Here is a 202,172-nt window from a genome sequence, read left to right on the forward strand (position 1 = left end):
CTGCGTAACACACCTCATTACATCATTAGGAAGATATTAACTTCCTGTTTACTTGTAATTATGGGCGAGACAAGTATGCTTGTTCATCAGACAAGGTACAAGAATAGCTTGAATGAATTAATACTGCAATTTTCTGTAGACCACCACTAAAGATAAATTCAGATTACTCTAAACTCTTCTTGAGCAGTGTTTTATACGGTATGTGTGTATGTTTGTGTACGTATGTGTCTAAGTACATATATCCCGTAGGTTATCTAACTGGGCAAAAATAACCAAGGCTTTAAATCCAGGACAGCTGGGCATTGAACAGGAAAACCCAAAAACCATGACAAGATCAAGATTAATGCAAATTGCAACGAAGTATACGGCACTGAATTCCTTCCCCTCCCTTAACAGGCTATGGTTTACTTTTGAGAATGAACTTTACTACTAATTGCAACCATTTGAAAATATACTGTCTCATTATAAAATGGGCCGGAGAGATAGCATGGAGGTAAGGCGTTTGCCTCTCATGCAGGAGGTCATCGGTTCGAATCCCGGCGTCCCATATATGGTCCTCCCGTGCCTGCCAGGAGCAATTTCTGAGCCTGGAGCCAGGAATAACCCCTGAGCACTGCCGGGTGTGACCCAAAAACCACAAAAAAAAAAAAAATAAATAAATAAAATAAAATAAAATAAAATAAAATAAAATAAGGGCACTGCTACCATAGTAACACTAATTCAGGAAAACATTTCCAAGACCTAAAATCAAGGGGGCCTTAGTGATAACACAGCGGTAGGGCGTTTGCCTTGCATGCTGCCGACCCAGGAAGGACCCGGGTTCAATCTCTGGCATTCCATATAGGTCCTCCAAGCCTGCCAGGAATGATTTCTGAGCACAGATCAGGAGTAACCTGAGCGCCACCAGGTGTGGTCATAAATTAAAATTCGAAAATAATTAAATAAAATAAAATCAAGTAACTGTCAATTTTAAAATACTAGGAAGTTTTGACAAAGAAAATTAAGTTATAGAAGTTGACCCACACCAGTGTCAAAATATAGCAAAGTGGTAGGTAATTCAGATTCATTTTTAGTAACCTAATGTCAATATTCCTTGTTTCTTTTACCTACTCCATTTATTTTAAGCTGGCAAATACCTATTGCTTGTTCCCTCTATTCAGAGTCCTGGATGATGACAGATTTCCTTACCTTTAACTAGATTCAAGAAGACCTCAGCAAGTACTGATTCAAGGATTAATTTTTGGATCTGTGGTTCTTAACCAAAGCAAAGGGAAGCACAATCCCTTTGGGGGCATTTCAGAATCATGCTTATTTCTAGAGAAAAGACTCGGTATCTGACTAAGAAACATCCCCACCCCGCATTTGCTGTCTTAAATCTAGCTACCCCTTTGGATACACGCCTGCACCTTATGTGAATACTCACTCACACAACAGTATCTTAATAAAATGCAAACAAAACCAATCTAGGGCTTTAGCTTTTATTTGGGAACTTGCAGTCTGAAAGGTCTAAAGTGCCAGAGAGAGCACAGCTGGTAGGGTGTTTGCCCTGCAAGCTGATGACCTGAGTTTGAGCCCAGGCACCCCACCTGGTTTCCCCACCCCACAAAGAGTAAGCTTTGGGCACCACCAGGTGTGGCCCAAAAATAAGCCAGAAAAAGGCATTGTTTCTAATTAAAGGTATTAGAAAAGCCTTAGCACATATAATAGCTTAAATAGCAAACACCCAGAAGCTAAATGCAGTACCAGAGAGTAACTAGTGTGTTAAGTCTTTGTAGTATTTGCAATCGTGCTAAGCTTGCAACAAAAACTACTATTATATCCGACGATCAAGAGCAGAGTATATAAGACTACCCTACTGAAGCCATTATATAAACAACCTTCCCTTGGTCATACATGTGTCCTTCTAAAATTAGTTGACGCTTGACGAGAGGTCTGAGTGTGAGACAAGAAAACCAAGCCTCTTTTGTGCTGTGGAATCAGCCATAACACCCTAGTGATCAGATCTCAGAATGCCTAGACCCAGAACAACCAAAAAGAATCCCACATATTAGCTGTCACCTTCCACTGAAGTTAAATCTCAATGAAGAAGTAGAAAAAGAGAAACTTCCTTCTGGTAACAAGCTTTAAAAAAAAAAAAAAAATCACCAAACACACCAAACTCAAAGTTCAAAATAGCACAACAGCAGAACAGAAACAACTGGAGTCCTCCCCAAATGGAAATGATCTGATTTAAATTTCAGTCACTATGTTACTATTGATAAATCACTTCTATGAGGGTGTTAGCTGAGATCTGAAACAGAAAATCTCTTAGGGCTTTCTGAACTGATATTCCTAAGAGTTTAGTACAGAGATGTCAATCCTATTATTAGACTGGAACAGAATGACACATGCAGGGAAAACTTTTGTTATACCAGAAAACCTAAAGGATGACACATGACAGTGCAAGATGGGAGACCGGTTGTCGACTAGCTGAGACTAAACCCCATCAACTCCGTATCACCAGCCCTCAGTTTCAAGTCTTTCTGATCTCACAACAGGATGTGCGGGCTTAACTTCCTCAGGTTATTAGGAGAATGAGGTTTGATGGTATTAAATGGTAGAAGCATGAGAGTACCACACCAATTATGCTTTTTGTTCAAATTGTAAAAAAGAAAATAAACAAGCTATAATGAAACAATGATCTTTTTTAATAAAGTTCTGATACACCAAAAAGGGATATGCTTCCAGGGACAGCTCGGTCATGTAAAGTTCTCTTTAAACTTCCCCCAAACAAAGCCACTGCAAACAACTCTGCAAATACCAATCAACTCAATTCCTTTGTCATTGGGTCTTAACAGCCCTACAAAACTCGTACAAAATGATTCAGAATACGTTGGTTGAGGCTAGAGAAATGGCACAGCGAGTAGAATGTCTGTCTCACGTTAGGCCAACTTGGGTTCTATCCACGGCCCCCATAGGGCATCCTGAGCCACGCCACAGATCTGACAGGATCGCCAGGAGTAAGCCCAGAAGACTGCTGGGTGTGGCCCGGAAACATTGTTACAAAAGGGTCGTCGAATAAGCCCGGCCTCAGACATTTCAACAAAATAACCTAAGCTTCACAAAGTGCCGGGATTCAGATAATTCCCAGCGCTCCAACAAGTTATCACTGGTCAGAAAGACGAATGACCGTGAGCCATTGGAATCCAGCCTTTCAGAAGCGGAAACCAGGTCACGTACTCAAGAAGCACCTTAGCAAAGATCACTGTCCACTGGACCTTGCTTTTCAAAAGTCGCCCGAGAACTCGTAGGCCACGCCACGCCACGCCACGCCACGCCACGCGCCGCCCCGCCGGTCCCACCGCCCCAAATCATTGGCACCTGTCCTTTTCCTGAGTTCGACCCCTGATCCTGCTAAGGAACAGCTGAAGCCGAAGCACGGCCTGGAAGTCGGGTCAGAGAGGTTCCTCAAAGGCCGCTAAGCGTCGTGACACCGTTTGTGTTTCCCGAACAGAGTTCTGCCAAGGCCGGGTGTTGGGGGAAGCAAGCCCGAGCTCCTGGGCCCGGGGGAGGTTTAAAAATAGTGGCAGCAAGGGGCAGTCCTAGCAGCCGGAGCCGTGTGCCAGCGGCCCCGTCAGAGGCGAGCGCCGCTTCCGGAGAGCCGGCCCAGGTCCGGGGCGGTCTTAGGGGGGCCGCGGCCCGACCCCCGCCCGGCTCCCCAGCGCGCCCGGCCCCCGGAGCGAGGGGGTCCCCTGGAAGAGAAGAGACACGGTGAGCCGCGCCCGCCCTCGCCAGGCCCGGCCCGGCCCGGCCCGGCCCGGCTCGGCTCGGCTCGGCTCGGGCAGGCGCCGGAAAGGGCCCGGGCGGGCGGCGCGGCGGCCATCTTACGCTGCGGCCCTCCCGGGAGGCCGGGCCCGCTCGGCGGCCTCACCTTGTTGATGCGTTTCAGCGCCATCGTGGTGCGTGCGGGGCGGCGGGCGGTGTTGTCCGGGCGGTCGGGCGCGGGGCCGGGGCGGGAGCGTCGTCGGCCGGGCGGGCGGGCGGGCGGTCTGTCGGGCGGTCGGTCGGGCGGTCGGGTCGGCCTCACGCAGGCGCCTGGCACGGGCGGGCAGGGGGAGGGGGAGAGAGAGAGAGAGAGAGAGAGAGAGAGAGAGAGAAGGCGGCGCGTCTCGCCTCGCGCACGGGACTCGGACCGGGACCCGGACCCAGACCCAGACCCAGGGGAGGACGGGCGGGGGCAGGAGGGGGGAGGCGGCGGCGGAGGAGGGGCGCGGCGCGGCGCGTCACCGGGAAGAAAGGCGGCGGGGGAGGGGAGGGGAGGGGAGGGGAGGGAGGGCCGCGCGCGGCGAGAGGCCGGGCAGGGCCGGGCCGGGCGAGGCCGCAGGCTCAACGAGGCGCCCGCGAGGCCGCGAAGGCCGATCGGCGCCGGCCCGGCCTCCCCCGGCCTCCCCGCCGCGCCCGCTCCTCCTTCGCCCGGCCGGCCGGCCTCCCTCCTTCCCTCCCTCCCTCCTTCCCGGCCGCCCCGCGCGCCTACAGGGCCCGGCGCCTCCCCACGCGGCCTCGGTGTCGGCGTCGTCCGCGCGGGCTGGGCTGCGCTGCGCTGGGCTGGCGGCTCCGCTCCGGCCCGACGGGCTGGGCTGCTCGCGCGGGCACCGACCGCAGCGCCACAAGATGTCCGCGCGCAACGAGCGCCGGCCGGCCCCGCCCCCGCCGCCTCACCGCGGATCCGTCCGCGCAACGTGCGCCGCGGAAGCGGGCGGGCGGCCGGCCGGCCGGCCGGCCGGGAGGGACCAGGGCGGGCGCCGGGAGCTCGCAGGAGGCGCCGGCCGGGAGGGCGCGGGGCTGCTGCGGCGGGCCGGCGGCGCGGAGCCCGGGGAGCGCCGAGGGCCGGAAGGAGGCTCGGACGCACGGAGGGACGGACGAAGGACTTCGGCGCGGGGCCCCTCCCGCTCCCCCAGCCAGCCAGCCAGCCAGCCCGCCCCCGCCGCCCTCCCGCCCGCCCGGCCGGGCCTCACGGGTCGCTGGCGGCGGTCTCGCGAGAACCTCGTGGCCGGCCCGGAGCTGGCGGCTGGCGAGCGGCGAGGGCAGTTTTGTGCGCTCTCGCCGACGGCCCGCCCCCGCCGCGCCGCGTCTCGCGAGAGCCGGCGGGACTTCGCTCGCTCGCGCAGCGCAGCCCCGCCCCCGCGCCGCGCCGCGCCGCGCACTTCCGGGCCGCGAGCCCGGCGGCCAATGGGAGCCGGCGCGCGGGGCCTGACGCCGCGGCGACGCGAGCTCGGGGCGGCGCCGCTTCCGGCGGGCCGGCGGGCGGGGTGAACGCGGCGGGCGGACCCGGGTAGGGCAGGAAGGCGCGGAGCTCCGCGGGAAGGCGAGGCGCCTCCGCCGGGGTCTCGCCCTCGGGGCCTCGGCCTTGCCGCGCAACGGGCCCGGAGGGCAGCGCCGGCCTGCTCGCCGCCCCTCCCGGCCTCCGCCCACTCCCCCGCCGAAGGGGCCCGGGGCCTCCTCCCGCCACGCCTTCCCGGAAGGGCCGCTCGCGGCGGGGCGGGCCGCTGGTCCGTGGCCTGGAGCCCCGGCGGGGAGCCCTGGAGCCCGCGGCTCCTCGCGCTCTCGGGGACGCTTCGAAGCCAGGCCGCCCGTAGCGCCCTTCCCGCGGCGGCCGTAGGTCACAATGCGCCCAGGGCCGGGCAGGGGATGGCGCTGCGGACCCGGCCCAGGCCCACGCCGCTCGCGCAGCCCGAGCTCTGCCGTCGGCCTCGGGGCGGTCGGAGGGGAGCGAGTCCGCCGGGCCTCCTTGCGCGCATTGAAGCTTCGTCTTGGCTCCGACTTCTCCCCCGAAGCTGCAACAAGGGTGGGTGGACATTTTCCCACCTACCCAGGGTTCCGTCAAGGGCGAATCCAGAGAAGCCCCTTGGGCCCGGGTCACTCACTGCCCACTCACCCTCTCGCGCCTCGGACCGCCCTGGCACCTCATGGACTTTTCTCCGCATGTCAGGCATAAAACAAGACATTGAAATGGTCCAGAAATGCAAACGTTTTACACAGAATATGCCTTGATTCAGGAAAACCTAGGTAACAGCAAGTTTTGTCAATGATGGCACCAGTAGAGCCTGCAAAGTTGTAACTTTAGTATCCAGTTCTTTTTTTTTTTTTTTTTTTTTTGGTTTTTGGTTTTTGGGTCACACCCGGCGGTGCTCAGGGGTTACTCCTGGCTGTCTGCTCAGAAATAGCTCCTGGCAGGCACGGGGGACCATGTGGGACACCGGGATTCGGGATTCGAACCAATCACCTTTGGTCCTGGATCGGCTGCTTGCAAGGCAAACGCCGCTGTGCTACCTCTCCGGGCCCTAGTATCCAGTTCTTTTTTTTTTTTTTTTTTTTTTTTTTTTTGGTTTTTGGATCACACCCGGCAGTGCTCAGGGGTTACTCCTGGCTGTCTGCGCAGAAACAGCTCCTGGCAGGCACGGGGGACCATATGGGACACCGGGATTCGAACCAACCACCTTTGGTCCTGGATCGGCTGCTTGCAAGGCAAACGCCGCTGTGCTATCTCTCCGGGCCCTAGTATCCAGTTCTTAATAGTTATACAGACCTAGGCGCCTGCTGGTGGTTACTGACATTCAGATGGCAGGAAATGCTCATTTCCAGATCAAGATAAAAGTTCTGGGGCCTAAGCGATACTGCGACCGTAGGGCATTTGCCTGACATGGGACCGACCCAGGACTTACCTGGGTTCTATCCCCCACATCCCATATGATCCCCCCCCCCCCAGCCTGCCAGATAAATCCCGCAGAGCCTGGAGTAGCCCCTGAATACCAATGGGTGTGGCCCAGAAACCTAAATAAATAGAACACTTAAAAAAAGATGTAGGGGCCGGAAGCGGTGGCGCAAGCTGTAAGGCGTCTGTCTGCCTGCCTTGAGCGTGCTAGCCTAGGACGGACCACGGTTCGATCCTCCGAGTCCCATAGGGTCCCCCAAGCCAAGAGCGATTTGTGAGCGCATAGCCAGGAGTATCCCTGAGTGTCACTGGATGTGGCCCAAAACCTAAAAAAGAAAAGATGTAAGTTCTTATTCAACTGTAAATGCTTCCAAAGTTCAGTTCGTGAACTTGGTTTTGGAAAATGTGAGGAGTCAAGAGTTAGGTAAACTTTGGAAAGTTTGGAAACATTACTGTACTGCTTAATGTTCATAGCTGTGAAGTTAGTTACCATTATGTCTTCTTATTGTTAGGGAAGAAGTCGTGGGCTTAGGAGGCAGCTTCCTTTCATTTAGCTAGCTTATTTAGGACACTTGTTAAGCCCCTGGAAGGGAAATAACCTGTCAGGATTGTTCTGCTTCCAGAAGTCTGGATAACTCCACTGAACTGCAAAATAAAAACATGAAGGATGATCCGGAGAGATAGCACAGTGGCGTTTGCCTTGCAAGCAGCCCATCCAGGACCAAAGGTGGTTGGTTCGAATCCCGGTGTCCCATATGGTCCCCCGTGCCTGCCAGGAGCTATTTCTGAGCAGACAGCCAGGAGTAACTAACCCCTGAGCAATGCCAGGTGTGGCCCAAAAACCAAAAAAAAAAAAAACTAGACATTTAAAAAAAAAAATATTCTACTTTAGCAAGTGTCATTGACTATAAAAAAATATTGAAGGGGCCGGGCGGTGGCGCTAAAGGTAAGGTGTCTGCCTTGCCAGCGTTAGCCTAGGACGGACCTCGGTTCGATCCCCCGGTGTCCCATATGGTCCCCCAAGCCAGGAGCGACTTCTGAGCGCATAGCCAGGAGTAACCCCTGACCGTTACCGGGTGTGGCCCAAAAACCAAAAAAAAAAAAAAAAAAAAAAACATGAAGGATGAAAGAAACGGGAATACTGCATATTTAAAGTCTTTCTCGAATTCAGTGTAAGAAATGGACTCCAAGGGCTTCTTGTGTAGTCAGCATAACCCAAATACCCATCAGCTGATGAATAAGATGTGGTCGTCTTATAATGGGATGGTATCTCACTGAAAGACTTATTGTAGAAAATACAGCATGTATCTTGAAGCCAGAGAATATGCCAAGTGAAATAAAGCCGGACACATAGGCCAGACACTGTCTGATTCTAGTTATGTGAACGATTAGAGAAATAAGTGCTCGCTTTGGCAGCACATATACTAAAATTGGAACGATACAGAGTTTGTTTTGAATTGTTTTTTAAACTTTTTTGTTGTTTTTTGTAGTTGCTGGTTCTGGTTTTTTGTTCTTTCTTTTTTGTATTTTTGTTGCTACTGCTTTGTTGGTTTTTGTCTTGTTACCTTTTTCTTTTTTCCCTTTCTTCTTCTTTTATTTTTTTTTCTTTTGTTTTGGTTTTTGGGCCACACCCGGCGGTGCTCAGGAGTTACTCCTGGCTGTCTGCTCAGAAATAGCTCCTGGCAGGCACGGGGGACCCTATGGGACACCGGGATTCGAACCAACCACCTTTGGTCCTGGATCGGCTGCTTGCAAGGCAAACACCACTGTGCTATCTCTCCGGGCCCCCCTTTCTTCTAAATTGATATTTATAACACCTAAAGGAACTCCTCCTAGTTTGTTTTTTTGTGCTTTGTGTTCTTTGTTTTTCTTTTCTTTTTTTTTTTTTTTTTTTTTATATTGCCAACAGAACCACATTACTGGAATCATCTTGTTCAGCCTCATAATTTGAAGGGGGAAAATGGATGATACCAGGACCAGACAATTGTATGAACTTTTAGTGGAAGTAAAAAATGATCAGACAGGGGCCAGAGAGATAGCACGGAGGTAAGGTGTTTGTCTTGCATGCAGAAGGATGGTGGTTCGAATCCCGTTATCCCATATGGTCACCTGAGCCTGCCAGGAGCGATTTCTGAGTATAAAGCCAGGAGTAACCCCTGAGCACTGCTGGGTGTGACCAAAAAAAAAAAAAAAACCCAAAAACAACTAAAAAAATGATCAGACATGAACACCAAACCCAAAATCAATGACAACAGAATCAATACCCAGTCTACAACAAGCTGTACAAATGGGGACCAGTTACACTAGCATTATGGGAGGTAAAGGGGGGAAATATGGGTTGCATGCTGGGAACAGGGGTGTAGGGAGGACAACAATGGTGTTGGGAATGCCCCTCATTCATTGTCACTATGTACCTTAAATATCACTTTGAAAGATTTGTAATTAACTTTGGCCACGATAAAAGTTAAAAAAAAAAATACAGTGGGTAGGCCACTCATTTCTCTTGCACTCTGCCAATCTGGGTTTGATCCCCTGTTAACCCCCCACCCAAGCCCCAATAGAAGTGATCTCTGAGCACAGCCAGGTATAGCCCCAAAACAGAATTATATAAGTAGACAATTATATATATAAATATATATTATATAACAGACAATTTTGTATATACCAGAATCCACTGAATTTTTGTACCTTAAGAGTGAACAAAAAGTGCTATGTGAGTTAGACTGAGTTCGAACCAAAATATGAGGCCACTGTAGAACCTTACTACAATTTTCAAGGCAGGAAAGGTGGCACAGGGATGAAGGCACTTGCTTGATGCTGATTTAAACCTCGATACTGCAGGTAGATCCCCCTGCCACTGCCAGGAGTGATCCCTGAGCTTAGAGCAGGAGTAAATCCTGAGTGCCACTAGGTATGACCCAAAAGGAAAAGAAATATTTACTAGTGATAAATGAAAAACAGTATCCTTGGACCCGAGTGTTTGCCTTGCACGCTGCTGACCCAAACGACCTCGGTTCGATCCCCAGAGTCCCATATGGTCCCTCAAGCCAGGAGTGATTTTTGAGCGCATAGCTAGAAGTTTCCCTGAGCATCACCAGGTGTGTGTGGACCAAAAAACAAAAAAAGTATACTCGTGAAATGTGAAAAAGTTATAGCTAGGGCCTGAAAGAAAGCTTAGGGGCTGGTGCTCATACTTTTAATGCTATAGGCTCAAGTTCATTCCTTGGCCCTGCCTGGTGCCCCCGAGAGGTATGCTGGGTATGGAAGCCCCCCCAAAATAAAATGTACAGCCAGGAAGGTTTTTTTTTTCTCTGTTGGTTTTTGGGTCACACCCAGCAGCAGCACTCAGGGTTTACTCCAGGCTCTATGCTCAGAAATGGCTCCTGGCAGGCTTGGGGGCCCCTATGGGATGCCGGGATCCGAACCACTGTCCTTCTGCATGGAAGGCAAACGCCTTAAGTCCTTGCTGTCTCTTTGGCCGCAGGAAGGTTTTCTTTTCTTTTTTTTTTTTTTTTTTGGTTTTTGGGCCACACCCGGCAGTGCTCAGGGATTACTCCTGGCTGTCTGCTCAGAAATAGCTCCTGGCAGGCACGGGGGACCCTATGGGACACCGGGATTCGAACCAACCACCTTTGGTCCTGGATCGGCTGCTTGCAAGGCAAACGCCGCTGTGCTATCTCTCCGGGCCCGCAGGAAGGTTTTCTATTCAGCATAACTACAGCCATATATAAGCAATATGACATTAAATTTGGTTTTATCATTTCCTATAAATTAGTTCCATTATTGTACTGCCAATCAGCATTATTTGTAGCAATAACTTGTAATAATTTGTAGCACCAGGTGGTGCTCAGGGATTATTCTTGGCTTGTGTGTGTGTGTGTGTTGGTTCTTGGGTGGGTGTGGGTGTGTTGTTGTTGGCTCTTTTTGGTGTTTGTGACACAGTTGTCTCAATCCAGCCTTTTTTGTTTGTTTTGGTCATACCAGGTGGTGCTCAGGGTTTATTCGGGTGTGTGTGTGTGTGTGTGTGTGTGTGTGTGTGTGTGTGTGTGTGTGTGTGTGTGTGTGTGTCATACCAGGTGGTGCTCAGGGTTTATTCGGGTGTGTGTGTGTGTGTGTGTGTGTGTGTGTGTGTGTGTGTGTGTGTGTTGGTCACACCAGGCATTATTCTTGGCTCTTTTGAGGCCGGGGTGTCACAGATGCCACGCCTCAGCCTGATTTTCCTCATGGCACAGAACTCCAGAATGTATGCTGTGTTCTCTTAGAAAACAATACTAAATTGAGTGGAAATAAAAAATGGCCAGACCTAAATACCCAAACCAAAGTCAACTACAACAAGCTGTACATAAAGAGGACTGTTACACTAGCAGTCTTGGGAACTAAGGGTGGAGGTCTGGGATGCTTGCTGGGAACAGGGGCGGAGAGAGGTCAACACTGGTGGTGGGAATGACCCTAACGCACCGTTACTATGTACCTGAAACAACTGTGAAAGACTTGTAGTCCACATTGGTTTTAATCGAAAAATTTTTTTAGAAAAATACTAAAAACAGCTCATTTGGGGGGTATTGTGTATGTCTGACAGTATTTGAGGTAGCAAAGTAATTGAATCTGAAGCTTGTGATTATAATCAAACACGGGCCCTACTACCTACACCTTTATCACCTAAAGCAATGGTCGGCAACCTGCAGCTCACGAGCCACATGTGGCTCTTTCCACTTTTAATTTGGCTCTTTTGTGTGCTGGGCCGCTGCTCCAGGAGTCTGAACTCTGCTCCTAGCCTCTGTCAGTGCGCGCCCTGTGTGGTTCTCAAAATAAATTTCAATCGTGGTTTTGGCAAGATTTGGCTCAGTTGAAAAAAAAGGTTGCCAACCACTGTCTTAAAGAGAACAGCAGTGGAGCTGGAGAGATAGCACAGTGGTAGGGCATTTGCCTTGCAAGTGGCTGACCCAGGACCAATAGTGGTTCGAATCCCAGCATCCCATATGGTTCCCCGTGCCTGCCAGGAGCAATTTCTGAGCAAAGAGCCAAGAGAAGCCCCTGAGCGCCGCCGGGTGTGGCCCAAAAACCAAAAAAATAAAGAGAACAGCTGACGCTGTTCTGTGATCACAGCGCTTGGCGCTACAGTGCTCGAGAGTGAAGAGGTCCCCAGGACAGCCAGCTATGTGGCTAATTCTGGTGTGCACTGGAACTCTGCAGGGGAGGACAGCAAATGTGCTCCTGGGGGGAAGTGGGGAGGAATCTGGTGATGAGGACTCCCGTCCCTGCTCCGGTACCATAGGGCTGCCTCTAGTGCTGGGTCCGCAGCTAACTTGCCGTTGTGGGTGGCCCCACTTGAAGTCTTGTCACTCGTCATTAGAATAGCTTCCTTGTCAGTATATTGGTCCTCCTGTATGAGGGTGTATTCAGTCTTTCCTTACTAGGAAAGATTATTTCTAAAAAGCCTGCAGAACGGGACAGCTTCAGCGATGGCTGAGGCAGACCAAGAAGCTGATGAGACCCGTAGAACAAGGATGCAGTGAGAATCATTCTGGTTTCCTCACCTGAAATGCCTGTCCCCAAGCGATAGTACGGGGCGACTATGGAAATTCACCATATGGAAGCAACTGCGAGTGAGGGCGACTGGGCCCTAACAGCAGTTCCTCAAGACCCAGTGTTCTTTCAGCAAAGGAGCAAGAAGCCTGGTCCCAAGAACTGATCTGGGACATTGTTGAGATACACTGTATATCTGAGAGAGGTATGGGGAAAAGAAACATGAGTTGAGACCAGCTTGGATCTCTGAGACTCCTTCCAGGTGGTTTTGTCAGCATCCCAGGACCGTGACAAGGGGCACCGAGGCCAGCTCTTATTCCTAGGCCAGGCCTGTACTTGGCTCCCCTGAGCAACGCTCACACTCAGGTCCAGATCTGATGCTCAGGGGAGGGACCCTGATGGGAAGCCCTAATTATATTCTGACCTGGAAAGTCTAAGCTGGGTAACTGGGCTGTGAGGAAAGAGTGTGTTGGAGTCCAGTGAGAGAGGCTGGGAAGAGACTGGCTAGGCAAGACAAGGAGGCTACAGGCTGCAGCCTCCCCAGCACTGCTTTGCCAGTGGGGCCTGGACTCCGCCTTCTGAAAAAACGACAGAACCACCAGTTTGGGTTCTCTCATGCTTCGTGTGTCTCTGTGTCTGTGTGTCTCAGATAATCCAGGATCACCTGTTTCCTCTGTGGGAGCCTTCATTTGTCTGTGCCCTGACTGCCCAGTTGCCTTATCACTGACCCTTGCTGACCTTCACACTGTCCCTGGTTCCAACCCCTAGAAATACTGAAGTCCTCTTGTTCAGTATAAACCCTCCCAGAACAGGAGCTCATGGTCAAATAGCTTTAGAAGCACCATTGAGGAGAGAGGAGTGGTGTGAGGCATGCCCTTTTACACAGTACCACTCAGGGCAGGAAAGTAAGCTAGTCAGTTGTCTGAAAGCAGTTGGAAAAAGCAGAAATTGTCTGCACACACCGAGAATGGAAAGTGGGCTGGCATGATAGCACAGTGGTAAGGCGTTTGCCTTGCAAGAGGTCAACACAGAACAGAACCCAGTTCGAATCCTGGCATCCCATATGGTCCCCCAATCCTGCCAGGAGTGACTTCCGAGCACAGAGCCGGGTGTGAGTCTTCCAAAAAAACAAAAACATAAAACCACCAAAACAAACAAAAACCACTTTTGGGGCCGGCGAGGTGGCGCTAGAGGTAAGATGTCTGCCTTGCAAGCGCTAGCCAAGGAAGAACTGCGGTTCGATCCCCCGACGTCCCATATGGTCCCCCCAAGCCAGGGGCAATTTCTGAGCACATAGCCAGGAGTAACCCCTGAGCATCAAACGGGTGTGGCCTGAAAAACCAAAAAAAGAATGGAAAGTGGTCCCAGGGCATCCCCAGACTATGCAGTGACACTTAGTAAGGCACGCAGGCTAAATATGCTCTGCTCTGTCAGGACAGCAAACTTTGGCTTAGGTACTAGAAAATTGGATCTACAGGCTGTTGTTGGGGTGGGGTGGGATGGGAAGCCAGACACAAGACAGAAGAGAGGGATTCTGGAGAGGACCTGGTACAGCAGGGTGTACATGGCGGTGCTGAGCAAGGGGCAGGCAGAGATGAGAAGGGTCGGATGGGGCAAGCAGACAACTTAGTCATTGATGTTCCTACAGGCTGGCTAAGATAGGAAGTGGGTTGTGGGACAAGAGGGCACTGGTTGGGCATGAGACGGATTGGGGGAGGCTCAGCGGAGGGGAACAGGTGAACCCCCTGGAGGAAAGTGAATCAAGGCTCACACATAAAGTCAGCATGTTGATATCAATTCAGGCCTTCAAAAATGTTACACATCAGTACTTTATGTTGGTATATGTGTGATCTGCATTAAAAGGCAACAGCTTTTCTAAAAAATAAATGGGAATTCAAACCTTGTGCTATGGCAGAGGCAAGGAGTGAGTCATGAGGCACTTGGGGCTGAAGAAGATTCGTCCTCGGGCTGAGCCTCGACATGGTGAACTAGTTCATGCTGGTTCCCCAAGCTCTCAAGCCTGTAAACAAGGAAGCTGCCCTCGCAGTCAGTGGGCAGTGAATGGTCCTTATTTGTAAGGAGACCTGTATCCACTACTGGAGAAGTTGCTGGAGAGAAACCAAGTGCCCAGGGGCCTGGAGAGATAGCACAGTGGTGTTTGCCTTGCTAGCAGCCGATCCAGGACCCAAGGTGGTTGGTTCGAATCCTGGTGTCCCATATTGTCCCCCGTGCCTGCCAGGAGCTATTTCTGAGCGGACAGCCAGGAGGAACCCCTGAGCACCACCGGGTGTGGCCCAAAAACCAACAAAAAAAAAAAAAAAAGGAAGAAAGAAACCAAATGCCCAGCATCCCTCCTCGTGTGGCTGTGCAAGTTCATGGTCCCACCCCAGGCCTTCTGTCACTGTGACAAATGCTGATGACATCTCTGCTTCGTGCTGCTCTGTGTCCCTTGGACTTTGGTGAGATGTTTGTGTGCTTAAAAATATCTGTATCCGAGCCTGAGTAATAGCATAGCAGTAGGGCGTTTGCCTTGCATGTGGCCGACCCTGGATGGACTTGGGTTTGATTCCAGCATCCCATAAGGCCCAAGTCTGCCAGGAGTGATTTCTGAGCACAGAGCCAGGAGTAACCTGAGTGCCACCAAGTATGGCCCCAAACCAAACAAACAAAATCTGTATCTGTGGCTGGAGCAGTAGCACAATGGGAAGGGTGTTTGCCAGCATGCCACCGACCCAGGTTCAGTCACCGGCATCCCATATGGTTCCCCAGCCTGCCAGGAGTAATTTCTGAGTACAGAGCCAGGAGTAACCTGAGTGCCTCCAGTGTGGCCCAAAAACCTAAATAAATTCATTAAAAAATATTTTTTTACTGTATTCCTATTATCAATGTGTGCAGAAAACACTGACAATTGATATCAATTTTAAGAAGATTTGAACAAAAAAATCCTGAGGTAATGACACAGAGGACTATGACAAAGGCATGAATCGAGTTGATAGACATATGAATACTACGTGTTTGTGTTTTGCAGTGCCAAGGAATGAGCCTCAAGCAAGCAAGACAAACGTTCTACCTCGAAGCTACATCCTCTCTCCTGGACCCCAATTTGGAGGATTCCTTGTTTTGTTGTGGGGCTACACCCAGAGGTAACTGGGGCTACTTCGGTAGGCAGTTAACCAGTGGTCCTGGCCATGTGCTGCGCAACAAACCTTAGGCCCTTCCATTCAGAGCATTCCAGCCCCCTAAGCCATCACTTGGTCAACATTTCTTCTTGGTTGTCTGTAACTCACCCTGCTTCGGTCACTGCCAGAGACTGCAGGAAGCAGCAGTCTAGTCCTGGCTACCTTTCAGGTACCTTCCTTTAAATTTTTAGGAATTTTGCATGCAGACTGATTACTAAAAATGGGTATTATGAAAAAGTACTAATCTAAACCGAGTTTTCTCAGAATCTAACACTAATCTTCAGAACTGACTTTCTAGTTGATCTGTCACACTCTGCATTCCTGTATTCTGTGTTTATCTAGTGTATCCATGTAATGGAGGTGTCTCTTTCCTTTTTTTTTTTTTTTTTTTTTTTTTTTTGGTTTTTGGGCCACACCCAGCGGTGCTCAGGGGTTACTCCTGGCTGTCTGCTCAGAAATAGCTCCTGGCAGGCACGGGGGACCATATGGGACACCGGGATTCGAACCAACCACCTTTGGTCCTGGATCGGCTGCTTGCAAGGCAAACGCCGCTGTGCTATCTCTCCGGGCCCGGAGGTGTCTCTTTCCAGTATTAGTCATGTGCCTTGGGAATTTGAGAAATTCAGCCCCATGGCCCTCTGCCATAAGCCTCTCTTCCCCTTTTAACTGAAGTCTGTCATTTAACAGATTTTCCCCTAACTGTAGAACTACCACCTCAGAGCAGTTGGAGGGAGCCTATATAAGATTGGGAGTAAAGTTCTAAAGAGTCTGCCTGCTGGTCTGAGGGGACCTACTGTCCTGGGCGCGGGGGTGGGGGGGGGTCCAGGGGGCCCAGCCAATCTACCTGCCAGCCTGATACTGAGAATTAAGTCTGGAGAGAGCCTTTCTCCCTGCTTGCCTGACTACCTGCTGACCCTGCTGTTTCTGTTCTGCTGCTGCCTTGGTTTGTTGTATCTCTTTGAAGCTATGTGGGCCAGGGAAGGCAAATCCCACAATCAGCATAATCTTTTTCCTGAAGAGTCAGTGGTTAAACATTTACCTAAAATCTGTAATGATACTACCTTCAAGCTACACTGATCTAAGGTCTGTGAAGAACAACAGACTCTTCACTTACATGAAGGATTTAATCCCTTGGAAACAAGTTACTCAGGAACTGGTACTTTTCACAAATCAAAATTGTGAGCAATAGGTCGTTTGCCTTGCACACAGCTGACCCAGGACGGAAGGTGGTTTGAATCCCGGCATCCCATATAGTCCCCCGAGCCTGCCAGGAGCAACTTCTGAGCTCAGAGCCAGGAGTCACCCCTGAGCACTGCTGGTTGTGACCCAAAAAAACCTAAATAAAAATTAAAATTGAAGGCACGCAGAAGTCAGAGTCAGGAAGGACTTTTGCCTTGCATGCAGTCCACCTGGGATCAATCCTCAGCACTCCAGTCTCTGAAGCCCTTCTAGGATCTTGGAGTAGAGCCAGGAATAAGCCCTGAGCTTATTGTGTGGCCCAAAGCAGCCCTGCTGCCCCTCCCCCCATAAAAAGAGGTAATACAAATTCCCAAGGAAATGATTTTTCTCTAACTTAAATATTTTTGCTGTTATTTTTGGCCACACCCAGCAGCACTCAGGAGTTACTGAAAGCGATTTCTTAGCCCATAGCAAGGAGTAACTCCTGAGCGTCACCGGGTGTCGCCCAAAAAAAAAAAAAAAAAACGAAAAAAAAAATCGCTCCTGGCAGGCATGGGGGACCATATGGAATGCGGGGATTCAAAAAACTGTCCATCCTGGATCGGCTGATTGCTAGGCGAACACCCTACCGCTGTGCTTTCTCTCTGGCCCTCTAATTTACATTTTTTATAAAGAGGGGCCAGAGCAATACCAGAGAGGTAGGGCGTTTGCCTTGCATGCGGCCAACCAGGGATGGACCCTGGTTCGATCCCCAGCATCCCATATGGTCCCATGAGCCTGCCAGGAGCGATTTCTGAGTGCAGAGCCAGGAGTAACCCCTGAGCACCACTGGGTATGATACAAAAACCAAAAAAAAAAAATTTTTTTTTTTTAATAAAGAAATACACAAGGGGGCTGGAGTGATAATACAGCAGCGAGGGTGGTTGCCTCGTATGCAGCTGACCCAGGTTCAATCCCCGGTATCCCTATATGGTCCCTGAGCCTACAGGAGTGACTCAAGCGCCACTGGGTATGGCCAAAAACCAAAACAACAACAAAAAACATGCAAATCTTACATGGAAAAATGTCTTAAGAACATGTGGGGTATGGGCCCGGAGAGATAGCACAGCAGTGTTTGCCTTGCAAGCAGCCGATCCAGGACCAAAGGTGATTGGTTCGAATCCCGGTGTCCCATATGGTCCCCTGTGTCTGCCAGGAGCTATTTCTGAGCAGACAGGCAGGAGTAACCCCTGAGCACTGCCGGGTGTGGCCCAAAAACCAAAAAAAAAAAAAAAAAAACCCCAAAACCAAAAAAAAGAATATGTGGGGTATATGAACGTATTAATAAGTGTAGTAGAAAGCCTCCTTCTGAACAATTAAAACTGAATTACTATTTTCTCCCCAAGCCTTGTCTGGGTTTCCAAAACCCATTCCTCGTCTGACGACTATTTTAGCCACCAACATTAAAAATATTCTCCATCTCCATTTCTACTTCTTTGAATCTTCACATGCATAGTAGAGATGTTTTGCACTACAGTATTCGATTTCTTATTGTCATAAGGCATTGAGTGTGCAGCAGTCCTGAGTTAAGCAGAAGCTATTGGCATCCCATCAGCTGACGGCTTGTAAGTAGGAAGCAGAGTTGGATGGGGTGAGTAACTGGCCCTGTGGGCAGAGAATGTAATTGGTGCCTGGGCCTCATACTGTGATGTCAGCATCTTACTGTATAGAGTGCTAGTCTCCTCTGCACTTGTCATTTCCTGGAATCATTCTCAACTGACTTCTCAGGCTGTGCTATGCATCCCTTTCAGATGAAACGTGTCCTGTGTCCTATGACATCATACAACCTGAAGTTTGCAACAGCCATGTAGAGAAAAAAGGAGGGCTTGGCTCTGCATCCACCCTAGTCTACCATCAAACCAACTCCTCAAGCTCTCTGAAGGTACTTGTGGAATTGGCAATCAAACTTTGGGCTGGTCAGGGTCCCCATCGGTGCCTGAGTAGACACTTGGCTTCCTCAAGAACATGCCTTTGTCCTCAGTGATGCTTCCTGCTCTTTTCCCATTCCCTCACTGGCAGTCATGAAAGAGGACCATTAATAAATTTCTATTTTATGGGGACACATATATACAACAAGTAGTTTGTGAATTTGATAAAAAGCAGGGAGTGATTTTTTGACATTAAAAAAATAAAAAGGTCCTGGGCCCGGAGAGATAGCACAGCGGCGTTTGCCTTGCAAGCAGCCGATCCAGGACCAAAGGTGGTTGGTTCGAATCCCGGTGTCCCATATGGTCCCCCGTGCCTGCCAGGAGCGATTTCTGAGCAGACAGCCAGGAGTAATCCCTGAGCACTGCCGGGTGTGGCCCAAAAACCAAAAAAAATAAAAAATAAAAATATAAAGGTCCTTACATCAAAAATAACTAGAACCAGTGCTGGCTCAGGTGCAAGGAGAAAGGGACTCGCTCTCAGTACTGGTGGGAATGTCAACTGGTCCAGCCTTTCTGGAAAACAAGAATCCAGCATTTGAGCTTCCATTTGACCTATCAACTCCCATTTCTTGCAAGGCCCCCCAAATAAAACAGAGATAAGACATTTGCACCCATATGTTCCTTGCAATACTAGCCACAATAGCCAAAATCTGGAAGCAACTCAATTATCCAAAAATAGACAAATGACTGGATAAAGAAACTCTGGCACACAGATGCAATGGGATATTACTTGGCCATAAGAAAAGAGAGTCATGGGGGCCGGGCGGTGGCGCTGGAGGTAAGGTGCCTGCCTTGCCTGCGTAGCCTAGGACGGACCGCGGTTCGATCCCCCGGCGTCCCATATGGTCCCCCAAGAAGCCAGGAGCAACTTCTGAGCGCATAGCCAGGAGTAACCCCTGAGCGTCACAGGGTGTGGCCCAAAAACAAAAAAACAAAAAAAAAAAAAAAAAAAAAAAAAAAAAAAAAAGAAAAGAGAGTCATGCAATTTGCTGCTATATGAAGGGAAGCATTATGCTGAGTGAAGTTAGTCAGAGGGAGAGACCCACAGAATAAACACTCATGTACAGGATATAAGGAAACATAACGATGGAATAACAAATACCCAAAGGCATTAGAAGCAAAGACCACAAGAACTGGTATTCAATAGGAAACAAGCCCCTTGAAGCTGGGAAGGGGCAATGAGTGGAGGGACTTGTTTTGCTGGAAGAAGAGGTGCTGAAAGGTGAAGTGTCAAGTACGAAATAACAGCAACAGAGACCGGAGAGATAGCACAGCTGGGACAGCCTCAAGTGAGCAGTTATTCTACTTCAGGAACCTCCCTCCAATAGGAGCCACTCTGATCCAGGCAGACCCAACTCTGACCTGCCCCCGGGACTATCTAAGTAGAAGTGGGAGGGTTCCGATTGAGACTATTCTCAGAACCCAGCAGAGAAGTGCTACCTTCACGGCCAGCCAGGCTTCAGGCAAGCAGCTGCCTGAGGCCTGCCAGGAACCTGGGGAGATTCTGCACACCGCTTCTACGATGCGCCAAGCAGAGGGACCCCCCCAGTTTCCAGCCTACCACCCCCTTTCCAGAAGAAACACTAGGGGACCCCACACACAAACACAAAACACAGGGTTTTTGTTTGTTTGTTTGAAGCAAGTCAACAGAGCAGGTCCTGGGCTGCGCAGCTCTCATGGCCTCCTTGATGACTTGAGCCCTGCCTGACCCCCAACACCAGCCCAGCCGGACGGAGCTGGGAGGGGCCACGGCTGCCGTTCGAGGAGACAGATCCGCAACTGAGTGTGTGGATGCGGGGCTGGGGGCCGCAGGCTGCCCCCTGGGTGTGCGCCAGGCCCGTCACTTGTGCCCTGGGACTCAGACGCTTCCTGCAGGTCACGAGGCCTGTCGCTCCCGAGGGCGTGGGCGTGCGTGTGCGAGTGCGAGTGTGTGCGCGCGGCGGGTCCTAGCCAAGGCCTTCCCGAGCTCTCGAGTGCTGCCAGCTGGCCGAAGGCGTCCGTCCCGCCGCCCTCCGCCCCGGAGAAGGGGCGTCCGGTTCCCACCCGGAACCCCCACCCCCGCGCTCGGGGACCACTCTGGACAGGAGGACGCCCACCAACGTGAGTGCATGGTGTGGGGCCGTGGCGGACACGCGGTACGAGCGAGCAGCGGCAGCAGCCGCCCCGCCGCCGCCTCCGCCTCCGCCTCCGCCTCCGCCTCGACGACCCGCGCACGAAGCCGTGAGCTGCGACGGCGACGTGGGCGGAGCGCCAGGCAACGCCGCAGACCACGCACGGGGCAGGTCCCGCGCCCGCAGCCGAACTCTCCCCCGGGCGGAGTGGCCGTCCCCGCCCTGACGCGCGTGCGCCGCGCGCCGCGCCGCGTGGCGTCATCCGGCCGCGCCCGCGGAGGCCAATCGGGGCCCGGCAGGTCAGCTCTGCGCCCCGCGAGGCCACGCCCCCAGCCGCCCCGGCCGAGTGCGCGTGCGCGTGCGCGTGCGCAGGCGCGCGGGGCCGGGGGGGGGGCCGGGGGGCCGGGCGGCCGGGCGGCGAGGACCGCGCCAGGATGGTGCTGGACAGCGTGGCGCGCATCGTCAAGGTGCAGCTGCCCGCCTACCTGCGGCGGCTGCCCGTGCCCGACAGCGTCGCCGGCTTCGCGCGCCTCACAGGTAACGGGCCGCGCGCGAGAGGAAGGAGGGACGGGAGGACGGACGGAAGGACGGCCGGGCCCGGAGCCGCCGTCCGCGGGGTGCTGGGGCCGGGCGCCGCGCAGGGGCCGTGTGCGCGGCGGGCGGCCGTTGTGGGTCGCCCTGCCGGACGCGAGCCAGGGCGGCTGTGGGCGCGGTCGGAGCTCGGCCCGCGCGGCGCGTCCGGAGTGGGCGCAGCTCGGTTCCCGGTGGCCGCGGACAGGCGCGCCGAGCGAGCCCGAGTGCCCAGCCCGCGCTGACCCGCGCGACGCGCTGCCGCCTTGGGGCCCCCGAGGCAGCTCGCCTTCCCCCGCGGTGGCCTCCGCCGGCACCGACGCTCGGAAACTCCGCCCGCGACCGTCCCGCGCTCTGCCACCCCCGACGCGAGGCCTGCTCGGGGCCCAGGGGCAGCGCCGCGTCTCCGCGTCTGCTCACCGGAGCCCCGCGCAGCGCCGTGCCCCGGGATGTGGCCGTGGCCGTGGCCGTGGCCGCGGCCGTCTGCAGCCGCTGTGTCCGCTTCCCTGTCTCAGCAACCGAGCGGCCCCTCCGCGGCCCCTCGGACACAGACACCGCGCCTCGCCTCGCCTCGCCTCGCCTCGCCTCGCCTCGCCGCAGACGTGACCCTTGTTGGATGAGAACCCGAGGGTGACTTTCCAGCCACCGCAGTGTCAAAAGGGGCCACGGTAGCCGGACACATTTCACTTTCTGATGACGAAAATGAACCCAAGCAGCCTGCACTGTGGCCGGCTTTTCCTTCCCTATTTTGAGCTTGTTGAGTCTCCGGATGACACTGCATTTCTCTTTTTGTCGGGGGGGGGTGGTTTTGGGGGCCACACCCGGCGACGCTCAGCGGCGACCCCTGGCTAATGCGTTCGGAAATCGTTCCTGGCTTGGGGGACCCTAGGGGATGCCGGGCATCAAACTGCTGTCCGTCCTATGGTAGCGCGTGGCTCTACCACTTGCACCACAGCTCCTGCCCCCCTTTTTTTAAACTTTATTTATTGTTTAGGGGCCACACCCAGCGGTGCTCAAGGATCGCCCCTGGCAGGCGATTTGGGAGACCACATGGCATCAGGGATTGAACCCAGCTCCCTCCTGGGTCGGCCACATGCAAGGCAAATGCCCTAATGCTGTGCTATCTCCGACCCCTACACTGCATCTCTTGGGGAGCCCAGGGAGGAAGTGGAGACTCGGCATCTCAGAGGACAGAGCTGGTGGGGTGGAGCCGGGGAGAGTATGGCGGTCCTGACAGTGGGACCCGGTATGCACTCTACATGTCATCCAGAGCAGCCCCCCAAAAATTCCTCTCACAGTCTGGCCCTCCTGGGCTGCTGCTTCTTCCTGGCACAAACACTGGGCGCACTTGAGGGCTGGCAGTTTTCCTGAAGGACCTCCCCTAGAGCCACCAGCAAGGCCCCTCACCAAGGTGTTAAGAGGCCTTACACCAAAACAGGGAGGTGGTCTCTCGGGGTCTGCAGAGGGAGGTCCAGCTCCCTGTGGTTTGGAACTGAATGTTCGGGGAATCCCCTGAAACTTGTGGGTGCTCCAACATCACCACTGCTGTAAATCAGGCACATGGGCACAAATGTGCGCTAGTTCCATGGGGCATTGCTCTGCTCTGGCTTGTAGGGGGTCTGTGGGGTGGTACAACAAATGAGGGGCACAGATCTCCAGTCACACAGCTGGCATCAAATTGGCCTGCCTAAGCCGTTTTCTTCTTTTGCTGGGGCAGGTGGTGTTGGGCCACACTTGGCAATGCTCAGGAGTTACCCCTTGCTCTGTTTTCATGAATCACTCCAGGTGGGGCTCTGATGGATTTGGCCTCTTGCAAGGCAAGTGCCGTCCTCTCTGTACTATCTCTCTAGTCTCACTCCTGTTTTTGTTTTTTTTTACTTTTTTGTTTTGTTTTGTTTTTGTTTTTTGGGTCACACCTGGCAGTGCTCAGGGGTTACTCCTGGCTCTATGCTCAGAAATCGCTCCTGGCACACTCACGGAACCATATGGGATGCCAGGATTTGAACCACCGTCCTTCTGCTTCTAAGGCAAACGCATTACCCCTGTGCTATCTCTCCGCCCCCCCTTTTTATCTAATATATGAATCTTTATTTAAGCACCATGATTACAAGCAAGTTTGTAGTTGGGTTTCAGTCGTAAACAGAATCCCCCCCCTTCACCAGTACAATATTCCCACCACCAATGCCCCCTCCCCCCTCCCACTGCCTGTATTTGCAACAGGCATTCTACTTCTCTCATTCTTTAACATTGTCATTTTAACTGTTAGTGTAGTTATTTCCCTAACAGCTTTCACCACTCTTTGTGGTGAGCTTCACTTTGTGAACAGGTCCTTCCAGCCCTTAACTCTATTGTCTCTGGGAAACAGTAATGTCTTTGATCTTTCTCAAAACCCATAGATAAGTGAGTATTCTGTGTCTATGTCTTTCTCTCTGACTTATTTCACTCAGCATACTAGATTCCATGTGCATCCATGTATAGGAAAATTTTATGACTTCATCTTTCCTGACGGCTGCATAATATTCCATTGTGTATATGTACCACCATTTCTTTTTCTTTCTTTTTTTTTTTTTTTTTTTTTTTTTTTTTGGTTTTTGGGCCACACCCGGCGGTGCTCAGGGGTGACTCCTGGCTGTCTGCTCAGAAATAGCTCCTGGCAGGCACGGGGGACCATAAGGGACACAGGGATTCGAACCAACCACCTTTGGTCCTGGATCTGCTGCTTGCAAGGCAAACGCTGCTGTGCTATCTCTCCGGGCCCATACCACCGTTTCTTGTTACCCCCCACTTAGGGGGGCACGCACCAAAATTGCCTCCCTGGCTTTCCTGGTGCACTCTAACTTTTTCTTCCAAGAAACATCTGCTAGAAGACCCGCATAGAGGTCTATTATGGATGGATCCTTTGCGTGGATGGCTAGCAATATTTCTCTCATACCCACCATGTGACTGTGACCCTGCTCTCTATAACCAGGCCTCAGTGTTTCTCCTAAAACAAAGAATATACAGTACAGAAAAAACCGCCAAAAGTCTCCTGCTGAGCTCTTTTGTGATCTCTCTCCCCCCATTTCCTTAAAGGTATCTGGTTTCTCTTTACCTGTCTCTTCATATGCTAATTTTAGCTCTGATCTCATTGGTTCATCCCCTTTTCTTTTCTCCCTGGCTACGCCCCAAAAATCCATCTATATAAGGCCTGATTCAAGAAATAAACTCTCTGGCCTCTCCCTCGCTGCTTGTTTTCACCATGTAATTCTGTGTGGTTTCATTTATTTCATATTTCATGTTCGTCCGCTCGTGCATCCGCTTGATTCCCAGTGGAAAAATAAACCCACTAAGGTTTGCTTCAGGGACTTTTATCTAATTATGATAAAAGTCCGCAGCAGTTTCTTTAGCCATTCATCTGTTGAAGGGCATCTTGGTTGTTTCCAGAGTCTGGCTATTGTAAAAAGTGCTGCGAATATAAGTGTGAGGAAGGGAATTTTGTAGTATATTTTTGTGTTCCTAGGGTATATCCCTAGGAATGGAATAGCTGGATCATATGGGAGTTCAATTTCCAGTGTTTTGAGGAATCTCCATATTGTTTTTCATAAAGGCTGGACTAGACGGCATTCTCACAGCAGTGAGCAGTAAATAAGAGTTCCTTTTTCTCTACATCCCCACCAGCACTTATTGATTTTTTTTTTTTTTTTTTTTTTTTTTTTGGTTTTTGGTTTTTGGGTCACACCCAGCAGTGCTCAGGGGTTACTTCTGGCTCCATGCTCAGAAATTGCTCCTGGCAGGCACAGGGGACCATTTGAACCAATGACCTGCTGCATGAAAGGCAAACACCTTACCTCCATGCTATCTTTCCGGCCCCATGATTATTCTTGTTCTTTGTGATGTGTGCCAGTCTCTGTGGTGTGAGATGGTACCTCATTGTAGTTTTATTTTGTTTGGTTTTTTGGGGGGTCACACCCGGCAGCGCTCAGGGGTTACTCCTGACTCTATGCTCAGAAATCGCTCCTGGCAGGCTTGGGGCACCATATGGGATGCCGGATTCGAACCACCATCCTTTTGCATGCAAAACAAAACAAACACCTTAACTCTATGCTATCTCTCCAGCCCACCTCATTGTAGTTTTGCATCTCCTTGATGATTAATGATGTGGAACATTTTTTCGTGTGTCTTTTGGCCATTTGTATTTCTTCATTGACAAAGTATCTGTTCTTCTCCCCATTTTTTGATGGGGTTATATGTTTTCTTCTTTTTTTTTTTTTGTTTGTTTTTGGGCCACACCTGGTGGTGCTCAGGGGTTACTCCTGGCTGTCTGCTCAGAAATAGCTCCTGGCAGGCACGGGGGACCCTATGGGACACCGGGATTTGAACCAACCACCTTAGGTCCTGGATCGGCTGCTTGCAAGGCAAACGCTGCTGTGCTATCTCTCCGGGCCCTGTTTTTTTCTTCTTAAGTTCTGTCTGCACCTTGTATATTTTTTGATATTAGTCCCTTGTCTGATGGTTATCGAGTGAATAGTTTCTCCCATTTTGTGGGTGGCTTTTGTATCTTAGGCACTATTTCCTTTGAGGTGCAGAAGCTTCTCAGCTTAATATAGTCCCAAATGTTTATCTCTGCTTCCACTTGTTTGGAGAGTGCTATTTCCTCCTTGAAGATACCTTTAATTGCAATGTCATACAGTGTTTTACATACGTGTTTTTTTATATACCTTATGGTTTCAGGCCTGATATCTAGGTCTTTTTTTTTTTTTTTTTTGGCCACACCCGGCTCAGGGCTCAGGGGTTACTCCTGTTTGTCTGCTCAGAAATAGCTCCTGGCAGGCACGGGAGACCCTATGGGACACTGGGATTCGAACCAACCACCTTTGGTCCTGGATCGGCTGCTTGCAAGGCAAATGCCGCTGTGCTATCTCTCCGGGTCCTCTTGAGTGAGATTTTTCTTTGTGTTTCCCTGGAGAAATCCTAGGGAGCCCTGAAAGTGCCCTAGCCCCAGGTGAGAAGTGCTGGGCTAGACAGGTGATGTGTCTGCTGGGGTGATGGGGGGGAATTGCCCTAAACCTCGCAGACTAACCCTGTCCCCCACACTCAGTTGCAGAATGGCTCCGGCTATTGCCTTTTCTTGGTGTGTTGGCACTGCTCGGCTACCTGGCCGTCCGGCCATTCCTCCCCAAAAAGAAGCAGCAGAAGGACAGCTTGATCAACCTTAAAATCCAGAAAGAAAACCCTAAAGTTGTCAATGAGATCAACATCGAAGACCTGTGTCTCACCAAGGCAGCATATTGTCGCTGCTGGCGCTCCAAGACGGTAAGACAGTAAGGCGGTAAGACAGTAAGGCGGCAGCTTGCTTGGCCCTGCCTGGGAAGCCCTGCTGGGCGAGGCGCACCTCCCTGTGAGGAAAGCCAGAGTTGCAGGGATGGGGAGTGGCTGGCTGCTGGCTGGTTGGATGCAACAGTCCTGTTCTGAGTGGAAAATCACCTGCCTAAGGTTTGGAATCAGAATCATCTGTAGGGACTGGAGTGGTAGGGCATTTGCCTTGCACTAAGCTAATTCAAGATGGATGGTGGTTTGAATCCCGGCCTTCCATGTGGTCCCCTGTGCCTGCCACGAGTGATTTCTGATTTCCAGCAGTGCAGAGCCAAGAGTAACCCCTGAGTATAGTGAGTTCGGGGTGGTAATTTAACTTATTGGGATTTTTTGGGGGGCTACATCCAGCGGTGCTCGGGTTACTCCTGACTCCATACTCAGGAATCACTCCAGGGAAATTGGGGGATCATATGGATGCCAGGGATCAAACATGGGTTGGCTTTATGCAAGGCAAGCACCCTCCCCACTCTTTTATCTCTTGGCCCCAGCTTACTTACTTTTTAATCTCTGATCTGAATTTTTAAAAAGATCATCTTTTTTTTGGGGGGTGTCACACTCAGCGCCGCTCAGAGATTATTCCTGGCTCTACGCTCTCGCTCCTGGCAGGCTCAGGGGACCATATGGGATGCTGGGATTCGAACCACCGTCCTTCTGCATGCAAGGCAAAAACGCCTTGCCTCCATGCTATCTCTCCAGCTCCATAAAGCAGATCATCTTAATAGACATTCTTTTTTTTTTTTTTTTTTTTTGGTTTTTGGGCCACACCCGGTGACACTCAGGGGTTACTCCTGGCTATGCGCTCAGAAGTCGCTCCTGGCTTGGGGGACCATATGGGGCGCCGGGGGATCGAACCGCGGTCCGTCTCCTAGGCTAGCGCAGGTAAGGCAGGCACCTTACCTCAAGCGCCACCGCCCGGCCCCTTAATAGACATTCTTAAGGATTTAGTGAAGCGATGTATATATGGTACCTTGGTTGTAAGCTAATACACTATAATTATGAGTTTGTTTGTTTTCTGATCTTGGGCCAAACCTATTGGTATGCAGGATTTACTTCTGGCTCTGTGCTCAGGGATCACTTTTGGCAAGCAATGGGGACCCTACGGGATGACGAAACCCAGGTCAGCACATGCAAGGCAAGTGTCCTGCCTGCTATATTATTTCTCCAACCTCTGATTGGTTCTTGTTTTTTTGTTTTTTTTTGTTTGGTTTTTTTTTTTTTTTGGTTTTTGGGTCACACCCGGCGGTGCTCGGGGGTTACTCCTGGCTGTCTGCTCAGAAATAGCTCCTGGCAGGCACAGGGGACCATATGGGACACTGGGATTCGAACCAACCACCTTTGGTCCTGGATCGGCTGCTTGCAAGGCAAACACCGCTGTGCTATCTCTCCAGGCCCTCTCTGATTGGTTCTTAATGTGAGAACTTTAAATTTTCATTGTGAGAATTTTAAAAGAACTTTGAAGTGAGTTATGTTAAGTTGTTGATGAAAATTTGTGTGTGTGTGAGTGAGAGAGAGAGAGAGAGAGAGAGAGAGAGAGAGAGAGAGAGAGAGAGAGAGAGAGAGAGATGAGTGTGACATCCAGTGGTATTCATAGCTTACTCCTAGCTCTGCACTCAGAAATCACTCCTAGGCCGGAGAGACAGCACAGCAGTAGGACATTTGCCTTGTGTGCGGCCGACCTGGGGAGGGACTTGGTTTGATTTCTGGCATCCCCAGCCTGCCAGGGACGATTTCTGAGTGCAGGACCAGAAGTGACCCCTGAGTACTGCTGAGTGTAGCCCAAAAACCAACCAATCAATCAATCAATTTTTTTTTTTTTTTTTTTGGTTTTTGGGTCACACCCGGCAGCGCTCAGGGGTTAGTTACTCCTGGCTCTATGCTCAGAAATCGCTCCTGCCAGGCTTGGGGACCATATGGGATGCCAGGATTCGAACCGACGGCCTTCTTCATGCAAGACAAACACCCTACCTTCATGCTATCTCTCCGGCCCCCTCCCCCCAAATTTTTTTTAAATAAAGAAATCACTCCTGGTGGGCTCTGGAGAGCCATATGGGATTCCAGGATTGAATCTAGGTCAGCCATATGCAACTTAAGCTCCCTCCCTCATGGTGCTGTTTCTCTAGCTCTGAAATCAACTCTTTTGTCATGGGCTATTTCAGGTTTTAAGTGCCCTGCTGATCCTGACACATTCTTCTATTACAGCAGGTTTTCAGGATCAGCCCAGGCACCTGTGGAGACTAGTAAAGTGTGATATGATGTAGGATGTGGGAACAGATCATGTTTCTATGGGATAAGAAGATGATTCAGAGAGCTGGAGTGGAAGCCTTCCTAAGTGTACCACTGAGGGTGGGGGGTGGGGCAAGCACCTCTCACAGAAGAATACAAATCTCGCAAATCTCTGGTTTCTAAAGATTAGTTCAAGACACTAGAGTGTGATGTCATGGAATAAAGGAAATATTTTTAGAGTATGATCCCAATTTTGTTTCTAAAAGTAGATGTGTAGAGCAAATACAGAGAGAACATGTTTGCTAAAATGCTATTATTATTTATAGCATTGTCTATTTTATTTTTTGTGGGAGGGAGATAACAGAGTACCTTCTGTTCTACCTCTGTGGCCCCTAACTGCAATAGTTTTTTTTGTTGTTTGTTTGATTGGTTGGTTTTGGTTTTGGGGCCATACCTGACGGCTCAGGTGTTATTTCTGGCTCTGCACTTAGGAATCACTCCTCTCAGGCTTGGGTACCCTATGGACACTGGGGATCAAACCTGGGGCAGCTTCATGCAAGGTAAAAATCCTGTCTGCTGTGCTATTGCTCTTGTCCTGGAATCTTTTGTTTGTTTGTTTTGGGGCCATACTCACCATTGTTCAGAGGTTACTCCTGGAAGACTTGGGAGATTATATGGTATGCCGAGGACCAAACCCGGGTCAGCTGCTTGCAAGGCAAATGCCCTAACCACTGTGCTATCACTCTAATTCCCCTAGAATATCTTTTTTATTAACACTCATGTATTTTGTTTCTAGTTTCCTGCCTGTGATGGGTCTCACAACAAGCACAATGAGCTGACAGGCGATAACGTGGGCCCGCTGATCCTGAAGAAAAAGGAAGTGTAGCCAAGTTGTCCCACGGAACTGTGCACCAGGGCAGGCTCCTTCCACATGTCCAGGAAAAATTTCCCATGACAGTCTTGATCATTGCTGCTGGCTAGTAATTAATTATGCCTCTTCATTTTCTTTCTGCACTACCATTTATATTTGATAATTTGTATAGTCAAGAAGTCCTTAATAGAGGAATTAAATTGTATACTCCTTTTATTCCCACACCCAAGAATTAGCAAATAGTCTTGCAATAAAACCAACAGATCCAAAGCAGTTTGCGGATTGGGATTTGGGACAAAGCCTACAGTGCACGCTTTTATCCCTATGCTATCAGGTATATCACCTTTGAGTTTGCTCTATATGTGATTGGGGGGGTGGGTGTTGGGTCACACCCGGCAGCACTCAGGGGGGTTACTCCTGGCTCTACGCTCAGAAATCGCCCCGGCAGGCTCTAGGAACCGAACCATATGGGATACCGGGATTTGAACCTCCATTTTCCTGCATGCAAGGCAAATGCTCCATGCTATCTCTCTGACCCCCTATATGTAATCTTTTTTGTTGTTGTTTTGGGGCTATCTCGTGGTGCTTAGGCCTTACTTCAGGCTGTGCATTCAGGGACACTCCTGGAACCACACGGGATGCCAAGGATCAAGCCTAAGTGAGCCATGTGCAAGGCAAGTACTCTCCCGCTATAGTTACTCCAGCCCCAAATGTGATTATTTGAAGTGTTGTTTCTCCTTGTGGCCTTCCAGTAAGAAAAACACTGCTCTCAAGAAGTACTTGAGTTTTCCAGAAAGTACAGTACTTGCACTAATGAGACTATTGTCCAATAAAATGAAAATACACCAGTTTCAGAAAAGATACAAACTGGATATAAAATAGAAGCACAGTGTTTATGTTCCTGAGGACCAGCCATCTGTCTCTTTGCGTGCCATGTATGGGTCCTATCTGACTCAGCTGGGGCAGGGGAACCACTGGGCACCTACAGAATCAAGGGGCTCTGCCTGTAGGTTATTGTCCAAAGTCATGTCTGCAATTTTCTTTCAACCGTGCAGAGAAAGAAAATGCAAAGTATAGGAATTTTTCATAACAAACGCCCTGTGGAGTATGGAAAACTCTTCAGCCCTAATGGTCTCTACATGGTCCCTAGAGCCTCACTCCCAAGGCCCCAAGGTCTGTGTGCAGTGGACACAGTTCCCTGTGCCTACTATCTCTGGGGAAGGGTAACCAGCTGTCCCATGCCTAGAGCTTGGCCTGAGTTCAGCCTTCACAGATGGGATGCTCTGTGAGCCTGGTGTCTCCCTGTTACTAGGGCGGGATTGGACAGTTATGGTTCCAAGGCTGGAAAAGCGGCTAAGGTGTTTGCTGGCCTTGCCCCCATTCCCACCCCAGACTAGATTCCCAACACCAAGTGTGGTCCTCTGAGCCCCGCCAAGAAAGATCCCTGAGCACAGAGCCAGGAGGGGGAAGCCTAAGCACACACCAAATAAAAATTTGCCCCCGCCCAAATAAAATTCAGTCCTGGTTACAAACCTAAATTGCTGCTCTGCCTTGGCTCATCCAAATGCAGAGAAGCAGCTGCCATGGCTGGGTTGTGTGGGGCAACTCCAAGCCCCTTTCTTCAGCAGTCTGTGGCCCTGTTAGACTGTCAGTAGTTCTGGCTTCCTGGAAAAACTTCACCTGAGGTCTTTGTGCCTGGTCTGTGGTCAGGAGCTGCTGTGCCTTAGGTGGGTCATAGCAGTTCCCAGAGGTTGCTCACATGGGTTGCAGCCTCTAACTTCATTGGGTAATGTTTCCCATCAGACGTGTGGGCTGCAATGAAATGAACTTTCTCAACTTTTGTGCAGAACATTTATAATTGAAAACTAGTTGAAGATCCTTTTGTTCATTTTTGTTTTTTGATTTTTGGGTCACAAAAAATTGATATTTTTGTTGTTGCTGTTCACTGGCTTATTTGGGGGTATTTCGGGCATGGTTCAGGGGCCTGAGGCTCCTCCCAGTGGTGCTTGGCCAACCTGTTTGACAGTTTCGTACTGGAGCCTGAGGATAGCGAGATTGTGGGGATCAAATCAGGCCCCTAGGCCATCTCGACCCAGGCCGAAGAACTTCGAAGAACTTCACTCACTCTCAGTACTTGGAGGGTCCTTACAGAAAGTTCTCCCATTCAGCTAAACATTTCTTGTTTGGTTTTGGTTTTTGGGTCACACCCAGCAGCGCTCAGGGGTTACTCCTGGCTCTACGCTCAGAAATCGCTCCTGGCAGGCTCGGGACCACATGGGATGCCAGGATTCGATCCACCCTCCTGCATGCAAGGCAAGTGCCGTACCTCCATGCTATCTCTCCCCTCAGCTAGACATTTCTTTTTTTTTTTTTTTTTTTTTTTTTTGGTTTTTGGGCCACACCCTGTGACGCTCAGGGGTTACTCCTGGCTATGCGCTCAGAAGTTGCTCCTGGCTTCTTGGGGGACCATATGGGACGCCGGGGGATCGAACCGCGGTCCGTGCGCAGGCAAGGCAGGCACCTTAGCTCCAGCGCCACCGCCCGGCCCCAAGCTAGACATTTCTTAAGTGTAATGACTGTAACTTGCCACGTGGTCCATCAGTGAGCAGGGTGAGTGCTCCCAGCAGCCCCAGCTCTACCTATCAGCCATCCACAGTGGTCCCTGTGCCAACACCTGCTGGGCCAGCCTGGCGTAGGGGAGCCCTGAGCCCCATGGAGGCTGCTGTGCTGTAGCATCTGTGGTTCTGAGTTTTGAATGAGAAGCTCACTAGGTCCCATCCAGAGAGCCCTGCTTTGATCTCTCGTGGAAATACAGGGCAGCTGCTTGGAGACATTTTCTATTATCTGAAGCAGAAGGACCATGTTTATAAGCAGGTATTTGTGCGGGGATGTCAGTTTCGGTCTTGGGGACACAGACCATCTACTTCAGGAAAAAGCCTTCTAGAGTCTTCCAAAGACACATCCCTTCTCTCCGTTGTTCGTCTACAACACTGTTCTCTGCAAAGTTTCTCTGGATTTTGTTCTCTTGGAATAGTGTTGGATGGGGCAGCAACAGGAGCTAACTCCTAATCTTGTGATAAGGGAAAAATCTCTAAACTAATGGAGAGGGGGAGAATGGGCAGGAGTTGCATGATTAGAGATAGACCCTCAATTAGTCAGAAAATTAAAATGTCAGCGACTAACTCATCCAATGTTCAGATTCTCGATAAATTTTCATTAGTACCTATTATACCTGGCTCCGAATCACACACTAAAGGTATAAATTAATAATCCATCCAGTACATATTTAAGAAACTCAAAACTTAGGGGTACAGAGTCTTCGGCTTACTGTGAACACTGACACGAAGTGAAATACAGCAGTGTTAACTGCAAACTGTGCAACTATGATTTAACACAATTGCTAGGAAAATGCAGAGGAAAGTATGAGAGGACCAAAGGTGATCCAAGGTGGAATCTTCAGTGTTAATGGACCAACATTAAGTAATGATAAAAAGGCTTTTTTAGGCCACACCCACCAGTACTCAGGGCTCCCTTTTGGCTCTGCTCAGGAATTAAGTGCTGTTGATGCTCTGGGGTGCTGAGGATAGAACCTAGGTCAGCGCAGATAAGGTAAGCACCCAAGAGCTGGCACTTCCTCTAGAGTTGCATGAAAAGTGAATATATTGTGTTTGTTGTTTTGGAGCCACACTCAGCGGCACTCAGGGATTACTCCTGGAGCACTTAAGAGACCATATGGCGGGGCTGGAGAGAGAGCACAGAGGTAAGACGATTGCCTTGCGTGCAGGAGGACGGTGGTTCGAATCCCGGCATCCCAAATGGTCCCTCGAGCCTTCCAGGAGCGATTTCTGAGTGTAGAGCCAGGAGGAACCCCTGAGCACTGCCGGCTGTGACCCCCCCACAAAAAGATTGCATGGAGGTAAGGCTATCTTTGACCTGGACACAGATCCCCTCCCCACACAGGACAGTGAGCCAAATCCAAACTGAAGAGAAGATCATCTAGAGCAGGGCTGGGGGAGAACTGGGGAGAGAGAGAAACAGCAGCAGCAAGTAGGGAAAGCAATGCTAGGGGCAAGGAGCAAGTGGGATGGATTCAGTGGGAAGAGGTGAGCAAGGACAAACCTGGGTGAGGCTTCACAGTGCTCAGGAGAGTCACTGAGGATGGGATGTGCTGAACCCCACCCTACCCCACACCTCCTGTTAGGAGTTCCCAGTGTCCATTATAAGCAGGATAATGTTTGGGGGAGACATTTTATTTATCTCTTTATTTTTGGTTTTGAGGCCACACCCAGTGGTGGTTGGGGCTTACTCTTGGCTCCATGCTCAGTGTTACGACAACACAGGCTGTATGAGCTGCCAGAGACCTGGGCTGGCCTTGGACAAGGCAAGTGCTTGGTGTGCTAGCGTCTAGCAGCTGGACCACCTCTGGCCTTGACAACTCTCCGGAACGAAAAAGAGTTCTTTCCTCGTTTCACAAATGATTCATGCTTTTCTCCTTCCTTCTTCCTTCCTTCCTTCCTTCCTTCCTTCCTTCCTTCCTTCCTTCCTTCCTTCCTTCCTTCCTTCCTCCCTCCCTCCCTCCCTCCCTCCCTCCCTCCCTCCTTCCTTTTCCCCCCCTCCTTTTTCTTTCTCTCTCTTTCTCTCCTTTCTTTCTCTTTCTTTCTTTCTTTCTTTCTTTCTTTCTTTCTTTCTTTCTTTCTTTCTTTCTTTCTTTCTTTCTTTCTTTCTTTCTTTCTTTCTTTCTTTCTTTCTTTCTTTCTCTCTCTCTTTCTCTCTCTCTCTCCCTCCCTCCCTCTCTCTCTCTCTCTCTCTCTCTCTCTCTCTCTCTCTCTCTCTCTCTCTCTCTCTCTCGTTTTTTTTTGGGCCACACCCGGCGTTGCTCAGAGTTTACTCCTGGCTATCTGCTCAGAAATAGCTCCTGGGGGGCCGGGCGGTGGCGCTGGAGGTAAGGTGCCTGCCTTGCCTGCGCTAGCCTAGGACGGACCGCGGTTCGCGGTCCGATCCCCCGGCGTCCCATATGGTCCCCCAAGCCAGGAGCGACTTCTGAGCGCATAGCCAGGAGTAACCCCTGAGCGTCACCGGGTGTGGCCCAAAAACCAAAAAAAAAAAAAAAAAAAAGAAATAGCTCCTGGCAGGCATGGGGGGCCATATGGGACACCGGGATTCGAACCAACCACCTTTGGTCCTGGATCTGCTGCTTGCAAGGCAAATACCACTGTGCTATCTCTCCGGGCCCGTGTCTGTCTGTCTGTCTCTCTCTCTCCCCCTCCCTCCCTCCCTTCTTTCCTTCCTTTCTCCCTCCCTCCCAGCAGCACTCAGGAATTACTCCTGGCTCTACACTCAGAAATCGCTCCTGGCACTCTCGGGGGACCATATGGGATGCTGGGATTCAAACCACTGACCTGCATGAAAGGCAAATGCCCTACCTCCATGCTATCTCTCTGGCCCCATATTCATGCTTTTCTTAAATATAGATCAACATCTATTTAAAAGAGGTTTGACAGGGCCAGAGAGATAGCACGGAAGTAAGGTGTTTGCCTTGCATGCAGAAGGACGGCAGTTCGAATCCTGGCATCCCATATGGTCCTGAGCCTGCCAGGAGCGATTTCTGAGCATAGATCCAGGAGTAACCCCTGAGCACAGCCTGGTGTGACTCTAAAAACAAACAAACAAAAAAAGAGGCTTGACATCTATTCAAACGTCTTGTAAATGAAGAATACTCTTGTGAATATAAGTACATTTTCATTTCCTTATTAGTATAAATGATAAATCATCGTGACAGTTATAACATGGCTTACAGTGGTAAAACTCATGCTAGAGTAAGTTGTACAGTGACAGAAGAAAATACTGCTGGAATAGGCCCTTACACACACACACACACACACACACAGAGTAAGTTGTACAGTGACAGAAGAAAATACTGCTGGAATAGGCCCTTACACACACACACACACACACAATCTGAGTGATTCTATTTTATCAAGGACCCCAGTCTTAGCAGAAATAATTTTGAAGCACAGTTCCGATTTGTACAATTCTGGGCCAATTTTCTCCTCTCTGCTGTTTTAATGTTTTTCTTGTGTAGAAAAGGGAAGATAAGAGCCCAGACCCACGCCCAGTGCCGGCATTTGAACTCTGCTGAAGGCGTCAAACTCTGCTGAAGGCGTCAGAGTGATTTCCCTAAGAGGCCACTCACAGATGCTGTTCAAGAGGCTTTTTTATTTCTTTTTTCTTTTTCTTTCTTATGGGCCACACCCGTTTGATGCTCAGGGGTTACTCCTAAGCGCTCAGAAATTGCCCCTGGCTTGGGGGGGTCCATATGGGATGCCTGGGGATCTAACCGCTGTCCTTCCTTGGGTAGTGCGTGCAAGGCAGACACCTTACCTCTAGCGCCACCTCGCTGGCCCCTCGAGGCTTTTATGAAACTTTCTAACTTTATAAACCTTTCTAAATCAACAGAAACTGCATCCCGTTTTGTACTGCTAACGTCATATTTTTTTAGTCAGTCCTAAAAGGTCATTCTCTGTTATGCAGAAAAAGAACTCCATAGGAAGAGACAATCCTGCATTTCTGCAGGCAGACTATAAGTCATACATCATTACACAGTCTAGAAGAAAATGAGGCAGATAGGCAGAGCAAGTGGAGATCCTCTGTGGCTCAGAAGCTCCGCTTTGACCCCAGGTCAGCTGCTCCAAGCAGAGTCACCAGCTGGCTATGCATTTTTTCCTGTCACTCAGCCACTCAACGACACACACCTCCAGACTGCAAAGGTCATAGCAGGAAAACAGAGCAGAAGCCCCATGCTCAGTGCTTGCCCTAAAGCCCCACTAGTGTTACCCAACTATGGAAGCTCCCTGACCCAGATTCTAGAGAGTAAAAGTTAAGGATGTTCAAGGAATTCATCATCGATACTAACAATGAGCTTCTTTCCTAGACTTAACTCTATTTCTGCCAATAAATGTCACAAAGAGTGTTTCATGGGGCTTGGGAAGTGGGAAAAGCAACTAGAAATGACCTAAGAACGGTGGTGTGGGTCTGGGGCACTTTGGTGGCAGTCAAGGTGTAGGAACTTAGTACACCAATGCCATAAACAACACTGGCGTAACCATGTGCTCCAAACGACACAGTACTCGCACAGCCTGTCACAAAAGGAACCCCAGTTAACAGTAGCTGTTCTGCTTGACACGCCAGTTACCCACAGCCCCTATAGTTTCAAACTGGATGAGACATGGAAGCTGTTTAAATCCCAACACACACACACCTCTTCTGGGGTCCCTGCAGACTCATTGTGTTCTTGAGTCCTGGAGATGCACTAAGTTCCTTTTGGGGAACTTATTTAATTACTACATCCTTCACTTGCAATACTGGCCCCACACTGTTATACCTTTACTTTATACCATTATACCAGGGATTGCTCCTGACTCTGCACTTGGGAATTATGCCTGGTGGGCTCGGGGCCAGCCTTGTGCAAGGCCAGTGCTCTCCCCACTGTACTATGGCTCCAGCCCCACTCTCCTACCTTTAAAATGTTTTCTCCCAGAGGAAAACTTAATAAAAGTAGCAGCAAGTGATAGAAAATGAACATTTTAATGATGTGGTACTATTGTCAAATCAGTTTTGACAGTGCCTGGATCGTGACATTTGAGCATTTTGGGCCCCAAGATGCCGATGATGAGTGCCCCATTGGGGGCAGTGATGAGGATGGCCAGGAAGGCCACTGTCATGACATCCTTGGAGTACTGCTCCAGTTGCGGTGCGTTGATGGTCCTGGCCGTCTCCAGGGCCAGTGGCCCTAGCACAGCCTGTATAGGGGGAGAGAAGTGAGTACATCAGAATTTAGGGGTCCTGTCCTGTGTACTCGGATGCTGAAGCAAGGAGCACGAACATGCGGGAAGTCAGAGCATTCCCTTCGTGAATGTGGGGTGGGGCTGATGGGCTTCAGACCCGGCACCAGCCCTGCAGCCCCTGCATCTCTGTACCCTAAAGTGCCCATTTGTCCCCAGAACCCTGGGCCCAGGTTCCTGGCTCTCAGCCAGCAGGAAGCACTCCGGAGGCTTGTGTTCCATTTGAGTGTCTAGTATCACCTCAAGATGTCCTTCCTGCGTGTCTGTCGTGTGTGGGCAAGACTGACAGGAACTCAGGGCTCTCACACATGAGGTTTTATCATGACCTGAGATCTTGTACCATGGCTCAAGCTCCCCAAGTTCCTACCAATGACTCACCTGCCAAACACTTGATGCTCCTGTCATCTGAGATGGAAGCTGAGGAAGCTGAGAGGCAGCTCACCTGGTGTCCCCTCTGCCCGCAAACCCGCCTGCCAGGGAATTAGGCCTGTAGGGTTCTCCCCTCAAAGAGAAAGACCCTAATGGCCAAAGTTCCCTACAAGGAACTTTAGTCGCAGAGGTCTCAAACTCGCGGCCCGCAGCCCTCCGTACATTTTGTGGCCCTGCCCTAGAGGAATCTTTTTTTGTTTTGTTTTGTTGTAGTTGTTTGGGTCACACCCCCCAATGTTCAAGGCTTACTACTGACTTTGCACTCAAGGATCACCCCGACTTTGCCTCCTGTGGCCCCCAGGTAAATTGAGTTTGAGACCCCTGGAACTAAACGAAACCCCCACTCAGCTGCCAGGAAAGGAAGACCCGAGTTGGAAAATTCAAATTGTTTTTGGATCTGAATCATTTCTGACATGCCCCCAGTCTCTGGTTCTCAGGGCTCTGAATATTTGCATCAGTAATGAATGACTCCCCTAGGACCTGGGGGTGGGGGTTTGAGAAGCCACAGAACAGCAGAAGAGGGTGGACAGGCCAGCTCCTGACTTAACTGCCCAGGATTCAAGTAAGGAGAGGAAACCAGCAAGAAAATCAGGGTGAGGGGCCGGGAGGTGGCGCAAGAGGTAAGGTGCCTGCCTTGCCTGCGCTAGCCTTGGACGGACCGCGGTTCAATCCCCCGGTGTCCCATATGGTCCCCCAAGCCAGGAGCGACTTCTGAGCGCATAGCCAGGAGTAACCCCTGAGTGTTACCGGGTGTGGCCTAAAAACCAAAAAAAAAAAAAAAGAAAATCAGGGTGCACGTTATCCAGGGGCTGAGAATCAGGGTTGTTTCTGTTCCCTGAGGGTAAGATAGAACACAGCTATGATCTCAATGAGTGCCACTGTGGGGGGAACAAATGCACTGCCCAGGTGCTGGTTCCCTTTAGCCGCACAACACTGAAAGGCAGCAGTCAGGAAACCTAAAGGAAACCTCAGCAAGTTACAGTGCAAACAGAAAGAGCCACCACAGACTGGCTATTCCAGCTATAATGCCACGAACATTTTGTTGCATAGAAAATCACAAAACAGGCTTTTTTGGCTGGAACTGATGCTGAGGCTTTGGACTTCAGTCTTGTCCACCGAATAAAGCTAATATTTCCACAAGAAAAAAAAAGAAAGAAAGAAAATCACAAAACAGGGGCCAGAGCAATAGCACAGCGGTAGGGTATTTGCCTTGCATGCAAACGAGCTGGGACAGACCTGGGTTCAATCCCCGGCATTCCATATGGTCCCCTGAGCCTGCTAGGGGCGATTTCTGAGTGCAGAGCCAGGAGTAACCCCTGAGCACCACTGGGTGTGGCCCAAATACCAAAAAAAAAAAAAAAAAAGGAGGAAAGAAAAGAAAAAGAAAATCACAAAATAGTGTAAAGGAATCAAAATTAGAGTAAATAATTTTCTTTGTGTAGTGCTGGGGACAGAACCTTATGCTAGGCAGAGACTAACCCAGAGTCACATCCCTGGGTCTTTTTTTTTTGTTTGTTTGTTTTGGGGCCACACCCAGGCTCAGAGAACCTTATGGAATGCCAGGGATGGAATCTGTATTGGCCATGTTAGGCAAATGTCCTCCCCACTGTACTAACACTCAGGCCCCTAAGTTAGAAATTCTCAAAATCTACACGAAAGTTATTGACGATGACATGACTCACCTGGACTGTGGCTTTGGGAATCCATGCCAGAGCAATAAAGAGTTTCTCCTTGACATTGAAACCAGAGAAACTCATCAGTGAAAATGTGAAGGAAATTCGAGCCAAGACAGCCAAGGTCACAGTGGCTATAGCAATGCCTATGACAGAGTAGACATGCATGCATGAAAACATGCTTGGGGAAAAAAGGCTCCTGATGCCACATGCATGGTCTGTACATGTTACTTAAAGCTTACCCAGCGATACCTAGGGTTTATTCTTGGCTCTGTACTCTAGAACCATGCCTGGTGGTGCTTGGGGGACTCTAAGGGATGCCAGGGATTGAACAGAACCCAAGTTGGCCTTGTGCAAGGCCAATGCTTTCCCCGTTGTACCACTTCTCTGGCCCAATACCTCTTTATGTCTTTGTTTTAAACATTGTGTCTTGATTAAGTAAAAATCATTCACAGGAAGACAAACATGATTGATGCATTAAACACAGATTATGGGATGATGGTGGCAATCATGGAAAAGAGGACATAGTGCCAGGGGAAAATTTATAGAATAGACATTATAATAACTCAGACATGTGATAGATGCCTGTTAAGCCCTTCTCCACCCCCACCTTGACCAGATATGCCTGTTAAGCCTTTCTTGATCCCCTTGATCTAATATTTCACCTTGAGGTATCAACAACCTGCCATCAGTCAATGGCCCCCCTAAGAGGAACTTGACATATTTGGGCAAAGGAAGGGACTCCTGTTCACCCCTCCTAAGGGTCTCACCTTTTTCTTTGACAAAAGCCAAGCTCACCTTTGATTGGACATTGTGTTTAAACCTGGAATTGGGAGGTTCCTTAAATCTATAAAAGACACATTCTGGGGCCGGAGAGAGAGCATGGAGGTAAGGCATTTGCCTTTCATGCAGAAGGCCATTGGTTTGAATCCCGGCATTCCATATGGTCCCCTGAGCCTGCCAGGAGCAATTTCTGAGTGTGGAGCCAGGAGTAACTCCTGAACGCTGCTGATGTGACCCAAAAACCAAAACAAACAAAAAAAGACACCTTCCTAGATCACCCGGGAGCTTTCGGGTTCAGTCTGCCTGGCTGTCCCCAGCGCCCCAGAGCTCTGGATTAAATAAATCCCCACTTTGCTGTTGCATCTCTTAAGGTATGTTTCGTGGTCTTTATTGAGGCAATGGGCTTTTCCCAGACCCTGGGCTTCCCCCATTGGGCCCCGGGACTGTCCCAAACCTTGGGCCTCCCTAGGCCCTAGGCGTTCATGGTCCCCTTTGAACAGTAGTTCATAAATTCAATTTGTAATTAAGTGACTCCCCCCCCCCCCCGCCACACCTGGTGACGCTCAGCAATAGCTCCTGGCTTTGGGAGGTCCGTCCTAGGCTAGAGCATGCAAGGCAGACACCTTACCGCTTGTGCCACCGCTCTGGCCCCGAGATTAAGTGACTCTGAGCTTTGAACTGAATTTTGAACATTGTGAAGAGGTGCTGACACAGCAAACAGCTAACAGTTCCCCATTTTCTGGGACCCTGCAGTGAAGAGAAGCTACTTGGGGAATGTCTTTGGTTCCACAGGAGCATAGGGGGCTGAGAAAGATAAAATGGAAGTTACCTGGAGTGACCAGTTTCTCGGACATGTTGCAGATTAAAACAAAACCATGAATTTCTCAAATAGTTTAAGATCTTATATTTTTGTTTTTTGTTTTGGTTTTTTTTTTTTTTTTTTTTTTTTTGGTTTTTGGGTCACACCCAGCAGCACTCAGGGGGTACTCCTAGCTCTACGTTCAGAAATTGTTCCTGGCAGGCTCAGGGAACCATATGGGATGACAGAATTCACCGTCCTTCTGCATGCAAGGTAAATGCTTGCATGGAGCTTGCTACCTCCGTGCTGTCTCTCCAGCCCTAATATCTTATGACACCCATTATTCTTTGTTGGATTACTAGTCCTACTGTAATCAGTTCTCACACTCCACCCCAGGGTGTGATCTGGTGATGGGATTATTGGATAACTCCCTACTTGGTATTCATTCTCCACCCTAGGGTGTGGCCTTACTCATGTGAATATAAGCCTGGGTTTCAGGAAGGGAAGAGCTAATTCTTTGGTCTTCTGGTGAGATTCCTAGCTTGAGTGTTGGAATTCCTGAACCCATTCTTGTACCTGCATTGACATTTGCTTCTAGATCCTTTTCACCAGATCCTAGTTTGGGAGCCTGGGGCTCAGCCTAAAATTCTTACCTATGGTATTTGTTTCAAGAGCTGAGACATTGATCTCTGATCCAACCAAACCAAAGAGAAGGGGTTGGAAAACGTTCCAGGTAACCGAAACCACACTTTGAACGCTGACCTAGAGGAGAAAGGAGCCTCTTGGGAGATAGCAGTGCACAGTGCACAGCAGGACAGACAAGCCCCCAAAGATTCAAATTCAGACACTGGCAAACCAACAGACAATCCCCACCGATTCAAAGAGACCATTAGGCAACAGATAATCAAGGCAGAAATGACCAGAGTCCCAATCTGGGAACTGCACTTCTAGGAATTGATTCCTGGGGAAGAACATATGCATGGGGATCATGGCCTGCAATGACAGACACAAGTCTATGGGGCCTGAGAAACAAGGATCTGGGGAAGGGCAGGGAGGCCTGGTTCCTGCAACGTGTAGACAAGCATTATGGGGGAATTACTTTTTTTTAATTTTTTTTTGGTTTTTGGGCCACACCCAGCAGTGCTCAGGGGTACTCCTGGCTGTCTGCTCAGAAACAGCTCCTGGCAGGCACGGGGGACTATATGGGACACCGGGATTCGAACCAACCACCTTTGGTCCTGGATCGGCTGCTTGCAAGGCAAACGCCGCTGTGCTATCTCTCCAGGCCCCAAATTTTTTTTTGTTTTGTTTTTTGTTTTTGGGTCACACCCGGCAACACTCAGGAGTTACTCCTGGCTCTACCCTCAGAAATCGTCCCTGGCAGGCTTGGGGGACTGCCGGGATTCGAACCACAGTCCTTCTGCATGCAAGGCAAATGCCCTACTTCCATGCTATCTCTCCTGCCCCTGGAGGGATATTTGCATTATCCATGGGGGCTCTCAGACCACCCCCATCATGGTCCTGGCCACTGCCCCATCTCTCAACCCATCCTCCCAGATTGCACTAAGCAGGCCTGTACTTTTATTTTTTGTTTCTTTGTTTTTGGACTACACACAGCACGTTACTCCTGTCTCTGTGCTCAAACATTGCTCCTGGCAGGCTTAGGGAACCATATAGGATGTCAGGGATTGAACTCAGGTCCGTTCCCGGTCGGCTGCATACAAGGCAAACACCCTACCATTGTGCTCTCTCTCCAGCCTCAGGCCTGTGCTTTTAGACCCTGTGTTTGTTCTCTGAGCATGTTCTCCTGCATTTCCACATGAAATTAGTTCTAAGTCAGTGAAAAGTGCAAGCTCCATAAACTGAAAATTCAAGGCCCATGAGACAGTCCTATCACTCCCCTGTGCCCTGTGTCTCTCTGTGTCTTCTGGGACCCCATCTTCAGGGGCACCTTCCAGCAGCAATGCCAGGCTTCTGAAGCGGCCATCACAAAGAGGCATGGGCAGTTCTGGGCTACACACAGAGCGGTAGAAACACTCACCTTCTCTGTAGTCCAGCTGAGGCTGACCATGAAAGTGAGCACCAGTGTGCAGAGGCCTCCTGTGGCATGCAAGCCGATGCGTTTCCCGCCCAAGACAGCGGAGATGCACAGGCCGAGGATCACAAAGGCTCGCTTCAAGTGGAGGTACTCCTGGAATGAGACCAGAGTATGGGGGAGCACAGAGCAAGACTAAGGGGGGGGTATGGAGTGTGTGTGGAGCACCAAGGGAGTAAGTGAGGGGCATGAAGAGTGCAGGGAGCATGAGGGTGTGTGAGGAGCACAGAGAGGGGGGAGATGGAGGGAAAGCGTGTGTCGAGCATGGATAGTGTGCAGGGAACATGAAGAATGAGGAAGAACGAAGTAAGGGAGCAGGGAGAGCATGTCGAGGGCATAAAAGCAGTGTTGCGGGAAGCACAGAGAGTGTAGGGAGAATGGAGTGAAAGTATGCAGGGAGCACTGAGAGCATATGAGGAGTCTGGAGAGGATGTGGAGGGAGCATGGAGAGTGTGTGTAGGAGCACCGAGGGAAAGCACGGAGGCACGGCAGACAGTCCTGTGGCATCTCTCCAACTGTCGGCTTGCTCCCCACAGGAAAGAAGTCTGCATTCTGCTTCCTGAGCATTCATTTCTTTCAGTAAACCTCGTACTAAGTAGCAAGATTTGCAATGATTGAATTTGAGCTTCACTACTTCTTTGATATGTGTCAGTGAAATGTGCAGTTTTTGTTTCTTTCTTTGTCTGCTTTGTCTGGTTTGGGGCCATACCTGATGGTGCTCAGGACTTACTCCTGGCTCTGCACTCAGGGGTCACTCCCAGCAAGGCTCAGGAGAATATAGAGTGCCAGAAATCAAACCCAGGTCAGTCACATACACGTCAAACACCTTACTGTATATCACTCTGGCTCCGACACTTCAGTGTTTAAAGGATTTATTTTGGGGCCACATCAGGCTTCATGTGGGGTTGATGCTAGCACCCATTCAGGACCAGAGGTCAATCTGGGGCTCCTGCATGCACTCCAGCCCTTTGAGGCATCTCCCCAGCACAGACTCCAATTTTTGGTTTGGGGACCACACCTGGTGGTGCTCAGAAGTTACTCCTGACTCTATGCTCAGGTATCACTCCTGGTGATGCTCAGGGGACTATGGGATGCAGGAATTGAACCTGGGTCAACCATGTGCAAGGTAAATGATCTCTCCGCTGTGCTATCACTCCAGCCGGAGGAAGTGGAGACTTGAATGGAGACCCCTGTTTTGAATCAACCACACTATATTCAGTTTTAAATAAAGAATTATTTAAGAAATTCCTACTATTCTACTAGTAAAGAAATAGATCAATGTTTTATTTACCTGATCTCGACTGGGAAAATATCGAGCAAAAAATCCCAAAAGAACTCCTACCAGCACACCGATGACTACGTCCCGAATGGAGTTCAGGATGTTACTGAGTATATTTCCTGGAAAGAACAGACGGGGAGAGGTTTCACAGAGGAAGATGGCACAAGCTCTGTGCATCACAAAGTCAAATCTAGATGCTGTTTTCCTTTGACCATGGAGTATTTGTTTGTTTGTTTGTTTTGAGGTTACAGCCAGCAATGCTCAGGGATTAACTCTTGGCTCTGCTTCTATGGAATCACTCCTGGAGGTGCTCAGGGGACCGCATGGGATGCTGGGGATCGAACTTGTGTTGGCTACATGCAAAGCAATGTCCTGTCCACTGTACTTCACTCCAGCCCCAATGAAAACTCTCTTGCATCACCAGAAATAAGTAACCAAGGGCTGCATGGGCGAGTGTATCAGGGGTGCCATGTACCTGTGGAGAAGACCAGGCTGAGGCAAGTGTGAAATCCGGTGAAGGCCAGGATATCATCCAGGCTGCTGGAAGCCATGAGCAGGGTGGGGATACCCTTCTGCACCCCGTAGCCCTTCTCCTGCATCATGATCATGGATGGCACGACCACCGCCGGTGACACAGCGCCCAGTACAAAACTGAAAGGGACAGTCTCAGAGTGATTAGTGCGGCCCTGCACAGGGAACCCCAACACAGCCACCACCATCAGGGGGCTGCTGCCTCTGGGGAACACGCCACAAGAGAGTGGCAAGGCCTTCCTATCTGCTTTGGGGCAGAACTTCATAGGCAGAAAAAGCCTGATACTGCCAGGAAGCCCGAGGGGGAATTGGGGACGTCACAGGAAACTAAGGAGCATCCGGCAAGAGAAGATCCAGATGATGGGGTGCAGATCAAAACTGACAGGATCAAGTGTGGCTTGTGAATAATCACCTGAGCATAAAGTCAGGAGTAACCACTGAGCACCACCAGGTGTGGCCCCAAAACCAAAAATTGGAGTCTTGTGCTGGAGAGATGACTCAAAGGGCTGGAGTACATGCAGGAGCCCCAGATTGACCTCTGGTCCTGAATGGGTGTGAGGATCAACCCCACACAAAGCCAGATGTGGCCCCAAAATAAATATTTTAAAACATTAAAGTGTGGAAGCCAGGGTTCAATTGGGAATTATCATCATAATAATGAAAATATGATACTTTTATTTATAAGATTTTAACTAGAGGGGACTGGAGAGATAGCACAGCGGTGTTTGCCTTGCAAGCAGCCGATCCAGGACCTAAGGTGGTTGGTTCGAATCCCGGTGTCCCATATGGTCCCCCGTGCCTGCCAGGAGCTATTTCTGAGCAGACAGCCAGGAGTAATCCCTGAGGAACGCCGGGTGTGGCACAAAAACCAAAAAAAAAAAAAAAAAAAAAAAAAAAAGATTTTAACTAGAGATCTTAGAAACTGACAGTCAACTGTCAAAATTTAAGTAAAAAAATACCAATATGCTATGAGTCTAGTTGAAGAGATAGGTAGTGAGAGGACTGCAGAGAAATGCATCCTGTGTGTACTGTAAAAGGAGAATAGATGAAAAATATATAAACTGCCTTCAGAGGCAAGGAGGAAGAAGTCAGAAAAGAACATGCTAAGAGGGGACTGTGGAAGGGTGGTTCCCTATCAGGAAACTCAATGTAATTAATAATTAGTCCAATTAAGGAAACAGGCATGTCTTAGGCTCAAAGGAAAACCTCTTGACAAACAAGATATAGAGAGAGCTTTCCTTATTAAAGAGCACTTGTCGGGGCTGGAGAGATAGCATGGAGGTAAGGCATTTGCCTTTCATGCACGAGGTCATCAGTTCGAATCCCAGCATCCCATATGGTCCCCCGTGCCTGCCAGGGGCAATTTCTGAGCATGAAGCCAGGAGTAACCCCTGAGCACTGCCGGGTGTGACCCAAAAACTACAAAAAAAAAAAAAAATAAAAAAATAAAGAGCACTTGTCAGGACCCTACCTCCAATTAATGGAAAAGTATTAATAGTCTAATAAAACCATCAAGAAGACATTAAAAGCATGGGCTGGAGAGATAGCTCAGTGGCAAGGCCTCTGCCTTGCACGCAGCCGACCCGTGTCCTCCGAGCCTGCCAGGAGTGATTTCTGAATGCAGAACCAGGAGTAATCCCTGAGCACTGCCAGGTATGACCCGAAACCAAAAAAGAAGATAAGAAAAGCAGTATGAGAAACAAGACTTTGCAAAGACTTAAAAGGTATCAGAATACTTATTCTTTAGAACCTGCTGTTGGGGCTGGAGTGGTGGCACAATCTGTAGGTGTTTGCCTTGCAGGCGCTAACCTAGGACTGACCATGGTTTGATCCCCCAGCATCCTATATGATCCCCCAAGCCAGGAGTGATTTCTGGGCACATAGCAAGAGTCACCCTGAGTGTCACTGGGTGTGGCCCAAAAACCGAAAAAAAAAAAGGGGGGGGGCCCCGACGAGGTGGTGCTAGAGGTAAGGTGCCTGCCTCTCCTGCGCTAGCCTAGGACGGACAGCGGTTTGATCCCCCAGCGTCCCATATGGTCCCCCAAGCCAGGAGAGACTTCTGAGTGCAGAGCCAGGAGTAACCCCTGAGCGTCACCGGATGTGGCCAAAAAAACAAAAACAAAACAAAAAAAAAGATCCATGAGTGGGGGGGGTAGGAAATGCTCAACCCAGAACCATGTGGCCATTCCCAGACATAGCTCCACCCTACACACACACACACCACACACACACACACACACACACACCACACACACACACACACACACACACACACACTTACTTTTGGCATTACCCATGCCATGGGTGAAGGCTCCTATAAAATTAATTGAAATGGATAAGCAGGGGCCGGAGAGATAGCATGGAGGTAAGGCGTTTGCCTCTCATGCAGGAGGTCATCGGTTCGAATCCCGGCGTCCCATATATGGTCCTCCCGTGCCTGCCAGGAGCAACTTCTGAGCCTGGAGCCAGGAATAACCCCTGAGCACTGCCGGGTGTGACCCAAAAACCACAAAAAAAAAAAAAAAAAAAAAAAAAAGAAATGGATAAGCAGAGGCAATAGCTAAGTGTGCTGAGGCTAGACAGAGTCTAGAGACTAAGCCAGGCTCAATCCCCTGTCCACCTGTTCCCCAGCACCTCTGGGAGTGGCCTTGGGGACCTCGAGCACTACCCCGAGAGTCAGGGAAGGTCCCTAGATCCCCATGGGGCACACCCGGCAGTTCTCAGGGGTTATTGCTGGCTCTGCGCTCAGAAATCGCTCCTGGTAAGTTCGGGGGGACTATATAGGAATCGAACCCAAGTCTGTCCTGAGTCAGCAGCATGCAAGGCAAACGGCCTCCAGGAGATAATATTCTTTTGTTTGTTTTATTTTCTGTTTTTTTGACTCACACCCAACAAGCTCAGGGGTTACTCCTGGTTCTGTGCTCAGAAATCACTCCTGGCAGGCTCAGGGGACCATAGGGATGTCGGGATTTGAATTCCCATCTGTCCTGGGTCAACAGCATGCAAGGTAAATGCCCTATCACTGTGCTATCTCTCCGGCCCAGAGATATATTCATAAGAATGTGGACACTGTGAAAATATAGTGAGTAATCACAAGTGGGACAGTGAATCTGAGAAAAAGATATTTGCTTGTTTTTACTATAATTTCTCTATGGGGAGAGGGGGCAAAAAATTGGGGAAAAGGCAAAGAAAAAATGAATATAATCTACTTGTAGAAAATCTCTCATACATACAAAATACAGAAAGCACACATGACCTTGTGTGTCAGGTTGTGGGAGAGTGAAAATGGAGAGGGGGAGTACAGTGCAGAAGAGAGGGGAGAGAAGAAGCGAGTTCTCAGACAGAGCCAATGTGTAGAGCCACAGGTGGCCACTCACCTGGGGGAAAGGGAGGTGAGGGAGAAGGTTCTTGAAGAGACACGCTCCAAGCAGGCATCGCCAGGTGCAGAGAAAGGGCCAAGGGGCACCCTATTAGGAAGCCCCCCCTTATGCGACGAGGAAGCCCCCTTACCCAAGTAGAAAGCCCCACTTCCAGGGGAAGCCCAGGAGGAAGTGGGAGATGACAGCAGAGGCTAAGGCCTCGGCCAGGCAGGGCCCCACAGACAGCCTCAGGCACACACCCTTCATGGTCTTCAGAACCTGAAACAGCACCAGAGACACGTTTGGTGGACATGGGGTAGAGCATGGGGGTGGCATTGGGGCATGGGGGACATGTGAGGAACAGGCCAGGCTCCAGCTCGCCCATGACACTCTGGGCTTGATGCATGGGTGCAGCCAGTTGCATGCGGCATTGGGAACTGGATTTGGAACTAGCTCACTGTGTAGAAAATGTTATATTTGAAATATTAAAGAGGTTTGGTGACTCTATAATGAATGATTCCTACATTCCTTAATCTTCCTAATAAATAATAAAATTAAGGATGCTTACATGGAATGGAAGAGATAGCAGAGTGGTAAGGTGTTTTGCTTTGCACACCGCCAACAGGAATGGACCCAGGTTCAATCTCTGACATCCCATACGGTCCCCTGACTCTGTCAGGAGAGATTTCTGAGCACAGAGCCAGGAGTAATCCCTGAACACCAGGTGTGACCCAACAGTAAGAATGCTTACATAAGGGGGCCGGGAAGGTGGCGCTGGAGGTAAGGTGTCTGCCTTACAAGCGCTAGCCAAGGAACGAACCGCGGTTCGATCCCCCGGCGTCCCATATGGTCCCCCCCAAGCCAGGGGCGATTTCTGAGCACATAGCTAGGAGTAACCCCTGAGCGTCAAACGGGTGTGGCCCAAAAACCAAAAAAAAAAAAAAAAAAAAAAAGAATGCTTACATAAAAAGAAAATATCAACATGCAAAATATTCACTTAAAAATAAATTACTAGGGGGCCGGGCGGTGGCGCTAGAGGTAAGGTGCCTGCTTTGCCTGCGCCAGCCTTGGAAGGACCGCGGTTCAATCCCCCGGCGTCCCATATGGTCCCCCAAGCCAGGAGCAACTTCTGAGCGCATAGCCAGGAGTAGCCCCTGAGCATTACCGGGTGTGGCCCAAAAATCAAAAAAAAAAAAAAAATTACTAGGTTTGAGCTCCTGCAGTTGGCAGCATGGTAAGTGTTACAGTCTTTGTACTGCCTGGAAGCTCCAAAGCAGTATTAGAAAGCTCTTGGGCACAGCCCTGAAAGCCAACTCTTTCAGAGGTGCTTCACATACAAAGGGAATTGTGCTGGAGAAAGTTAGAGTTGAGGCCAAACAGCCAAATTCTGCTATTAGAAAGTGTGTCTGAATACAGCTGATCAAGAATGGCAAAAAAAAAAAAAAAAAAAAAAATCACAGCCTTTGTGGCCAATGATGGTTGCTTGAATTTCATTGAGGAAAACGATGAAGTTCTGGTTGCTGGATTTGGTTGCAAAGGGCATGTGTTGGTGATATACATGAAGTCTGCTTTAAGGTTGTCAAAGTAGCTAATGTCTCTCCTTTGGCCTTATACAGAGGGAAGAAGGAAAGACTAAGATCATAAGTTGTGATGATGAAAGTACAATAGTGAAAAACTTCATATAGCCCCAAAATATAAAGAGGGAAGCAAAAATAAAACTCATTGGTTCAGGGGCCGGAGCAGTGGTGCAAGTGGTAAGGCGTCTGCCTTGCCCACACTAGCCTAGGACAGACTTCGGTTTGATCACCCAGGATTCGCTATGGTCCCCCAAGCCAGGGGCAATTTTGAACACATAGCCAGGAGTAACCCCTGAGTGCTGCTGGGTGTGGCCCAAAAACAAACAAACAAACAAACAAACAACTCACTGGTTCAAATTTCTTTCTTTCTTTTTGTTTTTGGGTCACACCCAGCAGCCCTCAGGGGTTCCTCCTGGCTCTATGCTCAGAAATCGCTGCTGGCAGGCACAGGGAACCATATGGGATGCCAGGATTTGAACCACCACCTTTCTGCATGAAAGGCAAACGCCTTACCTCCATGCTATCTCTCCAGCCCCTTTGGTTCAAATTTCTACTGGAAAATATAAATTATCCATGGACATTACTTATGACATCATTACTCATGAAAATTTTTCTTTAGACTATGCACTTACTTGAGTAGAATTAGAATGTTATATTAATATGAGTAATCATCTTTGAAAATCCCAAATAGATTTATGGTTCTCAGGTGAGTCATATTTTAGGAAACATTTAAAATATTATGCAAAAATCTGGGGCCACAAAAATGTCTTGGGACCAGAGTGATAGCACAGTGGTAGGGTGTTTGCCTTGCACACAGCTGACACAGGACGGACTTAGATTCAATCCCTGGCAACCCATGTGGTCCTCCGAAGCCAGGAGCAATTTCTGAGCATATAATCAGCAGTAACCCCTAAGCATCACTGGGTGTAGCCCAACCAAATTCCCCCCCCAAAATTTTATGCAAAATGAGCTGAAAATAATTCCTAAGACTCCCTGGTTGAAGATCTGAGATAACGGAGGAGGAGGAAACTGAGGGGACAGAAAAGGGGCTGTGAGTTTGCTGGTCATGATCATGATAAAGCACAGAAAACTGTATCCCCAAACAATCCTACAGCTATTATCTCACTGGAAAAAATTAAAGGTTCAATTTGATGATGATAAAAAGAGAATCAGCAAGTCAGAACCACCTTCTGTGGAGGCAAATTGTGAAATACTAATGAAACCTTGAACCTCTGAAAACAAACTCAGCCCGCCAGATATATATGGCCACCATATACTGTATCCAGTGAGGGCAGCCTGTGTGCCTCTTCAAGGTCCAAGTGTGGGTACAACTGGTGACTCTGGGTGGTAGATCGAGGATGAAAGTGTTTTGTGGGCCACACCCTGTGACGCTCAGGGGTTACTCCTGGCTATGTGCTCAGAAATCGACCCTGGCTTGGGGGGGACCATATGGGATGCCGGGGGATAGAACCACGGTCCGTCCTAAGCTAGCGCTTGTAAGGCAGACATGCCTTACCTCTAGTGCCACCTCTCCGGCACCCCAAGACTCTTTAAAAAAATTTTTTGGGGCCCCCCTGTCAGGTTGGGTGTCACAAGGGCTCTACCCATGTGCTCAGAAAGCAACGTGGTGCTGGGGGATCACATGGCCAGCACTCTGCGCCCCCAACCATTGCCATGAGCCAGGTACCCCACTTTCGAGCTGACTTCAACCCCTAAAGGAATCTCTCTCTTTAGCAACAGAAATAACCAAAACCTGAAATAAAGGTACCAATTTTTCTGAAACTTCAGTCTTCTTTTATTTACTATTATTCCTTAGCTTTCCCTGCTATGTTGTCTCTTTGGCCCCCAAGGCTGTATTTTTTGTTTGTTTTGGCTTTTTGATTTTAGGCCACATCAGTAGCTCTCATGGGTTACTCCTGGCTCTGCACTCATGAATTACTCCTGGAAGGCTCAGGGTACTATATGTGATGCCTGGAATTATTGAACCCAGTCAGCTGCATGCAAGGCAAACACCTGCCCCATTGTGCTATTGTGCTGGCCCAGAAAAGTCGGGTGTTTATTTCCTTGTTTTTGTTTGTTTGTTTGTTTGTTTTGGGTCATACCTGGCAGCCCTCAGGGATTACTCCTGGCTCTGCGCTCAGAAATCACTCCTGGTATGCTCCGGGGACCATCTGGGATGCCGGGATTTGAACCATCCTCTGTCCTGGATTGGCTGTGTGCAAGGCAAACACCCTACCACTGTGCTATCTCTCCAGCCCATATGTCGGTGTTCTTTTTTTTTTTTTTTCACTCAATTAAACTTTATTCATGATACATTGCCCTCAAATACCAACTCTTGATCTGTCTTCATAAAAGATGTTTAAAACTGGATCACTTGTCCCTTTCTCTTTTTATCTCCCCCCATTCAAAATGCTTGCATCTCTTAATGGCCAGCATTCTCTTAGATCTGCAGTTGGGCCCAACACACTCAAGCCTCAACACAATCTTCTTTGTAGTTTTTGCCTTTTTCTGGAAAATTGGCTTAGTCTGCCCTCCATAGCCACTCTGTTTCCGATCATAATGCAGCTTTCCCTGGGCATAGAGAGAATCCTTGCCTTTCTTGTGCTGTGTGACTTTGTGGGGCTGATGCTTCCCACATTTCTTACAAAATGTCCGGCGGGTTTTTGGGACGTTCACCATGCTTGCGAGCGCAGAAGCCCTGTCAGTGTTCTTGATCTTAGTATTTTTGCTTACAGTATCCACTTGGAAATAGATATAACAAATTTGTCTTTTGTACCACCTCTTTTAACTTTTATTTTGGGCCAAACCCGGTGATGCCCAGGGGTTACTCCTGGCTATGTGCCCAGAAATTGATCCTGGGGGGCTGGAGAGATGGCATGGAGGTAAGGCATTTGCCTTGCATGCAGAAAGACATGTGGTTCAAATCCTAGCATCCCATATGGTCCCCCGAGCCTGGCAGGAGCGATTTCTGAGCATAAAGCCAGGAGTGACCCCTGAGCGCTGCCTAGTGTGACCCAAAAACCTCGCCCCAAAAAAAGAAATCACTCCTGGCTTGGGAGACCATATGGGACGCCAAGGGATTGAATTGCAATCTGTCTTAGGCTAGCATGTGCAAGGCAGATGCCTTGTGACTCACGCCACTGCTTCGGCCCCTAACTTAAAAAAAAAGTTAAATCTGGGGCCGGAGAGATAGCACAGTGGTGTTTGCATTGCAAGCAGCCGTCCCAGGACCAAAGGTGGTTGGTTCAAATCCCAGCGTCCCATGTGGTCCCCTGTGCCTGCCAGGAGCTATTTCTGAGCAGATGGGCAGGAGTAATCCCTGAGCACCGCCAGGTGTGACCCAAAAACCAAAAAAAAAAAAAAAAAGTTAAATCCATTATATTCTTTTTTTGTTTTTTTGTTTTTGTTTTTGGGCCACACCCAGTAACGCTCAGGGGTTACTCCTGGCTATGCGCTCAGAAGTTGCTCCTGGCTTGGGGGACCATATGGGACGCCGGGGGGGGATCAAACCTCGGTCCGTCCAAGGCTAGCGCAGGCAAGGCAGGAACCTTACCTCTAGCGCCACTGCCCGACCCCATAAATCCATTATATTCTTAATAAAATTGGGAATTTTACCTGTGGGTCAAGTCCAAGTCCAGCTTGTACTAGGATGACAGTGAGGGCAATGTTTCTTAAAGTCGAAGACCACATAGAATTAACAAAGATGAGATTACTGAGGAATGGAATATTTCTGACAGTAAAACCAGCCAATAACATCCCTTAATGGAAAAAAATAAAACATGTCGGATTCAGTTCATTTTCAACCCACCAGAACACAGGCAAACACGTGCACTCGTGGGACACAGTGTCTCTGAGCACTTTTATGGAGGAGAGGACAAAGACACATGGACTAAGAACAGGACAAGCCTCAGGAGGGGCTGGTGTCAAGGGTAGGGACAGAGTGAGGACAGAGGGTGCAAAGGAGCCAGCTTAAGGGGCCGGAGAGATAGCATGAATGTAGGGTGTTTGCCTTGCATGCAGGATTCGAATCCCGGCATCCCATATGGTCCCCTGAGCCTGCCAAGAGCGAGTTCTGACTGTAGAGCCAGGAGTAGCCCTGAGCGCTGCCGGGTGTGACCCATAAAACAAAAAGGGGGGAATGATAGTACAGCAGGTAATACATGCTTCGCATGTAGTCAATCCAGGTTTGATCCCCAGCCACTCATATGGTTCCCCGAGCCTACCAGGAATGATCCCTGAGTGCAGAGCCAGGAGTAACCCCCAAGCACCATCAGATAGGACCAGAAGAAAGAAATACTAAAAGCAAAATAATTAAATGAAAAAGACCTCGCTAGGGAGATGGCAGGAGAGCTGGACACAGCACCGGGGACCACACAGCAAGGCTCCCTGAACAATGTTAGAGATCACTGAGTGCTCAAGTGGAACCCTCACCCTGCGGGGCAAGAAAACAGTCTGATGACACTCCTCATTTACAACAGTGAGCACCACACTTGAAAAGCTGATGTAAAATGACTAAACTCTGTTTTTGGGACCAAGTGTCTCTGCAGCGTAGAATAAACAGCTGAGAAACAAGAGCCATGTCCAGCCAGCTCCCTCAGTCAAGCGCCTGCAGAGAAGCCACTCCCAAACCAGGATATGCCTGGCTCATCCCCAGGCTAACCATGACACTGCTGTGATGTTCCTGCTTGCACAAATAGAGAAACCAAAATGACTTTTCTGCACTTACCGAGAAGGGGTGGGAGAGGAGGTACTGAGGGTATCCTGATGCATTCCAGCAACTTCCCTCCAAGCACGGCGCTATAAAAGATGACCATCAGCCCAAACAGGTTCCCACCTGGGAGAACATCAGGGCCCGTGATGGCCCAGGACACACACCAGATCAGTAAGAGGATGATTCCTGGAGAGAGAAGTACATAGCTTGCCAGCACACGCAGCACCACAGAGGAATTATGTTACCTGGACTGTTAGCTGTCCTAAAATTGGTGCCAAGACCAAGGCTTCTTTTAATATGGTTCCAAAAAATCTTTATTTTTAGGCTTCAGATATTTTTTCCTAACCCACACACACACCCAAGGTTCAAAAAATCTTGTTTAACATCTAGTCCCAGGTCCCTCTCAGTTTATGAAACTTTTTTTTTTTTTTTTTTTTGGTTTTTGGGCCACACCCGGTGACGCTCAGGGGTTACTCCTGGCTATGCGCTCAGAAGTCTCTCCTGGCTTGGGGGACCATATGGGACGCCGGGGGATCGAACTGCGGTCCGTCTCCTAGGCTAGCGCAGGTAAGGCAGGCACCTTACCTCGAGCGCCACCGCCCGGCCCCAGTTTATGAAACTCTTTTTTTTGGGGGGGGGGTTCACACCCATTGGTGCTCAGGGATTACTCCTGGCTCTGTGCTCAGAAATCACTTCAGCAGGCACAGGGGATGCCAGCATTTGAACCACCATCCATACTGGATCAGCTGAGTAAAAGGCAAATGCCCTACTGCTGTGTTATCTCTCCAGCCCCATATGGGACATATTTTAAAACATGGAATTATTTTTAAAGTAGATTTAAAAATATGATTTAAAATAATGGGGCCGGCGAGGTGGCGCAAGAGGTAAGGTGTCTGCCTTGCAAGCACTAGCCAAGGATCAGGACCGTGGTTCTATCCCCCCGGCGTCCCATATGATCCCCAGAAGCCAGGGGCAATATCTGAACGCTTAGTCAGGAGTAACCCCTGAGCATCAAACGGGTGTGGCCTGAAAAACAAACAAAAAAAATTAATAATAATAACATTGCCAGGGCTTCAACCAGGGTCAGCAGGATACATGGCAAGCAGTATTCTCCCAACCAATGCCCCATTCTCTGGCTCCAAAAAGACTAAATTCTCACTAAAAGGATTGATAAAAAAAAAAAAAAAAAAAAAGAGAGCACAGAGGTTAGGTGTTTGCCTTGCACACAGTTAGTCCCAGTTCAAGATCCTGAGTACCACCAGGAATGTTCCCTGAGAAACATTAGGAGTGGTCCCCAAGCTCAGAGCCAGAGATTACTCTGAGCACAGAACTAGGAAAAAGCCCTGAGTACAGAGCTAGGCGTAATTCCCAAGCAAAGGGTCAAGAAAAAGCCCCCGGGGCCGGGCGGTGGCGCTGGAGGTAAGGTGCCTGTGCTAGCCTAGGACGGACCACGGTTCGATCCCCCGGCGTCCCATATGGTCCCCCAAGAAGCCAGGAGCAACTTCTGAGCGCATAGCCAGGAGTAACCCCTGAGCATCACAGGGTGTGGCCCAAAAACCAAAAAAAAAAAAAAGAAAAAGCCCCGAGTATAGACCTAGGATTAATCCCTGAGCACAACAATGGGAAAAAAGCCCTAAAGAATACAGAGCTAGGGGCCGGGTGGTGGCGCTAGAGGTAAGGTGCCTGCCTTGCCTGCACTAGCCTAGGACGGACCTCGGTTTGATCCCCAGGCGTCCCATATGGTCCCCCAAGCCAGGAGCGACTTCTGAGTGCATAGCCAGGAATAACCCCTGAGCGTTACCGGGTGTGGCCCAAAAACTAAAAAAAAAAAGCATACAGAGCTAGGAGTAAGTCCTGAACATAGAACCAAAAATAAGTCCTAACCACAAAATTAGCAGTAATCTCTGAGCACAAAACAGGAGTAATCCCTGAGCAGAGTTAGGTCTGTGTCCTAGGCACTGCTGATGTGAGAAGATGTTCTACGGGCCAAAGGGCGAAGATAAAGCAGCTGATGTCAAAATGGCAAACAAACTGCTTCTGAGAACTCACATACAAATGAGCTCCATGGAACTTAGGTTTTTGTTTTCTGTCCGTTTGGGGGCCAGACCCAGTGATGCTAGTGCTCCTGGCTTGGTACTCAGAGGCCAGTCAGAGTAGTACCTGGGACCATGAGGTGGCCAAAATGAACCTGAGTCTCCTGCGGACAAGGCAAGTGCTCACCCCACAACACTTTGCCACTTGCTCTATACCCTAAGCCCACACTTCAGGCTCTTGATTAAGTGAACAAACTATAGTTTGTTAAATAAAATAATGGCAAAACATTCACTGACAATAGCTAAGGTCCGAGTAAATCAATTAATAGCAATGGCATAAAGACCAGGGGAAATTAGAAGTATCTGTTATTATCTGCCCTTAAGTAGTATTCCTTGAAAGTGGAATTGAATTAGCTGTAAAATATAAATTCAAACTTGAGGGTAATCACTAAAATAAGAAATTAAAAAGAGGGTTGATTCAAGGATTCAGCAAGGGAGATGGAGAGAGAAGCAGGATGGAGGGAGAAGAAACACGTTAAGATGGCAGGGCAGCTGTATAAATAGGCTGCTTAAAAGGTTAGCCTAGGTAGCTAGGTTGAATAAAACTTCATGTCTCCTGAAAAAATAAAAAAGAAATTAAAAAGAGAAGTGGAGCTGGAGTGCAGCACAGCAGGGAGGGGGTTCGCCATGCACACTGCTGACCTGGGCTCAGTCCCTGGCATCCCATTTGGTCCCCTGAGAACTGCTGGGAATGACCTCCGAGTGCAGAGCCCGGAGTAATCCCTGAGTGTGCAAGGTGTGGCCCTAAAACAAAACCAAACCGAAGTGTGGTTGTTTAGCAGGCAAAGCACTTGCCTTACATGGAGCTAAGCCAGGCAACCCCCAGCACCCCATAAGGTCCCCGGAGTTCACCAAAGTGATCCCAGAACACAGAGCCAGAAGAGAACCCTGAATACCCTGAATGCTGCCTAAAGTTACCAAGCAGAAAATAAGAGTAAAATTTCTAGACCTCAATTACTTTTTCATCAGAGTTTTGTTCTGTACAGACAATAACTTTTTCTTCTTCTTTTTTTTTTTTGGTTTTTGGGCCACACCCATTTGACGCTCAGGGGTTACTCCTGGCTATGTGCTCAGAAATCGCCTCTGGCTTGGGGGGACCATATGGGACACCGGGTGATTGAACCACGGTCCTTCCTTGGCTAGCGCTTGCAAGGCAGACACCTTACCTCTAGCGCCACCTTCCCAGCCCCAGACAATAACTTCTTTTTTTTTTTTTTTTTTTGGTTTTTGGGCCACACCCTGTGACGCTCAGGGGTTACTCCTGGCTATGCGCTCAGAAGTTGCTCCTGGCTTCTTGGGGGACCATATGGGACACCGGGGGATCGAACCGCGGTCCGTCCTAGGCTAGCGCAGGCACCTTACCTCCAGCGCCACCGCCCGGCCCAGACAATAACTTCTAAAGTAAAAAAATCTGTGACTTAAGTTTAGTGATATGATATATCTAGATAAAAACTATTTTATAGGGGCTGGAGAGAGAGTATAGCAGATAGGGTGCCTGCCTTGCACCAATTGACTCGGGTTTGACCCCAGACCGGAAAAAATAATGAGAGAAGGCCAAATTTAAAAAAAGTCTTTCATAAGTATTGAGTGATAATGAGATGGTTTAAAAAGTTAGGGTTGGGGCTGGAGTAGAGTGGGGCAGAGCATTTGACTTGCATATATGTAGGCAACTCAGGTTCGATCCTGGCATTCCTTATGGTCTCCTGAACCTACCAGGAGTAATTCTGAAGTGCAGAGCCAGGAATATTTCCCGAGTACCATGAGGCATGGACCCCCCCCCCCAAAATGTCAGTAATAAACCAAATGTTCTATTATCAGTTACAAGTGAAAAGCTGTTTTAACACTTAAAAATTAATTTTATTAAGAACTTTATCACAACCAGTTATAGAAAGTCTTTTCTAAGTAGCTTAAAATGAAATGTTAAAGTTTAGATTTAAAACATAATCTTTAGGTACCAGAGAGATAGCATGGAGGTAAGGCATTTGCCTTGCATGCAGAAAGTCGGTGGTTCGAATCCCGGCATCCCATATGGTCCCCTGAGCCTGCCAGAAGCGATTTCTGAGCATAGAGCAAGGAGCCAGGAGTAACCCCTGAGCACTGCCGGGTGACCCCCCCCACCAAAAAAACACCATAATATTTAGGGGCCAGAGCGAAAGCACAGCGGTAAGGCATTTGCCTTGCATGAGGCCAACCCTGGACAGACCCGGGTTCAATTCCCGGCACCCCATATGGTCCCTCAAGCCTGTCAGGAGCAAATTCTGAATGCAGAGCCAGGAGTAACTCCCTGAGCACCACCGGGTGTGGCCAAAAAAAAAAAAACAAAAAACAAAAATAAAAACCCAAAACAGCAAAACCCCACAATCTTTAGGGGCCAAGAGATAGCAAAGCAGGTAGGGCACTTGCCTTGCATGAGGCTGACCTGGGTTCTTTCTGTCCCCAGCACCCACCACATATTCCCCACAAGCTGAGTACAGAGTCAAAAGTTAAGTGCTCCAAAATAAAGACAAACACATACACAAAAACTAAAACCCCAAAACTTTAACCAATGCTGTTCTCAGAATTTTACATAGCAAGTCTCAGAAAGACATTGATACCTACTTGCTAAATAGTTGTCAATATTTTTAAATGTTCAGAGAAATATTCCCTCCTTGTCCACACCTTGCCAGTCCTGCAATTGCTCGCCTGGTCCAGGTGAGCTGATCAGGACCAACCCTTCCCATGCATATTCACACTGCTAATGTCACCTACCATTTGTGATGAATGTATTCAATTTTCTGTGGGGGCAAAGAGACTCCTTTCCCGTCTCTGAATTTTCTGTACTTCCGACTGATGAAACATGAGATTTACTTGTTTTACTAAGTCTAATCTTCCTAGATGTGGTGCTCTGAAGCAAAACAAACAAATGTGTTGTTAATAAATAGATACAAATCAATTGTTTTGATTATTGATCATTTGCTCTACCACGTCAATAAAATCTATGATAAAATCCTAGTCTCTTAGTTGATGCAGAGAAAGCTTTCAACAAGACTCATTGGCTCATGATTTAAAAAAAAAAAAAAAAAAAAAAAAAAAAAAAAGGGCCCGGAGAGATAGCACAGCGCGTTTGCCTTGCAAGCAGCAGATCCAGGACCAAAGGTGGTTGGTTCGAATCCCGGTGTCCCATATGGTCCCCCGTGCCTGCCAGGAGCTATTTCTGAGCAGACAGCCAGGAGTAACCCCTGAGCACCGCTGGGTGTGACCCAAAAACCAAAAACAAACAAAAAAAAATAGAAAAAAGAAAAAACACTCAATAAAATAGGGGTAGGAGTAACCTTCTCAAGATAGTTAACAGTCATCTAGAACAAACCCACAACCTGTAGCAATCTCAGTGGTGAAAGACTGAAAACATTCCCTTTGAGATCAGCATGAGGCAAAGCTGGCCACTGTCTCCACTTGTTGTTAATATAGTATTATGAGTCCTAGAAACAGAAATCAGGCAAGAAAAGAAGAAAACAAAGGGATCCAAATTGGAAAAGAAGTGAAATTATGACCATTTTCAGATGATAAAATGAAAACATACCTAAAGGGTCCACAAAAAAGCTAGTAAAAATAAACTGGGGCCGGGCGGTGGCGCTAAAGGTAAGGTGCCTGCCTTGCCTGCACTAGCCTTGGACGGACCGCGGTTCGATCCCCCGGTGTCCCATATGGTCCCCCAAGCCAGGAGCAACTTCTGAGCACATAGCCAGGAGTAACCCCTGAGCGTTACTGGGTGTGGCCCCAAAAAACCAAAATAAATAAATAAATAAATAAATAAATAAATAAATAAATAAATAAATAAATAAACCAAGACAGCAAAGTGACTGGCTATAAAGTCAACACACAAAAATTGGTCACATTCCAATAAGCAAATAATCAACTAGAAGAGAAAGAAGTAGAATATATTTTATTCAAAATAGTGCCCCAAGATATCTAGTACCTAGGAATCAAGGTACGTAGGATAGGTGAGAGATGTATACAATGAGAATTATGTCATTTAAGGAAGAGACTGAAGACTTTAGGTAATGGAAAAACAGTCCATGTTAATGAATCCGTGGATTCAATATTACCAAAGTGACCATCCTATCTAGATTATATATAGATTCAATGCAATCCCTATATAAATCCGGTGACATTTGTCAGGACTTACAGTAGTCAATAAAAAAGCTTGGATGGAGGGGCCGGAGAGATAGCATGGAGGTAAGGTGTTTGCCTTTCATGCAGGAGGTCATCGGTTTGAATCCTGGCATCCCATATGGTCCCCCAATTTCTGAGCCTGGAGCCAGAAATAACCCCGAGCACTGCCGGGTGTGACCCAAAAACCACACACACACACACACACACACACACACAAAATTTGGATGGAATTATGAAACACCCTAAAGAGCCAAAATCATACTAAGAAGCAGAACACTGGGAAATCTCATTACTAACTTGGAGCGATACCATAAATCTATAGTGATCAAAACAGCCTAGTCCTGGACTAAAGTTAGACTCTGACTAAAGGGTTAGAATTGAGTCCCTAAGACAAATCACTAGATCAGTAGTCAACTAATTTTCAAGTGGAGTAAAGACAGCCTCTCCAACAAATGCTAGAAAAACTAGAGAACCACATGTTGAAAAAATTAGGCTGGACTCACGTTAGATGACACCAGCTTTACTTAAAACAAAGGTGCTCCCTCATTTTCCTCTTTCCTTTTCATTTTTGTTTTGTTTTGTTTGGTTGGTTTTTTGGTTTTTGGGTCACACCTGACAGCGCTCAGGGGTTCCTCCTGGCTCCACGCTCAGAAATTGCTCCTGGCAGGCTCGGGGGACCATATGGGATGCCGGGATTCAAATCACCGTCCTTCTGCATGCAAGGCAAATGCCCTACCTCCATGTTATCTCTCTGGCCCATCCTCTTTCCTTTTCACCTAGCCTTTTGATATGTAAAAGTATATGTACCATATTTTCCAGCGTATAAGACGACTTTTGAAACAAAGAAAAGTCAACTGAAAATCGGGGGTCATCTAATACGCCAAGTATATCCTGAAAAATGTTTCAATATGCTGCTAAACAAAAATTGTCTGAATATTGCCACAAAACGAATTTTCCAACTCGATCCTGCACCAATCACTGCCAGGCTGCTCAGACCGCCTCTCTAACTCAGCCAATTCAAGCAGGCTTTTTATGCATGCAAAGCCTGCTCAGATTGGCCAGAGTCAGAGAGGAAGTCTAATACAGTATAACCTTTGCTTGTTGTGATTGGCTCATTGTGGTACATACAGTTGCAGTACAGGAACGTTCTGTCTGATACAGCAAATATAGGCCTAACCCTATGTTTTAACTGCAAAATTAGGGGGTCGTCTTATAAGCCCAGTCGTCTTATACGCCGGAAAATACGGTAGATCTCACTTCATCCTTTCCTACCTGGTTAAATTTGTTTTTTTTTTTTTTTTGGTTTTTGGGCCACACCCAGTGTCGCTCAGAGGTTACTCCTGGCTATGCGCTCAGAAGTCGCTCCTGGCTTGGGGGACCATATGGGACGCCGGGGGATCGAACCGCAGTCCGTCTAGGCTAGCGCAGGTAAGGCAGGCACCTTACCTCTAGCGCCACCGCCCGGCCCCACCTGGTTGAATTTGTACTGAGAATAAAAAAAAGGTCAGTCTGGCTTGGCGTGCAGAGACACCATGAGGTGTGAAGCCAAACTGACTCCATGACTTTCTCCTCACTGGCTTGATTTATTAATTCTTTGTGGCCAACCTGTTTCTTCAGACCCATCTGCCTGGAGCTGAAAATACTCCTTGGATGGTGATTTCACAATATGGATATTGATTTTATCACTTAAGACCAGTTCACCTGAGGTTGGAAATATGACATGGGGGATTTATTTTACAGAGTCATACTTCACCCCTTACACAAAAGTCAATTCAAAGAAAAAAAAGTCAATTGGGGCCGGAGAGATAGCATAGTGGTAAGGCGTTTGCCTTGCATGCAGAAGGAAGGTGGTTCGAATCCCTGCATCCCATATGGTCCCCCAAGCCTGCCAGGGGTGATTTCTGAGCGTAGAGCCATATGTAGCTCCTGAGTGCTGGTGACCCCCCCCCCACAAAAAAAGTCAAATCAAACTGGATCAAAGATCTTGAAATGGTATCAGAATCCATAAAATACATCAAAAAAATGTTGGCAGAAAGCTCCATGATTTGGACCTCAGAAATGTTTTCAATGATGTTTGTTGATGATTTGTTGGCAAAAACAACAGAAATAAAAATCAATGGGGCCCCCACCAAATTAAAAAGTTTCTTCATGACAAAAGAAATATGACCCAAAACTAAAAGATACTCAAGTGAGTGAGAGAAAATATTTGCACTGAACACAACCAAGGGTCAATATCTCAGTACTGGGCCTGGAGAGATAGCACAGCGGTGGGTGTTTGCCTTGCAAGCAGCCGATCCAGGATCTAAGGTGGTTGGTTCGAATCCCGGTGTCCCATATGGTCCCCTGTGTCTGCCAGGAGCTATTTCTGAGCAGACAGCCAGGAGTGACCCCTGAGCACCGCCGGGTGTGGCCCAAAAACCAAAAAAAAAAAAAAAAAAAAAAAATCTCAGTACTGACTTAGTTACCATCTCAATCAATACCAATATACTCTATATCTAGTATTCACAAAGATCAGTCAAAAAATACAGTCTATCAAAAAAATGGGGAGAGAAAATGAACAGACACTTCTCTGAAAAAGAAAGACAAATGGGTTGGGCCAGAGCTGTAGCACAGTGGTAGGGCGTTTGCCTTGCACGCGGCCAACCTGGGACAGACTCAAGTTTGATCCCCGGCCTCCCATGATCCCCTGAGCCTGCCAGGAGCAATTTCTGAGTACAGAGCCAGGAGTAACTCCTGAGGGCCACCGGGTGTGGCCCAAAAACCTAAAAAAAAAAAAAAAAAAAAAAAAGCAAATGTAGGCCCAAGAAAAAAAATGCTTATCATTACTGATTACCAGGTTATCCAAATTAAGATACTGAGAGAGATATCGTCTCATGGCAGTGAGGATGTCACGTATGAAATATTCTGAGAACAGCCTGTGTTGTGGGGGTTGTGGGGCCCAGGGAAGGATCCAGGTGAATTCTGTCAAGCCAGACAGGCCACTGACAGATAGGCTCTAATCATTCTCAGCTCTTTTTTTTTTTTTTTTTTTTTTTTTTTTTGGTTTTTGGGTCACACCAGGCAATGCTCAGGGGTTATTCCTGGCTCCAGGCTCAGAAATTGCTCCTGGCAGGCACGGGGGACCATATGGGACGCCGGGATTCGAACCGATGACCTCCTGCATGAAAGGCAAACGCTTTACCTCCATGCTATCTCTCCGGCCCCTCATTCTCAGCTCTTGCTTAAAGAGTTTACAATCATTTGACAGACCATAATGAAATATTTTTAGATAGATAAAGTGGTGTCAATCCATGTTTTTGTTTGTTTGAATAATGAGTTTTAATAAATAATTTTGTAAATTTTATAAATTGGACCCCATTTTATTAATTGGACTATATGGCTGAAAAACCTCTTATTTTACAACACTACTAATATGAGGTGAGGAGATAGTTCATGGGGTGAAGCTCAGACCTATCCTGTGCCAGGCCATGAGATCTATGCCTGGCACTGCATGGCACTCTAACCTCTCCTGGGCACTGCTGTGTACAGCTCCAGAGGTCCTGACCAATACTGGATATGTCCCCTACTTACAAAAATGGCAATTACTCACAATAGCTATCAACTAAAACTAGGCCAAGAGAAGTTCTGCAGCTGACTCTGTATGTCAGTGAAGAGAAGAGGTACTTCAACAGATAGCCTGAAATTAGGCTAAATTGTCACGCATGGTATCAAAAATGGTGTTTTCCATCAAGAAATACAAAACTGTATTTCCAGTTCTTCTCCTGTCTGGGCCAGAGTGATAACACAGCAGGTGTTTGCCTTGCATGCTGCGGACCTGGGTTTGGTCCCCAGAAATCCATATGGTCCCCCAAACTTGCCAGGAGTGATTACTGAGGGCAGTCAGGAATAACCCCTGAGCACTGCCAGGTGTGGCTTAAAAACGGCAAGAAAAAGCCTCCTGTCTGGCTTCAAAATAACCTGCGGGCAGCCCATCCTTCCCAACTTATCATTCTTTTCATTCCGGTCATGGAGTCTATTCAATAAGAAACCAATCCTTGTAAAATGAGCACTTTCCACTTTTCATCTAGACCTAGCCATCAAATAGGCAAAATTGAGAAATAACATTTTGGTTCTGACTGATTTTCATGGGGTCTGAAAATCACCAGTGGACCTGGCAGGTCAATTACTTGTGCCCCTTCCAGACCAGAAAAATAGCACAGGTTTCTGTCCTGCCTGCCCTGACAGGGATCAAGTCTTCACCTTAGAAGCTGGAACAGATCTCATATCTGGAACAGATCTCACAGCTGGAACAGATCTCACAGTCGGAGCAGATCTCACAGTTGCTGTCTCTAAGTCACTCTCTGTGGCCATGTTCTTCATGCTGACAGTTAAGAGAAGCATGAAAGGAAAAAATGATGGTAAAACTCAAAAACAAACCTGCTTACATGCCATCACACTTTTTTGGGGGAGGGGAGCCACACCTAGCAATGCTCAGGGGTTACTCTTCACTTTGCACACAGGAATCACTCACTCATAGTAGGCTCGGGGGACCATATGGAATGCCGAGGATGGAACATTGGTTGGCCATGTGCAAGGCAAACACCCCCTGCCCCTCCCCCTGTGCCATAGCACAGCCATAGCTTTGGCCCCATGATCACATTTTTTAAATAATTTTTTTTCTTTTTTGGGGTCACACCCAGCTTTGCTCAGGGGTTACTCCTGGCTCTGCACTCAGAAATTGCCCCCGGCAGGCACGGGGGACCATATGGGATACCAGGATTTGAACCACTGTCCTTCTGCATGCAAGGCAAATGCCTTACCTCCATGCTATCTCTCCGGCCCCCATATTTTTTAAATAATTTTTTGTCATAAATTCATTTCAGCAGGGGCCGGCAAGGTGGCGCTAGAGGTAAGGTGTCTGCCTTGCAAGCGCTAGCGTAGGATGGACCACGGTTCGATCCCCCGGAGTCCCATATGGTGCCCCCAAGCCAGGGGCGATTTCTGAGCGCATAGCCAGGAGTAACCCCTGAGCGTCAAATGGGTGTGGCCCAAAAAACAAAAACAAAAAATTCATTTCAGCTTTGTCTGCCTTTGTAGTCAAAGCAGCCCCCCCAAACACTTTAAAATCATCAAAATCACTTGGAAGAGCTTGAAAGACTGTGCTGAGCCTGCACAGGCACTGACACACTCAGAGCATGGGGTAAGAGAGTTCAATGCCCTCAGACTGTCTCTGCTTAAGAGACACAAGACAGCCAGGCATGGAAACAGCGGGGCACTCTGGGGCCACTCAGCTTTCAGGAAACATGCGATTCTGTCTTGTGCAACAAGCTGGGGTGGAGATCAGGTGACAGGGCTGAAGAAAACCAGGTGGCAAATGGGATACTGATCAGGTGGTTCTCATAGGCAAGGCAGCAGGTGGCTCAAGTGAATAAATAAGATCAGAAGAGAAGAAGCTGCCCAACATCACGGGGTGACACTGGGGCCTGGAACTTCGGGAGGTGCACCAAGGGTAAGGCTGTCCTCTCTGAATCACTGTAACCGATGACGGGTCAGTGACAATCAACCAAAGATGTCAATCTGGAGTGTGGACAGCACCCAGTATGACTCCGGACATTGCCACCAGGAGTGAGTCCAGAGGAAGTGACGCTGCCATACAAGCATGTTTGCTGTGTGGAAGGAGGACGTCATGCCCGCCTTCTGGTCATCTTCCTGCTGATTCTCCACTAGCGACTGGAAGGAGGTCTCGGACACTGGCATCTTGACTCTGCACTCAGAGATCACTCCTGGAGGGGCTCAGGGAACTAGCTGGGATGCCACCTGCAAAGAAAACACCTTCCCCACGGCACTACCGTGGTGGCCTTTGAATTTCCTTTTACTAGAAGCACGTTCTGTTATTATATTGCTAAAGCAGAGGGGATGTGGGTGACTCAAGAGGTTCTTTAACTCCCCTGGTTTTGTGAGAAAGTCTCTGTGACGGCCATATGAATAAAAAACGCATTGTCAAGCAGTAAAAGGGTCTGGGTAATTGTGACAGATTTTGCTTCTCTGTGTGAGTACCTCTCATTACTTCCCACCAGGTTATGTACCTCTGTGTTCTAGCCCATTACAATGGCCCTGATCCGTTTCCAGTCTGATTCTAATCCAGGCACTTCTGAGAAATAGGAAGAGGATGTGAACCCCGCGGCTTCGGAAACTCCAGTCTTGGTGGTTCTGTGCAACCCAACGCTGTGCCACTGTGCCACCCAATGAAAGCTCCGATTGGTGCTCAGCAAACATATGCAGAGGTGTCAGTCCTCGATGGGGAAAGTTCATTTTATGGACAAATGCTGGTTCTCATCTCTTCCCGCTGCAGGTTTAAAAAAACAAAACAAAACAAAACACTGATTTTCTTGGTAGGGAAACAACCTGGCTCTTTCACCAGTGCTAAGAAAATAATGGTGGCTGATGCTACTTCCCAAGTCGTCTGGTCCCTGCAGATACTTCTCTACAGTCTCAGAAAGGGCGGTGTGGGCAGAGTCCCCAGGAACTGCAGCAGCCCAACCTCAGCCCCTACACCCTCCACCAGAAATGGCCTGGCTCTGCCACTTAACCGGATCCACCTTCCAAGCCACCAAATTTGTTTTAGATCTATAAATCCTCTATCACAAACAACAGCAGGGCATCTCAGTATTTTATAGGAGTGGCAGCCCCGCAGTCTCCCAGCAAATGTGATGGGAGAGTTCCATAGACATCTACCAAGCTCAAGGAGTCCAAACAGGAACACGGAAAGCTCAACCATTACCAACCACAGCCTGGGCAATCCTTAGACGCCGACTTTCAGAACACCATGGAGAGCTACAACAATAATCTCAAACTGATGTAAGTTTTGATTCCATTTAGTCGCTGCAATATTTCCCTGTCTGTTGCAACAAGCAACTCTAAGTCAATTCGTTTGTACCTGCAGGGAGGTGTACGGGGAGGTCACACTGGTCATGGGGCTCAGTGTTTGCACATGTGCTTGTGAAACGACCGTAGAATGAACAACTTGGCAAATCACGTTGTAATAATGAAAATCAGGGGGGGAAAAACATCAACGATGGAACACAGAGCTACGTCGTCTGTTCTGTCGGTTTCGTTGTGCTGGGACACAGCCCCCGCACACAGGTGGGTCTACTGAGGGGAGACAACACGTAGGAATCGACGTGTGTTGGCCACGACTCGCTTTCGAGTGAGAGCTGCCCCTGCCCGGCGGCGGCCACTTTCCGAGCCCAAGTGTCTCCGAGCAACGCGGCGTGACGCGTAGCCACGAGGGCGTGGGAGGGGCGGGTGTCTGTCGTCCGGCGGGCGTCGTCTTCGGAGCGAGCGTCGGATGTGGGCGTGGATATGGGTGTGTGCGCGTGCGCGTGCGCGACTGTTGGGCGCTCATTGGGTGACCACGAGCCACACCAGTCCGTCCACAGGGCCTGTTGGAATCCCAGGGCAGGAACCGCGGGGCGGGAGGACGCGGGGGAGGCCCCTGGGCCGCGTGGGGAGCGCTCCGTGCCTACGGCACCGGAGGACGGGGACAGCCGGCCCGGCCCGGCCCGGCCCGGCCCATACCTCAGACCTCGCCTCCGCGGCGCGCCGGAACAACCGCCGAGCGAGCGCGCGCGCGCGCGCAAGGAGGCTCCCGACGCCGCCGCGGGGCGGAGCTGGGCGGGGCGGGCTTAGGGGGAGCCGAGGGCGCTGATTGGGCCGCGCGGGGGTGACAGGGCGGCGTGGCCGGCGGCTGCGCGGGGCGAGAGGCGGCCAAGGGGCGGGGCCTGGGCGAAGGGAGCGCGAGGCCGAGGCGCGGCGGGCGGCCGGGCTGCTCTCCCGACCCTGCCGGTCGCGCCAGTCTCCGTCTCCGCAGCCCTTCCCTGGACCGCTCTGGCGACCGCTGAGCGTGCGCGGGCCTACGAGCGGCGGCCGGCCGCGCCCTCATCCGCCCCCGGCCACGCTCGGGCGCGGCGCCGCGCCTGCGCAGCCTCCTCGAGGAGGGAGGCCCGGGAGGGCTGGCGCGGACGGAGGGCGGGGCGGGGCGGGGCGGGACCGCCTCTGGGGGCGGAGTCGGCCGCTCTGGAGCCCTCAGTCCCCCGGCCCGCCGCAGGGGCCGAGCCCTCGCGGGACCGCCCGGGGCGCGCCTGACGGAGCAGCTCCCGGCCGGCTCCGCCTCCTCGTCCGCGCGCGGCGCCGGGCGCGTCGGGGCCCCAGGACTCCGCAGCCCGGGACGGGCGGGTTCTCGGTCCTGCGCGCTTCCACCTCTTCCCTGCCCGGTGCTTCCTTTTGCATTCGGGCAGCACGGGGCGCTACTCGGGGCTCACTCCCGGCTCCGGAGGGTGCGCGGGACCCGAGAACAAGCCTGAAGGCACCTGCCTTGCCGCTACCGTCCGCCGCCGCTATTTCTTTTTTTTTTTTTTTTTTTTTGGTTTTTTGGGCCACACCCGGCAGTGCTCAGGGGTTACTCCTGGCTGTCTGCTCAGAAATAGCTCCTGGCAGGCACGGGGGACCATATGGGACACCGGGATTCGAACCAACCACCTTTGGTCCTGGATCGGCTGCTTGCAAGGCAAACGCTACTGTGCTATCTCTCCGGGCCCTGCCGCCGCTATTTCTAGCTCCTTGGAGCCTGAGGCGCTTGCAGTAGACCCCTTCCCTGTGCAGTCGTGGCATTTGGCAGACCCGGACAGGCAACCCCTGAGAGCAGAGCCAGGAATAAGCGCGCAGCACTTCTGGGTGTGGCCCCCCAATAAATAAGCAGTTACAAAGAACGATAAAGGCCGTGTGCTGATCGTCGTAGTGTGACAGGAGTTACTTGAATGTGAGGAACTTTGGGCGACTCTCAGAAGCTGGTGTGGTCTGCTGAGGAAAGGGAGAAGCCATAATCTGCACGGTGGAAATGCCCTTAGAAAGTCTCCCTAACAAACATGGGGGCCCTCAAGTCTCTCCTAGAAACAGGAGCTTATCACTGCCCCCCCCCCCAGCAAGAGGCCCACTGCCCTCACTCCTCTGAGGAATAGATAGCCGGCCATCACTGGGAGGTGACAGCAATGTTAAGCGGGTATGGGTGCCAAACTGTTGCCAGCGGATGACATGTGGTATCCCGTTTGGTTCCTTTTATTTAAAAAGAAGCTTTGACACAGATTCCACTCCCTTCACGACAGGAAGGCGACGGGCCACACCTGGAGGGGTCTTTCCTTTGCTGGCCTCGGTGACCCTAAGGCTTTCTGGGGAACTGCAGCGATTTGACATGAGAGACCACGATCTCATATGACTCACCTCCCCATACAGTGGGACACAGGTGGCCAATTGCTGAAGAACTGGTGATGGGATAGTGGTAGGATAGCTCGCATCCTTTGAGCCTTTCCACAGGCACCAGGGCTGGCAGCAACTGGGATAAGTTTCAAGTCCAGTGGCAGCAGCATCACACAGTTCATAGAGGCCAGAGAGAGTGTGGGGTAGGCACTGACTCAGATCCTATCTCTGGCACTAGAGTTACTGAGCACTATCAGACAGGTGTTTTGTCCACAGTGCTGCAGGACACTTGTTTCCCTTGGCACCTTGCATTGATGCAGCAGAAGCAGGTGGGAAGCTGGCCCACCAGGAGGCCAGCTTGAGCTGGCTGATCGGCAGGGTGCAATACAAATGTTTGTCGGAGCACAGCAAAGCACCTTTGTCCTGTTTTGCAAATCTCTCCAGCCTGAGTGAGGAGGAGGAGGAGGAGGAGGAAGGTTTGAAACAGGTACAGAGAGAGCAGGAGGGAGCAGACCAATTCCTTTGGGCCCACGGTCCAGTGCAGAAAAGACTCAAATGTGCCAGACTTTTGAGCCCTGGACAAGGCAGCTTCCTGGCTCAGACCCCTCCACTCGGTGCCTCTGTTGAGGCCCCTCCATGGACCTGCCCATCTTCATCTGGAAGGTCCGCTCTTCGGAGAAGCCGAGGGCCCAGCAGGCCAATGAGAAGGCTTCCGATGGGGGCCGTGAGGAGGATGGCCAGGAACGCAGCCGTCAGCACGTCCATCCCAAACTTCTCTAGCTGTGCCTCCCCGTGAGCCCGGGCGGTGTCCAGAGCCACTGAGCCGATGGCCGCCTAGGGAAGGGCAAAGGCAGGTGAGATGGGCTGGGGAGACAGCATTGCAAATCCCTGCTGAGTTTGCACAGGGGAAAAGGAGGACAGATTCAAGGAACATGCATTCGGCAGGGTCACAGAGGCACGTGGTACACAGCTTCCAGCCCCTAGCAGACACACATACACATGACTGATTACAGAAAGGGACCTCCTGCACACAGTCACTCAGAAAGGGCCACGTTTCCACCCTCTCATCCTTTCATCCGGATGGGTGTGGATTCAGCAAAGGCAAGAATGGAAACTGTGGCCATGCTCATCCAAGACTGAATTTCAAGGTGCGAAAGCTCTAGGACTTTGGGTCACTTCAGAGCCTGGACTGTCCATTCTGGGGGCCTGACAGTGGAAGGATCTTCAATATCCCAAGTTCATCATCTTGGGGTTTTGGTTCATTCTTTTTTGGGGGGAGGGGTGGGCACTCCTGGCTCTACTCAGAAATCGTTCCTGGTAGGGTTATCCCATCGGGGACACTGGGAATCAACCCCAGGTCTGTCCTGGGTCAGCCACGTGCAAGGCAGATGTCCTACCACTGTGCTATGCTATTTCTCCAGTCCCTTATTTGGTGTTTTTTTTCCCCCATTCTTTTTCATTTGTTTATTTTTGGGTCATGCCCGATGCTGCTCAAGGGTTACTCCTGACTATACCCAGAGACATATAGGATGCTGGGAATCAAACCCAGGTCATGCATGTAAGGCAAACACCCAACTTGCTGTGCTATTGCTCTGGCCACTTTTGGTTCATTCTTTGGAATTGGTGGGAAATGTTTTATGCAAACAGTGGCTACAGGGGGAGGGGTGGAGGGCAGCAGAAGGGTTAGAGCCATGCATAGCCCCGAATCTGATTCCTGGCACCAATAGGCGTGTCCCTGAACATCCCCTTATGCCATGTCTGAGCAGCATCGAGTCACTGCCAGGTCTACACAGATGGGCAGGTATCACCAGGATGGATCAGGGACCCACCTGTACTATCTTTCTGACTTTTTTCTTTCACTTTTCCTGAAAAGTGAAACTTTGGGGGCCAGGAAGTGGCACGAGGTAAGGTGTCTGCCTTGCAAGCGCTAGCGTAGGATGGACCTATGTTCAATTCCCCAGCGTCCCATATGGTACCCCCAAGCCAGGGGCGATTTCTGAGCGCATAGCCAGGAGTAACCCCTGAGCGTCAAATGGGTGTGGCCCCCCCCAAAAAAAAGTGAAACTTTGAAAGTGTGGTAGAAGAAATTCTCTGGGGTCAGAGTAATAGCACAGTGCCATCCATGGCATCTCATATGGTCCCCTGAGCCTGCCAGGAGTGATTTCTGTGCTCAGAGCCAGGAGTCACCCCTGAGTCCTCTCAGGTGTGCCCCCCCCCCCAATTACCTTTTTTTTTTGTGTGTGGTTTTTGGGTCACACCCGGCAGTGCTCAGGGGTTATTCCTGGCTCCAGGCTCAGAAATCGCTCCTGGCAGGCACAGGGGACCATATGGGACACCGGGATTCGAACCGATGACCTCCTGCATGAAAGGCAAACACCTCACCTCCATGCTATCTCTCCGGCCCCCCAAAATTACCTTTTTTACAACCCAAGCTTCAATGCCTTATTTTCACCCAATCCAGATCAAGCTTCTCATTCAAACACTCAAAATCACAGAGAGAGGCTAGAGGGATAGTACAGCAGGTAGGATGTTTGTCTTGCACAAAGGCGACCCAGGGTTCAATTCCTGGCATCCCATATGGTCCCCTGAGCTCACCAGGACTGATTCTTGAGCACAGAGCTAAAAGTAACCCCTGAGTGCCGCTGGGTGTGACCAAAGAACAAAAACAAAAACAGATTTTCACAGAGAAGGTGGGGTCAGCAGTGGAGGCAGTGTCGCCAGTCCTACCTGCACTGTGGCCTTGGGAAGCCAGGCAAATGAAATGAAAATCTTTTCTTTCAGGTTGAAGCCAGCAAAGCAAACCATTAGGAACGTCGTCAGAATTCGAATCAGTAAGGCAATGCTCAGGATGGCAACACAGAGGCCTGAGAAAATTGCATTTCAGGTTATACCCAAAATACCACCAACAGGAATAAACCCAAAACATGAAGGAAACTAACAAGACAAAATGCTAAGACAGAATCAATCTAAACAGCAATTTGTTTTTGTTTGTTTGTTTGTTTGTTTTTGCTCTTTGGGCCATACCCTGTAATGCTCAGGGGTTACTCCTGGCTCTGTGCTCAGAAATCGCTCCTGGCTTGGAGCACCATATGGGGCACAGGGTGTGTGGGGGGGAGGAGGGGATCGAACCACGGTTCATTTTAGGTCAGCTGCGTGCAAGGCAAACAAGGCCCTACCGCTGTGCCACCACTTCAGCCCCTCTAAACAGCAATGTTAAAAATCAATTAGATAGGGCCGGGCGGTGGCGCTGGAGGTAAGGTGCCTGCCTTGCCTGCGCTAGCCTAGGACGGACCGCGGTTCGATCCCCCGGCGTCCCATATGGTCCCCCAAGAAGCCAGGAGCAACTTCTGAGTGCATAGCCAGGAGTAACCCCTGAGCATCACAGGGTGTGGCCCAAAAACCAAAAAAAAAAAAAATCAATTAGATAATCAAGTTTTTTTCCTTGGATAAAACCGGAAATAAACATCTGGATTTTTTTTATATCCATTTTGGACACTGCGGTTAGCAGTACTGTTACTGAAGGGGTATTATGCCTATCAGTTTATCTCCTTTCAGAACCCAATTGTTGTCCAAAGTGATCATTTCCATCTCTTAGATTACTATTAAGCATTTATAGAATCATGACTATGAGAACCCTTGGATATAAATCTGCTCAAGACATTTCAACTGAGTATCAGAAAAAGCAGATTTTAACCAAAGTACAATCCTGCAAATTCTTACCTACAGTCTCTGGCCTGAGAGATGTGATGGAGACTTCTGAGCCAATCAGCCCGAAGAGAAGTGGCTGAAACACTTCCCAGAAAACTGCAACGATTTTCTCAACGTCTGCCTAACAGACAGACACACACACGCAAATAAATACAGACCCTCAGTGCACTCACTGCTTCACTGCGTGGGCGCAGTGACAGAGGAAAGGGTTCTGAGTTAGGCTGCTTGTGCACAGATGGGCAGGAGAAGCTGCAGGCCCAGGCCTGGGAGCTGCAGCTACTCACCCAGCCGAGATCAGGCAGCCCAGACTCTGCTGGGCCCATGGTCACCAGCACACTGAGGGGCGCCAGGCTGTTCTTTAAGGGGCAGAGAGGACGTGGGTTGTGGAGGGGCTGTTCCCACCAGCTTCCTTCTCCCTGAGACTCAAGTATGTCGTAGCAGGTTAAGGAAGGCAGCAGACTCAGACTAAGAGTGGTGGGCCAGAAGCCCATGCTGCACCAGGCACCCCGCAGAGGCTGGAGCAAATAGGTGATGGCATGTGTAGGAGCCCTGGATCCACCTGTGTCGTTCATGGTGCACTCAGTGACCCCGACTGAACGATGGCAAGGGAGTGAGTGGTGGAGAAAATGCTTCTGGGAGCAGCAGTTTCAACTCACCTTCTGGCTGGCCCATCCTCTGCCTGCCAGGAAGGCCAGGACCAGGCTGCAGAGGCCCCCGGAGCCAGGGAAGCCAGAACGCACACTACTGAACACGGCAAGCACAGACAGCCCCAGCACCAGGAAGGCGCGTCGGCATGGCAGCTGGCCCTGTGGGGGAGGAAGGTCACACCAGGACATGAGCGACAGGTCTGGACCTACAGCACACCCAGATTTACATCCGTACCTGCATCAGAGCCTAGACAGACCCACACACGCGCATATCTACACCTACACCCGGCACTTAAACCCAGAACTTCTACCTAAAATGCACAACCTGCACCGCCCACCTAAACGTAGACCTCACACTCAGACCTACACCTCCCACCTAGCCTCATATACACATCTCCACCTGACATCTAAACCCACACCTACACCTTACACTATTACCTATTCCTGCACCTACACTACCCCATATCTGTACCACGGCCTAGATTTATACGTAGATCTAAAAACGGGGCCATTATATAAAATCTCATGGAGTTATATAACTGAATGTGGCTTCATTCAGTTATTTTTTGCAATTTTTATTTGCAAAATTTTGTTTTGTTTTGTTTTGGTTTTTCAGGCCACACCCGTTTGATGCTCAGGGGTTACTCCTGGCTAAGCGCTCAGAAATTGCCCCTGGCTTGGGGGGACTATATGGGATGCCGGGGGATCGAACCGTGGTCCTTCCTTGGCTATCGCTTGCAAGGCAGACACCTTACCTCTAGCGCCACCTCGCCGGCCCCATATTTGCAAAATATTTTTAAGTAAACACATCATTTCTCTTAATTTCCCTTGTTTTACTTTTTGTTTTCTGGTCCACACCCATTAGTGCTGTCTCAGGGATCACTCCTGATTGGGTTGAAGGGTGATCAGGGGACCAGATATTATACCGGAGATCAACCTGGGTCAAAGACATGCAAAGCAAGGGTCTTATCTGCTGTACTATCTCCTCCTGTTACTTATATATTATTACTTATTATTAGTCAATACTTGATCTTATTTATTATTTATTTATTCCTATTTTTGGTTTGTTTTTTGGGTCGCATCCAGCAGCACTTAAGGGTTACTCCTGGCTCTGCGCTCAAAAATCACTCCTGGCAGGCTCAGAAGACCATATATGATGACAGGAATCAAACCCGGTTCTGTCCAAATGCCTTACTGCTATGCTATCTTTCAAGCCCCTTTTATTCCTATTTTGGATACCTGGTGTCACATAAAAATATCCTGGGCAGGGGTTATATAGGAAGTACAGGGCTTTGATGGGCACTCATACAGGCTCTGGCAGAAGTATCCCTGAACACCACCAGGCATGTTTCCGCCCACCTCAGTGGCAGCTGCTTCAGACACCTTGGCTCCAGCACTGCTCAAGTGACTTTGCCTACCTGGTCATGGCTGGGAAAGTAGCGAAGGAGAAGCCCCAGAATGGAGCCAACTGCCAGGCCGAGAGCAATCTCCAGAGCTCCTCGGAGCACGTTGAACACCGTGGAGCCTGCCACAAAGGGCATGGGAGAACGTCAGGCTCCCCCAATGCTTGATACAGAATCCATCTCTCCCCATGAAACAGCCGCCACAGCGTCCCCTGACCTTGGCGCCCTAAGTCGTTGCCTCTAAAGCCTCATAAAACATTAGATGTGAGAGATTCCCAGATCCGTGCACCATGCTAGGTAAGTTGCTCAAAATGTCAAGGATGGTCTTGTTTAGGGGCCACACTTTGCAATGCCCAGGTTGACCACATGCAAGGCAAGTGTCCTCACTACTGTGCTACTGCTCTGGCTGAAGCCTAATTTTTGTTTGTTTGTGTTTGGACCATACCTGGCAATGCGCAAGGATTAACTCCTGGTTCTGCACTCAGAAATCACTCCTGGTGGCACATGGGATGCTGGGGAATGAACCCAGGTCAGCAGCATGCAAGGCAAATGCTCTCCCCACTGCACTATTGCTTCAGTTTCTGAAGTCCATAATTTTTTAAAAGAATAATAGGGCCCGGAGAGATAGCACAGTGGTGTTTGCCTTGCAAGCAGCCAATCCAGGACCAAAGGTGGCTGGTTCGAATCCCGGTGTCCCATATGGTCCCCCATGCCTGCCAGGAGCTATTTCTGAGCAGACAGCCAGGAGTAACCCCCGAGCACCGCCGGGTGTGGCCCAAAAAACAAAAAACAAAAAACAAAAAAAAAAGAAAAAAGAATAATGGTTCATCGATCCTTTTTGTTTTTTTGTTTTTTGTTTTTTTTTTTTGGTTTTTGGGCCACACCCGGCAGTGCTCAGGAGTCACTCCTGGCTGTCTGCTCAGAAATAGCTCCTGGCAGGCACGGGGGACCATATGGGACACCGGGATTCGAACCAGCCACCTTAGATCCTGGATCGGCTGTTTGCAAGGCAAACACCGCTGTGCTATCTCCCCAGACCCGGTTCATCGATCTTAATGGTTCTGATGTGTATTGAATTGTCACTAAGTGTTTGAGAGCTGAGGGCTTGAAAGGCACTTGCTTTATACAAGGCCAACCCTGATTCAATCCCAGCCACTATATGGTCCCCAAGCCCTGCCATCAGATAAGGGCCATTCCCAGCACCAAAAGGTGTGAGCAGCCTTTCATCTTAACGCTGGCATCTGGCAAAGTACCTCAAAATCAAATACATAAAAGGAGCCGGAGCTATAGCATAGTGGGTAGGGCATTTGCCTTGCACACAGAGGACCTGGATTCGACACCCAGCATCCCATATGGTATACCTGAGCCTGCCAGGAGTAACCTCTGAGCATCACCGGTTATGTCCCAAAAACAAAAACAAAAAAGAAAACCTAAACAAATCAAATACATGAGAGTAGAATGCTACTGCCCCATGGCCTCACCCCGACTATGCTCAGGAGAGAGGTGAGGGAGCCCACATGGACAGAGCTGGTGGCTCCACCCTCTCATCCAGCAGCTTTGCCCCATAAGCACCTACCACATGAAAGAACCAACCTGCCTCGAGGAGACACGACTTGATCAACTGGGGCCCTCCTAGACCTATGGCACACTTTTTGAACCACTTCCTCCAGAACACTGAGCCCAGAGTAAACTGAGCACAGCTGGGGTGGCCCAGCTATGCCCTGTCCCAGACACAGAGGGTCACAAATGGGGCAGGGGAAGACACTTTGGCAGGTCTTCCACACAACTGCATGCAGGGTTGGCACCCACCAAGGTGCTCGGGGAGCACAGGAGGGAGCACTGCCTGTGGAGACCAGCTCACCTGTGGAGAAGACGATGCCCAAGCAGGTGTTGAAGCCCGTGATGGCCAGAATGTCATCAAAGCTGCCGGCGGCCATGAGCAGGGTGGGGACCCCCTTCTCTACCCCAAAGCCCCCTCCCTGTAGGAGGAGCATGGAGGGTACCACAACAGCTGGAGACACAGCACCTAAGACAAAGCTGAGGGACCACGTAAGTCGTATGCCATAGTACCACTGAGTACCTTGGGGCCAGTGGGTCACGGTACTTTGGGGCCACTGAGTCATCGTATCAGGCCATGCTGAGCTGATACCAGGGTTCCAGGGCACCCGTCCATAGCAAGGGTGACCCTTCTGACCAGAGGCCACGCTGACCCCACCATAGTGCTCAGACCACATCCCCTGTGTAAGGCCTGACTCAGAAGCCCAAGCTGCCCCAGAGCCCTTTTCTTTGGTACTCCGGATGGGGCTGGAGACCCCAGAAATCTGTCTTTGGGTTTTTGTTTTGTTTTGGAGCCACACCTGGTGGTGCTCAGGAATCACTTCTGCAGGGCTTGAGGGACCACATGGGGTGTTGGGGATGGCCCCCAGATTAGCCGTGTGCAAGTGAGTGTCTTTGTTGCTGTACTGTCTCTTTATTCCAGAGATCTACCTTTAAAGGAATATATTGCCCAGTAAGGAGACATTGTGGGTCTGTGTCAGGCGTCTCTGGTTTGAAAGAGCATGTCGTTGTGCTTGGCACTGTACACTCACATGCACATTAACACACATGCACACGTATGTACTCATGCACACAGATAACTATAGTCAGCACCATCCTGGTCAGCGCCTTTAAGGACAAGCACCATACCCTGCAATGATAATCCCAACAGGGACCCCGTCCTGCAGGCATTCTAGTCTGGAAGAAGCCCTCAGCCTTTCACAGGGGCCTTACCCCAGCAGGAAGGCCCATGGCCATGGCAGGGCCAGCAGCAGGTGGCTGAGCAGCGCAGCTGTGCAGGCCTCCACTAGGCACGGGCCCATGGACAGTCGTAAGCAGACACCTTTCAGCTTCCGTAGAGCCTAAAATGCAAAGAGAATTAACGGGCACCATGGGATAGCCACCGATGCCTGTGGCACCAGACATAGGCTTCCCAGGTCATGAGGTGGAGTGTGCGTGAGTGTGCAGGCCTGCTAGTGGTCATACTTTGCAGTACTAAGGGCTGTCTCCTGATTCGTTACTCCCGTTACTCCTGGCAGTGGTGCCCGGGGGACCCTACCTAGTGCTGGGTATCAAACCTGAGTCAGTGTGCAACTACTGCCTTTCTTTCCTTTCATCAAGGATCAAAATCATCATCCTGGATTTTTGTGGGCATCATGGCAGCACAGCCCAGGGGTGATACTCCCTGACATCCAGGGACTGGTCATTTCACAGCTTGTTGGGTCTAGCATGTCTCAGTCAGGGACCGTCGAGTCCCTTGGGCACCCTCAATAGTTCAGGAGTCCAAAGCTGGGAGTCCCAGCAAGGGACAAGAGCTAGCCCATGGGGTTAGAGCAGAGGAAGGAAAGCAGGTTGGAAGGAGGCACCATGGAGCAAAGGTGCAAGACACTGGTGCCCCTCTGAGTGATGGTTCCCTGATCTCTGCTCACACCAGCAGGGATGCAGAGGTGAGGGTGATATCATAGCACACAGGTGGCCTGCCTGCACCAGGTGAGCAGGAGTGTCTGAAAGACACTGGGCGCTGGGGACAGAAATGCTCTCTGGATACAGAGAACAGTGTGGGAGACCTCTGATGCAGGGGGAGTCTCTGGGCTCCTGGGGACTCGGAGCGACCTGAGGTGCTGCTCTCTGGAACAAACCCTGTGTGCCTACATGAAGTGGTGTAGACCAGAGGTGTGTGCTCCGCCTGTAGTACAGACTCTGCCACTGACTGCGTCTCCCAGGCTGACAGCTTCTGCTCTGCCTCACCTTCCCCAGGGGCCTCTCTGCCAGATCAGGGGCTTCACTCCCGAAGAGGCCCCCAGGAAAGCACTCAGCCTTGCCCAGCTGAAGGGTGAGAAAGTGTCCACTTCCCTGGTGATGCCATGTGTGGGGCTGGCAGGGCTCCTACCCTCGAGTCCAACCCGAGGCCTGCACGGACCAGGATGATGGCCAGGGCCATGCTTCGTAGCGCCGAAGACCACTGGGGGGCCACGCGGAGGTTCTCGCTGAGCAAGGGGACATTCCTGAGGAGGAAGCCGGCCAGGAGCATGCCTGTGGGTCGGGGTGAGCAAACACAGTTCTGAGTGTCTCGCACAGCCCAGAGCTCAGAGCCACAGGGGCCAGAGGGTGCCCTCTGCCCCGAGAACCACGTTCTCACTGCTTCAGGCCTGGGAGGAAATGTGACTAGATTTGGGAGAAAAGTGCTCACCTGAGAGAAGCCTAAAGAACTCAGAAAAGAGGTGGTGGGGGAGGCCACCAAGGACAGGCAAAAGGAAGGTGCTGCTCACTGATTCTGGCTGCAAAGAACACCTGGTAAGCCACTTAAGGCCTGAGGGCCTGAGCCTGCACATGCAAATGCCACTGTTGCTGCATCTCCACAGCACTGGCATGGCCCTGCGCATCCTCACAAAGGCCAGAAAGGGAGTCACACATGGTCACTCATGCCCACAAGGCAGCTCTGGGGTCTCTGAGACCAGCAAGAAGAGGCCAGCTGTAGGAGCAATACCCATATACCATGATCCCTGTGGTCAGACCTGGACAGTATGGCTAGGAGCAGCTGAGATGGGACAGAGTGTGTTGGAGCTGCACCAGGAGTTAAGAAGTGACCAGAAGAAGGTGCCAGGATGATGGTACAGTGGGGAAGGCATTGAGCAACCCTGGTTTGATCTTCAGCATTCCATATGGTCCCTCAAGCCTGACAGGAGTCAGGAGTAATTTCTGAGCACCACTGGGTGTGGCCTAAAAAACAAAAATCAGACAGACAAAAAAAGAAATGACTGGAAGAGAAGACAGTTTCCCAGCAGGGTGTGCTATAGGCCTGCTTGTACCATGCTGCAGGCTGTCCCTGGGATCCTTGTAGCACTGTCTCCCCATGCTGTGAGCTACAGCTCTTCCAGGAGCTGGAACAGAGAGCAAAGATGGCCCGAGACTTCCATCCAGTTGCACCGACACCCTGTTCTCTGCTACTTGACTCCCCAACATCAGGATAGTGATGAATGATTCATTAGACCTGTCCCTGAGAACTCTCTTCTGTTTGCGTTCTGGAAACTTCCAGAAAACATGCAAGGCTGTCAATCTTCTTTCACCAACTCCCAAATGGTTTCAAAGCAAATGATGATGGCCAAAAAAGGGAATAAACATTTTTGTTTGTTTTGGGGCCATACCCAACTGTGTCCAAGACGTACTTCTAGCTCTGTGCTCAGAGATCACTCCTGGCAGTGCCAAAAAACAATATGGAGCACCAGGGACTGATCAGGTACCTTCAGCAAGTACCTACCCACTGTACATTTCTCTGGTCCAAAACCCAATTTTAAAGGTCTTTCAAAAATGGGAGACAAAGGGGCTGGAGTGGTGGCGCAAGTGGTAAGGCGTCTGCCTGGTGCGTGCTAGCTTAGGACGAACTGTGTTTCAATCTCCTGGCATCCTATATGGTCCCCCAAGCCAGGAGCAATTTCTGAGTGCATAGCCAGGAGTAACCCCTGAGTATCACCGGATGTGGCCCCAAAACAAAAACAAAACAAAAGGGAGGCGGGACTTACCCAGCAGAGCAGGCAGTGGGGGCAATGCAGGCAAGTGCACAAATCCCAGGAGTTTGCCCCCAATGACGGCGCCGTAGAAGATCATCAAGATTCCAAAGAGATTTCCTCCGGGAAGACACTCACGGGTCGTGATGGACCAGCCCACAGCCCACAGGAGCACAGCCATGGCCACTGAAACCGACCCAGAAAGGCACTTCAATGTCAGGTGCCTCAGGAGCAATGGGCAGTGACTGCAAACCTCACAACAGTCTAGACTCTAGAAGGACATCAGGTCTCTTCCCAGGATGGAAGATGACTGGGGCAGGGAGAAACACCCTGTGTGTGTGTCCTGACTCGTATGGAACTCAGCCCTGCTCCTGGAAAGAAACTAGAACTCAGCCCAGGAAAGGCCTCTTCTTTGCTTCCCCCTGCTTTCCTGGTGGGAGAGGCCTGGGTCACAAACCTTGTGGTTGGAGTCATAGTCTTTGAATTTGGTGAAGGTTATCCAGCAATTTTGGTTTTACTTTGTTGTTGTTGTTGTTGTTATTGTTTTATATATTTGGGTTATACCCAGCTGTGCTCAGGGGCTACTCCTGGTTCTGCACTCAGGAATCACTCCTGGCAGGTTCTGGGAACCAGGTGGGATCCTGGAGATCGAACATGGGTTGGCCATGTGCAAGAAAAACACCCTCTGTATTGTGTCCTGACACCCCCCCCCTTTTTTGTCTTTTTGTCTTCACACATGCTCAGCCCATGCTGCTCTTCTGCTAAGCTCCTACTAGTTTTTCTGTAAGAGACAAGGAAATGGTCTTTTCATCCTTAAGATCAGATGGTTTTGGGGGCCAGAGTGGTACACAAGCAGTAAGGCATCTGCCTACTCTGCGCTAGCATAGGATGGACTGTGGTTCAATCCCTAGCCCCCCAGCATCCCAAGCCAGGAGAGATTTCTGAGCACATAGACAGGACTAACCCCTGAGCGTCACCAGGTTTGACCCAAAAAATTAAAAAGAAAAAAAGATCAGATGGTTTTGTAATCTTATTCTAACAACTGTCCCTTCTTTTGACTCTTCCCAGGCCCACCTTGCTGAGTACATACAGTTAGTTATGAGTTTGCCCAGCAGGCCATGTGGAGGGCAGGAAAGAGCTCGTCTGAGTCTATGGAAATGGTTGGAAGTCGCTGGCTCTTCCTGGTGCTTCTTTTCCTCTCCTCTGAGCAGGTCACTTCCATCTCTACAGTCATTTCCATCAGCAGCCTGGAGGCTCAGAACTGGATACTCCTGTGTGGAAAGCAACGCAAAGGGACCTTCAAACCCCACCATCACTGCAGTCACTGACCTTTCTACCACGGAGTTTCCGTGACCAGCACCAAGGGAGGCAAGGGAAAGCTTTATCACCAGCTAATCAGTTGGGCCTGAACCAGCTTTGTGGATGGAGGATTAATCTTTGAGTCACTATTTGTGCTTTTTTTTCGTTTGTTCTGGGCCACACCCGATGGTGCTCAGCGGTTACTCCTGGCTCTGCACTTGCAAATTACTCCTGGCAGGCTGTGGGACCATGTGGGATGCCGGGGATCAAACTTGAAAAATCAGCCACGGGGCCGGGTAGGTGGCGCTGGAGGTAAGGTGTCTGCCTTGCAAGCGCTAGCCAAGGAAGGACCTCGGTTCGATCCCCCAGCGTCCCATATGGTCCCCCCAAGCCAGGGGCAATTTCTGGGCACATGGCCAGGAGTAACCCCTGAGCGTCAAACGGGTGTGGCCCAAAAACCAAAAAAAAAAAAAAAAAAAAAAAAAAAAAAAAAAAAAAAAATCAGCCACTTGAAAGGAAAAGGCCCTCCCTGCTGTGCTATCACTTTGGCTCCTGCACTTTTTTTGGGGGGGGGCGTGGCACATCCAGTGGTGCTCAAGGGTTACTATTACTGGCCCTGCACTCAGGAACCACTCCTGATTGTTCATGGGGCACCATATGGAATGCAGGAGATTGAACCTGGGCTGGTGGTGTGCAATGCACACCTCCTGCTCTGCTATTGTTCTGGCTCCTATTTTTTTTTTTTTTTTTTGGTTTTTGGGCCACACCCGGTGACGCTCAGGGGTTACTCCTGGCTATGCGCTCAGAAGTCGCTCCTGGCTTGGGGGACCATATGGGACGCCGGGGGATCGAACCGCGGTCCGTCTCCTAGGCTAGAGCAGGTAAGGCAGGCACCTTACCTCGAGCGCCACCGCCCGGCCCCTGGCTCCTATTTAAAGTGTTTTGTTACACTCGGTAACTCTGGGTTTCAGAAAAGACTATGACAGAGAGGGCTGAAGGAATTGGAAATAGAGCCAGTCATTAGATAAAGGGGACTGGCGACCTGTGATGAAAAATAGGCCACACAGCAGGCTAGACTCTTGTTTTGCTCATGGCTTGTTGGTACTAGCCCATTTCTCTCTCTCAGTAACAAGAGGCCTTTGGGTTGGTTCTCATATTGCCTTCTAACTAGATGTCCCTCGATTGGTTCCTTTGGTTTACATGTTAAAAAGATGTTTTCCTCATTACCTCCTCATCTGGCTCTTTCCCCTCCCTTGGGGGTGGGCTTTGCTTTTCCCAATAGAGGCTACTTGGGAGGGCTGGAGAGAAGCTGCCACCTTGGCTCATGGCTCCATGTGGTGGAAAGACTGGCTTGTGGATGAACATCTTGCAGTGTGAGTTTCCGGCCTGCTATACCTTCCCAAACATGTGTGGATTATTTCCTGCGTCGAAATTGCTGCTGGACCTGTGTCTCTTGACCTACCTGGATTAGGGGCATAGGAATCCCTCTCCCTCTCTGGGGATTGTGGAACACACAACAGACGATTTCACAGTGGCTGACCCTGATTCAATTCCCAGCACCCCAGATGGTCCCCTGAGTCCCACCAGGTGAGGCCCCTAAGTGCAGAGACAAGAATAAACCCTAAGCACTGCTAGGTGTGGCCCCAAACAGACAAACACACAAATACAAACAGGTCACATTGCTTTGTCTCCTCGAAGCCCCATAGAGCCCAGCATTAGTAAGATCCAAGTGGGCCATCGACAATCTGAGTTCTGTTCGGCTGGGGAGAAGTGCCAGCTGGACAGAGTCCGCAGACAAGATTTCAGCCTAGGAACCTACCTGTATGTTTCCACTGCAGGGCTTGGGCTCATGCCCCAAGGGTTTAGTCTCATCTCCCATGACTCAGAATCCTGAACAAGAGGCTGGGGAGAGGAAGCAGCTCTGCTCTGAAGAAGAGATGGTCAGTATAAACAACACAACCGTGGATCGAGCCTGGGCTACCAGCGATCCAGGATGGCTGTGTCATACCCCTCATATCCCAATGCTCATTTGTTCTGGGATTACAGTAGCCCAATTAGCTTCCCTCTCACCTCCCGGGCCATACCTGGTCATCTTAGCAATCACACCTAGCTCTGTGCCAGGGATCACTCCTGTCTGTGCTCAGGGTTCACTCTTGGCTCTGCTCAGGACTTACTCATGCTTGTGCTCGGGGACCAGTCCTGGCTCTGTGCTCAGGAGTCACACCTAGCTCTGTGCCAAGTATCACTTCTGGCTCTGGCTCTAGCTATGCTCAGGGATCACTCCTGGCTCTGTCCCAGGGATCACTCTTGGCTCTGTGCTCAGGGATCACTCCTGATCTGTGGCCAGGGGTCACTCCCGTCTATGTTCAGGGATCACTCTTGGCTCTGTGCTCAGGGCACCATGTAGTTCTGGGGGTTGAACTCAAGTCAGCCATGTCCAATGTCCAAGGCAAGCTCCCTACCTGCTGTACAATCATCCTGGCTCTCCATTCTTACCTTTTTGCCTCTCTTGGAACCAAACCCTCTTATTGGTCATCTATTTTTGATATACTTTCTTTCCTACCCTTCCCTTTTTTGATTATGCTTTAAATATTCCAAGTCACATGTCTGATAAGTTGTTCTCTCTAATGGGCCATTTGATGAGGCAGGATAACGTGAAGGAATTTTCCGTGTTGACATGAGACATGAGTCACACCAGGGAAATCAGTAAGTCCCTCCTCACCCGACAGACCGACCTGTACGACTCCTGCAACTTCCTGGAAAAATGTGAGGCACAACATAGAGCAGTACATGCTGACTTTCATGGACTTAATGTACAAGGTCTCATTTTCCTAGTAAGAATAGCCAGTGTACGCTCTCGGACTTAATCCCTAGCCCTCTCTGACCCTCTTTCCTCTTTCTTTTCTCTGCAGACAATCTTTTTTTTTTTTTTTTTGGTTTTTGGGCCACACCCAGTAACGCTCAGGGGTTACTCCTGGCTATGTGCTCAGAAGTTGCTCCTGGCTTGGGGGACCATATGGGACACCGGGGGATCGAACCGCGGTCCGTCCAAGGTTAGCGCAGGCAAGGCAGGCACCTTACCTTTAGCGCCACCGCCCAGCCCCTGCAGACAATCTTGATTACAGGATGATAGCTGGCACATCCCCCCATTTCTTTACCCATTATCTCTGGCAGAATAACATGGAGACCTCTGGGTATATCAACACCTACACTTAAACTCTGGGTCACATTCTTTATGACATTGTTCGAAAGAACCCGTTCTGAGACTCCTGAAGATGGTTTTAATTTTAATTTTATATTATTATTTTTCATCTGTTTTTGACCACATTCAATGGCATTTGGTGTTACTCCTCGCTTTGCGCACAGAGATTTCTCCTGGAGGGCTCCTGGGATCATGGGACTCTGGGGTTCAAACCAGGTTGGCTGCGCTGTGCTATTGTTCTGACCCTGAAGATTGTTTTCAAAAAGCAAAAAGGTATAGGTGTTTATATCTAGTCCACACAATTAAACTATCTGTTGTCATTTCCTTTTATAGGATTTTGCATCTTCTAAAAAATGGAAAGGAAAAATGTGATGCTTTTATTTTGTGAGCTATGACATATACTTTAGAGCAGGGGTCTCAAACTCAGTTTACCTGTGGGCCACAGGAGGCAAAGTCGGGGTGATCCTTGAGTGCAAAGTCAGTAGTAAGCCTTGAACATTGGAGGGTGTGGCGCAAACAACTAAAACAAAACAAAACAAAACAAAAAAAGATTCCTCGAGGGCAGGGCCACAAAATGTTGTATGGAGGGCCATTTGCGACCTGTGGGCCGCGAGTTTAGAGATTTCTTTAAAGAGAATGTAAAATTTTGATATTTCATAAAATTGGTGTTTGTGACACAGAAAAGATCAGTCAAGAGGTTTGTTTGCCCAAGTTAGGCATAAGTTTAGAGCAGTGGTCCTCAAACTATGGCCCGCAGGCCACATATTGTATTTGTATCTGTTTTGTTTCTTCATTGCAAAATAAGATATATGCAGTGTGCATAAGAATTCGTTCATAAGTTTTGTTTTTACTAGAGTCAGATCCTCCAATGGTCTGAGGGACAGTGAACTGGCCCCCTGTTTAAAAAGTTTGAGGACCCCTGGTTTAGAGTTTCAGGACTTACTTATTTTTCCATTACGTCCATGGATGTCCTGAATGGTAGTCTCAGCACAGACAGGTCTCAATCACCCAAGATGCAGGCTGTCGCCCTGAACAGATTTTTCCTGAAGACCCAGAATCAGATCAAGGGAAAACTGTACATTTAAAGGTCCCTAGAAGTCATCTTGTAAATAGCTTCCATATTGCTATGAGAACTTCTGCCCCAGAGGAGCTAGGTAACTTCTCCAGTACCCTCAAAGCCAGCTACATCCTCAAACCGAGAAAGGAAATGTGATGTAAGACTGTTCTTGGTGAATTTAAAAGGATGCTGTCAAGTACTGCTCAGGGTAGTTCAGCCAGATTAAACCTATCAGATGAGATGCTTCAGCACTTAGGCTCAGTGCTACTGAGGTCACCAGGTAGAGGCTGAGGGTGATGTGGTCCCGGGGATGGGATTTAGGTCTTTGCACACACAGCATAATCTCTCAGCGAGCCTCTTAACCTGTATTTTCGGCTTCACATCATTTCCTTTGATTTTAGGCAATTTAATCCACCTGCCCTAATTCCAGGCCGTGCTTGTGTTTTCTTGCGGGTTACAAAGAAAATTGAGGAAACTTTCTAGAACCTTCCATTGAAGTCATTTTCAAATGTTACTTTTGAGGGGGTTGGGCCACACTCAGCCATGCTCAAGGGTTACTCTTAGCTCTGCACTCAGGGATCACTCAGATCCTGGTGGGGATCTGGGCCCATCCGGAGTGCCGGGGATCAAACTTGGTCAGTTACATACAAGGCAAGTGCCCTACCCTCTCCTATTGCTCCAGCCCTTCAAATAGTCCTTAACCTCGAATGCTCCATCATGAAGCCTCATCCTGAACCCCACTAGACAGACGAAAGAAGGGAGACTGTGGAGTGATGTATATTGCTGGGGTTTTCTCATTCCTCTGATGCTTCTAGGGCTTTCTGCATCGAATAGAGGAAACCATCTAGGAACTATCTGTTTGCAAAGGGCCAGGTAAAATGTACTGACAGTAACGTCAAGGATAAGCCCTGCACCTCCACTGTGGCTGACGATGGTCTAACATCCCTCCAGTAATTAATAAGTCTGCCTCCTACCTGGGGCTCAGCGTGGAGGTGATGGGTCTCACGGGGTCATCGCAGATCCAAGGAGCTGCTTCTGCTCTCGCTTCTCCTCTCCCACGCCTTCCAGTGAGGGGCTTCCCTCTGAGGGGCAGTCATGGGCAGAAATGACTCAGAAAGGTTCCCTTAGGAGCATGGCTTATCGAGGTGTGGCAGGCATGCCCAGCAGACTTCATGGTCAAAGGAGAGCTGATGACTTGCGGCCGATCCACTGTGAGGGCAGTGGGTGGGGAATGACGGATGCGGGGAAGCGCCGTCCATCCCTCCTCTGGAACATTGGGACCTGCGCCCATCCCTCCTGTGGTGACTCTCCAGGAGTCTCAGGGTTTGGGGCTCCCTTTGTGTCCTGATGCTCAGGGGTCCCACCAGGGACGTCCCTGCTCGAACTGGGAGTCGGCCGGGCTGAGCAGGTTCCTGGGGGCCAGTGACGTTTCCTTTAGGGGACCTGGGGAGCTGCCCTCCCCATGGCCAGTCGGCAGCAGGATGTTGGCGTGCCAGGGGAGGATGAAGGAAGGGCCGCTGAGCCTCGGAGGCCACCTCAGAGTGGCTGGGGCCCTAAGAGGGGCCCTGCCCACGCACCTGCACCGGCAGGACCCCCTCCCCGGCAAGGCTGACTTTTCCTCCCTGAGAGGCCGAGACGAGACGCCCCTTCCGTGCTGTCCCTCCGGGGGGGGGGGGTGCGCGACACAAGCCGCTGGGCGCTGTCCCCGTCACACGCTGGAAGTAGCCGCGAAGACGGCCCGGCCCGGCCCTGGGTGTGACAGAGGGACCGGGAACACGCCAGGGCCGCCCGGGCTCACGCCCACCGTAGAAGGCCCCTGCCCACTCCCTGGCGCCCACGTCCCGGGCCCTCGCGGCCGTCCGCCTTCTCCGGGGGCGGCGTGCCAGCCTCGAGGGCAGCCCGGAGGAGCCAGCGGGGCCCCCCTGCGCCTGCCCACCCGAGCCCTGGGACCCCGCGTCCCCGCGGCCTTACCCCCGGCACGGGACCTCCCGGGAGCCCTCGCCCTCGGCACGGCCCCCGGGCGGGCTCGCTCGCGCCCTGCCGCCGCCGCCGCCGCCGCCTCCGCCTCGGCCGTGGGCCCGTCCCGGGGCGCCCTGGGGGGGCCCCGCCGCCGGCCACGCCCTCGGCCCGCGCTCCCGGCCGACCCCCGCCGCCGCCCTCGCGCCCCTCCTCGCGGCGAGCCCTCGGCCCCTGCTCAGCTGGCTTCGACGCCGCGAGGCGCCCGCTCCCCCCGGCGCCTCCCCAGGGAGAGTCGGGCCCGCCCACGGGGGCCGCCGGTGGACAGCGCGGGCTGCCTGCCTGGCCTTGGCGCACGGCCCGGCGTCGGGGCTGCTTCCCGGGCGGGCAGCCGGCGGTGGCCGTGGCCGGGGACGCGGCGGCTCTGAGCCGGGAAGCGCCTCCGCCGGCGCCGCCGCCTCCGTCCGGCCGCCTCCGCCTCTCCGCGCCGGCCACCCCCCGCCAGCCCGCGGGCCCCTCTGCGCCGGGTCCCCCTGACGCGGCCCGCCCCGTGGCCGCCTGCCTGCCTCCGGGCGGGAGGAACGGCCGGGCGAGCGCTCCCCGAAGCGGGCGGCCGCCTCCGCGCGCCCGGGACGCGACGGCGGCGGACGGGCGGGACGCTTCGGGGAGCCTCACCCGGCAGGGTCGAGGGCGCGCTCCTGGCTCCGAGCTCGCCGCACGGCTGGAGGGTCCGCGCGGAACCCGTGCGAGCGCATGCACGAACGACGCCCCGCCGGAGCCCTCGGCCTCTGCCCAGGAAGGCGGCTCAGGCGGAGCTAAAGGGGCCGAAGGCGGCCGCCGGTCCCAGGGCCTACGGGGCGTCAGGGAGGCCAGTGCTCAGGACTCGGTCTGCCAACAGGCCATGTGTCACCGCATCGTGATCTGGCCTTCGACCGTTTCCTACAAAATCTGACTTTCTTCTATCCTGTTTCCTGCCTCACTTACACCTCACTTAGACTGACTTCTCCAGGGAGAATGTCTAAACTTCCTGTCCTCTTGGACTGTCTGGCATCCTGGGGCTTGGCAAACAGATCTATACTTAATCCAAAGATGTCTATCCCTCAAATGAACAGTAAGACTGGTTTAAGTACATCGCGGGCCCATATCAAGTATTATTGCATATTTGAGTCATGTTTAAGAAATTAGAACTTGGGGGGCCCAAGAGATAACACAGCGGCGTTTGCCTTGCAAGCAGCCGGCCCAGGACCTAAGGTGGTTGGTTCGAATTCTGACATCCCATAGGGTCCCCCGTGCCTGCCAGGAGCTATTTCTGAGCAGACAGCCAGGAGTGACCCCTGAGCAATGCCGGGTGTGGCCCAAAACCAAAACAAACAAACAAACAAACAAACAAAGATGTCTATCCCTCAAATGAACAATAAGACTGGTTTAAGTACATCTCGGGCCCATATCAAGTATTATTGCATATTTGAGTCATGTTTAAGAAATTAGAACTTGGGGGGCCCAAGAGATAACACAGCGGCGTTTGCCTTGCAAGCAGCCGACCCCGGACCTAAAGTGGTTGGTTCGAATTCTGGCGTCCCATAGGCTCCCCCGTGCCTGCCAGGAGCTATTTCTGAGCAGACAGCCAGGAGTGACCCCTGAGCACCGCTGGGTGTGGCTCAAAAACCAAAAATTAAAAAAATAATTACAACTTGGGGCCGGAGATATAGCATGGAGGTATTTGCCTTGCATGCAGAAGGTCAATGGTTCGAATCCAGCATCCCATATGGTCCCCCGTACCTGTCACGAGTGATTTCTGAGCATAGAGCCAGGAGTAACCCCTGAGCCCTGCCAGGTGTGACCCAAAAACCAAAAAAAAAAGAAAGAAAGAAAGAAAGAAAGGAAGGAAGGAAGGAAGGAAGGAAGGAAGGAAGGAAGGAAGGAAGAAAGAAAGAAAGAAAGAAAGAAAGAAAGAAAGAAAGAAAGAAAGAAAGAAAGAAAGAAAGAGGGCCCGGAGAGATAGCACAGCAGCGTTTGCCTTGCAAGCAGCCGATCCAGGACCAAAGGTGGTTGGTTCGAATCCCGGTGTCCCATATGGTCCCCCGTGCCTGCCAGGAGCTATTTCTGAGCAGACAGCCAGGAGTAACCCCTGAGCAATGCTGGGTGTGACCCAAAAACCAAAAAAAAGAAAGAAAGAAAGAAAGAAAGAAAGAAAGAAAGAAAGAAAGAAAGAAAGAAAGAAAGAAAGAAAGAAAGAAAGAAAGAAAGAAAGAAAGAAAGAGGGAGGGAGGGAGGGAAGGGAGGAAGGAAGGAAGGAAGGAAGGAAGGAAGGAAGGAAGGAAGGAAGGCAAGCAAGCAAGAAAGAAAGAAAGAAAGAAAGAAAGAAAGAAAGAAAGAAAGAAAGAAAGAAAGAAAGAAAGAAAGAAAGAGGGCCCGGAGAGATAGCACAGCGGTGTTTGCCTTGCAAGCAGCCGATCCAGGACCTAAGGTGGTTGGTTCGAATCCCGGTGTCCCATATGGTCCCCCGTGCCTGCCAGGAGCTATTTCTGAGCAGACAGCCAGGAGTAACCCCTGAGCAACGCTGGGTGTGACCCAAAAACCAAAAAAAAAGAAAGAAAGAAAGAAAGAAAGAAAGAAAGAAAGAAAGAAAGAAAGAAAGAAAGAAAGAAAGAAAGAAAGAAAGAAAGAAAGAAAGAAAGAAAGAAAGAAAGAAAGAAAGAAAGAAAGAAAAGAAAAAAATTAGAACTTGGGGCCGGAGAAATAGCATGAAGGTAATGAGTTTGCCTTGCATGCAGAAGGACAGTGGTTCAAATCCTAGCATCCCATATGGTCCCCGGAGCCTGTCAGGAGCGATTTCTGAGCATAGAGCCAGGAGTAACCCCTGAGCACTGTGGCATGTGACCCAAAAAACAAAAACAAATAAAAAAAGAAATTAGAACTTGATTACAAGTGAATACATCCATTTAATATAAAAATATGATGGTTAGTGTCCTCTTATCTAACTAGATGAACACTACTTCTCTGGTTGCAAGCAAGTGGGCCCTGGCACAGAGGTCTGGGTGAGAGCTTTGCATGTGGGAGCCCTGGGTTTGGCCCCAACATTGCAGGCTTCCCTGAATACAGTCAGCTGTGGCCACAAAGCAAACGCTATCAAATAAATATAACTCTACATTAACCTTCAATGAGTGTAGGTGATTGAGGCCAAACTTCTTGTCATTGATGCTGGTAAAACATCAGAGTTAGGACCACTCAAAGACCAAAGCAGAAGTGTATTAAATAGCTGAATACCAGGACAGAGACAAAGTTAGAATTTAATCTTTGCTTGAAAAAAAAAAAACAACACAACACATACACCCACACTTTTTTTTCTTCTGGGCCCTGGAGACAGGGCAGGGGTTAGGGCTCATGTGGGACCCTTAACCTCAGTGGAGCCCAGTTACCACAGGGTCCCTGAGCACTTCGAGGTAAAGGTCTAATTACCCCTCACCATTGCCAGGATGACCCTTGATGCCACCCCCACAGGGCCCAAGCAGCTCTGCATCTTCAGTTCTTGCACTGTGTGGTCTGATGGGTCGACCGCTGTCTGAGACGCCCTGGCCATTGAGAGGATCAAAATAAGAGCCTTCGGGGCCGGGAAGGTGGCGCTAGAGATAAGGTGTCTGCCTTGTAAGCTCTACCAAGGAATGGACCACGGTTCGATCCCCCGGCGTCCCATATGGTCCCCCCAAGCGAGGGGCGATTTCTGAGCACATAGCCAGGAGTAACCCCTGAGCGTCAAACGGGTGTGGCCCAAAAACCAAAAAGAAAAAAAATAAATAAGAGCCTTCGTTTTTTTTTTTTTTTTTTTTTTTTTCCGTACTTCCAATTTAATCACACTTATGCTTACAAATCAGGGCTCTTTTGAAAGGATTCTTTCTGCAGGGCTTGTTCTCTTTGGTAGTAAGAGGGGTGGGACCAGCGAGCAGGTGCTGGGCCAGCCCCATCTGGAGTGACACTGTAGTTTCATCTGCCTACAGTGATCTCAGAAGCTCTGGATAGAGGTCTGGGTGGCAGGAGGCAGGAAGGTGCATTCAGAGAGGACAGACGAAGATGAGCCATCCTGGTGGTCTAGGGTCACAGGCTCCAGCCTCCATCAATGACCATGGGGCTACCCGTGATGTAGGCAGACTGTGGGGGGAGACAGAGGGACAGGACATGGCAGTCAGCGCGGGTCTTTATCAGGGTTTCTAGGACGGTAGACACAGACCCCCTGATAAACACCTCGGGTAGAAGGCAGTGTGCCCTATACTGTAGCCCTGGATAGGTTTGTGGGACACACTGCGGGGCTAGGCTGGTGGGCCGGCCCACCATCTTCTAAGCAGGTTCTTCAGTGCAGTGCAGTGAGTGGGTCAGGAGCACAACAGAAAATCAGAAAGTCTGGTGAGAGCCTACCCCCCCAGCTGAGGGCCAAGAATAGCAGAAGCAGCAGCATTTCTCTTAAAACTCAGGATAAGTCTTGGGTTTTGTGCCACAAAGAGACTTTTTTCTCAGTTTTTGGGCCACACCCAGCGGCCCAAGGGGTCATTCCTCGCAGGCTCGGGGGACAATCTGGGATGCCAGGGATTGAACTCAGGTCAGCCGCATGCAAGGCCAATGCCCTCCCCACTGTGAATTGCTGTGAGCCTGAGACTTATTTTTAAATTTTTTGGAGTGGAAGACGGAGTTAGGGTCACCCCCCACTATGCTCAAGGCTGATACCTGGTGGGGGTCAGGGGACCAGATTTGGTGTTAGGAATTAAACTTGGCTGACCCGTGCAAAGCAAGCACCCTAACACCTGTCTGTACTCTCTTTCCCTCTGGCTCCAAGAGTGGTTATGTTCGAGTCACAGCGGACAGCGGCGGTGTGAGTGGTGCTAGCCTGCCCACCTCATCTGAGGCCAGGTACACGAGGAGCAGAGCCACTTCCTCCGCTGTGGCGAATCTTCCCGTCCTTTGCCTCTTTAGGAAATCACTCAGTGCCTGAAAGGGGAGAGGCGAGGCTGTCCTTGTTACTGCGGTTAGAGGCAGAGTTCAAGGGAGCCCAGCTGTGGTGACCACCGCGATGAGCTATGAGCATGAGCTGCCCTGTGTGACAGACACCCCAGCCACATGTGGAGCCTCTGGGGCACGAGCTTGCGTGGAACATGCCAGAAAGTGGATATTCAGGAGGTTGTGTGTGGAGGGGAAACAGAAGTTGAGACTCACAGTGATACAACACCCCACAGCTGTCACGGGGGAGGGCGAGTGGCTGGGGTGTGCTGGGAGCGGTGCTCAGGTACCCTGGGCTACTTTGGTATGTGATTCAGCAGAGGGCTGCGGGCCTCCCTTCGCTCTGTCCCGGCCTTACCTGAGCATCTGACCCGTGGTCCAGGTGATCATGGGGTACAATCATCCCAAGCCCCTCAGAGTGTAAAACTGAGACAGCCCGAAGCCCCCCTCCTCCACCACCAAGCCAGCAGCCAGTGCCCTCCTGTCCCTTCCACGGAGGACTTGGTACCTCTGTGGGGTCCGGCCTGGCCTGGATCCTTTCCTGTAGAGACGGGGTGTCTACAGTTCCTGGGATTGGAGCCACACAGTTTAGTTAGAAACGGCAGAGACACCTCAGGCCCCTCGTACAGCACCAGGGGCCCTACCACCTGCCATTTCGCCATAGAGAATGAAACTACCTTTATAAACACAAGCTGTGGTTTTTCTTTTTTTTTTTTTTTTTTTTTTTTTTTTTTTTTTGGTTTTTGGGCCACACCCAGTAACGCTCAGGGGTTACTCCTGGCTATGTGCTCAGAAGTTGCTCCTGGCTTGGGGGACCATATGGAACACTGGGGGATCGAACCGCGGTCCGTCCAAGGTTAGCGCAGGCAAGGCAGGCACCTTACCTTTAGCGCCACCGCCCGGCCCCAAGCTGTGGTTTTTGTTGTTGCTTTTTTTTTTTTTTTTTATCTTGGGGCCACAACTGGCTCTGTGCTCAGGAATTTCTCCTGGCATCTCAGGGACCCTTTGGGACGCCAGGGATCAAACCAGGTTGGCGGCATGTAAACACCAACTCCACTTGCCTAAAGGTTCTACACTTTTTACATTGGTTTCAAATGTTCAAATTATCGAGGGCCAGAGTGATAGCACAATGTTAGGGTGTTTGCTTCGCACACAACCGACCCTGAACAGATCCTGATTCAATCCTCGGCATCCTATATGTTCCCCCAAGCCTGCCAGGAGCGATTTCTGAGCAGAGTCAGGAGTAACTCCTCAGCATTTTCGGGTGTGGCCCATAAATCAAATGTTCAAATTCTTTGCGGGCGATGGTGGTAGAGGAGTGGTGCTCAGAGATGCTGGTGACCATCCTAAGGCACTCAGACAACAGAGGCTGGCATGGTTTTTGTTGCCATTCACCCCTGCCACATGACAGCCGTGCAGCACCACAGCCCCACCAGGCTGCCCTGGGTGCGCCTGACCTGTCCAGTTCCTTGTTCCCAAGAGCCAGGTGGCTTTTTCCAGCCATCTGAATACCCCACCGTTCCCGAGTCATCACGTCACTGTTTCCTCTGAGTCAGTGGCTCCAAGGCCCAAGGATCAGGATCTTTCCTGTCCCTGCCATCCTCGTTCCAGGGCCACGAAATGAGTCACACAGCCTTTCAGCCCCTCACCCCGCGGTGGTCTGCAGCCAGGAGAGCCTAGCACACCCCAATCTCCTGGAACCTTCCAGACTCTGACACCTCCTCTCTAGCAGCTGTTCCCCTCATGCAGCTGAGCTCCAGGGAGCCTCTGATTCAGGGTTTAACCTCTGAGTAACCTGGGCCATTGCTCGGGTAGGCAAGGGAACACCCCTCTGGCTGTGCTCTCAGGAACCTGCCCTGGCCTGGGTCCCACTCTCCTCCCCAATCTTTCTGGGGAACCAGGAGGGCATGACCCTCCTACCCAGCTCCCACTGCAGGGACACAGGTGTGGTTGCTTCCAAATCTGATACCAAAGCAAGGTCCATGGGCATACACAGCACAGACACAGGGCCCTGAGTCCCACACAGCTCTCCTGACCTTCAAGACCTCTCTGGCCTCTTTCCCACAAGCTGCTCTGGCAGCCAGGACCTGCAGAGGACATGGGTCATTCTAGCACTTTGCAGGGGGCTGCAGGACCCGAGGACCCAGCTCCAGCCCACCTGCTATTTGTCCTACAGCAACAGGCCTTCTCCTAGGCCTGACCTGTGCCTGGACAGTAGGGTGGTGTGGCCCACACTCACCAGGGCACACGCAGTTGCAGCGGATGCCTTGCTGGATGAAGTCCGCAGCCACTGCCTTGCTGAGCCCGATGACAGCCGCCTTGCTGGCACTGTACACACATCTATTCACCACACCTGCATACGGGGCACCGAGTCAGGCCTGGGGTGGGCACCCTTCCCTTTCCCACCTCCTGCTCCACTGAGTGTGGGGGCCCAGCCTGGGAAATGCTTGCACCAGTGGACCCACCCTCGAAAACCTGAGTGAGAAGGAGCAATAGGAAATATGGGGCTGGCAGGGAGTGCTTGGCAGAGAGCTGCCTGGGAGGGGCATGGAAGTAATTTCTTTATCCGTCATGACTACCGTGGGTCAGCCCAGCCGTGTCTGGACCTTGGGACTGGGGTGCCCTCGGCGGCATCTGGGGTGGTGGGAACCGGCCCTACCTTTGATGCTGGATGCAACTGAGGACATGTTGATGATGTTGCCAGACTTCTGAGCCAGCATCTGCCCAAGAGCAGCAGGGAGGGAGTAGATGGAGAGATGAAGAGGTGGAGGGATGAGAGGGGGAGGGTAGAGGGTAGAGGAATGAAAGGGGAGGGAGATGGGAACATAAAGGGATGGAATGGTAGAGGGGTGAGAAATGGAGGGTGGCGGAATGAGGGTGGTGGGATGGAGGGCGGTTGAGAGACAGAGGGTGGTGGACTGTAGTCGCAGCCCTGGTGCCTGACCTTGGGCAGAAGAGCCTTGATCATCAGGTACATGCTGCGCACATTGAGATTCATGGAGAAGTCCCAGTCCTGCTCCTCACAGTCCAGGATGGTGCCGTGGTGCACGAAGCTGAGAGCCAGGTGAGAGCCTGTAACCCCTGGCTATTGCATCTCTCCCTCCTCAGCCCTGACGGAACCATTCTTTCTCTTCCCCCTCTCTCTTTCTCTCTCTCTCTCTCTCTCTCTCTCTCTCTCTCTCTCTCTCTCTCTCTCTCTCTCTCTCTCTCTCTGTTTTATGGGCCATGCCCAGCAGTGCCCAGAGTTGATCCTAGCCCTGTGATGCCAGGGATGGGATTAGGATCACCAGAGTGGTACCTGGATCCATCCCAGGCCTCACACATGCCAGACAGCAGCCACCTGAACCCCAACCCCAGCTCCAACACTCTTCCCTTAAACAGAGGCCAGAATCAGGGGACCCAGAGCACAAAGAATCTCCATGGCCACCTGTGACCATCCCAGGATTCATCCAACCCAGCAAGACGGGACCAAGAGCTGTTGTTGCACTGGGGTCCTGCTTGCCAAGCAGCAGTGCCCCCTGGTGGCACAAATAGGGCATGCCAAGGGAACTCAGTGGCACAAATGGGGCATGTCAAGGGAACTCAAAATGACAAGGAAAAGAGAGCAGCTAAGGAGAGTAATAGCCTGGACTTACAGAGTCCACAGAGCAGGCAAGGGCTGGAGTGATAGCATAGCAGAAGGTGTTTTCAACCCAGCTTTGATCCCCAGCATCCATATGGTACCATTCTTTTATTTTTTATTTATTTATTTATTTATTTTTTGGGCCACACCCTGCGGTGCTCAGGGGTTACTCTGGCTGTCTGCTTAGAAATAGCTCCTGACAGGCACGGAGGACCATATGGGACACCGGGATTTGAACCAACCACCTTTGGTCCTGGATCGGCTTGCAAGGCAAACACCGCTGTGCTATCTCTCTGGGCCCCAGATGTAATTCTTTTTTTTTTTTTTTTTTTTTTTTTTTGGTTTTTGGGTCACACCCGGCAATGCTCAGGGTTTTTTCCTGGCTCCGTGCTCAGAAATTGCTCCTGGCATGCACGGGGGACCATATGGGACGCCGGGATTCGAACCGATGACCTTCTGCATGAAAGGTAAATGCCTTACCTCCATGCTATCTCTCCGGCCCCTAGATGTAATTCTTGAGTGCCGAGCCAGGAGTAACCCCTGAGCACCGCTGGGTGTGACCCAAAAGGAAAATAACGTTTATATATATATATATATATATATATATACATACATATGTATATGTATATGATATATATGTATATGTATATGTATATGATATGTATATATATTTTGGTTTTTGCGTCACACCCGGCAGCGCTCAGGGGTTCCTCCTGGCTCTTCGCTCAGAAATCGCCCCTGGCAGGCTCGGGGGACCCTATGGGATGCCGGGATTCGAACCACCGTCCTTCTGCATGGAAGGCAGACGCCCCACCTCCATGCTATCTCGCCAGCCCCGACGTTCATATTTTCAACCCACAGATCTCCTTTGTTTTGGTGGAGGGAGGGTTTGGGCCACATTTGGCTGTGCTCAGGGATCCCACCATCTGTAGGCTCAGAACCGACTCCGACTCAGTGCTCAGGAATGACTCCTGGTGGGAATCATGGAACCATATGGGGTGCTAGGGATTGAATCTCCATTGACTGTGGACAAGACAAAAGCCTTATCCCTGCCCTCTCTCTGGCACGACCCGTTCTCCAAAGCTGCCTGAGGTGAAGCTGTTGTTAGCTGTGCTCAGTTTCTTCCTTGTTCTGCCTCTTCCTTCTAGGAGGCTCAGCTGGTTGTTCATAAACAAATGGCCACAAATTGCTGTTGAATTTAATTTCTTTTTTTTGTTTGTTTTTGGGCCACACCCAGTGATGCTCAGGGGTTACTCCTGGCTATGCGCTCAGATATCACTCCTGGCTTGGGGGACTATATGGGACACCGGGAGATTGAACCGAGGTCTGTCCTAGGCTAGCGTGGGCAAGGCAGACACCTTATCTCTTGTGCCACCACTCTTGCCTCTGTTCTTTGTTTGTTTGTTTGTTTTGGTTTTTTGAGTCACACCTGGCAGCGCTCAGGGGTTACTCCTGGCTCTACACTCAAAAATTGCCCGTGGCAGGCTCGGGAAACCATATTCAAACCACTGTCCTTCTGCATGCAAGGCAAACACCTTACCTCCATGCTATCTCTCCAGCCCCTTGCCGCTGTTTTAATTTAATTTCTGTACATCCTCACACACACTCAACTATGGGTACAGAGATATTGGGGGAGGGTCCTGAAACAATAGTGGGGAGCACTGACTTTGCATGAGAGAAGGGAACCCAGGGGCCCTTGTGCTGCCTGCTTAGCTGTGACTCCTTGTAGTGGTCCTGCCTGTCCTGTCCCATTTGTTGAGGGCTTAGCGTGGCTAACCTCAACGTTCCTGAGGCAACTGTATACAGAGATGTGCAGAAGCTGTGTGTGGACACACAGACTGGACATTCAGACCTGTGTTTCTCAGCTATACCCCAGCCCCCCCCCCTAAGTGGTGCTGGCTGGGGGTCTGTATCCAGGGAGGTGTCTCTGAACAGTCAGACGTGAAGAACTTGTGGATCTCGGACAAGATAGAAAAGTCTGAATTCGGGGCTGGAGAGATAGCATGGAGGTAAGGCATTTGTCTTGCGTGCAAAAGGTCGGTGGTTAGAGTCCCGGCGTCCCGTGTGGTCCCCTGAGCCTGCCAGGAGCGATTTCTGAGCATAGAGCCAGGAGTAGCCCCTGGGAACTGTTGGGTGTGACCCAAAAACAAAAACAAAAAAAGCAAACAAAAAAAAAGAGAAAAGTCTGAATTCCAGGTGAGATCTGGGTGTAGAGGCAGGTGGATGCATAGGGTGGTGGTACTGTTCGATCACCTGCCCTGTCCACCTGCTGAACACTTGTCTAGCAATGCTGTGCCCCAGTCTGGTCATGGACCCAAGAGCTGTGCCTTGCCCCCCACATCCTTAGGACTCTATGGGACATTTGACCTACCCAGCCACATTACAGAGCACGTCCACTCGTTCCACCTCGCTGGCAAACTGGTCAATCTGTTTCTTTTTCGTGACGTCCATGACGCGGGTCTGGATGCCTGGAGAGGACATAGAAGGTGCCACGTGATTAGATCTCGTGAGTGGAGCTACCCTGAACTACCTACCCACTTGGTGGTTCTGAGATGTGAGCACGCAGGCAGGGGGCAAAGGATGATCAGTGAGCTCAGGTGCCTGTGCAGGATGTCTGGAGCCCTCTTGGCATCAGGCGGTCCATGAGCACTGCAGGGATGAATCACAGAGCCAGGAGTGAGCCTGAGTGCAGAGCCAGGAGTGATCACTGAGTGCAGAGCCAGGAATGATCCCTGAGTCCAAAGCCAGGAGGGAGCCCTAAGCACAGAGCCAGGCGTGATTTTCAAGCACAGAAGCAGGAGTGATCTCTGAGCACAGAGCCAGGAGTGAGTCTTGAGCACAGAGCAGGAGTGAGCCCCAAGCACAGAAACAGGAGTAATTCCTAGGCGAAGCTCCGAACTCCAGCAAAACGGAAGCACAGCAGCTGTGCCCTAAACAACTCAGGGCACATCTTCAGGTGGCCGTGGCTGCTGTGGCCCGTCCTGTGCAGGGCTGGCCGGCGCTCCAGGCCTGCTCTGATCACACCTGTCCCCGCTCACCTGGGTGCGCTTCCAATTCCTGCAGCTTGGCCGCGTTGATGTCGACGGCGACGACTTTGGCGCCTTCCCTCGCACAGGCCTGCTTGGCACAGAGCACAGAGCGGTCTTTGTGGCCTCTGGACGGAGCCAGGGCTTGCGAGTCCCTCGGGGCAGCCCGGCCTACATTGCCCGAGTAATGGGGCTTAGCCCGAGGGGCTGGCGGCCTCGAGCTGAGGCCCGGTGTGCTTAGAGGGCCCTGTGGCATTACCAGGGGGTGTTGTGGTCTGGCCGCCTGTGCACGAGCCGGTGCACCAGTCCAGAAGTAAGGGTGCCCACACGCACTATTCCTTTCTTAGCAGGGAACCGAAGGTCTCAGGCCCCTACAGGCCTGAGGGAGGGGGCAGTCAGAACCAGCGGGGGGAGGGGGGGAGGCGGATGGGGCCGGCCAGATATGTGGGCTGGACCCTGGGTGGGTGGGTATCAGGTCAGAGGGGTGGGAAGAAGGGTGGGTGTAGTCTAGATGAGTGGGGTGGAGTGGGAGGGTGGAGAGTGGGAGCTAGTGGAGTGAAGATGGCCTAGTAGTAGTGGCCTTCTAGCTAGTAGAAGAGTAAATGGCCACGGTCCAGAGGAGTGGGCAGGATGGAGAAGTGGGCGTGGCCCAGAGTAGTGAGCAGGGAGTGAGCTGGTGTGGGACAGTGGGGTGGGCATGACCCAGATGAGTGGGCAGGCATAAAAAATAGGGGGGCAGGGGCCGGAGAGATAGCATGGAGGTAAGGCGTTTGCCTTTCATGCAGAAGGTCATCGGTTCAAATCCCGGCGTCCCATATGGTCCCCCGTGCCTGCCAGGAGCTACTACTGAGCAGATAGCCAGGAGTAACCCCTGAGCGATGCCGGGTGTGGCCCAAAAACCAAAAAAAAAAAAAAAAAAAATAGGGGGGCAGTGTCTAGGGGACCAAGTAGAACCTCAAGGAGTGGCTTGGCTTAAGGATCAGAGTGGGGCTCGGCTGGGCTGCCCTAGCATGACCTCTGGTGCCTAGGTGAGGAGCAGTGACTGAGACCCAAGTTGACAAAAGACAGAGCCTAGTGGAGGTGTGGGGTGCGCTCTTGGTACTGCCCAGCCCCTCCACGGTAGAAAGTGGCCAATGCCGTCCCTTACCAGGGCTGCAGCGCGCCCGATGCCTTGGGCAGCTGCTGTCACCACCACCACCTTCCCGTCTAGGCGGCCCATGGTGAAAGTGGTCCTACAGGAATGGACTCGAGAGTTCTCTTCAAGAATAGTGCTAAAATTGGAACAACACAGAAAAGATTAGCATGGCCCTCTGCCATCGCCCGTCTCAGGTGCCCCAAGCGTGATCACTCGGGAGTTTGGGTCCCTGCACAGGGCCCACGGAAGCCAGGTGAACACAGGTGTGGAGGCGCAAAGCCAGACCCTAAGCCATCCTGTGAGCCTCCTACACCCTGCATCCAGACCCCACAAGGTTGGGCTACCACGCCTCCTGGTGTGGGTTCCAGGGACTGGGGTGCAGTTCACAATGTCCAGCTGCTTGAGGGTCCTTTCTTTTCCCCTGGGCTAGATTTCAGGAGTCAGAGTTTGGAGGGCAGCTGTAAGGGCAGAGAGGATACGCTGGCCTGGCTCCTTGCCATGGACAGCTCAGGCCATAGCACAGTGGGGGCGTGGTGAGCACGGGACACATGGACGCAGGCCAGGGAGGGTCGAGGGAGGCCATCCATGTGCCAAGGTCAGCTGACTATCTGCTAGGCATCTGCAGGGAGCTCAACCTACCGTGGCCAGACTCAGCAGGCCCTAGGACCTCACCTCGCTCCAATGTCCTTTTAGCTGCCCTCGGGTGGCCAGCATGATGTGATTGGTGGCCAACTGTCAGGGCATCTGCGCCCCCAGGCTCCCTTCTGGTAGGAGGGGCTCATTCAGCCTGGCTGACCCTCAAACACTTGCATCTGAATGGCCCCTGCTAGTTCGAACTACAGTGTACTAACTCCCAGTGCTATAACAAAGCCAACTAGATCTAGATTCTCATGTTGACTTGCTGCCCTTTCTCTGGGCTATCCGAACTGAGTGTTCTAAATCACCGAGCTACCGGGGTCAGAGTGATAGCACAGCGGGGAGGGTGCTTGCTTTCCTTGTGCTGGGTCATCTTGTTTTTGATTGGCAGCTCATTCCCTGGGCACCACCAGGAATAATTTCTGGTTCTGAGTATAGAGCCTTGAGTACTTCCAGATGTGGCCCCCAAACCCAAACCAACCAACCAAACACACAGAAAAAGAAAACAGATTATAACTGTGTTATAGGGGCCGGAGAGATAGCATGGAGGTAAGGTATTTGTCTTTCATGCAAAAGGTCATTGGTTTGAATCCTGGCATCCCATATGGTCCCCCGAGCCTGTCAGGAGCGATTTCTGAGTGTGGAGCCAGGAGTAACCCCCAAGCACTGCCGGATGTGACCCCCCCAAAATATTTATAACTGTGTTATAATCTGGGCTTCTAATTCTGGTTTATAGACACTCATTCATTTTTCATAACTAACTTGCTCTGCTCTAGCTTGTCTACTCTCATACCAAATTACAAAGCAGCCACCACAGCCCAAGTCATCACAGCTACACTCCAGCAAAGGAAAAAAAAAAAAAAAGAGGAAAGGAGGGAGGGAAGGAGGAAAAGCTCAAAGTCCTTTGAGGGGGGCCGGGTAGGTGGCGCTGGAGGTAAGGTGTCTGCCTTGCAAGCGCTAGCCAAGGAAGGACCGCGGTTCGATCCCCCGGCGTCCCATATGGTCCCCCCAAGCCAGGGGCGATTTCTGAGCACATAGCCAGGAGTAACCCCTGAGCGTCACCGGGTGTGGCCCAAAAACCAAAAAAAAAAAAAAAAAAAAGTCCTTTGAGGATGTCCTTGTCCACCCCCTCCCATGAAGGGGGCTGGATGCAAGTGCTCTGTTTTCCAGTCTATCTCAAGTAAAAGTGGAGGGTTAGTGGGGCTGGTGCTAAGGGTGCAGTGAGACACGGACGTGTTCCCATCTGAGGCTGTGGTTTGGAGGTCCTGGGCTGAATCCGTGTGCACAGGCTCTGTGGGTTGGGGGCAGTAGAGGCGACTGGAGACTTCTAGAATTCCCCAAAAAATGAGCTCCAAAGGAGCTGGAGAGATAGCTCAGCGATAGGGCGTTTGCCTTGCAAACAGCTGACACAGGATTGACGATGGTTCAAATCCCGGCACCCCATATGGTCCCCCGCACCTGCCAGGAGCAATTTCTGAACAGAGCTAGGAGTAACCCCTGAGCACCGCCGGATGTGGCCCCCAAACCAAACCCCCCCCAAAAAAGAGCTCTAAAGGCTCGATTTTACTTAGTGGGGCGCATTTCCAGGGAAGGGGACTTGGGAGCTCAGGCTGGCAGGCTCCTCTTTCATTTGACCATTTGGGGAAACTGAGGGCTAATTTCCACTTGCACTGCCTGCGGGTGGGTCCACCCACCAAACCTGGGACCCTCACACTTGCTCCTAAAAGGTTCAGAACTTACGTGAGCGCGACTGCCCGAGCTCCCGAACGTGCGGCCACCAGACCAGAGCGCCTCTGGCGGGCTGCTGGGACTCGTGACTAGGGGTGGTGCTAGGCTGGGCCGGGCAGGCCAGGGGGTGGTGCTTAGCCATCCCCGCACACTGCCGTGCCCGGTGGCGACTGGGAGAACTGAGCCCCCCGCAGGCGACGGGAACAGTTGTGAGCTTTTGAGGTTCGCTTTGGGGCAACCCTGAGGGCTAGCTTAGATGCTGCTTGCTCGGAGCTCAGCGCAGTGCAGGGATATATCAGAAGGGCATGCCTGAGCGGGAGCAGGTGGCAGAGGCAGCATCCACGACTCAGCGCTGGGCAGTGCCGCCTGGAGCAGGAGGGTGGGACCCGGCTGCCTGACTTGGCTCTGGACAGCTCCGGGCGCTTCCTGCTCGGCCCAGTGACCTGCAGGGCCAGGGCAGATACCAGACAGAGCCAGCGCTCCTCTGGTCAAACTTCACTGATTCCACTTATGTGCCCGCTGCCCAAGGACTCAGGGTCACCCCTGGGTGTAGCGCCTGTGCCCGTGGCCAAGTCTCCCCAGTCAGTACATGGCCATCCTGGAGGAGGAGGAGGAGGAGGAGGAGGAGGAGGAGGAGGAGGAGGAGGAGGAGGAGGAGGAGGAGGAGGAGGAGGAGGAGGTGGTTCTGGAGATCCAGCCCCTGTCCACTTGCAGTCGCAACTCCTGAGCTGCTCAGCTCCTCCAAGAATCCAGGACACCCAAGTCTCAGCCCACAGCTCACGAGTCTTTGCTCAGATGCTTTGGAAGGGAGACTGGGGCTGAGAGAGGCGTGCAGAGCCCCGCTCTGAGCCCATACACATGCTCCTCCACCCCAGGGAACTCAGACACAACCTGGCCTTTAGACCGCATGAAGTGCATCCTTGGAGGCCAGGGCCCCAGGGGACAAAACTATGGCTCCCGTCTAAGGGGGGAGGCAGCGAAGTTCTGTGAGGCTCCTGGATTGGGCAAGACAGGCCCTAGAATTGAGGGGCAGGATGTCCACTCAGGAGGGCACTCCTGCCAGTGCATGGCGAGATTCTGACCTGCCTGGAGGCACTGCCAGGCCTGAGAGGCTGAGCGGTCTGTGCTGGTGGCTGAAGTGATACGGAGACCTGTCCTGAGGACTGGTGAAAACTGGCCCCTAAGAAAACATGGTGTAACCTGTCTTCAATTTTAAAATACCGAATTTGGGGGCCAGAGTGATAGTACAGAAGGTTGGGTGCTTATTTTGCACATGGCCAATCTGGGTTTGATCCCTGAGACCCCATATGGTTCCCCCAATACTGCTAGGAGTAAGCTCTGAGCACCAATGAGTATGAGTATGCCCAAAAAGCAAAACATAAAATTAATCTAATTTTTTGGGGAGGGGCACACCCAGGGACATTCAGGGGGTTACTCCTAACTTTCTGTGCTTAAAATTCACTCCTGGAAGGCTCAGGGACCATACTGGGATGTTGGGGATCGAACCTGGGTTGGCCACCTGCAAGGCAAATGCCCTCTCTGCTATGCTATTGCTCTGGTCTCTATCCTAATTGGATGTAGCTGCGAGTAGTGCGCCTGCCCAGAGCTCCATTCCAGAACCACGAGGTCCCAACGGTCACTAGATGTAACCCCAGGGGGCCCGAGTAGCATTGTGTCCTCCTGAGCATCTCTATGGAGGTCCCCTCAGCTCCCAAACTGTAAATCAAACTCAAGAAATGAGATCCAACAATTCCTCCAACAAGCTACATAGATGCCCAACTTGAGTGCATTGACGATCATTGCTTTCAAGGCGGTAGAATTGTTTTCGATTTCACTGGTTCCGTGCTTATCTCAATGTATGTGCCATGGGCAGCTCAGTAAAAAACACACATATTCTCCGAAGATGTATAAAGCTGCTAGTGCAGTAAATAACATTTTATTGCAACGAATACATAAATAAAAGGACAGCGGGGACAGTCCTGAGAGGCAGGTGGTTGTTACTGTGTCTTGCACTCAGGCACATCCGCACTGGACTCGGCCATCCAGGGCAGGGGCTTGGGGTTGGCTCTGTCCACTCCCTTGTCACTGTCCACTCCATTGTCGCTAAACGGTCCTGAGCCAAGAATAAAAAAAAAAGAAACAAGAAGACTGTTGATTTTGTTTTTAGGGCCACACCTGGCAGTGCACAGGGATTACTCCTGACAGGCTTATGTGGCTGACATGCCTCTGTGGGTCCCTGCAGACACTACAGGCTTGGTCATGGTGCAGTGGACTTGACCCAGCTCTGTAAGCCTCAGGGTGCAAGGGAGCAAGCATGTGACATGGAGCTGAGGGGGCAGCAGAAAAGTGAGAGATGCAGAGTGCTTGTTTGAAGGAACAGTTGGGGCCAGAGGCTGCACCCTGAGGAGGAGTGTTTTCTGTGTTTTCTGGCGGTAGATCTGTGCTCAGATGTTGAGCCTGGGGCACAGGAGCCCCTCCGGGCCCTGTGTGCATAGGTCCATCCCTGGCCAGACTCACCTGCATCCAGGCCCAGGCAGAGGCTAGAGTTGTCAAAGTAGCGGGTGGGCTGGGGCGACGGGAGCGACCTGGAGTGGTTGTCCAGGAGCCGGGGCCTGGGTGAGCGGGGTGGCTTGGGGTGGCCAGCATTGCGTTCCCAGAGGTGGGTGGGTGATGGCGTGGGTGCACGTGGGTGCTTCTTGAGGGCGGTGACCTTGGGAGACTTTGGGGACCGCTGGTGCACCCTGTCTTTCTGTGCCTCTTGGAGCGTTCTCTCCTTCCATGCATGCACCTCACTGCACAGATGTTGGTTATTGCTGGGGAGAGAAAAAGAGAGTGTAGTGAGAAGGGAGAGGTCACGAGGGGTGCAGGGAGCGTGCGTACTTGTGAGCACAAGTGATTGTATATGAATGCATATGCATGCAAGTGTGTGCGTGTGCGTGTTTGAATACTGGTGAGTCCAAGTATGTCGGTGAGCATGCAGTGTATTGGTGTTGAGTGCGAGTATCTGCGCACAAGTGAGCCTGAGTGCGAGGGTAATTGTGAGGATGAATGTTTCTGCATGTACATGTACTCATGCCTGCTCACCCTCTGGGGTCCGTCTTGGTTGCAGGGACAACAGCGTGTGGCTTCCGCTGGCTCCTCTGAGGGAACCGGGCAGACCCTGGCAGCCCTCACTCACTCCAAGTCACTTCACTTTGACCCATCTATACTTCCCCGTCCAGCCATGCTGCTTCCCTGGTCAAATTTGTTCCCGACTAGGCTCCTGGAGCAGAGTCCAAGGGGCTTCCCCAACTTCCTCACGATATCTGGCGAGGGTGGTGCTGGGGACCCAGGCCATGGGGCTGGATCTGAGGCGCTCCCCTGGTCTGGCCATCCCCTCTCTCTGCCCACCCATCAGCCCTACCTTTGGTCTGAGGGTCTGTGGGCTTTGTGGCTGAGTTTCTCTCACCGTTTCATCAGGGTCGGGGTACCCTTACCGACAACCTTCATCAGGTGCGAGGGAGGCCCACAGACTCGGGGCCCCTGAAAGTCTACTCCTGGCACCTGGCTGGGCTACAGGGAGGCCAAGGACCAAGGAAACATGAATGGCTACATGGACCTGTGCCTTCAGAATCACTGTCCCCATTGTGACCATATCTGCACAAATAAGACCCCTTGTTGTGTGATAGTCCGTGTACAACGAATGCTGGTTGTGCTGGCAAATGCACAACAGTCCCACACTAGAGCCACCACAAGCCAGCCCAGCCCTAAGGGCAGCAGCTCTTCTCACCTTAGCAGCTCATTCTTCTGCTGGGTCAGCTGCTCATTCTGCTGCCTCAACTGGCAGTTTTCCTTCTCGAGCCTTGTGCACTCACTTTTCAGGATCAGGGCCTTGGTGCTTTGCACGATGCCGCTGCCACCTCCGCAAGTCAGGGGCTTACTTGGTGGCTGTGGGTCAGTGTGTTCAGATGCCACTGGGGGGTGAGGGGGAGAGAAGGACATAAACAGGTGGTGATTCTCAGGACCTCCAAGTTCAGAATAGACAATTCTGAGCACAGTACTCTAGTTTGCAGCTGGACGGTGAAAGGGTGCCCCTCATAGTCCCCCTCACATGCCCCAGCCAGCTAGCATTGGTTCCTGAAAGCGAGTCCTCATGTAACCCAGAGGCACAGCACAGGGCTTCTGTCTCCACAGCAGTGCCAAACCTCTGGAGGAAACCCCACTCTGACAAGAAACTGCAACTTCTTTTATGGTTCCCTTCATTCTGACCCAGTTCTGTGGCCTGGTGGCCCTGAATGTCCCAAGAGCTCAGGGTCAAGGCAGGAGCGGCCTCTACTTGGCATTTGCATTGTCTAGACAGCCGGGACAATGGCATTGGAGAGAGAGCACCTCGGGGAGGGCATTTGCCTTATATGCAGCTGACCTGGATTTGATCCCTGGAACCCCATATGGTCCCCCAACCAGGAGTGAGTTCTGAGTGCAGAGCCAGAAATAAACCCTGAGCACCAATGGTGTGGCCCTGAAACAAAAAAACCACCCCTCAAAACCCCAAAATAGTTAGGACAATAAAAACGATCCACTAAAGTTATGATATGCCTTCATATGGGGGGGGGGAGGAGAGAGAGAGAGAAAGAGAAAGAATGCTTGTCATAGAAGCAGGTACAGAGGAGGGCGGAAAGAAAACTGGAGACATTGGTGGTGGGAAATGTGCACTGATGAAAGGGTGTGGAACATTGTATGACTGAAAACCATAAACAACTTTTTAACTGTGTAGTGATTCAATTAAAAAACATTTTATAAAGTAAGTCTGGGGGCCTGAGAAATAGGACAGTAGGAAGGGGGATTGTCTTGCATGTGACCAACCTGGGCTAGATCCCTGGTATCCCACAGTGACCCCTGAACACCACCAGGAGTGATCTCTGAGCTCAGAACCAAGAGTAAGTCCTAAGTACTTTTCTGTGTTGCCCCAAAACAAAGAATAAAGTCAAAGAAAAAGGGAAAGCCTGCACGCGCCAGCGGTTCCTACTTACTAGAGGTATCCTGGGCCTGCTGATTTTTCCTGAGGGTCTCTTTCAGCGACCTGATCACCTCTTTCTGGTACTCAACAGTGGCACTGGTCAAAACAAGCCTGATGGTGAGGAGAGAAGAGTGCTGGTTAACTGGGAGCATGGAGGCGTGTGTATGGACATGTGGGGGCCTGCCCGCTTGTCCCGCCAAGTGCTGCCTCGAGTAAGGAGTGCCCACTCCATCAGGAGCAAGATGAAGCCGCAGGGCGGCTCCAGGGTCACTGTATGTTTGTGACCATCCACGGGATATGGAGCCAGAAGGGCCCATGAGAAACCCTCCAACAGGCTGGGTCTTTTATGGGGATGGACATTGAGGGCTCGAGGGAGGTTGTTTTCCCATCCACCTGGCAACAGTGCCCCCATCTCTGCCATCCCATTATTGGACATGTGGGTAAACCTGGCTTCTAGCTCTGAGGACCCTTCATTCTGCTTCTGCTTTAGTTTCCCTGGCTCAGGTACTGCTGATATGCACGGAGCCAGGGGCACATGAACCCCACATAGGCATGTTCTGGATCAGGGCTGAAGAGCAGCAGCAGCAGGGGCCAGAACACAGCAGGAAGGGCGTTTGCCAGGCACATGGCAGACCCAGTTACATTTCAGGCATCCCATTGGTTCCCCTGAGAATTGTGGTATCCCCTTCCCCAACTTCCTGTTTTTTCCCACTTAGATTGGGGGGGGGGAGAGAGAGAGAGAGGAGAGAGAGAGAGAGAGAGAGAGAGAGAGAGAGAGAGAGAGAGAGAGAGAGAGAGAGAGAGAGAGAGAGAGAGAGAGAGAGAGAGAGAGAGATATGAAAGAGAAAGGCAGACATGACACAAAGTCTGCACATGGCAGATAGGGCCATGGAATAAACCGAGCTGACTACGATGAAACTTTAACTGTCTGCCAGTGAAATTATTTCACACTACCCTTCTCTAGACTTGCAGGCTGAAGGGATTAAGGCACTGTGTAGAGAAAGGCCTCACCCCAACCTAGGACTTTATATTATATATTAATATAACAGAAAATCACAAGGTGTGCAGTCCCAGGAGTGAGTCCTGAATACCACTGGGTGTGGCCCCAAAACCCAAACCGAAAAGTGAGTGCTGTGGGGTGCTTGATGGTGCGGTACATGAGCTTCACTCACTCCTTGTCACGCTCCTCTCTGCGTCTCTGCTCCTCCAAGTCTCTCCTTACCAGCTTCGTCTTCAGCTCCTCAATCTTTTCCTTATATGGCTTGGCACCTAAAGCAACTTTGTCCTGTTGTGTGTGGGGAAAACACAAGACTTATGAACTGCCTTTATTCAGGAGAGTTTTTCCCCCTTCTGGGCTGCTCAGGGATCACTCCTGGCAATGCTGGGGGCACTCTATGGGAAGCTGGGGATCTAACCCAGGTCAGCCACAGATAAGGCAAATGATTTACCTGCTGTACGATTGATCCAGCCCAAGGAGAAAAATCAGAAAAAAAAAAATCTTTGTTGAGGTGATATGTTGTTTTTTTTTTTTTTTTTTTTTTTTTTGGTTTTTGGGCCACACCCGTTTGATGCTCAGGGGTTACTCCTGGCTATGTGCTCAGAAATCGCCCCTGGCTTGGGGGGACCATATGGGACGCCGGGGGATCGAACCGCGGTCCTTCCTTGGCTAGCGCTTGCAAGGCAGACACCTTACCTCCAGCGCCACCTACCCGGCCCCAAAGGTATAAGTTTTTTTTTTTTGGTTTTTGGGCCACACCCGGTGACGCTCAGGGGTTACTCCTGGCTATGCGCTCAGAAGTCGCTCCTGGCTTGGGGGACCATATGGGACGCCGGGGGATCAAACCGCGGTCTGTCTCCTAGGCTAGCGCAGGTAAGGCAGGCACCTTACCTCGAGCGCCACCGCCCGGCCCCCAATATGTTTTACAATATGATCACAGTAGGAACATTTTAAAATAGCTAAATGTCAAATGTCTTCAAAAACAGAAGATCCAGGGGCCAGAGAGATAGCACAGAGGTAAGGCGTTTGCCTTAGATGCAGGAGGACGGTGGTTTGAATCCCGGCATCCCATAGGGTCCCCTGAGCCCTCCAGGAGCGATTTCTGAGCATACAGCCCGGACTAACCCCTGAGCGCTGCTGGGTGTGACCCCCCGCTCCCCAAAACACAAACAAACAAAAAACCAGAAGATCTGTGTACAAACCCATATATAAAATATAAACACTAATATTTGTTTCTGGGCCTCCCAAATAGTTCTCGTGGGCCAGCAGATGGGATAACTTGGAACTGGGGATTGAACCCAGAGCCCCATACATGCCCATCACGTGCCCTGGCTCTTGGTGCCATATCCCCTACCCACAAAAGATGCATCTGACCTAAAATAAGCAACAGCTATAAGTGTGGAGTGAAGAACATTTGCAGTTAAAATGTAATCCAAGATGAGCCAGAGCAATATTGTAGAATACGAACTATTGTAGGTAGGACATTTGCTTTGCATAAGGCTGACCCAGATTTGATCCCTGGCATCCCATACGGTTGAGTCCACCAGGAATGACCACTGGGAATGACCCTTGAGTGCAGAGCTAGGAGTAACACGCTGAGCATTGCCAGATGTGGCCCCAAAGACAAAAAGTAATTGAAGAACACCTAGTTTTACTGTATAAAAACTGCTGTATGGGCTCCCCTCTGCAGAGCTGGAAGAGCATGAAGGTGAGAGTGTGTGAAGCTGTGGAGGGAGCCCCAAGCTTTGTGCGTTCCAGCCGACACTCCTGGCCCCTGAACTCCCCTTTCTTTTCCAGCACCCCATTTAGTGCTGAGCCCCCCACCCCCCGAAATGATTCCTGAGTGCATATCCTGGAGAATGGCTAGGTGTGGCCTCAAAACTGAAAAAAGAAACCAACTCAAGAAATTCCAAGAGTTTTTTCCCAAGCCCTGACCAGATGCACTGAGACAGTCAGGTGGATCTAAAACTGGTTCTTCTTTGTGGCCTAGTGTGCAAGGAAGCCCCGCCCAGTGTGATGGCACAGGCGGCCTCTCCTCTTCTCTGCCCTCCTGCTGGCCCACCTGGGAGGCGCTGGGAGTGGCCTCAGGATCAGGGGCTCTGAGCTGGACCAGGGCAACAGGCCTTCTGTGATACCTGCAGCTCCTGCACAGCTGCCTTCTCTTTCTCCAGGTGCTCACTCAGCTTGCTGACTTGTTCCTGCAACCTGGCCATGGCACCCTGCGACGCCTCCATGTCCTTCTGCATCTTGGTGATCTGGCTGTCCTTGTGCTGGCCATGTTCTCTGGCTTCTCGCAGCAAAGCCTCCAGCTCCCGGACCTGTGGCAGGAGGGGTGAGAAGGATGTGTGAAGCATGGCAGGTGGGAGGCGCCTATGCAGGAGGCCAGAGCCATTCGCCTTATCTACCATCACCTCTTCACTGGAGAGCTGATGGTTTCAAGTTAAAAAACAAATCCAGGGGCCGGGCGGTGGCGCTGGAGGTAAGGTGCCTGCCTTGCCTGCGCTAGCCTAGGACGGATCGCGGTTAGATCCCCTGGCGTCCCATATGGTCCCCCAAGAAGCCAGGAGCGACTTCTGAGCGCATAGCCAGGAGTAACCCCTGAGCGTCACAGGGTGTGGCCCAAAAAAAAAAAAAAAAAACAAATCCAGGGGGCCGGAGAGATAGCACGGCGGCGTTTCCCTTGCAAGCAGCCGATCCAGAACCAAAGGCGGTTGGTTCGAATCCCGGTTTCCCATATGGTCCCCCGTGCCTGCCAGGAGCTATTTCTGAGCAGACAGCCAGGAGTAACCCTTGAGCATCGCCGGGTGTGGCCCAAAAACAAAAACAAAAACACAAATCCAGTTTTAAACTGGAAAGGGCAGGGTGGGTTTTATTTGTTGGGTAGCAGATGAGAGTCATTTTACTGTTTTTATTTATTTATTTTTTTGGGCCACACCCGTTTGATGCTCAGGGGTTACTCAGAAATTGCCCCTGGCTTGGGGGGACCATATGGGACGCCGGGGGATCAAACTGCAGTCCTTCCTTGGCTAGAGCTTGCAAGGCAGACACCTTACCTCTAGTGCCACCTCACCGGCACCAGCATTTTATTCTTGATTGTTTTTGACCATACCCACTAGTGCTCGGGTTAACTCCTCATTTTGCACACAGGAATCACTCCTGGGGGGCTTGAAGGACCATATGGGATGCCGGGGAAGGAACCTGGGTCATCTATATGTAAGGTAAGCACCTCCTCCACTGCACTCTGGCTCGGGTCCCTCTTAGGGTCTCATTTTTATTACAGTAATCAAAGTAAGGCAAGTAGAGTTAGAGAAAAGTTGAGTCATATGAGATGAGTTTTTCCTAGTAAGTTAAGTTTGTCATTTAATCAAAAGTTAATTGATGGGTCCGGAGAGATAGCATAGTGGTAGGGCACACAGCCTTGCACACAGCCAATCCAGTACAAACGGTGGTTTGAATCCTGGCATCCCATATGTTCCCCCGGGCCTGCCAGGTGCAATTTCTGAGCGCAGAGGCAGGAGTAAGCCCTGAGCGCCACCAAGTGTGACCCAAACACAAGCCACAAACAAAAATAATGGATAAGGAGTCAGAGGAGCCCGGCCGTTTTGTGGAGGTGAACATCTCCTAGTCGCAGAAAATATCACACTACAGGTGTGGCAATGGCCAACACCATGCATAGAGAATGAAGATGGGAGCTCTAATGACCCAAACAGTGCCAACAACCTATTTAGCCTCTCAGAAAAAAAGTTCAGAGAAGAAATATGGAGGGTGTTCATATAACTCAAAGAAGACACAGATCGAGCTGAATGAACCACAAGTAAGAATCAAGAAGATATGAAAAAGTTAACTGATACGAGGCTGGAGCCATAGTACAGTGGGGAGGGTTTTTGCCTTGCACATGGCCATCAGAGGTCCATCTCCTGCATCCCTCATGGTCCCCCTAAGGTTCCCCAAGCATCACCAGGAGTGATTCTTGAGTCCAGAGACAGGAGTAACCCTCGAGCAAGGAAGTGTGGCCCACACTTGCCTGCGAGCTGTGTGGTGCAGCCTTGGCTGGTATCAGGGGCTGCCTGTCCTCTGTGGGGTTGTGGGGACTGGCAGGATTGGGGGGACCAGAGGGCAGCGGGGCATGCAGAAGGGCCTGGTAGTTCTCATTCAGTGCCTCTCTCTTCTCCCGCATGGCTCTCAGGTCGCGCTCCCACTGCCGGGTAAGGGTCGCAGATCTCTCCTCGAACTCCGTGGACTCATTCAGGATCTCCTGACCCAGGACAGAAACACATGTCTAGTTTTCATGGGAGCAAGACAGATATCAAAAAAAACGCCAGAGTTCTGGGACAAGACAAACGCAGAAATCTGTGACTCAAAACATTCTAGAAGCTCACTAACATAGTCAGGACACTTTTTTTTTTTTTTTAAAACATGAGTTTAGGCCACACCTGGAGGCGCTCAGGGGTTATTTCTGCCTCTGCACTCAGGGATCACTCATGGCGGTGGTCAGGGGACCTCATGGGATGTCAGAACCTGGGTTGGCTGCATGCATGGCAAGTGCCCTCTCCACTGTGCTATTGCTCTAGCCCCGATCATGGACTATTTTTGAGGGGTGGAGGGTAGGGAATGCCAGCAGTCAGCAGTGCTCAGGCCTTATTTCTGGCTCTGCTCAAGAAACCTTTATGTAGTAGTGCCTTACCTCTGTGCTATCATCTCTCTGTGCCCACCCCAATCCCCTGTGCTTTTCTGGGGAAACTATTTTTCTCCCTCTGGATAGTCAATGCAAGGGATTAACTTAGACATCGGAGAATGTTTTTGTTTTTTTCTTTAAAGATTCCGGGTGGTTCCCAGGTGGGTCTGAAAGAGGGAAAGTATAAGGGCAGACGGGTCTTTACAAGAATTTTCTTATTGTAGAAGTTGTTCCCTTGGCTGATTCGGTGGCTGGCACTCTGGATGCTGTCTTTGAGCTTCTCTGTGTCAAAGCGGATTGTCAACCAGTCTTGCAAGAGCTGGAGTGTTTCCTTCCTGTTACGAAGCATCTCCTCAAACTCGGCCTTCATACTGTGGAAGTCACTTTCTGAAAGATCTCGGAGAATCTCCTGTGTGAGAAGTGAACATCAGAGCACCAAGATGTGAGGCAGCCTTCGTTTCGAGTTACCATGCAGGGGGAAGACCACCCAATGAACCTGCTTAACGTGCTAAGGTCACTTATTTTTTTTTCTCCTTCTTCCTTCCTCCCTCCCTCCCTCCCTTCCTCCTACTTCCTCCCTCCCTCCCTTTCTTCCTTTCTTCCTCCCTTCCTCCTTCTTCCTCCCTCCCTCCCTCCCTCCCCTTCTTTTCTCTCCTTCAATCCCTTCCTTCTTCCCTCCCTCCCTTTCTTCTCTCCATTCTTTTGATTTTTGGGCCACACTTGGCAGCATTCAAGGTTAACTCCTGGTCTGTGCTCAGAAACCACTCATGGCAGGAGTGAGATACTGAGGATTGAACCTGGGTTGGCCACATGCAAAGCATATGCCCTCCCCACTTTGTTATTGCCAGGGCCCAGGTCACCCTATTTCTCTTTTTGGTCACACCCGGCAGCGCTCAGGGGTTACTCCTGGCACTACGCTCAGAAATCGCTCCTGGGGGGCCGGGAAGGTGGCGCTAGATGTAAGGTGTCTGCCTTGCAAGCAGATGGACCACGGTTCGATCCCCCGGTGTCCCATATGGTTCCCCCCAAGCCAGGGGGAATTTCTGAGCGCATAGCCAGGAGTAACCTGAGCGTCAAACGGGTGTGGCCCAAAAACCAAAAAAAAAAAACAAAAACAAAAACAACAAAAAACCAAAAAAAAAAGAAATCGCTCCTGGCAGGTTCAGGGGACCATATGGGATGCCGGGATTCGAGCCACTGATTTTCTGCATGCAAGGCAAATGCCCTAGCTCCATGCTATCTCTCCGGCCCCCACCCTATTTCTGATGTAAGACTCCGCTCTGTTATTCCAGTGCCATGACCTCACACATCAAAGCACTAGAGACTAGTCCTAGAAGCATCATAGGCTGGAAGGAGCTGACCGAAGCCTGCTGGTTTGGACAGAGTCAGCCCCTGCACTGTCCCCCACAGCTGCGCCCATGCCCCACCATTAGAGAGGGACAGTCAGGTCTCTGCAGGGCCATGGGAGGCCTTCTTGCCCCTACCTCGAGGTGTAGGTCCATGTTCTGGCTTAGTTTCATATCACTCGCATCTCTGGACGGCTCCTCGGTGCCCAGTTGCAGGTGCTGGATCCTGGCGCGCAGGGCGTGCTGCTTCTCTACCTCATCTATAAAAGCCGTCTCAAACCTATTGATGGCTTTGTGCTGCTCCTCCTTGATCTTTGTGATGTTGCTCAGCACGTACTGGAGGGGAGGGGGACATGTGTCAGGGAAATGGGTTTGGTTTTGGGGGCCACACCTGGCTTTGTGCTCAGGGCTTACCCCTGGGGGCAGGGGACTCAGGAGACGAGATAAGACGCTGGGGATTAAACCTGGGTTGGCCACACACATGCCGAATGCCCTCCCCACTGTGCCTTGGCTCTGGCCTGAGCAGTGAACCTTTGGCGGATCCCGGAGGGGCACTCTGACACCCACAAATGCAGTGGTGTGGTGCCAACTGTCCCCAGGCCCTGCCATCGGCTGTGATGTGTGGTCTGGCACCCCTGTCTCATTTGGTGCCTTTTCCATCACCAATTGCATCCAAGGGTCTGAGATGTTGGGGTGCCCCAGGTGTGCTGGATGAGCAGCCCCCATGCCCAGTGGGTGGATATCTGGTTCTCAGAGCCCCCCAAGAGGTGCTACCTTCATCTTCTTCATGATGCGCAGCAGCTCACTGGAGCAGCGCAGGCTGACCATCAGCACCCGGTCCACCTCCTTGGCATGTGCGAAAGGTAGCGCCAGCTTCTCCTTCACACGGACCGAGAGCTCCTTCTGGGCCTTGACGTCCCTCTCCAGCTCCGTGGACAGGCTGTTCAAACTCTCGTAGTGAGCGTTCATCTCTGAGTACTTCCTCAGAAGCTCCTGGGAGAAGGCAAGGCTCAGCGACACCAGCACCCGAGCCCTGGGACTGCACATGGCTGCCCCACACCTCTTCCTTGTGCAGGCTGGGACTAGCACAGCAACAGTATGCACAAAGAGAGGGGAACCGCCACCGCCAGCTCAGGAGCAGAGATAGGAATCCGAGTCACGGCAGAGACAAGGAGGATGCAGGGAACCAGAGAGGCCATAAAATCATCGCTCAGCCTGAGTGTCTCCAGTTACCTGCGCGCTCACAGGGCCACAGAGGGGCAGTGTGTAAGTGTGAGTGTGCGAGTATTCAGCAAGTGTGCTCGTATGTGCGTGCATGCACATGAGCATGTGTTTGAGTTTGTGCATGTGTGATTGCGTGTAAGTGTGGCATGAACGACTGTGCGTATAGCTGTGTGTGTGATTGGATGTGTGTGCTGAGTGCATGCGTTTGAGCATGCACGTGCCTGTGGTTTAGTGTGTATATGGAGCTGCGCACATGCATGTGCTTGAATATATGTATATGTGTGTGACACTATGTGTTTTGTGTGTATGAGGCTGCACATGTGAATATGTACCTATGGAACTGCACGCGTGAGTGTGTATTTGGGACTGCGAGTATGTGAATATGAAACTGTCCTTATGTCTGTGTACATGGGATTGTGCATGTGTGTGGTTATGTGTAGACGGGACTGCGCACGTGTGACTGTGTACATGCCACTGGCACTAGCTCAGCCCAGGTTGCTAGAAGCACGTGGTGTGGTGGGCCAGGACTCCCGTGGTCCTAAGGAGGCTGGAAGCTACAGGGTCTCCTGAGTGTGCAGGCCCCATTGCCCTCCCTGCCTGTGGGCACCCTGGGGGAGGGCAGGGGACAAAAGCGTAACATGGGCCCCAGGGGAACCCAGCCCCTTTCTTGAAGCTCATGGAGCTCATGGACAGGACTGCCCACAGCTCTAGTCCATACGGAGTCCCCAGGTGACAGCTCATTCCCACGCTCTTCGAGAGCACCACACTGACACCACAGCTTTCCCTCCAGGGCCCCAGGGAGCACTCACTTTGATCCGGGAGCACTTTTCTCGAAGACACCTTGTCAGGGGCTGCCTGTCACACCCTGATCCCTGTCTATGGTCCTGCAGGTCCTGCACAGACATGGGAAGGCAGGTCAGCTGAGTGTGCTTACACACAAACTGACGTACATGCAAAAACACAAATGCAGATACACAAACATGCATACTCAAAACTCTCTCTCTCTCTCTCTCACACACACACACACACACACACACACACACACACACACACACACACACACACACGAAGCTACATCTCAGCAGTGTGAGCGGCTGCTGCTCTGACAGCGTTTTAGGAATAGATCGTCAGACTTGAAGCTAAACAACAACCAAGCCAAGTACTCATAGTTGAGAAAGTGAGAACTGTGGCCATCAAGGACTGTGCCAGAGCCTCTGGGGGGTGGGATGCTCCCTCTGGCCCAAAGCTGTGAGCCAGACCTGTGCCTGTGTCCCCCCTACCCCACCCCATCCCAGCTATTCACGGAACTGTGGCTCTAGCTCCTGCTGTCCCTGGGACCATTTGCTAAATGACTTTCAGAATCTCACTATATATCCCCTTAGACCCAGAAAAGAGAAGATGGGTCCCCGGCATACTGACAGGACTCATGACACCCATTTCCCGCTTTACCAGGGGACCAGATCATCTGAATCCTGGTCTGCCTGGAGTTCTGAGAGGGCCTAGTGAGGGCCCTGAAGACCTGGCTTCTGGCCTGCTATGAGTACTGGGCTAGGATGTCGCCATGTTGTGTGTGAAGCTCTGACAGGCCTTCCTGGGAGTGGCTTCCACAGAACTCAGCCCTCGAGGAAGACCCTCCCCCCAGGCTGTATCTTGGGTTTCAACATTTGTAGAGTGGGTTGGGCCAGCTTACTCGGGTTCAATTCTGGGTATCCCATAGGGTCCCGTGGGCACTTGCAGGAGTGATCCCTGAGGACAGAGCCAGGAGTAAGCCACGAGCACTGCTGGGTGTGGCCCCAAAACAAAGACAACCAAAAATAGATCAGTGTTTCCTCGAAGAAAGTCTTGGCTCATCTGTTCTGAGCCCTGAACTCACTCTTGTTCTCCCTTCTCTCTGCACCCAGCTGACTCGTGCTCGATCGGCCTCCAGATTTTCCTTCATCCTCCTCAGCTCATCTCTCTCCTGAGCTATAGCTCTGAGCTCTTCCTGGCTGTCATGGAGCCTCTGAGTCAAGAGCAAGTTCTCCATTTCCACACTGGGCAAGGCCATCCCTGGGGCCTCAGAATGCCTCATTAACTGCTGCACTGCATTCACTGTCTTATGCGTCCTATCAACATGCTCTTTCATTTTAAGAAGCTGGAGTTGATTTTTCTGAAGGTCTTGGATCTTGAGATAATGACAGAACACATGAGAAGGCAAAAAGAACTGCTTCAAGGAAGGAAAAAAGTATCTGCACGGAGAAGGGAGCACTATGGCGAAGACAGTGGGGATGATCACTCTGGACAACTGCGTGCTGGAAGGAGGGAAAGGAATAGGTGTGACACACCTTCAGGAACAGAATTACAAATGAGTGTCTAAAAGGAAGGCAAAACAGAGAGATCTGAAAGAGAGGAAAAGAGGGAGAAAAGGGAGAGAGAAAGACAGGGAGGGGGAAGAAGGGGAAAGAGAAAAAGGGAGGGAGAGAGGAAGAGAAGAAAAATGTCTGCTCTAGGGAGAAGAGCATAAAGAAATTAGGGACACTGATGGTAGGAAAAAGGGTGGTGGACAACCCTTTCATATTTCATATGAATGAAACTGGATCAGGAACAACTTTCTGTTTCTCATGGGATTCAATGAAAAGCTTATGAAAAATATAAAAATTAAAAAAGCCAAGAAGGAATCTGCATATTCTAGATACAGGATTGAGACCACTGAGACTGGCTCCTTCCTCCTCCCCAGAGAACCTCATTCCCTGGGAGGAGGGGCACCTACCTACCTACCTTCCTTTGCAGTTCATCCTCCGACTTCTCAAAGTCCTCTTGAATATCTGAGATCTGAGATGACTTTTCAGAAACCTTCTGCCCGAGCTTCTGGATGGTTTCCTGGTGTGCTTTCAGACGTGCCTGAGTGGCACCCAGCTCCTGCTCAATTTCCAAGTGCTGCGTGGGAAGGGAACATGGAGAAATGAGTCAGACACAGAGAGAATGGCCTGGTGCTCCACCTGAGAACTTCCCAAGCTGCTCAAGTCAGCTGTGCAGGACACGGTGAGTGTGGGCAACGGGGTCCCCACGGGGCCTGCTTCTCTCTTCCCATCTCTGGCCCTTCAGACCTGACTTGTCCCTGTACAGGTGAGCCCTGATGACAACTCCTATTTAATTACTTTAATTTTATTTTTGGTTTTTGGACCACACCCAGCAGTACTCAGGGATGACTCCTACGCTGCTTGGCAGGCCATGTGAGATGCTGGGGATAGAACCTAGGTTGACTTTTTCTACTATGCATCTCTCTCTGGCCCCTGGAATTCCTTTTTTGGTGTGGGGAGGAGGGAGTTTTGGGTTATAGCCAGCAGTGCTCAGGGTTATTCCTGTTGGTGCCTGGTGAACATTATGGTATGCCCAGTTGGCCACGAACAAGGCAAATGCCCCACTTGCTGTTCCATCTCTCTGGCCCTGGAACTTCTTTCCTTTGGGGCTGGTGGGGTTGGGCCAACTGGTGGTGCTAGGGGAACCATATGGGATGCTGGGGATCAAACTCAGATCAGCCATGTACACGGCAAATACCCTACCCACTACACTACATCTCTGGACCCTGGAACTCCTTTCTTGTTTGTTTTTGGGCTACACTCAGCGATTCTCAGGGGCTACATCTTGGGCGCTCCGGAATTCCTTTTGGAAGGACCCCTACCGCATCATAACCCCCAAGTCCCACTGCTGGGTGCCCTCACTCTGGTGGTAGACGCCTGCAGCCGCTCCTGAAGTTGATCCCGATCCAGACGTAGCTCGTCCCGCTCCTTGGTCAGGGCTTTCGTATCCTGCAGGTTCTCGTGGAGCTGCTGGGCCAGATTCAAATTCTCCAGCTCCAGCTTGTTGAAGCTCAGGCCCTGCTCCTTCAGCTGCTTCCGGAGCTGCTTCATCTCTAAGAGCTGTTTCTCCATCTCGCTGACATCCTCCCACAGCTGGCACAGCTGGTGCTCGCTGGCCCTCAGCTCCTGCGTCTGCAGAGGATGCCAAGAGGTCATCAGGAAACAGGGAACAGGGGTGGGAAGGTTCCAGAACTTGTGTGGCCAGGGTGTCTTCCTAACAGGAACCCATGCACCACGACAGATGTGTTCTGAGCTCTTGTGGGGATAATGTCCACATGCCCGGGCACCCCACCTGGTTCTCTGCTCCCCTCAAAATACTCGCTGGCTCCCTTCTGTCTGCTGCTGCTTCAAGCACGCAGTTACCAAGGACCCTCACGCAGGCAGCTTTGTGCTAGGGTGTGGACCCCATTGGTGAACAGCATCTAGCTGCTTGGGACCCACAAGCCCTGTCCCCTGGGCCCCAGAAGACACCTCCGCCCCCAATACCTTTTCCTGTAGCCTGGTGTTGCTAGTCTCCAGCTCGGCCCGCACATTGGCCAGTTCTCCCGATTGCTCTGACAGCAGCGTCTTGAGGCTCTCTACAGCCTCCTGTTGCTCCTTCAGGTGCTCACAGGCTGCCTCCAGCTCCTTCTGGCGCTCCTGGGCCTGGACCAAGTGGACCGACAACAGTGTCCCAGTTAGTGCTCCAGTGTGTCCCGTCCCAGTGAAGTCCCATGCTCAGTGCCAGCTGCACTTAATCACTGGCCTTATTTCCCAGGGTCCCTGGGTGTCTTGATATCCTCTCAAGAGGATATCCTCTGAGGGGATGCTGAGGTTTCCTCACAGCCTTTAAAAAATGTTTTTCTGGGGCCTGGAGTGATAGCACAGTGGTAGGGCATTTGCCTTGCACGTGGCTGAGCTAGGACGGACCCTGGCATCCCATATGGTTCCCCTAGCCTGCCAGGAGCTATTTCTGAGCACAGAGCCAGGGGTAAACCTTGAGCACTGCCAGGCATGGCCCCAAAACCAAAAAAGAAAAAAAAAAAAAAAAAAGAAATTTATCTGGAGGTGGAAGGGCTGGAAATGAAAACTGGGATGCTTGGCCTAGGCAAGTGCTGCACTATTGTGGCACGTCCTGGGTCCTGTCCAAGACCGTGTGGTCTTGGAGGGTGCCCCAAAGGGAGTCTTTATCTCCCTTTCTGTTCGTGGTGATCATAGTCCAAGCCACAAAACTGAAAAGTTTCACATGGTTTTTCTTTTGTTTGTTCAGGGATCACCTGTGGAGGGCTCAGGAGGACCTTACGGGGTGCTGGACATTGAAACTCAGTGGGCACGTGCAAGGCGAATGCCCTTCAGGCAGTGCCATTCCTCTCCAGCTCCTTGTGCCCCACTCTTTGGCAAATTAAAAAAAAGAAAACCACAAAAACAACTCCCCAGTTCTGCACGAGCTCTGGTGAGGTCTCTGCCCTGGGACACGCACCTGGGCCTGGGCTACCAGGAGCTGTTCCTCCATCTGCGCCTGCTCCTTCCGGGCGGTGCCTTCCAGGGTGTCCCTCTGGGCACTCATGCGCCCCACCTCTTCCAGCGTGTCTTGCAGCTGCTGTGCCAGCTGTGCCTGCTCCGCCCTCAGGCTGCCCAGGGCCTCGTGCTGGGCCTCCAGCTGCTGCCGCTGCTGCTCCGAGCAGGCCTTGCTCTCGTGCAGTTCTCGCTCCGTTTCTGCCAGACGCTGCTCCTGCTCCTGAAGCTCTCGGGCCTGCAGAGAGAGACAGAGAGAAACAGAGGGAGAGGGAGAGAGGCAGAGGAAGGAAGGAGGGAGGGAGGAAAAGAGGGAGAATGGGGTTTAGCTAGAGTCCTCCTCTGCCGGGCCCATTCCCTTTTCCTCAGAGGCTGGCTGGGAGGCCCCTTGGGGAGGCACCTGTGATCTCAGAGCAGCACAGCTGGTCTCCAGCTCGGCTCGCACACTGGTTAGCTCCCCTGACTGCTCCGACAGCAGTTTTCTGAGGCTCTCCAGAGTCTCCTGCTTTCCCTTCAAGTGCCCCTGGGCCGCCTCCAGCTCCTCCTGCTGCCCCTTCAGGTGCTCCTGGGCCGCCTCCAGCTGCTTCTGCTGCTCCTTCAGGTGCTCCCGGGCCGCCTCCAGCTCCTCCTGCTGCCCCTTCAGGTGCTCCTGGGCCGCCTCCAGCTGCTTCTGCTGCTCCTTCAGGTGCTCCCGGGCCGCCTCCAGCTCCTCCTGCTGCCCCTTCAGGTGCGCCTGGGCCGCCTCCAGCTCCTCCTGCTGCCCCTTCAGGTGCTCCTGGGCCGCCTCCAGCTCCTCCTGCTGCCCCTTCAGGTGCTCCTGGGCTGCCTCCAGCTCCTCCTGCTGCCCCTTCAGGTGCTCCCGGGCCGCCTCCAGCTCCTCCTGCTGCCCCTTCAGGTGCTCCCGGGCTGCCTTCAGCTCCTCCTGCTGCCCCTTCAGGTGCTCCCGGGCTGCCTTCAGCTCCTGCTGCTCTGGGGCCTGGTTGGCATCCCAGAGAGGGCAATTAGTGAGGCCTGAGCCAGGTGAGCTATGCCTGCCACGGAGACACACCACTATCCCATCATAGGCCAGGGGCACCTCCAGCCAGCCCTTGGCTCTCAGCAGCCAGTCCCAAGCCCCAGCTCCACTGTCTTAGCTCTGAGTTCTGGCTTGAGGGGTCAGGGGATCCCAGTGGAGCTGCTAGGATGTCCCCAGTGTCTGATGCCTTCCCTTCTGCCACCGAGGCAGGTCTGTCCCCCATAGCACCTCTAAACAGGTGTGTACTTAACACATATGAGCGTAGTATATGGGTGATGTGTATGGGCAGTGTGTGCATGTGACATGTATGTGCATGACTTCCCGTGTGGGGCACAGATTCCCTGAACTCTAACCGTGCTACAGCCCCCCAGATGGAGGCGAGGCTACTTGTCAGGACAGGCCCAAATTGATGGCGCTAGTAGATGGACACCATGCTGGCTGCAGCTACCTGGATGCTCACACGCAACACATGCCCGTCAGCCCTCATGCTGCCCCCTCTTCCACTCACTGTGGTCATCTGCTCCAGGTGTCCCTGCGCCAGCCCTGTGTCCTCCATTGTCATGCTGGTTGGGGCTGCCTGCTGGATGCCCAGCTGCTGTCTGGTGGGCTCCACATCCTCCTGGCCTGCCGAGTGTTCCCATTCCAGCTGAGGGGACCAGAGCAAGTGAGGAGCCAACTGGCCCCCACAACCTGATGTCAGCTCTGCCCTACAGGGTCACTGTCTCTGCACCTCAGGGTCCCCCAGCTCACCCTGGGTCCCAACCATGGCTCTCCCTGTGCACCTTGGTCTCAGTGGCCCGCACGCTCTCTGCCAGCCCGTTCTCAACACTCAACAATGCCTGCTCTGTCCTCACAGCCTCCAGCTGCTCCTGATCAGTGCTCTGCAGGGTGGTGTCTTGGGCGGCTACCAGCTCCCGAAGGTGCGACAGTTCGCCTGCTTTCCCTGGGGCCTCACGTTTTCCGTTCTCTCCACGTTGTTCCCGTTTCTGTTCAAGCTCCTGGAACTTAAGAGACCAGTAAGACAATGGGAGTAAGAATTACAGAGAACTGAAGCTACAATGATAGGGTATTTGTCTTTCATGTGATGACCAAGGTTCAATCTCTGGCATCCCATATGGTCCCCCAGGTCTGCCTGGAGTAACAAATCCAGAGAACAAAACCTTCCATACACACGCGTGCATGTGTACACAAACCATGACCTTCCTTTCTGGGCCATGGCAGTGGCGCTTGGGGACCGTGTGGTACAGGGGGAGCTGAACCTGGGGCATCGTGCACACAAAGCCTGGTCTCAGTCATTGACTGTGTCTGTGGTCCCAAACAACAGTAATTTTATGATTTCGGGGGGGGGGGGTACACCCAGGGGCACTCAGGGATTACTACCAGCTCTGCACTCAAAAATCACTACTGGCAGGCTCAGAGGACCACATGGGGTGCTGGGGATCAAATCCAGGTCACTTGTGTGCAAGGCAAATGCCCCTGCTGTGTTATCGCTCCAGCCCCACAATTTTACTCAGTGGACACACACACAAAGCCCTGGGGAGTGTCGAGGAGCAGTGGCCTAACAAGCAGGAACGTCAATGTGGGAGTTACAGGCAGGCCCAATATGCTCACCGCCCCTGCTCAGCCCCCACAGAAGTAGAGAATAAAGTGGGCAGCCCAGGGTGGCCGTACCTGCTTCTGAAGCTCCTCCCTGGCTTTGTTCAGCTCCTGCTGCATGCGGGCTGCCTCAATCTCCCTGTCCTGAAGAGCTGCTCGCAGCTCCTTGATGGTCTCTTCCTGGGCTTGCAGGTGACAGCGGGTGGCTGTCAGCTCCTCCTCAGCTTTTTGGTGCTTTAATGAAAGGAAAACAGCCTGAGTTTGACTCATAGCTCAAACCATCACTCCTGGCAAAGTCTTGTCTCCCCAGTGGTTTCATTTCCACAGACTTTATTAGACATTTCACTGTCTCTCTCCTGGGCAGAGATCCACCTTGGTGAGGATTTTTCTCATGTGCTCATCCAGCTCTGGGGGCTCCCTAAGAGAGTGGACGGTGTCCCTATCTCCGCCTGCCCAGGGCTGTATCTCTACCACGGTCTCCTGACCATTGCTGTTCTCTGGCCCACTGACCGGCTGGTCCTGCTTTCTCTGAGCCTCCGGGCTCTAAAGGGAAAAGGCAGAGGTGAGACTATCGCAGTCCCGGGACATAACACCAGGGTCTCACCTCACTTCACCTTATCATCACATCACATCGCATCTCATCTTTCTCCTTATCTATCTTCTCATCTCTCTCCTCTACTCCCCTCCTCCCTCTCCATGTCTCCTGCGCCACTTCTTGGGACCCCACAAAACCCACCTGAGTGCCCCTTTGGCTCAGGTCCTGTCTCAGCTGGTAGTGCTTGACTGCCAGCATGTCCCTTTCCCTTCGAAGCTGGTCTCTTTCCTCCACAAGCGACTCTATTTCCTGGTGATTGGCCTGGCCCCGCAGCTCCAGCTCTGAGTTTGCCTGTACTGGGGCAGCTGGGTTCTGTGGTGGTTGGCTCCAGGGCTCCAGATCCTCCAGCACTCCCTGAACACTTGTGGCATCTTGGATGCTGTCACTAGGGTCCTGCAATACAGGTCACCATGTAGACTCGATGTCAGTATTGGCGGGGAAAAGCCTCCACCTGGGAGGCACCTCTGGTGTGCAAGATGGACCTTGGCCCGTTGGATGAAATTCTGGCTGGGTGCCAGCAGCTTGATGGGGCAAGAGGAGCTTTCCTGACACTGCTCTGAGTGACATGGGGTGGCACGGAGCACACAAGTTTCTGGGGCTTTCATCCCGGTGCTATTGACCCTCAATAGCACACACATGGACCGAATATCTTCTCTTGCACCCCTGGCCTCCACAGGCCCCACTGCCTACCCCCATCACCCACAGGCCTTCCTGAGTCAAGGCAGAGATTACACAACTATGGGTTTGCAGTGGGGGCTTTCAACCAACCCCTTTGGGGGAAATGTGGGGTGTTAGTACAGGTGTGGTCTTTTAAAGGGTGATACCCCATTATCCACAATCCAGGATTGGGCCTATCATAGGCTCTTGTGGCCCTTGGGGGAGGAGCCACCTCTCTGTCAATAGAGATGTGGGGACTCACCCAGGCCAAGTCTCTGCCTGGTGCCACCAGCTCAGCTGTGTGCATTTCCTGCTGTTCCGCTGGGGTCCTGTGAGCAGCTCTTTGCTCTTCCTGGCTCATTTCAGCCTGTGCCGAACAGAATGCAAACATAGGGCTTGAGAATCCCTGTCCCCTCTCTTTTCCTGAGGCAGTATTTCCCAGGGGAGGCTCAGCTGGACTCACGGCTGCTTCCAGCTGTCCGATGTGCTTGTGCAGCTGTTCCTGCCCAGCCTCTAGGGCCTCTTGTAGCAACCACTGGCTACACCTGTCTCCAGATGTTGTGTCCACCTCTGTAAGGCTCTCTTGCAGCTTGGGGGCCAACTTCTCCACCCTGCAGCCATGGCTCTGTGCAGCACCTAGCTCCTCCTGGGCACACACCAGCTGCTCTTCCTTCTTGCACAGCCGCTGGCTCTGTAGGAACAAAAGGTGTCAGTGGCTCTTCTGCTGGCTGGCCTTTGGATAATGCTCTTGGACAAGTTTGTACAAAATGGTGCTCATGACCCTGCCTACTATCCTTGTGGAGGTAAAACCTGCAGCACTTGGGGTGTAAGACCCTTCTAAACAGTGCTTGTGGAGGCTGGCAGGGTATGGTCTATCCACTGATAGCCGCACAGTTCTGTCCAAAGAGGCCTGGCCCTGCTCATGTTTAGGCCAGCACTCCTTTCAGGGAGGCTGTCCGCAGAGATGGCATTCAGGAGTGCAACGTGGTACAGAGTGGCAGATGTGTGGGAACAAGGAAGGGCCATCCACCCTCCATCTCCCTGCAGGGTCTAGGCCCAGCACTTTGAAGCCACCAAGGCTGAGGCCCACGAGAGACATGAGGGTAGAGAGACAGTAGAAATGGATACCATGGCATAGGGTTAGTTGAGGAGGGACAGAGAGATGAAGATGGTCAAAGATGCTCACTGGGCTACAGAGTAGATGCCTAACTACATGCTCTGATGCTTGAGATGCAGGTCTGACTCCTGGCACCACATAGTGCTTCAGAGCACAGGGCTGAGAGGATCCTAGGAGCTTCACCCAGAACTGAAATTGAACAAAACAAAAACCAAGACCAAGGCCCGAGAGATAGCACCAGGCTGACCCTGGATCAATGCTGGCATTCCTTATGGTCCCTTGAGCCCCACCAGGAGTGATTCTAAGTGTATCAGAGCAAGGAGTTAAGTCCTAAGCATTGTTGGGTGGGACCAAACTATCTCCACACCCCATATGAAAGTGTACTAGAATGTTTAAACAATTTTTTTTTTTTTTTTGCAGAATCAAAGCTTTCAAGTATAAAAAAAGTCAATGGGGCAAAGGTGAAATTAGTGGGATCGGGCACTCACCATCTCCCTTAGCCTCTCCTCAGTGCTGGCCAGCCGTTCTCTTTCCACACTGGGGTCACTGCCTTGTGACACCATCTCCTGTTGACTTTTAAATTTCTCCCTGAGAATTCTTAACTCGTCTTGGTTTTCAATGGTCTGGAATTAAATAACAACCAAATCAAAAGGACGAATGCATGAGTAACTCAGGTACAAACACGTCCTATAACCTAAAAGGATTAAGAAGCTAGGGCCAACTGGATTGGAAAGAAATAATCTAAATGAACATGGACTTAACAAAGGCCAAGAACCCATGTTTTTGGGCCCGGAGAGATAGCACAGCGGCGTTTGCCTTGCAAGCAGCTGATCCAGGAGCAAAGGTGGTTGGTTCGAATCCCGGTGCCCCATATGGTCCCCCGTACCTGCCAGGAGCTATTTCTGAGCGTGGAACCAGGAGTAACCCTTGAGCACCGCCGGGTGTGACCCAAAAACCAAAAAAACAAAACAAAACAAAACATGTTTTCCTGTACTTTCTTTGTTCCACATCTCCTGTTCCGTGACCAGAGGCTCCTTTCACCCCAGACCAATGAGAAGCTCAGCGCTTCTGAGCTCTGGCAGATGTGGAATGCAGAGTACCAGTCTGGGGAAGTGTGTGACCTCCTAATCCGTGACAGGCTACAGGGCACCGTATGGTCTCTCCCCCCACATAGGGGGTACAAAGGCAGGGCCATGAGGGGGAGCAAGCAGGCCATGGAGCCATGTTTGGCCATGAAGCCACACCAGGCCAGTCACACCAGGGCACGGAGCCATGCCTACCCTTTCAATGCTCTCCTGCAGGTCACTCCTCAGCTGCTCCTTCTCTGCCCTCATGTGCTCCAGCATCTGCTGTAGCTCCTCCTTCTCCCGGATTAAAGAAAAGATCTTTCGCTCTGGCTCCTGATCCTCCACCACGGCCACTGCACTGGCTTCCAGAGGCTGATCCTCCCTGCTGGAGAGCTGTGTGGTCAAAGATGGGAGGATTTTTGAGTTTGTGAGGAGCAGTAGAGAAGCCCACGTGGCAGCGCACAGGTTGCCACGTTCCGGGCGGAATCTGAGCATGCAGTTCTGTATTTGTCTCTGTGGTGAGGCAAGAAAGCCTGGAGACCAGGTGTTCAGGGGAGAGCTGGGGTGGGAGAGCACCCAGAAGGGAGAACACTCTGGCCACACCAGGGGCAGTTAAGTATATGAATGGGCAGTGTCCTAGCGCCCTCAGCAGACATCCCACCCCACAGCATCCTTCCTTTTCTCTCGAACTAGACCCCTCCAGAGGCTGGGATTGTGTTGGGTGTCGAGGAAAGAGATGTTGGACACAGCCCAACATCCTATAACCCTACTAACACTCTGCCGCAAGCTTTCCAGCTCTGTCACCCCTGTGGCTGACTCCTCTCCTGCACGTCAGTCCATGGATTGGCAGTACCAACCAAGGTGGCACACTTGGATTTTCAACCCATGTACCTCTGTGGATCAGCAGTAGGCCGTGAACTAGTGGCCACAGACATGGACCCACAGATTCATAGAATACCTATTCTGGTCTACTTCACGCTTCCAAGAATTTGTGTGTATAAGTCCTGATGCCCTCTACAGCCGGGTCCTTGGAGGGACCGAGGGTGGAGTGAATCCATGTGGGGTGGACCCTGGTCCACCAGAATAGTGCACTGGCAAAAAAACAGATCCCTAACAAAAACCAAAAAAAAAAAAAAAAAAAAAAAAAAAAATGCATATAGAGCCAGAGATAGTACAGATGTAGAGCCTTGCCTTGCACAGGGCAAACTTAGATTCAATACTTCCTCACCCCAGTACCCCATATGGCCCCAGGAATGGTCTCAGAACAGAGTCAGGAGTAAGTCCTGAGCACTGCTGAAAGTGGCCCAAAACAGACAAAAAAACAAAACAAAATAACAACCACCAAAAAACCCCCAAACCAAACAAATCCAAGAAATGCATCAGACCTGAGCCATATACCAGGGGTGACACCTGAGTTGTCAAGAGTAAGCCCTGTGCACTGCTAGGTATGGCTTCAAACAAACAAGCCCACCAGCCAAACTAAAACATGCACCAGACCTGAGCCAGGTCAGGAATGATCCTGGGGCACAGTCAGGACTAAGCCCTGAGCTCTGCCAGGTAAGGTGACACCAGTTATTAACCCAAAACAAAGGCGTCCCCCCATTTTTCCCTTTCCCGTAAACCTCTTTCTCTGATATGTAAAAGCCCACCTGGCTCTTACTCCACCCTTCCCCTCCTGGTTGAATGGGTATTGGTTTAATGAAGAAAGAGGCAGCCTGATTTTTGGCTCAGGTAGAGAGACCATAAGGTGAAAAGCCACTGACTCCATGATAACTTTCCTGACTGGCTTGGTTTATTAATCCTTTACCTCTACCCGCTTCTTCAGACTCATCTGGGAAGGGTTAGAAATACATGGGGTGATCTCATAAACTGTGGGAATTTATTTTATACTGCCAGGTGTGGCCCGAAAACAGAACAAAAAACTCCCCAAGTTTCCCAAAACAACACCCAAAACGGCATGAGAGTGGACACAGGGTGAGAGGCTAATGTCTGAGCACCTGCTGGTCACACCCCACCCCAGGGAGTGTTCTGAGCACAGTCCCTTCCTACTGCTCTGGGAAGTGGCCTGTGCCCTCTGTAAGCTCACTTCTCCCACTGAGTTCCTGTTGGGCTCTGCGGCAAGTCTCCTCCTCAAGGAGCTGATGGTCTCCTGGTTCTGTCTCAGAGACTCCAGGGCTTCCCGCAGCTGCTCCTGAGTCTCGATGTTCTGCAGACGGATAGAAGGCATGAAGAAGACAGAAGGCCCCCCCACCTCCTGGCCATGCCGTGTCCCGAAACCCTTACCATGGTCACTGTGTCCTGGATGTCACACTGCAGCTGGTTGCGTTCCATCTGCAGGCTGGCCTGCAGCTCCCAGAGGGCGTCTTTTTCCTGTGTCAAGATGCTCACGTTCCTGAGGGCTTGTTCGAGCTGCTCGGCCAGGCGTGCCCTGTCTTGCTCTGCATCCTGAAGCCGAGACTCCTGGCTTTGCAGCTGCACTTGCAGTTGCTGTGTGTTGTCCTGCTGAGCTTGTCCCTCGGCCATCTGCTGCTGCAGTTCCTGGGCTTTCTGAGTAAGCTGCAGGATGCGACAAGGCCAGAAGGCCAGCGTCTTGGGGGTGTCTATGAGGGGGCCCAGGCACCGTCCACCACCTAACAAACCCCTGCCTGGCCGGGACCAACCTCCATCTCCAGGGCGGCCAACCTCAGGTGGAGCTCAGTAAGCTCCTCACCCCTTCTGCAATTCTCCTCCAGGAGTGCCTGGTACTGGTCCTCAGCAGAGCAATGCTTGGACGCTGGCATTTCTCCGCTGGAGCTCAGACAGTCCATCTGGGCACCTGCTGCGGTGGCGTCTCTGGTTTCCTCCACTTCTCCAACAAAGTCCTGGGCTCTGTTGTCCTTAGCAAGGAGTTCAGAAAGCAGCTTATCCTTTTCAGATGTAACCAGAGACAGAGCTTCAGATTTCTCAAGGATCTGGGGAGGAGAGTCGGCTATAAAGAAGGCTTTGGAGAGAAAATTTTTTCTCTGTAACAGATTTAATTTGAGACCTTCACTGACAAATGGAACCAAAGAAAGCAGGCCAAGCATTGGCCAAGAAAGGGTAGTGACAGCTCATAACATCCTAACCACCCGAGGTCCTGTTTGGAGCTAAATTCTGGCTTCTAGTTTCTCCACATCCTAGCAAAGATCAGACCAAGAAACCACGAAGACAAAAACCACTCAGCAGGATTGGGTCTTTATTTTCTTACTAGTCATTCTAAGGGGATGTAGGGATCGTGGGGGAAAGGAACAACCCCAGTGATATGGTAACCCAGGCAGGATGATTCAATATTTGAGCCCAAGGAGTTAGTGTTGTCTTAGCCTTAAAGGATTGGGGACTACCAGGGCCATCATCTGGGGTTTTCTCAGAGTGGGGGCTGGACAGCCTACCCCAGCTCCTCTGTATGTCTGGAAGCCACGTATGTGGCTGCACAAAAACTCCAAATTCTTAGTAGGAACACCTCAGTTGAAGCGCAGCAGATTAGGCCATAAGTGGCACAAAAGCCAACTAGTCTCAACAAATAAAAACAATACAGAAGGTTCAATGAGCAGCAATTAGTAAGCTACCAGACAGTGGCTTAGTGACTCTGTTGTGAGATATGACATTTTTTAAAATAATTCCTTTAGCTATTTAGTTATAACAAACAATATAAATCACTGTGTGCCTGCACAGGAAGCAGGCCTGGGGAAAGGTGGGAAACTGGGCAAGTGGTGGACGGAAGTTCATACTTGGGGTGAGATTGATGTTAGAACACTGAATGCCAAAACAGTATTATGAACAGCTTAGTAAACTAGTGTTTAAATAAAGCAGCAGTAGTAATAATAATGATAATAATAAATGAGCCCTGACAAAGTGTTCCAGGTATGGTTGCAAAGGTCTTTCCTTCAAAATTCAAAGTTATGTCTTTACCTCTTTCCTCAGTATTTCTACTTCCGAGGGCAAAGACTTCAATTCTGTGAGCAAATTAACTTCATTATGCAAAGCCTCCTTTTCTTCCAATTCTTTCTTCAGTTCCTTTTGGAGCTCAGAAATCTTCCTTTCCAGTGCCAGGGTGGTGAGTGTGTCTAGAAAATGGTCAGCACACTGAAATAGGCTACACCCTGGGAACACTAAGGCTACAGGGAACACTAAATTATTTGGTCAGAGCCTGCAAAACACGTGAAGTGAGTCAGTGTTGGTAAGCGGATGATCTTACATAGGCAATGGACATCCAATTACCTCTCCAAACACAGGGGGAAAATTGCTAAGCTTATAATTCGAAGGTGAAAATGTTTAAAATAATACAGATGCAAAATAATCTTGACTTACTTATAAGCTAATGGGAAAAAAGGAATCGATATCCTTTCTATTTTTTTCTGGGTTTGGCCCACACCTAGTGATGCTCAGGAGTTACTCCTGGCTTTGTGCTCAGGAATTACTCCTCGTAGGTTCAGAGGACCATCTGAGATGCTGGGAATTGAACCTGTGCTACCAACTCTGGTCCATGAATCGATTTTCTTTTTAATCAGTTTTCATTTGGGCATGAGGTTTCTGCTTCAGTCCATTTGTTCTTGGTTCACACCCAGCAATGCTCAGGGACTCTCCTGGTGGAGCTTGGGGACCATATCTGGTGCTGGGGATCAAACTGGAGCAAGGCAAAGGCCTGCTTCCAGGGTGTGGATTTTCAGCTACTGAAATATTGCAAAGTATTTGGTGTATTTTAGGGGGCTGGCTACCATTTTTCTGTACATTCTCTATACTGCAGAGATCAGCCATGGTACCTTTGGGAACCTTGCTGTTCAGGAGGGCATTGAGTTCGGTGATCTCACTGAACGCAGCCTGTAGCTCCTTCTCCATGTCTGCCTGCATCTTCTTCTTGGCCTCCAGCTGCCGTTGGCAGCCTTGTAGGTCGCTTTCTATCTGCCCGCACATACTCGCCTGCTCTTTCTGTGGAGCATAGGAGCAGCGGAATGAGCAGCCGCCACCAGCGCTGCTGGCACCACCGAGACGGCCGGGACCTGCAAGACCACTGGGGCCAGTGGCACCAGATACCACTCCCAGCACCACGTACTAGCTTCTCACACAGCTTTCGATTCTCATCCTTCAGGAAGGCTGATTCTCGCTTAGAGTCCATTGCCACAGTTTCGGCATCCAGCAGGCTCTGCCTCAGCTGTTTCAGATCCCCTGTAGGCTCCTGCACGGGGCACAGGCATGTGTTAGGCCATGCTACATAGGTCCTGGCTGCCCTCCTTACAGTAGTCACCCTTGAGTATCCCTCCTCAGTTACCCATCACAGTTACTTCCCTCACAGATACCACTGGCCTGCAGACACTCATGATTGTTTATCATTACCGATGAGTAGGACAGGTCCACTATGAAATTCTCTGACTTCTGAGTGTCCAGCTGTTTCTGCAGCTGCTTAATCTGGTCTTCCTTTTCTCTCAGCTGCTCTGCTTTTGAACTGAGTTCATTCTACGAGAGTAAAAGGAGAGTGGGACATGACTTACCTAGATCTGAACCCTGTTACTGAATAGAATTATTTAGCCTGCAGTCTAAATCAATAATAAAATCCCAGAACTCTAACATTATGCATGTTTTAGATATGATTCTAAGGTGAGAATACCAACCAGAGCACTCACCTCAAGGTCTTGATTATATGCTTCTGCATGCTTAACTAAATTCTTTAGGTTGGATATTTCATGAATTAGTTGCATCTGTAAGAGCATGTGAACAGGCAATAGAGCAAACTAATAATTAATAAAGCAAAAGGGAAATAAAAACATAGGCATTCATTTCCTGCTTCAGAAGCCCCCCCAATCACTGGAAGGCAAGGAAAGATCAACATTTCAAGCCATCACAAAGGAGCACATTTCATCACTTAAAAAAAAAGGACAAAAATCCCCAGCCTAATCCAGACACCCCAAATTCTCAGAGGACTAGCAGATCAGAACAGAACCCATGCATGGCCCGTGTTAGTCTGTCCTATGTGATGAGAACTGTAGCTACTTTCTACAAACCCGCAGGCAGCACTGAGAGATGAAGTAAGTCTTTGCTGCGCTCTGTGACGCATAAGGATGCAGTTGCCCTGTTTGCTTGTGCTACGTCATGAACATGCTGATTCAGCTCTTCCTAGGCACACACTCTTAGACTTGGACCCTTAGTAATAGGTTGGGGGAGCATCATGTGTGGCCCTTGCTGTGCTACGACTGCTCGCTACAGTCACAGACATATGTGAGCCTCAGCAGCTTACTCTGTTTTGCTTTATGTAAATGAACTACCTAAAAGCAGAAAGACCACTCAAGAAGTAAACTCCTAGGGGCCAGACTAATGCACGGTGGGCAGGGTGGCATATGGCTTACCCAAGTTTGATTCCTGGTACCCTCTATGGTCCCCTGAGCTGCTAAGAGTGAATCCTGAGCATAGAGCCAGGAGCAAGTCCTGTGCACTGATAGATGTAGCCCTCAGACCCAAACCCAAACAAAACAAAACAAAATAAAAATTCAGTTTGGTTCTGCATTTACCCTTCCTTTTCTGTCCTAAACCTCATGCAAGAAAATCACATTTGCCAACAAGCATGAACCAAACAATCCACCCAAATTCATAAAAACATCAGAATTATGTACGTGTACGTGAACAGAGGGAGCATAACATATATCACCAGTCAGTTCTGAGCAGGCAGAAGGAAGCATCAGCCTCTAAACTGAAAATCTTTGTTCAAAAAGTCCACATGCTGATGCCAGCACCATTCGTGTGAATTGAATTACATGTAGTTGTGAACCACCAATGGCAACAGAGAGGCTTAAATCTCTCCTGCTCCCTGAATCTGATGATAGTTTAGCTTCTTCATTCCTTCTAACAAACATTCAATCACTATAATTTTAATTAGAAGTTAACTGCCTAACTGGAGTGTAGCATAGCAATCGGATGTCTGCCTTGCATGCTGCTGACCCAGGAAGAACCTGGGTTCAATCCCCAGCATCGTATATAGTCCCCGGAGCCTGCCAGGAGTGACTTCTGAGCAGAGAGACAGGAGTAGCCCAAGCAACACCAAGTGTGGCCCCAAAACAACAAAAAATGTCTTGGGGCTAGAGGGCATTTGCCTTCCACGCAGCATTCCATATGATCTCCGAACCTGCCAGGAGTGATTTCTAGGAGTAATGCCTGATCATCACTGGGTGTGGGCCCCAAACAAAAACAAAATACATTTCCAAGCAGTGTTCTAAAATTCCAGCAATAGCCCAAGTATGCGATGCTACTTAGTCCCTGTTGGCCTGGGGATTCCCAGAGCCAAAGCCTGCACTGCTGCAGGAACAGAGGGAGCTAGTGGAACCAGGCTGGGCTGCAGACAACAGGCATTCTATGCTGGGACCCTGCACATAGCCTCAGCTGCATATCTGGTGGGTGACTTGGGTGAAAAGCCACAAACCAGCCAGGACAATGAACTAGAAGGGACAACGTGATGCAACGTGGATCTTCAACATGCAAAGCCTGTGCCGTGGTCCGCTGAGCCATCTCTCAGGTCCAGAAGCACACATTTCTGAGGATAGTGCTTAGCAAAGCTCTGAAAAAGGTTCGAGTTCATGTGCCCATTACCTCTTGATCTTTTTCAGCTTTTCTTTCGAGAGCCTCAAATTCATCCAAGTCCTTCTTTTCTTTTAATTTTATTTCCATCTCTTCATTTTCTCTCCTTAGTCGCTCATAGTCCAGGACCAGATGATCATAGTCAGCACAAAGTGATCTCAACTGGCTCTCTGAGTTATCCTGTTGCAAGAGAGAGGCACGTTCTGGTTGGAGGGCCACCACAGACAGTGCCTGATTCCCACTGAAGGTACACTGAGGAAATGATCAGCTCCCCATGCGATCACTTGTGAACTGGCACAGGCTCGTGCCACCAAGTAACCTTTCTCTTCCTTCACTCTCTGCCCAGTGGTCTAGCCTAGTCTGGAGTGGACTATGACAAGAAACTACCTTAATGGACAGAACATGTCAAAGAACAAAGACTGGGCTGGCTGGCTTCAGGTCCAGGAGTAAGCATCCTCAACTGCCCTGCTTTATGTCCCTAATGTAGAGAGATGAGGTCGGAAGTCAGCATGAGTCAACAGGGCACTCACTTTTGTCTTCAGAGATCTAGTTCCACAATGAGTGAAAGAACAGAAACACCAGGCATTTCAAAAAACCAAAAAAGAAAAAAAATACAGGGAACTTTTGAGAGTGAGAAAAGAGCAAGAGAATGAAAGAGAAAGAGCGAGAGCGAGCGAGTGTGAGAGAGAGAAGCTGCCTACACACTCACCTAATTGGTAAAAATGAATCAATATGGTTAACAAATTACCAAGAAGCACTGCAATTTTGGTACAGAATTAAAATATGTATTAATGATGCATTTCAGGGGTACAACAGGTAGGTAAGGCTGCTTGGCTTACAAGCTGCTGACCCAGATTTGATCCTGACATCCCATATGGTCCCCTTAGCACTGCTGGGAATAATTCCCCAAAAGCAGAGCCAGGTGTAAGTTCTGAGTACCTCTGGGTGCTAGCCCCTCAAAACAAAACGATGCAAAACAAAAGCATTTCTAAACTATTCTTGGTTCTTTGAACATTTGAACATAGTCAAGCATGGATCCTAAATCCAACTACAATACCTGTGACCACATCCCTTTATAGATTTCCATATGCCCACAGAGAATACATCTACTCTTATTTTTCACTGTAAATTTTGGTTGATATCATCCCTCCCTGAAGTACGAGGATTCTGACACTTTACACCACCTGTTTTATGCCTTCCTGAACTCTCCCAGGCTTGGAAGGGGTGGAGAACGTGGGCACTTACTGATGCCAGGAGTTTTGAGGCTGGGTTCCACTCGATTTCCTCTAACACATCCAGAGTACTGTAGAAGGGGTCGGCTTCTGAACAGAGAGCTGAAACGAGGAGAGAAAGGGATGTGGGAAAGGCTGATCATGTCTCCAAGCCAGTTTCGGGGTTCCAAGGAGCTGTGACATGAGCCTCGTTGGGCTTAACACCGAAATATAGGCAAATAAGACACATTCTAAATCTGAGATTTGATCACTGGGACAGATTAATGATATTCTAATTAAAATGCTTTTAATAGGGGACTGGAGTGATAGCACAGCAGGTAGGGTGTTTGCCTTGCACACAGCTGATCTGGGTTTGATTCCCAGCATCCCATTTGGTCCCCCTGAATCTTCCAGGAGTGAGTTCTGAGTGCAGAGGCAAAAGTAACCCCTGAGCTCTGGCGGGTATGGTCCAAAACAAACAAACAAAAATCCTACAAAAATCTTTTAATACTGGAAACAGGATTTTTTTTTTTTTTTGCCTTTTTTTTTTTTTCCCCGGGAGCCATACCTAGCAGTGCTCAGGACTTACTCTTGGCTCTACACACAGGGATCACTCCCGGCGGGACTCAGGGGACAACGTGGGGTTCTGGGGAATGAAGCCAGGTGGCCACATTCAAGGCATAATATCTTACTCTCTGTCCTATCTCTCTGGATTATGGAGTATAATTTTAAAACCATTCCTGTATAAACACTATTTAGTCAACAAAGTTGAACAGGTACACTATGCAGACACACTTTTTATTTGGGTGCCAGGAATCAAGCCTAGAGCCTCATGCATGTGAGGTCTGAGAATTATTGATGAGCTGAGTTCCAGGCTTTGAAGTCCAGTTTATTTTGGTAGTTATTAGGGGAAAAGACAACCAACAAAGATAAGTGCAGAATTCTGCATGAATGTGAAAACAACAGAAACTCACGAGCGCACTCTTGACTTCCATAACCTCCTGAGATCATCTCTCATCATCCCATCTGATTACGCAGTACGGCACTTACAAAGGAGGCTGCCCAGGGTGGGCTCAGCACTACTGTCTGCCTTGCTCACGGGAGACCCTGGGTTTGACCTCTGGTGCCACAGAGCACACTGTATCAAAATGTGTTCATGGCAGTGAGGGATAAGGTCCCTCCTTTTCTCTAGGTGTGCTTAGGAGCTACTCCTATTCAGTGCTCAGGACCATGTAGTGTAGAGATTAGTGGCTTAGCCTACTGCATTCTCTATCCACCCAGGTGTTCCCTCCCAGGGATCACAGAGAAGGGCCTCACATTTGTCCATCTCTCCCACAAAACCGAGTGCTGAGTGGTTTGTTTTGGTGGTCACACTTGCTGGCAAGGAAAATTCTTCCGTGAACTTGGCATTCTCTACTTTGTTAATCTTGCCAAGGCACCAAGTGACTCTTCGCCTTTTTTTAGCCTGCAGAGACAGAAAAACATTATTAGCACACAGATCCCAGAGCTCCAACACACTGTCAGGTGAGGGAGTTGTCTTCTATGTTTGAAACCATGGCAGGGAGGGTTGGTACGATGATGATGTCTCTAGCACTGTCTCTTACTGGTCTACAATATCCTGAGTTAAAAAAGGGGGCCAGGGCCCGGAGAGATAGCACAGAGGTGTTTGCCTTGCAAGCAGCCGATCCAGGACCAAAGGTGGTTGGTTCGAATCCTGGTGTCCCATATGGTCCCCCATGCCTGCCGGGAGCTATTTCTGAGCAGACAGCCAGGAGTAACCCCTGAGCAACGCTGGGTGTGGCCCAAAAACCGAGAAAAAAAAATAAAAAGGGGGCCACAGGGTGGAGGGTGGGCAGATCCTGGCTTCCGGCTCTCTATCGATCCTTTCTTGATCTGGAGGCAAGCTCTAGCCGGCATGGGGTTTGGGGAGACCCCATGTGGAAGGCCTTCTCCCTAACTTGGGTGCACTGGGAGCCTTGATAGGCCCCCAGCCATCCCCTCTTCTGCCCCCAGCCTCCAGGCTTTCCTGGGGTTCCAGCCCAGACGGCCAGAAATGGTGGGTCCTAACTTGGGGTGTGCTGAGATTTGCTCGGTTGCACTAAGTTTGTCACTGTCAATTTCTGACCAATCTACATGTGGAAAACCGGGCAGGGGCACATGTATTAAGAGTATTCCCTATCCTTATGTTATGTTTTGCGTATCCAGAATGTCCATTTTGTATTCTGCCCTTTCCCACACCCCTACAAAGCTCATTTTTACTCCTTAACTCTCTCACCCCTCCAAACATCACTAACCCACATTACTCTTTTTAACTTCAGTACTGTACAATCCTAATCACAGACCAAAGACGTGCATTGTGTGTAACAACCCCCAACTATTTCAAAAGACATAAAATGGACACGTATTTCTTTTAAATATTTTATGTGTTTTTTCTCTGACAGCTATAAGTCTTACTAAATATTCTCTTATACAGTGACAATTCTAACCACTTTTTATCTTCTCTTTGTGAGCTGTTCAATAAGGAATTTTGGTGAAAGAGTCCCCCAATTTAATGCTGTTGATTGAACCATGTCCTGGGGATTGTTGGACTTGTTCTTATGGCCCCCATATGAGCCAATAACGCCATGTGGCATTGATCCTTTTTTGCATATGCACATTAAAATGGGAAAATACTATATATACAAATAAGATCTTATCTAATAGAGATTGGAACACACAAATCTTGTAGTGCAAAGTGACCTTACACCCTGAATATTGACATAACGACTTGGCACAGGCCTCAGAAGAATGGGCATTTTCCATTCACCTCTGAACCAGAGAAGCCATCCACAAACATCCAAGTTAGACCCTACCACTGCTCAGACATCGACCTGCTCAAAAGAGACTTCCCTTAACACTGAGAGGACTTAACAACTACGACCTGCTTATAGGACAGGGCTTCCTGCATTGCCCTTTAATGGTGAGGTGAAACAAGAGGACGCTCCACATCCTGACTTCAATGTAGGACATGCAGATTCCAGGATCTTTAATACAGAAACATGATACCAACAACAGAGACTATGTGAAAAATAAAAGTGTGTTGGCACTACAGACAATGTCTTGGATTGGACGATAACTTGCCTGAAGCCTAGAGTTGGTCTTATGCCAGGAAACTTCAGGGGTAGGGTCTCTTTGTATTTAGGCCAAAGTTATTTCTTTCCATGCCCCTCATATTTTGGTGGGCCTATGCAAACAACAATTGTCACTCTAACACCGTTTTTACTGTGCTCCTTTGACTCTAATCCTTAAAAAAAACAAAACCCACTTAAACCTTTGAGGTTATCTTAAACTAATATGCATGTACATGGAAATGTAAAAAAATACTATGCCTCTAATGTCTAAGGAGTAACATAAGTTTTATGGCTTTAGATTGCTTTGTCTGATGCTAAGAAATATTATAATGTATTACAATCTGGGGACTTGAGGGACAAAGTAATTATACATGGATTCTGTTTTATTTATCTTAATGCTCTTTGGCTGAAAGTTCAAAGTTAAGATATCAGCAAGGGGACTTCTGAGAATTACGTTACGGGTGATTGTCCTTCCATTGTAACTTTACCTTGTCTGCATCTTTGTTCTCATAATTAAAAATAAAAAATAATTAAAAAAAAAGAATCTAGGTGTCTCACAACATTTCGAATAAAAAGATTTTGGAAAATCATCAGTCAATTCTCACATTTTGCAAGTGAGAACATAAAGATTGTTTTTTATTTACCTTAATATGTAATGAAACAATAAAATCCTAGGAAATTAAAAAAAAAGGGGGGGGCATGGGCCAGAGCGATTGCACAGTGGTAGGGCATTTGCCTTGCTTGCACACGGCCAACCCAGGACAGAACCAGCATCTATTCCTGACATCCCATTTGGTCCCTGAACCTGCCAGGAGCAATTTCTGAGCGGAAAGCCAGGAGTAAGCCCTGAGTGCTGCTGGGTGTGACCCAGAAGCAAAAAATAAATAAAAATAAATAAATAAAAAAAAAATAAAAAGGGCTGGAGCAACAGAACAGCAGGGAGAGCATTTGCCTTGCAGTAGGCCAACCCAGGTTCAATTCCCAGCATTCCATATGGTCCCAAGCCCACCAGGAGTGATTCCTAAGCACTAATGGGTGTAACTCAAAAACAAAACAAAGCAAAAAGAAAAAACAAATCTGTGCAGATCTTCCGATACACTCTAAAGGACTTTCTTTTATTTGAAGGCTCACATCTATGCTTTTCTGGGATCTAGATGAGGTGAATTGGGAGATAGGACCCTGTCAACAACACAGATCCCAGGCTCTATACAGTATCACTTAGATGGCTTCAATAGCACAGGTGCCCCCAGTCATTTATCACCTGTATTGCCATCAACACACTCCCGATCACTAGTTCCTGCATTAATATCACACATGCTCCTGCATTAAGAAGGATACTGCAGGGCCAGAACAACAGATAGCATAATCGATAAGGCATTTGCCTTGCACGAGGCCAACCTGGGTTCCATCCCCAGTGTCTCATATGGTTCCCTAAGCTAAGCTTCACCAGGGGCGATTCCTGAGTGCAGAGATAGGAATAACCCCTTAGTACTGCTGGGTGTGACCCCAAAATTAAAATTAATAAAAGCAGCATATGGCCATCTATCCCCAGGCCCTGTTGCAAATCTTCAGAATGATGACCTGTATGTGTAGAAATGGGGGTCAGGGATAAGCTCCTTAGGCATCCAGAACACTCAGGTTTTCTAAAGACTTGCTGCCATGACTGGGGCAGCAAGCTCGCCCCTGCCCATCTGAGTCCTGCCCTGTCCTACCTTCAACTCTTGCTGTGACGAGAGGGAAGAGGAGGTCACTAGCATGCGGGTCAGGTTTTGGATTTTCTCAATCTGCACTTTTTGAAGCAAGTCTTTTTCTTCCAAAAGTTGAGCCAGTTGGTCTTTCTCCATGGCCTGGGCCCGGGTCTCTAAGGAAACCTACGGGAGGAAAAAGTGGGTCACATCAGTGCTGTTGCTAACTGGGGCTGAATCTCGGTGGCAGCGCCCAGAACAGGAGGCTAACGTGCTGCAACCTAATCCATCATTGCTGGGGCTTCTGGTGAAGTGAAACTTGTTTCTTCCTCTGAGGTGGGTCTCTCAAAAGGGACTAAGGGGTTCAGAATACAGGTGAGGTAGCTGGTGGCCACAGAACATAGTCCCAGCCAGGGACTGCCACACTCTGTAAGCGTCTTGCCACCAAGCTCAGGCATGGACACAGCTGAGGGGCCAGAGTGATAGCACAGTGGAGAGGGCACTTGCCTTGCATGTGGCTGACCCAGGTTCGATCACCTTGGCATCCCTTTTGGTCCCCCAAGTATCAGCAGAAAGGGCTAAAGGCCAGAGTGATAGCACAGCCGGTAGGGCATTTGCCTTGCCTCGAGGCTAATGCAGGTTTGATCCCCACTATACCATAAGGTGATTCCTGGGCCAGAAGTACTGCACAAAACCCAAAAAATAAACAAAAAATAAATAACTGCCAAGATTGATCCCCAAGTGCAGAGGCAGGAATAACCTGAGAACACCACATGAGGCCCCCAAACAAAACAAAACAAAAACAAAGCCTTAAAAGATGTATGTTTTTCACAACATCTGGGGCCAGGACAGCTAAGGTTGGGGCTGTGCCTTGTCAGGGGGCTCTCTGGGGTCAAGAGAATGAGATAACGTGCTACAGCTAAGGGCAGGACAGCCGAGCAGGTCGCTCTCAAGCTGCCCCCTTCCTACACGTGACAGTGGCAAGAAAAGGCTGCTTCAGTTGACACCAAGGAGAAATTGCCCAAGCCTGCCCGGGGGAAACAAAGAGAACCCAGGTGACCCCAGGGATTTGTAAACTTCTAGGATTTGGTTGTGGAGGGAAGGAAGGAGGCATAGAAACGTCCAGTAGCCCTGTCCCTCCCCGCCCAGGGTCACTCCCACATGCACCTCCTCCAGCTGCTTCTTGAGGTCCATGATCTCTTTCCGGTAGCGCTTCAGGAGTGCCTCGTCGCTGGATACTTCATTCACATATGGAGTGTTCTTCATGTACTTGGCTGTGCTGGCAAACTGCAGGGCCAGGAGAGGAGTCAACACCAGGGTAGCGACTCCCAAAAAGGCAGCTACTATCAGTGGCCCAGACTCTTGGTCGCTGGTCACTAGCCTCTGGGCAGTGTCCTTCCTGAGAGATGCTGCCCTGGCCAGCACTCGCTCCCAAGCACGCCTTGTCCCCTGGCAACTCTGCCTGGCTCTGAATTAGTCTCTATGATTCTAGGTGAATGTGTGAAGGTGACGGCTGCATACACACGATGCTGCCTTGGCGTATCTCAAAAAAAAAAAAAAAAGAGGAAAGGGGCCTGAGAGGCAAAAAAGAGATCAAGGTCCTTGATTTGCATGCAGACCTGGAGGCCCGACCAGTCTGCAGGCTAGAGCACCACTCCCTTGGCCCCTCACTGTGGACTCTTGGGACTGATTAGGAATCACTGGGAGGCCTCTTTCCCCACAGAAATTGATCAGTAAAAAATTGGGGACATAACCCCTATACCTATCGCTCCATGGGGAGGGCATTTGCCTTGCATGCAGCTGACCTGGGATCAATCCTAGGAATCCCATATGGTCCCCTGAGCCAGTAAGGAGTGATTCTAAAAGCAGAGCCAGGAGTAACCACCCGAGTGCTGCTGAATGTGGCCCAAAAACCAATTTAAAAAAACAACAACAACACATATATGTGTGTGACTCTGTGTGTGTAAACACATATGGAGCAGAGAGATCTTCGGCTCAGAGCAGAAGCAGGAAGCCCAACTAATAGGAATATCAGAATAATTTTGTCGCCACCATTCAGCCTATCTTTTCTCAGATCATTTACTTCTTGAAAGTGATGCTAATTTTTCATTTGTGAAAAAGACAGATTCATTTTGTTATAAAAAAAAAAAAAAAGGCTGGGACTGGAGAGATAGCATGGAGGTAAGGCATTTGCCTTTCATGCAGAAGGTCATTGGTTCAAATACCAGCATTCCATATGGTCCCCCGTGCCTGCCTGGAGCGATTTCTGAGCATGGAGCCAGGAGTAACCCGAGCACTGCCAGGTGTGAGCCCCCCCCCCCCCAAAAAAAAAAGGGAGCAGGGGGCTGAAGAGATAGCACAGCATTAAGGTGTTTGCTAGCATGCAAAAGGACAAAGGACGGAGGTTCAAATCCCAACATCCCATATGGTCCCCCGAGCCTACCGGGGGCGATTTCTGAGCGTAGAGCCAGGAGTAACCCCTGAGCGCTGCCGGGTGTGACCCAAAAACAAAAACAAAAAAAGGGTGGGGGAGCTGTTTAAGGAAAAATCATTCTAATGGGACAAAATAGGCCACGGCAAAGCCTGCAGGCTGGGACGTGGACAATGTCGCGTGGGGGCGGGGAACGAAGGCCGCGCTGGGGGCTGAGAGGCCCTGTATGTGTGGAGTCCCCAGGGTCCCCCAGCACCACCTGGCAGCCTCAAATCCAGAGTAGAAAACACAGGTTAATGCACAATATACATTAACTTTATGCTGATTGTTTTCATGGCTAACAGTCCCACTGTTCATTTCATTTATTCCCCGAAAGATAATTTTTGGGGGGTGAGATGTGGCTTAGTTGCTGGCACCTGGGAAGCCCCAAGACATGGCTTCACCCCACAACTGGGTTCCAAGTCTTTGCCAACACACCCCCTTTGTCCGAGAATAACTGTGACACACCTGCAGGGTGCTGAGGGTCTCGTCGTAGGACATGGGCGTGACGGTACAGATGATGCGGGTCTTGGCGTTACCACCCAGCGAGTTCTGCAGGATGCGGGTCAGTTTGCTATCCCGATAGTTGATGAAGCCGCTGGTGAGGCAGGAGTGGGGAAGGGAGAGGCAGGGTTGGGAACCAATGAGCAGAGAGACTGGTCTGACACACTAACTGGCACCCAGATGAGTGGGTAGAGCAAACTAGTTGGACACATAGAAGCAGCTCAAGGTCACGCACGGGGATAGGGGTCAGGGCCAAAACAGCCAAGTGCCAAGGGCCACTCACCCAGCCTGCTCGTCACTCAGTTTCTTGATCACCTGTCCCAGGATGAACAGGCTTCGGTTGATGTTGCAGCCTTCCTTGAGCCGCATACCTGTGGAAGTCCGGGGCACAGGCGTCATTGGAGTTGCTGGGAGTTACCCAGCATGCAGTTCAGCCTCAGGGTCAGACCTGAGCTCGGTGTCCATAGAGCTGGGATTGGAGCAGTAGAGATTGGGCGGGAAGAGGAGACCCCACAAGACAGTGACCCCAGAGACAGTGACTCAGCAGGAGGTGACCCTGGTTTAAATGATCCTGTATCCCAAGGGGGTCAACCACTCTCCCCAGGAAAGCCCCCCTCCTCGAGGTCCTCCCCTATGCCTGTCACCCTTGCCTTCAGCGCCAGTCTGAGCGGCTCGTTCGCTGCCTGCCAGGTCCACCAGGTTCTGCAGAATGAGGAAGAGCTCAGGGTGGTGTTGCACAGGTAAGTCTTAGTGCTCTAACGAGGGGGCCGGGGCCACAGGACCTGGGTCTGCCTCAAGACTTGCCTCACTGCTGGTCAGACCAAGCCCTGAGACAGAGCCCCTGAACCAGTCAGTTCCAGGGAAAACGCGCGCCCAGGGCAGCCAAGCAGGCGGTCGGGGCCCTGACTTGCTCATGGCAACCCAGGGACTGATCCCAGCTCTGCATGGTCCCCCAAGCCTTAAGCGTCACCAGAGGTGGCCTTGGAGGCTCCAAACACAACTGCATCCTTGTGCCTTCGGGCTGGGCCACAGGAAGGGGTTTGGCGACCTGAGCACCCCCAAATAAAGGTTAGAGAAAGCAAACTCTCACCAGATGGGACACCTTCACAGCACCCTCGCAGCTTGAAGGGTCTCCTTTCTCTCTGCTTTCCAGAATCTAGGCAGGAAAGGCCGTGTGAGGAACCATGCTGGCCAGAGGAAACCTGCTTGGAGCTGGCACAGTGCACATGGCGACACTTACCATCCTGAAGATGGTATGCGAGCGGCTGCTCCTCTGGTTCATTTTTGTGATCCCGTAATGCCGGTTCTCTGGGGGAAAAGGTGCAGATTAAGGTGTGCATGTGGAGACTGAGGAGGAGATGGGGTCATGCTTGCTCTCCCCTACCCCCCGTCAGCACCGAGCCTCACTCTCGCCCTTGGTGATCCACTTCAAGGCCATGTCGGATGTGTAGACCACTTCTTCCATGAGGTCGGACACATACACATTCCTCTAAAGGGAGGGCAGAGGAAGAGGGTTGAGTGGGGCTGAAAGGGGCTGTGAAGGGAGGAGCCACCCTTGCTGGGCAGGACCTGGCAGTTCTGCTCTCAGGACCCGTGTAAATGTGTGAGAGAACGGTCAGAAATGACCGTGCTGGGGCGGAGGAGGTGGGTCTGAAGTTGAGCTTGGTAAGCACTGAATATGGGTCCCCAGCACTGTGAAGCCTCCTAGCCCCAGCTGCTCCTGTCACATCACTGGGGGCTGACCCAAACCATCCAGCCACAAAGCTTGGTCACATTGCTGTGCCTTAGGACACTTTCAGCAATGCTTAGCAGATCTCTCTCTCTCCTCCGCCCACCCCATCTCTGTCTCTCCCTCCCTCTCACCACATAGACACCTAAGGCAAATGCTGCGTAACAATAATCCCAACTACATTCTTTACATCACATAGGTCATGGTCTGAGGTGGGGATGGGATAGGACCCACATTATAATCTTCCCGAATGATCAGTGGCTTCATTTTCTGGGTGTCACACAACAAGTCTGTGATGGTCTCATTGTAGATCTCCATGTATGACACGCGCAGGAGAAACTCCCTGTCTGGAAACTGCAGAAGCATCAGTCAGGGAGGGGCCTCTCAATCCTGGAACCTGACCCTGAGCCTGTATGAACTGAACCTTCCAGGATTCTTTGGGACACACCCACGGGACACAGCACCAACCCTCTGGTTTTACATCTGCAATTACTACTATAAAAGCTTCATCTCAAAAGAGACAGATTACCCAAGGAAGGTGCTTTTAGAAGCCCGACTCTGAGCTCAAAATAAAACCATGCTGGGGGGTTCAAACAATACCCACAGCACAGGTGAGAGGAAAGTCACATACCCCTTCTGTCCCCCACATTCCAGTACCCAGCCATGTTCAGAGGTTACTCCTGGCTCTGTGCTCAGGAATCACTCCTGACAGACTCAGGGGACCCTAAGGGATGCTGGGGATCAAACTTGGGTCACTGGGTGCAAGGCAAACTCCCTCCCCACTATGCTATCGCTATAATCCCTGAACAGTAATGTTGAAGGGAAACTGAATCTCTGCTCTGCCTCTTCTCCCAGCTCAACCAACTTCCTCTGGCCACACAGACAAATGTTTTGGAAATCCCTGGGTACCAAATATGTAAAATGAATCTTGTGACTTTGACGTACCTTCTGAATCTTCTGGAAGATATCATGAATGGCTCTGGGAATTACCCCCAGGTTATCTTTGCTGCCCATCATGGTGTAGGTCTTCCCGGAAGCAGTTTGTCCGTAGGCAAAGATGGTACCTGCAAAGAACAACACATACTCACACATGTGTATGGATAACACCGATATAATTGCTTAGGGGCCGACATGCCCGATGATGGCGCTTTCTGTTGGGTACAGACCATTGTACCCTTGGATGGCAGAGTTGATGATGGGCATGGCGATTTCTTCATACACGTTCTTAGTGCTCTCCTCAAAGCTGAAGACACGATCTGAAAACAAGCACCAAAGCAGTTTCATCCAAGCCATATGTGTGTCCTCTCAAATCAAGAACATTGTTGGTTCCAGTCCAATAAAATATCTCAGATGCAGTGTTCTTGGTGGGCTGGACCTGAAACACACTTACATAGGCCCATGTATGGTGGTCTAAAGGAGTACACCAGGAAGCTGAAGTGGTGGAAGGAGGCAGGGCTATTGTGCATGTCTCATTCATGCCCCTAAGTGGCTACTTGCAAGCTTATGACTTTTTATTTTGGCCACACCCTCAGAAATTATTCCTGGCAGGCTCAGGGGACCATATGGGATGCTGGGGATCAAATCCAGGCCGGCCATATGTAAGGCAAATGCCTTCCCCGCTGTGCTATTGCTCCAGCCCTACTTTTGACTTCTGGAGCAAAAATTTCCATGTCTCAGTCCCCTTGTCTGTGGTAGCCATACACCCCCATCCTAACGAATTGTCAGCCCACAGTATACCAGAGTTCCCAGCTGCAGGTGTAAAGCCCAGAGGCACCAAAGAGGCCAACGAGGAGAAATGTAGCAGCTCCAGCTTCCTGACTGTGGGTAGGGCCATGAGGGCTAGACCGTGCTACCTTTAAGAGGTACTCAGTGCTCCTGCTTCAGCTGCAGGCCTGAGTCTGAAGCGAGGGGGGGGGGAGGGGCTCCCCCACTTTCCAAGTGCCATGTTTAATGCACCACACGGTCCTTTCCTGTCTCTGTGCTCCAGAGCTTTCCATGATGCCTCTCCCCTCACCCCCAGCTTAGCCCGCAGACAGCGGGGACCCTAGGGTATGGGATAACCGTTTATGTTTGTGGGAGATGCTCAGCGACCACTGCTGGCAATGTTTGGGGGAACGGTATGAGGGTGATAGGGACAGAACTGGAGTTGGTTGCAGACAAGACTCAGCCTTAGCCTCAGTGCTCTCTGTCTCACTCCTAAAATAGCAATGGTGATGTTCTTACCAAAACCGAATGATTTACTTCCATCGACTTGGTAAATAGCATTATCGCCAGTTTTCCAGTAAACCTGGGAATTCTCTCCGAGTGCTTCTTCTCTGTGAGAAGGAAAAGCCACATTTTGGTGTGACGGGCAGTCTTGGGGGTACCTGGCTTCCTGGAAAAGTGTGCTTGGGGGCCCACCCTTTCAAAAGGGTGTCATCAGCACCAGGAATTAGGCTTCTACCAGGAAGGCCCTACTGCTGCCCTGGTATCACTTAGTCCAGAGTGTTCATAGGACACCCTGATGACTTGGTAACCACTGCCACCACCTGCTTTCGGGGCAGGGTTCTCTGCACTGCCACCTGATGGCGAGATGAGACCAGAAGACAGTCTTTGACACCGGACCTGTCTCTAACTCCAGAAACCTGACGGCACAAGTGTGATGGTGAAGAGCTTTTGCTGGGACCACAAGGAAGGACGCTGGGGTTAGACAGCTCAGTCTGCCTGCGGCCTGTAGTTAGTCATCTTACGCCAGGGTACTTGATGGGTAGCCCTCATGGCCCTACCCACAGTCAACTAACAACTTGATGTTGTTAGGCCAAAGGTTTTGCTTTTCTACCTTCCCCCAATTTTGCGGTGCCTATGCCGTACGCTTTTTGGGTTGCATTTTATTGATGTCTGATCTTTGAAAAACACAGAGGTCACTAAACCTTCTGCACTGCGCTACTGACTGGGGGATACAGTCATTTCCATTTTCCTCCTGGTCCACGCTACTTTCGTGTTTCCTGAGTTCTCTCCGACCCCTTTGACTTCCCTGATCCCGAAACAAATGCAGCAGGATCAGTCGTGCCCGCTTGCGAGGCGCTTTCTGGAAATGAATTTCTTTCGCGAAGTGGCGCAGGGCGCTCGGAAGCTCCTCAGGGCACGAGAAAGGGCGTCGCGTCGCGTCGCGTCGCGTCGCGTCGCGTCGCGCCCCGTCCCGGCCCGGCCCTTCCTTCCCGGCGGCCAAGAGACGTTTGCTTGGGCGCTCGCGGCCCGGCTCCTCCGCAGGCTGCCTCCTCGGCGCCCCCCGGCCAGGCCGGGCCTGCGGTGACTCCCGGCCCACGCCCCTCGCTCGCTCCCACCCGGCCGGGGCCTGCGGGGGCACGGCCCGGACTCTTCCGGCCGCCCCGGCGCCGCGCTGCCCACCCGCGCCTCACCTGCTGTTGAGGGGCCGGACCCGCACGCACACGGCCACCGCGCTCTCCTCGGCCATCGCGCCCGCGCCTGCGCCCCCGACGCCGAGGCAGACGCCGTTGCACACACGATGCGGACGCCGCCGCCGCCGCCGCCGCCGCCGCCGCCAACTTTAAATTTCCCGGCGCGGCGCCTGATTGGCCGCGCCGCGTGCGCATGCGCGTGCGCGGCCCCGAGGGGGCGTGGCTTGCCCGGGAACGCCGAGCGGGCGGAGGCTCGGGCTCGGGCTCGGCCTCGGGCTCGGCCTCGGGGCTCCTGCGCGCCCCGAGCTCAGGCCCGGCTACTGCCCGCGCCCCGAGCGCTGCGCGTGCGACCCCGGGTCCCCGGCACCGTGACCCCCGAGCGTGGAGCTTCCTGGGCGAGTGGGCCCGGAGGCCCTCCGAAGCACGCACGGGCACGCACGGAGCAGCGCCTGCCCCGCCGCGGCCGGGCCTCCCCGAGAAGCCTCCGGGGCGGGAGCGCGACCGTCTGTCCTCTAAGTACCGATAAGGTGATCCCTGAGCACTGAGACAGGAGTAAGTGCTGAGCATCTCCGGGTGTGGCTCCCAAAACAAAAAATTGAAACAGACTATCCAGTGACTCACTATATATTGCCTTACTTTCTAAACATACACACAAATACACCTGGTTTTATTGGGGCAGCAGGGAGGACTCAATTACCTTTTACTGTCTATGATTTTAGAATGAACAGTTTAGCAAATATTGGTAGCTCTTAACTTTAAGAAGTTAATACAAGAAAAGATAAAATCCTGCATTTTGCTGCAACTTGAACACAGATATCTGTTGTATATGAAGACATTTGAAATGTGGACCTGTTAGGATTCTTAATTTGAATGACCAGAGCACAGGCATTGGCAAAGAATGCTTTGCTGACAGTCCTGGATTTACTCTTCTGTCTTCCATCTCTCTAGGAAGAAGATAATTCACAGAGACTCTCCTCTTCCCTTCACACACCCCTTTCAGGCTTGATTCGCATTAGATAGGTACTTTTGTCTGTTAGTAATATCTGTGTGGAGGACTGTTGGTGCTCTTACTCCTTGAAGCTGGGTGCCCTCTAATTCCATGCTGGATATGAGCAGATGTCGTTCATTGGTGGTATGTAGAGAAAACACTCAAGGAATAGACAATATCAGATGACTGGAGTTGAAGGGATAGTATGTACAGTGAGGAGAGTGTTTGTCTTGCATGCCCAATTCGGGTTGATTTCTGACATCCCATATGGTCCACCCCTGAGCATCTCCAGAAATAATTCCAGATTGCAGAGCCAGGGGTAAACCCTGAACACTGTGTGGCCCCCAAACCAACTAACCAATCAAACAAAAATACAGTATCAAATGTTGACAAACCCTTGGTGATGGGCTACAGAAAAGTTTATCTTGGATCACAGAACAACAGGGGTACACAGGATAGCAACGGAGGGGGGTTGGGGTACTTATGTGCTGGTGCAGAAATTGCACATCAGTAATACTAGCAAAACAGTGTCAAACCATTCCCTAAATTACAATAAGTAAATAAATAAGTAAAGTTGCAAAGAAAAATTAGTCATTAGGGCATTGCTTCTATATCCAATTGCATCATAGTAACTGGTTATTTTGAAGTTGACCTGCTACCGTGCTGGGTACTACCTAACGAGTCGACTTTCTCCTGCTTGTAGAAATCAGAGGTGCCTTGAAATGCTCCAGAAGCAGAGCAGCATGTTCAGTAACTTTCATGCAAACACTGTAAGCACCCTAGGCCTCCAAGTCATCCAGCACATGCTCCCAGCCATGCCCACACTCTGATACCCTTTGTACCCAGGGCCACACACCGCCTGGTACTGGAACTGAATTAGGACACTGCACTGCTGGATTACTGGGTCCCATCCTTCTCTATCCTAGGGTGTGATCTGGTAATCTGATTACTGAGTCTTTCTTTCCCTACTTAGTATTCATTCTCCACCTTAGGGTGTGGTCTGGTTCTTGCTAATAAAAATCTTGGATTTCAGGAAGGCAGGGCATTCATTCTCTGGTCTTCCTTGACTGACCTTCCTGTTTCTTAGGAGTGCAAGTCTTGTGTTTTGGAATTCCTGAACCTGTTTTTGTCCCCTATCACTGTGTGAATTACTTCCTGTCGACTTTTGCTTCCAGACGTGCATCTCTCCAGGTCGTGGTTTTGGAGCTTGAGATTTCATTCACATTGCACTGTCTGTACATGCTCCCCTGCTACCTAAAAGTATGGTCGATTTTGTGCCTTTGTCGTTACACAGCCTTGCTTGTCAGCAGGCCTATGTGCAGCAAAGAGGGGCTCAGGTGTGCTCTGGGGGGGGGGGTGCTCAAAGGAACCGCGGGGACATGAGTGGGGTCCGGCTGTGCAGGGTTGATGAAGCTGCACTGTGACGTTCTCTGGAAGCTGGAGGGAGATACAGAGCAAGAGCGGTGGGGCTGCTGGACCTTCAGCAGGTGCCTTTCCAGAGAAGGTACTGGAACCCTGCTCCGTCTTTCTATAACTCCAAATGGGACATCAGAAATGCATGTGGTCAGGGAAGGGTCGCCCCGAAGACTGTTTGGCTCTGTTGTCCCTCTCGGCCCCCAACGTGGCTATGCCCTTTTGCAGACTAACTGGCCCATAACCCGGAGAGGCCCGTGTGTCTCCCTGCACAGATGGCGCTTGCACTCTGCCCGAGTGTTTCCATTGAATAAGTGGGTCCAGGCCGGCTCATCTCAGCTCCGCAAGTGCTTCCATCAGACTGCAGAGGGCGCCCGAGTCCTTCCAAACATGCTGCGAATCTTGGCTGGGCTTCCCTGAGAAGCCTCTTGGGGGCTTTGCGGATTGACAGGAACTTAGATGGCTCTCCTGTGAGAACTCACCTGAGATGGCTCGCCTCTAAAATGAGTGGCCACAGACAGCAGCAGCGCCTGTTTAAGCACAAGGCTTGGATCCCCGAAGCCCAAGTGCTGTGGACTTGTGTTGCGTCAAAGCAGTTCTCGTGGGTCATAGGACTTTTACAAGAGGAAAACGGGTACACGAGTGGACGAATATGAACTATGAAATAATTGAGACCACACAAAATGCATTGTATGGGGGACCCACGTCTATGAGACGAGAGACGAAATTTACTTTTCAGCTAAGGACACTTTAAGCACAATTCTGGTATGCAAGGTATTTTCAGGGAAACAACACAATGGTATCGGACCCTAAAATCTACATAGCATATAACTACCCAAGGTAGGTGAGAAAGAGCCCTGCTAGAGGTAAGGTGAAACCTGAGACGGAGGTGTTCTGGTTTGCAAGAAGTTCGCAGCCTCCGGAAAGTAGAATTCAAGAAAGGCGGAAGCTATTGTTTTAGCACCATGAAGCTGAGAGCAGGAGAAAGCAAGTTGCTGGGAACTGGCTTGGCTCAATCTTTGAGTTGCAAATATACTAGCCAGCGGGGAATTTAGCAGTCTTGGTGCTGAAAATTTCTGTAAGATTGCAGGATAACTGAGGTCGAATATCCGTAGTTTAGCAAGGGAGGCAAAGCCAAGTAAATAAAAGTAAAGAGATATATAATATCACAGCCATGTCAGAAATATAGCCAGTAATTCACACAGGGGTTATGATTGACTTCCACTGATGGGCCTTCTGGCTGAATTATTTCTTGGGGGAAAATTAGGCACTTCACCAGGAAAGCCAGTAGACACATCTGGAGTGTGCTATCCCTTTATAATGGAGGCATCCATGTTTTTTTTTTTTTTGGTTTTTGGGCCACACCCGGTGACGCTCAGGGGTTACACCTGGCTATGTGCTCAGAAATCACCCCTGGCTTGGGGGGACCATATGGGACACCGGGGGATCGAACCGCGGTCCATCCTACGCTAGCACTTGCAAGGCAGACACCTTACCTCTAGCGCCACCTTCCCGGCCCGAGACATCCATGTTACATGCGGTGACATCCAAGCCTGGTATGCATCTGGGACAGTAACTTCCCATATCCCAACTGCTCACAAAACACCCCTTTCTGTCTGGTTGGTTTGGGACCATGTCAGGTGGCTCTCAGGGATAACTCCTGGCTCTGTGCTCAGGAATTACTCTTAATGGGCTCGGGGGACCATATAGGATTCCGGGAATCTAACCTGGGTTGGGCACACGTAAGGCAGATGTGTGTACTATTGAGGCCCATGTTTTTTCCAGTTCTGGTCTCAGAGGCTCTGTGGAAGCCAGGACCCACCCCCTGAGCTGTGCTGCCTTGGACTCTCTGTCGTTTTTGCGCCCTTAGTTTCTTCTCCAGAAGGTGAAGATCATGAGTGAGGGAATTTTTTAAGGTACCTCTCAGTGAATCTGTGTCATGATTGTAAATGTAAATGCAGAAACCTGCTGACATCTTTCATGCCTGCATGTCCATGGCATGGGAACAGGTGGAAGAGCCTTTCTGAGGGCCCTCAGCACCCTAGAGAAGCTTCATCTGTTCTGTCAGGCCGGACAAAGGTGACGTGACGGTCACTGGGCAGGGCCTGTAGACGGCCTGTTCTGAGAAGATCCCCGGGTCAGTTTCCTTGCAAACTCTGCGACTTTCCCATACCAGCCCTGCCCCATGAGCATTGAGTGGCCACACCGAGGGCACAGGCCACAGCTGCCAGCTCACCACCTGCCACCTGTCCTGTCTTGCTGGGAGGGAGGTGTCAGCCTTGCTCCTCTCCACTCATGTTCTTGTTTGCAACTTTGCTCTCACACTGTTGTCACTTGACTCGCTAATCTTTCTTTCTTTCTTTTTCTTTCTTTCTTTCTTTCTTTCTTTCTTTCTTTCTTTCTTTCTTTCTTTCTTTCTTTCTTTCTTTCTTTCTTTCTTTCTTTCTTTCTTTCTTTCTTCCTTCCTTCCTTCCTTCCTTCCTTTCTTCCTTTCCTTTTTCTTCCTTTCTTCCTTTCCTTTTTCTTCCTTTCTTCCTTTCCTTTCCTTTCCTTTCCTTTCCTTTCCTTTCCTTTCCTTTCCTTTCCTTTCCTTTCCTTTCCTTTCCTTTCCTTTCCTTTTCTTTCATTTTGGTGTTTGGGCATACCCGGTTGCACTTAGGAGTTACCTCTGGATCTGTGCTCGGATATGAATGACTCCTGGCAGGCTTAGGGGACCATATGGGATCCAGAGATCAAACATTGGTTGGCTGCACTCAAGTGGGTTCATACAGCTGTGTCTCCTGCATCCCTGAGTGTGACAGATGTGGATAGAAAACATCTCTCTGGGCCAAATTCCACTCGTCAAGTTTTGGCCCTCAGTCAGCTTGTCACTGACCAAATATGCTTGCTTTTGGGGGCACAGAGGACAGGGGGGTGTCCTGATTTATCTGAGCTGGGAACAGGGGACCAGCTCCCCTCTCTCCTGCCCTGATGCTTGCCAGCCACGTCCTGAGGGCAGGCAGCCCCAGGGGTCCAGGTGGAATGGTGTAGGGGGGATTTGGCTTAGCTTCTGATTAGATAGAGACCTCCTTCCTTAGTCCCCAGGGTCACCCTTGTCCCAGCTGGCACCTCTTCAGGCTCAGGCTGCTTCCCCAGATGCACGGTGATGTTTATACCCTCCTTCTCTCCTGGAATTAGACTTTTGGGAGTGTGACTCATTTCTGTCCAGGATGACATGAACTCTGAAGTTTTATGTGGCCTCACAATTAGGGATCCCTTGTATTTCTTTGTACCCTGAGATCAGGAATGAGGTCAATCATTGGCTCCATGCCCTGGTTATCCTAGAGGATGGACAGTTCCTCAATGATTATGTCTCTGACATTCCTGAGTGTCACAGTGGAGGACTATTTATCAACGTTCCCAGCGAGGCTACTTTTCCTTTTTTCCTTCTTATTCTGTCTCTGCTTTGGGCACTTTCTGCAACTCCCAGATTTGGGTTAGCCATGCCCTGTCTCTGGCAAGCTCCAAAGAGGAACTTACATATAAAGGCAAGTTCTTGAGTTTTTCAGAGCTTCTATCAAAGACTGAGCCAGAAAGAAGGGAGGGGTGTAGCACAAAGACTCACTAAAATTAGCACCTCACCAAGAGCATTTTTTTGTTTGTTTTTGGGTCACACCCGGCAGTGCTCAGGGTTTTTACTCCTGGCTCTGGGGTTACTCCTGGCTCTATGCTCAGAAATCAGTCCTGGCAGACTTGGGGGACCATATGGGATGCCAGGATTCGGACCATCGTCCTTCTGCATGCAAGGCAAACACTTTACCTTCATGCTATCTCTCCGGCCCCACCAAGAGCACTTGATACAGTTAGATTCTCATTTGGATTTGAAGGAATAGGACAGGGCTTTGGGGATGGAATAAAGCTCAGGGAATTCAGAGCCTTGAATTCAGTTTTGTAAGAAGCATTAAAGGAGCTTCTTAGAAGAACAGAATGAACTTCTCAGCACATGTCATTGTGTCATCTTCTGGTTACCTGCTCCCAGGTTCAGAAAGGTCTACTGACTCCCAGTAAGCTAAGGGATCTTATACTCTTTTAATAATGAATTAATAGGGGCCAGAGAGATAGCATGGAGGTAGGGCATTCGCCTTGCATGCAGAAGGACTGTGGTTCAAATCCCGGCATCCCATATGGTCCCCTGAGGCTGCAATTTCTGAGTGTAGAGCCAGGAGTAACCCCTGAGTGCTGCGGGTGTGACCCAAAAAAGAAAAAAAATGAAGACATATTATAGAGAAATTTTAAAACCAAGTTTTATTTGTGACAGGAAAACATGATAATTACTACAATAAGATCCAAGTACAAAATAAAAATTGGGGCCGGAGAGATAGAATGGAGGTAGGGTGTTTGCCTTGCATGCAGAAGGACAGTGGTTCGAATCCCAGCATCCCATATGGTCCCCTGAGTCTGCCAGGAGTGATTTCTGAGCATAGAGCCAGGAGTAACCCCTGAGCACTGCTGAGTGTGACCCCCCCCAAAATAAAGAATGAATAAGTTTTAGATGCCAGAGTTGAAAACTTATTTATATAAATGAGAAAAGGCAATAGAGTGAATAATTTAAATTTCTTAACTTAGATTGAAATCATTTAGCAATTGATCATCACAAATTGACTTTTAATGTTTAATTTTTCTGATAATTCCACGTGCTATTAAAATTTTTTTGAAGGGATACACCTGGTGATGCTCATAGTTACTTCTGGTTTTCCACTCAGAAATTACTCCTGGTAGTACTCAGGAGGTGACAGGGATCGTATCCGGGCCAGCTGCATGCAGAGTAAGTGCCCTACTTGTTGTACTATCTCTTCAGCTCCCCCCCCCCATTTCTTTTGTTGGATCAAGTACTATAAAATACATTTTCTATTTGCCTGTTAAGAGGCAGGCCTGGGGTGGGATTGAGCCTGGGGACACTGATGGAGGGAAGGGGCCATTGGAGGTGGGTTTGGTGTCAGAACATTGTGTGCTTGAAACAAGTCTATTATGAACAACTTTGTAAATCATGATGTCATAATTAAAAAGAAAGAACATTTATGACATTGGGACTGTCTTAAAATATCAAGTAGAATTATTCCTAAAAACACTTAAATATGATGCTACTTATTGGAAGAGTTCTTTTTCAATCTTTCTTGTTCCTTGGATAAAAATTGGTATGCTTATAATGCTCCTTTTTTCCTTTCTTTTGTCAGTTAGTTTGAGTTATAATTACTAGCTAAATTTATAATTTAGTAACTACATTTACTTTTATTTATTATGTTAAATGCTCACATTTATAATTGTGCATAGTGGTCTTTTAGTATTTTTAACACATTTATCCACTAATTTAGTTATTTGGACCTTTCATTTACAAATTGCATTTGTGCTTTCTCAGTACTAACAGCTGACCCCTTACAGGTGAGTTTCCTTAGTGGAGACTGCCGGCCTGGAAAGTGTAATGCCTGACATCTGTCCCCGACTCCCACCCCAAACAAAATAGATTGGTTTAATATTTTTTGAGTGTGTGAAACTTTTGGGGTGTTGTTTCATTTGGGGGATGTTCAAGTGCTATTCTTAGCTTTATGCTCAGGAGTGACTCCTGGTGCTGCTTAGGGAACCACGTACTAAGGCAACACCATGCAAGGCAAGAACCTTATGTCCTGCACCTTCTCGGGCTCTTGGATATTTCTTGCTTTCCAGCTTATTGATTTTGAGTTGGTATGCAAAGTGCCCATGACAGATGACTACTGCTATATGGAGTTGGTAATGTGGTTGACAGATCACATATAAGGAATTTGTGTATTAATAAATAATTTTTGTTGAGGTTGTATTGGTTTATAAGACTGTAGAATCTTGTGTTAGTGGTGCTATACCTACCTACCTACCTACCTACCCACCTACCTGCAAAGGGCCAACATCCCCGCACCACAGTCCCCAGAACTCTTTCAGCCCCTTCACTCCTTTGGTAACTGCATCCTATCATGAAGTTGAGAGTTTTTGTTCTGAAATTTTGTTTCTTGTATGCCGCAAATGCATGACATCATCCAGTATTTGTCTTTCCTTCCTGACTTATTTTATTAATACAAATCTCTTCCAATTTCATTCACAATCTTGCACAAGACATGAAAGATATCATCTGTTCTGAGGACTAGTAAGACCCAGTTTCTTTATCCTTTCCTAAACATTTGGGGATTTGGTGTTTGCAGGGTATGGTGATTGTGTATAGTACTGCAAAGAAAGAAGAGTGCAAGTGCCTTTTCAGAGTGTTCTAAGAGTGTAGGTGCACCTGCCTTTACTCAGGGTCAGAGTATGGCGTCCTTTTCAAATAGCACTGGCTAGTTTTGCTTCTTTTCTAACAACCATTTTCTTTTCTTTTCTTTTAGGGAGGTGAGGCTGTTTTATGGAGGACAAATTCCAGGGAGGCTTGATAAAAGTGGAATAGCAATTTAAGTGACTACAAAATAAAAAGCCGAAGAATCATTGGCTGAGCTGTTTAAAGGACGAACAAAGCAATGTCGCAACGACCTGATTCAGTGCTTTGCTTCATTGCCCATGTTGTGTCCAGCCCAAGATGTCTTCAGGGCCACCTGAGAGAGTCTGAGCTTTGAGAGGCGCAGGGAGGCAGTGGGCAGCTCACCCCTAGCCCTATTTTCTCTCCTTTGCCCAGGATGATTTTAGCTCACTTGCAAAGACTGCACCCTCTCTGTTTTATATTGAACTTGAAGTTTACTCCAGTCCTGGGGTGACATTCATGAGAGCTGCTGTCATGCTGTTTTACTTCGAGGCATGAGTTGGATAGACTTTTCCTAGACCAGGGTAGAACTGCTGGTGCTGAAGTGATGTTCAGCTGCCTACCAGGGAAGTGGCCTCTTTTCGATGCTTTTGAATCTGGATTTCCTTGGATGATGGATTAGCAATATATGCCAGTGTTATCCTGGAAACTCATTAAGAAAGCTTCCATTTTTTTCAGCCATGGAATTGATTTTGCAGAGGAGTCCCGAGGGGTGAAAATGGCTATATTTCATAAAAGTCTCCCTTCTGGTGGTTGCCAAGCTACAATCATAGTCAAATCCCTTGAAGTTCATAGTTGCAGAAGTGACAGCCAAGTCGGCATGGCTGTGACAGGTCTGCTGGAGTATCTGCATCACAGAGGCAAGGCTGAAGTGGGGGCTTCTGGAGCTTTGGGGAAAAGACCAGCTTGCCCTCAGCACGGGGACAAGACGGCTCCTCCTCTCCCCACCTGAAGGTGACCTCCCAGAAGCTGTTGCTTTGTGTAGGCCTTTGAGATTTTTCTCCCACTTTGCTAAAAAAGGGTAAAGAAACTTAGCTGGCACCTCATTTTCCTGCCATGCATACAGAGAATGACATCAAACCCTGTGTTCTACACAGTGAATGTTCCCTGTAGCAAAGGGTCAGGTCTGAGAGGTGTCCATGGGGCATGACCCCTATAAGTGTGAGGATTCTACCTATTATGGCCTTGGTCTTGCTCAGGCCTCAGACACTTTTCCTTCCCCAACTCTGGAAAGGGGGAAACCAATGATTGGTGCCTAGTGGACAGAAATGAACAAGACTTCACGCTCCTTCCTGCTCATCTGCAGCTTGCGATCTGATGCCAGGCTGTGTCTGTCCCACAAAGTCACCATGGTCAGATGCTACAGGTGTGTGTACGAGGAAATGCTTGTCATTTTTGAACAGATGGTGTCGAGCAATGACAAACTCTTGGCCTTGGATTCCTGACTCAGATGCCTGAGCAGTGGGGCCAGAGGAACAGTGAGGTGAAGATGGGCAGAGAGAGGTGAGGGTGGAGGGATGGGACTGGGTGGGAATGGCAGAAAGTCCCACTGATAGTTTGAGTTTTTCTAGGTACATTTCCAGCACTTTTGCTATTTTGATTTTGATTTACTCAAGGGATGACCAGGTGTGGTCCTGCTTATTTGTGCAGGTGAATTCTACCAGAATCAAGTGTGTTGGGAGTCTCCTGGGAGGGAGGGAGGGAGGGAGAGAGAGAGAGAGAGAGAGAGAGAGAGAGAGAGAGAGAGAGAGAGGAGAGAGAGAAAGATAGAGAAACAGAGACAAAGACAGAGATAGAGAGAAAGAGACAGAGAGACAAAGAAATAGAGATAGGGACAGAGAGAAAGAGAGAGAAAGCAAGATCAAGAGCGAACAAACCCAGTAGCATTCACTCTCAGCCAGCTCTGGGTAGTCCATGGTAAGTGGTGTAGCCCCAGAGCCTCAGAATGGTTTTCAAAGCCTGTGGGAATGGGGCGCCCACAGGTGGGGTCCCCATAAAGGTCCCCATGGGAGGATGGAATGCTAGGTGGAAAGTGTTAGGAAGTAATTGCCATCCCACAGAACATGAATGATGGACACAGTGCCCTGATGACTTGGGGGAGGGGCTCTCCCCAGGACTAGAGGTTTTAGAGATGGATCTGCTACGGTGCTGTGTGGGGACAAATGTTGGTTCAGAAGTCAGAGATCTTGGCCCTTTTGCCATTGTTCATGGCTGTTTCCATTTTCACTGTAGCTATCGCACAATGAACCCGCCTGTTATGTCAGACTCCTTGTTTTTCTTTCTAAAAAATAAACAGTTGCTATTGGGTGGCCAATGAAAACATTTTGAGGAGAAGCCCTGAGTCTGAGGGCATATAAAATATAGCTGAGAACTTGATGGGGAGGCCTGCAGAGGAGTTCTTTGAAGGTAGAGAAGTGTGGGAGACGGAGCATCCCACATATCAAAGGAACTCTGAATGAATTTTCCACCGCCTGATTCAAGCCATAAAAGTTTGCTTAGCCCCGAGCCAACTGAAAACTCTGCAAATAAATTTAGCCCAGCACACAGAATCTGGCTTAACCAGATTCCTTAACCTTTCCATGGAACCTGTTTTTGTAACTGCTCTCAAACACATAATTATAGATAGGTTTTTGTAAAGTTTAAATTATGATCCTTATTGCTTGCACAAAAGAAAGATTTAAATGGAAAATAGGCTAAACAAAAATTGTATTTGCGTAAATATCAATTAGCTATTTGTTTAAGGATTTGCTTCCCCTCCCCCCATCCTGCCAGGTTCCTCTTTATCCTTCCCGCCATCAAAATGTGTTTATGCTCCCATTGGTTAAAATTGTTGTACTTGTACAAATCTAATTGGTTTATATTTCAATCCTATGTTACTACCCCTCCCACAGGAGCAGGGCATATAAACCCTGCTCTCCCTCATTAAAGCCTCTTGACTGGAACACACCTTGAGCATTCTACTAACTTCTGCAGCTTAATTTTTTAGGTGTTCACAAAAGAGCTTAACACTCGTGAATTATTTGTAGCTGCTTTCTGCCTTCTGTCCCGGTTGAGAGAAAGCTGCTGGCCGGAATTCTCTCCCAGTAAAGGGCAGGAGAAGAGGCAGTTACAGAGAAGGGAGAAATTGTCGTTGAGAGAGGTGGGGTGTGTGGGGTGGAAATCAGGATCTGCAATCCTAGGGACTCTCCTGAGTCACATAGATGGAAAGAAGTTTGGGTAATGTTCTTCCTGGGGTTTCATGATGGATGTTGGAAGAAGGCTGGCCTAACATAATTGAAGATCTTAATGAATCCGTTGCAAGCCTTTCTTTCCTTTAAAAAGGAAAAGTTGCTATTTGTTATTAAATGAAAGATTGCACTTTCTGTGACTCCGCCAATGCATTGCCTGTGCTTTCAGAGAAACTTCTAGGGATCCAAGGCCATTGGTATGATGCAGAGCTGGGACCTCCCGAGGCTTGGCATCCAAGAACATGCTGCTGCAGGTATCCCAGGACTAAGGACCCACTTTTCCAGTGTATTTCCTTGTCTCTCCTGTAGTTTACAGAGTGTTCCTAAGAGTGTGCAGGTGGGTTTGTAAGACTCGGCATTTCTTCCATCGCTCACCCAGCTTCTTTTGCCCGCAGTGTGGGAGATACTGGCCCTAAAGGGGAACTGGACAGATTCTAGGGGCTGTGGTAGCCTTAGAGACTACACAGGGAAATTTCTGTTCTTCAAGTGAAGGTGAATTTCCAAGAGGACTTTTTTTTTCTTCTGAAAAGGGGTGTTTGTAGACTATTACCAGGGCTTTTATGCTGCTGAGGGAAGCAGACTTTGAGTTAGTTGTACACAGGCAGAATTGGGGATCATGCACCCCTGAACTTTTCTAGGTCCTTCCATCACCTGTTTTCTTTGGGGGGGGTCACACCCAACAATGCTCAGGGATTACTCCTGGCTCTGCACTCAGAAATGGCAGTGGCCCCTCAGAGCTCGGCTGACCTCAGTTAAAGAGTTTCACAGCAATTTCCTGAAACTTCGCTCTTCCATGTGTTAGTAATTGCAAAGGGGAGCATGGCTTTTTAAATTAAAGAGAGAGGGAGAGAGGCTGGAGAGAGAGCACAGTATGCAGGGCACTTGCACACGGCCAACCTGAATTCCATCCCCAACATCTCATATGGCTCCCTGAGTCTGCCAGGAGAAATTTCTTTCTTCTCACCACACCCAGCAATGCTCAGGGGTTATTCCTGGCTCTGCATTCAGAAATCACTCCTGGCAGGCTCAGGGGATCATATGGATGCTAGGGATCGAATTCAGATGGGCCATGTGCAAGGAGTAATTTCTGAGTGAGTGCAGAGCCAAGGTAACCCCTGAGCACTGATAGATGTGATCCAACCCAAAAACCAAAAAGGAGAGGGAGGGAGGAAGAGAGAGAGAGAGAGAGAGAGAGAGAGAGAGAGAGAGAGAGAGAGAGAGAGAGAGAGAGAGAGAGAGAGAAAGAGAAAGAGAGAGATTCCAACAGTTTTGACTTACAGATTAGGAATCCATTTCATAAGAGATGCATTACTTTACATCTAACATGCACTCAGGCCCTTTTCATTTGGGGATAGAGGTATATTTGATAAAACTATGCATTTATAAACACTGCCTCTCAAAATTTGGTGCACACAGTCAAAATAGAATAATAAGTTTATTTGACTGTGACTCTTTTCTCTTTTATTGACTTACTTTTCCCATTTTATCCTTTGGTCTTGTATGCATATATTATGTAAATCATATTTTACTTACAGTTACCCTAAGGAACACTTTGATGTGCAGAACCGATAATCATCTTGCTCAGTGAGACTGGTTCACTCTGAGTTTGTGATTCCCTCTGGTGGGTTCTGTCCAAGGCTCATTTAAGAAAATTTTCCCAATCAATATTGGTTAAAGAGCACTATAATAGTCATTAAAAAAGAAACTCTTCTCAGACTTACCTGAGTTGCAACTTGAAGGGTTTTAATTTTTTTGACATTTTTGCAGTAATAGGTATATAGAGAAGACCATAGAAACATCAAGATGAAGTAAAAACAGCCATCAAGAGTCATCAGACATTAGGTAAGGGGCGAATGTAAAAAATATACAAGGTACTTACAGAACTTAACAAGAAAAAAACATCTAACCCCGTCAAAAAATGGGGAGAAGAAATGAACAGACACTTCCTCAAAGAAGTAATACAAATGGCCAAAAGACACATGAAAACATGCTCCACATCACTAATCATCAGGGAGATGCAAATCAAAACAACTATGAGGTACGATCTCACACTGCAGAGACTAGCACACATCACAAAGACCAAGACAATTAGGTTTGGTGGGGAAAGGGACTCTTATTCACTGCTGGTGGGAATGCCATCTAGTCCAGCTTTATGGAAAACAAAGTGGAGATTCTTCAAAAAACAAAAACAAAAACAAAAACTGGAAATTGAGCTCCCATATGATCCAGCTATACCACTCCTAGGGATGGATATAGCTATACCCCTCCCAGGAACACAAAAATACAATTCAAAAATCCTTTCCTCACACCTATATTCATTGTAGTGCTATTTACAATAGCCAGACTCTAGAAACAATCAAGATACCCTGGCTAAAAAAAATGGTACATATACACAATGGAATATTTTGCAGCCATAGGAGAGATGAAGTCATGAACTTTTCCTATTTGTGGATGTACATGCAATCTATTATGCTGACTGAAATAAGTCAGAGGGAGAGAGATACAGAATAATCTCACTCATCTATGGGTTTTAATGAAAATTAAAGACATTATTGTACTAATTCACAGAGACAATAGAGATGAGGGCTGGAAGGACGGGCTCACAATATGAAGCTCACCACAAGAGTAGTGCTGCAGTTTAGGGAAATAACTACACTAACAACTATCATGAGTGAGAGAAGTAAAATGCCTGTCTCAAATACAGGCAAGGGTTGGGAATGAGGGGGGGCATTGGTGGTGGGAATGTTGCACTGGTAAAGGGAGGTTTACTGTTTTTGACTGAAACCCAACTATAAGCATACTTGTAATCATTGTACTTCAATAAAGAGTGTGTGTGTGTGTGTGTGTGTGTGTGTGTCTATAAGGACAAAAGAGGGGCCAGAGAAATAGCATGGAGGTAGGGCATTTGCCTTGCATGCAGAAGGACAGTGGTTCAAATCCTGGCATCCCATATGGTCCCCAGAGCCTGCCAGGGGCTATTTCTGAGCGTAGATCCAGGAGTAACCCCTAATTGCTGCTGGGTGTGACCCAAGAAACAAAAAACAAAAACAAAACAAAAAATGCAAAAGATTAGAGGTCAGTGGAAGTCAGGAAGCTGACTCCTTTGAAATAGATCTTTTTTATTTTTCAAAAAAGACAAAAAAAGAGACATAGGTGGAAATTGTAGGTTTGAGAAATTCTATTATTTGAGGATCAAAACATGCTTTGAAAACAAAACAGGCTACTGTATGTTAAGTGCTGGAGTGAGAGAGAAATCAAATTGCATCTCTGGATGTCAAATGGATATACTGGAAATGCTTTTAGAAAAAAAAAGTATTTCTTTTGTATTATGGATATTAAAATGAGATATAACATAGCTTATAAGAGTGTATATTCTGGGCCGGAGAGATAGCATGGAGGTAAGGCGTTTGCCTTTCATGCAGGAGGTCATCGGTTCGAATCCCGGCGTCCCATATGGTTCCCCGTGCCTGCCAGGAGCAATTTCTGAGCCTGGAGCCAGGAATAACCCCTGAGCACTGCCGGGTGTGACCCAAAAACCAAAAAAAAAAAAAAAAAAAAAAAAAAAAGAGTGTATATTCTAGGAGCACACTTTCACTTCTCTTCAAATGTGTGTTTCCTACCAGCCAGTCACCAACATTCCCTCATCACACTTCCCAGCCTAAGGCACTTCTTCTCTCTTGTAAACTTCGTCACAAGTTCAGAGTGAAGTATTTCTTTCATTACATACCTTAATCCCTGGTTCTGTGTCTCTAACTCCCACACAAGTAAGACTATCTAGTATTTGTCTTTCTCTTTAGCACAACCCCTTGCAGTTGTAGCAAAAGAGAAGCTTTGTCTTGTCTGGCATCTGAGTATTCTTTCATCACATGTCTCTAAAACTCATCTTTCTTCACTCCTTTGTCACTGGGCAGTGCATTGTTTCCAGTCATGCCCGGTGTAGACAGAGTTGCAGTGACCACCAGCATGAAATTGTGTTTGGACTCATCTGGGGATGAGCCCTGGGGCTGCTGGAGTCAGCGTCAGCTCAGCTCCTCCACTTCTTTTTTTCAAAGACTGTTCATTTCATTGTTGTTGAACTTTTGCATTTTAAAAATGTTTAGTTCGGTGCCCACACTTTGTTTAACTGATTGTTTCTTTGGCAATGCGGGAGCTTTTTATCTTTTTTTTTTTTTTTTTTTTGGTTTTTGGGCCACACCCGGCGGTGCTCAGGGGTTACTCCTGGCTGTCTGCTCAGAAACAGCTCCTGGCAGGCACGGGGGACCATATGGGACACTGGGATTCGAACCAACCACCTTTGGTCCTGGATCGGCTGCTTGCAAGGCAAATGCCACTGTGCTATCTCTCCGGGCCCGGGAGCTTTTTATCTTGATATGACTTGCAACTTCATTTATTTTTGCTTTTTCCCCCTTGCTAATGAAACTGCCTCTTGGATGACACTATTGAAGCCAGTGAGTGAGATGGACAGTTTGCCTTCGCTTTCTTTGACGGGCATTATATGCTGGTCTTATCTACTGGTTAAGTCTTTGATAATCTAGTGTGACCTTTCTGCATGGTCTGACATCCTCGTCCCACTTCATTCATCTATATGGGTACAGGCTTCCCAGTGATGTGGGTGAAAAAATTGGACTTTTGCCATTTTGTATTCTCTACTTCTTTGTTATAGATTAGTTGTCTGTAAAAGCGAAGCTTTATTTCTGGGCTCTCAGCCAGGCCACCACTGGTGCACAGCAGTCATGCCCAGCAAATTGTTTGGTGGTCATTCCTGAGTGCTCAGGGGTCCATGCTATGCCAGAGACTGGACTCATGTACCTGGGTCTCCTGCCTGCAAAGCATACGACTAACCTTTGGAGCTATCTCAATAACTCAGGGTGCTTCATTTTGTTCCACAGATTTGTTTATTTTTATTTTTATTTCATTTTTTTTTCTCATGTCAGAAGGGTCATGTGCTGACGTAACAAGGTTGAAGGGAGGCACATATTACACAGGCATGTAAAAAACCTGATCATCATGCTTATGAACCAAAAAAGGAACATTTTTAAAAAATTTTTTTTATTGCGGGACTGGAGCCATAGCATAGCGGTAGGGCATTTGCCTTGCACGTGGCTGACCCAGGATGAACCTGTGTTCAATTCCCTGCATCCCATATGGTCCCCCAAGCCAGGAGCAATTTCTGAGTGCATAGCCAGGAGTAACCCCTGAGCGTCACCGGGTGTGGCCCCAAACGTTTTTATTGAGACCATTTTAAATTACAGGTCTTTCACAGTTGTATTTCAGGCACATAGTGACAGGGAATTAGGGCCATTCCCACCACCAGCGTTGACCTCCCTTCACTAAAGTTCCCAGCATGCATCTCAGACCTCCACACGTAGCCCTCTGGACTGCTAGTGTAACATGTCCCATTTGTGTATAGCTTGTTATAGTTTGGGTCTCTTGATTCTATTGTTGTTAACTTTGGTTTGGGTACTTAGATCAGACTATTTTTATTTTCACTCAATACTCCTGAGACTGTTTGGTCCCTAAGTCACTCCTCCCCCCAATTTGTAGAAAGACATAGAAATATGAGGCAGAAAAAGATGATTCATATTCTATAGTTATGTAAAAAATAAGGTGGAAACCCACATCTAGAAGCTATAAATATAAATAAAATTAATAGAAGAAAAAAGAATGAGAAAGAAAAATGGGAGGGGCATATGCAACAAGGTTTTGTTTGTTTGGTGTTTTTTTTTTTGATAGATGCAGTAAACATTGGGAAAATTAGAAAAGAAATTTCCTTGGCCTAAGAGATAACAGGTGTCTCTACTCTTGAAGCACATTGTCATGTGACTGACTACAGGCTCTGGACATGTTAGTTGTCAAACCCCAGGGTCTTTCTTTATGGTGCCATAAAAAGTTCTGCTCAGTTGTGGTTGTCAAAGTCAGTCCTCTGTAATTAGAGATCTTGGTTTTTGCACAAATCCTAAGACGAAGCCTAGGATAGAGTCTTTCTTTATGGTACCAGAAAAAAGTTCTGCTCAGTCGCAGTTGTTGTAGTCACTCTTGTTTTTTGCACAGATCCTAGGACAGAAGGTCTTCTGATTTCATCTCACCGTTAGGTGATGAAGTGGGGCAACATGCCCTTAGATCAAGTTGTTGCTATTTCCTCACCATCAGAGTGTCATATGAACCTACCCTGGTGCAAGTTGGTGCCAGAGCAGTATTAGGGTCTCCTCCCAGGGGTTTGATTCCTGATGCTGGTGCAGGGAACTGTGCCAGTTCTAAGGGCAGGGTTCAGGGTTGGATGGTCAATGTCTGATCACATGAGGTCTAAGTCAAGTCTCCATGAAAAATGTTCAGGGTGAAAGGTGCTCCTGTATTACAACATTTATGGGTTCTTATCCCTATTAGATAAGAACTTCTTTCTATACATGCTATGCCAGAAACTGAACTCATGTACTACTGGGGACTGTACCTGGGTCTCCTGCCTGAAGCATATGACTAATGCTTGGAGCCATCTCAATAGCTCTGGGTGCTCCATTTTATTTCACAGGTTTATATGTTGATTTTTATTTCAGAGCCACACAGTTTTGATGGCTATTACTTCAGTGATTGTTCCATCTTCTTGAAGGATGCCATTGGACAGTTGATAGGTGTTGCATGGAATCTCAGGAATACTCTGAGTAGTATTTGGTACTTTCAGAAATTTTAGTTCTTCTAATAGGTCTGCATGAAATACCTTTCCATCACCTCATGTCTTCTTAAAATAAGAATTCTCGGGGGCGGGAAGGTGGCGCTAGAGGTAAGGTGTCTGCCTTGCAAGCGCTAGCCTAGGACGGACCGCGGTTCGATCCCCCGGCGTCCCATATGGTCCCCCCCAAGCCAGGAACAACTTCTGAGCGCATAGCCAGGAGTAACCCTTGAGCGTCAAATGGGTGTGGCCCAAAAACCAAAAACCAAAAAAAAAAAAAAAAAAAGAATTCTCCCATGAAACAAATGCCATTCAGGTTTTTCGAAAAGATTTCCTATGGTTTTAATTTTGGTTAAGCATAAAAAGTAGCTAAAAGGGGCAGATGCCTTAGGACACATATGACCATGCTGGACTTCCAGGGCGCATGAATCTTGTGGCTTGAAGTGTGATAGTAGCCAGGACAGTGGTTCAGTGGCTGCTGTGGGCAACTGTTTCTGGTGTCTTTCATTGCACCTGTTTCTGATGTCAGCCTCAATCAGCTGTTTCTGGTGTCAGCCTCATGCATCTGTTTCCTGTGTCTTCTATGTGCTGCTGTTTCTGGTGACTGCCCCTGAAGCTGTTCTTGCCTCTCACTCACACCTGACCTTGTGTCCTGAGCTTGCCACGCCTCACTCAGGTCTTCTGGGGGTGTCTCCTCTGCTCAGCAGGGCATAGGTGTAGGCTCTCCCATCTTGCCACTTCCCTCTGCCTAAAGCCAAGCACACCAGCCTCCCAAGTGTCATGATGCCCGTGGGACTTGCTCAGGTGCAAGTTCTTCCACTAGCCCTGTTGCTCAGCCCCATAACTTTTTTCCTGTCTCACTCCTACAGGCTCAGCAATTTCTGGGGCTATTGCTTATCCATTTACAACTCAAATCTGAAGTGAAATATTGCCTTATTGATTACCTCTGCTATCCTGGAACTGATGAGAAGGCATCGGGTGGTCTTGTGGGCAGCCTCATCCACCCTCAGGGGCATATTTAGACTCTGGGATCAAGTTGGAGGTTCCTGTCTGTGAGGGCCTCAGTGTGGTGTGTGTGTGTGTGTGTGTGTGTGTGTGTGTGTGTGTGTGTGTGTGTGTGTGTGTGCGTGTGTGCACGCGCCCATCCTCCTCCTCTGTCTCTAGCTGCTGGCATGCTCGGTTATATCATTTTCTCTGGCTTGCATGGTGCCAGCTTCCTAGGGGAGCGATGGGAATTGGAGCGGACCCAGGGAGCAGGCGAAGGGCACTTATGTGAGTGTCCTGCAGATGGCGTTGCTGGTTTCCTTGCTCGAGAACTTTCACATGGGGCTTTTAAAATGGATTTTCTGAGGTCATGGGCAGAAATCTGAGACAGTCATCTAGTTCTCACCCTAAATCTGCCCCTGAAAGCATTCCTCCTCCAAGCTCTGTCTTTGGTACTCATTTCTTTATTTTTAATAGGCCTTTTGCTTGTTTTTTGGTGTTTGGGTCATACCTGGCATGCTCAATGGTTACTCCTGGATCTGAGGAATTACTTCTGACAAGCTTGTGGGACCATATGGGATGCCGGTGATTGAACCTGGATCAGCTGCACGAAAAGCTTTAGCCCTTTCACTGCTTAAATAACCCAGAGGCTGGAAGGATAGTAGCAGACCTGGTTTCAATCCCTGGCATCCCTAAGGTCCCCCTGAGCTTCACCAAAAGTGATTCCAAACAACGAAACCCCAAATGCTTCCACGTGTTGTGTGTGTGTGGTGCTTCCTGTGACTGTGAGGTTAGTCAGAGTTGGGGTTCTCTGAGCTCAGCATCAGGCCATACCCCCTGAAGAGAAAGAGTGCTGCTATTTTCTTTGGGGATCAGGGAGATATGGAGTTCTTTCATTCAGCTAGTGTTTCCTCCCCCACTTTCTGAGACTTTCATGACTTATTAAAAAGGGGCCTAATGTTTTGTTTAGGGGCATTTTAAATCTGATGTGGATCTGCTGTGCTTGTAGCTGGTTTGCTTCTTAGACAATGTTTTGCCTCTGAGCATTACCCAAATTTATGTCAGTCACAAACTCATATGCATATCATGTCTTTTACAGAGCTAGTTTAATATCTGAGACAGTAGAACCATTAAGTGTTTATGTTACATAGGTGTGAAATGGCATTGCTGGAGACTCACAGTTCTTGAAGAAAGTTCTCAAGCGCAAAGGGTTGTCTCTTGTTATGCTGACCTTTGGCTTTTTCTGTACTTTTTCAACGGAAAAATAATGTAATCCCCCTACTTTGATATGATAATTACACACCAAGTTTCCCAGAGCTAGAGGCAAGGGGGGCAACAAGGTGCAGGAAGATTGGTGTAAAGAACGAATGAGTGAGAGTATGAGTGTGAGTGAATGAATGAGTGCACGAATGAAAGTGTGAGTGAATGACTGAACGAGAGAATGAGTGAATAAGAGAGTAAACAAATGAATGAGAGAATGAATGGAGAAAATGAGTGAGTGAATGAGGAATGTGTAAATGAATGTGAGGATGAGTTTGTGATGAGTGAATGTGTAAGTGAATGGGTGATATGACAAACTAAAACTGAAGTCCTTCTGCCTACCAGGCACAATTTTGGGTTTTAGACCACACCTGGTAGTGCTCAACAGCCACTCACGGTGTGCTCAGGGGACCGTGTAGTGTCGGGGGTCAAACCTGGGCCCTCTGCATCAGAGCCATTCCTAGTCTCTGATGTGTTTTTGGCCCTGACAACAATTCTGGTGAGAGACTGAGATGGGGGTTCCGTGGGGATCAGGGTCGAGAAGTCCAGGATCAGTCATGGGCAGTTCTTTCTTCAGTTTATGTTCAGGGTTTAAGGTGTGCCGAGACCTCTAATACCACAGAGGAGCCAAACACATACACATGCCCACATACTTATGCACATGCGTGCACATGCTGGACATGTACACACACCCATATAGACACAGCAACACATATCACACACATGTATACATTCACACACCCCACACATGCACATATCACACATATGCCCCACATGCACACACAAGTCACGTACTCCACTCTCCTCTCCTGTTGACCATGCTGTGCTCTGGTCTCGATGGGCTAGAAATGCACCTGGCACTGGACTCAGCCCTGAGATTTGCGCCATGGAGCCCACGAGGTTTCTGGCTGAGAAGGAGTCAAGTCCTCATGGCTGGAGAGCCTGGGGGAGACCTGGTGGTGCCCTGGACCCTGGGTGGGCATTTCGCTGAATGGCCGCTGCATGCCTGCTGCCTTGGTCTTGGGCAAATGACTGACAGGTCAACCATACCAGGGCCACAACCCTGTATTCTTGTCATGAGCCTTTTTTTTGGAATTGGGTAGAAGTTTGGTTATTCCAAAGTTCCCCAAAGGAGAAGGGGTATCCTGTACCCCCTTTCCAGGAAGGATAGGAGAAGATGGTTCATTAACAATTCTCTGCAATAAGTAATCCACACAGATATGGAGAATATAGCAGGGGAGAAAACTCACACTGCAAGCTGTTCACTCACAAGCCAGTGGCTCCAACACACAGACCCGCAAACCTAGATGACAGCCCCCACTAAGTCACCTGCCTTCCATTTATTTTTTTTTTTTTTTATTTTTTTGGTTTTTGGGCCACACCCGGTGATGCTCAGGGGTTACTCCTGGCTATGCGCTCAGAAGTCACTCCTGGCGAGGGGGACCATATGGGACACCGGGGGAATCGAACCGCGGTCCATCCAAGGCTAGCGCAGGCAAGGCAGGCACCTTACCTTTAGCGCCACCGCCCGGCCCCCACCTTCCATTTATTGAAATCCAAATCACGCCTCTCCTGAAGCGGAGGGGAAAATACCACATGAAAGGCAATAGGAAAACAAGACCAACAGAAAATAATTGAGATACAAATGAGAAACATTTGATACAAATGGGAACGATTTCTTTTTTTTTTTTGTTTGTTTTTTTTTTTTTTTTGGGTCACATTCGTTTGATGCTCAGGGGTCACTCCTGGCTAAGCGCTTAGAAATTGCCTCTGGCTTGGGAGAAGACCATATGGGACACTGGGGGATCGAACTGTGAACCACGGTCCTTCCTTGGCTAGCGCTTGCAAGGCAGACACCTCACCTCTAGTGCCACCTCGCTGGCCCCAAATGGGAACTATTTCAAGGTCCCCAATTTACTTCATATTTCTCCCTTTTTAATTCTCTAAAAATTAATACAAAATATAAAGTAAGTAACAGGCCCTGAAAAGACAAGGGAAAAAGGAAACTTAATGAATAGCAATAATTTGCATAGGTGCATCCAAAAGAAAAATGTAAAGAAAAAAACCTTTAGAATGTGGGTATCCCCTCCCACAACTTCTTATTTATCTCACCTGAATGATCAGAACCACCCACACCAGGAATGGGGAGGAGGAGTTTGCTTGGGTAGAGAGATGGGATAAGGAGAGTGAGAGAGAAGGGGGAATCAGTAGAGCGGATCAGCGGAGAGGATCAACAAGGACATCAGCAAGAGAATCAGCAAGGAAGCAACCAAGGGGAATCAGTCAGCAAGGAAATCTGAAAAGCAGCTGAAAGGAAGACAGAGGCAGAGAGAGCCAGAGAAGGACCAAAGAAGTGGCTGCTAAGAAAAGGCTGAGCATAGAAGCTATGTAAGGAAATGTACGTGGCAGTTAGGACCATGAAATAAAGCTGGCTGACTCCTGGATCTGACTGCTTTGTGGATTTTTCTGCCTTCACCATGCAACCTACAGACTTGCCAGGCCACAGGGGCTGTGGGAGCTGGGCCTAGCCGAGAAAGGCCTCATCATCCCCACACAACTCTAGGACTCTTTAGTTGATATTAAAACAACATACACCCTGTGATGGGATGGCAAAATCAGCCACTCTTTCTAAGCCTGCTACTGTGCTTGTGGATGCTCAGGGCTGCCCACCAGTGCTTTCCAGGGCCATTGTGTGAGTGACCAGAGTCCCTCCTCTGCAGGGACACTGGGAGCCAATTGTCATTGGTGGGTTTTCTCTTGTTCAGAAGGCCCCTTCTTACCTAATACTGGAGAGACCCTGGGGGCTGAGGGAATCCTCTGAGATTGGAGACCCATCAGCTGCATGGCTGGACATTCAGGTAGAACTCAGAGACACCAGCCCCAAGAGGCCTCTCAGATCTGTGTGAAGAGACTTGTCATCTTCATTTTGGACTCTGGTTTGTTTCTTTTGTCTGCCTGACAAAGGGGGTATATAAGATGATTCTGTAGACCTTGTTTGCAGGGCCAGCCAGTCATTTACAACTCTTACCCAAGACTTACAGGCTCTTTGTGCAGAGAGGATCCAAGAGAAAGCTGTGGAACAAGCTAATTTATTTCTTTGTTCAATAACTGTAGCATAAGGACAGAACTATACACACAATTCTCTAGCTTGCAGCCCAAATGCTAATGTGACGAAAGATCATTCTAGATGTTTTCATTGTTTTATTTTGGGGCCACACCCAGTGGTGCTCAGGGCTTGCTCTGAGATTAAGGCTCACTCCTGGTGGTGTTTAGAGGGTGTCCCAGGCACTGACTCGGGATTGTTGCATGTAGCAACAATGCAGCAAACATGTAGCATGGAGCCCCCTGAACCCTGAATCTATCCAGAGGGAATATAAGGAGTTTGGCCATTTGGATGTATGTGATGGCAGACGCCATGTAAAATGAGGATGTAAACCTAGCACATGGTCAACCAAGTTCAATTCCCAGTACCCCATTTGGTCCCCCATGCTTATATCATCAATGATCTCCGAGCTGTGGACAAGGCAGGTGCCCTCCCTGCTGTGTTCTATCTCTGGCCTCTGCTTTCTTTTTCTTTTTTTTTTTGGGGGGGGGGGCACACCTGGCGACGCTCAGGGTTACTCATGACTATGTGTTCAGAAATCGCTCCTGACTTGGGGGACCATATGGGACATGGGCGGGGGGATTGAACCGTGGTCCGTCCTAGGTCAGCTGTATGCAAGGCAAACGGCCTACCACTGTGCCACCACTCTGGCCCCATGCTTCCCTTTTTTTTTTTTGTCACACCAGGCAGTGCTCAGGGGTTACTCCTGGTTCTATGCTCAGAAATCGCTCCTGGCAGGTTCGGGAACTATATGGGATGCCGGGATTCAAACCACCGTCCTTCTGAATGCAAGGCAAACACTCTACCTCCATACTATCTCTCTGGCCCCTTGCCTCCTTTTTTAATTAAAGAAAGCAACATCAGAAAGTCACATGAACCCAGCCCCAGAGCTCTTCCTTCCCCCACCTTCCTCTCTCAGATAATTCTTTCTGAACTACATTTAGACACCAGATACTAAGATTTTGATTGAATCTATTTATGGATGAAAAGAAAATCCTTGGTAATCTCTTTTATGTGTATTTTTCCCCCATTGGCTTGGAAATTGCTTCTGCTCAGATTAAAATTTATATCCTAGCTTAGAAGAAAGAGGCAGAGAAGTATAGAATTGCTTTTCCTTGTTCAAACATGGCCTGTTGGCATTTCTGGGGAACAGTGCTCCCTTCCCTTCTTGTTCCTGGAGGTGATCCCTTGTCCTGGCTCCATGAAGCCTCATTTGGAATCTTCAGAGGGCTTGTCCTGGAAGAGGTGCTTCATAGAAACAAGATCAGACCGTATTTGATGCCCTCCACCTGCCATGGCCCCAAGGGTGGGTGTAGTTAAGACAGGAGCGAGTCTCCCATCCTTTCCTGCTGTGTGTCTGGCCAGCTGATCTGCTTCTGGGAGTCCAGCTGGCCGCCACTAACCGAATCTGTGCAGGTTTACAGGAACTTTTATGGACCCACAGCCTTTGTGCCCAGCTGTATGGCAGGAAAAGTACTCAGATAAGCGTACATAGACTCAGGGCTGCCTTGTGAGGGGCATCTATCTGCCCTTCCCCTGGAAATCTGTCTCTTCATTAATCACTCACTGCAGAGCTGAGAGAAACCACAGCTAAATAAGACAGATTTCTGGCCTCCTCCATGAAGCTATGGCACATACAGAGGTATTTATTCCTCTCTCTCTCTCTCTCTCTCTCTCTCTCTCTCTCTCTCTCTCTCTCTCTCTCTCTCTCTCACACACACACACACACACACACACACACACACACCTGTACTCTCTCTGGTTCAATATATTTAAAGAATGATTGACTCACTCTAATAGGAGCTTCCCTGGTAGTGATTGGAGACCCAGGGGCAGGTCACTTCTGGCCATAATCACCCTGTGGTGAGCCCTGCAGACATACATTCTTGCCCTTGAGCTGCCCCTAGAACTTCTAAGTGTGGGAGTGATAGCACACTGGAAAGGGCATTTGCCTTGCATGTAGCTAATCTGGGTTCTATCCCTGCCATTCCATATGGTCCCTCAAACCTGCTAGGAGTGATTCCTGAGCTCAGAGCCAAGAGTCTGTCCTGAGCATTGCTGGATAAAACCCAAAAACTAAAACCCCAAAATAAGAAATAAAATGTACAGGGCTAGAGAGATAGCACACGGTAGGGCCTTACATGCCTTACATGCAGCCAACCCAGGATAGACCTGGATTCATTCCTGGCATCCCATATGGTCCCCCAAGCCTGCTAGAAGAGACTTCTGAGCACAGAGCCAAGAGTAACCCCTAAGTGCCACCAGGTGTTGTCCCAAAATAAACAAATCAAAAACCCAGAAAGAAAGAAATAAAATGTGCAGCAAATGGCATCTCTGTGGCCCTGGCAAGTCTCACGCTATCAGGGATGGTCAGTGGCTGGGATGCACCCGTCTCCCCCAGACGAGCTCACTTTCTCCCCGGTTCCTTCCTCTTCTCTTTTTTTTTTTTGTGGTTTTTGGGTCACACCTGGCAGTGCTCAGAGATTATTCCTGGCTCCAGGCTCAGAAATTGTTCCTGGCAGGCACGGGGGACCATATGGGACACCGGGATTCAAACCGATGACCTCCTGCATGAAAGGCAAACGCCTTACCTCCATGCTATCTCTCCGGCCCCCCCTTCCTCTTCTCTTGAGGGCAAGGTTAGCATTCCCCCACAGCACTCATGACCTTGTGCTTTGTGCTCCTGTTCTTAGTGCTTCCTGGGCCGTGGCTGCTGCTTCTGAGACTTTGGCCCATGTGGGTTTCTTCTGACACTCTGTCCAGTTTTGGGAATTGCTTTTTTCTTCTTGTTTTTTTTTTTTTTTTTTTTTTTTTTGCCATATGGGGACCAGATGGGATGCTGTGGGATCAAACCTCGATCTGTCCTAGATTGGCACGCTCAAGGCAAACACCCTACTGCCTGCACCACCATTTGGGCCTTGGGAATTGCCTTTTAATTGCAAAGAGAGGTTTACCTTTGAGGTGCTTGTCTAAGGAGGTAACTGGGGTTCAGCGATGTTCAACAAGGGCTTTGGGGGCTTGTGCATAGATTTTTGTCCCTGGACAGTGTCTGAAGAAACCCTGAGCTTGTTTTGAATTAACTTGGAGCAATTTGTGGCCATTTGTGGGGAGGCTTCTTATCTCAGGAAGCTGGAAGTGGGTGGGCAGGACCAGCAGCCTTAGAGGGATAGAGGGAGGCAGCAGCATCTGGTCCAGGTGTGCAGTTGTGGGGAAGGAGGGACACTTTCAGGGCTCTGAGCTCTCTGCTCCCCAGTAACCCATACATCTCCTATTTGTGTTCATACATATTCCTATTGAATTTTGGAAGTATGCTGACATTTCATCAGGGAGAAGTAAGAGAACTAATTCTGCTCTTCTTCAGGCAACATAGTGTAAGTAAGGTAAGAAATCCTGTAAGTCCTGGTCTTACCCTGGCAACTGAGGCTCCTTTAGCCCTGTGGACCCCCTCCCTGTCCTCCTGTCTTTCCTCAGGTCAGCCCCGTTCCCCTCTGCATCCACACTTCTTCTCATGATGCTTGATTTCCCTGAGCTCAAAGCCACTTCTATCATCCTTAAGGAGCCCGAGACAATGCCAAGAACACACCCCTCAGTCCCCTTGTTTCCCAGAGCAGCAACCAAGCTGCCCCAGAGCTCCAGAACTCTCCGGGCCTGAGAGGTTTGGGGAGATGGATTTGAGCTGGACATTAGTTCATCATCATAGCTGGCGCTCAGTGGGAACATTCCCTCACCAGCCTCTGGCAGCTCTTCTTCATGTTGCCAAGCACCTCGGGGCCAGGAGTGACAGTAGCACCCATGGCAGCGTCTGCTGTGCTGACATCTTAAACGGATAGATCAGGAGAGACTTGGAAATCTTGCAGTTTTTAATCCCTCTGCACACAGCCAATTAATTTTCGTTTCCTACAGAACACAGTGAGATAGTTGTTCCCGACCTGGGAATGGCAGCGTTTGTTTGGGTTCAAATATAGGCAGGCCAAGTGTCCTGGGGGCTTGGCTAGGAAAGTTCTGGAATGATCAGTGAGGAGCCAAGCCTGTTCCCCGGACAGTGCTGAAGAGATGAGGCAGAGGGTAGTGGTGGGGAGGGAGTTGGGAAGACACTGCTAGACCCTCTGGGGGCGGAAGAGTGTCTTGCTTTGTAGGTTCAGCAGAGAGCGCTCCAGTGCCTGTGGGACTGGCTGGTGGGGACTACCTGCCCCTCAGACTCAGATGCCCCCCCCCCCCCACTCAGCCTGATTCATTTTCTCCAGTGAGTAGGCAGAAATTGCTTCCTTGGAGCCTTTCTAATGTGAGTGAAATGGAGGCAAGGAGGAGGGTTATCCAACAAGTGGCAAATGATCAGTTTGCAAAAGAATAGAACAACCCCCACGCACGTCATTAGTCCCTCTTGGAGGCAGGAGAGGCCATGGGAAGTGGGAGCATCAGTATGGGATTTATTTTTATTTGTCAATTACCCCCTGGGAATTGTGATCTAAATTCAACCGACAGCAAACTGATTGTGATGGCAAATAAATAGGGCAGACATATGTAATATATATTACGTAAATGAATTTATTTGCTTATTAAATTGATTACTTTATTTAAACACTGTGGTTACAAAGTATTCACGATGAAGTTTCAGTCATACAATGTCCAATACCCTTCACCAGTGCACATTTCCCGCCAATAATGACAACAGTTTTCCTTCTGCCCTTCCCTTTGCCTGCCTACGGAGCAAACATTTTCCTTCTCTCTCTCTCTGTCTCTCTGTCTCTGTCTCTGTCTCTCTGTCTCTCTGTCTCTGTCTCTGTCTCTGTCTCTCTCTCTCTCTCTCTCTCTCTCTCTCTCTCTCTCTCTCTCTCTCTCTCTATCTCTCTCTCTCCACCCCCTTACTTTTTTCCTTTTAGACACTGGTTTGCACTATTGTCAATTAAGGGGTACCATGCATAACGAGTGATATTTATAACAGCTAAAATTATCTTAATTTGCTATATATGATGGAAGTAAGTAAATATGTTGATAAGACCATGCAAGACCCCCGATTAGGACACTGTAGTTTGGAGACTCAGGAGGGAGAGTCTCCCCTAAGGAGCAACGTTGTACAGGGCAGGGTGGAAGCTGCTGGGGTGTAGGTCTGGTTTCTGCCCCAGCACCCCAAGGTACCCTGGAGCAGCCCTGCCTGCCTGGATTCAATTGACCCGAACCACGCCCCATGAGGACCGGCTGATGCCGATTCAGAGGCCTCCGGGTGGATATTGTGGATAGCCTCGGGCAGGGGCAGACACTGCTTTCTCCTTCGCTTGGCCAGGCCATGAGCGAGTGTCAGGGCTTTGGGGCCCTGTGCCAGGCTTTGTACAGCAGTTAGGTGACCCGAGAGGCCAGTGGAGACTGGAGACAATCTCCTGGGGGTGGGAGGTAGTGGAGGAACTAGTTCAGGATTCTGGCAGCCAGCCACTGTCTGCACCCCGCCCACCCCTAGCCCCAGCCCCTGTTATGGGATTGGTTCTAGCACCTACTTTCTCTTCTCCCATTTAAATTTTTTGGGTGGCATACCTGGTGATGCTCAGGGGCTTCTCCTGGCTCTGACTCAGAAATAACTTCTGGCAGGCTCAGGGGACCAGCTGGGATGCAGGGGATTGAACCCAGGTTGGCTTCATGCAAGGCAAAAACCCTCTTCACTATGCTATTGCTCTGGCCTCCTGTGTTAATTTTACTTCTTACTTTCAAGGCTGAAAACTGGGGCCAGCAGTACCTGTTCCCATCCGGTGTGGGTGGAGCCAGCTCGGGCCAGTGTCACTCTCAGAGGCACTGAGCCCACTCCTGGACTCGGTCATGGTGGGGGACAGTCCTTGGCTAAGATGACTGCAGGGCAGAGGCTGGAACTGAGCAGGGCCCCAGAGCTGCTCCAATGTGGAACAAACATCCATTTATTCTGTGACGCGAAACCACACCTCAGACCCTGCGTCCTGAAGCTCTGAAGTGGCCCTTGCAACCTACTTCGCACACACAGGGTGGCTGACCCTGCACTCGGTGGATTAGTGGTGGCATTTGGAAATGTCAGAGGTGGCTGTAGTCAGAAAAACCTACCTCTTCTGGTCCATGCTAATGCTGATGCCTTCCTCCTCCTGCTCACAGCTGGCTGCCATCCTTCACAAGGTCAGGACCCACATGGCCTGCAGTGGTGAAGTCTGTGGTGTGGCTGGAGATGGGATCAGCCACCCTGTTGGTGCTTCTGTGCTGTGGCCCAAGCAGAGATGATGGTGGTAAAGCTGGGCGGGTGTTCAGGTTGTAAAGTGCCTGGAGAGAAACTCACCCCTCACGCACTACTGTCCCTCATCAGGACCAATAAAAGTGGTTGCATATCCATTCACATCTCTGGAGCCCAGTATACCATGCTCATCTGTCTCTCTGAGAAGCACATCCATTTGCCATGTTGGCCCTTCTCCTTAGGAAATTTTTATTTTACAAAGCATTGGCCCCCTCCCCCCATGCTCCTACATCATGATTCAGGGGATTCATAATGTGGTGCCTTTGTCAGGTGGGGCAGGAGAATTTTCTCCTTAGAATAGGCCCAATGCTTTGAGCGAATTGCACTTTATTCTTTAAACTTCCATGAAGAGGAACTCACAGATGGTAAAAGAGAAGCCCTAAGGGTGAGGTGTGTATGCTTTTGCATATGTGTGTGTGCATGCATGTATGTGTATGCATGTTTGTGCAGCGAAGGAATGTTTTTCTGTGGGTAAAGTGAAGTCCATACACAGCCAAGGAAGCTTTTTTGCGAAGGAGCCCATCATGTGACAAATTTTCTTGTGCCTAGTTCCTACACATCTTACCAGAGCTCTGCTTCTCACATCCACGGTCCCTCAGGTGAGTGTTCTGTGACAGCAGGGTAAAGACTGAGGGACAGTGAACAAGAAAATGGTTGTGCAGACCCAGGCAAGGCTTAGCTCTGGGTGCACATTGTCAGTGATCGGGATTTAGGATCAGTGAGGCCATTTCTGTTCAACAAAACAGTATTTAAGGCCAGTGTCACCCAAGACTTGTTCGGCTCCAATTTTCAGACCATGGGAAAAACAAGCATTGAAAGTGAATGTGTCTTGGGAGAAGAAATACCAGCAGGTTCTAACAAAAGAATCCTCCATGACCCAGGAGAGCCACCTTCCTGCTTGGACATCACCTTCAGTCTCACAAAGTGAATTCATCCAGTGAGGTGAGGATGAAATAAGTAATCCATGGATCTTTGTGGAGAGTCCCAGAATCCAACTGAGCTGGCTCTGTTTCAGCCAGATGAAATACAGCTGAGCTAGATCAGGAGGAGAAAGCTGGAGGGGAGTGCTCCCAGGAGCAGAGGCTTTGGCACTGGGCTGGGCAGGGCATGGGAGGGGCACCCTTGAACCTACCTCTGGACCCCCTGCTGCAGTGCTTGTTTTGCTGTTCACATTCGCAAAGAAAAAGGAGCAAAGGGGCCTCTGCTGCCCTTTCAGTGCTTCTTTATTTATTTTTCCTCTTATTGGGGGGTGGGCCAAAGGCTCTCAGGTCCAGAGGCTCCGTCCAATGATTCTCAGCCAAGCAGAGACACAGCACATTCCTGGCCATTCCTTAAGTGGGTGCTGTGTTTTACTTTCCACAACAGCACTTGAGGGTTCCCTTTGGTCCACGTGTCCTCCCTCCCTCCCTCCCTCCCTCCCTCCCTCCCTCCCTCCCTCCCTCCCTCCCTCCCTCCTTCCCTCCTTCCCTCCTTCCTTCCTTCCCTCCTTCCTTCCTTCCTTCCTTCCTTCCTTCCTTCCTTCCTTCCTTCCTTCCTTCCTTCCTTCCTTCCTTCCTTCCTTCCTTCCTTCCTTCCTTCCTTCCTTCCTTCCTTCCTTCCTTCCTTCCTTCCTTCCTTCCTTTTTCTTCATGTGTCTGTTCAGTTTTCCCAAACCACTTGTTGATTAGTTTCCTTTTCCATTGCATGACCTTGACTTCTTGGTCAGCTGAGATATCCATATTTGTGTGAGTTTTCCCCTATAGTTTCAGTTTTTTTCCATCGGCCCATGTGTCTGTTCTTTATCCAGTACCACAGCACTTTAATTACTGTTTCTTTGTAATATAATTTAAAGTCAGAGTGCATGAAAACATTCTATTTTTGCTCTCTCTCAAATTGCTTTGCTATTTGGGCTCTCTCTCATCTTTTTCCAAAGAGAACCCAAACTGTGGACTGTCAGCATTGATTAAGGACATGCATAGGATAAGGAATTAAGCTCGGGGGTCTCACTCTCCTCATGGGAACGCTGGGATCCATCTTTGGTTCTTTCTGTCTGGGGATCCCAAGTCGCCTGGCTATTCTGACCAGCTCAGCTCACATCTGGGCTCTAATGTTCTATCTCATGACTGGTACTAGCTAGACAAGTACCTTTAGTCGTCAAGCCCAGGTCCCTTATGATTCCATACATTGTTTACATTTCCCTCCCTATTTTCAAGAGAACTACTACTGGTATTTTGATAGAGATGGGTTGCATCTAGAGATTGGTTTTGGTAAGATTAAATTATGTTTGGTTCTACTTCCTGAACATGGTGTGTCTCCCATTTAATTGTGAGTCTCCTGTTTCTTTTGCTGACATTTCTTTCACCTTTTCTTTTAGGTTGACCCCTGTTATTTTATTTTTATTTATTTATTTATTTTGATGTTTGCATCACACCTGGCAATGCTCAGGGGTTACTCCTGGCTCTACACTCAGAAATCGCTCCTGGCAGGCTGGGGGACCATATGGGATGCTGGGATTCAAACCACCATCCTTCTGCATGCCAGGCATCGTGCTATCTCTCTGGGCCCCCTATTATTTTAATTGTTTTATTGTTTGTTTGTTTTGGGGTCACACCCAGTGGGGCACTCAGGGATTACGCCTGGCTATGCACTCAGAAATTGCTCCTGGCAGGCACAGGGGACCATGTGGGATGCCGGGAATCGAACCAAGGTCTATCCAAGGTTGGATGCATGCAAGGCAAATACCCTACCGCTGTGCAATTGCTCCGGCCCCCTTAATTGGTTTTTGTTGTAATTCTAAAGAAGAGTGTCTTCTTAAGGGTAACATATCTTTTAAAACTGTCTTTTACCATTCGCCATCTTTATCTAGATAGGTTGTACTTTTGAGGAAATTTACACGTCTTAGTTCTGTGGCAAGCTGCCAAATTATGTTTAATATTCTTAGGAGAAACCAGTATCTACCAAATTAATGTTATTTCCCCCACAGTTATAATGGCAAAACATTATTATTATTATTATTAATAATAATAATAATTATTATTTTGGTTTTAGGAACACACCCAGCAGTGCTCAATGTTTACTCTGGCTCTGTGCTCAGAAATCATTCCTGGCAGGGTTGGAAGACCATATTGGGTTGCTGGGGATCAAATCCGGGTCTGTCCTGGGTCAGTCACATGCAATGCAAATGTCCTATCACTGTGCTATCTCTCCAGCCCTGGCAAAACATTATTTTAAATGGCGTTAACTATAGGACACTTTGTATTTTTCAAAGGCACAAAAGCAAAAGTTTTTAGTATTTCAAAAAATGAGAATGATTTGAGCTTAGAATACCCGAATAAATAACATAAATATTTCAAAATAAAGGGAATCCATCAATTTACTTATTGTGCTATGCTCTTAAAACTAGGCATTTGTATTTAGTAGATATTATGAATAGTAGATAAGCTCCAATATTTTAGTTTTTGTTATGTGTTCTTGAACTAATCTTGATTTATTATATATAAAATATAGTTTAAAAATTTTCTCTCTGGAGCTGGAGAGAGTGCCATTTGGTAGGGCATTTGCCTTGCATGTGGCCAACACAGGTTCAATTCCTGTCATCTTCATCTGGTCCCCTGAATACCTCCAGGAGTGATTCCTGAGTGCAGAGCCAAGAATAACCCCTGAAGCTCCAATACCTTGATTAGTAATTGTTATTTATAAAGAACAGAACTGTCTTAGTTTTATATCCTCTCTTTTCCCCCTAATAGCAGTGGGTATGAGTCAGAGAAAAAGGGTATAATTTTCTCAGTATGGATCCACAGAAACACATGTCTTTTTAATATTTTAATCAACAATTCAGTATAAGTCTGTTGCATTGTATTTATCCACATAGAAACCCAAACTTTTACAAATAGCTAGTCGTTACAAAAATAAAAACTACAAAACAAAAACTCTTTTATATGAGGACAAATGAGCTTATCATATTCTCTTTACTGCTAAATATTATGATTCAGTTTCTGTTGAAATTGCTTGTCTTATTTTCCTCCACCCAAATAAAAAAGGTAATGGATTTAGGAGTAAATGTTGAGATCAGTTAAAAAAATCCTAAGAGCTGAAAATCACTTGATTTTCTTGTAACTAGGGTAATGGATTTAGGAGTAAAAATTAAGATCAGGTAAAAAATCCTAAGAGCTGATAAGTATGAGATGATTGTGTGTGTGAGTATGAGATGATTGTGTGTGTGAGTGCACGTGTGCATGTTGTATCTAGACAGCATATGTGTATCATTAAAGTTACCTGTACATTTATAAAATTGTAAATGTTTCTGTACTTTAGGAGTACAATGCTACCACACCAGATGCCCGACAAAGAGCCAACAGTCACCGCCACTGTCTGGGAGACTCCATTCCTCTGTCCCACTCCGCCCTGCCGTTGTGACCTCTGTTCTGTGCCCATAGTCTAAGAGTTGGTTTTCATTGCCAGTTGTCCTCTCTTCCTTCATTCCTTAAACACTGCCTCCGATGAACTCCTCAGTGTTCATCTTTCTCTCTTCATCTTATTTCATGACCATCCAATCCATTCCTGTTTTAGAAAAAGAGCAAGATTTCCTCCTTTCTTGTAGTTGATCCTCACTTATGTATATCTGATCATCAGCATCATCCATGCCTTTTGTCATGGGACACTTGGATTGTTGCTTATTATTAATCATCTTTCTGCAGTGAACTGAGTGTGTCAATTTTTCCAGATAGTGTATCGGTGTTGTTTGGCCAGATACCTAGGAGTAGAATGGATATATATCAGCTCTGTTTATAAAGTTTTGTGCTGTTTTCCATAGTGATTTTTCATACTTCACACCCTTAAAAACAGTTTGAGAGTTTCCTTTTTCTACCTGTGCTGGTTGCTCCTGGATTTTAAATTCAGGCCTTTATTTGAGGTGTGGAGTGACTGACAGCTTTAGATGTGTGTTCCTCAGATGTGTGTGTCCATGAAGTAAGTGGTGTTGAGCTGTCCCTGCTCCTGCAGACCGTTCTTCTATCCCACTCCTCTCCCTGTCTTTCAATGGCCAGTTTGTTTTCTCATTGACTTTTCTAGTGATTTCTGGATCTGGGCATTAGTCCTTTGTCAGACACATGATGTGCAGACATTCTATCCCCTTAGTAGGGCTCCCTTCTGCTTTATAATGGGTTAATAGTTTCTCTTGCTATGTGGAAACTTCTTATTTCTGATAATTGGGCTCATGTCCAATGGGGCACTCAGGGGTCTTGGCTCATCTACTCTTTTGTGGAAGGGCTGGATAGGAAAGGAACCTTTGTAATTTTGATAGATCTTTGAAAGATCTTCTTTGTAAGTTCCTCTTTGACCTGCAAGTTTGGTAGAAAGCTCTACACTTGGGCTTTTGTTCTTGAGACTTTGATGAGATTTGCTCTCCTTGCTTGTGCCTGCTCTGTTAATATTTTCTCTTTCCTACTGCTTTGGCATGACTTGGAATAATCTCTTGATAAGTCCTCCAGTTTACTGGCATGAAGTTGTTCACAGTCTCTTGGGGTTCTTTGTGTGTCTGGAGTGTCTGTTCTAGCTTCTTCATTTCGGGGCCTATGTATCAGGGTTTTCTTTCTTTCTTTGTGAACCTGGATAATGATTTTTTTCACTTAATCATCCTTTTAAAGAACCAGCACTTGGGCCTATTGACCTTTTGTGTTCTCTTTTGAATTTCTAAAGCATTTATCATTTTTCATATTTATTTCCTTCTTTGGATCTTGAATTTTGAAGGTTCCCCTTTTCCTAGCTCCTTAAGATCTGTGTCAAATGTTCCACTTGGTACTTTTCTCATTCCCTCATGGACTCCTGGATTGGTGGGTACCTGGCTTGGGGGATTATATGGGAGGCTGGGGATCAAACTGGTCTTCATCCTGGGTCAGCCATGTGCAAGGTAAATGCTCTACCACAGTGCTACCATTCTGACTCTGGATATTTAGTGCATCCAAGACCACTTGGCCCTGGGCCCCCAGCCTTTCTTTATTCTTTTTATCTTAGTTTTATAGAAACAATCAGGAATATGTGGTAAAATAAAGTAATCCATGTCCCAAGTTTCTATGAAAAGGTAGCAGCCCTGATTTAAAGGATAAGAGATAAAAAAAAAATACACACACACAAAGGTGTGTGTGTGTGTGTGTGTGTGTGTGTGTGTGTGTAGCAGCATTTTTTTTAGGCACAGCAAAATAATGGGGAAAATAGAAAGAAAAAAAAATTAGGACTAAAAACAGGGAGGATCTTTTACCTGTCACTGCTGTCTTAGTCCAAACACATTTAAAGAATTTCATGAAATTCTCTCAGGAAAGTTGTGCACATGAGTCAGCGGATTACGAATTACAGGAGCCACATGCAGTTGTGCCAGAGAACAACGTTCTGTTTTATTACATAAATATTGGGGATAATATGGAGGATTCTTGCCAGTCACAGTTTTTTTTATGGTTGCTCACATTCATTCTTTGCAAAGTAAAACATCTCTCTTGTTAACAGAAGCTTTATAAGTATATGTTGTTTAAACTTCAAAACAATTCACATGCCTCTAGGTGGTTTGCAGACCTTATGAATAAATACATTTCAATTAAGAGCCTAGAGGATAAAAAGAAGGTAAATTTTAACATCTCAAAGTTGTTCCTCTCTGGACAGTCCCCAGGTGTCAATTTTGATGTAGGTTAAAGTATTTAGAAAGACCCAGGTTTACCTATAAAAGTTCCTTTTTACCTGAGGTAACAAAATATTTTTTGGCCACACCCAGTGATGTGCAGGGGTTACTCCTGGCTATGCACTCAGAAATCGCCCCTGGCTTGAGGGACCATAGGAGATGCTGGGGGATCGAACCACAGTCCATCCTAGGTTAGCGCTGTCAAGGCAGATATGCCTTACACTTGTGCCACTGCTCTGGTCTTGAGGTAACAGATTTTTGCTTTAGGGACTATCACAGATAACTAACTTCCTAAAGTCTGACTAAGAAACAGTTTTTATAAGGGGAATTAAAAGAGACAAACTTATATGAAAGAGATGCAAATCGCTACCCGGTACCCATTGCCACTTCCAGGCCAAACTTTGGATGTTATATCTGAGGTAAAAAATTAGTTAGCAAGTCACTTGGAGTCCCTTAGAGATATCCCAAAATAAACATTCCTTTCATTGACAGAGCAGTTTGTTTAAAGCTACAGTCTAGGCCATTTAAAAGACTATGAGGATTCAAGTTGTTTTTAAATATTTCTTGGTGCTGATTTTTCCAGGTAAAGAGAAACTTAATCAAGGCTATAGTTGCCTGTATTAATCCTGTATTTGAAAGCAAGTGCTCAAATATTTACCTAGTATAGCAGAAGGGAGATTCATATTTAGGCCATAATTATTCATATTTAGTTTATAACTATGCTTTAGAAATAATTGCCCTCACTATCAGAGAAGTCTGGTCAGCCATCCACATTGAGGAAGGCCTTCCAATAAGCTTTCTTTAGACTATGGCAGTGACATTTATCATCAAGCATCCTGGCATAAGACTAGAAATTTTAGGCACACTCAGTTGCCTAACTCCAAGTTTTCTCTATGGTCCCAGACTAATTTCTTCACAATCACATTTGCCATGGTTAGGTTTCTGTAGTTAGAAATCCTGGGTTTTGTACAGATTCTATGTCAAAGTCAGGGTGACAGGGAGTGTCTACCTGTTTCATCTCACGATTAAGTGTCAATGCAGAGAACCATGCCCTGAAACCAGGTTGTTGCTGTTACCAAGTCATCAGGGTGTCATATGAACACACTCTGGAGAAAGTTGATGCCAGGGCAGCATTAGGGCCTTCCCTGGTAGAAGTCCAATTTTTTTTGTGTTGGTGTAGAAAACCCTGCTGGTTCCATAGATGGGATTCAAGGTTCAGGGGTGAATGGCCAATGTCCAATCTTTTGAAGCTGAAGCCAAGTCACTATGACAAGTGTTCAGGGTGTAAGGCCCCACTGCAATATAAACTTTATGTGTTTCTATACCTATTAGGAAAGGACTTGTTTCCACATGTAAAATTTCCCCATTTTAATGTGCCTATGCAAAAATGAACAATGCCACGTGGTACTAATGGTGCATATGGGGGTAAAAATAACAATTTAAACAATCCTGATAACCTGGTTTTAACATGAACTTGGAACCCAAGAGAAACTTATCTTCTAGAATTTCTTACTAAATAGATCCAAAGAAAGAAATGGAAAAACTGCTGCTACATAAGAAGATAGACAATAAGAATTATACATATTAAAGAAATACATTTAAAGAAATATTTGAACGAAATATACATGTTCCCTTTAATCAGGGGTCTCAAACTCAATTTACCTGGGGGCCACAGGAGGCAAAGTCGGGGTGATCCTTGAGTGCAAAGTCAGTAGTAAGCCTTGAACATTGGGGGGTGTGACCCAAACAACTAAAACAAAACAAAACAAAACAAAAAAGATTCCTCTAGGGCAGGGCCACAAAATGTTGTACGGAGGGCTGCAAATGGCCTGCGGGCCACGAGTTTGAGACCCCTGCTTAAGTCTTTTGAAATGGTCTGGTAGGGGGATAAAATCCAGAGCACAGCTTCAGCCTGCAACCTGGTCTTATGGAGGCTGAAAAATGGCTCCCAGCAGTCACATATCAGAAAATGTCCTCAAGCTGTTTTTCAGAAACCAAACCTGATAGTGAGCAACAGTTCACAGTTAAGGGAGGTGGGGGATAAGGGGCCACCAAGAGCAAATCAGCACCTTATTCTAGGGCTGAGGCACCCTGCCATTTCTAAAATTTTTTTTTGGCTTTTGGGCTACACCCAGTGATGCTCAGGAGTTATGCCTGAGCTATGCACTCAGAAATTGCTCCTGGCTTGAGGGACCATATGGGAAGCCGGTGGATAGAACCCCAGTTTGTCATAGGCTAGCGCCTGTAAGGCAGATGCCTTACCACTTGCAGCACTGCTCCAGCTCCATGCTTTTTTTTTAAAGGCCTAGCAGAAGGTTTAATAAGTTTTCTTCTTCTTTTTTTTTTTTTTTAAAGAATAAGAGTTAAAGAAGTACAGCAAAAACATTGTTAGAGTGGCAATTGTTGTTTGCATAGGCACAGCAAAATATGGGGGACATGGAAAGGAAAAACCTTGGCATAAATACAAGAAGACCTTATCCCTGAAGTTTTCTGGCATCAGACCCTTTTTATGACTGGTTTTAGGATTCTTGAAATGTTGATAAATAGCATCTTAATCTTCATGCCTTATGTTGTGTCTTTATAGCTTTCTTTTTGTTTTGTTTTGAGCCACACCTGGTGGTGTTTAGGGCTACTTCTGACTTTGTGCTCAGAAATTACTCCCATTGGGCTTGGGGGACCAAATGGGATGCCAGGGATTGAACCTGGGTTAGTTGCATGCAAGGCAAATGCCCTCCCTGCTGTGTTATTTCTCTGGCCTCATTTATAGCTTTCCTGACACATGGCCCAACTCTGCTCCAGAATGTTCTATGTACAGAGAAAAGAATGTGTATCAGCTGTTTGTATTGAAAGGTCTGTAAAGACCAATAATATCCATAAACCTCAATTCCTCATTGTTAGAGGCACTTTGTCATCCTGTTGATTTTTTATTTGGTTGATTGGTGAAAGTGGCTGTTACAGATTCAAACATTATGAGATAAAAATATGGGGGTGCACAAAACTAGTGCCTGATGCTGGAGTATTGGCATAGTGGAAAGGGGTTTGCCTTGAAGGCAGCCAAGCTGGTTTTGAACCCTGAGCATCCCATATGATCCTCCGAACCTGCTAGAAGTAATTTCTTTTTTCTTAAAAAAAAAAAATCTATTATCACTGTGATTTACAAAGTTGCTTCTAATCCAGGCATTTCTGGCATTCTGTGCTCCAACACCAAACTCACCACCAGTGTAACATTCTCTCCACCATTGTCAGCAGTATCTCACCCTCTCTCATATCTACCCCTTGGTAGGTATATATAATTTACTTCATATTGCTTGTTTAATTTTGGACACTTTTAAATGGGATAGACTCTTTGATCTCTTTCTCCTCTGAGTCGTTATTTGTGTAATGGAATGCAACTGTCTTTTGTGTATTGACTTTGTAACCAGTCACTTTGATGTATTGTTTTCAGGAGATAGTTTGACTTCCTCTTTTTCAATTTGGATTTCTTTGATTTCCTTCTATTGTCTGAGTGTTATCACTAGGACTTCTAAGAGTGGAGACAGTGGACATCCTTGCCTAGTGCCTGACCTAAGTGGTAATGCTTTAAGTTTTTCACCATTAAAATAATGTTGGCTTCGACACACCAGGTGCTGGGATAAGCAAGGGGCCTGCTTGCAGAGCGAGAAGATGGTTCCCATTCGCCATGAATGTCTGTCATTCATCTGGCAAGACTTAGGTCCGGCCCAGGAGAATGGGACACCACTACATTGATCAGCTTTGGGGGCTAAGAGGAATGACCTCGCATGGCCCCCAGGCCTCTGGAGAGGCAGAGAAAAAACACGACCCCCCTTCAAGAGGGGGGAATTACTCCCCAAAGGGAGGCGGGCAGAGGACAAACAACCCACATCCTGCAGAGGTTTGATTTTTTTTGTATTATTTTTATGTTTTCCTTTTTTTCTCTTTCTTTTCTTAAACTGATTTTTATAGTCTCTAAGAGGACTCCTCCCTTTTTTTGCTTGTTTGAATTTTTGCCCCTCTCTTTTTTCCTTTTTTTTCTTTTTTTCTTACCTTCAAACAGAACCACATAACTTGAACCATCTTGTTCTGCTTCACAAACTGAGGGGAAATAATGGAGGGCACCAAGACCAAACAGTCGTATGAACATTGAATAGAAATAAAAAATGATCAGACTTAAACACCAAATCCAAAGCCAACTACAACAGAATCGATACCTGTTACACCCCACTCAGGAAGGGCACACATCAGAAAAGTGTTGCACTCCTGAAAAAGAATTATTTGCCAAAAAGGCCCACTTAGAGCAGTCAAATCAGTTGACCCTTTGCGTGGATTGTTTGACTATAATTCTAAAACGTGGCTGTAACTATCTCTCTCTTTATTTTTGACCATTATTAGAAATCAGGCCTCTATAATTCTTTCTAACAAAGAAGCACAGTACAAATACCTCCAAAAGTCTCCCACTGACCAGCTCTCTGTGATTTCTGCTACCTTGGCGCCAAGATCATGTTTTTTTTCCAAAACTTAGCTCATAGTAAAGCAATTTTCAGTTTTCCCCAAAACTCTAAAACATTTCTCTCTCTTCCCACTTCCCTGAAAATTACCTGTTTTCTCCTGCTTACCCAAAACAAAGCTAACCCACAACAAAACTGCCTTTCAACTTCAGTATCGGTTCTTTAATATGCAGATTTTTGCCATGGTCTTTCAGTCTGTTTCCCTAACCATCTTCCACCTTCTTTGATCTCCAAAATCACACCCTGCATTCCAAAGCTCAACCCTAAAAAGTTACCTAGCTCAAAAAATAAATTTGTCTTCGTCTTTCTAGACGCAAGTCCCCATGCATTCTGTGTGGTCTCATTTATTTCATATTTCGTAATTCATATTTCATATTCTCCTCTTCGTGCTCCCGCTTGACTCTCAGTGGGATAAGAACCCACTAAGGTTATGCTTAGGAACTTTTTATCTCATCAGGATAAAACAGTCTGCAGCAGATACCCAATCTACAACAAGCTTGACATAGAAGGGGCCACTTATACTAGTAGCCTGGGGGGCAAAGGAGGGGCGATATGGGATGCATGCTGGGAACAGGGGTGGAGGGAGAACAACATTGGTGGTGGGAATGCCCCTGAAAAAAAAATAGCTGTAGAGTTGGAGGCAAACATAGATTTTTGTGGGGGATTCCAATTGGAGTTACTTTTGGAATTTTGTTTCATCCATTGAATCAAAAGAAGTCATGCAAAATTGGAGGCCTCTTGCTGTGACATTGTGCTGGTAGATAACAGTCAGAAATAATTTCAAATATAGTTGGTGAAATTGTTGTGAAGGGCCTTTGCACAATCAGTATTCTGAATTAAAGGAGAATCCTACAAATTTAGAGCCTGGACCTGACAGACTATAGATGTACTGGCTTTGAATCCTGCCTATTTGCTTTTTGGCTGACAGGTTGTTTAACCTCTATACCTCTGTATAGTCTGCTATAAAATAAAAATAATGAGAATTCCTTCTCTTTAGTGTCATTATGAAACATACATCAAATGAATTATGATATACACTTATAAAATGTCTGAAAGGATGCAGCTACTCATTCAATAATAAAGGATTATTTTCACTTAAAAAAGAATAATGTTGGCTTTGAGCTTTTTATAGTTGTTACTATCTTTTTTTTTTTTTTTTTTTGGTTTTTGGGCCACACCCAGCGGTGCTCAGGGGTTACTCCTGGCTGTCTGCTCAGAAATAGCTCCAGGCAGGCACAGGGGACCATATGGGACACCAGGATTCGAACCAACCACCTTAGGTTCTGGATCAGCTGCTTGCAAGGCAAACACCGCTGTGCTATCTCTCCGGGCCTAGTTGTTACTATCTTGAGGAAGGTTTCTTCCACACCTATTTTGCCAAGTGTTTTTAATCATGAATGGGTATTGGATTTTGTCAAATGCTTTCTATAGAGATCTTGTCCTACTTAAGTATTACCACAACGAAAGTCCAGGGGCTGGAGAGATAGCACAGCAGTAGGACGTTCGCCTTGCATTCAGCCAATTCAGAAAAAATGGTGGTTCAAATCCCAGCATCCTATATGATCCCCATGCCTGACAGGAGCACTTTCTGACCACAGAGCCAGGAGTAACCCCTGAACACTGCTGGGTGTGACCCAAGAACCAAAAATCAAACAAACAAAAACCAAAAACAACCCCCCAAAGTCCAGTCCCAGCCATAATAGGGTCTGCTCCTTTAAAAAAGACCGTAATTATTATTGTCTGGATGGGGATATAAAAATCCTGCACCCCAGTGAGCTGGGAATGGAGAGTTATGTAAAGAGTGTGGGGCAGATGGAAGAGGCAATTGAAGCAGCAATTTTACCAAACTATTTCTACTCCTGGCTATGGCCTTTCTCCCTGATTTTGACAGACCCTTCAGCTGTATCCCTTTGTATTATTTATTATTTACATTATATACCTGTTTCGTTTACCTGGCCCTTTGACCTTACCCTGGTCCTAAATTTAGCTCTCTCTTCCACTTTCTCTTTTTTCTGGCTTAGGAGTTTGTCATAAGCCCCTGGGCTCCTCTATTAAAAAGGTTTAAAGTATGTCACCAGTCTTGCCTGCAAGGCCCTCACAGACCCCAGCAATGCAGGCCATCTCTGGCTGCTTGGCTCTCTGGCATCAATTGATATGTTCATGAGGGTTTTATTTTTCTTTTACTAATGTGTTGTATGTTTATTGATTTGCATATATTAAACTATCCTTGCAACCCTGCGATGGTACCCACCTGGTCATGATGTATAATCTATTAAATGTGTTTTTGGGTTCAGTTTGTTAAGATTTTGTTAAGGATTTTTGCATTAATGTTCATCAGTGAGATTAGTTTGTAGTTTACTTTCTTGGTAGTATCTCTGTCAGCTTTGAGAATGAGCATATGCTAACTTCATAGGAGGTAGTAAGGAGTATTTCCATCTCTTTTATATTTTGGAAGAGTCTAAGAAAAAATGGTAGTAACTCTTCTCTGAATGTTTCATAAAACTCACCCATAAACCCATATTGTCTTGTGTTGGATTACTGGTTCCACCCTAATCAATGTTCATACTCCACTTTAGGATGTGATCTGGCGATGGGGTTATTGAATTATTTCCTACTTGGTATTCCTCTTCCACCTTAAGGTGTGGTCTGGTTCTTGTCAATAAAAAAAGGATCTGAGGAAGGCTGGTGCTCATTCTTCAGTCTTCCTCCACTAAGTCGTTTTCCTTCTTAGGAGCAGAAGGCTTGTGTGGTGGGATTCTTTGCTTGAGTTTTGGACTTCCTGAAGCTGTTCTTATACCCTTTCACTGTGTGGATTATTTCCTACATCAACGTTTGCTTCCAGATCCACATCCCATAATCTTGTTTTGGAGCCTGGAGCTCTTCTCATATATCCATTCTGGGTTTTTAAGTTTACAACTCTTTGGTTCAAGGTGATGTCATTTGCTTGTATTTTGATTGAATGACCCTGACTTGTCCTCATGCTACTTTCATTAGTGATGGCTTTCCTTGTTTTTTTCATTTTTGGGGGGTCACCCCCAGTACTCCTGGATCTACTTAGAAATCACTCCTGGCAGTCTCAGGGGACCATATGGGATGCTGGGAATCAAACCATCATCCATACTGGGTTGGCTGTGTGATAGGCAAACACCCTACTGATGTGCTATCTCTCCTTCTACATCATTTTGTATGTATTGTGAGAATCAAAAGATTTGAGCTGAAATTTCTAGCCTTGCTTTAAAAGTTTCTGAAGTGCTTTCTAATAATTCTAAAAGCCAGTAAAGCCAAATATTAGAAAGGCATTTCCAATGATCACACATAGTCAAGCCCAAAGCCCTGAGGTTGGTGTTTTGCTGCCCCTTTCTGGCACTAGGCCAGTAGTACATTGAATTGTTTTAATTGATAATATCGGCTTACAAAGCGAATCAAATAATATTGAAATGGCCCAATCAGAAGGTAGATCTGTAAGATTCTCACCCACCCACCCTCCACTACAGCCTTTTAGAGAGTGTAGAATGAACCTGCCTCTTCCACAAGAGATAGTTTTTAGGGAAGTTAGTAATAACACAGTATCAGAAACAAATTCTCCCCATCAGGAAAATAATCAAATTTCAAACTGAGGGTTTGAGTATGGATTACCTCAGTAGATTTAAAAAAATTGCTAGGAGTATGGTCCTCTTTCTCCGTTTTGTGTTGAATACCTTGGTACCTGGAGTGATGGGAGTGTTGGGCCCAACAGGACTTTAACACGGTAGCAAATACCTGTTTGAATGCTTCTCAATATTTACAGTGGAAGATGTGGTTTGAGGAAGACTCTAGGAGTAAAATTAATAGTCTTGATCACTCTCGAAGGAGGGTTTTAGGAATCATATTATGTTATGAAATGCTGATGGGGAAGGACAGTACACTGAAGTTACTGAAGTGTGGCAGCCAAGACTTTAAAGCTTTTCAGGGAACTTGCCTTGAAGGCTTGGGAGAATTCAAGAGTCTCTATACAAAGATTATTTAGGGAGCATATGCAGAATTTTTTGGGAAACTGACAGAGGTAATTACGAGGCAAGTGAGAAATACAGACATTCAAAGACAATTCAAGAGTCTCTAACAAAGATTATATAGGGAGCATATGCAGAATTTGTTGGGAAACTGACAGAGGTAATTACAAGGCAGGTTAGAAATACAGAAATTCAAAATCTCTTGGCAAAAACCTTAGCCTTTGACAATGCCAGTGAATATTGCCAGGCTATCTTATAGCCAATTAGGGAGAGAAAAGATGTAATGGGATTTCTACTTGCTTGTAGAAATGCTGGGGCTAACAATTATCCTCCTTCACCCTCACAGCCACACCTCTAACAACTTATGCTGTTCAGTGGGAAAGTCCAGGAAATAAGATCAATGACTTTCACCCAAGGAAACCACTTGGTTCTTGCCCGAGGTATGGCAATGGATTTCATTGGGCAAGTAACTGCCATTCAGTACCTAATCGTCTCCCCAGCAATGGGGGGAGGAAGCATATCTCATGAGGTCAGGTCATATGCTTTAAGTGTGGCAAGATGAGGCATTTACGAAAACAACGCGGGTCACAGTTTCTTTTTGTACCCACTCAAGGACCTGCCTCTTCGACTTAATCAATCTGTCTCATAAAACTGTGTCAGGGGCCAGTATCTGGCCCCTCAAAATTAGGAAACCTTTAATCAATAGTTCAGATTCCCAGACCCTATCAAGAGAACTCTGTGGTTTAAGCTCTTAAAGCCTGCCACTTTAGAAAGCTGCAGTTTAGATATTGCCTTGATAGTAATTAATGTAAAGGACTATTTTTATAATATTTCTATACATTCAAAAGATAGAAAAAGATTTGCCCTCTCAGTGCCTTCTCTTAATAACAGTGCCTCTATGCAGTGATTTCAACAGACAGTTTTGCCTAAGGGCATGGTGAATTCACCCACCAGGTGTCAATGTTCTGTTGGTGCAGTTTTTCGTCCAGCAAGTAAAAAGTTTCCCCCAGTATATTTGGTGCACTATATGGATGACCTCTTACTGTCAGCTCAGACTCATAAGGAATTGCAATGTGTTTATGAATTTGTTGTCACCTTCTTGCTATAAGTTTCCTCTAATTACCGCTTTTGCTGTGGTAGTTTGTTTCTTCATTATCATTAGTCTCAAGTAGTCTCTTTATTTCTTCCTTGATTTTCTTATTGATCCAGTTATTGTTGAGCAGTATGTTGTTTAGTCTCCAAGAGTTATATATTTTCTTTTTCTTTTCTTTTTTTTTTTGGGAGGGGGGCCACACCAAGCAGTGCTCAGGGTTTACTCCTGGCTCTGTGCACAGAGATTACTCCTCGAGGAGCAGGCTCGAGGGACCCTATGGGGTGCTGAGGATTGAACCTAGGTGTGTCTCAGGTCACCATGTGCAAGGCAAATGACCTACCGCTATGCTATCACTCCAGTGGTATATTTTTCAAGTGTTATTTTCTCCACATATTTTTACAATCAATCTTTTTTCTTTCTTTTTTCTATTTTTTTCTCTTTTTTTGTGTGTGGTGGGTGGTGGTGGTAGTGGTGGTGGTGGTACAATCAATCTTGATCTCTGTCACATTGTGGTTTGATAGGGTGATTGGCATAATTCCTATATTTGTGAATTTATGGAAGTTAGAATTGTGTCCTAAAATGTGGTCTATCCTAGAGAAGGTTCGATGTGCACTTGAGAAGAATGTGTGTTTAGCTTGTTGAGGATAAACGGCCCTGTATAGATCCTTTAAGCCCAGCTCTTCTTGTTTCTCGTTTAGGGCTTTTATGTCTTTGCTATTTTTCTGCCCAGTATGTCTGTCCAGTGGTGATAATAGCATGCTGAAATCTTCACTACTATCATGTTTCTGTTTCTGTTTCTCTAGTTTTGTGAATAAAAGCCTTAATTACTTTGCTGACTCTACATTTGGTTCATGGATTACCAAGACTTAGTAATTCTTGGTCTATTGTTCTCCTTATCAATAAGTAGTGTCCATCCTTGTCTCTAAATACTTACCTAATGTTGAATGCCATTTGGTCTGATATAAGCATGACTGTCCAAATTACTTTTTTTTTTTTTTTTTGGTTTTTGGGCCCCACCCGGTGACGCTCAGGGGTTACTCCTGGCTATGCGCTCAGAAGTCGCTCCTGGCTTGGGGGACCATATGGAAAACCGGGGGATCGAACCGCGGTCCGTCCAAGGCTAGCGCAGGCAAGGCAGGCACCTTACCTCTAGCGCCACCGCCCGGCCCCCCAAATTACTTTTGTTTTAAGTAGCTTGTATAATTATTTCTCATTCTATTACTCTGATTTTGTGTCTATCCTGAAATTATAAGTGTATTTCCTTCTAGCAGCAGATGGCTGGGTTTTGTTTCCTGAACCAACCCACTACTCTGTACCTTTTTATGGGAGAATTTAACTCATTGACATCTAAGGAAACTATTTTTTTAAAGGTAATCAATCAGTCTCAAGGAGTGGGGAAAAAAACCTGTAGGCTGGAAATTGGGTATTAGATAACTGAAGAAATTATCTAATTCTATATTCTGCCAAGATGTAATGGTAAAGAAATTAAAAGGAGCCCAGCAAATGTAAGTGGCTAAATCAATGGATGGAATGCAACGATGAAGTGTATAACAAGTAGAAAGAAAAAGGAGAGGAATAGAAAGAAGGATGGATAGGAATATCTGATTAAATAGTGTGCCTCTTCCTGTCTCAAACCCTATTAAAGTATTGTCCAGTAGGATAGGTAAAACAATAAAATAAAATGAATAAACACCTATAAGGACTTTCAGGCCTTATGGTCCTGAAATCTAATCTATGGTACTCCCAGAAAAGAAAAGGTCTCAGAAAGAGACACTCTTGGGGGAAGTGTCATGTGACAAGAGAGACAGGGGATGGAGTTATTACTCAACAAGTTAAGAAATGCCAAGGATTGCTAATTATACCAAAGTCTAAAAGAAAAGTAAGGAACAAACTCATCTAGTACCTTCAGAGAGAGTATGGCCTTGCTATCAACTTTCTTTTTGACTCCTGAAGTATTAAGAGACTAAGATTCTATTATATGAACCACCCAGTTTGTGTGAGTACTTTGCTATAGCAGTCCTAGGAGTTTACAACAGGAAGGAACCCATACTTGTTCTAAGGTTATTTGGTTGAGACCTATGGATTCTCAAGATAGTTTAGTTTAGAAGGTTTATTTCCAAACAAAAATCACACTTTAATAGTTTGATTAAATCATCTAGCTTCACAGCATATTAGCTTTTACATCTTAATGTACATCGAAATTTATTTTAAATTTAAATAACTTTATTACATACATGATTGTGTTTGGGTTTCAGTCATGTAAAGAACACCACCCATCACCAGTGCAACATTCCCATCACCAATGTCCCAACTCTCCCCCCTCCCCACCCAACCCCCGCCTGTACTCTAGACAGGCTTTCTATTTCCCTCGTATATTCTCTTTATTAGGATAGTTCAAAACGTAGTTATTTCTCTAACTAAACTCATCCCTGTTTGAGGTGAGCTTCATGAGGTGAGCTGTAACTTCCAGCTCTTTTCTCCTTTGTGTCTGAAAGTTATTATTGCAAGAATGTCTTTCATTTTTCTTAAAACCCATAGATGAGTGAGACCATTCTGCGTCTTTCTCTCTTTCTCTCTCTGACTTATTTCACTCAGCATAATAGATTCCATGTACATCCATGTATAGGAAAATTTCATGACTTCATCTCTCCTGATGGCTGCACAATATTCCATTGTGTATATGTATCACAGTTTCTTTAGCCATTCATCTGTTGAAGGGTATCTTGGCTGTTTCTAGAGTCTTGCTATGGTAAATAGTGCTGCAATGAATATAGGTGTAAGGAAAGGATTTTTGTATTGTATTTTTGTGTTCCTAGGGTATACTTCTAGGAGTGGTATAGCTGGGTCATATGGGAGCTCGATTTCCAGTTTTTGGAGGAATCTCTATATCGCTTTCCATAAAGGTTGAACTAGATGGTATTTCCACCAGCAGTGGATAGAGTTTCTTTCTCTCCACATCCCCGCCAGCACTGATTGTACTCATTCTTTGTGATGTGTGCCAATCTCTGTGGTGTGAGGTGGTACCTCATAGTTGTTTCGATTTGCATCTCCCTGATGATTAGTGATGTGGAACATTTTTTCATGTGTCTTTTGGCCATTTGTATTTCTTCTTTATCAAAGTGTCTGTCCATTTCTTCTCCCCATTTTTTGATGAGATTAGATGTTTTTTTTTTCTTGTAAAGTTCTGTCAGTGCCTTGTATATTTTGGAGATTAGCCCCTTGTCTGATGGGTATTGGGTTAATAGTTTCTCCCACTCAGTGGGGGGCTCTTGTATCCTGGGCGCTATTTCTTTTGAGGTGCAGAAGCTTCTCAGTTTAATACATTCCCATCTGGGCCCGGAGAGATAGCACAGCAGTGTTTGCCTTGCAAGCAGCCGATACAGGACCAAAGGTGGTTGGTTCGAATCCCGGTGTCCCATATGGTCCCCCGTGCCTGCCAGGAGCTATTTCTGAGCAGACAGCCAGGAGTAACCCCTGAGCACTGCCGGGTGTGACCCAAAAACTAAAAAAAAAAAAAAAAAAAAATACATTCCCATCTGTTAATCTCTGCTTTCACTTGCTTGGAGAGTGCAGTTTCCCCTTTGAAGATGCCTTTAGTCTCAATGTCCTGGAGTGTTTTACCTATGTGTTGTTCTATATATCTTATGGTTTTGGGTCTGATATCGAGGTCTTTCATCCATTTGGATTTAACCTTCATACATGATGTTAGCTGGGAGTTAAGGAAACTATTGACAGAGGAGCTGTTATGCCATTATTGTGTAGAGTTGCTGTTACAAGTGGATATTTGGTTTATATAATTGATCAATTATATAATTGAATAGTTCATTTAGAGTCAGTTTGGTTAGCATGAATGTTGTGAGTTTCTTTTTGTCTGAGAATGTTTTTATTCCTCCATTCCACATAAATGAGAGGTTTTCTGTGTAAGTGGACAGAAAGGTTCTGTTGTAGTGGTTGAAAGTTTCTTTCATGCAGTAGTTTGAATATGTCATTCCACTCTTTTTTTTCTAAAGTGATAAATTTTTAATTGCTTTTACTTTCCAGTATTTGATACATAGAGTCTTGCCTGAAATTATAAACTTTAGGATTAGTGAGAAATAGATTTTTCTTTCTTTCTTTTTTTTTTTGGTTTTGGGCCACACCCATTGACGCTCAGGGGTTACTCCTGGCTATGCGCTCAGAAGTCGCTCCTGGCTTGGGGGACCATATGGGACGCCGGGGGATCGAACCGCGGTCCGTCCGAGGCTAGCGCAGGCAAGGCAGGCACCTTACCTTTAGCGCCACCGCCTGGCCCTGAGAAATAGATTTTTCTCTTGAGTTTTTAGAAATCATTTAGAGCTTCGTAAGAAATCATTTCTTTCCTCCTTTATTATATCTTAAGATTTCAAGTCTGAGAAACCTACCACAAGAATTTTAAAAAGTGCATGAGCCAAACAAAGTACAGTTTAAATATGAATAAACACATGTTCCATAACCCCAAAAATATCTAACACAAATACTATTTCTTCCCTCCAATACAGCCTTTAGAGAACAGTGTTCTCACCTGAGAGGCACTGGTGACAATGCAACTATGATGAAGAGGTGCTACTAGCAGCCAATGAGCAGAACCAGGGATCTGTTAAACATCCTCTAATCTACAGGATGAATCCCACAACAAAGCATCCAGTCTGAATGTCAACAGTGCCAGCTTAAGATCCCATGTTTCAGAGTTAACTCAGACTCTTTTCTTGTTTGGATTGTTTCAAATAAAATATCTGATTTGATTTTTGTGTTCCTTCCTTTATACTTAAGGTTTTCCTTCTCTCTTATTGCTTTAAAGAGTCCATCTCTCTCTTTTATGGGGGAGGGCATTTTGTTTACTATATGTCTTGGTGTTGTTCTTTTAGGGTCTATTTTGTTTAGTACTCTTTTAGCCTCTTGGATTTGTATAGCAGCCTCTTTCTAGAGACTGGGAAAATTCTCTATTATCTCCCGCACTACTTGTTCTTTCTCTCTCCCTTTTTACTTCCCTTCTGGTATTTCTATAATTCAGAGATTATTTCTCTTGTCTTTGTTCATCAAGTACCTTACATTTTCTTCCATTGTTTTGTCTCTCCTTTCTTTTTTTAACTTCTTTATCAATGCGGCTTGTAATTTGTCTTTAAGTTCATCTATACAGTTCTCCACCAGTGAAATTCTACTACTATAGCTTGCTAACATGTTTTTAATTCTTTAGTTCCATGTGTATGGATTATCTCAACTTCTGAGAGAGTTCTTTGAGTTGACTGAATTGTTCATTTACAGATTGCTTAATTTCATGG

The 202,172-nt window shown here is 49.1% G+C and overlaps 6 protein-coding genes and 1 non-coding gene across 7 annotated transcripts; 1 reads left to right on the forward strand and 6 right to left on the reverse strand.

Annotated features, from left to right (window-relative positions):
* The first annotated feature begins 21,059 nt into the window (after positions 1–21,059).
* Positions 21,060–29,946, forward strand: CISD2 (CDGSH iron sulfur domain 2). Its single transcript, XM_049786966.1, has 3 exons — positions 21,060–21,190; positions 26,301–26,515; positions 29,595–29,946. The coding sequence occupies exons 1-3, from the start codon at positions 21,088–21,090 to the stop codon at positions 29,682–29,684; spliced, it is 408 nt and encodes a 135-aa protein (XP_049642923.1). The 5' UTR covers positions 21,060–21,087; the 3' UTR covers positions 29,685–29,946.
* A 6,318-nt stretch (positions 29,947–36,264) lies between these two features.
* On the reverse strand, positions 36,265–66,727 carry LOC126027548 (sodium/hydrogen exchanger 9B1-like). Its single transcript, XM_049786534.1, has 11 exons — positions 66,535–66,727; positions 54,762–54,932; positions 53,651–53,793; positions 48,610–48,737; positions 45,044–45,219; positions 44,581–44,687; positions 43,236–43,385; positions 41,848–41,956; positions 39,622–39,758; positions 37,268–37,468; positions 36,265–36,273 (listed from the first exon to the last, which is right to left on the reverse strand). Exons 1-11 carry the CDS (start codon positions 66,725–66,727, stop codon positions 36,265–36,267), a joined length of 1,524 nt encoding a protein of 507 aa, XP_049642491.1.
* On the reverse strand, positions 52,406–52,714 carry LOC126027942 (60S ribosomal protein L36a-like). The gene has a single exon (XM_049786974.1). The coding sequence runs from the start codon at positions 52,712–52,714 to the stop codon at positions 52,406–52,408; it is 309 nt and encodes a 102-aa protein (XP_049642931.1).
* Positions 66,728–68,058: 1,331 nt separating the features above from the next.
* On the reverse strand, positions 68,059–88,369 carry LOC126027549 (sodium/hydrogen exchanger 9B2-like). Its single transcript, XM_049786535.1, has 16 exons — positions 88,248–88,369; positions 88,053–88,160; positions 85,542–85,575; positions 82,611–82,791; positions 81,536–81,706; positions 79,906–80,048; positions 78,750–78,877; positions 77,842–78,017; positions 75,996–76,102; positions 74,587–74,736; positions 73,943–74,051; positions 72,950–73,086; positions 70,865–71,056; positions 70,247–70,358; positions 68,561–69,250; positions 68,059–68,492 (listed from the first exon to the last, which is right to left on the reverse strand). Exons 1-16 carry the CDS (start codon positions 88,367–88,369, stop codon positions 68,059–68,061), a joined length of 2,994 nt encoding a protein of 997 aa, XP_049642492.1.
* Positions 88,370–93,100: 4,731 nt separating this feature from the next.
* BDH2 (3-hydroxybutyrate dehydrogenase 2) lies at positions 93,101–101,933 on the reverse strand. The gene is made up of 9 exons (XM_049786985.1): positions 101,816–101,933; positions 100,681–100,759; positions 100,014–100,110; positions 96,965–97,073; positions 96,680–96,740; positions 96,260–96,373; positions 94,529–94,587; positions 93,919–94,011; positions 93,101–93,180 (listed from the first exon to the last, which is right to left on the reverse strand). The coding sequence occupies exons 1-9, from the start codon at positions 101,885–101,887 to the stop codon at positions 93,127–93,129; spliced, it is 738 nt and encodes a 245-aa protein (XP_049642942.1). The 5' UTR covers positions 101,888–101,933; the 3' UTR covers positions 93,101–93,126.
* A 4,219-nt stretch (positions 101,934–106,152) lies between these two features.
* CENPE (centromere protein E) lies at positions 106,153–150,526 on the reverse strand. Its single transcript, XM_049786536.1, has 49 exons — positions 150,471–150,526; positions 149,296–149,387; positions 148,239–148,328; positions 148,018–148,136; positions 147,307–147,426; positions 146,751–146,832; positions 146,584–146,651; positions 146,434–146,499; positions 145,994–146,045; positions 145,627–145,714; positions 145,308–145,437; positions 143,537–143,656; positions 142,397–142,555; positions 138,892–139,039; positions 137,609–137,697; positions 136,376–136,543; positions 134,422–134,496; positions 134,135–134,254; positions 133,854–133,976; positions 133,564–133,729; positions 132,713–132,867; positions 131,446–131,736; positions 131,069–131,341; positions 130,872–130,991; positions 128,999–129,178; positions 128,207–128,341; positions 127,065–127,292; positions 126,864–126,968; positions 126,086–126,337; positions 125,722–125,892; positions 125,425–125,583; positions 124,536–124,757; positions 124,202–124,399; positions 123,139–123,714; positions 121,731–121,889; positions 121,107–121,376; positions 120,163–120,321; positions 119,279–119,569; positions 118,215–118,298; positions 116,956–117,174; positions 116,320–116,517; positions 115,041–115,244; positions 114,179–114,415; positions 112,296–112,478; positions 110,336–110,448; positions 109,177–109,274; positions 107,937–108,120; positions 106,685–106,980; positions 106,153–106,280 (listed from the first exon to the last, which is right to left on the reverse strand). Exons 1-49 carry the CDS (start codon positions 150,524–150,526, stop codon positions 106,165–106,167), a joined length of 8,007 nt encoding a protein of 2,668 aa, XP_049642493.1. The 3' UTR covers positions 106,153–106,164.
* A 16,792-nt stretch (positions 150,527–167,318) lies between these two features.
* LOC126028858 (small nucleolar RNA U13) lies at positions 167,319–167,420 on the reverse strand. Its single transcript, XR_007502557.1, has one exon. It is a non-coding gene; the product is annotated as a small nucleolar RNA U13 (small nucleolar RNA).
* Positions 167,421–202,172: the final 34,752 nt, after the last annotated feature.

This window comes from Suncus etruscus, chromosome 14 (assembly GCF_024139225.1).
Source record: "Suncus etruscus isolate mSunEtr1 chromosome 14, mSunEtr1.pri.cur, whole genome shotgun sequence".
NCBI lineage: Eukaryota > Metazoa > Chordata > Mammalia > Eulipotyphla > Soricidae > Suncus > Suncus etruscus.

Excerpts from the sequence above, each read along its gene's own strand:
- CISD2 (XM_049786966.1), top strand. The coding sequence starts at position 21,088 with ATGGTGCTGGACAGCGTGGCGCGCATCGTCAAGGTGCAGCTGCCCGCC. Across the intron at positions 21,191-26,300 it reads CGGCTTCGCGCGCCTCACAG|TTGCAGAATGGCTCCGGCTA; the intron begins GTAACGGGCCGC and ends CCCCACACTCAG. Across the intron at positions 26,516-29,594 it reads GCTGCTGGCGCTCCAAGACG|TTTCCTGCCTGTGATGGGTC; the intron begins GTAAGACAGTAA and ends TTTTGTTTCTAG.
- CENPE (XM_049786536.1), bottom strand. The coding sequence starts at position 150,526 with ATGGCCGAGGAGAGCGCGGTGGCCGTGTGCGTGCGGGTCCGGCCCCTC. Across the intron at positions 121,377-121,730 it reads ACACCAGGCTACAGGAAAAG|ACGCAGGAGCTGAGGGCCAG; the intron begins GTATTGGGGGCG and ends CATCCTCTGCAG. Across the intron at positions 117,175-118,214 it reads AAAAGTGCTCCCGGATCAAA|GAGCTTCTGAGGAAGTACTC; the intron begins GTGAGTGCTCCC and ends GCCTTCTCCCAG.
- BDH2 (XM_049786985.1), bottom strand. The coding sequence starts at position 101,887 with ATGGGCCGCCTAGACGGGAAGGTGGTGGTGGTGACAGCAGCTGCCCAA. Across the intron at positions 100,111-100,680 it reads GGAATTGGAAGCGCACCCAG|GCATCCAGACCCGCGTCATG; the intron begins GTGAGCGGGGAC and ends TGTCCTCTCCAG. Across the intron at positions 97,074-100,013 it reads GTGCTCTGTAATGTGGCTGG|CTTCGTGCACCACGGCACCA; the intron begins GTAGGTCAAATG and ends CCTGGCTCTCAG.
- LOC126027548 (XM_049786534.1), bottom strand. The coding sequence starts at position 66,727 with ATGCCAGTGTCCGAGACCTCCTTCCAGTCGCTAGTGGAGAATCAGCAG. Across the intron at positions 44,688-45,043 it reads CAGCCTGGTCTTCTCCACAG|GAAATATACTCAGTAACATC; the intron begins GTACATGGCACC and ends TGTTCTTTCCAG. Across the intron at positions 43,386-44,580 it reads ATTTTCCCAGTCGAGATCAG|GAGTACCTCCACTTGAAGCG; the intron begins GTAAATAAAACA and ends GTCTCATTCCAG.
- LOC126027549 (XM_049786535.1), bottom strand. The coding sequence starts at position 88,369 with ATGGGCGCAGGTCCCAATGTTCCAGAGGAGGGATGGACGGCGCTTCCC. Across the intron at positions 88,161-88,247 it reads AGCTCTCCTTTGACCATGAA|AGGGAAGCCCCTCACTGGAA; the intron begins GTCTGCTGGGCA and ends ACTGCCCCTCAG. Across the intron at positions 73,087-73,942 it reads TCTCAGGCCAGAGACTGTAG|GCCTCTGTGTTGCCATCCTG; the intron begins GTAAGAATTTGC and ends CAATTTTCTCAG.
- LOC126027942 (XM_049786974.1), bottom strand. The coding sequence starts at position 52,714 with ATGGTGAACGTCCCAAAAACCCGCCGGACATTTTGTAAGAAATGTGGG.